General features: G+C 42.7%; 5 protein-coding genes and 1 long non-coding RNA gene across 20 annotated transcripts in view; 3 read left to right on the top strand and 3 right to left on the bottom strand.

The window, feature by feature from the left end:
* The window catches only part of tut4 (terminal uridylyl transferase 4), a 79,764-nt gene extending 71,213 nt beyond the window's left edge, over positions 1 to 8,551 (top strand). For all 3 annotated transcript variants that reach the window (XM_033028619.1, XM_033028621.1, XM_033028618.1), the window contains exons 24-31: positions 1 to 45; positions 137 to 219; positions 1,935 to 2,050; positions 2,897 to 3,057; positions 4,643 to 4,761; positions 5,205 to 5,712; positions 6,933 to 7,100; positions 8,043 to 8,551. The exon at positions 1 to 45 is cut by the window's left edge and continues 3 nt beyond it. In XM_033028619.1, coding sequence (XP_032884510.1) covers positions 1 to 45; positions 137 to 219; positions 1,935 to 2,050; positions 2,897 to 3,057; positions 4,643 to 4,761; positions 5,205 to 5,712; positions 6,933 to 7,100; positions 8,043 to 8,125 — 1,283 coding nt within the window. In that variant the 3' untranslated portion in view covers positions 8,126 to 8,551. The remainder of the gene's footprint in view (positions 46 to 136; positions 220 to 1,934; positions 2,051 to 2,896; positions 3,058 to 4,642; positions 4,762 to 5,204; positions 5,713 to 6,932; positions 7,101 to 8,042) is intronic.
* Positions 8,552 to 14,780: 6,229 nt separating this feature from the next.
* prpf38a (pre-mRNA processing factor 38A) lies at positions 14,781 to 32,601 on the bottom strand. Its single transcript, XM_033028622.1, has 10 exons — positions 32,424 to 32,601; positions 27,386 to 27,545; positions 25,622 to 25,743; positions 24,083 to 24,168; positions 23,489 to 23,596; positions 21,697 to 21,809; positions 20,449 to 20,475; positions 18,992 to 19,089; positions 16,296 to 16,344; positions 14,781 to 16,211 (listed from the first exon to the last, which is right to left on the bottom strand). The coding sequence occupies exons 1-10, from the start codon at positions 32,551 to 32,553 to the stop codon at positions 16,169 to 16,171; spliced, it is 936 nt and encodes a 311-aa protein (XP_032884513.1). The 5' UTR covers positions 32,554 to 32,601; the 3' UTR covers positions 14,781 to 16,168.
* Positions 32,602 to 38,013: 5,412 nt separating this feature from the next.
* orc1 (origin recognition complex subunit 1) lies at positions 38,014 to 75,760 on the top strand. Of its 11 annotated transcripts, none has more exons than XM_033028609.1 (19): positions 38,014 to 38,387; positions 45,253 to 45,380; positions 45,817 to 45,995; positions 51,304 to 51,649; positions 51,860 to 52,316; positions 54,119 to 54,202; positions 54,973 to 55,150; positions 55,737 to 55,852; positions 62,366 to 62,449; positions 63,526 to 63,715; positions 67,065 to 67,180; positions 68,955 to 69,056; positions 70,321 to 70,492; positions 71,609 to 71,716; positions 72,669 to 72,818; positions 73,052 to 73,171; positions 73,381 to 73,550; positions 74,302 to 74,389; positions 74,970 to 75,317. In XM_033028609.1, the coding sequence occupies exons 1-19, from the start codon at positions 38,284 to 38,286 to the stop codon at positions 75,162 to 75,164; spliced, it is 3,087 nt and encodes a 1,028-aa protein (XP_032884500.1). In that variant the 5' UTR covers positions 38,014 to 38,283; the 3' UTR covers positions 75,165 to 75,317. The 11 variants fall into 11 exon arrangements, with proteins under 11 accessions (XP_032884500.1, XP_032884498.1, XP_032884499.1 ...); XM_033028607.1 differs by having other exon boundaries at positions 38,020 to 38,387; positions 63,526 to 63,745; positions 74,970 to 75,760; XM_033028608.1 differs by having other exon boundaries at positions 38,020 to 38,387; positions 54,973 to 55,180; positions 74,970 to 75,760.
* A 5,065-nt stretch (positions 75,761 to 80,825) lies between these two features.
* On the top strand, positions 80,826 to 158,616 carry cc2d1b (coiled-coil and C2 domain containing 1B). Of its 2 annotated transcripts, none has more exons than XM_033028605.1 (24): positions 80,826 to 81,111; positions 105,848 to 105,980; positions 108,426 to 108,529; positions 111,322 to 111,435; positions 114,532 to 114,669; positions 115,265 to 115,586; positions 118,908 to 119,017; positions 120,107 to 120,182; positions 120,928 to 121,032; positions 122,706 to 122,836; positions 133,076 to 133,148; positions 136,607 to 136,725; positions 139,508 to 139,688; positions 140,070 to 140,239; positions 141,574 to 141,705; positions 142,978 to 143,036; positions 144,154 to 144,270; positions 148,526 to 148,599; positions 149,978 to 150,036; positions 150,278 to 150,329; positions 151,593 to 151,692; positions 151,897 to 151,987; positions 154,097 to 154,251; positions 157,658 to 158,616. In XM_033028605.1, the coding sequence occupies exons 1-23, from the start codon at positions 81,046 to 81,048 to the stop codon at positions 154,223 to 154,225; spliced, it is 2,655 nt and encodes an 884-aa protein (XP_032884496.1). In that variant the 5' UTR covers positions 80,826 to 81,045; the 3' UTR covers positions 154,226 to 154,251; positions 157,658 to 158,616. The 2 variants fall into 2 exon arrangements, with proteins under 2 accessions (XP_032884496.1, XP_032884495.1); XM_033028604.1 differs by having other exon boundaries at positions 118,908 to 119,032.
* On the bottom strand, positions 90,902 to 91,835 carry LOC116977820. The gene is made up of 2 exons (XR_004413311.1): positions 91,573 to 91,835; positions 90,902 to 91,183 (listed from the first exon to the last, which is right to left on the bottom strand). It is a non-coding gene; the product is annotated as an uncharacterized LOC116977820 (long non-coding RNA).
* On the bottom strand, positions 157,744 to 270,097 carry zfyve9 (zinc finger FYVE-type containing 9). Of its 2 annotated transcripts, XM_033028603.1 has the most exons (19): positions 269,852 to 270,065; positions 241,831 to 241,926; positions 232,450 to 232,609; positions 229,525 to 231,677; positions 206,732 to 206,831; positions 199,030 to 199,206; positions 189,010 to 189,179; positions 187,356 to 187,473; positions 180,962 to 181,084; positions 176,869 to 177,024; positions 176,378 to 176,602; positions 176,218 to 176,300; positions 175,378 to 175,482; positions 171,975 to 172,125; positions 171,647 to 171,727; positions 166,055 to 166,217; positions 165,496 to 165,601; positions 163,126 to 163,302; positions 159,479 to 160,984 (listed from the first exon to the last, which is right to left on the bottom strand). In XM_033028603.1, exons 4-19 carry the CDS (start codon positions 231,322 to 231,324, stop codon positions 160,823 to 160,825), a joined length of 3,897 nt encoding a protein of 1,298 aa, XP_032884494.1. In that variant the 5' UTR covers positions 231,325 to 231,677; positions 232,450 to 232,609; positions 241,831 to 241,926; positions 269,852 to 270,065; the 3' UTR covers positions 159,479 to 160,822. The 2 variants fall into 2 exon arrangements, with proteins under 2 accessions (XP_032884493.1, XP_032884494.1); XM_033028602.1 differs by lacking the exon at positions 232,450 to 232,609 and having other exon boundaries at positions 157,744 to 160,984; positions 269,852 to 270,097.
* Between the last annotated feature and the right edge of the window lie 18,261 nt (positions 270,098 to 288,358).

Below are 288,358 nucleotides of genomic sequence, written 5' to 3'. Positions count from 1 at the left end.
CTTTTGACTTGAATCACAATCTTGGTGCTGGAGTCTCAAGGAAAAGTAAGTCCTCTTTCAGTTAAGCTTTCGCAAGTTTTTTTGCATAAAAAAAACATAGATGTGGCTCTAATGCAGATAATTATTTGTCTTGCAGTGACTAACTTTATAATGAAAGCTTTTATAAATGGACGCAAATTATTTGGTACACCTGTATATCCACATCCTGGCTTGGAAACAGTATGTATATAATTATTATAATTCTGATGCATTTTTAATCCTTTCCTCATTTCTGAAATAGTTGCCAGAAGCTGCACTTTGCAGTGTAAATATGTATTTTATAATGTGACAAATTCATATTAAGTTCTATCTATTTTATTGTGTTCATCTGAATCAATTGAGAGGTGATTTCATTATGAGACGGCTGAGGTGATCCTGATTTAGGGTTTTAATTATTATTAAAGAGCTTGATTGGATAAATATGGAGAAAATATTTGCAGGTAGCGAGATCCCAAACTAGGGGCCTGGAATCTAAGTTTGCCACGAATAAAGACTTCAGACCAAAGTCTTTCACATTGAGTGGTTAGAATGTGCAACTTGCCTTCACATAGATTAATTGGGGAGGAAAGCATAAATGCCTTTAAAAGGTAGGTGCATGAGAGTGAAAAGTAGTGGGAAAAAATGTGAATTAGATTTGGTGTTTGAAAATGCTTGTTTGAGTTAATGGCCTATTTGTATGTTGTAAATTCTATAATTCAGTCAGAATTGTTATCCAATACAACCATTCGAAATGGTATCTATGTTCCAACATATATTGTCAATACTGTTTGTAAGGTTTTATTTGGCAAGTGAGAACTGAATAATGATGATCTATATTTGAAATGCCAAATTCCTACAAATATAGCATGACCAGTTTGTATTGTAGTATACAGTTGTTTCATAGTCCGGTTCAGGGTATTTTTCTCACAGTTAGCTATCCCAGTTTGCAATTTTGGCAAAGATTATGGAAACCATCTTATAATAGACTGTCAGGAGGTGGAAGTTATTCCAGATGATCAAAGGCATGACCTGCTTTTTGAATCGGTAATGTGCTGTCTGGGAAATTACAGATACTGATATAGAAAAGAAACAAATTATTGAAAGAGCGAGTTGTATGGAGAGGGGATGTATAATCATGATTAATGTTAGTTTAATTAATTAGATCAATGTTGAGCAGCTTCTTCCCCACTGCTATCCAGACTCCTGAACCAATCACCACTTTCACACCCCCTTCCCGAAGGTGCTGCCACGTCCTACTAACTATCTTATTTGGGGGGTTTGTTTTGCATTACTTAAGATTGTACTAATCTTGCACCACTCTATTGTTTGTGTTTGTCATTGTATTTATTTTTTTGTATTTATCATTACTGTGTGTCTACTATTTAGTCTGTGAACTTCATGCAAACAAGGAATTTCATTGCATCCTGGTGTACATGACTATAAAGTAATTTGATCTGAGATTATTTGGAGAGGGAATAAGAGCTATTGAGATCGAGACTGAACTATATTACGAAAGAAAGAAGGAAAGAGCATTATAAGAAAGGCAAGAGAACTGAAGCGGTTCTACATAGAGTGAAAGGTGACGAAAGAGTACAAGAATGTGATTTGCCAATTGGAGGCACGCTTCAAGAATTGGAAAATCTAGTTGGCTGAAAAGCATGTAAGATAAAAATGAAAAAAAATTAATGACATTTTGACAGTGAAAATGGTGGAGAAGTCACAAAACTACAAACGAAAAACAAAGTAAAATGTATAGCGATTGATGTTTGTTTAAATTCTGTTTTAAACTTTAGATTATATTGTTCAACCCTTTGGATTGTGTGTGAGTTAACACTGAAAGAATTTACTTTTTCAACAATTAACTTTATATCCATGATCAATTGATCCATAACCCATATTATGGTATTTGTTGTTAGGATTACTTTTTTGATTCAAAAATCCTGACTGATGGGGAGTTGGCGCCAAATGACAGGTGTTGTCGTATCTGTGGGAAAATTGGACATTACATGAAAGATTGTCCAAAAAGGAGGAGGTAACCACGAATTTGCATTTATATGGAAATCCATGCTCCCAGTTTCTTCATTTGCATTTTTGTTCTGACAGTACTCTCTTCAAGCCCTTGCATAACTTGCTCATCTTTCATTCATAGTCCTTCACGCATCATGTTTGGTAAGGCATTCAACTATGTTCTGATGCCATTCTGTCCCTCTAATGTAGGGTTTTGAACCAAAATAGTGATTATTCCTTTCCTCTACAACAGTGATGCTCAACCCACTGAGATCCTCAGCAGATTGTGTGTTGCTGCAGATTCCAGCATCTGCAGTCTCTGGTGTCTCCATTCAACCATGTCTGTTGCATTTCCCTGTGCATCTGCTCTCGCCTATTCTCCCATCTGGGATCAGGATAGTATATTTCTCCACACCAGGCACTACATTCACTGTAATTGTAGTCACCCGACTCATTTCATATTTCCTTGTAACAAAAAAGACCATGGTGGCTCATCGAGTCTGTGCCAGCTCTTAGAGCAGTTCCATCCATCCTGTTTCCCCTCACATTTTCTTTAAATAACTCTGTCACATCTCTATTAATGCCCCAAGACGATCCTTCCTACCATTTACCTATATGAGGGTAATTTACTGTAGCAACCTAACCTCCCCCCTCCATCGTACTCTGCATCTCAAACTAATTAAATAAGATACGTTAAATCGAAAGATGTATGTACTCAAAAAAATAACAGTAACCTGGAATACCATGCTTTTAAATGCCCTTTATATTAAAAACACTATCAATAACATCAGCCAAAACTGGACATCATAATTCTATCCTTGCTTGTTACAATTTTCCAATAAAGAATTGAGATAATTACTGTTATTTTAAGAATGAAGAAGAAAGAAAATGAGAAAGAGGAAGAGAAGGATTCAAAGGAAGAAGAAAAAGAACTAAGAGAAAAGCGATGCTTTATCTGTGGTGACACTGGCCACATGAGAAGGGATTGCCCAGAATTCAGAACATCCCGAACACGGAACAACACGGTGTCAGGTAATGAGAATGTTGGGAAGTGATGTATTAATTCAATATCTCTGTTCTTGAGTAAATTAGTTGTTCTTTCAAAACATTTGGTGTAAAATATTTTTTTTAATACATTTTCATTGATATAGTTTGATGATACAGAGAAAGCAGGTTTTTGCCCAGTTGTAATGATGTTATTGAGGAACATGAAAAGCATCTGTTCTTCTAGATGCACAAAAACATCAATGAACTAGTCACCCCAGGGAGCTTCCTAGCCTTCTAAGAAAATTCAAAAGAAAAGACAATCTCCATATATCCCATAAAATAAACTCCCCAGGTGATTACGTAGAAAGTAGATACTAAGCAGTGGAGATGAGTTCAAAGAAATTACTCAGATTTCAGATAGGATTGTCTAGCTATATGTAGGTATGTTGCAAAGCCTACCTGAAGCGTCGTTGAAAATCTGCCGCTGCGGGTGTGCGCGATTTTGGCGCCGTTTAGAGGGGGGCGGGTTTAAAACGCGATTTTCTCTAGGCTGTTCAAATCGAAGATGTTCAGCCTAGTTAATCATTAACGAAAAATCGCTGGAAGACCCCGTCGCAAAAGCTATTATTAGTTTTAAATGCCTCGTATAATAGTTATAGTAGTTTAAAAATCAATCTCTAAACCCGCGACCGCCAGCAACCGCAGGGTCCCATAGAGCAAACCACAGAAGGTATGTAGCTTATTTTTACATTAAAAAGGGCTTCTAAAGATCCCTTTATACAAAGTTTAATATTGCGAGTAGCTCATTTTGGGCCCATTATATCCCGCAGTATTTTTCTGGGCATTTGGGGCACAAATCTACCGCAATGTGAACGTTCTAAACCAGCGCGTTCCACAGGGACCCACTGGAAAGCTGATTTAAATGGGCATTTATTTACAGCAATTGAACACTAAATTCCTTCCATTTGGTCTATAAATTAATGTAAATGAGATTTTAAAATCATGTTTTATTGTGAATTATTTGTGAATATTATTTGGACATTTAGGCTATTTAAAAATGTTAATCATTTATTAAGAAATGGATAGATGTTTAGATCTAGTAATTGAAGTCTGAAATTAGCTACAATTGGGTAACTGACTAATTATATGCTTTAATTTCAGGTCATCCAAGTAAGATTATTTTATATTTGTTTCAGAATGCTTCAATCTATGATAACTGAAAATTTCATTCAGTTCTCTTAATTTTTAAGAAAGTTATGGGCTTTTGACTGTTCACGATCACAGCTTTTTTGTTATGTCCATAGAAAATCAATAGGGAACAAGATGCTCATTTCCGAGTATGAAAATGGCCATAACTTTTTAAATACTTGAGACATGAAAGTGAATTAGGTGTCAAATTAAACTTATTTTTATGCTTTATCTGATGGGATAAATTACAGACTTGATTTTTTAAATCTCAAAATTTTGTAACATTGCTACTATATGTGACAAGCAGAAGCGACTAAAAGATCAACGGACTAATTAATTAATTAATTAATTGCTTGATTAATTGATTAGTAATGCATTAATGTAAAACAATATTCAATATTACATATTTGTTTGGAATTTCAAAGATCTTTTTTTTTTGCAGTACCTCAGGCTACACGGAATCTGACCAATATACAGACAGTAGCAACTTCCCAGCCTTTAGTGTCACATTCAGAACATCATCAGGATTATCCACAACATACCAGGCCATCTTCAGAAAGTGTAAGTCTTTTGTTTTTGGTTCCTGCATCATGTACTGCAGTTGCACAGGGTTTCCTCCAGCATTGAAGACCCTAATGTTGAAATTGGCATGTGTACTAATTTGTCCCTGAATCATTTTTTTTTAATTTACTACCCTGGAGAAACCCCTGGTTGTAACTGAATTGAGTTTAACAGCATAATTTGAAAATGAACAGTGTACGAGATAAGCAAAATTTTTATATTTAGAGCTAAACAGTTTAAGTGACATATTTGTATTGGAAAACGGTATATCAGAGAAATCATTTTAGAACTATTTTCACTTTGCCTTCCTTTCCCACACACAATATTTTGTAATTTATTTCCTCGCCTCTTAAAACATGGTTTAGTGAAAGAATGTTAGAAACTGGAAATCCATTTACCTAAGCAATAGTTTGTCTCATTGCTTTTTTGTTTCTAATTTTCAGTCAGAACCACATCAGATGCCTCCTTATTCTCCTCAAACTACGCATCAGCAATTAACACCAAATTCATCTCAAATAGCTTCTGTTTCGCATCCACAGACCCAACAGGCTGGTTCTCAGAATAAACTTCTACAGACACTTGCTCAACCAACCCGTCAGGTTCAATTGCCCCTGTTTCCATACACTCAACATCATCCAGGTCAGTATTCCAATCTGCACGGACTCAACTTAATTCAGTCACGCAGATCACAGCACCAGGTGCAAATGCCCACTAATTCGTGGCCTGCTGCCCTTCACTCTGCATCTGGTAACCATCCCAACATGCCTTTTCCTATACGGTCTAGCAGCAACACAGCTAATCCCAACAGTATGAATCTCAATGATCCTAGTATCATCTTTGCTCAGCCTGCTGCCAGGCCTATGGGTATCTCCAACACTCCTCACGATGGACAGTGGCACAATCACATGACTCGCAGCACACTAGTGGGAAATGGCACTCTGGGAGCTTCAGGTATATTTCTTTTTCTCATTATATTAATGTGTAGCTATTATTCTTCAAATGTGCTCTGTAATGGACATGATTAATTTTACATTTATAGTTCAACATTTTAATAGCATGTGTATTTTCTTATATATAATATTTTTTTAGCAAAAATGTATACGAGCAAAATTAGCAGATGTAATTATAAATGAGCTTTGCAACTGTTGATAATCTATGGTGGCACTGCTCTGATGATAAAGACCCCACTACAGGGTGACCACACGATGTCCACTCTGTACTAGATTTGTTAGGGCAAAAATTGGCATGCTACAGTTACCCTCCAGAGTTAGCTGCTCATCCCCCAATCCATCACCACTGGATGGCATGCAGAGTCTCAGATTGTGAGCACACGTGTGTCATGCCATTGTAAAGCTGCTGGGTCCTGCAAAATCCTACACCAGCATGAATTTGTGCTCAAAAGATGACGGAAGCATAAAAACAATGTACTAAATGTTTATCATGCAGTTGAGAAAAGCTTCAATTTCCAAATGGCTCTTATATGAAAATGATAGAGCCAGACCAGCAAAATATTTCCCGTATAATTTATTACTGTGGGCAGCATTTTGCAAGTCATAAAATTACAATATGAATTACACAAATACCTTTTGATTTCGGAAGAAAATTAAACCAATTGAAACGCTTATGTCCAATCGTAAAACTTTGTTTTTAAACTTCACTATTTTAAATGCTTCCAGCAGAAGTATTTCACTTGAATAATTATTATATGTGCAAATATGGCTCCAATAAAAACAAAAAGTAATTATTCTGGCCTGCTTTGGAGGGTAATTGAGCTTATAATTTTGCATTTTTGTAAAATTATCCCTAGTTAACTTTATAATTTTAAATCAATTATCGATAAGAACCTTTGGCTCATTGGTTATAAAAGTATTATTAAACACTACGCTATTTTAGATTTACTACCTTTAGTACAACATGTAATTTGCTTGTACTTCTGACATTGTTTTTAAGTATTAAGTTGATGAAGTAAGTATATCAGGCAGCAAAAGATTTGAATGTTACCTTATGTGAGAATAAAACAGGATATTGCAGAAGAAATAATAAAGGAAAACACATATACATGAGTTTGAGAAGGTGACAGAAAATGCATGGACATAGTTCCATAATGTTCATTTTAAGCAATTATGTCTTAAAACAAACTTGTGAATTTTTTTTCCTTCATGGAATCACAGATCAAAGGTTTCAGGGGCAATTTGCAAAACTAAATCCACCACCCATATCTTGGGAGCATCATTCTGTTCCTCATTTTCAAGCACCGTGGCCTTACAGAATGCCTCAAAACTTCATTCAGCAGGGAAATACGAACTATCCTCAGCAGAACAAATCCTACTACTCTCAAGGTACCAATGACAACAAACCACTCTGATTTGTTTAAGTATTGCTAAATATAGGAATATGGCTTCTTAGCTTGTTTGTATTCCCAATAGTAGTTTTAGTTTAGTTTAGAGATATAGCGCGGGAAAAAAAACCTTTCAGCGCACCGAGTCCGTACCGACCAGTGATCCCCCGCACATTAACACTATCCTACGCACACTAGGGACAATTTACACATACACCAAGCCAATTAACCTACAATAACAGGTCTTTGGAGTGTGGGAGGAAATGGAAGATCTCGGAGAAAACCCACGTGGTCACGGGGAGAACATACAAACTCCGTACAGACAGCGCCCGTATTCGGGATCGAACCCGGGTCTCAGGCGCTGCAAGCGCTGTAAGGCAGAACTCTACTGCTGAGCCAATGTGCCGTATTATAAAAGATTTTGAAACAAGTAGTTCCCAAGAGAATTTTAGTCATCTTCCACCCCATATAATGCACATTTTACATTAAATGATACACATTAGGATCCCTTGGTTTTGTGTGGCAGATTTTTTGAGAGAAATGCAATAGAGAAGATAATCTTTAAACTCATTGGTCCCCACTCTTCCTCTCTTATTCCAATTGATCAAGATTTTCTTTGAAAGCATACAGATTATTGTATGTACATTATGATTGATAGAATTAATGACGAGTAAGATCAACACCTAACTATATATACTGTAAATGGTAAAGTAGGTTTGTTGTCCACCTCCGGGTTAGTTGAAGGGGGCTTCTTTCTGTATGCAGAGCAGCTTGTGTTTGATAGGACTGAATATTGTAGTAGTCATATTTATGTGGAATTTGTGAATGTGGTATTGTCATTAATGTCGTAATTTTTTCAAGTCCATCATAAACTTAACATTACATTCTTATAAAGTAGATGTACATTTTCCTGTAAAACCTATATATGTGCCTACTTTGGCAGGTTCTACAATCCACAATAACCAGCGTTTTCCAATCATGCAGCAAGGAAGAATACGGATGAACTACATTCAGCAAAAGAAGTGACTTAAGTGGAAATCCACATAATATACAGTTACAGATCTTATCTGGGAAGGGAAAGAACAAAATTATTTTAAGATTGTTTTTAAACTGTATGATTTGTATATAGACGAAACTTGATTGTAATTTTTAATAGTTTTTTGTTGCAATGCACCAAAATGTGATTTATGATACAGATCACATCTATTTTAATGCCTCCCATTTTTGAAGGTGGGGTAAAATCATTTTTTGTTTGATGCAAATGTAAAAAAAAGCTTTTTTAAAAAAAAAACTGGATTTATTTTCTCTGTTGTATGCATACTTTGGCTGCCTCAGACTTTGTATATGGTTCTTAAAAAAAGAAAATATGGTTTAAAGATGGTCAGCTGTGTTCAGAACAGAAGTATATAGTGCCAAAAGCCTTTTAAAAAATAAACTGTAGCTTTTTAATAATTCTGTATTACATAGTTATTTCATAGAACAGATCAGCACAGGAACAGATCCTTAGGCTTACCATGTCCATGCTGAACATGATGCCAAGTTAAACTAATCTCCTCTACCTATACATGATCCCTATCCCTCCATTCCTGCATATCCACAAGCCTATCCAAAAGCCTCTTCAATTCCACAATCGTATCTGCCTTTACCTCCCTCAATGCCATTAGATATTAGTTAATACCCTCTAATACAGACAGCATTCTGGCAAACTTCTGCTCCGTCTCCCAAGCCTGCTCATCCTTTCTGTAATGAGGTGACCAGAACAATACAATACAATCAGTTTTATTTGTCACATTGCACATAAAGTGCAAGTTAAATGAATTTGTCAGCAGCGGTACAATGAGAAAGGACACACAATACACGATAAAAATTTAACACAAACATCCACCACAGCAATCATCACTGTGGTGGAAGGCACAAAAATTGGCCAGTCCTCCTCCATTTTCCATCAGCACATAATGCTCCAAATGCGGCCTAAGCAAAGTAATATAAAGCTGCAACATGACCTCCTGATTTTTATAGTGCCTCAACCGATGAAGGCAAGCATACCATGCACCTTCTTTACCACTCTATCTACTTGTGTTGCTTTCAGTGAGCTATAGTCATGGCGCCAAATATCTCTCTGTACATCAATTCTGCTTTGATATAAAAATAACCTTTGGATACCAAAGGTTATATAACCTTCAGTGTATACATTCCTCATACATTCGACCTCCTAAAGTGCAACATCTCATTTGCTTGGATAAAATTCCCTCTGCCATTTTTCCACCCATACCTGTAGCTGATCGATACCCCGCTGTATACTTTGACAGCCCTGCTTATTGTCCGCAACTCCACCCATTTTGTGTTGTCTGCAAACTTACTAGCTAAACCATATACATTTATGTCCAAGTCATTTATCTGTATCACAAACAGAGGGCCCAGCACAGATTCCTGCAGGACTCTACTGCTCACAGATCTCCAGCCTGAACTCTCCAGTCCTCCAGGACCTCGCCTATGGCCTGAGAAGCTAAGAATCTTCATCAAGATCCCTGCAATCTGTTTTGCCTCTCAGTAACTTGGGATACATTCAATGAGGCCCTTGAGAATTTATCCACCATAATGGTCTTCAACAACCCCAACACCACTTTTTTTGTGATCTCAAACTGCCTTTGCATGTTACTATCCCCCCCCCCCCCCCCACTGATCTCTCTGTCGTCCACATTCTTCTCATTAGTGAACACAGGTGCAAAATACTTGTTCGATACAGATACTACATACTCTATTCCAAGCATGTTCCCTCCTGTTTCTTTGAACAGTCCTACCTTCTCACTGGTTATCCTCTTGTTTTTAAATGTACATTTAAAAAGTTTTTGTTCTTTAATCCAACTCGCCAATGACATTTCATTATCCTTTTTGGATATTCTAATTGAATGCTTGAGTTCTTTCCTCTTGCTTTATTTTCCTCACAAGCCCTGTCTGCACCTCCACATACGCTTCATCTCTTTTTGAACTAATCTAATTCTTTATTCTCTTTGGTCATCCAAGATTCACTTATCGTTTCTCCTTACTGGAACTTGCTGGTCTTGAACTCTGATCACCTGGTCTTTAAACAACTCATAACAATGTCTCACCCCCTTCTGTCATTGAAGGATCCCTCACCCACATTACTTCTGTGTTCCCTAGTTCTACTCTTGCTCCTCACGGAAGGATACAGTTCCCCTGATCCTCACCTTTCACCCCACCAGTCTCCGCATCCAACACATCATCCCGATATTTCCATCACCTCAAAGATGATCCTACCTTGTCACATCTTCCCATCTCCACCACTTTCTAGTGACCACTCCATCCACAATTCCTTGATCATTCATCTGTTCCCAACCAAACTACCCCCTCCCCAGGTACTTTCCCTTGCAACCACAGTAGATGTAACACCTGTCTCTATACCTCCTCCCTCGCATCGATCCAGGGACCCCAGCAGTCTTTCCAGATGAGACATATTATGTGCACCTCCTCTAACCTCATCTACAATGAGACCATAGACTCAGGGCGGTCATTTCACTGAACACATGCTTTTGGTCACTTGTTCACCATTTTAATTCCCCTTCCCTTACTGACATTTCTGTCCTGGGTCCCTCCATTGCCAGAGTGAGCCCACACACAAACTGGAGGAACAGCACCTCATATTCCGCTTGGGTAGAATATGAACATTGAATTCTCCAATGTTAGGCAATGGCTTGGCAATTTCTCCCCCAATCAGTCTGAAGGTGTCTCGACCCAAAACGTCACCTATTCATATTCTCCAGAGATGATGCCTGACTTGCTTTGTGTACTTTCACACATCAGATACGGATTCACCCAATAGCATTTCCCTGGCTACTGTCTATTAATGCTGTAATCCGCCCTCCCTAGTTTAATACCTTCCAAGTTCCAGACTTTATTCAAAACCATGTTAAAACTTATGAAGATGTGATCACTCTATCCAAAATAATCTTTCCACTGAAACAATCACTGGGCCAGGCTTATTCCCAGTACAGGTCCAATATGGTCCCTCTTCAAGTTGGACTACCCATATCAATATCAGTCTTTCAAGTAGAAATTGGAATATCAAGTGGATTCTTCAGCTGCATATTTAAGATGCACATAGAATGAAGTACAATATCTGTATGATGGGGATGTGGCCAGAGGGAAAATATGATACTTTGTAGAATCTTTTGTTTACCATCATATTCCATTCTCCATTGCCACATTTTATCCATTCCTGCTACAATTACTTTTCACCCTCGCTCAAAATCCTAATGCTAAGAAAATCCTTTACTGTGTTCTGTCATAATATAAAGTTTACTTTATTTATACTACTTCTCAAGATCATTGTAGAGCAAGGTTTGCAATCTAACATAATTCAGATATTGTTGCAGCTAATCACTTTCTAAATAATTCCAGGGCCTCTACCCTTCTAATCTTCATAGAAATATTTTCCAAGAACTGATTACTACTTGAAGAATGTTCTTAAAACTTTCCTATTATTTTAAATTTGTGCAATTTTGTCCAGTTTATACACATCATTTAAATTTTACTGAAAATAGCTCCAATCTGAATCATAAATAACCTAATACTGGTACACCTTGCATCTGACACACATTACTCCCACAGCACCTCTACTTACTTAACATTTTAAAGTTATTTGGCATGTCACCAAATAAACTTCCACAGATGCATTGTAGAAAGTATCCTGGCTCTTTGGAACACAACGTGGTACAATTCCAGAGAAATGCATGAGGCTGTAACTTGGTGAACTCAGTCCGATCCATCACAGGCACTACCCTTCCCACCATCGAAAGCATTTACGAAGGTCTTGTCTCAAAGCAGCGGTATCTTTCATCAAGATTCTCTCCCTTTCGGCCCAATCCCTTTCTCAATGCTATTATTGGACAGGAGGTACAAAAGCCTGAACGCCTACATCAACAGGATCAGGAACAGCTACTTCCCACAAACCTTTACCTTTTGAACCGGCTTGCACAAACAATCCCAATAATACCTTGGCAATGGAACACTATGGACCACCTCTATCACTACCATAGGTTGGTTTTCTATTATGTTTTGCACAATATTTCCACTATCTAGAGAATTTATGTATCATTTATGCTTTCATGTTGTCCAAATTTATATGCTTGTGATGCTGCGACAAGCAAGATATTTATTGTACCTGTATATATATGACAATAAATGTGACGTGCCATTTTCCACCTTCACACTTCCAATACACATTTTTTACATCTCAAATGCCACTCTCATTATGTGACTACATGCTCCTGCAGTACTAAATAATTCTTAGTATTTCTGCCTATCAAGGTAGTTGAAACAAAATACTACTTGAAGACAACTACATATTAAAAAAGTTTCAACGGTATAACATTAATTTAAACTGTAAGATATTTAAATGATTGACATTACTACATCCACTGCTTGAAATATGTGATCAACACTAAAAATGGTTTACAAAAATTTTACACCATAACATAAAACACGCATTATGAACTGTGTGCCATAAACTGTGTACTCTAATTCACTCTGAGCCACATAAAGATAATATTCTTGAATTATTTTCAGGTATACCCAATCCTAGGTTCCTTTTGTAACTCATACCCCAAGGGTTATTTCAGAAATGTGATATCTATTCAGATTGACAGAATACTTGGCTATCATGGCAGGGAGTCATTAAAGTAGGATCAGATTGGAGAAGGGCCTTCGCAGCTAAGATGAAATGGAAAAAAATACATAGCTTGATCCAAATATCAGAATACAGGGAACTCAATGGGCTGTGAGGCTGAATGATGTATGATGAAGATTTTGAAGGGGACTATGCAGGATGAGATTTTGGAGGAAATGGAACACTGGTCATTGAGCACTGTCGATGAATGGCAGCAAAGACTCGGTATGGTTTAAGATAAACCAACAGGATGTTATTAAGATGGAAAGGGTATGGAAACAATTCACAAGGATTTTACTGGACTGGAGGACCCGAGTTAAAAGGACAGGCAGGGCAGACTAAACATCATGTGGGGAATATCTGTAAAATGCTACTACAGCTTACCTCAAAATCTGAAATGACCAAGTAACAGTGCAGTGACAGCAGCTAACTCTCATGGCATAATCCAAGGTTGCAGTTGGTTTCTGTGCCACTCTTTAACTTGAAATTGTTTACTAGCTTAAAATATGTAGTTTATATGTACAGCATAATGTTTGGGACAAAGACCCATCCTTTATTTAATTGCCTCTGTGCTCCACAATTTAAGATTTGTAAGAGAAAAAAACCCACATGTGGTTAAAGTGCACATTGTCAGATTTTAATAAAAGCAATTATTTTGGTTTCACCATGTAGAAATTACAGCAGTATTTATACATAGTCATCGTCTGTTTCCTCTCCTCTCCCTCCTCTCCTCCCCCCCCCCCCCCCCCCCCCCCCCCCAATTTCAGGGCACCATAATGTTTGGGACACTTGGCTTCGCAGGCGTTTGTAATTGCTCAGGTGTGTTTAATTGCCTCCTTAATGGAGGTATAAGAGAGCTCTCAGCACCTAGTCTTTCCTCCAGTCTTTCCATCACCTTTGGAAACTTTTATTGCTGTTTATCAACATGAGGACCAAAGTTGTGCCAATGAGTCAAATAAACCATTGAGACTGAGAAACAAGAATGAAACTATTAGTGACATCAGCCAAACCTTAGGCTTACCAAAATCAACTGTTTAGTACATCATTAAGAAGGAAGAGAGCATTGGTGAGCTTACTAATCGCAAAGGGACTGGCAGGCCAAGGAAGACCACCACAGCTGATGACAGAAGAATTCCCTCTATAATAAAAAAAAAACCCCAAACACCTGTCTGACAGATCAGAAACGCTCTTCAAGAGTCAGGTGTGGTTTTGTCAATGACCATTGACATAATCCCAAACATACTGCTAAGTCAACAAAGGAGTTTTTCAAAGCTAAAAAATTGTCAATTCTTGAGTGGTGAAGTCAATCACCCGATCTGAACCCAATTGAGCATGCCTTTTATATGCTGAAGAGAAAACTAAAGGGGACGAGCCCCCAAAACAAGCATAAGCTAAAGATGGCTCTAATAGAGGCCTGGCAGAGCATCACCAGAGAAAATACCCAGGTGATGTCCATGAATCGCAAACTTCAAGCAGTCATTTCATGCAAAGAATATGCAACAAAATACTAAACATGACTACTTTCATTTACATGACATTGCTGTGTTCCAAGCATTATGGTGCCCTGAAATGGGGGGGGGGGGGGTGATGTATAAAAACTGCTGTAAGTTCTACATAATGAATCCAAAATGTATAAAAATGGCCCATTAAAATCTGACAATGCACTTTAACCACATGTGATTTTATCTTTTACAAATCTCAAATTGTGGAGTACAGAGGCAAATAAAGCAATTATGGGTCTTTGTTCCAAACATTACAGAGGGCACTGTAAACATCTGAAAAACTCTAGATTCACTCTTTTTTCTTGCTGACAGCATTCAGTTTTTGTAAATCCTCTGCCTAGTTTGTCAATAGACATAATGTACTCCAGTTGCATGAGAAGGGAATGTTCCATGATACATCTTTTTGTCTAATATCATAACCGTTAACAAATTCTATGAAAGAATAATTTTGCGTAATATACATATTTTTTTTAAATTCTATGACACTTCAAAGAATGAACTATTTTTATTGATGTCCACAACAATGAGAAAAATTGATACTTCAGTGATGTTGGTTGAATACACCATTGTTCAGAGCACCAAAACAAAACCTCTCTTTAAATTGTTGACTATATCTTTTTTATGTACAGGCTTACATTACATGCTCAAGTCTTCAAGGTTTGAAACCAGGCAAATTTATTACCACTGAATGAAGGCTGGCACTAACCAATTTGTTGGAATCATCAATTAATTGGATTGTGTTTAAATTTCTGGTCTGGTCTATTGAACCTTAAAGGAAACAGTTGTTGGCTTCAGATGGTCATCTCATCATTACCTATCCGTCGCAAATGTTCTTCATCAATTTTTGAAGACTGACAGGAAAAATAGCATGATATTAAATTAATCTACAATTTTAATACAGGAGCCAGAAGTGGTCAGGAGCATTTTAACAAGTCAGATATGCTTTGTAATAAAATCATGTTTACATACATAACAGCTCAAGTCAGTTCAGACTGAAGCACCTTGATCATATAAATATAAAAAGGCGTTATGTCAAAATTTCAAAAAGTGGGACAAAAATTTCTAAATTAAGTTTAATTTCCAAGAAATGGTGCATGTTTTTAACAGATTATTTTGTTTTTTCTCATAACTCCTGATGGTTGGGAATCATGGTATACCCCCATGGTATACCTCCATGGTAAACTAAGTTCTTCCTCTGACATTTTTCACTGAAAAGTCATGGATATAAATCTTGAACGGGAGATTTAAATACATAATCAATACAGACATTCCAGTTTAATGCATGTACTTATCAAAGAATTTTATAATCACAATATATTTCCAATATCCCCTTTTAAAATTGTTCATTTGTATTTTGCCAATGAAGGTGGACATTCTGTGGTTAGCTAGGTCGTATACACAAAATGGTTATGCACTTTAGTTGTATAATACATACATGGCAATAACATTTTCTATGGTACTGGCTTTTAGTTCTTAAAACAGTATGAGCTTTGACAATCAAAGACTCAGAAATTGGATAAATTACGTCTTAAATGCATCTTTGTATCACCATTGTGTAATTTAGGTCATTTGTCCAAATATTAGCCAAAATATAATGAATTTGTTATGAAAACCATAACATTATCAAATTCAAGTCATAAAAATTAAGTAACTTTAAATGGTACTCAATGTTCTTTGTATTCACAGAATTTTTTTTTTAATTACTCTGCCTATTCCAAAAAGTTTAGTAGATTTACCATAGTGCTTTTGTAACTAAAATTAATTCTTGCAAATAACATCTTAGAATTAATACCAAAGACAAAATTTGTTAACATCAGAGTTTTATCTACAAACAAGTCTTGTGATCCACTGGAAATATATATTTGACAGTTTGTGGAACCTTCATTCATTTCCTCTTCGGCTCTTCTTGTGACTCTTTTTTGATCTAATAACAATGTAAAAGTGATTAGCAATAATGCACAAAGTTAATGCAGATTAATAAGAAAAAGTTGTGTCAAACTAACATTACCTTTCAGGTGACTTGGAATGACTTCTGTGTCTATGACTTCTGTGATGACCTATTTAAAATGTATAACAGATATATTAGTGATGGAAGTAGACATTATATAAGTAAGCCTGATAAATTTTCACCAAAAGATTATGTAATATAAAAAATGTTATATAAAGCAATATAACCAAAAAGTAACTATGTAGAACTGTTCAAGAATAAACACAGTGGTGTGAATCAGTCACAGCATCTAAAATAGACGAGGACACGACAGATTTAGATATTTGTTTTAATCCATGAACTGCTTAATCACGTGTAGTTGCAGTTAACCTGCAGATTTTTCTAAAACAAACAAGCTTCACATTGCCATGGCAGAGTATGAACTCAGGATTATTAGTCTGAGCCTTCAGGTTACTAATCCTTAACATAATGACCACACACCCTGTGATCTCAAGTGCAAGGCCATTTTCAGCACATTCCTTCCGTACTAGGCGGTCTTCTCAAAGGCTATTTAAATTAGAATACTTAACACATGGTTCTTTCGCCAGCTTCCAGCTACCTGTCACTTTAATTTTTTATCTCACTCCCACTGACTTCTTTTTTGACCACCTTCACTGTTCCAGTGAAGCACAGTCATAGAGTTATACAGTGTGGAAATAGATCCTTCCGCCCAACTTGTCCACACAGGCCAACAATGTCCCAGCTACACGAGTCCCACTTGCCTGCGCTTGGTCCATATCCCTCCAAACCTGTCCTATCCATGTACCCGTCTAATTGTTGGGATATTCCCAGCCTCAACTATCTCCTCTGGCAGCTTGTTCCATACACCCACCACCTTGGTGTGAAAAAGGTACCCTTCAGATTCCTATTAAATCTTTTTCCCTTCACCTTGAACCTATGTCCTCTGGTCCTCAACTCCGGGCAAGAGACTCTGTGTATCTACCTGATCTATTCCTCTCATGATTTTGTATACCTCTATAAGATCCCCCCTCATCCTCCTGTGCTCCATGGAATAGGGACCCAGCCTGCTCCACCTCTCCCTATACCTCACACCCTCTAGTCCTGACAACATGCTCGTAAATCTTTTCTGAACCCTTTCAAGCTTGACAATATTTTTCCTATAACATGGTGCCCAGAACTGAACACAATATTCTAAATGCGGTCTCACCAACGTCTTATGCAACTGCAACATGACCTCCCAACGTCTATACTCAACACAGGCCAAAATGCCAAAATCCTTTCTGACCACCTTATCTACCTGCAACCTGACCCTCAAGGAACCATGCACCTGCACTCTTAGATTCCTTTGCTCTACAACACTACCCAGAGGCCTACCATTTACTGTGTAGGTCCTGCCCTTGTTCGACATCCCAAAATACAACAACTCACACTTCTCTGTATTAAATTCCATCAACCATTCCTCCGACCACCTGGCCAATCAATCCAGATCCAGCTGCAATCTTTCACAACAATCTTCACTATCTGCAAAGCCACTAACTTTTGTATCATCAGGAAACTTGCTAATCTTGCCCTGTATGTTCTCATCCAAATCATTGATGTAGATGACAGTAACGGGCCCAGCACTGAACCCTGAGGCACACCACTAGTCACAGGCCTCCAATCCTAGAAGCAACCTTCCACCATCACCCTCTGCTTCCTTCCATGGAGCCAATTTGCTATCCATTCAGCTATCTCTCCTTGGATCCCATGCAATCTAACCCGCCAGAGCAGCCTACCATGCCACACCTTGTTGAGTGCTTTACTAAAATCCATGTACACATCTACAGCTCTGCCCTCATCGAGCTTTTTGGTCATGTCTTCAAATAAATCAATCAGATTTGTGAGACACGACCTCCCACGTACAAAACCATGCTGACTATCCCTAATCGGCCCTTGCCCATCCAAATGCCTGTACAACATGTCCTTCAGAATACTTTCTAGTAACTTTCCAACTACAGTTAAGTTCACCGGCATATAGTTCCCAGCACAACATTTACCACCCTCCAGTCTTCCGGCCTTTCTCCCGTATTTAAGGACGACTCGTAAATTTCAACCAGGGCTCCCGCAATTTTCTCCCTAGTTTCCCGTAATGTCCTTAGATATATCTGATCATAATGTCAATGAATACATTTTTTTTTTAAATCATTATTTCACTAGGAAGTGATAGTGATTTTTTTTAAATGTATTCAATAATCTGCACTAGTTTCTGCAATTAGAGGAGATCACATTATGAGCATCAAGTGCAATGCACTGAATTGGAAGCACAATGAATGAATCACCACTTCATCTAAAAGAAAGATAGGGGCCCTAAATGATACGAAGGAAAAAAGGTAAAAGCATAAATGTTCCATAACAAGGCTCCGTGAAAAGGAGTGTGGATGGAGATGGATGAGTGAACCAAGGAGCTGTAAAAAATAAATATCCTTTGGAATGATGAAAGGGAATGTCTAGATGCCACTGGTTGTGACATCTCACTGAAGGTGGTGGAAATTATAGAGGATGATCCATCGAACACATGAGATGGAAGATGAAGACAAACAAACCTTATTTTTGCTCTGGATGGGAGAAGTACAGTGGAGTCTTAAAATAGTCATAAAATTGAGAAAACATAAAAAGTAAATTCTACCATCTTCACCAAAACTACACGCTACATAAGAGTTCAGTCTTCACGATTTAAACAGCAAGACATTGATTTGTAAACATGCCAAGAATTGTACCTGGAGATTTGGACCTCGATCGGTGACGACGATCCCTGGATCGACTACGGTGACGTCTGGGACTTTTGCTGCGATGTCTTTCACGACGTGGTGATGGGCTTCAGTAAAATAAAGTGAGAAATAAGTAGAAACAAGGAACTGTTGATGCTGGTTTACAAAAAAAGAAACAAAGTGTTAAAGTAACTCAGCGGGTCAGGTAGCATCTCTGGAGAACATGGATAGGCAACTTTGTGGGTGGGACCCCTTTTCAGATGGATGGAGGTTAGAGGAGGTGCATACGAATCTGTGTCTCACCTGAAAGGGCTACAGAGGTTCCTGGATAGAGGCAAGGGAGGAGGTATAAGGGACAGGTGTTGCATTTCGTGCTGTTACGGGGTGAAGTGCCTGAGATGGGGATGGGAGGGATGAGTGAACCAAGTTGTTGCATAGGGGGGGGGGGGGGGGTGGGAAAGGGGAGCGAGAGCAGAATTACGGGACGCAGAGTAGCCGCGGGTGCGGGAATCCATCTTTGACAGCAGGGGGGAAAATTCATGTTAATTGAAGAAAGATGTCCTAGTCTGATAAGCTTCATCCTGGAAGCAAATACGAGAGGGGGGAGGGAGAGAGGGAGGGAAGGAGGGAGAGAGAGCGCAGAGACCGAGACACATGGGAGCCGGTTGAAAAAATGAAGACAACGAAAGCTGTTGGAGGCAACGAAAGCTGCATTGCATAACACTGAACAAGTGAGTAACAGAAGCAGGCAGATACGGTAGTTACATAGATCTGTTTTGCCTTGTTCTTCATTGTGTTGTTAACTTGTGCCCGCAAAGAAAACAACAAATAGCACGCAGGAAACATTTTTGTAAATTTTAGGAAATACCATCAAATTCCAGGAATTTGGGGATTCTATTTAAGGAAATGATCTCTGACCAGTGTGGAAGCACTAGTCAGAGATAATTCAGGTAAATTTGAGAGCAAGGTGGAGATTAGTGGTGAAGTAAATGAATTCTGCACAGGTCCATGAAGCAGTTATCGATGTAGTGGTGACAGATGAAGAACTCTACATCATTGAGTGCCCAGAACTTATTTCGGTGTGGGTATAGGGCCACACCTCAATGTGATTGTGGGTCAACCACAATGTAGAGCTCATCTTCCGTCGCCTCCACCTCTAGGCCTTTTCCAAGCCCCTCCCCCACCCAGCACCTCATATTCCACTTGGATGGCATTTAACCCAACATATTAACACCAAACTCTCCAATTTAGGCAACCTTTAACAACCACCCTATTCCCCCTTCACACTGATTTCTCCCCTCCTCCTCCCTCCACCTACATTCCTTCCTCTGGCTTCACAATTTACAACTCTTCAATCATATTGTCACACTTTTTTTTCATCTCTGGCCTAAAGTAAGAAATCAGCCTGTTTAAAAGTAGTGGGTGCTCCAGCATTTAAAAATGACAATATTGAAAAACACACGTACCTTCGTCGCTTGGGAGATCTACTTCGTCTGTAAATTGACAGATTAAGAAACGTATTATTTTTGTACTCTCCCTAAAGCAGAGTATACAATTGACAAAACTGTAGTACATTGCGTAAGTTATTTTTCGCAGACAATATGAATGCTTTAGCTCTCCAGCAATGTTAAAAGCTAATCAAATACATTCTGAAAAGATCTAACCACTGACTACTAGATCAATTGTGTGGCCACAAGTCCAGAGAATCTTGAGAAAAATAAGAGAAAACTTCAAATGCAGTATAGCTGAAGTAAAATAAAACAGTCAGAAATGCTCAAGGTCTTCAAATAAAGGTATGCCTAAACCTATGAAATGATGTTGAAGACACTACATTGAACTTGATATTCGAATACACTTTTCCCATTAATTTTAAAGAACATGTTTCTGATTTTACTTCTTATCTCAAAAGAGTTTGACAAAAAGATCTGAAATAATAATCTATTGTTTTACCAACAATTGAATGTTAAAGATGATAAAATCGTAATGTACACTTTTAAGCCCTCTCTCCACCATCCAGAAATAGTTCTTATCATCTTGCCTCCTCTTCCTCTGGGCCCATGTGATCTTTCTCCCTGTGCTTTCAATGTCTTGCCATGTTGATCTTTGCATGAACATTCTCCCCTGCCCACTCCAATCACTCTCTGTGGGTTGTAGGATTGTATTCCTTGTTGACATAGTGCCCTCAATAATGTTTGGGACAAAGACCCATCATTTATTTCCCTCTGTACTCCACAATTTGAGATTTGTAATAGAAAAAAAATCACATGTGGTTAAAGTGCCCATTGTCAGATTTTAATAAAGGCAATTTTTATACATTTTGGTTTCACCATGTAGATTTTTTCTATTACAAATCTCAAATTGTGGAGTACCGAGGTAAATAAATAAATGAAAGGTCTTTGTCTCAAACATTATGGAGGGCACTGTAGCTCATCAGCTTCATCAATTAAAGTTTACTCTCCATTGAGATATCAATTATTATGTCTTGCTGACTTAAGCACTAGTTATTACAGCAATAAAAGACTAAGTTAAAGACCCATCTCAAAGTCAATGAACTATGGAGAAAATTCATAAAAGTTGTAAACCGGGGGGGAAAACGTGTACACCTGAAATATTAATCCAACTGTTCTTTTAGTTGCCCATGAATTGATTGTGAATTTCCAGCACTTTGTATGTTACTCATCAATGAACAGTTAAGCTGGTAAGAACTTTCTTACCGCCTTGGTGTTTTGCTTCGGCTTCTCCTATACCGTGGAGAGGGAGATCTATGAGGCCGATCAAGATCTCGGTAACCTCTCCTTGGGGGCTCTGGTGTTGGCATTCTGTTACCCTGGAAATTAGAGCACATAATATAAATTAACTTTCTTGGTAAAATTAAGATAAACGTAAATTTAAATTTATATGGTAAGCTTGCATTGTATAGCTGTCCGTTAAAATCACACAAAATTAGCTCCAATAGGAGTACATTTTTCTTTAATCTAGGGAATGTATACTTGAAATAGAATGTATATAATATCTAAGCTACTTTCAGACAGAAATGCTAAGAACTGCATGTGCATAAAGTCTCACAGTTCACATACAGGCCCTTGGGCCTACGGGGTGAGTTAGATCAAATACTCTGCTCTTGCCTGTGACAAAGTGTTCAATATGCTACAGATAGGAAAATAACTTTGCCTTCTAAAATAAAGAAAAAACAGTCTGTACATAATTTTGTTCAGACAATCAAGACTTGAGAGATCTCGCCTAAAAATAAGAGCGGGAATGGGTTCTAATGATTCCAAGATAGATATTTAGGAAAAAAATCCAAAAATGTAAAAAGCACAGATGGATGTATTGACGAAGGAGAATATTGTAGCACTTGAACGACCTTGAACAGAATCTACAGGTCTCACTCCACCCCATCCCTCTTAGTGAACATCATTTAACAAAGGTAGACAAAAATGCTGGAGAAACTCAGCGGGTGAGGCAGCATCTATGGAACGAAGGAATAGGTGACGTTTTGGGTCGAGACCCTTCTTCAGACTATCTTCTTTAACGAAGATAGTCACAAAATGCTGGATGTAATTGCAAAGTACTACACGAGCACTGTACATCCATCTTTACAAAGAAATAAGATCTTCTGTAATCTCAGCAAGAGATGCAAATTTTAGTTTAGTTTAGATATACATCGCGGATACAGGCCCTTTGGCCCACTGGGTCCGCGATCCCCGCATATTAACACTATCCTACACACACTAAGGACAATTTTTACATTTACCAAGCCAATTAACATACATATCTGTACGTCTTTGGAGTGTCGCCCAATATAACTTTTTGAAGAAATAACAGACGGGAACACTGATGGAAATTTAGTTGATGCAGCTTGCAAGGGCTTACAAAAGGCAATTAATTATAAGCTGCCACATAATAACTTCTCATCATGACTGAAGATCCTGGAGTGAAAGGAGCTGCACAGCAGATCTTACATTGCCGCTCACTCCAGAGTCCCAGCATTAACTATGACCTTGGGTGCTGTATGAATGGACCACTCTCCCTGAAACTATGTAGGTTTCCCTCAAGTGCTCCAATTTCTTCTAAGATAGGCTGAATGGTCAAATGGCTAACTAGCAAAGGGTGTAGAAGAATTGCCTGACTACTGTAGGTGGGCTGACAACCCAAAATGTTTCCTGTTCTCTTTCCAAATATGCTGCCTGACCTGCTGAGTTTTTCCAGCATTTTCTGTTTGTTCTCGATTGAAGGTCACTGGGAAAATAAACAACAGTGACACAAGATAAGGATGTTGTGGTTTGGGTTTGGATTTTGAATACACTGGCAGGAAGTTATTGTTGCAGATTTAATTGCAGCATTTAAAATGAAGCTGGTAAGAATCAGATAGGAAAAACTTGCAATGATAGGCGGGTGTATGGGACTTGCTGGATTCTTTACATGGACTCAATAAGCAGAACAGCTTTCTTCTATGTTGAAACTATTTTACGGTTCTGTAATCTAATATTAGGTATCTACACACACCTTATCATCTTCATCCTCATCTTCACTTGTGTCTACATCGTCCATATCTTCTTCCAGAGCACTGACTCGTGTATCCAGCATCTCTGCTTCTTCCAACACATAACGTTTCTAGATGATTAGATTCATAGCAATAATTACAAACCGTTGTGGTACAAAGTTCTATAACTGTACAATTCATAATGCATACAAAGGGTGACTCAAATGCATTGAAGGCTTAATTTAATGTGGTCAACCACCACAGGTTGGCACAGTGACCCACTTGGTAGAACTACTGTCTCAAAGACCAGAGTTGATCATGGCCTCGGGTGCTGTGTGTAGTTTGCACATTCACCCCATGACCACGGGGGTTTCCTATTTTCTGTTTTCAGTTTTCCTCCCATATCCCAAAAATGTGCGGGTTTACTGGTGAATTGGCCTCTGTAAATTGCCTATGGTGTGTATGGAATGGATGAGACAGTGGGATAATATAGAACTAGCGTGAATGGGTGAATTTATAAACCAAACTAACTGATTTCACTTCTCAAAAAGAGTAATGGTTCACAAAGAAATAAAAAATAGGCTGCAAAAATCAAACTTTAAAGAAATACCATGTACCTGAAGTCTGGGCAAAATGATATCACAAACACGCTCTTCATGGAGTAACTCGTCCATAAATTCATCAACATGAATTAGTTCAAACTCTTGAAGAAAAAACATGAGAAACAAGGCAAAATTATATAGCTAGACCAGAAACAAAAAACTCAGAAAATGTTGGAAATATTCTGCAAATGTCCAGCACCTGCAGAATAGAGTGCTTTTATACAGTAAATCTGCATTATTTTATTATAAAAATGACATATATTCTGGTTGGTGCTACTTTAATTCCAAAAATTGACCAACTTGTTTTAAATAAAAATGAATCAACCAAAACTAGCGTAATATTTTGGTGAATTAAGGAAAATTTCAGCTATAAGTACTGAATAAACTACTCTGTTTTTCTTTTCTATGGGGAGACTTAATTGGAGTGTATATAACTACCAAGGCCAGAGATAGATAAAAAGCAGTTAACCTATTTTCCTTAACAGATTGTTCAAAAACCAGGGGGAATATTATATTAACTGGTAGAAAAACTACGAAGGAGATGAGGAAAAGATTATTCCCACAGACGGTGATAGGGGACAGGAACTCTCTACCTAAAATAACGGAGGCAAAACCGCTCATGCTTATAACTATAGAACTGATCTTGGATGTGTATTTATTTGTTTGTGTGTGATCATATCTTTTCGAAAAAACGACGCTCTAACGGTAACATTTTTACATATTCCGGTAGAGATTTATCCCATGAAGTCAAAAATCGCCCTATCTGAAAAATGCATACATTATTTCTCGAGTTATTAATCAAAATGTTCAAAAATCTGAAAACGGGAAAAAAAACTGCTTTTTCCCTGTGCTTACTTACAGTGTGAAGTCACAATGGGATTTTAGCCCTGCTCGCAACATTGTTGCTATCCAAGTACACTGAGTCCTGCTAGCCCTAGCAAGTGCAAATGGATTTTTTTAAAGTCACAGTACACTGAGTTCTGCTAGGTAGCAAGTGCAAATGCATTTTTTTTTAAGTTTAAAAATGAGGGAAGGTGCATAAGGCGAAATGAGCAGTTGTCGGCTATGGGTGAGTAGTGGAATATTGCGTTGGGGAACGGGTTGCGTTGGGGGACCAGGCCTCCCGTGTGACATGGACCCAACAAGTCCCACTTGGACTACTCACATTTAAAATGTATACTCGACAGTCTCTTGTGTGATAATCATTTTATCTTTTGAGATTTTGATTCCAATGTGCTTCAAATAATTTCAATAACTACTACTTACAATCAACACTATATTGCCAGTAAAGTCCTAAGCATGCAAATAATCTTATGGCATATCAAACATGATTAAAAGTACAGAATCCCTGGTATAGTTTAGCTATTAGATTAATGAATATCATAATAATTTACCTTAATACATAAAAAATCATACTTAAGTCAATATTTGCAATTGTAGCTTTTAAAAATGACGCGACGCTGTGATCAAAGAACATTCCAATATAGATTTTAGTACAATTATACAAAACAAAATTAGCCTTCACTTTCACTCAGATTATGAGATTTATTTTACCTCCATCTCTTTTTTGCCTCTTCACTTTCCGATAATCATTATAAAGTGGTTCCAAGTATTTATAACAATCAATAGCAGACCCCGTTAGTCGCATGTACAGTGCACCCAGCAGTCTAACATACCTGGAATTAAACCAATTAGTAAATACATTGCATATTAAAAGAGCATACTGCTTCATTTAACAAACATTTGGAATCCAAAGAAATTTGATTATATGCTATGAAACTACACGCAAGATTTAAAAAAAAGGCAGTGATGGAATAACTCAGCAAGTCATGCAACATCTCTGGAGGATATGGATAGGCGATGTTTCGAGTCGAGACCCTTCTTCAGACTGATTGTGGTAGGGAGGAGAAAGTTGGAAGTGAGATGGGGGCAGGACAAACCCAGTAAGTGATAGATGGTTACAGGTGAGGGGTGTTGATTGGCAGATGAGTGGACAAAGACTAGAAATGAAAAGGAGACAAAAGGTTGAATGATAAGGAGAGATGAGGCATGAAATATGAAGCCAAATGATAGCATATAGGTGCAATGGGAGGGGTGGGAAAAAGGAAAGGAGGGGTGGGAGAGTGTAAAAAAAATGGGTGCACATCCAGATCCCGGGGAGCCGCGAGCGCAGCAGGAATGTCAATGTAGGCGGCAGTGGGACCTCGGCAGCAGCGTGAGCCTTGGCGGCGGTGACCGATCAGTGGTCGATGAGGGTGTTTGGGGGGGGGGGGGGGGGGGGGGAGGCAATGGGGACCCGGCGTGGGTGGACCGCCGTGATGAACAATGGAGGACCCAGCATTTGGGGGGGGGGGGGGGGGGGCACACTAGTATCCTCTGCCCAGGAGATAAGCCTGCATTTATTTGTTTGTTTGTTTGTTTGTTCGTTCCGGTTAAGGCGCTGTAAAAGAGAGGACTAAGAGGGGTTTGGGTGAGAAGAGATGAGCGATCCAAGGAGTTGCAGAGGGAGTGGTCTCTGCAGAAAGGGGTGGAGATGGGAAGATGTGACTGCTGGTGTAATTATGTTGAAGGTGGTGAAAATATCAGAGAGTAATGCGTTGGATGTGATGTCTGGTGGAAGAAAGGTAATAACCAGGGGGAGACATGGGTGAGGAATCCATCTACAATAGAGGGGTGGGTGGGAAACCATGTTTACCAAAGACATCTTGGATGTCCAAGAAAGGAAAGCCTCATCTTGAAAGCAGATGTGGAGGAGATGGTGAAATTTAGAGTAGGGGATGGCATCTTTGCAAGAGATAGGAGATGCAGTACAGGTAACTATGGGGGTCAGTGGGTTTACAATAAATATCAATCGCCAGTCTGTCCCCTGTGATGTAACACACAAGATAAACTTGATTTAACATTATACCCAAGGCTCTAGAAGTTGAAAGCATCAGCTAGAACGTAATATCCATCATTTATTTTCTTTGGTTAGCCCAGAGCAAAAAATATCACATTTTGTCATGTTTTTGAGAAAATGTATGGTGTGAAAAGTTTTAATAATTTCACTACAAAAAAAAGCAAGCTTCTGCTGAGGAAAACTCCACAAGTAGATTTTCCCCACTCAAACTGACAGTTAAAACCTGGGCAAGTTATGTTACCAAGAATGGTATCGCAGCTCAGCATAATTTTCTTCTCATCTATGTCTCCATGTGCACATTTTCAGCAGGTTTATAATGACTATGGTATATCACATTTAAGCGAGCTGGATTATAATGGGACTAGGAATAATGGACTCAGGATGTTTAAAAACATTAGTTAAATGAAAATTATACATACTTAAAATCTTCATTTTTTATGAATTCAACAATTATATCCTTTTCAGGCTGAATCTGGAGCATCTTGAGAGTCAGGCAAAGGAATGGGGAAGGCTTAATGTTCCCACCATATACACCACCAACATATTTTAGTTCCATAGCTTTGTCCACAACCAATTCCGCTAAAAAGTAAAAATAAATTTGTTATTATGTCTCCATAGTACTGAACAATTTCTGAGAAATCAAATATATATTTCTCTGTGTTCAGAAACATTTTACAGTAAACTTCATAGGATTACAGCAAGAGAGGCACTAACATAACACAACTAACATAACATATAGACCGTGGGCCGAGGTGCTTTTTTGTTTCATTTTGTGACCCAAATCACGTATCTACCTGTATTTATAACATATTGTGTAAAAATATTATAGAAATCATACCTGAAACTCGTCAAGAACAAAACCTGCACATATTTTTAAAATATGTACAAAACCTCCAATTTTTTGAGTAGTAATTGTCCAATCAAAGGGGTGGTGGGGGGGGGTAAGGGGGAAACCGCTTTGGTCGCCTCCTCCATGGAGAGGCGACTTTTTCCAGGTCGCCTCCCCCGTGGCCTAACATCAAGGATCGACGCGGCCTTTCCCGGAGACACGCCCGGGGCTTTAGCAGCGGGCGCAGCGTGGACTCTCGGCGTGGAGCGGGCGACCCTCGCTGGGGCTCGCTGGAGGGGAGCGCTCCATTTCGCTGGCCCGGTGCAGCCGGCAGCCTGAAGTCGCAGCCTGAAGCCGCGGTCTGCAGAGCTCCAGCTGGTGCGGCGTCTACAGCCCGGCATCCCTCGTGGGGGACCCGGGGGAAGAAGAAGCCATCACTGCCGGCCCGCGGCCAACTTCTACCGCGGGTGCGGCATGGACTTACCATCACCCCTGGAGGGGAACTTCGACCGCCGGCCCTGCAGTCTACGGTGCTTCTGGCTGCAGCAGGGACTTTAAATCTCGACCGCCGGCCTGCGACCTACAACAATCTAAAGCCGCGGTCACCGGTGAGGAAGAGCCGATCCTGGACTGACTGGACTCTGGTCCTGTACACGGGGGGGAAATGGAGGAGGACTGGCCAAATTTTTGTGCCTTCCACCAGTGATGAATGCTGTGGTGGATGTTTGTGTTACAGTTTTATTGTGTGTTCTTTATTATTGTACTGCTGCTGACAACCCAAATTTCCACCAACCCTGGTTGTGTGGCAATAAATTATATCTATCTATCTATCTATCTGTTTGACTGAGTCGGACGCCAATTGACCAATCACGCACTTTGTTTCAGGCTAGTTAGGCAGGGAGCCCACATCATGGTGGAGAGTATTTCTACTGATGCTAGTGTTACTGGAGATTCCGATTAAGGTTCTTTGGTCTTCTGTGCAATACATGTCGTCGAAACTCACAGCAAGGTAATTGTATTTAGTGAGAAAAGCATTAAGAAGTCTGAAGAATGTGCAGCTAAGTGGATAGAAGTGGAAGAAAGTCTCAAAAGCAAAGTCGCTGCTAAGGTGCTGCAACACAAACAGGACAGCCAAGTCACGGGACCAGTGAAACATTGTGAACACAGCAACTGGAACTGGAAGGTAAGATCTAAAGTCAGAATTTATGGAAATTAACCTGCATGGACTTTAATTAATTACATTTCAACCTCTTATATTGTGAGATATGAGATCTTGAGGCTGAAGTTGAGGACTTGAACTTTGTCTTTCCTGAACAAATTAAATTAAAAGTTGTCACTAATGTCAGCTTGTTGAAGTCAAAGAAGAGTCTTCTTCAACATCGAATCGTGGAGCTGCCTGCGATCATTTGCCGAGAAGAAGTGTTCCGACTGCGGGACCCATGGGCGGAAATCCTGAGGGGGGGCTGTCCCTCCATGTTTTGAGAGGGGGAAACAAATCCCCCCCATGTTTTGCAAAACATGTTGCCCCAAAAACGCCCGGGAATGGCTGTAGAGCCCAGGTCAGCTCGCCTGCCCCACACTCCAAAGACGTGCAGGTTTGTAGGTTAAGTGCTTCGGTAAATTGTAAATTGTCCCTAGTGTGTCGGATGGTGCTAGTGTACGGGGTCATTGCTGGTCGGCGCGGACACAGTGGGCCAAAGGACCTGCAGTTCCCAGGTCGCCTGCGCGCTCAGGTCGGTTCGCCTGCCCCGGGACTGGCTGTAGCGCCCAAGTCGGCTGGCAGGTCTGGCTGTAGCGCCCAAGTCGGCTTGCTTGCCCCTGGTCTGGCTGTAGCGCTCAGCCTGCATGCCCCGGGACTGGCTGTAGCGCCCAAGTCAGCTGGTAGGTCTGCCCTGAGGCTGGCTGCAGTTCCCAGGTCACGAAAACTAATTGGGAAAAAAAAACGCCTGCGGGCCGGATGATTTTGGGTTACGAGCCGGATCCGGCCCGTGGGCCATAGGTTGCCGATCCCGGTCCTAGATGTTAGGCCTCATTGTGTCTCCGGTAAGAAGCGGCCAATTTGGGAACCCAGAGCCGCGGAGTGTGTTTGGATCATCTCAACGGGGAGGGGGGCCTGTACACCGTGCCATCCGTAGCGGCAACTGTGGAGGGTTAGGGAACGCACAGGATCTGCCCTGACCCATTAATTAGGTAGGTTCAGGAGCCGGTGAAACCCAGGACCTCTTCAGCAGTCTCACTCAACATACACCTCCAGTCGGACTCACAATTATATTATTTATATATAATATAATTATATATAACCAGTTATATTCACAGGACATATGTACGGTATAATAATATATGGTTTAAATAGACCGCAGCATGGAATTAGGCTCCCCATAGAGTAATATGAGCATTGAGCACTAGATAGCGCTGTTACTTTTTCAATCTAATTTTCTAATTAGCTTAATTAATTAGTGTGCAACTTTTGGCACTGATGAGTTATGAATTCCTTCTCAATTATATTTTATCTAAATCTGTGCCCAAATTTCAAGTAGATACCAGACATGGGTCACAAAAGTTAAATTCGAGACACATTTTCGATGCTTGGCCCACGGCCTAACAGTAATCATGAAAGACAAGCAAACTCTCTAAATGTGAGAAATCTGAAACATTAACAGGAAATGTTGGAAACCCACAGATCTTCCACCCGAAACATCATCAGTTTCTCTCTCCACTTGCTGCAGATGTTGCTGAATATTTTTTTGCAATAACTAAATTAACAATTGAATGAGTAGAAGAGTTTGACCAAATCTGAATTTAACATGTGGATTGAAGTGAAAATATTCATGGCTACTTGAGTTTCCCCAGATATTTTGTCAATTTATTACAACACATGATTGGGAACAAATGCAGTGTCATAATTTGCACAATATACAAGTTTTACAGAAATCATCCGGATTTGCTGATCCTCAAAACAATTAATTTAAGAAACAAAACTGGATTACGCATAAAAGACATGAGGAGGAATGCAAAATTGCAATAAATTGCAGGACAGCAATTTTGCAAGAAAGAAGGTAAATAATAAAAAGTATATTAGCTGAAAACAAAATGAATTTATAAAATACCTTTTTCAAAAGATCCAGAATTTTACTGCCGTGGGAACATATTAGGACAGATAACCAAATGTTTGGAAGGACAAGAGATAGAGAGTCAAAGTTCAAGGGAGGGATATCCTGAGCACAGGGTCTTGGCAGTGATAAAGCCAATTGGCAGAGGTGACTGTAAGAGATTGAAACTAGAAACAGGAGGGAGAAACAGGCAAACAGGAAAGGTTGAGACCACATATGAAGTTCAAACAAGTGTTGTTTAACTGGGAGCTATGAAGTCAAAAAACAATGAGGTGATGGGTGAATGAGACTAGTTACCTATTAGGACAAGGGCAACAAAGCTTTGGATGATCTCATGTTTACAACGAAATAAGGCCAGCCAGATTTGCATTGTTACAAGAAATATTGGCCCATTTCTAAAATTATGAATAATTACTTCAGCTACAGCAGAGGATGAATCGGAGAATGTAATGGTCAGAAGTAGATAGTCTCATATGATCAGAATTTACCTTCGGGGCTGGTATAGCACCAGGGAGCTGAAAGGAGTCCGTGATTAAGGAATAAGGAATGAGATTATAGTCCCTATAAAACTGCAGTATGCGAGAATATAATTGTTCTGGTTCAGGCCCAGTACATATGACAAAGAAACACTCTCAATTCAAAATGTCTGAGAAGCAAAAACAAGCTTAGGTCTTCTTACACTTACACTTCTTACACTCTGTAAAGCAGCCCTACAATTAGAGATAATTTAGCAATCAGGAAAGGTGGCAGTGAGGTAGAAATGATTGTCAGGGTTCATGACTGTTGGTTTGGGAGGGGTAATGGCGAAAGGAGGGGGACTCGGAGAGGACAACGATTCACTCAGAGAACCTGTTGAAACGACCCAACATTTTTATGTTGGTTAGTTGAAACAAGGTCAGCTAAGTGCAACCATGACAAGCACACCTTTGCAATAAAATTTGATCGGTTCACGAGTTGATAGGAGTAGGAGTGGGCGAAGGGACGTCTGGAAAGTCAGATGTCTATAACAGGATAATAGAGAGATAGATTGTGATATGCATGCTTCTGATAAGAGTGGAGGGCAAGAGAGGCAAGGAGCTCTGGGAGAAATTGAGGATTGGGAACCATTTAGAGAAACATGAGGCAAACAGAGGCAAATAGGGTTAGCTTAGATGGGGCAATACCACAATAAGCCCAGGACCCTGTCATTCGCCGTGTATTTTTCTCTCTGGTTTTAACCACCCAATCACTAACCCTGCAATTCCCTTGCTCACTTTCCCAGTTGACTGAGATAATGTTACCACCTTCTTCACTGCCCACTCCACACCAACTATAACTAAACCGGATCAGACAGTAGAAGATGACAACATTTGTTAAACTTATTTTAAAAGACGCTAATGTCAACAAACAACCACGTTCCCCATCATTCGTTAGCATCCAACTGATTACTCTATGAATAAAGCAGGAAGCAGCGGCCCAACCGCGTTTCAATCATTACTCGGCTCTTACTGGGTCGTTTAATACTCCATCATTCTATACCTGTGAGCCCGAAACATTCTTCCTTCCAATACTTGGACTCGTAGATACGAGTGCGGATGATTTTCTCGATGAGATACTGCGGGTTGGTCCCGTGGATGCTGTGCGCATCTTTCACCGTCCGGTTCGCCATTGCAAGCCCAGGTTGCTCCGCGCGCGCGGTGACTCCGGATCACCGTTTGGCAGCGCCGCCCAGCGCCGGGCTGACTAACCTGCAGGAGTGTCCCTCTGGAGCCAGGAATCCATCCACCCACCCACCGAGGAATGCCTGGCCTCTCACCACTCAAATGGAAGAAAAAATACCCTAGAAGCACAGAGCACCTTAAGTCCTATCAACAGGAACGTGGAGAAATTAAAAAAAAGTGGAAGGACAGAATAACCTGAATTGGGTATGTGTAGGAAAGAACTGCAGATGCTGGTTTAAATCGAAGGTAGACACAAAATGCTGGAGTAACTCAACAGGGGGGATCGCCCGAATCCCTGGAGAGAAGGAATGAGTGACATTTTGGGTGAGACCCTTCAGACTGATGTCAGGGGAATGCAGAGATAAAATGTTGTCAGAGACAGTAAGATTGGTAGGAGAACTGGGAAGGGGGAGGGGATGGATAGAGAGGGAAAGCAAGGGCTACTTGAAGTTAGAGAAGTCAATGTTCATACCGCTGGTTTGTAAACTACCCAAGCGAAATGCGAGATGCTGTTTCTCCAATTTGTGCTGGGTCTCACTCTGACAATGGAGGAGGCCCAGGGCAGAAAGGTCAGTGTGGGAATGGGAGGGGGCGTTAAAGTGCTGTGCAACCAGGCGATCAGGTGGGTTTAGGCGGACTGAGCGGAAGTGTTCAGCTAAACAACCGCCGAGCCTGCGCTTGGTCTCGCCAAAATACAGGAGTCCACACCTGGAACAGCGGATACATTAGATTAGATTGGAGGAGGAGGAAGTGAACCTGAAAAAAACTGTTGGGGTCCTTGGACGGAGTCAAGGGGGGATTATAGGAACAAGTGTTGCATCTTCTGCGATTGCAGGGGGTAGTAAGTGGGGAGGGGGTGGGTTGGGTGGGATGGGACGAGTCAACCAGGGAGTTGAGGAGGGAACAGTGCGGAAAGCAGAAAGGGGTGGAGATGGGAAGATGTGCCTGGTAGTGGGATCCCATTGAAGGTGGCGAAAATGTCAGGATTATGTGCTGTATGCGACTCCTGATGGGGTGGATGGCGAGGACTGGGGGGGCTCTTTCTTTGTTACGAATGGGGAGAGGGGGAGCAAGAGCGGAGCTGCGGGACATCGAGGAGACCCGAGTGAGAGCCTCATCTATAATGGAAGAGGGGAACGCCTGTTCCTTAAAGAATGAGGACATCTCCAATGTCCTGGTATGGAACACCTCATCCTGGACACAGATGCAGCATAGACAGATGTATTGGGCATAGGGGATAGAGTCTTTACAGGAAGCAGGGTGGGTAGAAGTATAGTCTAGATAGCTATGGGAGTCAGTGGGTTTGTAATAGATGTCAGTGGCATGAACGGGCAGTTCAGTTAGGTTGCCACAAGCACATTAATGGGGAAATTGGCAATGCCAATATAATTAAATACTAAAGATTGAATTTTTTTTTTTAAACTGCAGTTGTTGGAACAGAAATAAAAACAGAAAATGTTTGAAACATTCCACAGATCAGATAGCACCTAATATCCAGTAACAGAAACAAAGTTCATATTTTAGGTTGAAAATCCTTCAACTAAAATTCAACTAAAATGCAGAAGTAAGAAAATAAGTTTGTGCTAAGTTTCAGATAAGTTGTGGGAGGGATGGATAGGACAAGGGAATCTTTGATGAGATTTTTGCTCATAAAATTACTAAATTGAGATGCTTGCTGTTCACGAGCTTCAGTTTAAAGATTTATGAGCAAAGTTAGGAAGAAAACAAAAGTGCACCATAAAGCAATCTGCCGTTTGGTCTGCAGGAAGACATGGAGCTTCCAGCTGCCTGTCATTCTAATTTTCCATCCCACTCTTACTCTGGCCACCTTCACTGTTCCAATTAAACCCAATTTAAGCTTGAGGAACAGAAGCTTATCTTCCAAGTTCAACTTCGCATTTATTGTCACTTAACCAATTAAGGTACAGTGAAATTTGAGTTACCATACAGCCATACGTAAAGCAACAATACACAGACACATAAAATCAAATTTAACATAAACATCCACCACAGTGGAATCCACATTCCTCACTGTGCAGGAAGGCAATAAAGTTCAGTCATATTCCTCTTTTGTTCACCGGTGGTCAGGGCCTATGCACCCTCCGCAGTGCTGCTGCCAGCGGTCCGATGTTCAAGCCCTTGCGTCGGGATGATGGAAACTCCGGTATCGGGACGGATCGGAACACTGCGGCATGGAATTCCCAAGTCGGCCTCTTCTTACCAGAGACCGCAGCTTCACGGTGTTAAAGTCCACTGGCCCCGCGGTCGGAGTGCTTTCGCTGGTGATCCTCGGCAAAGGATCGCCTGCTCTGCGATGGTAAGTCCGTGCTGCGCCCGCGGCTTGTAGCTCTGGGCCGGTCCCCAGGAAAAGCCGCACCACTCCACGTTGTAGGCTGCAGGGGGGGGGGGGGGGCGGAGATGCGACACGGAAAAAAAAATCACATCGTGGTCGAGGTATGTGGCTGAAAAAAGTTTCCCCCGATTCCCTCCTCCCACCCCCCACATAAAACATACTAAGAAACATTAAAACATACATTTAAACATACTTAAAATTGCAGTGAGACCAGCAAGTAGAGCAAAATGTTCTTTATTAACGAAAGCAACACTTGAACCACACGTGTACTTGATCAGGAATAAATGTTTAAGCTCTTGTCGTCGTGAAGAGCACTAGCTACTGAACATACTGAAAAGCCCGCGAACGAACCGCCTGTTACGTGACAGTCCCGACCAATGATGAGAGTTCTGAATACACAGTTTAACCACTAGGTGCCGCTACAAAATAATAAAAACAGAAAAAGGACGAGACAGACTTGGCCAGGCGGCCATGACGGGCACCTCAGGGCACATTGAAATCTATGAGTATTGTGTTTACACGCCTGTTATGCTGCTGCAAATAAGAATTTCATTGTTCTGTGGGTACACATGACAATTATAAATTCTTGACTCGACTCTTGTGCAATAGAAAACGGGTAACCATAGCACTCAGCGCCAAGTTAAAAAGTGTGTTTTGAACAAGTATTAATGACGCCGCGTGAATTTTATTCAAAGGAACGCTACGTCATTAATACTTGTTCAAACATTACATTTACTGAGGAATGTGGATCGATGCATTGATGACACATTGTATAACTACTTGTTAACTACTGGCTGTTAACAAGTGCTAACAGTAGTAGTTAACAAATCGTTTGTGTCTGGTGGCCGTGCAGCGGTTGTTATCCATGTTCGTTTTTTAAAGAAATTCGGATGGCGAATGTTTTTAAAATAATCTTTATTTAACAAAGCGAATTCGTATTTCCGTGCGAAATACGGAACATTAGTGCGGGGCCCCCTTTAGGCGCGGCGCCCAATTGGGAGCAATCGGTCCAATCGGCTTAAGGCCGGCCCTGCTGACTTTCATTTCATAACTTTTAAATGTCCTCGTATTTTCTCTAACTTCCTCGAGTAACGAGCAGATGGGTACTTAAACAGCAGATATCCCCCTTCCTCACCTATCCCCACCATCAAAGGGATCTACAGGAGGTATTGCCTCAAAATGGCAGTCAGCATCATCAAGGACCAACACCATGTTCTCATTTACTCCTGCCAATGGGAAGAAAGAATAGGATCCTGAAAACTGTAATGTGGTTCAGGAGCAGCTTCTTCCAAACAACCAGCAGGCTATTGAACACCACGAACTCCAACTAAACTCCGAAGTCAGAACTGCGTTGATCGGACTAGGGACTTTGGGCATTGTTTTTGTCTTTGCACTATAATGGTTTTTTTTAATTTCGTACATTGAACTTTTTGTGTTTATTATAGTGTTTATTGAGTACTATTTTTATATATCTATCGTGCTGCTGCAAGTAAAATTTCATTGTTCCGTATCAAGACATATGACAATAAAACACTCTTGTCTTGACTCTTGACTTTTGTTATTGAATGAGTACAGACTAATTTGGAATGCAATTGATTAGGTTTGTTTATTCGTGTTTGTTGACAGGACTGAGCTATTTTGGGGGTGGGAGATTGCAACCTTCATGTGGTCCGCCCTGTTTTGACGAATGCAGCAACCTGGTGTGCACAATCAAATAAGATCAAAGATCAATAAGATCAAGTTGTCCTACAACATTAGGCTGTGCACGCCATATGCAAGAAGGAGCTATTTTGCATGTTGGGCAGATAGCACACAAACCCGTTGTTCAGTAATAATATCTGATCTCTTTCAAGCTCAATGGTAATGTGTGAATTTAAATTAACTCACGGGCAGCAGATTAATGATGCCCCGAAGTATATGTGGGCAAGTGGGGGGGGATGGGGGTAAGGAATGGATTGAGGGACACTGAGCAGGAATGTATTGGAATAATCAAATCTAGAGGTGATAAAGATAAAGATGAGCATTTGAACGCAGTCTAGGGTCCTTCAGCTGCTGAACATTGAGATGCAGAATCTGGTGGGGGACACTCCTCAAACAAGGAAATAAATATTACCCCATGAGTGGAAAGGGTGTTTTGCTTTGTTTAAACATAGGTGCTAACACTATTGAGTATGAAACTAATTAATATATAGACAAAGAGTTTTTGCAGTTTTTGTTTTGCCTTTATTATTTTTATTCTGAATAAAGTTTATTTTTGGGAAAAATCATCACATCTACATATCAGTTTACACTTAGTAATGTTAAAAGAGTTGGAAATTATTAGTTTTGAACCTTATCTTGAGGTTCCAAAGTTTCAAACTCATCATCGTAAACCACAGGAATAAAACTCAGGAATAAAAATAGAAATGCTGGAAAAATCCAGCAAATCAGCGAGCATTGGTCAAAAGTTGGAGACACAAAAAACTGCAGATGCTGAAATCTTGACTAAAACACAAAGGGACGGATTAATTCAACAGGTCAGGCAGCATCTCTGGAGGACATAGATTGGCAACATTTCAGGCAGCATCTCTGGAGGACATAGATTGGCAACATTTCAGGCAGGGGCCCTTCTGTAGACTGATGAGGGGGGAGGGGATGCTGGAAAAGAGGTAGGGGCAGAACAAAACCTGGCAAGCAATAAATTGATTCAGGCAAGGGGACCTAAGTTTGCAGATGGATGAAAAAGGGCTAGAGATGAAAAGGGGACACGAGCAGTAAAATATAAAGCCAAGGGGAGGGATATAAGTGGCAAGGGACGGGGGAAAGTTAGTTTTTGAATGAAGACTTTTACTCCTGGCGAAACAGTCTTTAAAATAATCAACATAGCAATATTAACAACAGGGACAAAACGGAACAAAATCCAAATTATAACACCAGTTTCAAAATATCATTAAATTCCATAACTGACATATTGGTTTTATAGGTGGTCAGGGACCATTTAATCAAAGTGCATCGTATCCATTGGGGAGACTTGCTTTTTTCCTCCCATTGCACCCAGAATACATTGCTGTAACCCAGCTGACCGGAATGGCGGGAGAATGTAGCGATGTTTGCTGAATGTATCCAAGGCGGCGAGTGGTACTTTCTCATGTTAGAGTATCGGACTGTTTTTAACTTTTTAATCATAAGATTATTTTGTTAAACGGTTTTATTAAAATATATCCATAGTCGAGTGGAAATTCGATTTGAAGTAAAGCCCTCTTTCTAAGGGAGATTATTCACGTCCCTCTGCCGTAGTTAATGTGGATTTTGCTGTATCGACAATCTGAAGCAAAGTTTACCTGAAATGAGCAAATATCCTATCAGGCACAGAGTGCGTGAAAGACGACGATACACTTGGCGAGGGAAACCTGATCGTGTGCATCGCAAACTGCAGGATTTGGTTTATGAGTGAGTAAACGCTACTGCACACACTTCACCCGGTGTTAAACGCCCCGGTTCTGCATCCAGGGAGCAGAGAAGCAGATGACTGGGATTTTTTGAGTACCGAGGATATGGCTCTACGGCCGTCTATTATACCTATTAGCTTTAGGGCAGTTGGTAAGATTAGAGGCAGTACATAACAAAAACAGGGCTTTGTCTCCATAAATCTAACCGAGTTTATACTTCGCACCATTCTCTTCGCAGCCCTTTTTTATTGACTCCATCCGTTTCCCCCCCCACGTGTACTTGTCTAGTTTCTGTTTAAATTGGGTTACCGCTTAATCTATCTGTGGTAGCTGTGGGTACCATATTTACAGTATTTTTGGGTCGAGAAATTTCTGCAGAATTCATTTATGGTTGTATAGGGCCTCTTCTAAATAACTACGCCTGTCACTGATATGGGGAGAAGGCAGGCACGGGTTATTGATCAGTCATGATCACAATGAATGGCGGTGCTGGCTCGAAGGGCCGAATGGCCTCCTCCTGCACCTATTTTCTATGTTTCTATCTGGAAACCAATGTGATGAGATGGACACGTTTTTCTTTGGTGACCAGGGTATTTTGTTTAGAGTTTAAATACCATCTTGTTCCAAAACCTTGAATTATTTTGTTTTTGTAACCCACACCACATAGAAACATAGAAATTAGGTGCAGGAGTAGCCCATTCGGCCCATTGAGCCTGCACCACCATTCAATATGATCATGGCTGATCATCCAACTCAGTATCCCGTACCTGCCTTCTCTCCATACCCTCTGATCCCCTTAGCCACAAGGGCCACATCTAACTCCCTCTTAAATATAGCCAACGAACTGGCCTCTACCCTCTGTGGCAGAGAGTTCCAGAGATTCACCACTCTCTGTGTGAAAAAAGTTCTTCTCATCTCGGTTTTAAAGGATTTCCCCCTTATCCTTAAGCTGTGACCCCTTGTCCTGGACTTCCCCAACATCGGGAGCAATCTTCCTGCATCTAGCCTGTCCAACCCCTTAAGAATTTTGTAAGTTTCTATAAGATCCCCTCTCAATCTCCTAAATTCTAGAGAGTATAAACCAAGTCTATCCAGTCTTTCTTCATAAGACAGTCCTGACATCCCAGGAATCAGTCTGGTGAACCTTCTCTGCACTCCCTCTATGGCAATAACATCTAGCACATTCTTTTTCAGTGGCAAAATACTCAGTGTGAACGGTTGGCTGGGCATTGACAACTAAACCAATACACTTTGTAGTTAACTGTAAACTTATTAGTAAAGAAGAAACTATATTTATAACACAGTATTTTGTACTTTAGACATTTTAACTTTTATATTGATGAAGGTGTTGATTCACTGAGTTGTGGTACCCATTCGTTAGCTACTACCTTGTACCATTATTCATGTACAGTCCTTTGTTATGTGACATGGTTGACACTGATCACAAATAGTTGTTCTAGGAGCTTCAATTGATCAGTAAACTCAGCACATTTTGGGAATCAAATCAGGGAATTTCCTGGTCTGTGAATTTCAACAACCAAAATTAACTTAATTTAACATCTCATCCAAGCTGGATCTTCTATATTTAACATTTTTAGTTCTAGCACATGAGCTATCAACTGCCCACATGGGAAAACGGAATTAGTTTAGTTTAGAGATCCAGCGTGGAAATAAGCCCTTCTGCCTAATAAGTCCATGCCGACCAGCACGTACACTAGCACTATCATACACACTAGGCACAATTCACAATTTTTACCGAAGCCAATTAACCTACAAACCTGTATGTCTTTGGTGTGTGGGATGAAACCGGAGCTCCCGACAAAAACCCACGCGGTCACATGGGGAACGTACAAACTCTACATACAGCAGCTGTAGTCAGGTTTGAATCCAGCTCTCTGGCGCTGTAAGGCAGCAACTACCACTGTGCCACCCCTAATTCTGATGTGTTCTGCTGAACTAAAAATAGTCCCACGGAGACTTCACATCTTTTAGAGTTACAGAGCAAAGTATAATTAGTCAGAAAAAAATATTATTTACAAGCCATAGTTGTAAATATTATTTACGACCCAGGTCAGGTTGGGGTAGTCCCCCCCCCCCCCGTCCCCCCCGCCACGGGCACCATGTAATCCCGCGCTACCTGCTCCATGGTCGTATAGTCAGCAACTAAACAGTCTCCCCCACCAGGTTTGCCAAGTGAGGAGGGGGCTGTAGACCCCCAGCAGGACCAAAAACAAGACCTGCCAAAGGGCAGATGAGCTCCTAGCGAGCCAACGGCCAGCCACACTTCAGTAAAAGTTGCGACCACTGTCATACATAGCATTGTAAGGCACTGTGCCCGTTGATGTTTTCAACAATGATGATGATAATATAAGAATATAGTCATAGTAAAATAAGCATAGTAAAAATATTTACAATCCATAGTATAAGAAAATAGGTGTAAGGATCACAAGCTGAAAGCAGCAAATAATCAGTTACCTTCAGTAGTGCTACATTCTTCACGAGGCAGTGGTTTACTACTGAAACCTGAAAAGTAAAATTAATAAGAGCGCTGCCAGTAGGCAGTTAAGGGCCTGTCCCACTTGGCGATTTTTTTCGGTGACTGCCGGCGTCATTGGTTGACCTATCAGGCAGCCGAAAGATTTTGAATATTTCAAAATACAGCGGCGACAAAAAAATGTTGCGACACTTGAGGAGACATTAATACGTCGTCACACCTCATCACGCCGCGACTTTTTCGGTGATCTGATACGTCAGTCAATGATGCCGACAGTCGCCGATAAAATCACCAAGTGGGACAGGCCCTTAAGCCTCCAAAGAGATGTCTATACCTTCTCTGGGCAGGTGTGAAGTTCAATTATTGGACTCCTGAGTCATCTTGGGACCAATTAGTAATTCGCTGTTGAAGAATGTCCCTGAATCGAGGAATTGGCAGTGGTAATTTCACACACAATTCTGGTGTCCTAAAAGGTATGAATTTATACCAGCAATTTCTCTTCCCTCTATTCCAGTCAAGAAATACTTTTCTATATTCTTTGGGTGAAATTTGATGTACGATTTTCAATATAATTTTAAAAATCAGCATTTCAGTTTAGAGAAGTTCTACAGATTGAGCAAATTTAACATTAAAAACTTGTAAGTGTAGAAACCAAATTTTCTAACCTACTGGAATGGTTTCTTATAGTGAGATGTTTAAGAAAATATTTGAATTTTATAGCTGCTTTCACAACTTTAGGGGTTTGCCATAGATCTTTAAGCCCCTGTCCCACTTACGCGTCCTTGGCACACTAATTACGTGACCTCGCGGTCGCGTTGAGGCGCGATGGTCGCACGCGATTTCATGCGCCCGCACAGCCATCTGGAGCACGTGACGTCATTTGAAGATAGACACAAAATGCAGGAGTAACTCAGCGGGACCACAGTATCTCTGGAGAGAAGCAATGGATGATGTTTCGGGTCGAGACTTCTTCAGTCTGAAAGAAGGGTCTTGACCCGAAACGTCACCCATTCATTCTCTCCAGAGATGCTGCCGTTCCCGCTGAGTTACTCCAGCTTTTTGTGTCCATCTTCAATTTTCTTGGCCCCGCTCTAGGAGTAGAAATAGGGGCGGATCTGGACCGCAATGGCCGTGAGCCCCAGACCGAGCTCGGCGATCGTCTGCCTGCTTCTGCTGCTGTTGGACGTGAGACCTTGCGTCGCGCCAGGGTCTTGGGCCTGTCCCACTTTAGCCATCAGTTATGCGACAGGCATTTGAAGCGCATAGATTTTGTTCGCTACAAATATTTCGGAGCCCCGCGCACAACTACATACCCCTCCGCGCTTCTCAGTGGGACCGGCCCCGCGCGGCCCCACAATGCCCGTGCGCCTCAACGCGACCACAAGGTCGCGTAATTTGCGTCCCAGGGACACGTAAGTGGGACAGGCCCTTTACAGCCAATTATGTGTTTTAATGTTACAGTCTAACCTCGTTATTATGGACCTGGTTGTAACAGATTTCGGTTATAGAGAATGAAATCTGTTGTAACCGAGGTGTCCATTTGTATCGGGAACAAAGGATCGATTTTTTTTTCTTTCATGTAGTTTGTATTTAATTGCAATGTTACGAGTCGATCAAATCCTGCGGATGCCAGTGTTGATCCATTCGGGTGAAATTTGCAACAATAAACTTCTCCCTTGTGACCACTTAAAACATTAGGGGGAGCTTGAAGACTCGAGGCTCTAGGTCCCGCCTGCAGCACGGCCTGCCCTGTACCGAGGGCAGCAGCTCGTTGCGGGGGCACTTGGCCTGCACCAACGCCATCTTGTTTGCTATTTTTACTGAACATTTTCTATTCTATTCGTCAGATCCTGCCAGCTTGGCGCGCAAAGGTTTAAACAAAGCGCTGCCAGCTGCAGCACTATGGGGTTTAAATATAGCACTACCGGCCACACACTATGTGCTTTTAACAGCGCTGTAGCCATAGCGCTATGGGTCACGGACTGTTCGGACAAAATTCTCGTATTACAATGACAGAGCTGGGAACAAAGTGTTTGTTTCAGGAATCTGGGGTCTGACATGCAAACAATGTGACTAGGTCTGCCCATGGACTACTTATGGTCTACGGGGCAGCAGTGACCTTTATCTTCCATATGCTACTGACTAGAGAGAGATTGATGTGATTTTTTAATTAAGATATTCAGAGGCTGAAGTTGACGAAAAGGTCGTTATTCATCAAGAGAAATGTACATATCCTTGGAGATCTCGATAGAATCTCAATACTCAAAGTACATAGAGTTTATATATTTAAAACACAAAGACCATAATAAGCCTGTTAACTACAGTTGATGCTATCTACTTAGCTTTTAATATTTTGTGTGTAGTCGGGCAACGTTCCAGACGTATTTACAATGGGATCATGCTGCAGCTTTCAAGACACCCCTGAATATGTAAACACCTTTGTGACAAAATAATTCAAAGAAGATTCTGGGAATGGAGCCCAGACACCCTTTGCCTCCTTTACAGTGTTGAGGGGTGGCTCCCAGGATATACAAATAACAGAACGTTAAATAATCAAATAAACTGAGCATTCAATGGCAAGGATATACCTTTAATGATATGTTAATGACTGTCACTGGCTGCATAATGATTTTCCTGATCTCATCATGGAGGTTTCAATGAGGGCCAATTAATACACACATTCAGCATTTGTCCTCAATGGAATGTTACCTATCCAATGATTGGTTTCAGTAGCTTTAAAGTATCCTTGAGCTTTAAAGTGTACTAGTGAATGGGAATACTCAAGAAGTTGCAACTGGTTTACCAATAAAATACAGTGTTAGAGTAGACACAGTGCTGGAGCAACTCAGCAGGTCAGGCAGCATCGCTGAAGAAAAAGGATGGGTGACGTTTGGGTCAGAATCCTTTTCCAGACTGAGTCACCCATCCTTTTTCCCCAGAGATGCTGCCTGACCCACTGAATTACTCCAGCAATAGTGTATATCTTCGGTATAAACCGGCATCTGCATCTGCTATCCTACACAAAGTATGTCAGGCAACATCTCTGGAGGACCCATCTGCAAACTGATTTTAGCAGGGGGTAGAAATCTGGAAAAGAAGTGGGAGCGGGACAAAGCCTGGGAAGTGATAGGTGGATGCAGGTTAGGAGATGGGTGGACAAAAGCTAGAGATGAAAAAGAGTGTCAGATAAGGAGAGGAAAGGAGTGAAATGTAAAGCCACAGAGAGAGATAGGGGGAAAGGATAGTGTTTCCCTGGTCCTTGCCTTTCTCCCAACTAATCTCTATTTCTAACACATTCTTCGACATTTCCTCCATCTTCAATGTGATCCTGCCATCAGCCACATCTTCCCATTCCCACTCCTTTATGCTTTCCGTAGAGACCACTCCTCCCAAGATACTTGTCGCTGCAACCACAGGAGATGCAACGCCTGTCCCTGCACCTCCTTGCTCACATCCATCCAGGGACCCTCAGCCGCCCTTCCAGGTAAGACAGGGGTTCACATGCACCACCTCTAACCTCATCTACTGCATTTGGTGCTCCTAATGTGGCCTCCTTTACATCGGTGAGAATAAGCAGAGACTAGGCGCTTGGCTCTCCTAGGCCTGCTGGATCTCCTGGTAGCGAACCATTTTAACTCTCTGTTCCTTATTGACCTTTCTGTGCTGTGTCAACTACATTGCCAGAGTGATACCACACACAAACTGGAGGAACACGCTTCGTATTTCACTTGGGCAGCTTACAGCCCAAAGGTATGAACATTGAATTCTCCAATTTTACGTAACACATCCCCTACCTCCTCATTTCCCCTTCTCCTGTGTCCCGTCTTGGTGTGCACAGATTTCACCCACTATTCCACCACCCACCCCACGTACCTTTCTCCCACATGCCACCCTCATCTGTCTCCATCTAACACTTGATTTGATTTGAACACTTGCCAGGCTTTGCTCCACCCCAAGCTCTATTCAGCCTTCTCCCCTACTACAATCGGTTTAAAGAGGAGTTTTCCGGAGATGCTGCCTGATCCGCTGAGTTACTCCAACTCTGTTTTTTCAAGTGAATTGGAATTTTTTTTAAATTAATGTTCTGGAAGTTTTATGCTTAAAGGTGCTATTTTTTAATTTCAAAATTCATTTAAGTGCAGGAAAATAATAGCAACACATTGTCTCAGAATGTAAGATGTAACTAAATAGATAATTCTAAAATATTTAATAATTAGCATGCCATGAAGTAGCAGTGAAGCATTGTATCAATTGGAACTACAGGAGAGATTTTCTGGAGAGATTCGATATTTTGTAAAAAAATATATTACGCATTAAAAGTTGGGCGATAACAATGTTTTTCATACATCTAAAGTATGTATTTTTTCTTTAGAGCTGTTCAGATCGAACATGAAGGAACTTCCTTCATTTATTGCATCAAAATCGAAGATTTTGTTTTAATTAAGAGAGATGATGAGGATCGTCCATATGTCGCTAAGCTGCTTAAATTGTATGAGGATGGTAAGGATATGTTTCATTGTGTAACCACTGATATATTTACGCTGGATTAAAAAGCCATCATGTACATTTTTTGCACTTCACATTAAATACACTACCTGTGTATCAAATATTAGCTTCACAAATGTCCGTGAATACGGTTTGACTTGTGCTGTCTAAACCCAGAATGCTGCATTCATCCAAAGCTGTACCAAAAGTTATGTTGTGCTGTTGAAAATGTGCACATTTATGTTTATGATATTATGTCAATAAACTACCGACAAAGAGAATAATTATCAACATGGAAAGTAAGTATGTCATTTTATGTGAGTATAGTGGTATTCTGCATCTTCAATTTAAAATTTTCTCCATTTTAAGATATAATTTGATGAAGCTGACCTTTTTGTTTTCCAGACATTTCATAAGTTATGACAAGTTTTTTTTTTTTTTGCCTCATCAGGTACACAACAACCTCCCACTAAGCAGGCAATTGTCCAGTGGTTTATTCGTATTGAGGAAATACCCAAAACAAAGCAGAAGCTATTGGGAAGAGAAGCCCATCCTAATGAGATCTTCTTGTGTGAAGCCTCTAACTATGATAATCAGATCAATGTTGAAACTATTCTTAAGCATGTAAAGGTAAGACTAGAGCACACAATTTTACCAGCCTTGGATTTCTTTGTTTGTGTTGCATGATCAGAAGTGCTTCACTTTTGGACCTGAAGCTAAACAATATTTTGCCTGTCACCAGATGATGAATTGTAGGTGTGTTCTGCTGGCTGCCATTTGCAAGTCAAGCAAGTCTACTTGATTTCTAATATGTCTTCTTTGCTTTCTTTTGTATATTTTTGTTTGATGTTTTTGTCTAATAATAACTATATCATCAAACTTTCTAATACATATAGTATTTAAAAAAATTTTAAATCAAGATACTGGAGTAATTCAGCGGGTCAAGCAGAAGTTTTGAAGGACATAGATTAGTGACGTTTCAGGTCGGGACTTCAGACTGATTGTGGTGGGGGGGGGGTTAGAAAGCTGGAAAGGAGGTGGGTGATCAAAGCCTGCCAAGTGATGGGTAGATACAGATGGGGGACTAGGTTGATTGGCAGATAGGTAGACAAAGGCTAGACATATAAAGTGAGACAAACGAGTGTAAGAGAAAAAAGAGAAGTGAAATGCAAAGTCAGAGGGAGGGATAAAGGTGGTGGGGGGAAAGGGGGGGGATAGTGAGAGAAATGGGTGCACAACGGGTGGGACACAGGGAATAGAGAGGATTAAGGAGGGTGGATTGTTACCTAAAATTGAAGAATTTTGTGTACATACCATTGGTTTGTAAGCTGCTCAAGTGGAATATTAAATGCTGTTCCTCCAGTAAGTGTGTGGCCTTACTCTAGCAATGGAGAAGGCCCAGGACAGAAAGGTCAGTATGGATAGGGAGATTTAAAGTGTTTAGCAACCAGGAGATCCAGCAGGCCATAACGGCAAGTGTTTGGCAGTTTTTCCGAAGTTTTTACCTTGTAGTACTTGTTTACTAATTACTGGTGGGGACTGCCATTTTGAACCACTGTAGATCTTGTTATGAAGATACTTGCAAGTGCTGTCAAGGAATGAGTTCCAGTGCTTTGCCTTATTGGTTTTGAACACAGTGCCCTCCATAATGTTTGGGACAAAGACCTGTCATTTATTTATTTGCCTCTGTACTCCACAATTTGAGATTTGTAAAAGAAAAAATCACGTGGTTAAGGTGTACATTGTCAGATTTTAATAAAGGCCATTTTTATACATTTTGGTTTCACCATGTAGAAATTACAGCAGTGTTTATACCTAGTCCCCCCCATTTCAGGGCACCATAATGTTTGGGACACAGCAATGTCATGTAAGTGAAAGTAGTCACGTTTAGTATTTTGTTGCATATCCTTTGTATGCAATGACTGCTTGAAGTCTGTGATTCATGGACATCACCAGTTGCTGGGTGCCTTCTCTGGTGATGCTCTGTCAGGCCTGTATTGCAGCCATCTTTAGTTTATGCTTGTTTTGGGGGCTAGTCCCCTTCAATTATCTCTTCAGCATATAAAAGGCATGCTCAATTGGGTTCAGATCGGGTGATTGACTTGGCCTCCCAAGAATTTACCATTTTTTGGCTTTGAAAAACTCCTTTGTTGCTTTAGCAGTATGTTTGCGATCATTGTCTTGCTGTAGAATGAACCGCCAGCCAATGGGTTTTGAGGCATTTGTTTGAACGTGAGCGGATAGGATGTGTCTATAGGGTGATTTCACGAAAGGTCACTGGAGCGTAGATCCGCACCCACGTGACCGAAAATTTTAACTGGGACAAGCGTCGCTTCCAGTACATGTTAGTGAATGGGAAAACACGCACTTTCACACCCGTTAAAAACATCGAAAACGGTCAGGTTTTGAGCTGCAATTTACTGAGCCAGTCGGGGTGACCGTGAGGCACAGCTACCTAAATTTACAGTAAAAAAAAAAGATAGAAACTAAGGTAAATACAAGAGGGAGCTGAAGGGGCAAAAAAAGCGGAAGTTGTTAGCGGACATTTTTCGTGGAGATTTAAAGATCCAAAATATCGGGAATTATCGCGTTTGCTCGCTGCATTTCATCAAAAGTAAGGCATTATTGGCTTTGTTATCTTTATTCATTTGTTAGATGAAAAGTATTAAAAGTTAGAAATCCTTCAGTAAAATTGCAAAATCGCCCATGGTTCTCGGGTGGGTTTTAACATGCAAAATGAACACGCTTCTGAAGCTCCATTCACCATTTAAATATCCGTGAATCATAAATGCGTCTTGAAATAAATTTTACTCAGATGCAAGCTAAGGAATGGTATAATTGTCAGCTGTTAATTTGACCAAATCAGGACATTTTTTGGCTAATAATAAAATGTCCTGATTTTGTCAAATTAACAGCTGACAATTATACCATTCCTTAGCTTGCATCTGAGTAAAATGTATTTCAAGACGCATTTATGATTCACGGATATTTAAATGGTGAATGTAGCTTCAGAAGCGTGTTCATTTTGCATGTTAAAACCCACCCGAGAACCATGGGCGATTTTGCAATTTTACTGAAGGATTTCTAACTTTTAATACTTTTCATCTAACAAATGAATAAAGATAACAAAGCCAATAATGCCTTACTTTTGATGAAATGCAGCGAGCAAACGCGATAATTCCCGATATTTTGGATCTTTAAATCTCCACGAAAAATGTCCGCTAACAACTTCCGCTTTTTTTGCCCCTTCAGCTCCCTCTTGTATTTACCTTAGTTTCTATCTTTTTTTTTGACTGTAAATTTAGGTAGCTGTGCCTCACGGTCACCCCGACTGGCTCAGTAAATTGCAGCTCAAAACCTGACAGTTTTCGATGTTTTTAACGGGTGTGAAAGTGCGTGTTTTCCCATTCACTAACATGTACCGGAAGTGACGCTTGTCCCCCAGTTAAAATTTTCGGTCACGTGGGTGCGGATCTACGCTCCAGTGACCTTTAGTGAAATCACCCTATACACTTCAGAATTCATTATGCTACTACCATCAGCAGTTGTATCATCATTGAAAGTAAGTGAGCCAGTACCTTCAGCAGTCATACATGCCCAGGCCATAACACCCCCACCACTGTTTCACAGATGAGGTGGTATGCTTTCGATCTTGGGCATTTCCTTCTCTCCTCCATATTTTGCTCTTGCCTTCACTCTGATATAAGTTAATCTTCGTCTCACTGTCCACAAGACCTTTTTCCAGAACTGTGGTTGCTCTTTTAAGTACTTGTTGGCAAACTGTAACTTGGCCATCCTATTTTTGCGGCTAACCAGTGGTTTGCATCTTGCAGTGTAGGTAGACAAAAATGCTGGAGAAACTCAGCGGGTGAGGCAGCTTCTATGGAGCGAAGGAATGGGTGACGTTTCGGGTCGAGACCCTTCTTCAGACTGAAGTGTAGATTGCAGTGTAGCCTCTGTATTTCTGTTCATGAAGTCTTCTGCGGACAGTGTTCATTGACAAATCCCCACCTGATTCCTGAAGAGTGTTTCTGATCTGTCGGACAAGTGTTTGCGGATATTTCTTTATTATAGAGAGAATTCTTCTGTCATCAGCTGTGGTGGTCTTCCTTGGCCTGCCAATCGCTTTGCAATTAGTAAGCTTACCAATGCTCTCTTTCTTCTTAATGATGTTCCAAACAGTTGATTTTGGTAAGCCTAAGGTTCGGCTGATGTCTCTAAGAGTTTTATTCTTGTTTCTCAGTCTCATAATGGTTTATTTGACTTTCATTGGCACAACTTTGGTCCTCTTGTTGATAAACAGCAATAAAAGTTTCCAAAGGTGATGGAAAGACTGGTGGAAAGACTAGTGCTGAGAGCTCTCTTATACCTGCACTAAGGAGGCATTCAAACATACAAGCAATTACAAACACCTGTGAAGCCATGTGTCCCAAACAATAATTTGCCCTTAAATGGGGGGACTATGTATACACGCAGCTGTAATCTCTACATGGTGAAACCAAAATGTATAAAAATACTCTTTAATAAAATCTGACAATGTGTACTTTAACCTTATGTGATTTTTTTCTATTACAAATCTCAAGTTGTGGAGTACAGAGGCAAATAAAAAATGATGGGTCTTTGTCCCAAACATTATGGAGGGCACTGTATGCCTAACTCAGTTTTTGACAGAGGATAATGTGAAGGTGATGAAATGCCAACCTCGTCCCTTTAGGTGACAGATGGCATGGCTTCAGGAGGTACTAATATTGATAGAGCCTTGCAAGTTGGCTGCTAAAAAATGCAGCCACATTATGTTGGTTGTAAAGAGTGAATATTCTCGATGTAAATGTGATGGTCAAATGGTAGCCTTTTCCTTTTATCTTTTTCAAGGTGTTCATCCAAGCAAATGGAGAGTATTCCATTGCATTCCTGACTTGTGTTTGAAGTAGCTAAAATGCATTGGGAGATGGGGGGGGGTTAGGGAGAGAATTGGGAGTGAATGAATTGCTGCAAAATAACTGGCCTCAACTCTCTTGTATCCATGGTATTTGAGGTTGACACACCACAACCAGCACAATTCCTAACAACAGTTCCACCTCAATAACCATCAACACAGGGTCACCTCAGAGCTGCATGTTCAGTCCCAAGCTCTTTTAGTCATCTATGCACTTTGGTTGCACCATGTATTTTGGTTTTTGCACTATTATATATGGTTATATAGTATTAATGATTATTAGTTTTGTTGTATTTTTGGTTATTATACATAATCTGTTATTGGGTTTTTACAGGCTTGTTAAGCTGTAGCAATTAAGAATGTCATTGTTCTACTGTTGGCACATATGATGATTAAACACTCTTGACTTGTCAGCCTTAGCCTAATCATAATGCAGACTTCTTCTCACAGGGCCATGGTCTGCTTTATTTGTGCGGTGAATGGGAATCAAATATCCTGCTCATCAATGCCCCTCGGGAAGCTCTCATGATAGTAATGGCATTGCATGTCCAGGGGAGGTGATGTTTACTATGCAGCCTGATTATAATGCAGACTTCTTCACAGGGGGGAGGTCTGCTTTATTTGTGCAGTGAATTGAGAAGCCCCAGTAAACATTCCGTTGATGATTCAAGAAGACACAATCATGTATTGTTAATCCTTGGAAATGTGTACGTGGGCTTTTCAAATAGTGATAGCTCTGTGCTTTGATACTTTATCGCTGATCTAAGATTGGTGGAACATTTTGGATATACTCAATACATCTGTGGAAAGAAATATGTGTTAACTCTGTTTTTGGAATTCTTGGGTTTTGGCTGACGTGAAATAGTAATTCTATTTCTCTTGCCAAGGATGCTGCATGGTCTGATGAATATATATATATGTGTGTGTGTGTGTGTATATATATATAGAGCATTTTTTAAACTTGATCCTTATGAAAGTAATATTGTAAATTCTATTTTTTAGGTAATTCAAATTGCTCCAGATGAACCATTCCCTCCTTCCCAGCCAGGTGATGATGCTCTCTTTGTTAAATTGAACTGGGATGGAAAGAGTTTTAACAAGCTACCTGAAGATGCATTCTCTGGGAAGGCCATCAATTCATCTGAGCCTTTTTATGATCATAAAAGCTTGGATTCTTTACTGTGGCACCCACGGAAATCTGTGAATTCTTATCCAAATATTAATTGCAAGTCTCAAAGTGATTCTGTCAAGAAGACTGCCAAATGCACTTTCCAAAGTAAGAAGAGTACTGAAATCACAAAGGAGCAAAGCAGTAACTCCATGCTTGTGAAGATTCCTTTGCACAATGGTAAGTAAGAATTTGCTCAGCTGTAAGAACGAGTTAAATACTTAGCCCTCATAATTTAGAACCTATCTCGGGAACATAGTTCCCCTGTTTCTCGTAAGAAATAATCTTTTTACGTAGACTTTCAAACCAGCTTGCTATTTTTTTGTTCCCTTGATTCCACAAGATCTTTTATAAATTGCAGGTAATTTAAAAATGTATTTTATATTGTAGATTTCAAGAAATTATCAAGAAGGAAGCAAGTGGATATTTTGTCTGAACTCCTTGATGATGAGGATGATGGCGATGAAGAAGATGATTCTTCTCGAAAACGTCATCAAGTGGAGCAAAGGCCACGGGCTGTAAAACGCAGAGTAGATTTCAATGGCATTTCGGATAATCATTCACCTTCTAAAGGATTACAGAGTCAGACGAATATAAATAATTCCATTTCACCTGATGTACGCAATAGAAGGGCAATGAAAAATCAAGTTGCCTCCTTGCAATTATCTCCCAATGTTAAAACTTCAAAAACTATTCAGCAAGACTCGAGACCACATGTACGCGATGGAAGGGCAATGAAAAATCAAGTTGACTTTTTGCAATTATCTCCCGTTGTTAAAAATTCAAGAACGATTCAGCAAGACTCGAGTCCACCCGGAAATAATGGAGAAATCATTGATATCAAAAGGTAGGTTGCACAGTCTGGAGGCACGAGACTGCATTTGCTAAAATCTGGAGGAAGATAGGGGGTCAAGCTACTCTGGAGCCTCCTGAGATGTTGTTCAATCTACCGAGTTTCTCAGCAGATTGCTTGTTGCTCTAGGATGCACTAAATATTGATCTTTATGGCATAGTTCTTTAGTGAGTGAGTAGGAAAATATGCATTGACGTGCAGCAAATTAAACCATATTTCATATTTGTTCCCTAAGAGGAGAATATGCTGAAACTACTCGAATTGGCGATAAGCTGCGGAGTGAAAAGCAATCTTAACGTTTCAATATTGAAGGTTATTTAACCTGAAATATTTTTCTTTCCACTGATGCTGCATAAATATTTCTAACTATGTTTTATTAGTGGAGATCTCTGCTTTAATCCTTAAGGGCCTGTTCCACTTTCACAACTTAATTCATAACCTCTGCCGAGTTTAAAGGACCTAAAAAAAAATCAAGATCGTGGTAATTATGAACTCCTACGACTTTCCACGACTATGTTCACGAACTATGTCTACGAATTCCCACGACTATTTCGATGCCCTAAAAAGTTGCAATTTCTTTCATCCCAACCATTTTTTTTTTTACTCGTGGACGTTTTATCGGGCTGGAAAAAACGTCCCGACTCACCTAATGCCACGAGTACCTATGGCTAGCATAATGAGCAGCTACGATATATCTACGAACTCCTACGGACTCGTTACGATCATTCTGCGAGTTTGAATCAAGGGAAAAACGCGTGAGAATTTGCGAATTACCTTGTGAAAGTGGGACAGGCCCTTAACTTTTTTATCTCCTATTCCTATTGCTTCAACAAGCAGTTTTTGCCATTCCCGTGCAAGTGATCTTGGCTGAATAGTGCTTGCCATCATATATTTGAAATTCTGGTCACAGATTAATGTCTATTGACATTTGTTTAGAATTTTCTTACTGGAATGCATGTTGCAAACCAGTTGATAGTGACTGGCTTCCTATTATAATTTGAAAGTCTATAATAAATTGTCAGTTTAAAAATAGTGTTTTCACCAAAGGATGGTGTGTAACATTTTGAGTTTTTGTGCAGATGCAAGAGTGCACCAGCAAGAAGAAAATAGTGGTTTAGGATTACAGATCAAGGTCTATTGATAATAGAAGCAATGATAGCATCATATTGTTCATTGGCCAAACACTCTGCTTTGAATAATGTGCACCTCAATAGATAATAAGGCTGCACCATCCACTGATTATGATCTGTGTCCAATCCTTTTAAATTATCTTCGGAGAGTCTGGTCTAGTATTAATAGCTTGACCAATCAACAAGAAAAACAACACCTATTGACACATACAGAATGAAGAATTTTCAGCTCCAGTAGCAAGTAGTGCAACTCTCCTAACATGGCTTTTGTAAATCTAGAGCAGGAACACGTTTTCTTCCAGAGCCTGACAATTACTACACGTTTTACAGTACAGTCATAGAATAGTACAACAAGGTTGTCTTATCAACAACGAGATAATAGGTCTTTTTGCCCCTCTAAATCCATATTGACCATCAAGCACCCATCTACACATATTCCACACTAATCCCATTTTTATTTGGTCCCAAATAGTATATGATAGTCTTGTCTTACTTTATTAGTTTTAGTTTAGTTTAGAAATACAGCACGGAAACAGGCCCTTTCGGCCCACCGGGTCCGTGCCGACCAGCGATCCCCGCACATTAACATCATCCTATATTTACCATGGACAATTTTTACATTTACCAAGCCAATTAACCTACATACCTGTAAATCTATTATTACAGATCGAAAAGAATGAACAGCCAGATGGACAATATTCAAGATACTCCAAGGTCTTGTCGCAAGTCTGACAATAAGGATTACTATGCGTAAGATTTCCTGATCTTGATCGAGATTCCCTTTCCATGCCAAAATGAATTGCTGTATATGCTCTACAATATTGATAGTGATCTTGATTTATCATTGAAGTGAAATTCATTTTCAAAACCATAAGACATTGCTCATATTTGCCTTATTAGTATTTAAGCCATTCATTCACTGTTCTAGTAAATCTAAAGTTTGAATGGAATAATAGGATTCCATCAGAAACTCAAATTATTTCTCAAGCTCTAATAGAAACATAGAAACATAATTCTATTAAAAGCATGTGATGTTGTAATATGTATAGCAAAAATGGACAAGGAAGATAACATTAGAAGTTAAGAGCTACTTTAATGGAGTATGAAATCACACTGGTCTTAAACGAATTACTTTTTTACCTGTCTCTGTGTACTTTCTGTTCATCCTTATTGCAAATTCATAATATTTGTGGATTACCTTAGATGACAATTTATAACGTATATGATAGTAAGGACTTTACCCACTTGTTTTTGTTTAGCTTTCCTGAAGAGATGAACAAAATCTGGTATATAGTTATTACTCTGTTCTCTGCAGCGCTAGCACAATGTGCATTCTTTAATCCTTGATTAATTTAAAGTATGTGTATGTCATTATTTTTCTTTTTGAAGGAGCTATTTCTTCATGTATTTCTACTTCTAACCTTTGAGCACAATATTGCAAAATAAGTTTCATCTATGGAGAAAGGTGTTTCTGTGTAGCAAATTTATTTGTAGTCAATTATCTTAATATTTGTTTATAGACGTGACCAGGATGATGAAGGATCTGATGAATTAATTTTAGACCATGAAAAAGGCAGTGAAAGCAGCAGTGTGGACAAGGAGCAAGATGATGATGATGCTTCTGAATTCAGGAGGAAATGTGCAAAGACAATATCAAAGTCCACAGCAAAGTTATCTGAAAAGACATCGGCAAAACGGGTATGTTACAATGAAAGACCTAACGAGCAGGTACCAGGCACATCTTGACTATATTAATTTTATCTTGAATTATTTTCAAATTAAATAAAAGTAAATAAATTGTTACCTTTTGTAATGTGTGTTGCAGTTAATTAAAATCAACTGAGTTCCCAAACAGCCTCATCCCAACTGTTTAAGTAGGAATGCATGCAGTGTTTCCCAAAAGGGTTATTGTAATTCAGTTTAAATCGAAGTGGCTATTCATATGACTTTGATTTAGTATAACTGCACTGGGATGTGCAGAGCAGTTAAATTATATTATTTATTAACCATTCCCAATTAATATTTTTAGATTGTCTTATTTTTTTTGAAAGCTTTGGTGAAATCCACCTTAACCTGCACTAGATACTTTGTTTAACAAAGCTATGCTCCTCAAGATGAAAAATAATTTTCATCTTTATCGCAAATTATTGCAGTTACTATATTATTGGTGTTTTAAATGCACGAATGGTCACATATTCAAGTGAGTACTAAAGCTGTCCACAATTTCATCTGAAGATTTGCTCATTTTGGATTATTTTTATTTCCCGTCCAAAACAATTGTTAGCCTGGAACAAGAACACCTGGAACTCCACGGACACCCTCCCATCCAAGTCCTTGTATTCCAAGGAGAAGCCAGCTGGCTAAAACGCCAGTCAGTGGTTTAGAGGAAGCCAGGGCAAGGTAAGGAGTACGTATTTTTGTTGATATCTTTAGAGGAACAAGGCCTTGCAAAAATGCAAAGTGGTCCAAAATTGGAAATCTTAAAAAAACTAGACCAAGTTGGGACCCTTTGGGTCCCATCCCCTCAACGCATGGTTGCAGTGGGGGGGGGGGGGGGGGGGGGGCGGCCTGCGGCATCACGCACACACTAACAACCTGGAGTATGTGACTGTTAAATGCAGGCCCATTTATCTCCCTAGAGAGTTTACTGTCGTCATGATAACTGCTGTGTACATACCACCGGATGCTAATGCTAACTCGGCTATCGGACATTTGTATGGTAGCACTAGCAGCCAGCAGAGCACATATCCTGACGGTGTTCGCATCATAGCAGGGGACTTTAATCACACGGACTTGAAGGCAATGCTCCCCAAATTCTACCAGCATGTTAAATGTGCTACAAGAGGAGCTAACACACTGGACAAGGTCTACTTCAACATCAAGCTGGGCTACAGGGCTAGACCACTACCACACCTGGGCCTGTCTGACCATATGTCCCTGCTTTTAATTCGTGCATATGCCCCCCTCAGGAAAACTGCTCCTACCATCACAAAGAGCATCACAACGGCCTGATGGTGCCTCTCAGCAGCTGCAGGACTGCTTCGACAGGACCAACTGGGATGTGTTTGAACACCAGGACCTGGAGGTGTTCACAGACAGTGTACTATGTTACATTAAAAACTGCATGGACACTGTCACAGTGGACAAACGCATCCGGGTCTACCCCAACCAGAAGCCCTGGATGACCTGGGAGGTCCAGCGGCTGTTAAAAGAGAGGAACACCGCTTTTAGGTCTGGCGATACGGCTTTATACAGCACGGCCCGAGCTAACCTGAAGAGAGGCATCAGAGAGGCCAAATCAGACTACAGGAGGAGGATAGAGGACCACCTGGACAGTAACAACAGCAGGCAGGTGTGGCAGGGGATCCAGTATCTCACCAATTACAAGACCAACCTTGGAGCTGTTGAAAGTGACGCCTCGTTGGCAGAGGAGCTGAACCTATTCTTTGCTCGCTTTGAAGTGGAACCACCAGAGACAGCCACATCACACCACATGGTCCACAGCAGCTTAACCCTCAAAATAGAGGAGCATGAGGTGAGGCGCACACTGCGGGCCATCAATCCGAGGAAGGCTGCTGGACCCGACTGCGTCTCTGGACGCGTGCTGAAGGACTGCGCAGACCAGCTGGCTGGAGTCTTTACGAGGATTTTCAACCAGTCTCTGGCCCAGTCCACTGTTCCACCCTGTCTGAAGTCCGCAACCATAGTCCCCTTGCCCAAAAAAACCCACATCTCCAGCCTCAACGACTACCGGCCAGTCGCACTCACACCAGTGGTGATGAAGTGCTTTGAAAAACTGGTCCGGGGTCACATCACATCACTCCTGCCCCGAAGCTTTGACCCCCACCAGTTTGCGTATAGAGCGAATAGATCTACAGAGGACGCTGTAGCCACAGCTCTCCATGCTGCACTGTCCCACCTGGAGCAGCGGGGGAGCTACGTGCGGATGCTCTTTGTGGACTACAGCTCTGCTTTTAATACCATCCTTCCCCACAAACTGGGGGACCTGGGACTTCCACACTCCACCTGCATGTGGATAAATAGCTTCCTGTCGGGTCGCAGCCAGAGAGTCAGAGTGGGCCATCACACATCCACGGCCCTCAGCCTCAGTACCGGCTCTCCACAGGGCTGCGTGCTGAGCCCCCTGCTTTACACCATCTACACATATGACTGCACCCCCGCCCACCACAGTAACACCATTGTCAAATTCGCGGATGACACCACGGTGATGGGGCTAATTTCTGGGGGGGATGAGTACGCCTACAGGGATGAGGTGGAACAGCTGACAGTGTGGTGTGGAGAGAATAACCTGGTCCTCAACACCTCAAAGACTAAGGAGCTCATAATAGACTACAGGAAGAAGAAAACGGACATTACACCATTAATCATCAGAGGGGACTGTGTGGAGAGGGTGGCAGATTTTCGCTTCCTGGGAATCCACATTGAGGAGGACCTTACGTGGAGCGTGAACACCTCTGCGCTGCTGAAAAGGGTCCAGCAGAGACTGCACTTCCTGAGGGTGCTCAGGAAGAACAACATCACTCAGAGACTGCTGCTGTCCTTTTATCGGTGCTCCATAGAGAGCATCCTAACATACTGTGTATGCGTGTGGTACACCAGCTGCACAGCGGCTAAGAGGAAAGCGCTCCAGAGGGCTATTGACAACGCCCAGAAGATTGTCGGCTGCCCTCTCCTCACCTTGGAAGACCTACACAGTTCCCACTGTCTCAAGAAATCCCAGAATATTATAAAGGACATTTCCCACCCCGGACACTCCCTGTTTGAACTGTTGCCGTCAGGCAGACGGTACAGATCAATGAGGACAAGGACAAACAGACTCAAAAACTGTTTTTATCCCACAGCAATAACTACACTTAATATAGCCACCAAATGAGCGCAGATGTGCTACATACCAAAGGGATTGTGCAATCGACAGAAGAATGTATTGTTGTGTGTTTATGCTTGGTTTTTTCATGTTATTTATTTTAGTTTATTTCAGATATTTCTCTTTTACGTATCGTTAGCTTTTAGATAATGTGTGAATGGTGCACTGACTGGTTGGCATTTTTAATTTCGTTGTACATGTTTACATGTTATAATGACAATAAAGAACAATTTCAATTTCAACCCCCCACCCTCCCGATATTATATCAATATTATAATTGATATTAATTGCTATTTAATTAAGAGAGAGACAGATGGAACTGCAGATACTGGTTTACCAAAAAAGACACAAGGTGTTGCAACTCAGTGGGTTAGACAGCATCTCTGGAAGGTGACATCAACATTTGGTTAAGTGACATTTGGGATCAAGACCCTTCTTCAGATGTATTTAGTTAGTTAGATTTAAACCCCACAGATGCCTTAGAGGGATTTGAACACCTCTCTCTGGTTCCCTGCAATGTCAAGCACATAGTTTACTGATCAGGAACATTGACCTGTGGAGTAAATCTGACATTTCCATTTTGGAAAATATCCAATGTTGTAGTAAATGAGAGGCTTTGGCACAAAGTGACCATGGGGCACTTGAACTCCTCAGCGTCAAAGGTGGATGGTGCTGCAAGGTTTGTAGTATAAAGATCAGTTCCCCATCTGCTTGCTTCCATTCACATTCTGGAATCTGGTCTATGGTTCTCTTCAAACTGAGTTTCCATTGTTTGTTTTTTAATCATGACACAAATCCAAATTGAAGTCGGCAGACTGTTCATCTAAACATATTAAACCTGGGAGCTTTATCTAACAGCAGTCAGGTTCTGGGACCTTTACAAATGTAGTGTTGATGTCAAATGTATTATAATGGAGTAGGTCAATGAATTAACTCCCCTTCCCATTCCACAACTGACCTTTTTGTCCCGGGCCTGCTCCACTGTCAGTGTGAGGCCAAACGCAAATTGGAGGAACAGCACCTTAGATTTCTCTTTGTCAGCTTACAATCCAGGATTTGAACGTTGATTTCTTTAATTTCAAATAACGCTTTAATTCACTCCTTTTCCCCCATCCCCCGCCCTATCCATTCACGCGTAGCCCCCAACTGCGCATGCGCGGCTAGAGATGGAGGGGGTAGAGAGGGTGAAGGTGAGGGGGTAGAGAGGGAGTTTAGAGGGAGATAGAGAGGGGGGAGGGGTAGAGAGGGGCTGGTGAGGGGGGTAGAGAGGGAGAGAGGTAGAGAGGGAGGGGGTTAGCGAGGGATGTAGAGTAGATGGGGGGGGGGGGGGGGGGGGGGGGGGGGAGAGAGGGTAGAGATGGAGAGCGGGTTGGAATGCTGTAGTGCCGGAGCGTGCGAATGGATTGTGACGTTAGTCGGAATATTTTCCTTCAAAATGACAGCTTCAAAAACATTAATGTTTTGAAACTTAACTTGGGAAATATAGGTTGAAATGCGATGGAAATATATTTATTGCGTCCGCGGGGAAAAATGTCAGTAGCATGTATGAAAATGGAAAGGCTGTGGCCTAGCGTTTGGAGGAGGTTGGAATTAAGGAGATTGACAGAAAGCTGACACAACCCTGGCCCACACAGACACAAGAACAAAGGGAAGAGCTGTAGTATAATAAATATATAAATATATAGATAATAATAATAGATAGATAGATGTGAAACTGCAGCTGATGGATTCTTGAGCCAAAAACAAAGTGCTGGTGGAACTCAGCAGGTCAGGCAGCATCTGTGAAGGGAATGGACAGGCAACGTTTTGGGTCGGTACCCTTTTTCAGTCTATGGATTAGGGGGGAGAAAACTGGAAAATAGAGGTGTGGGGTGGGTCAAGGCTTGGTAAGTGATATGTGGATGCTGGTGGGAGGGGTGCATTGGTTGGCAGATGGGTGACGAAAGAGACAATGGCTGGAGCTGAAAAGGAGACTAAAGGTGTTACATGGAAAGAACACCATGTTAGGCCAAGCCAAATGTAAATCCAGAGGAAAGGATAATTCAAGAATGATTCAACAAACCTCGTCCACCCGGAAATAATGGAGAAATCATTGATATCAAAGGGTGAGTTGCGCAATCTGGAGGCACGAGACTGCATTTGCTAAAATCTGGAGGAACATAGGGGGGTCAAGCTACTCTGGAGCCTCCTGAGATGCAGTTCAATCTACCGAGTTTCTCCAGCAGATCGCCTGTTCTAGGATGCACTATATAGTGATCTTTATGGCGCAGAGTTATTTTGTGAGTGGGTTGAAAAATATGCATTGACGTGCAGTGAATTAAATCATAGTTTCATATTTGTTCCTTTAGAGCAGGGGTTGACAACCTTGTTCTGCATAGGGGCCAGGACGCATGTCTGCGAGCGGATGGCGGGCCACATCTGTCACGTGTACACATGGATCCCGACCCGGATGGCAGGCATCAAATCACGTGTTCACATAGATCCCGCCTCTTCGAGGACACCACTCGGAGCACTGACACCTAGTTACGGACGCTCACGAACATGGAGTACCTACGGACCATTGCCTTGGCTCTGTCCTGAAGACGGTGGCTCAAATACTCTCACTCACTCGGTCCCAGCCTATTGACAACCCCGATCCGGACAGTGAAGCCCAGACACAGAAAGTGTGCGGCCGTGCCGGCGGCTTTGCGCAGGATGCGGTGCAGCTAGAGCTCGGCGCACAATACTCCTCGGCGCTCGGCCGTGCTCTGCGGCTCCACCATTGCGGCCGCCAGCGTAGGCCTCCTTGCGTCACCACGCCTGGATGCCGCGGCCTCGGGCCGGGGAGGTGCCGGAGATGATGGAAGTCTGCGGGCCGGATGATCACAGAAAAAAATATATGCTTGCGGGCCGGATGATTTTGGGTTACAGGCTGCATTCGGATGAAAGTTTCAGTTTCGAAGGTTATTTCACCTGAAATATTTTTCTTTCCACTGATGCTGCGTGGATATTTCTAACAATATGTTTTATTAGTAGATGTCTGCTTTGATCCTAACCTTTTTATCTCCTATTGCTTCACAAGCAGTTTTTGCCATTCCCATGCAAGCGATCTTGGCTGAATAGTGCTTGCCATCCTATATTTGAAATTCTGGTCACAGATTAATGTCTATTAACATTTGTTTAGAATTTTCTTACTGGATTGCATGTTGCAAACCAGTTGATGGTGACTGGCTTCCTATTATAATTTGAAAGTCTATAATAAATTGTCAGTTTAAAAATAGTGTTTTCACCAAAGGATGGTGTGTAACATTTTGAGTTTTTGTGCTGATGCAAGTGTGTACCAGCAAGAAGAAAATAGTGGTTTAGGATTACAGATCAAGGTCTATTGATAATAGAAGCAATGATAGCATCATATTGTTCATTGGCCAAACTCTCTGTTTAATAATGTGCACCTCAATAGATAATGAGGCTGCATTATCCACTGATTATGATCTGTGTCCAATCCTTTAAAATTATCTTCTGAGAGTTCAGCTCAGTCCAGTATTAATAGCTTGACCAATCAACAAGAAAACCAACACCTATTGACACATACAGAATGAAGAATTTTCAGCACCAGTAGCAAGTAGTGCAACTCTCCTAACATGACTTTTGTAAATCTAGAGCAGGAACACAAGTTTTCTTCCAGAGCCTGACAATTACTACACGTTTTACAATAGAGTCATAGAATAGTACAACAAGGTTGTCTTATCTACAACAAGATAGTAGGCCTTTTTGGCCCTCTAAATCCACCTTGACCATCAAGCACCCATTTACACATATTCCACACCAATCCCATTTTTATTTGGTCCCAAATAGTCTATGATAGTCTTGTCTTACTTTATTAATTTTAGTTTAGTTTAGAAATACAGCACGGAAACAGGCCCTTTCGGCCCACCGGGTCCGTGCCGAACAGCGATCCCCGCACATTAACATCATCCTATACCTACTACTGACAATTTTTACATTTACCAAGCCAATTAACCTACATACCTGTACATCTATTATTACAGATCGAAAAGAATGAAAAGCCAGATGGACAATATTCAAGATACTCCAAGGTCTCGTCGCAAGTCTGTCAATAAGGATTACTATGAGTAAGATTTCCTGGTCTTCATCGAGATTCCCTTTCCATGTCAAAATGAATTGCTGTATATGCTCTACAATATTGATAGTGATCTTGATTTATCATTGAAGTGAAGTTCATTTTCAAAACCATAAGGCATTGCTCATATTTGCCTTGTTAATTTTTAAGCCATTCATTCACTGTTCTAGTAAATCTAAAGTTTGAATGGAATAATATGATTCCATCATAAACTCAAATTATTTCTGAAGCTCTAATCTATTAAAAGCATGTGATGTTGTAATATGTATAGCAAAAATGGACAGGGAAGATAATATTAGAAGAGCTACTTTAATGGAGTATGAAATCACACTGGTCTTAAACTAACTACTTTTTTACCTGACTCTGTGTACGTTCTGTTCATTGATATTGCAGATTATTCCCGATGTTGGGGAAGTCCAGAACTAGGGGTCACAGTTTAAGGATAAGAGGGAAATCTTTTAGGACCGAGATGAGAAAATAATTTTTTACACAGAGAATGGTGAATCTGTGGAATTCTCTGCCACAGAAGGTAGTTGAGGCCAGTTCATTGGCTATATTTAAGAGGGAGTTAGATGTGGCCCTTGTGGCTAAAGGGATCAGGGGGTATGGAGAGAAGGTAGGGATGGGATACTGAGTTGGATGATCAGCCATGATCATATCGAATGGCAGTGCAGGCTCGAAGGGCCGAATGGCCTACTCCTGCACCTATTTTCTATGTTTCTATATTCATAATATTTGTGGATTACCTTAGATGCCAGTTTAGAACGTATATGTTAGTAAGAACTTCACCCACTCTTTGTTTAGCTTTCCTGAAGAGATTAACAACATCTGGTATTATAGTTATTACTCTGTTCTCTGCAGCTCTAGCACAATGTGCATTATTTAATCCTTGATTAATTTAAAGTATGTGTATGTCATTATTTTTCTTTTTGAAGTAGTTATTACTTCATGTATTTCTACTTGTAACCTCTGAGCACTTAATATTGCAAAATAAGTTTCATCTATGGAGAAAGGTGTTTCTGTGTAGCAAATTTATTTGTAGGCAATTATCTTAATATTTGTTTATAGAAGTGACCAGGATGATGAAGGATCCGATGAATTCATTTTAGACCATGAGAAAAGCAGTGTAAGCAGCAGTGTGGACGAGGAGCAAGATGATGATGATGTTGATGATGATAATTCAGAATTCAGGAGGAAATGTGCAAAGAAAATATCAAAGTCCACAGCAAAGTTATCTAAAAAGACATCGGCAAAAAGGGTATGTTACAATGAAAGACCTAACGAGCAGGTACCAGGCATATCTTGACTATATAAATTTAATGAATTATTTTCAAATTAAATTAAAGTAAATAAATTGTTACCTTTTGTAATGTGTGTTGCAGTTAATTATAGTCAACTGAGTTCCCAAACAGCCTCATCCCAACTGTTTAAGTAGGAATGCATGCAGTGCTTCCCAAAAAGGGTTATCGTAATTCAAGTTCAAGTGAGTTTATTGTCATGTGTCCCTGTATAGGACAATGAAATTCTTGCTTTGCTTAAGCACACAGAAAATAGTAGGCATTTACTACAAAACAGATAAATGTGTCCATATACCATGATATAAATATATACACACATGAATAAATAAACTGGTAGTGCAAATAACAGAAAGTGGTTGCTAATAATCAGAGTTTTGTCCGAGCCAGGTTTAATAACCTGATGGCTGAGGGGAAGTAGCTATTCCTGAACCTGGTTGTTGCAGTCTTCAGGCTCCTGTACCTTCTACCTGAAGGTAGCAGGGAGATCAGTGTGTGGCCAGGATGGTGTGGGTCTTTGATGATACTGCCAGCCTTTTTGAGGCAGCGACTGCGATAAATCCCCTCGATGGAAGGAAGGTCAGAGCCGATGATGGACTGGGCAGTGTTTACTACTTTTTGTAATCTTTTCCTCTCCAGGGCGCTCAAATTTCCGAACCAAGCCACGATGCAACCGGTCAGTATGCTCTCGACTGTGCACCTGTAGAAGTTAGAGAGAGTCTTCCTTGACAATCCGACTCTCCGTAATCTTCTCAGGAAGTAGAGGCGCTGATGAGCTTTTTTGATAATTGCGTTCGTGTTCTCGGACCAGGAAAGATCTTCAGAGATGTGCACCCCCAGGAATTTGAAGTTCTTGACCCTTTCAACCATCGACCCGTTGATATAAATGGGGCTGGGGGTCCCCCTCCTACTCCTTCCAAAGTCCACAATCAGTTCCTTGGTTTTGCTGGTGTTCAGGGACAGGTTATTGCGCTGGCACCATATGGACAGTTGCTCGATCTCTCTTCTGTACTCTGACTCATCCCCATCAGTGATACGCCCCACAATAGTGGTGTCATCAGCGAACTTGATGATGGAGTTCGCACTGTGGTTCGCTACGCAGTCATGGGTATAGAGTGAGTACAGCAGGGGGCTGAGCACGCAGCCTTGAGGTGCTCCCGTGCTGATTGTTATTGAGGCTGACACATTTCCACCAATACGAACAGACTGTGGTCTGTGGACGAGGAAGTCGAGGATCCAGTTGCAGAGGGATGCGCAGAGACCCAGTTCTGCGAGTTTGGTAACCAGTTTGGAGGGGATGATTGTGTTAAATGCCGAGCTGTAATCAATGAATAACAGCCTGACATATGAGTTTTTGTTGTCCAAGTGGTCCAGTGCGGAGTGGAGGGCCAGCGAGATCGCATCCACCGTTGATCTGTTGTGGCGGTATGCGAACTGCAGTGGGTCCAGGTTTTTGTCGATGTAGGAGTTGATTTGCTCCATGATCAACCTCTCAAAGCACTTCATCACCACCAGCGTTAGTGCCACTGGTCGATAGTCATTGAGGCACGTCACCTTACTCTTCTTGGGCACCGGTATAATTGATGCCCTTTTAAAGCAGGTGGGGACCTCAGACCTCAGAAGTGAGAGGTTGAAAATGTCCGTAAAAACTCCCGCCAGTTGGTCCGCACAGGTTTTTAGAACACGGCCGGGTATACCATCAGGTCCAGGTGCTTTTCGGGGGTTCACCCCTCTGAAGGATTTCCTGACATCGGCCTCTGTGACTGAGACTGAAATGCCATCACAGCGAATGGGGGATCGGGAAGGCACATCAGTATTCTCCCTGTCAAAGCGTGCGTAAAACGCATTGAGCTCGTCAGGGAGTGATGTTACACCGGCATTCGAGCTGCCTCCTGGTTTTGCCTTGTAGGAGGTGATTGCATTCAGATCCTGCCACAGCTGCCGAACATCTGTCTCGTCCTCCAGTTTGGAGCAGAAGTCCCTTTTGGCCTTTTTGATGGCCTTACCAAGGTCGTATCTGGTCTTCATGTAGGCCACTGTATCGTTGGATGTGAATGCCCTGTGTCTGGACTTCAGGAGAGTACGGATCTCATAGTTCATCCAAGGTTTCTGATTGGGAAACACTCGGAAGGTTTTTGTAGGGATGCAGTCCTCCACACATTTCTTTATGAAGTCTGTAACGACTGTGGCATATTCGTTCAAGTCCGTTGCCGAGTCCTTGAACATTTCCCAGTCTACAGACTCCAAACAGTCCTGGAGTTGTTCTTCTGCCCCCCCCCGACCAGCTCTGTGCTGTCCTCACTTCTGGGGGTGCGCTCTTTAATTGCTGCTTGTAGGCAGGAAGAAGCAGCACCGCGGTATGGTCGGACTTACCGAAGTGAGGGCGAGGGATAGAACGATAGGCATTCTTGATGGTGGTGTAGCAGTGGTCGAGGGTGTTAGGTCCTCTGGTGCAGCAGGAGACATGTTGGTGGAAGTTGGGGAGTGATTTCTTGAGGTTCGCCTTATTGAAGTCCCCAGCAATGGTGGTAAATGCCTCGGGGTAAGACGTCTGGTGTTTGTTGACCACGGCATGCAGCTCCTCCAGTGCCAGACGGACGTCTGCCTGGGGTGGGATGTAGACCGCGGTCAGGATAACGGAGGTGAATTCTCTCGGGAGGTAGAAGGGACGGCACTTCACCGCCAGATGTTCGAGGTGTGGAGAGCAGGAGTTGGACAGGACTGCCACGTCGGAACACCACGCAGAGTTGACCATGAGGCAGACGCCCCCTCCTCTCCCTTTCCCAGATGCCAGGGTACGGTCCATGCAGTGGATGGAGAACCCTTCAGGCTGGACCGCTGAGTCTGGGGAGCTGGGGGTGAGCCATGTCTCTGTGAAACAGAACACAGAGCATTCCCTCAGCTCCCTTTGATAAAGCAGTCTTGCTTTAATAAAGCACATTTTTAATCGATGTGGCTATTCATATGACTTTGATTTTGTATAACTACACTGGGATGTGCAAAGCAGTTAAATTATATCATCTATTAACCACATTCACAATTAATATTTTTAGAATGTCTTTTTTTTTTTTTTTTAAAGCTTTGGTGAAATCCACCTTAACTGGCACTAGATACTTTGTTTAACAAAGCAATGCTCCTCAAGATGAAAAATAATTTTCATCTTTATCGCAAATTATTGCAGTTAATATATTATTGGTGTTTTAATTGCACGAATGGTCACATATTCAAGTGAGTAGTAAAGCTGTCCACAATTGCATCTGAAGATTTGTTCATTTTGGATTATTTTTATTTCCCTTCTAAAACAATTGTTAGCCTGGAACAAGAAAACCTGGAACTCCACGGACACCCTCCCATCCAAGTCCTTATATTCCAAGGAGAAGCCAGCTGGCTAAAAATCCAGTCAGTGTGTTAGAGGAAGCCAGGGCACGGTAAGGAGTACAAGTATTTTTGTTGATGTCTTTAGAGGAATAAGGCTTAGGAAAAAATACAAGATGGTCCAAGATTGGAACTCTTAAAAAAATAAATTAAAAAAAAACTTAGATATGTGAAACTGCAGATGATGGAATCTTGTGCCGAAAATAACGTGCTGGTGGAACACAGTGGGTCAGGCAGCATCTGTGAAGGGAATGGACAGGCAACGTTATGGTTCGGTACCCTTTTTCAGTCTGGATTCGGGGAGAGAAAACTGGAAAATAGAAGTGGGGGGTGGGTCAAGGCTTAGTAAGTTATCAGTGGATACAGGTGGGGAGGGGTGGATTGGTTGGCAGATGGGTGGCAAAAGAGACAGTGGGTGGAGCTGAAATTGGGACTAAAGGTGGTACATGGAAAGAAGTGGAGGAATGAAATGTAAAGCCAGAGGAAAGGATAAGGTTGGAGGGGAGGATAATTAAAAAGGGGGGGGAGGATAAAGGAAATATGGGACTCGGGGAAGGATGATGATCATACAGTGGAGGGGGAAAGGAGCAGGTGAACAAGGGTGGAGATGGTGGGAGAAATATGTGCATTGGGGTAAAGGCAGGGGAAAGTGATTTTAGAGGGTCTTACTTGAAATAGAATTAAATGATTTTATAATTCGGTTACAGGCCTAGCCAAGCAGAAAATGAGGTAGTATTCTTCCAGTTTGCATGTAAGGTTGTGTTGCTAATGGAGGGGGCAAGGACAGAAATGTCTTGCATGGGAAAGGGGTTAAAATGATTAGCGACCACTAAAATGATCCAGCAGGCCTTAGCAGACTGAATGGAAGTGTTCAGTGAAATGGCTGCCCACTTTACGCTTGGTTTCACCAATTGTAAAGGACGCCACATTGGGAACACCAAATGGAATAGATGAAGTTTGAAGAGATACAGGTGAGCTTCTTTCTCACCTGGAAGGGCTCCTGAGATCCCACATGTTCGTGAGACGAGGTGTAGGATCTGCTGCTACATATCCTGTAGTTACAAAGAATGTTCCTGGGAAGAAGGCGGGTTGGGTGGGGAGGGATGAGCGAACCAATCCTTGTTCCGTCTGCGGGGTCGGAACAAGGGAGTTGGAGTGAGAACAGAACTGCAAGGCACCCAGACACTACTGGTGTGGACCCCATCCACAATAGCAGTGGGGAAACCATGTTTACTGGGGAAAAAAAACCTCATATGTCCTTGAGTGCAAAGCTTCATCTTGGGAGCAGATGCTGTAGAGGCAAAGAAATTCAGTGAGGGGTGGCGTCCTTGCAAGAGACAGTGTTGGAGGAGGTGTCGTCAAGGTATCCGTGGGGATTAGTGAGATTGTAGTAGATGTCACTCAATAGTCTGACTCCTGTGATTGAGTCAGAGAGCTCAGGAAAGGGAAGAGAGTCAACATGCCAAAGTTGGGGAACTATGCACGTACTTCGAAATCCCTCTGCTCTATAACACTCCCCCTGTGGCCTTACCCAACATGTTGCATATTTACTGTGATGTGGCTAACAAAATATTTCAATACATTTTCTACCCTTTAGTTGCCTTTATAATCCATAATCATTCAATCCCAGATGCTAAAATGAAGACGCCTTTAAAATATTGGGCAGAGCTGTTGTGATGAGTAATTAAGTGTTAAAATATTCCAGGTATGGGTGTCAGAAGAGAAAGCTGGTCAATTCCCAATTCTTGCATTGTCGTCTGTTGCATTGAAGACCATTTGTTATGCTCTTATTGGGTTTTTTTTCTCATTTGATTGCTTTATTTTAAGGTTGCACGTGTCTGCCGTCCCAGAGTCTCTACCCTGCAGAGAGCAAGAGTTTCAAGACATTTACAATTTTGTGGAGAGCAAACTTATTGATGGTACTGGAGGGTATGGAACATTTACTCTTATCGAGACTAGGTTTCCTACCGTTCACTTATTTTGGTTCTCTCATTGCCTGCCCCTGTACCAATCTGGCAGTTATAGGCTTCGGGTTTTTGCCTGTTGTTGTGGATATTTTAATCCTAGATGCAGAAATATTTTGTGTCCTTCATCCAAACGGAGTAGGACCAATTAATCAGATGAGAGTGGGTCCTTGGTGGTAATTGGCAGGAAGTTTCTTTGCCCATATTTGGCCTGGCACCATGAGACTTCAGCTGGCATTGGGGACCACATTCTCCAGAATGTCCATTGCTTACGATGTTCTCTGGTCATCTATCCTGCTGATCAAACAAGATATAATTGGGCATGTTGACAAAACAGACATGAATCATTTTGATTGACTGTGTTAGCTTGGTGCTATTCTGGTTTGTGGAACTTCTCCAAATTTTGGCTAAATCCCCCAATATTTACAATTATTACCGTGTGGGGAATGAGTAGCGATTGTGTTTGATCCTTCCAATGTATTGTTCTGAATTACTAATCCAGTATCTTAACTACTGCACCATACTGAATAGAAAAGAGTTTAGAGTCAGCGTGCCCATGTAAGGGTAAGAGGCAAAATAGTAAGTTTAGGGAACCCTGGTTAATGAAGGATATTGAAAGTTTGATCAAGAAAAAAGAAGGAAGCATGTCAGATATAGGAAATATTATCAAATGAGTCACTTGATGTTTCCTAAGAATAGGTTAGGACAACAGCAACTTTGGCAAGTAGGATTAAGAAGAATCCTAAAACTATTCATGAGGATATTAGAAGCAAATGAGTAACTAAGGAAGAAATAAGTTCCCTAGGGGAACAGAGAGGTAATGCATGTATGAAGCCAGGGGATACGAGCAAAATCCTAAATTAATACTTCTCTTTGGTATTTGCCAGGGTGAAGGATGAGGTGAATTAAGGGATGGGTATGCTGATGTTATGGAGCACATCTGTATCAGGAAGGAGGAAATATTGGACCACATTGGGGTCAATAAATCCATGGGGCTGATGGGATCTATCCTAGGATGCTAATGAAGCACAGAAGCAAATTGCTGGGTTCTGAAGAGAATGTTTGCATCTTTGTTTGCCATAGTTGAGATACTGGAGGATAGCTAATATGAAGTCTTACACATCTTCATATGTTGCACAACAACTCAGAATTTCAATTTGTTTATATCCAGTTTGGTGGTTCCGTTTTATGGATCGGAAAAATGTGTTAACAAATTTTAACCTTCGCAGATGTATGTATATTTCTGGAGTGCCAGGAACAGGAAAAACTGCAACAGTACATGAGGTGATGAGGTGTCTTCAGCATGCAGCAAATGAGGAAAACCTCCCGTCCTTCCAGTATATAGAAATTAATGGAATGAAGCTTACAGACCCTCACCAATGCTACGTACAAATATTGAAGGTAAACATTTAATTTTCAGACCAATGTGTAATCCATATTGTTAAGCAATAACAAATGCATTGAGTCTGAAGAGAGAATCACTAATTGTATGTAATGTTTCTCAATTTTATGAATGGTCCATTATTTTGCAGGCAATATTAATTGTGCCAGAATAGGTCAACTTTTTCCTTGTGCTTCCTCTGCATTCTAAGAGATTACAGAGGATCTTTTATTTTAGTGACACTTTTCTGAATGAAAATAACACATTTTTCCTATTCTATTTTTTGTCTATTAATCTATCCTGATTCCACACCTACGCAGTAATTATTTTTAATAATATCTGATGGCCTTTGGAAAATTCAAATACAGTGCATCAATCTGGAAAGGTGTTCAATAGATGAAAAAACTCTGATCTCTTTTGATGAAGGGGTATTTTGGAAAGAATATAGTACCTAGTTTTTCCCAATATAATTTATCAACTTACCGCCACCTCCCAAATGACACTCCACCCTCCCGCACACAGGAATTGCCTGTGAATTTTCTGCATAGACAGGTAGCTTCTTACCATCTCATCTGTCAGGCGGCATCTTTGACAACCAAACATCCCTCAGTATTATGCAAAAGGCAAGGATACTGAACATCAGGAGAGGAATTTAAAACCCCAACCATCTGAATTGGCTGCAATGATCAGGTTATTTCAGTTTCCATGAGAGGCTGAACATGCATTGCTCAAGTTTTACACTGTTCACTCCCATCATAAGACTATTTAAAAAGAAATATCAGACTGTTTAAGACATAAATACGTCTTATTCGGTAAATTAGTGGCAAATTGACCCAGTTGGAAGTCCAAACTAGCAGGTTGTGTTTTAACCCTATCAAAAGAAACTCGCAAGCATTACTGAAGGAGTATTTTGCAGTGCTATTGAAGTATTGATCCAAAGATGTACTGTAAGTGTATGAAAGTTTCCACATTACAAAAAAGTTATTTTGCTGTTTATGCCAACATTTTTCTTCAACCAAGACCATCTGAAGAGAACTGTTCTTTCTATCTACCTGTAATTCTATTTAAAGAATTGATAAATGGAATGCTTTCTATCTTTGTAAGCAGATATTGCAGTTTTATCCTCCTTTTGTTAGTTATTGACAGGGCAGAAAGCCACTGCAGACCATGCTGCTGCACTACTGGAGAAGCGATTTGGTACACCATCGCCAAAAAGGGAGTCCACAGTGTTACTGGTTGACGAGGTGAGGATCTTCTGCATTGGCATTCAAAAATGTCTTTCGAATGTCGAGTGAACTGGGAGAACTGACAAGAATGTAGAAACAAGGAACTGCTGATGCTGGTTTATATATATTTTTTAAAGACACACAGTGCTAGGCTAACTCAGCAGGTCAGCATCCCTGGAGAACATGGAAAGGTGGCTTGTCGGTTTGGGCCCCTTTAGACTAACAGAAATGGTTCCTTCGGATTGCTGAAAAGGAACAGGAAGGATTGTTGTGTTCCTTGGTGGTATCTTATTGAAGATGGTGGGAATTATGGAGGATTATTTGGTCGCCTAATTATAGGAAGGATGTCAACAAAATAGAGAGAGTACAGAGGAGATTTACTAGAATTTTGCCTGGGTTTCAGCAACTAAGTTACAGAGAAAGGTTGAACAAGTTAGGGCTTTATTCTTTGGAGCGCAGAAGGTTAAGGGGGGACTTGATAGAGGTTTTTAAAATGATGAGAGGGATAGACAGAGTTGACGTGGAAAAGCTTTTCCCACTGAGAGTAGGGAAGATTCAAACAAGGGGACATGACTTGAGAATTAAGGGACTGAAGTTTAGGGGTAACATGAGGGGGAACTTCTTTACTCAGAGAGTGGTAGCTGTGTGGAATGAGCTTCCAGTGAAGGTGGTGGAGGCAGGTTCGTTTTTATCATTTAAAAATAAATTGGATAGTTATATGGATGGGAAAGGAATGGAGGGTTATGGTCTGAGCGCAGGTATATGGGACATGGGGAGATTATGTGTTCGGCACGGACTAGAAGGGTCGAGATGGCCTGTTTCCGTGCTGTAATTGTTATATGTTATTATCTTTGTACTTGGAAACTGGTGCACTGGAAGTTGTGGTCAAGGGGAAACCAATTCCTTGCTGAATGTGACCTCGCTTGTCACCAATACCACAAGCCAACTGTTCATTTTGTGTTCCTCTTAGCTTGATCTTTTGTGGACTCGGAAACAGAACATTATGTACAATCTGTTTGACTGGCCCACACGGAGGCAGGCAAAATTAGTGGTTTTGGCAGTAGCTAATACAATGGATCTGCCAGAGAGGATTATGATGAACCGAGTAGCAAGCAGGCTGGTGAGTAAATATAATTATAGAAAGAAAAGTAATAAATGCTTCAATGCAAAATATTTAAGCAATTGTGAATTCAATCATAATTTGCATATAAATAGCCTCTTCCTTGGTTTGCTTCCTTTTTCAGATATAAATTAAACTTCATTAATGGTTAGGATTACACCATTTTATTATGTACTTTTCATGTGAAAATCAGTTTGATGGATGTAACTGATTAAATTTTATTTCAAATATAGGGATTGACCAGAATGTCCTTTCAACCATACAGCTACAAACAGTTGCAGCAAATCATTTCTTCCAGACTCAACCGATTGAGGGCTTTTGAGAATGATGCAATTCAGCTAGTGGGTAGAAAGGTGAGTGACATCTGGTTAAATAAAACTGGAAGGTAATGAATATATGCAAAGTCGAACAATTTTTTTAAAACTTTCCGAGTCATCAATGGAGATAGTGGGGATACGGTGACAGAGTAATAAAAATCAACAAAAATTGTTGGAAGAAAAAAGGCACTTTATTTGATTTGAATATTACAATGGGGAAATTCGTAACTCTCTTTGTTTTACAGGTAGCAGCTCTGTCTGGTGATGCAAGACGTGCTCTAGACATTTGCAGAAGAGCTGCTGAAATATGTGAATATTCAGAGAATCAGAAACGTGCATCCAGCCTTGTAGGAATGCCTCATATATTACAAGCTCTTGATGAAATGTTTTCTTCTCCATACATAAATGCTATAAGGTCAATCATTAAATTTCTTATTTTTATCTTTGCTCTCTGTAGTTAAGTTGAAATCTTTTGTATTTTAATTTGTAGTTTTATCATGAGGCCCTTTCCTAACCTGTTCTGCGTAAATTAAGTCATCAGATTGCATTATTAGTGCCTGTGCAGGAAAGGACTTTGGCAGGGGGTTGCCTGAACCTATTGTTCAATCCCTACATTGTGAAAAAGATTGTACTTCAAAAGAACATGTTTGCAACATGTTTTCAGAGCTACTGATCTGAATGTAAATGTAGGATTCTCCTCTGTCTAAGATATTTAAACACTACCCTTTTCACCAAATTTTGGGCACGATCTAATTATTCCATATCCGAGTAGGTATCAAAATCCGCCTATGAAACTCCTAAAGATGCTAAAGGCACTGAATAAATTATGTTCTTGTTAGTCTCGAGCTCAACCACTGTCCTTTATACTTCGTCTGAAAATGTAAAGGAATTATGGATAAACTGCATACAATAATTTTCTATCCCAGAACAAAGACAAAATGCCATTTCAAACCTGATGGTTAGGCTGTTTTATAAAAATTGGCACAATGGAAGTATGTGGAGTTCCTGCATTTCTGCAGCTATGATAATTGTTATAAATGTGTTCCAAGTTACAGTAATAATCTATAACACTCTTATTTAGTTGAAAGATTAGATATTGATTTGAGTTAGATCCAAATAAAAATGTGCAATTTATTTTATTTAATATGCTGCTATTTGCATCACAGGCATGCATCCGTCCAGGAACAAATTTTTATAAAAGCGGTGCTTGCCGAATTCCGAAGGCTCGGTTTAGAAGAAGCAACATTTCAACAGGTTAGTCTGGTTCAACAGGTTATAAAACACTTTGTTTAAAATTGTTACACAATACTTGCTGAGAAATGTTTGTTTGAGCTTGTTTAAAAAAAAAACATGAATGGAAAGGAGCAAAACAATACAGTTGACCATATATGCAAAGGTATCACCTCCCTCTCCCTCTCCCCCTCCCCCTCCCCCTCCCCCTCCCCCTCCCCCTCCCCCTCCCCCTCCCCCTCCCCCTCCCCCTCCCCCTCCCCCTCCCCCTCTCCCCCTCCCTCTCCCCCCTCTGTCTCTTTCCCTCTCTCCCTGCCCTCTGCTCTCTCTCTCTGCCCTCTCTCTCTGTGCCCCCCCCCCCTCTCCCTCTAGCTGCGCCTGCGGGTAGAGACCAACGGGTCCCACTTGGTTGTATAATACTCTGATGAAGAATATTGATGGACTGAAATTGAAATTTAAAGCCTAGATAACTCGGTTGGAAAATTTGTGTTTTATCTTTCTAACCTCCCAACAAACCATCCTGGTTTGTACAAGGTAGAGCAAATCGACAGTGTTGAAAGTACAAAATATTTTATAACCTTGTTCCCCTTACCATTTCTTGCAGATCTACCAACAGCATATTGGACTATGTAGGTTAGAAGGACTGCAGCCTCCAACAATCTCTGAAACTATGTTGGTTTGTACAAGACTTGGGGCTTGTCGACTCCTACTAGTTGAGTCTAGTAAAAATGATCTTCATTTGCGAGTTCGATTGAATGTTAGCCAGGATGATGTAATGTATGCTTTAAAAGAGGACTAATTATAATGTAAATATTCAGTGTGATGAAATGTATGTTGCTATTTTAATAATAATTCTTAACCAATATCAACATTTTAACAAATTTAGGTTTTCGGAAACTGTTTTAGCTAATTTATTTTAAGATGTTTACTATAATAAATAAACTTCAAATTTGCTTATTGTAATTATTCATTAAGTATAAGGCTGCAAATATTAAAAATTTTCTTTCAGATAAGAATACATTTTGTTTCACTATATTTACTTCCCACAATGTACCCTATTCTTTAACCAAACAGACATGTGGCTTGTCCTGAGCTAGTTGCTAATGCAGTGTGAAAACAGCACGGTCTGATTTGGTTATTTAAATTTTATTTTGGCTATGCCAAGAGTGAGTAATTAATAAAAATGAACATTTTCTTTCAATATTCCTCTACCACATTATTGCCTTTGGAGTTCATTTGTTGACTGTAAAGTTTAGTAGTTTAATCTTACCTGGATGATGGCAATCGTGCCCATAAACAGGCTTGCAAGTTAGTGAGTGGTTCTAGAAGCAGGGAGGGTTTTTATCAATTGTGCTGTCCAAAGCCAACAAATAATAACTTAATGTGAAAATCTTTTAAAATGCCTAACAGAAAATTCCCTGTGGGAAACAAGACAATCAACACAATCTACTTTTTGTTTAAAAAAAATAACTTGAACGTAAGCTGCTATCTTTTGTCAGCATCAAACCTCAGTCAATGGCATATTTGTGTAACTGGCAATTATACAAGTTGCAGACAACATGAATGGAAGACTGCCAGTCACCTAAGGGAACACCACTGAATAGTCCAAATAACCAGGGCAGTGCCAACAGTTAGTGAATGAGTTTCAATCCCTAGCTAACACATTTATTTTGTGTACAAGATGTCTGTTACTTGCTCCCCATTTCCACATTACCTTTCATCCAACACATAATCAACCGCAGCCAAGTTTTCAATTAGAATATGCAAATTAATAAAAATAAGACAAGTGGAGTTTGGAGTAAACAATAATTGAGTTATCAAGAAAAGACAAAGTGTTGGAGTGACTCAGCGGGTCAGGCAGCATCCCTGGAGAACATGGAACCCTGAAGAAGAGTTCCAACCTAAAATGTCACCTATCCATGTTTTCCAGGGATGCTGCCTGACCCGCTGAGTCACTCCAGCATTTTGTGTCCTTCCTTGGTAAACCAGTAGCTGCAGTTTCCTGTTTCTACAATGATGTTATCTACTTTGGTCCGTATGGAACAAAGAACTTTGAGTTGTAGATATCATGAGAGATATGGAGGACTTGGAGATCACATGTAGATTATTATTATCCCAAAACAAAATGGAAAATAATTCTTTATCTTGTACTCCAGATTCTGGAAATAAAGGGGAGAAGTTACAGAAACACAGGTTTAAATCTTACTTAATTCTGTATGTATTGGAGAGATTCCTCTGCCCCGTCTCCCCCTGTGGGCCGTACTGTCACTGGCTGTGGGTCGGCAGCGCCCACACACGGGGCCGGGTGGAGCAGGGCCGCGGCTCCGGTCAATGTCAGCTGCAGCAGAGTTGGGGATGGTCTGCTCCCTCCACCCACCCAGAGTCACTGACCACGCTGCACAGACACCCCGACCTCTTTCTCCCTCCCCCGGCTCCCCTCCCTGACCTCCCCCCCCCTCCCCAACCTCTTCCCCCCCCAACCACCTCCACCACCAGCCACGGGGGATAGACGGCCCGGGGTCCGCGAATGTGCAACCAGTCCGGATGCTGGGCCAGAAGAAAGGCCCACTGTGCTGGCAGCCATAGCAACTGCTTACCTGCAGTTCATCGCGTGTACTCCAGTTTGCGTTGCGTGGCAACAGTATGGGTCACGGGACGTGACCTTGACTGCGTGCAACCTCCCTATTGAGATTTAACCGCGGGGCTGGGTTGTTGGTGAGGAATTTCACCTACTGGGGTCGCTGCTGAGGGGATAGCGTGTGTTGCCCACCACCCCAGGCTTAAGGCTGGCCCTGAGGATCGGTCCAAGTCAGCATGGATTTACGAAGCGGAAATCTTGCTTGATTAATCTTGTGGACATTTTTGAGGATGTACAGTGGCTTGCAAAAGTATTCATACCCCTTGAACTTTTCCACATTTTGTCACGTTACAACCACAAACGTAAATGTATTTTATTGGGATTTTATGTGATAGACCAACACAAAGTGGCGCATAATTGTGAAGTGGAAGGAAAATGATACGTGGTTTTCAAATTTTTTTACAAATGAAAAACTGAAAAGTGTGGCGTGCTAAAGTATTCAGCCCCCTTTACTCTGATACCCCTAAATAAAATCCAGTGCAACAAATTGCCTTCAGAAGTCACCTAATTAGTAAATAGAGTCCACTTGTGTGTAATCTAATCTCAGTATAAATACAGCTGTTCTGTGAAGGCCTCAGAGGTTTGTTAGAGAACATTAGTGAACAAACAGCATCATGAAGCCCAAGGAACACACCAGACAGGTCAGGGATAAAGTTGTGGAGAAGTTTAAAGCAGGGTTAGGTTACAAAAAAATATCCCAAGCTTTGAACATCTCACGGAGCACTGTTCAATCCATCATCCGAAAATGGAAAGAGTATGACACAACTGCAAACCTACCAAGACATGGCCGTCCACCTAAACTGACAGGCCGGGCAAGGAGAGCATTGATCAGAGAAGCAGCCAAGAAGCCCATGGTGACTCTGGAGGAGCTGCAGAGATCCACAGCTCAGGTGGGAGAATCTGTCTACAGGACAACTATTATTCGTGCACTCCACAAATCGGGCCTTTACGGAAGAGTGGCAAGAAGAAAGCCATTGTTAAAAAAAAAGCCATAAGAAGTCCCGTTTGCAGTTTGCCACAAGCCATGTGGGGGACACAGCAAACATGTGGAGGAAGGTGCTCTGGTCAGATGAGACCAAAATTGAAGTTTTTGGCCTAAATGCAAAACGCTATGTGTGGCGGAAAACTAACACTGCACATCACCCTGAACACACCATCCCCACTGTGAAACATGGTGGTGGCAGCATCATGCTGTGGGGATGCATTTCTTCAGCAGGGACAGGGAAGCTGGTCAGAGTTGATGGGAAGATGGATGGAGCCAAATACAGGGCAATCTTGGAAGAAAACCTGTTAGAGTCTGCAAAAGACTTGAGACTGGGGCGGAGGTTCACCTTCCAGCAGGACAACGACCCTAAACATACAGCCAGAGCTACAATGGAATGGTTTAGATCAAAGCATATTCATGTGTTAGAATGGCCCAGTCAAAGTCCAGACCTAAATCCAATTGAGAATCTCTGGCAAGACTTGAAAATTGCTGTTCACAGACGCTCTCCATCCAATCTGACTGAGTTTGAGCTATTTTGCAAAGAAGAATGGGCAGAAATTTCAGTCTCTAGATGTGCAAAGCTGGTAGAGACATACCCCAAAAGACTTGCAGCTGTAATTGCAGCGAAAGGTGGTTCTACAAAGTATTGACTCATACTTTTCCACGCCACACTTTTCAGTTTTTTATTTGTAAAAAAATTTGAAAACCATGTATCATTTTCCTTCCACTTCACAATTATGCACCACTTTGTGTTGGTCTACCACATAAAATCCCAATAAAATACATTTACGTTTGTGGTTGTAACGTGACAAAATGTGGAAAGGTCCAAGGGGTATGAATACTTTTGCAAGCCACTCTAACAAGTAAAATAGATAAGGGAGAGCCAGTGGATGTAGTGTATCTGGACTTTCAGAAAGCCTTTGATGAGGGCCTACACAGGAGAATAGTGGGCAAAATTAGAGCACATGGTATTGGGGTAGGGTTTTGACATGGATAGAAAATTGGTTGGCAGACAGGAAACAAAGAGTAGGAATTAACTGGTCCTTTTCAGAATGGTAGGTAGTGACTAGTGGGGTGCCACAAGGCTCGGTGCTGGGACTGCAGCTATTTACAATATATATTAATGATTTGGATGAAGGAATTAAAAGTAAAATTGGCAAATTTGCAGATGACACAAAGCTGGGTGGCAGTGTGAATTGTGAATAGGATACAATGAGGATGCAGGGTGACGTGTATAGGCTGGGTGAGTGCGCAGATGCAGTATAATATGGATAAATGTGAGGTTATCCACTTTGTTGGTAAGAAAAAGAAGGCAGATTATTATCTGAATGGTGTCAGATTAGGAAAAGGGGAAGTGCAATGAGACCTGAGTGTCCTTGTACATCAGTCACTGAAAGTAAGCATGCAGGTACAGCTAGCAGTGAAGAAAGCCTTCATAATGAGAGGGTACACAAAAATGCTGGAGAAACTCAGCGGGTGCAGCAGCATCTATGGAGCGAAGGAAATAGGCGACGTTTCGGGCCGAAACCCTTCTTCAGACTGATGAAGAATGAGAGGATTTGAGTATAGGAGCAAAGAGGTCCTTCTGCAGTTGTACAGGGCCGTGGTGAGACCACACCTGGAGTATTGTGTGCAGTTTTAGTCTCCTAATTTGAGGAAGGACATTCTTTTTATTGAGGGAGTGCAGCGTAGGTTCACGAAGTTAATTCCCGGGATGGCGGGGCTGTTATATGATGAAAGAATGGAACGACTGGGCTTGTATTCACTGGAATTTAGAAGAATGAGAGGATATCTTATAGAAACATAATATTATTAAGGGATTGGACATGCTAGATGCAGGAAACATGTTCCCGATGTTGGAGTCCAGAACCAGGGGCCACAGTTTAAGAATAAGGGGTAGGCCATTTAGAACTGAGATGAGGAAAAACCTTTTCACCCAGCGAGTTGTGAATTTTTGGAATTCTCTGCCTCAGAAGGTAGTGGAGGCCGATTCACTGCCATTCACTGGATACATTCAAAAGAGTTAGATAGAGCTCTTCGGGCTAGCATTATCAAGGGATATGGGGAGAAGGCAGGAAAGGGGTACTGATTGTGGATGATCAGCCATGATCACATTGAATGGCAGTACTGGTTCGAAGGGCCAAATAGCCTAATCCTGCATCTATTTTCTACGTATGTAATGCTCAAATCTTTAATGTACCTTCAAACTGCATTTTTTTTAATATTAAAATATTTATCTGAGAAAATATATTTTGTTTTCTTAGTTTTTGGCATTGCTCCCACTGAATTATGTTTTACTATTTTTTTCCTTTTAGAGGATAAATAATAGAAATAAAAACTAGGTTTCCAGACTGGCAAAATGTGGCTTTGATCATTCTTAATGTTATTTGCGTTCAACTTTGCCCTCGAGTCCTTTCCCCGTTCGCTTTGGTTTTCTGAAATAATACATAGGTACTACTTTCCGAAAAAGAAACGAAGGTTAATCTAAAACTATAAATGACTCTTCTTAGCTAATTTTACAACGCTCATTGCTGTTTGCGAAAACACCCTGTGAGAAACTGACAAGTGCACTTGTTTGCAGAGAAAATGTCTATATTTCATAACCATCCGTGTCTGGGACGTTTTGTGACATTAAAAAGAGACATTGTAAAAGGTGCAAGTGTACTTCATCAATGGAAATCAACGACGTTTCCAGGGATGCTGCCTGTCCCGCTGAGTTACTCCAGCATTTTTGCGTCTGCAGTTCCTTCCTGCACATTGCTTTTATTTTATTTGCCTTGGCTTGAGGCCAGGAGGACTAGCCGGGGCCGAGTGGCCGGTCCTTACGCGGTAGTATCAGCGGACCGGAAAGGAGCAAAGGCGCTCGCTGTGCGACTGCGTTAAGGCGACGGTTGGGCGAAGGTGGCGCCCCGGGCGCTCGTGTTTCCCCTCCGACTGATCCACTCACTCACAGGGCTCGCGTCAGGGAGTGATCTTAATTCTAAGATACCTTGACAGCCCGTGTACAAGTTTCTGAGGCGTCTGGCGGCGAACTTGCCGCCTGTTGGATGTACCACCATGTTTGCAGCAAAGCCCAAAACAAAACCAGCGGCCAAAGGCCGGGGCGCAGCGGCTGCTAAGCAGGTAAATAAACGGTGCGGGGACGATGCTGGTTATTTTGGGGTTGTCCGCAGGGGCAGGGTAGTTCATCCTGGGCGTGTGTCTTCCACATTCCACACCAAAGATCTATGATCTTTGCTCCACACTCCCCACTCTGGGGTGGGGTTGCTGCAGTTTCTTTCAGAAGCACGTGGTGTTACAAATTACATGATGTTTTGCAACAACCTCAGACAAATTATGTGACTTCAATTCCAACAAACTTTTTTTCCAGATTATTTCAGTAAATATTTATGATCACGATTACGCGTGTGGCGCAGCTATTTTTTTGTCAGGGAAACGAAATGCCACAGATTCTGTTTAAATTTTGCAGATTGGTCATGTTAAGAAGATAACACGAATAAGATAACATGAATGCCTCTATCAGTTGGAATGCTATTAAACAAGTCAGAAGAATGTAAACAGTATTCTTCAATTAATTCATGTATTTTTCAACTATTTTAATCGAGCGAGTGAGTGCCTGGCAGGGCTGCATTAATTGAATGTCACTGGTTGCTTGTGAAGATTATTATTTCATTACTAATACCCGTGTGAAGATAGCTTTCATGTCTGGTAGAAAATTCCAGAATTTTGAGTTTGTGACAAACAGAATGTCGCGGCTTGTCCGCTGAATGAATACATGTGGCTTGCACTTAAGAAGTTGCTGCTGAAGTCGTCCAGTAACAAACATCCCGAGATCATTAATGATACAGAGGGCTGCAGAGTACAGTTCCCTCGACGTTCTGCCTCAAATTTAAACTGGAACTCATTTTGCAGCAATACCATTTTCCACAGCAATGTTTTTATTTTTTTTATTCATTGTGATTGTCAGTGGTTTGTGTCTATTTAGAACCATATTGAGACTGCCCAAACACATTCTGCTTAAAACCAGTGCATCATACCAGGTGCGTCTTCATTGCGGAGACGGTACATTAAGGGAAATAGGGTAACTCGAGAGAGAATAGAGGCCCTCAGGAATCATAGACACATAGAAAATAGGTGCAGGAGCAGGCCATTCGGCCCTTCGAGCCTGCACCGCCATTCGATATGATCATGGCTGATCATCCAACTCAGTATCCCATCTCTCCATACCCCCTGATCCCTTTAGCCACAAGGACCACATCTAACTCCCTCTTAAATATAGCCAATGAACTGGCCTCAACTACCTTCTGTGGCAGAGAATTCCACAGATTCACCACTCTCTGTAAAAAATGATTTTCTCATCTCGGTCCTAAAAGACTTCCCTCTTATCCTTAAACTGTGACCCCTAGTTCTGGACTTCCCCAACATCGGGAATAATCTTCCTGCATATAGCCTGTCCAACCCCTTAAGAATTTTGTAAGTTTCTATAAGATCCCCCCTCAATCTTCTGAATTCCAGCGTGTACAAGCCAAGTCTATCCAGTCTTTCTTCATATGAAAGTCCTGCCATCCCAGGAATCAGTCTGGTGAACCTTCTCTGTACTCCCTCTATGGCAAGAATGTATTTCTTCAGATTAGGGGACCAAAACTGTACGCAATACTCCAGGTGTGGTCTCACCAAGACCCTGTACAACTGCAGTAGAACCTCTGCTCTTATACTCAAATCCTTTTGCTATGAATGCCAACATACCATTTGCTTTCTTCACTGCCTGCTGCACCTGCATTCCTACTTTCAATGACTGGTGTACCATGACACCCATGTCTCGTTGCATCTCCCCTTTTCCTAATCGGTCACCATTCAGATAATAGTCTACTTTCCTGTTTTTGCCACCAAAGTGGATAACCTCACATTTATCCACATTATACTGCATCTGCCATGCATTTGCCCACTCACCCAACCTATCCAAGCCACCTTGCAGCCTCCTAGCATCCTCCTCACAGCTAACACTGCCCCCCAGCTTCGTGTCATCCGCAAACTTGGAGATGTTGCATTCAATTCCCTCATCCAGATCATTAATATATATTGTAAATAGCTGGGGTCTCAGCACTGAGCCTTGCTGTACCCCACTAGTCACTACCTGCCATTCTGAAAAGGACCCGTTTACTCCCACTCTTTGATTCCTTTCTGCCAGCCAGTTCTCTATCCACATCAATACTGAACCCCCAATACCATGTGCTTTAAGTTTGTATACTAATCTCTTATGTGGGACCTTGTCGAAAGCCTTCTGAAAGTCCAGATCCACTTATCCACTTATCCCTTATCCACTCTACTAGTTACATCCTCGAAAAATTCTATAAGATTCGTCAGACATGATTTACCTTTCATAAATCCATGCTGACTTTGTCCAATGAATTCACCACTTTCCAAATGTGCTCCTATCCCATCTTTAATAACTGACTCCAGAATTTTCCCCACCACCGATGTTAGACTAACTGGTCTGTAATTCCCCGTTTTCTCTCTCCCTCCCTTTTTAAAAAGTAGGGTTACATTAGCTACCCTCCAGTCCTCAGGAACTACTCCAGAATCTAAAGAGTTTTGAAAAATTATCACTAATGCATCCACTATTTCTGCGGCTACTTCCTTAAGTACTCTGGGATGCAACTTATCTGGCCCTGGGGATTTATCGGCCTTTAATCCATTCAATTTACCTAACACCACTTCCCGTCTAACCTGGATTTCACTCAGTTCCTCCATCTCATTTAACCCCCGGTCCCTTGCTATTTCCAGCAGATTGTTTATGTCTTCCTTAGTGAAGACAGAACCAAAGTAGTTATTCAATTGGTCTGCCATGTCCTTGTTCCCCATGATCAATTCGCCTGTTTCTGACTGCAAGGGACCTACCTTTGTTTTAACTAATCTTTTCCTCTTCACATATCTATAAAAACTTTTGCAGTCAGTTTTTATGTTCCCTGCCAGTTTTCTTTCATAATCTATTTTCCCTTTCCTAATTAAGCCTTTTGTCCTCCTCTGCTGGATCCTGAATTTCTCCCAGTCCTCTGGCAGGCTGCTTGTTCTGGCTAATTTGTACGCGTCATCTTTTGTTTTGATACTATCCCTGATTTCCCTTGTTATCCACGGATGCACTACCTTCCCTGATTTATTCTTTTGTCAAACTGGGATGAACACTTGTTGTAGTTCATCCATGTAGTTTTTAAATGCCTTCCATTGCATATCCACCGTCAACCCTTTAAGAATCATTTGCCAGTCTATCTTGGCCAATTCACGTCTCATATCCTCAAAGTCACCTTTCTTTAAGTTCAGGACCCTTGTTTCTGAATTAACAATGTCACTCTCCATCCTAATGAAGAACTCAACCATATTATGGTCACTCTACTAACCCTTCCTCATTACTCAATACCCAGTCTAGAATAGCCTGCTCTCTCGTTGGTTCTTCTACATGTTGGTTTAGAAAACTATCCCGCATACATTCCAAGAAATCCTCTTCCTCAGCACCTCTGCCAATTTGATTCACCCAATCAATATGTAGATTGAAGTAACCCATTATAATTGTTTTACCTTTGTTGCACGCGTTTCTAATTTCCTGTTTGATGCCATCCCCAACTCCACTACTACTGTTAGGTGGCCGGTACACCACTCCCACTAGCGTTTTCTGCCCCTTAGTGTTTCGCAGCTCTACCCATATCGATTCCACATCCTCCAAGCTAATGTCCTTCCTTTCTATTGCGTTTATCTCCTCTCTAACCAGCAACGCTACCCCGCCTCCTTTTCCTTTCTGTCTATCCCTCCTGAATATTGAATATCCCTGGATGTTCAGCTCCCAGCCTTGGTCACCCTGGAGCCATGTCTCCGTGATCCCAACTATATCATATTCATTAATAACTATCTGCACATTCAACTCATCCACCTTATTACGAATGCTCCTTGCATTAAGATACAAAGCCTTCAGGCTTGTCTTTACAACACTCTTACCCCTTATACAATTATGTTGAAAAGTGGCTCTGTTTGATTTTTGCCCTAGATTTGTCTGCCTGCCACTTTTACTTTTCACCTTGCTACCTATTGCTTCTACCCTCATTTTACACCCCTCTGCCTCTCTGAAGAGAGGCCCTAAGCTATTTCACTTGTTGCACCCATCCCCCTGCCACATTAGTTTAAATCCTCCCCGACAGCACTAGCAAACACTCCCCCAAGGACATTGATTCCATTCCAGCCCAGGTGCAGACCGTCCTGTTTGTACTGGTCCCATCTCCCCCAGAGCTGGTTCCAATGCCCTAAAAATTTGAATCCCTCCCCCTTGCAACATTTTTCAAGCCACGTATTCATCTGCAATATCCTCCTATTTCTACTCTGACTAGCCTGTGGCACTGGTAGTAATCCAGAGATTATTACCTTTGAGGTCCTACTTTTAAGTTTATCTCCTAGCTCCCCAAATTCACTTTGTAGGACCTCATCCCTTTTTTTTACCTATATCGTTGGTGCCAATATGCACCACGACAACTGGCTGTTCACCCTCCCCCTCCAGAATGTTCTGCAGCCGTTCAGTGACATCCCTGACCATTGCACCAGGGAGGCAACATACCATCCTGGAGTCTAGTTTGCGGCCGCAGAAACGCCTATCTATTCCCCTTACAATTGAATCCCCTATTACTATTGCCCTTCCACTCTTTTTTCTCTCCTCCTGTGCCGCAGAGCCACCCATGGTGCCATGAACTTGGCTGCTGCTGCCTTCCCCTGATGAGCCATCTCCCCCAACAGTACCCAAAATGGTATACCTGTTTAGGAGGGAGATGACCGCAGGGGACTCCTGCACTACCTGCCTACTGCTTTACTGGCTATTGGCCACCCGTTCCCTTTCTGTCCCCTTTCTTTTTTCCTGCGGTGTGACCAACTCGCTGTACGTGCTATTCATGACTTTCTCATCATCGTGGATGCTCCAGTATGAATCCAACCGCAGCTCCAACCGTTCAATGCGGTCTGCCAGGAGCTGCAGCTGGACACACTTCCTGCAAACGTAGTCACCAGGGACACCGACCATATCCCTGATCTCCCACATGTTGCAGGCTGAGCAAACCACGGGGCCAATCTCCACTGACATAGCTTACTCCCAAATTAACTCAACTCCCTCACACTATAAAAATCTTTATCCTTTAAACTGTACCTTTACTAATAAATACTGTACCCTTAACTCACAGAACCCTTATCTCACAGAACCCTTAACTCACAAAACCCTTAACTCACTGATCCCTTAACTCACTGATCCCTTAACTCACAGTGGTAAACTGTGTGTGGAGCCACAGGAGATGGGGAAGGTATGGTCAATGAGTATTTATTCTCTGTTTTTACCATGGAGAAAGACATGAGGACCAGGGAACAGGGCAATTAATGGAAGTTTGTAAGGGCAGTCGAGGAGGTGCTGACGTCCTAACGCATATGAAGATAGATAAATCTCCCGGGCCTGACCAGTTATATCTGAGGACAATGTGGGAAGCTAGAGAAGAAATTGCAGGTGCCCTGGATGAGGTTCATAGTCATCGTTAAATACGGATAAGGTGCCAGAAGACTGGAGGGTTGCAAATCTTGTGCCTCAATATAAGAAGGGCTGCAACGAAAAGTCTTGGAACTGTAGGCCAATACATAGCAATGTTACAAATTTTTGAGATTTAAAAAAGCAAGTCTGCAATTCATCCCATCAGATAAAGCATCAAAAGAAGTTTAATTTGAGACCTAATTCACTTTCATATCTTCAGTATTAAAAAAGGTATGGCAATTTTCATACTCGTAATTAGCATCTTGTTCCCTATTGCTTTTCCATTGACTTAACACAAATGCTGTGATCGAGGACAGTCAAAAGCCCATAACTTTCTTAAAAATTAAGAGAACTGAATGAAAATTTCAGTTATTATAGATTGAAGCATTCTGAAACAAATATGAAACATCTTTCTTGGATGACCTGAATTTAAAGCATATCATTAGTTAGTTACCTAATTGTAGCTAATTACAAAATTGACCGTTGTGACGGAAATAGTAATAAACACCCAGATTGCTTTGAAAATTCAAAAATGTGATATTCTCAAGATCAGAACTTTAATATTATTGTATTATGTGCTGTAAGTCCGTAACAGATAGGTAAATAAATAACAATTTCTAGCAGGGCCGGATTAAGATGAAGAGAGGCCCTAAGCTATTTCACTTGTGAGGCCCCCCCCTCCCAATCCCCCACCCCCATGACTAGAAGACCATGACTACCCGACAGTGACAGTGTACAGATTCTACTGTATGTTGTAATTAAACAGTTGGTTTTAAAATACATATTGGATTCACCGCGGAGCGGGCGATACCTTACCTGGATCGCCGTTTGAAGCTCTGGAGTGTTGGGCCTGTGGCAGTGATGGGGTTTGGGGCCGGAGGAAGGCAGGTGAGTGAACTGAGGCCGAGGCGATGTCTGGTGGAGGGGTGGTGCTTGGTCAGGGGGGAGGGGGGTATGAGGACTGTAGTGTGGGTGGGGAAGAGCTGGGGTCACATGGTTTGAGGGGGATGGAGAAGACCCAGTGGAACAACCACTGAGGTTACCAGGGTTATGGGGCCTAGCACTAGGACCCAGCGCAGTTAAACCCAGGAGAGTGGGAAACTGCAGCGTTCAAACTTCAGGCCCGGTGCTGAGTCCAGGCTGCAGGTAAGGCGATGGCTGCGGGCTGCTGGAGGGCGGTGGAGTGGCCAGGGTCAGCGGGCAAAGAGTAGGAGGTCCCGATGGGCGGATGGTCGGCGAGGCAGCGAGGTGAGTAGGCCCCCCTAGATCTCGAGGCCCTAAGCTTAAGCTTGTCTAGCTTATACGTAAATCCGGCCCTGATTTCTAGCAATAGACTAAGTCTTTATGGAGAAGATCAGTTGCTAGCTGGTACATTGGCATATCATAATCAGTAGCATCATCATACTCCCCAGATTTAACCAATAAGCAACTCTGTACACCATGTTTTTCCTCAACTTTTCAATTTTGTCATTGTAAACAAGTTTTTGCTCTTCAAACCACGCATGACATGCCTTTCTGCCCACTACTTTCCCATTAAGAATGTCCTGTAAATCATCACATTTGGAGTAATCCAAATTCGGATAATCACTGCGAATGCTGTCTAAATGAGTCTCTTTAGCTGAATTGACAATTTTGCATTTCTTCTTCGGAGACATTGTTTAAAATATAAAGGAAAAAAAACACTGAACAACATTAACAGAAACAAGTTATTTGCAGTTTTCGAAAAAAGGTGGAAATGATAAAGTTAAACGCTAAAACAAATAGTAAATACCCAACAAAAAATTAATATTCATCAGTTTCATCAAATCAATTAAATTCATCTAAATTCAATTACTAGATCTAAACATCTATCCATTTCATAAGAAAAGGCTAACATTTTTAAATAGCCTAAGTATCCAAATAACAAACTGATTCCATTCACACAAGAATTCACAATATAACGTGATTTTTAAATCTCACTGTCATGAACTTATATGCCAAATGGAAGGAATTTAATGTTTAATTCCCATAAATTAATCTAGAAACATCCACTCTTAATATAATCAAAATTCTTATTTTTTGCACAATACATGTGACTAAAACTGTTGTGGATATTTAGTATAAAAATATTGATTATGGATGGACAATTACACAAAATATAGACGATTTATGACATGATTGTCCAAAAAAAAGGGAATTTAAATCATCTTGCGAGTGGGTGTTTCTGGAATGCGATCGATTGGAACGTTGCCATGAATTTTAACCCCATATCGGCAGACATGGTCGAATCGTTTGGGGATAACTAAAGGGCATTCTGAGGGTTAAGATATACGTGCATTTAGATACTCGAGGACTAAGTAGCGATAGTCACGGTTTTAGGATGGTCTTCACATGGGAGATCATGTCTCACAAATATGTAACCAAAAAGATTGATAAAGGCAGAGTTGTAGATGTTGTATATATGGATTTCAGCAAGGCATATGACTAATGTTGTGCCTCAAGATTCGGTACATGGCCATTGCTGTTCGTCATCTATATCAATCATTTGGATGAAAATGTATAAGGCTTAATTTATAAGTTTGCAATTGATGCTAAAGTGGGTGGTATTATAAATAGCAAAGATAGTTGTCAAAAATTGCAGCAGGATTTTGCTTGGTTGGGCAGGTGGACTGAATAGTGTGAGGTGGTGCATTTTTGGAAGTCAAACCAGGGTAGGATCTACACAGTGAATGGCAGGGCGCTGGGGAGTGTCGTAGAGGAGAGGGATGAGAGGATAATGGAGGTACATAGTTCCTTGCAAGAGGCATCACAAGTAGATAGGGTGGCCAATAGGCTTTTGGTACATTGGACTTCGTTAGTCAGAGTATTGAGTATAGAAGTTGGGAGGTTATGCTACAGTTGTGCACGACATTGATGAGGCTACATTTGGAGTATTGTGTTAAGTTTTAGTCACATTGTTATAGGAAAGATGTTGTTAAGCTGGAAGGGTGTAGGGAAGATTTATGAGGATGTTGTCAGGACTTGAGGGCCTGAGAGGTTGAGCAGGCTGGGACTTTAATCCTTGGATCGCAGGAGGATGAGGGCTTATCTTATAGAGGTGTACAAACATCGTAAGAGGAACAGATAGTGTAAACGCACAAAGTCGTTTACCCAAAGTGGAGAAATCAAGGACCAGAGGACATAGGTTTTGGGTGAGGAGGGAAAGATTTAATAGAAACTTAAAGGGCAACTTTTTTATACAAAGGGTGCTATGTGTTTGGAACAATCTGCCAGAGGAGGTAGTTGAGTCGGGTACTATCACATCGTTTAAAAACAATTTTTTTAACATGGATAGGATATGTTCAGAAGGATGTATGTCATCTGTAGGAATGACAGGGGGAAATCGAAACTGAAACATGAAACTGCTGACAGCAGTGTTGATTCACGTTTTTCTCTCACATCGGTTGTTTCGACAATAATCGACCAGGCACCAGGGTTGCTTTAAACGTACGTTTATTGAGCTTGGTAGTCTCCACACAGGTTTAACAACCTAGCAAAGAGTCCAGCTGACTGCCCTTAATTGCAATGCTTTATATACATTAATGCCACCGTTTAGCCCCCTCCCACATTACCCAAACAATCGACAGACCTGTACACAATGGTCAAGATAACAGGCACGTACACAATGGGAGATGTTAATTAGTGGAACAATACTAGAGCTAAGACAGGGAGTACACAATGGGAGATGTTAATTAGTGGAACAATACTAGAGCTAAGACAGGGACATTTCTCAGACATTCGGGAGCCAGTGGTTTGCATATTCTTCAGCCTTCTGAAACTCAGCCACCTCAATCAGACGAGTGCGGGGAATATCAAAGTTGCGAATATGCAGCATCAGCAGGATAATGTGTATTTCTCAGGATCACAACTTCCTGAGGCCTGCAGCCACATAGTCAGCAACTTTGGTGAGCAGACATTTTAAGTTTCAACCCAGTTCACCTGACCTCCATTTTCCCTTCACATAACCATTTTACAGTGCTGATTCAAGATTTACATTCACATTCCCCCCTTTTGCCATTTTTATGGCAACACTCACAGTCCATTTAAAAGTCCCATTCGCCGAATCTCGTAACCTTCTAGTTCCCTGGCCAAGGCTTCTTGGACCGTCCGACCCTTGTCCCCCAATTCTCCTTCCTCACTCACTTCATCGTTGTCGCTGTCGTTGGGGAATGGTAACAGTTTCTCCTGCTCACTATGGCCTAGCTGGTGCTCTTGACGCCATCCTAGATCCATTATAGCAATTGTCGTAGGAGTGGTTATTGTTCTTAGGTAGCGGTAAGCAGTTGGCCGGTGGAGCAAGAAGCATATCATTGTCGATGCTGACGGGCTTGACAGGGACCATATCTTTTCCCTGGCACTTCACCAATCGTTCGGTTCTGCCCCATGCAGGGGATGGGGTAAACAGGGAGGTAACTGATGTCATTTGTGGATAACAAACCACCTGCCCCTTCCCGAATAGCTCGTTGTGTGCCTGGATGAAAAAATTGGAGTCTTCTCGTTCCCCTCTCTTTCCTCATTCGTTCCGTCCATGTTCAGGCTTTGTCCATTTCCAGCCAAAACCGATTAACCCTGCAGTGGTCACCACACATATTAATGCCACAAAGACCCTCATCTCAGCGATTTATTTCGTATCTGTGAAGACAAGGGAGGGAAAAAGAAAAGAACGTGCAATTTCATGGCCCAGGAACAAACCCAAAGCCCTGCTTCCCGTGGACTGGATCCCCCTCCCTGACCTTGACCTCCCCCCTTTGCTTGGTGTCACCAACCACTTTGCAATGGTGCAAATGCACCCATGCCGATCGTCCTTCTACCTTTACTGCGGTGGGGGTGGTGAGGAGAACCTGGAAGGGGCCCAACCATCGAGGAGAAAGGGTGTCCTTACGAACCCAATTCTTAATCAACACATAAGAGCCCGGGGTGATCCGTCCATTAACGGGAAAATCTATGTCGCCCACATAAGCGGCCTTGACCTCCCCATGAATCTCACGCAGGGCCCTTGTAAGGGCAAGGACGTAAGAGACCATCTCCTCCGTCATGTGATGCAATGTCATTGTGGCCGGGATAATGTCTGTCCAGGGGGTGCGCAGAGGTCGGCCATAGATGATCTCTGCAGGAGACAACCTTGTCTTCCCTGCTGGAAGGACTCTGATCTGGAACAAAGCAACAGGCAACATTTTAACCCATGTGGAGCCTGATTGGTCCACCAGCTTGGCAAGCTTGGTCTTCAGGGTCTGGTTCAAGCGTTCCACCATTCCTGCAGCCTGTGGGCGATAAGCACAATGCAGCCGCTGAGTTACTCCCAGCTGTCGGCACAATTCTTTATTGATAGTGGCAATAAAGTGAGGGCCGTTATCTGAACTGATGGTATTTGGAACCCCAAATCGAGGAACAAACTGCCGTAATAAAATAGACACCACCGTAGAAGCAGTACAATCAGTGGTGGGAAAGGCTTCAATCCACCTAGAAAACACATCAACAATAACAAGTACATGTTTATAACACTGACACTTAGGCAAATCAATAAAATCCATCTGTAAGGTTTCAAACGGAGCAGTAGGTAATGGAGTACGACCTGTCTGGCAGACAACTCCTTTACCTGGGTTGTGTGTCGCACAGGTGAGGCACCGTGCGCTAGTTTGTGCTGCCAAAACCTTAAGTCGAGGATGCCACCATGCCTGTAAGAGAGCGTCTACTAGCAGGGTGGCCCCACAGTGAGTGGCTAGATGTAGGCAATCAATGACCCAGGTCGCTAACTGGTCTGTCATACAGGTCTGTCCGGCCGGCGTGAGCCACAGTCCAGAGTCAGCCTTCCGACAGCCCAGCTGCTCCCATTCCATTATAACATTAGCAGAGGCGTCCCCCTGTAAGAGCAATACATCATTTATGGTTCGCATAGGTTTCTCAGATTCAGACGAGCCCATATAAAGGCTTTTCACCTGCCTCATCATACTACCCACCACTTTAAATCTATCGCGTGAAGCACACTTAGCCGCTTCATCAGCCAACCTGTTACCGATTTGGACCGGGGAATCTCCTGTCGTGTGAGCCGCACATTTAATTACGGCTACCGCAGAGGGCAGGAGGATAGCATTCAACAGGTCAGAGACCAGGATCTGATTGGCAATCTTATGGCCCGTTGAGGTGAGGAATCCCCTGTTTTTCCATAACTGTCTGAAATCGTGAACGACTCCAAATGCGTATCGGGAGTCGGTGTAAATATTGACGGAGTGCCCCTCTGCAAGGACACAGGCTCGGGTGAGGGCAAACAACTCGGCCTGCTGAGCTGAAAACGGTGGGTCAAAACTGCCACAATCCAGCAAGGTTCCATCTTGCTTAACTACCGCAAAGCCTGACAGACGGCGTCCCTGCTCGTTGATGGACGAACTTCCATCGGTATAAAGGATCAAATCTGGAGAGGCTAGAGGTTAATCGCTAAGGTCAGGGCGCGGACTGGTATCCGCGAGAATAGCCTCCAAGCAGTTATGGTCGCATGGAGCGAGGGGGTCAGGAGGAGAACAGAGAAACGCAGCGGGGTTGATAGTAGTGCAGTGCCGGAACTGTAGCTTGGGATTATTCAACAGGTAGATCTCATATTTATTTTGTCTGGCTGAGGTCAAATGCTGGGTCTGGAGTTGTCCCAGCAGGGCGGTCACAGAGTGGGAGGAATATACGGTAATGTCCTGCTGGAGAGTGAGGTTGGCGGCCGACTGAAGACTATTGTACACTGCTGTCAGAATCTGTGTACAATGGGGATACCCCAGTGCCACAGGGTCTAACTTGGATGAATAATACGCCACTGGTCGGTGCTTATCCCCATGCCGCTGGGTCAAAACCGCAGTGGCACATTCGCCCAGGACGGTACAATAGAGCTGAAAAGGTCTATCATACAGGGGTCGCCCCAGCGCAGGAGCCTTCTGCAGGGCCTCTCGTAGATTATTGAACGCTGTCAAGGCTTCACCTGACAACACAAAAGGTACTTTCCTCGCTGGTGTAAGGGGTCAGGTGCTTTATGTCCAGGGCCACATTCGGAATCCACTGCCGGCAGTAGTTGATCATTCCCAGCCACTGTCGCATTCCCCTGGCTGACGTGGGAGGTGCTGTTCTATAAATAGGGTCTATGCGGCTCTCGTCCAACCGATGGCCATCTGCAGAGATTATGACTCCGAGGAATTTCACCTCCTTTTGACCGACATTTACTTTGGAGGGGGACACAACGTACCCCAATGTCTTTACAAAGTTTAACAACAAAATTATAGCTTCCCTATTCTGCTCCTCCGTTTCACTGGCCACTAAAAGGTCATCGACATACTGGATCAATGCAGACCCCTCAGGTAACTGCAGGTTTTGTAATTGCTGTTGCAGACAACGAGAAAATAGGGTCGGTGAGTTTACAAAGCCCTGTGGCAATCTGGTCCATGTATACTGTTGTCCATTATAGGTGAATGCGAACAGGTACTGACAGTCTGGATGTAAAGGAATCGAGAAAAAGGCATGTTGGAGATCCACCGATCCAAAGACGGTTGCTTTAGCCGGGATGGTAGCAAGAATATGTGCTGGGTTAGGAACAAGAGCATGTAATGGTTGTACTATGGCATTAATGGCCCGCAGGTCCTGGACTAGACGATACTGATTCGGCTTTCCTGGTTTTGGGACTGCGAGAATCGGTGTGTTGCAGCAGGACTGGCATGTGATCAAAATACCCTGCTCCAATAGTCCTTTGAGTAACCTGTCGATATAGGGTACGGCCTGGACTTTCAAGGGATATTGTCGTATAGATGGCATGGCTGCACCAGGCTTGACCTGCACCAGGACTGGCTCAACATTTGTAAGTCCTACTTGAGTCTGATCATTCGCCCATACTTCCGGATCAGTAAATTCCACAATATCTCGGCCCTTATGGTGTCTCAAGGTACCCTCCTGAGTAGGTCGGGTGGGTGAATAGGTAATGGACAGATCGGAGGTAACTTGCTGGGGGCCTTGGATATTTTCATCTGATCCCTTCAAGGCCTGAAAAACCATTGGTCCGAGATCTTTGGCGGTATATGGAAGGTATACTTTTAGCGTAAGATGAGGTGCGATGCCAGGACTTTGCCTCCAGTTGGACATAGATATTGACACAGCCAACGCTTCTCCTTCTCGACCGGTTACGGTAGCCAACTCGGTGATGGTCCACTGACTGCCCTCATGGGGCCCAAAGAATTGCTCCAGTTCCGAGTTGGATCCACTCGCATCATAGGCAAGTGTGACATGGTGTTCTTGGTCCTCCAAGTCCAGGCTCCACCACTGGGGGGTTCGATGCTGATAGCACTGTCGATGTTGAGCGTGTTCAATCTCTATGGAATGCGGCTGACATACAAGCAGAAGCTGTAGTCGACAAAGTAGGTCTCGTCCCAAAACATTAATGTCCAAATTGTTAGTCACCACGAATTGGTGCATAATGCGGATTCCTTCATACTGGACAGACACTGGTACAGTTAGGCGATAAGGGTGGGGGATTCCATCAAAGCCTTGTAACATTTCATGCTGTCCAGTAGTCTGGAGGGCTAAGGAACATTGCACTGATGAAACAGTTGCTCCGGTATCAACAAGGAAGGAGTGTGATTCATTATTAACTATCATCTTCAGGTGTGGCTCCGGGATACTGTCATTCCTCCTTGTTGGGGATATCGACAGCATCTTTGGTGGTCAATTTTCAAAGAGGTTTTGGTGTATTCCTTGGAAGGAGGGAGTTGGACCTGGGTCCCCTCCTCGGGGTCCTTGTTGACCTTGCTGTCCAGGTTGTCCGTATTGTCCCTGGCCACTTCCTCGTCTTCCTCCTTGCTGGTTATCACTTGGACATTGTCGGCGCATGTGACCGGTGCCTCCACATTCATAACAAATCAAGGGTTTTCTTGGTCCCCATCCTATTCCTCCATATGGCCGCTGGTTGTTACCTCCACGGGGTGCATATGGTGGCCTGTACGGGGAGGCATTAGGTCCGTTCGGATGTCCCCAAGGGAAAGGGTACGTGTTGTGCTGGCTATCCATCCATACCGGAAAGCAGGGCTGGTGCTCCTTCTGGTATCCTCGAGTCTGCGTGCGGAGGTCCCTTGTGTTCTGGCGGCTGCTCTCGAGTGATAACATATTCCGTCTTTACCTTTGCTGGTGGATCCCTAGCTTCTCCTCTCTTCCATAATGCACATACGGCGCGGCACATATCAGGGGTGGTTATGCCGGTCCAATTTAAATTATTTGTCTTAACGCTGGTACCGACATCATCGGGCAAGCAGAGCATTAGTGTAGCACAGAACTGGGGAGATTGCTGACCGGTGTTAAAGTTCTGGTCCCCAGCATGCGAGCCATACACATCCTTAAATCTTTCCAAAAAGTCCTCGGGGTCCTCATTTCGCTTGGGTTTCTGATCCAGTACCTTGGGCAAGTCAATAGGTTTTCTCAGGGTCGCTTCGAGAGCCGCCAGGAGTAGGGTTTTCCGCTGGTCATCTCCGGCAACTCCCGGGTGCACGGCTTCCATAGCAGCGTGGTCATTGTGCCTCAGCTGGGTGAGGAACTTGCCCCACTGCGTTCGATTCAGGGATTGTCTGACCAGACTCCAGGCATCTAAAGAGACGGCTTGGTAGGCGTCCAGCATGTTGCCGATGAACTCCACAAATCGTCCTGGGCACTTGACTTTATCTGGTGCCCCATTCAGGATTATCAACATATCGTTTGGTTTCCACGGAGCATACACCTGGATGGTCGCAGGGGGCCCTCCTGCTACAACGGCCACCCCGGCGGCTGCAGGATTCGGGACTGTTCTCATTGGCATTTGCCGTGCGCGTGGGGAGTGCTTCTTCTTCCTAGCCCTTCTAGCCTCTTCCTCCCTTCTCTCGTCTCTGTCTTCAGATGCCGTGTCCCCTTCACTCTCCCATTCGTTATTATCGTCGGAGGTCGAAAAGGTGGAGCTGGAGGGGGATTGTGTTCGCCGCTGTGCCATATTCTTTTTGGGTTTGTTCCGGGGGTTCAGTTTAGTTCTGCCTCCCACGGAGTCAGTGGATTGCGGGGCACCAGGTGAGTACGGAGGGGGTCGGCCTGCGGGGGGGGCACTGGGGGCAACTGTCTTCCCGGTGGTCTCCCCTGAATGGGACCGTCTTCTGGGGTTCGGCGAGGGTACGGGAGATTTGGAAACTGGTATCGGTGAAGGGTGAGTTTTAATCTTGGATCGGGTAGCGGGATTTGGAGGAGCGGACACAGGACTGGCAACGGGGGCAGGCTGGTTCAACGGGGGTGCTCCACGGACTCCCCAAGGATAATCCTCTACCTCCTCCTCGTCGTCACCTCCCAAATCTATGCCAGCCACCGACTTACGTAAGTCTTTATCTACCTTGGCCTTATTTTGTCTCTCTCTCTGCTGACGATCCTTACTTTCCTTTGCATGCCTGCATTCTTGTTTTAGTACTGTCGCTGACTTCTCCTGACCCCCTTCGGTCAGGGGTATTCCTAGTTTCAAGGCATTACTCTGCCAACTGGCCGTTAAAGACCGTGCCTTTTCTCTGTTACAATGATCGACCCACAACTGAATGGCCTTTTTATATATATTTTTTCTATCCGTTTTCCATATTACACTTTGAGCCCTTGACAACACACCCATATCATTGGAACCCCCTTCAGGCCATTCATCCTTCCCCAGTTTATGAATGAGTCCTCCCGACATACGCCTAAAGGTCTCCTCCATTTCTGGATGCAAGAAACATAGCTGATGTAATGGCCGGTCTGGGTGACCACTGGTGTCCATACCATTACCCATTTTTAAACTTATACTATCACACACAAAATTTCAGGGTTAACCGTGAGTCCTTGGTTCCGCCGTATCTCACTCGGTCACTTCAATTCCTGACCTTCGCGTGGAGGATTTCCTCTCTTAACAACCAGTCTAAGGCGGACTTTCTGTGAGATACGGAGGTACCTTGGTCTCGGTTAACACTCAATACTTTTTAATCCGACGATTCAATATACACTTATGCTATTACACACCAATAGTTCAGGGTTAACCGTGAGTCCTTGGTTCCGCCGTATCTCACTCGGCCACTTTAAAGCGGACTTTCTGTGAGGTACGGGGTACCTTGGTCTCGGTTAACACTCAATACTTTTTAACTCTTTCAGGGTTAACCGCGAGTCCTTGGTTCCGCCGTATCTCACTCGGCCACTTTAAAGCGGACTTTCTGTGAGGTACGGGGTACCTTGGTCTCGGTTAACATTCAATACTTGTTAACTCTTTCAGGGTTAACCGCGAGTCCTTGGTTCCGCCGTATCTCACTTGGTCACTTCAATTCCTGACCTCGCGTGGAGGATTTCCTCTCTTAACAACCAGTCTAAGGCGGACTTTCAGTGAGATACGGAGGTACCTTGGTCTCGGTTAACGTCTCAATACCAGTTAACTTCCTATACACAGTGCACTCCTCTTATATACCGTCTACGGTCCCCCTCTACGGGGTGTTTTATCCGCTCGATCAGACTAGGATAATCCTCGAGACGGTCACACAAATATCCCAACCAAAATTTCAGGGTTAACCGTGAGTCCTTGGTTCCACCGTATCTCACTCGGCCACTTTAAAGCGGACTTTCTGTGAGATATGGGGGTACCTTGGTCTCGGTTAACACTCAATACTTGTTAACTCTTTCAGGGTTAACCTAGAGTCCTTGGTTCCACCGTATCTCACTCAGTCACTTTGAAGTGGACTTTCTGTGAGATATGGGGGTACCTTGGTCTCAGTTAACGTCTCAATACTAGTTAACTTCCTATACCCAGTGCACTCCTCTTATATACCGTCTACGGTCCCCCTCTACGGGGTGTTTTATCCGCTCGATCAGACTAGGATAATCCTCGAGACGGCCCTATCCCAGTGCCCACAACCGGAACGTTCGGATGTCGTCCCACCAACTGATGCAAGTCAGCGAATTACCCTGCTACGCCGGGATACGAGGAAGGACCAAGAGGAGATTTAACTAAATCTACTCACTTGGCTGCGCACCCTTCACATCGATCCCGTCGCCCAGTGGATTCACTCGCCGGCTCGATCAGTCGCTGGTTGACATCCCACTTCTGACACCAAAATGTTGATTCACGTTTTTCTCTCACATCGGTTGTTTCGACAATAATCGACCAGGCACCAGGGTTGCTTTAAACGTACGTTTATTGAGCTTGGTAGTCTCCACACAGGTTTAACAACCTAGCAAAGAGTCCAGCTGACTGCCCTTAATTGCAATGCTTTATATACATTAATGCCACCGTTTAGCCCCCTCCCACATTACCCAAACAATCGACAGACCTGTACACAATGGTCATGATAACAGGCACGTACACAATGGGAGATGTTAATTAGTGGAACAATACTAGAGCTAAGACAGGGAGTACACAATGGGAGATGTTAATTAGTGGAACAATACTAGAGCTAAGACAGGGACATTTCTCAGACATTCGGGAGCCAGTGGTTTGCATATTCTTCAGCCTTCTGAAACTCAGCCACCTCAATCAGACGAGTGCGGGGAATATCAAAGTTGCGAATATGCAGCATCAGCAGGATAATGTGTATTTCTCAGGATCACAACTTCCTGAGGCCTGCAGCCACATAGTCAGCAACTTTGGTGAGCAGACATTTTAAGTTTCAACCCAGTTCACCTGACCTCCATTTTCCCTTCACATAACCATTTTACAGTGCTGATTCAAGATTTACATTCACAGCAGGAAATATCAAGAATCTTAAAATGGCTAATGCAGGTTGAAAAAGTACAAAGCCTCCCTTTTTAATTTTCCATTGTAATGGTGGGAAGCAAGTAGGCCAACAGCAATGGGCTCTTAAGTCAGGTATGCAAAACCAGCAGCAGAAAAACACTGATGGTCAGTATTGAACCAGACTGAGTTATGTGTAAAACCAGAATAGAGACAGAGGCCTATAATATAGTCCATCAAAGTTATTATTTCAATCTTGTTTCCAAGTTCTGCCCATATAGCCTGATTCAGTCCTGAATGTGGCCAGTGGTGGGATCCTGTTGGAGGTGACAAAAATTTCGGAGGATTATCTGTTGTATGTGACGGCTGTGGGGTGGAAGGTGAGGACAAGGGGGACTCTGTCCTTGTTACGAGTCGGGGGGGGGGGGGGGGGGGGGGGGGGGGGGAGTGAGAGCAGAGCTAAGGAATTATAGACAATGGGTACAGGAGAAGGCCATTTGGCCCTTCGAGCCAGCACCACCATTCAATGTGATCAGGGCTCTCACTTAACTTGTTTTCCTTGTTGCCAGCCAGGCAACGTCGGCAACATTTTAGGTTGCCAAATTACAGTTTAGGTGGTCATTTAAGATGGCTTGCATGACACGTGCGATAGTGTGCTCGGACGAAGTGCGTAGTTACCAGTCGGAATTATGCTCAATGAAGCATTCACATATTATTTCTGCTTTAAATAAAGTCACAAACTAAACATATTCACCAATCAAGACATGATATGTACCACAAAGACATGCAGCAGAATTATAATACAGTATCTGAACTCTTTTTACACATTGCAATTAATGCAATTTCTATTATTTCTTTCCACTTCTAAACATAAATGTGGTTGGATTATTCAGCGTATGATCAACCTGTGTCAATAAATCCTGGCCCATGGTAACATATATGCTTAACCATGCACACTACAGATTGATGCAAGCATGTTTTCTGTGAAGGACTGAAAATTATGACATGGCCATAGCATGGGTCGTTATTGCTATTGGTACAGAAACACTCTCGCTTCCCACATAATTTATCCACAACAAAATATACAGGTTGCAAGGAAATTTCTGAAGGCATTTTATGATAATAGCTGTTAAAATCGACTATACCCATCTGACAGGTTAAACATTACACTAACTGACAAGAGATGGCCAAAGGACATAACTGCAGCAAATATTCTATTGGTAATATGTTTAAAGGTGTCAAAACGCCACATTACCGGACATTCAGATTAGATGTATGTGCTGTGAACAGCAATGAAGATACCCAGTTTGTACACAGCAGATTAAAAAAAAATATTGATAAATGCTGTTTCCATCATTCCCACTTCAGAATTAACGTTAACATTTCAACTGAAATATCTCCTGACCAAATTTGTGTTTTATGTGACCGAATGTAGAAGTAAAACCTGGATAAATCCAACGCATAGTTGTGAATGTTACTCATTAATTAACTACAGTACTGATACTCCATATTAAGAGCATTGACTTGCCATTGGAATGAATTCTGTAATAACGTGTCAACGGTAGCAGTGACAATCGAACACTACGGTTTTAGTGTTTCACGAGTTCACAATGTAATTAATCCATCTTTATGGATTAAAACAAATAACATTGGGAATTAAAACACATTTGATTGCATTCCGTTATCAAACATAGTCAATGTTCGCTGTGAAGACATTTCCAGTTGAGTCGGGGGGGGGGGGGGGGGGGGTGTGATTCACACCAGTGCGGGATGGATAGATGGGGGGGGGGGGGGTTGAGAAGGCCATCGGTGCGGATGGATTGAGGCAGGGGAATTAGTGCGCGTTGGAGTAGGTAAAATTGTGAGGGGAGAGCACGGGGGATGTCAGAGGGGTTGAATGGGGGGTTCAGTACAGGATGGATGGGGGGGATCAGTACAGAATGAATGGGGGGGATCAGTACAGGAAGAATGGGGGTAGACAAAAATGCTGGAGAAACTCAGCGGATGAGGCAGCATCTATGGAGCAAAGGAAATAGGCAACGTTTCGGGTTGAGACCTTTCTTCAGACTGATCCCCCCACATTCTTCTTGAACGGGGGAATCAGTACAGGATGAATGGGATGGGATCAGTGCAGGATGAATGGGATGTTCAGTACAGGATGAATGGCGGGGGGGGGGGGGTCATTACAGTGTGGATCGGAGGGTCTGTGCAGGATGAATGGGGGGATCACTACAGGATGAATGGGTGGATCACTACAGGATGAATGGGGAGGGGGGGGGATCGCTACAGGATGGATGGGGAATCACTACAGGATGAATGAGGGGATAGCTACAGGATGAATTGGGAGATCGCTACAGGATGAATGGGGGGTTCAGTGCAGGATGAATGGGGGGATCAGTGCAGGATGAATGGGGGACCAGTGCAGGATGAATGGGGGGGGATCAGTACAGGATGAATGGGGGGGGATCAGTACAGGATGAATGGGGAGATCACTACGGGATGGATGGGGGGGATCAGTACAGGATGAATGAGGGGATCAGTACAGGATGAATGGGGAGATCACTACAGGATGGATGGGGGGGATCAGTACAGGATGAATGAGGCGATCAGTACAGGATGAATTGGGGGACCAGTACAGGATGAATGAGTGGGATCAGTAAAAGATGAATGGGAGGATCACTACAGGATGGATGGGGGGGATCGGTGCAGGGTAAATGGAGGGTGGGATGAATGGGTGGTTCAGTACAGGGTGGATGGAGGAGAAGTGCAGGATGAATGGGAAAGGGGGTCAATACAGGATGAATTGAGGGACCAATGTAGGATGGATGGGAAGTGGCAGGAGAATCAATGCGAGATGGATAGGTTGATCAGCGCAGGAGGAATAGTTTGGGGGGAGGTAGATGGGGAGGGGAGCACAGGGGATGTCAGTGAGGACTGAATAGAGGCGAGAATGGGGATCAGTGCGGGATGGAGAGGAGGGGTCTCAGTATAATACGGGTGGAGGGGGGCGTACAAGAGAGAGAGAGAGAGAGAGGGGAGGTGGAGAGGAAGGAAGGTCGGCGCTCATCGGACAGGGATGGCATCATCACCCCGCTACCTTGGCCGTCCCTGTCCACCGCCAAGTGCCGCCGCCAAAGGGGGAAGCAGTTGGGATCTCCTCGCCACTGCCGACAGAAATGTGCAGGGCCGAGCGGTGCAGCTGCTTCAAACGGCGAAAGGAGGCCTCCCCCTTCCTTCCTCCCTCCCAGCCTTGGCGTGCAGGAGGGTTTGTTTTAAAAGCGGATATGGTGGAGTGGCAAGCAGCGACAGCTATCAGTGCGGGAGGACAAAGAGGTGGAGCCGCTGCTGCTGTGCCGGGCACACCATTCGCTCCGACCTTCCGTCACGCCGCACCTAGTATCTTTGCCTCGCACTGCAGCTTGTTACCGCCGTCGACACGAAACGTCACGTTCCTTTTCTCCAGAGATGCTGCCTGACCCGCTGAGTTACTCCAGTTTTTTGTGTTTATCTTCGGTATAAACCAATATCTGCAGTGCCAAGCCAGGCAAAATGACTCGGCATTTAGGTTGCCCGGCGGCACTTTAGGTGGTCATTGGAACCCGGGCAACCGCTAATTTCTAGCCCTGCTGATCATCCCCAATCAGTACCCCGTTCTCCCCATATCCCCTGACTTTGCTATCTTTAAGAGCCCAATCAAGCTCTCTCTTGAAAGCATCTAGATAACCGGCCTCCACCGCCCACTGAGGCAGAGAATTCCACAGACTCACAACTCTCTGTGAGAAAAAGTGTTTCCTCATCTCCGTTCTAAATGGCTTACCCCTTATTCTTAAACGGTTGCACCTGGTTCTGGACTGCCCCAACATCGGGAACATATTTCCTGCCTCTAGCATGTCAAAACCCTTAATAATCTTACATGTTTCAATAAGATTCCCTCTCATCCTTGTAAACTCCAGAGTATACAAGCCAAGTCGCTCCATTTTCTCAACATATAACAATCCCGACATCCTGGGAATTAACCTTGTAAACCTATGCTGCACTCCCTCAATAGCAAGAATGTTCTTCCTCAAATTAGGGGACCAAAACTACACACAATACTCTAGGTGTGGTCTCACTAGGGCCCTATACAACTGCAGAAGGATCCCTTTGCTCCTATACTCAACTCCTTTTGTTATAAAGGCCAACATGCCATTTGCTTTCTTCACTGCCTGCTGTACCTGCATGCTTACTTTCATTGACTGATGAACAAGGACCCCCAGATCCCGTTGTAATTCCCCTTTTCCTAATGACACCATTTAGATAGTAATCTGCCTTCCTGTTTTTGCTACCAAAGTGGATAACCTCACATTTATCCACATTAAACTGCATTTGCCATGCATCTGCCCACTCACCCAACCTGTCCAAGTCACCCTGCATTCTCATAGCATCCTCCTCATATTTCACACTGCCACCCAGCTTTGTGTCATCTGCAAATTTGCTACTGTTACTTTGAATCCCTTTATCTAAATCATTGATGTATATTGTAAATAGCTGCGGTCCCAGCACCGATCCGTATTCCCTTTTTAGTCATCTTCTGTTGCTCTATAAAAATTACCCAATTCTCTTGTTTCCCGCTCATCTTTGCTATGTTGTACTTCTTCTCTTTGGATTTGTACTTCTTCTATTTCCATTGGAGACCCCTTCTCCCGTCTCCAACGGACCCCATCCTCTTGGACTCCCCCTTATGGCCATCTAAGATCTTTTTATTTTAAACTGCGGCGGGACATCAACCGCCTCAATCTTTCTACTCCCCTTTCTCATTCTAACCTCTTCCCCCCCCTGAACGTACAGCCCTCCACTCACTCTGCAACAACCCCGAATGGGTGATCAAACCTGCCGACAAGGGAGGTGTCGTGGTAGTCTGGCACGCTTATTTCTACCGGTCTGAGGCCAGGCGTCAAGTCTCAGACACCTCCTTCGACGTATCCTTGGACCATGACCCCACAGATGAGCACCAGGCCATTATCTCAAACACCATCACTGGCTACTCTCCTCCGCCAAGTGGAGCTGGTCCTTACCCTCAACAACTTTTCCTTTGACTCCTCCCATTTCCTCCAAATCCTAGGCGTAGTTATAGGCACGCGCATGGGTCCCAGCTATGCCTGCTTCTTTGTAGGGTACTTCAAACAATCTTTGTTCGAGGTGTACAGTGGCCCTATCCCCGAACTCCACCTCCGCTACATTGACGACTGCATTGGTGCTACCTCCTGCACCCCTGCAGAACTCACTGACTTCATCCATTTCACCACTAACTTCCATCCGACACTCAAATTCACCTGGACCATTTCCGACATCACCCGACCGTTTCTAGACCTCACTATCTCCATCACAGGTAACAGACTACTGACCGACATCTACTACAAACCCACTGACTCCCATGGCTATCTGGACTACACTTCTTCCCACCCTGCTTCCTGTTAGGACTCTATCCCCTACTCCCAATTCCTCCGTCTATGTCGCATCTGCACCCAGGATGAGGTGTTCCAAACGAGGGCATTGGAGATGTCCTCATTCTTTAGGGAGAGGGGATTCCCCTCTTCAACTATAGATGAGGCTCTCACCAGGGTCTCATCTATATCCCGTAGCTCCGCTCACACTCCTCCCCTCCCCCCCCCCCCCCCCCCATTCATAACAAGGACAGTCCCCCTTGTCCTCGCCTTCCACCCCACCAGCTGTCACATACAACCGATGAACCGATAATCCTCCAACATTTTCGCCACCTCCAACGGGATTCCACCACTGGCCACATCTTCCCATCTCCTCTCCTTTCGGCTTTCCACAGAGACCGCTCCCTCTGTAACTACCTGGTCAATTCGTCCCTCCCCACCCAAACCACCCCCTCCCCTGATACTTTCCCTTGCAACCGCAGGAAATGCTACACTTGTCGCTTTACCTCCCCCCTCGACTCCATCCAAGGACCCAAGCAGTCTTTCCAGGTGAGGCGGAGGTTCACCTGCACCTCCTCCAACCTCATCTATTGCATCTTCTGTTCTAGGTTTCAACTGCTCTACATCGGTGAGACCAAGCGCAGGCTTGGCGATCGCTTCGCCCAACACCTCCGCTCAGTTTGCATTAACCAACCTGATCTAACCGTGGCTCAGCACTTCAACTGTCCCTCCTATTCCGAATCCAACCTTTCTGTCCTGGGCCTCCTCCATGGCCAGAGTGAGTCCCACAGCAAATTGGAGGGGCAGCACCTCATATTTCGCTTGGGCAGTTTACACCCCAGCGGTATGAACAATGACTTCTCTAATTTCATGTAGTCCTTGCTTTATCCCTCCTTCTCCTCCCCTTTCCAGCTCCCACAGCCTACTATCTCTGCCTCTTACTTTCTGCATCCCCACCCTCACATCAGTCTGAAGAAGGGTCTCGACCCGAAACGTCACTTATTCCTTCGTTCCATAGATGCTGCCTCACCCGCTGAGTTTCTCCAGCATTTTTGTCTACCTTTGATTTTTCCATATCTGCAGTTATTCTTAAAAAACGATCGGTGCAAATTTTAGATTAATAGGCATTTATGTGTTTTTTTAAATATTTTCTTTTTTTTATTGCAGCTTGGCCTGTTTGTAGACTTTTCATGTGAAGATATTATTACTGAAGGAGATGATGTTGATGGTGATCTGGAAGCGGAATTAGCTGAAATAACTGGGATGAAGCCAGTCACAAAATCCCAATCCAAAGAAAAGGGTTAGTGTTATCATTGTTTATTGTTCATCCATAATTACAACAGTTTTGTTTTAATATTTAAAACAATATGAATATTTCTCAGTTGTAAAATACATTTTATGTTAATTAATGGCCTACGTCATGGAAAGACAACTTTCCAATGAAAAATAAAAACATTTAACCACCTTTAATTTATGAACATTGTAAAATTATGATCATATCTTAGTTTTGACCAGTTGTCCTCAAAATAAATACTGGTGACCCCCAAGTTACTGTGGGGTTGCAGTCCTAGAAAACTGTCCATATCACATTTTGCTTAATACAAAACCCTTTTCCCCTTTGAATTCCATTTTATAAGAGGGAATAATTCCTACAGGATATTCTTTCTCAGTAATAATGATGAGTACTAGGGCTGCAAATTTTATTCAATATCTTGTATTTTTTGTAGTGATTTCTGAATTCTGTCAGGCTAAACTGACATGAAGGGCTGTAATACAGGAGTTGCCGGTAATTTGTTTCTTTGAAAAGACATCGCCAGTCTAACAAGTTGAATGTTCTCATATCTTGCTATGACTTTAATTGTTTTACTTTCATGTTTTATAATGCGAAGAGCTGAAAAGAAGAACATTTTGATAAAACTGCGTGGAGAAAATACTATTTTCTAAATGATGAACTGTTAAAGGAAGAGTGGCCTTTAATAGAGTCCAGTCTGGACTCCCTTATTGTGCTCTACTCCGCATGCATTCGAGATTTATCCAAAACACCGGTTTTGCCCTATTTTCATCCAGCATCCCTGTACTTGTTGACTCGCATCTATTCAATTATGGTCTCATGTTCAAAATTCTCAACCTCGTCTGCAGATCTTATCAAGACTTCATCCTGTAGCCATATAATTGTCTGAGATATCTGTATTTCTGAAATTCCAGTCTCTGAGTATTCAGAATTTAATTGCTTCACTGCAATTGACTACAGCGTTCAAGGCCTTAAACTTCTTCAGTTCCCTATAAATTTAATAAAATTGAATTGATTGCTTGAAAAGAAACCTGAATTATAAATTACTAATCGTAGCCTCTCTTCCTCGAATATATCAAGTCTGTAAGGATGGTATATTATAAATAGTATAGTATTATAAATTAGAAAATGAAAAGGTTGTCTTTTAAACTTGGCCTTAGGACTTTTTAGTATTTTCAAGAGAAAATTAATCCCATTGCTGGTTTCCTTTGTTGTATAAATCAACCTTCAAGATATGTCTAAGAAAGAACTGCAGATGCTGGAAAAATCGAAGGTAAATAAAAAAGCTGGAGAAACTCAGCGGGTGAGGCAGCATCTATGGAGCGAAGGAATGGGCGATGTTTCAGGTCGAGGCCCTTCTTCAGGATGTCGGGGGGGGGGTTGGGGGAAAATAAAGGAAGAGGCGGAGACAGTAGGCTGAAGGAGAGCTGGGAAGGGGAGGGGAAGGAAGGAGAAAGCAAGGACTACCTGAGATTGGAGAAGTCAATGTTCATACTGCTGGAGTGTAAACTACCCAAGCGAAATATGAGGTGCTGTTCCTCCAATTTGCTGTGGGACTCTGGCCATGGAGGAGGCCAGGGATGGAAAGGTTGGATTCGGAATGGGAGGGGGAGTTGAAGTGCTGAGCGACAGGGAGATCAGGTTGGTTATTGGGAATTGAGCGGAGGTGTTGGGTGAAGGGATCGCCAAGCCTGCGCTTGGTCTCAGCGATGTAGAGCAGTTGACACCTGGAACAGTGGATGCAATAGTTGAGGTTGGAGGAGGTGCAGGTGAACCTCTGCCTCACCTGGAAAGACTGCTTGGGTCCTTCGATTGAGTCAAGGGGGGAGGTAAAGCGACAAGTGTAGCATTTCCTGCGGTTGCAAGGGAAAGTACCAGGGGAGGGGGTGGTTTGGTTGCGGAGGGACGAATTGACCAGGGAGTTACGGAGGGAGCGGTCTGTGTGGAAAGCCGAAAGGGGAGGAGATGGGAAGATGTGGCCAGTGGTGGAATCCCGTTGGAGGTGGCGAAAATGCCAGAGGATTATCTGTTATATGTGACGGCTGGGGGGCTGTGGGGTGGAAGGTGAGGACAAGGGGAACTCTGTCCTTGTTACGATTAGGGGGACGGGGAGTGAGAGCGGATCTGCGGGATATAGAGGAGACCCTGGTGAGAGCCTCATTTATAGTAGAAGAGGCGAATCCCCGTTCCCTAAAGAATGAGGACATCTCCGATGCCCTGGTATGGAACACCTCATCCTGGGTGCAGATGCGGCTCTGCCGCTCATTAAGTGTTGATTAATATTTCCTGCAACATGAAGGTGGGTCTTGTGATACATAATACAGTAAGCAACTCTTCGGTATTCACTATCTGCCAAAGTACCAGATACACAATTATTTTCATGAGCTATAATTTGAGAACAAAAGACGTTTAGTAAGTTATACCTATTTCTGATTTAGTACATTATAATCATAGTGCCTTTACCAATGGACCACATAACACAAATGGCTGAAGAATGCATGAAGGATGTAGATGAAAATGACGATGATGAAGATTTTGAAAATGACGAGGATCTCTTGGTAAGTTATTACTTGGGAAGAAATAAAATGAATATAATATGATAAATTCATTCTTGGAATAAATCTGTTTTTGAATATAGTCCCGTTAACAAAAAGCAAGAATGTCCAGCAGGTAGTGCTGCTTTTTCACACCTCTAAGCACCCAGGTTTAGACATGACCTCAGGTCCACTCTGCATTGTTTGCTTATTCTTTCCTTGATCAAGTGGATTGCTCCTAGATGTTCTGGTTTCTTCCAACATCATAAGGACGTGCTGATTTCTTAAATGGCTACTGCAGACATAAAGAGGGGTCTCATTCTGAAATGTCACCTATCCATGTTCTCCACAGATGATGCTTGCTCGCTGAGTTGCTCCAGCACTTTGTATCTTTGAATTAATAAATGAATGAATTAATAAGTTTATTGGCCAAGTATGTACACATACAAGGAATTTGCCTTGGTGCTCCACGGAACACCAACAGTCACATGTTACTCCCTAATGTAGGTTAATGGCAAAAAGAGCCACAGGGAAGTAGATAGGCATGTATAAGAGAAAATAAATTACAGGAATATAGGTAGTTAAGGAGGGGTGGAATGGAGGTTGCTCTCCTGTGAGTGGCATAAACATAATGGGCTGAATGACATCTTTCTATATAACATCTGTATTTATAATCATATGAAGATTGTTTAATTCCATTCTTGTCTTTAATTGTTATGAATTATGAAGCTAATTTTAACAAATGTATTATTAAACATAAGAATAAGTGTAGGCCAATTCATTTTTCCATTCTGTTTCGTCATGCAAACACGTCATAGCTTTTCTATGACTCAATTCATATATCAACCTTGTACTGGCAAATATCTATGAATCACATCTAATATAACAATTGACCCAGCAGGCTTTCCCATTGCAGAAGAGGAATCCAAACTTCTACCGACCTCTTTGCGAGTGGTTTTGTTTAATAATCTTCCCGATCCTGGCTATAAAATTAAATCTTTACTTCCTAGTCCTTTCCAATCAGCAGAAATAGGGTTTGTAGTGTGAAATGAGCTTTCTCTTAAGGCCATAAAAAATTGTTAAACCACTTACTAAATTCCTGGCAATGCTACTTAAGTTTGTGTGCACTTTCCTTCTGGTATGAGCCTTGGAACAAAGGTATCCTGGTAAAATATTTCCGATACTGCTTCCAAAGCCAAACTACTCTTCCTCAGTTGTGATACTTACAATTATTCAATTGTGGTTTTGTGTAGGTGTGGTTTCACTGCACTATAATCTCTTAAACCAGTGTACGCAGTCCTTTAAATTTAAAGATCATTAGCTTTATTGGATACTTTTTCAGCACCCTGTTCTGATATTATACTGATCCATGTGCCCTATATTTTTATGAACTTCTTGGTTTTTCATCAATTATAATATATGCTATTCATTTTGGGTACAAACTCGAAGACCTCAAATTTTCCTACATTAAAATCAATTGGCTTTAGTTTTGCCCCTTTGCTTAACCTTAATACGTCTTTGTAAGCAGAGTAGACAAATGCATTAAATCATAATTATACCCTTTTTTGCTACCTTAGTGCCGCTTGCATCAATTCCACAAGCTTTGTTTAGTTAATACGAACTTTTGTGCAATGAATATTGTGCATAAATATTTTTATGTACACTATATTTTCCCTCTTCCCCTTTAATCTTCTGCATTAAATACTGACAGAAATTCCACACTGATCAAAATGTTAATTTTCTCTTTTTCGCATATAGCAGCTGTTTTTAAGAATCATATGTTGCTCTCAATCAATGCTTTTTTGATTAATCTTAATATCAGTTGCACATGTTTAATTCTCACTCTTTGGAGTTCTTATTGTGCTTTGCTGCCTTTTTGTTCTTTATATCTTTCTCAACCAGCCGAATCTGCATTTTTTTCAGTTTTCTTATGCTTTTAGTTTTTTTTCACTCTAAAACACAATGTGGTATGTTTATTAAATGATCTCAAAGTAAAAGATTTCCAAGCAGTGATCATAACATAAAATATTTTTTTAACAACTTGAATTGGAAACAAGCAACAAAGGTTGTTTATCTTGAAGAAATAAGTTACAATGAAATGAAGACCCCAGAGTTAGACCCCAGACCTCATTTTTATCTGTCTCTTAGAACAGCTATAAACCCAATACCAACTATACGCAGACATGTTGGCAAAACATCCTGTCATATTGTGCTTTAAAAAGTCGTGATGTAGGATAATTTTAAATGTTAACCAAACTGGCTAGTTTACTAAATATAATTAAATGCGTCGTCTTCATCCATTTGTTAAATATTTAGTAAATTGCTTGCATTTATGGAATGTGAATACATGTGTATACATAATAATACATGTATTAAATGTGTACATCTTCAAAAGTACAAAACATTTCAGAGTTGTGGATGATTTTCATTTTTGCAGAATATCTTTTGAAACCTGAAAATATTAACAATGTGTCTGACAGTTAAACCTATATATAATCACCACAAGATGCATCCTTTATAATTATATTTATTAATTCTATTGTCTCTTTATTTCCACAAATATAAACCTGCACAAAATACCTACAGTCTGCATGCAAAATACTTGCTTGCCTATTGAATGACTAAAGTGTGGCAGATGATTAATTATTAATATTTCAATGTAAATTTTATTTCTGTTAAGCAAGCTGCATTTTGCTGTGTTAATTTGGTGTAGTAATGAATTGCGTAATTGTAACCTGGATAATGTGTAAAATAATATATATTTGGAAATTGGAATTTGCTTAAATTGTATTAAAAATATTTATTTTCCAATTAAGGCTGAGTTCAAAGAAGTGGTGGAGAATGAGGAGGAAGAATCTCCAGATTCATCTTTTCCCACAGACTCTTCAGTGTCAGTAAAGCAAGAATCTCCTCAAGAATCTCATCCTCAGGTAAACAGAAGGAAAGATTATTCTTATATCATGTACTTTTATTTGTTGCACCACCATCAATTATATTTGGCTTTATTAATTAGTATTATTTGCAGAGTACCAATGATCTTTAATTTCAGAAATCTTTGCAGTATTAGAAATGTTTTGCAAGATATTCACTATGTGATGTTCAGACAAATGAAAACATCTTCTGGAGTTCTCTTAAACACCACAACTATTCAATTAAAAAAAAAATCTGAAGTTTAATTATCATGGAATTGGCCTCGCCAACAGCCTGTCTTGTCCATTTCTTCTTGTTTTTAGCCCGTTTTATTTGTATGGTGGCCAATTAGGAAAAGGGGAGATGCAACGAGACCTGGGTGTCATGGTACACCAGTCATTGAAAGTAGGCATGCAGGTGCAGCAGGCAGTGAAGAAAGCTAATGGTATGTTAGCATTCATAGCAAAAGGATTTGAGTATAGGAGCAGGGAGGTTCTACTGCAGTTGTACAAGGTCTTGGTGAGACCACACCTGGAGTATTGCGTACAGTTTTGGTCTCCTAATCTGAGGAAAGACATTCTTGCCATAGAGGGAGTACAGAGAAGGTTCACCAGACTGATTCCTGGGATGGCAGGACTTTTATATGAAGAAAGACTGGATAGACTCGGCTTGTACACGCTAGAATTTAGAAGATTGAGGGGGGATCTTATAGAAACTTACAAAATTCTTAAGGGGTTGGACAGGCTAGATGCAGGAAGATTATTCCCGATGTTGGGGAAGTCCAGAACTAGGGGTCACCGTTTAAGGATAAGAGGGAAGTCTTTTAGGACCGAGATGAGAAAATCATTTTTTACACAGAGTGGTGAATCTGTGGAATTCTCTGCCACAGAAGGTAGTTGCGGCCAGCTCATTGGCTATATTTAAGATGTGGCCCTTGTGGCTAAAGGGATCGGGGTATGGAGAGAAGGCAGGGATGGGATACTGAGTTGGATGATCAGCCATGATCATATTGAATGGCGGTGCAGGCTCGAAGGGCCGAATGGCCTACTCCTGCACCTATTTTCTATGTTTCTATGTTTTAGTTGATCTTTAGTTTTTGTATTATGTAGGGGGTGGGGGATACTTTTTTAAATCTTTTCTCCCGATGGAGATGTGACTTTTTCCAATCGTACCTCCGTCCGCACTGCGGTCTAACATCGTGGTGCTGGCTGTCAATTTGTTATGGACCGACTTCAGGAACTCCAGCTGCAGGAGTTTCGACCGCCCCCCTTTGAGGGAGCCTCGATCGCCCCGTTGCGGGGGCTTCAAACGCCGACTGCGGCAGCTTCTCTCTCTCCGACTGCGGATGTTTCGATCGCCCCGACCGCGGGAGAAAAGGAGGAAGAAGGTAAAAGTTATTCGCCTTCCATCACAGTGAGGAGTAACCAAAAGCAAGATGGATGCTGCCTGTGCTGGTGGGGGCTCAGAGGGATTGTCGTGAGTGCGGTGGTCTCTGTGTTTCTGGGGACATCGCACCACAGGAGCGTCCTGGAGCCTGCTGCATGTGTGGATGGCTTTCTGACTGTTCAGCGAACAGGGACTGCAGAGAGAGCGACAAGTGGTCGGTGCACCTCAGTCTTAAATGACCTCCCCTTTATTCTAAGACTGTGGCCCCTGGTTCTGGACTTGCCCAAAATTGGGAACATTTTTCCTGCATCTAGCTTGTCCAGTCCTTTTATAGTTTTATATGTTTCTATAAGATTCCCCCTCATCCTTCTAAACTCCAGTGAATACAAGCCTAGTCTTTTCAATCTTTCCTCATATGACAGTCCCGCCATCCCAGGGCTAAATCTTGTGAACCTACGCTGCACTGCCTCAATCACAAAAATGTCCTTCCTCAACTGGAGACCAAAACTGTACACAATACTCCAGATGTGGTCTCACCAGAGCCCTATATAACTGCAGAAGAACCTCTTTACTCCTATACTGAAATCCTCTTGTTATGAAGGCCAGCATTCCATTTGCTTTCTTTACTGCCTGCTGTACCTGTAAGCCAACTTTCAGTGACCAGTGTACAAGGACGCCCAGGTCTCGCTGCACCTCCCCCTTACCTAACCCCATTGAAATAATAATCTGCCCCCTTGTTTTTGCTGCGAAAGTGGATAACCTCACATTTATCCATATTATACTGCATCTGCCACACATGTGCCCACTCACTTAACCTGTCCAGGTCACCCTGCAAACTCCTAACATCCTCTTCGCAGTTCACACTGCCACCCAGCTTTGTGTCATCCGCAAACTTACTAGTGTTGCTCCTAATTCCCTCTTCCAAATCATTAATATATATGGTAAACAGTTGCGGCCCCAACACCGAGTCTTGCGGCACTCCACTCGCCACTGCCAGCCATTCAGAAAAGGACCCGTTCACTCCTACTCTTTGCTTCGGTCTGCCAACCAATTTTCTATCCATGTCAACACCCTACCCCCAATCGCATGTGCTCTAATTTTAGTCACCGGTCTCCTGTGCGGGACCTTATCAAAGGCTTTCTGAAAGTCTAGATACACTACATCCACTGGCACCCCTTCATCCATTTTACTTGTCACATCCTCAAAAAATTCCAGAAGATTAGTCAAGCATGATTTCTTAATTACTTACAAAACTAATAGGTTAATTGAACTGCATACCAAGGCACATTTCTTGAAGAATAAAATGAAAAATTAGAACTGTTTCTGTTTACAGAACTCAGTTAGACTGGGCTTGGACTATTGTTTGCAGTTCTAATCTCCTAATTGCAAAAGAATATAACTTCTAGAGAACGTATTTTATTTCTGCAATATTACAGCGAATGGAATGCAACAATCAGGAAAATCTTAAATTCTCAGGTTCATTTCTGTAAAGTGAAGTGCAAAAAGCTAATTTAAATAAAATGAATGGGTGGAGTGGAGTGAGTAATAAGGATATGATTAAAGGAAGAATTGTTGCACACATGAGGAACAGACTAAAACTGTATGCTAACAGCTGGGAAGTTGCAATTGGAGCGGGAGAAATCTTAGATGTTTAAATATCATCAAGTGTGAAATGGCCTTTCCTGTGGTGTTCTTTGTTCAAGCACTGAAAATTATTTCATTTTCTCTAGTCAAGTGCAGTTTCTGCGAGTGCTGGTGGCTTACAAGATACTCTGGAAAAACGAATTCAGATGTATAGAGTTGCAATTACTAACACAAAGAAAACTGGAGAAACCTCAAAAATGAGAAGATATGAACGAGGACTAAAGGTATGATTTATTAATGTAATATTTCAACTTTCGTGTAACTTTCAAGCTCACGTAATTTAGACTTTTCTGTAGATTGTCTCTAGAGATGCTTTAGCTTCAGTTGATGGGAAAACATTTGCTGATTTTGCCAAATTATGAAGTCTGGTATCTGTCTAAGCTTGGTCTAAAGGAAGATTCTGAGCTCAAGCAATTTAACCAAAATCGTTGAGAAGTAGAATTAAAATTAATTTACAGCTGTATTTTTGGTTGCATTAATGTTGCTTTAGCACTGCTCCAAGTATATTTTAAGCAATTTTGTGCATTCACATTTTAACATATCTTGGAATTATTATTTTTTCCATAACTGCATACTAAAATGGAAAAATATCAGTTTAATGTACAATTGATTCAATGTTGTTGTCCCTTTTGTAATTTTCTGCAGGAGCTATTCATTACAAGTAATGTAGTTCATCTAAAGAATATTGAGAAAATATTTTGCTTACTGAAATTATTTGAATAGTGATTGGAAAATCTTTGAAAACTTTTTGTCAGAAATCATAAAGTTTGTGGTTTGATATAATGTATGCAGTCTTTAACTGATTCTTATATTTAACAGACTTTGCAAACAATGCTTGTTTCTGCAAAGAAAGGTAAAAGGATAGAGGAAGCAGAAATTCCTCCCCCAGTGGCCAGTGGTAAAAGCAGTGCTCCAGTACTCCAACCTGATGCTTTAAATGCAGACGGTTTGGAAGATGAAAAAGTGGAAGACAGAGTTGCAGAAATGCTTCAAGATATACCAACACCAGCAAAACCTGTTGTGACTGTGTTACCAGTGGCGTCTTCTGTGCCCAAATCTCACAATGTTCTTGCAGAATCTGCAACTGCCATTCAGTCCGATATCAGTGATGTGTCTTCTGCAACAATTAGTGATGGCTCAGGTACTGTATCAAATTGAACTGTTTTCATTTTGCTATTTAAGTAGCAATAGATTCCAGATGCTAACAGACTTGGAAGACCAAATATTTCAGAAAGAACTTCAGATGCTGGAAAAATTGAAGGTAGACAAAAAAGCTGGAGATACTCAGCGGGAGCATCTATGGAGCAAAGGAATAGGCGACCCTTCTTCAGACTGATGTCGGGGGGGACGGGAAAAAGAAAGGAAGAGGCGGAGAAAGTAGGTTGTAGGACAGCTGGGGAGGGGAAGGAAGGAGAAAGCAAGGACTACCTGAAATTGGAGAAGTCAATGTTATACCGCTGGGGTGTAAACTACCCAAGCGAAATATGAGGTGCTGTTCCTCCAATTAGCAGTGGGACTCACTCTGGCCGTGGAGGAGGCCCAGGACAGAAAGGTGGGATTCGGAATGGGAGGGGGAGTTGAAGTGCTGAGCCACCGGGAGATCAGGTTCGTTATTGCGAACTGAGCGGAGGTGTTGGGCGAAGCAATCGCCAAGCCTGCGCTTGGTCTCACCGATGTAGAGCAGTTGACACCTGGAACAGCGGATGCAATAGATGAGGTTGGAGGAGGTGCAGGTGAACCTCTGCCTCACCTCGAAAGACTGTTTGGGTCCTTGGATGGAGTCGAGGGCAACCACAGGGAATGCTAGACTTGGTGCTTTACCTCCTCCCCACCGCAAATTGGAGGAACAGCACATCATATTTCGCTTGGGTACTTTACACCAAAACGGTATCAACATTAACCTCCAATTTCAGGTAGTCCTTGGTTTCTCCTTCCTTCCCCTCCCCTTCCCAACTCTCCCACAGCCTACTCTCTCCGCCTCTTCCTTTCTGTTTTCCCGCCCCCCCACTCCCCCCCCCCCTCTGAAGAATGGTCTCGACCCGAAACGTTGCCTATTCCTTTGCTCCATAGATGCTCCCGCTGAGTTTCTCCGGCTTTTTTGTCCACCTTCAATTTTTCCAGCATAAATGCTGCCTCACCCGCTGAGCTTTTTTGTCTACCTTGGAAGACCAAATATGTTAGGTTACTCAGATGCATGGTTTCATGGAGTCTAGTAGCCAAGCCCAGTCGCTACATTCCCCAGCATTTTTCAGCATTATATGCCTCTTAAATCCAATGCAGGTTAAATTGATTAGGAGCAAAGGATAAGACAGGTTGCTAAACACTTTAACTCCCATTCCCACACTGACCTTTCTGTCCTGGGCCTCCTCCATTGTCAGAGTGGGGCCCAGCGCAAATTAGAGGAACATCACCTCATATTTTGATTGGGCAGCTTACACCCCAGCAGTATGAACTTTGACCTCTAACTTTAAGTAACCTTTGCTTTCCCTCTCTCTCCATCTCTCCCCTATCCCAGTTCTCCAACTAGTCTTACTGTCTCTGACTACATTTTATCTCTGTTTGCTTTTTAGTTACCTTCTTCCAACTAACAATGATCTGTTCTGCATTTCCCTTTGTCATGTTTCCACACCTTACAATTCCATATCTATACACTTCCTTATCTATGTACCTCCCTTTCCTCTGACATCAGTCTGAAGAAGGGTCTTGACTCAAAATGTCACCCATTCCTTTTCTCCAGAGATGCTGCCTGTCCCGCTGAATTAATCCAGCATTTTGTGTCTATCTTCAGTTTTGATTAGCATCTGCAATTCCTTCCTATCCATTACATATTAAATTATTTAGCTTTACTTATTTTTAAATATTATTTTGCTTTGCTTATTTTTTTAATTATTTACATTTTTGAGGTGTTGGGTACCAATTATTTAAATTATTTTTTACATTTTAAGCTATTTTCTTCAATTGTAATGTGTTAAAATCTCCCTGCATGCCAGCTTTTACATCTGGTAATGGCAATATACAATAGACAATCGGTGCAGGAGTAAGCTATTCGGTCATTCACTCTGATCATGGCTGATCATCCACAATCAGTACCTCATTCCTGCCTTCTTCCCATATCTCTTGACCGCTATCTTTAAGAGCTCTATCTAACCTATCCCCAACTTTGCCAGTTGTTGGTCATTTCATGATACATATCTCTAAAATACAGAGGGTCAACAAAATGTGTATGGTCTACTTTACTGCACTTAACTCCACATCTTAGGGGGCGCTGTCCTGTGCACGGCTGCCCAGCCAGCAGCTGTCTGTCTCTTCATCTTTTTATTTTTTATTTTAGTTAGTTAAGTGTTTTGTTTGGAGGTCTAGACTTTTTTTATGTGGGGGGTGGGGGGGGGGGGGAGGGGGAAACTACCTTTCAGGGTCCCTACCTGGTCAGAGAGGCGGCTTTTCTCCGGGCTGCAGCTTCGACACGTCCTCGCGGCCTACCAGCGGGCCTGGAGCGGCGTTTCCTGTCGGGGACCGCCCAGAACCTCGGCTTCGGCGGCGGCACAGCGCTGGAGTGCTATCGCGGAGCGGGCGATGCCTTGCCCGGGTCGCCGCGCTGGAGCTCCGGTGAGCTGAGACCGCCGGGTAAAACATCACGGAGCTGCGGGACTGTGGAGCGACCAGCTGCGGGCGGCGGCGCTGAACTTTACACCGGGAGCCTGGGATCTCTAGATGAGATCGCCAGTTGTGGAGCTCCAACCGGCGCGGCCTTGTTGGCTTCGTAAGCCGCGGCCTCCAGTGCGAAAGCGGCCGTTCCAGGGTTCCCAAGCCGCTGGGAGGACTCTCCCGACGCCGGAGCAACATCACCCGGCGAGAACGGCCCGGAACATCGGGCCTCCGTAGAGGCAACTGTGGAGGCCTCAATGGGCCCGACTATGGGTGAACTGGGGTTGGGGACTGGACTTTGTGCCTTCCCTCATGGTGGGAGCCATTGTGGGAGGATGTTCTTTGTGTTTAAGACTCTTATAGGTGTTATGTCTGTATTCTTTTTTTTGTGTGCTGCAAAATGGCAAAAAGCATTTCACTTCACCACCTGGGTGTATGTGAATGTGACTAATAAAATACCTTTGATACCTTTGATCTAGGAGTCCTTAGTGCATTCATGGAGACTACAGGCAATGATTAGACAATAACTACAATGAGGAAATAATACAGAATGTGTCAAGGGAGTGAACACTTTGGACGTCTTGATTCTTTTGATTCTTTTTGATAAATATATTTTGTGACTGAAAGTCATTTAGTAGTGCTGGAAGCAGGAGCAGTCATAAATATATTAATATGGTAAAATAAAAAAATCAGTTTTGGATTAAACACCAAACCAAATTAGGAAATAACCTGAAGTAGTCGTCTGAAACCGTCTGGCTATATATAAGTCAATCATATAGTGATTTTTAAAGTCAGTATTTTAATTAATGTTTTGCAGGGTGTGATGATTCAAAGACGGAAGAGCTGTTAATTGGAAGACAGAAGGAATATAAGTTGGCTGCACTGAAAGCAAAGCAACAAGGAGATATCACAAAAGCTCTAGAATATGTAAAAATCAGCAAAGTAAAACCCTTGTCATTTTTAGTGAATCTATTGACATTTGATGTGCTGTTTCAAAATAATGAATGTATTCTACTCTTTGAAGATTCCTGAATGAGAAATTGGCAATTAAACTCTAATCTGATCTTCTGTTTTTTTAACAATAATTTCTTTTTTTAGCTTTGAAAGAGAAAAGCTTTACTACTGCAGTACACTTTGAAATTGCCATATCTCAAAAACAACATGTTCTCTCATATAAAATCTGAATTTGAAGGTTTTCTTATTTTATCTAAAAACAGTTAAACAAATAAAACATTTTTGAGATATTTGATGTGGCAGTTCCAACACTTCCATATATAACTAAGCAATAAATATTTAAGAAACTATCATTCTAATTCATAGCATTCAAAATCTTCAAAGATTGTTAGAATATCAGCTTTGTTGGAAATCTGACATATGTGCAGTTGCAGGAAAGCATGATGTTTATTCGTCAACTAATGTCAGATGAATTGGGCAATACTGACATTCTGTGGAGTAGTATTTTCTACCTGCTTTAGCTGCCACTTTTTAGTTTTTAGTTTTAGAGATACAGCGTGGAAAAGGGCCATTAGGCCAACCAAGTCCGTGCTGACCAGAGATCTCCCGCACACTAACGTTATCCTACAATTATACCAAGTCAATTCACCTGCAAACCTGAACATCTTTGAAGTGTTGGAGGAAACTGGAGATCCTGGAGAAAGTGCAAGCATGTCACAGGGAGAACATATAAACTCTGTACAGCCAAACACTCATAGTCAGGATCGAACTCGGGTCTCTGGCGCTGTAAGGCAGCAACACTACCGCTGCGCCACCGGACCTTCTTGTGGAGGAAATCTCAAATATTGTTTTTATTACGTTGTAGTGCCTTTAATTTTAATTTTTCCTTAAGCCTCATAGAATATAATTTCCAAAAACCATTTCCTTACATTTACCCTGAGTTTCTTTGTAATGCAGTATTTTGCTTATAGCTTAATTTACAGACTTTTGCAACAGTGCACCAGTTTCAACATATAATAGGAAGATTTAAATGTCTACGTTATTATTTTGTGTTTATTTTAGAGATTTGATACAGCGATAAAAGCTTTGCACAGCGGGGAACCAGTGGATCTAAGTAATTTGCCATCATCACTAACAGGTGTGAATGCATAAATATTGTAGAATTGTAATTATTTTTTAGCAGTTGTAAAAGTGTTTTGTGTTGAAAGGTTGGAGTAAAACAAAACTGAATCTATCAGCTTCATTCTTGAATTCATTTGCATTGTGAAAATTGTGTTAAACAGCTCATATTACTTGCTGCAAAGTAAAGGCTGCATTGGACTAATCGTTATCAAGTATTATTATCGAAAATGCTGGCCTCTTCACTTGACCCTGCCCAACTAAGATTGCATAACTTTATTTTAGAAAAGGAAAACCTGCTTTTCATTGAGATGCCAGATAAATGTTACCAGATCAATCATCAAGATGGTATTTCTATTACATTGATTTATGTGTCAGACAATCAAACAATTCCAGTATACATAAATAGGGTTCATGTGAAAGCTGTTTCACGATTGAAATAGTAAAAAATTGTAATTTTTTCCCCCCAACCAGTCATAATCCATGGATGACTAACCAGAACAAATCAGAATAAGAAAGAAAAAAATCCATCTTAATTTTTCAAACAAAGCTGTTTTTCTATCTGCAACAATTTGGAGCTCTCAACACAGCACAATCTGGCTCCTGGCTGTCTATTAATTTAGAAACGTTTGTTGTATCCTTATGGCATATTCATTAACCAACCTGGCAGATTAATATTTTAATAGAATCGCAATCATATATAAAGTGACATAATACCTTTAATCCATTTTTATGTCTGACTGTTTATTTAAATGTTTTGTCAGATACCACAGTCCAAGATAAATCACCAAAGCCTTCCAATTTGATAACTCTTCCTGATCAGGAAGGAAGAGGACCTAAAATTGAACCACAGGGCAACATAGAATCAGGTAAGAAAAGTTAGGCATGCTTTGTAAATGTTCTGCACTGGTATTACTGAAATGCAATGTATTTTTTTATTTACTGGAAAAATGAAGTCTAGGCGTTCTTAATTAAGTTAAAATTCTCTGGTCATATTTCTGCATACAGCATATAAACAAATGAGCTGTAGACTAATATCTCAGGAACATTAAAATGTTAATTTAAAGACAACTTAAGTTTCAGTTTAAGTGCAAGGGCTGAAATGTTTTCCCATTGTTGCAAATTCATAAAACTAATGGAGCACCGAGAGTGAATTTATTTTGTTTTAGAATAATTTGGTTTTGTTCATAGCGTTAATTTTTCTTTAGGAATGATACCTGATTTCTATCGCACGGTGAGCTTTGGAGTCAAAGGCATTTGTATTTTTAGCGAGTGTATGTTCATCCTTGAGTTTAAATAATTTGTGATTAAGTATATTTGGGTATGGTTTCTGAATTATACAAATAATAGAATAAGCTTAAGATTATACCACCTTGCATCCTAGCTGATGAGATGATAAGAATAAACAGCTGGAGGAGGACAGGTAACTCCAAGCCTGCTCTGCCATGGCAATACAGATCCATTGTGTCACAGAAGGAGACTATTCAATCAATTATCTCACTCCAGCTTTCTTTAGAACAATTTAATCAGTCCCACTACCCCATGGCCTTAAGAATTACCTTCCCCTAATTATTCATCAGATTCCGTTTTGAAGGTCCTGAATGACTCTTTCATCCAAGTGAACTGCCATGTTTTCCAGATGATAAACACTCTCTTGAGCTTTCTCCCTCAATCTTTTGATCATTATTTAAAATCTGTAGGCAAAGGTTGGCTGTTGCAGTATAACATAGATAAATATGCAGTTATTTATCTTATGTTGGAAAAACAAAGATTGTGAAGTCTAATTGTAAAAAGAATTGGGTGTTCTTATATACAGGGAAAAAAATTGTAAATTGTAAAAAAAAATGTGCCTGTGAAAGAAAACAAACATTCAGGTGAAACAAGCAGTTAAGATGCCAAATTGTACATTTGCTTTCATAGCAAGAGGTTTTAAAATGTAAGAGTAAGGAGCTGTATAAGGTCTTGGTAAGACCACACCTGGAATATTGTGTTCTTTTGTCTCCTTTCCTGAAAGGGATATACTAACCAGTGAGGGAGTGTAGAGGATTTATCAGACCAAAACCTGAGACGCCAGGATTGCCACTGGAGGAGAGATGGAGTTGACTAAGTATGAATTCACTCGAGTTTAAAGATTTAGAGGGAATCTATTGAAATGGACAGCATTCTGGCAGGGTTAGACAAGTGAGATGACCAACGGCACCAGGGAAGGGAAAAGATGCATAGGAAGGAATTGCAGATGCTGGTTCAAACCGAAGATATACACAAAAAGCTGGAGTAACTCAGCAGGACAGACATCTCGAGAGAAGGAATAAGTGACGTTTCGGGTGAGACCCTTCTTCAGACTTCAGAAAGATGCAGCTAGGAGGATGAAGAGGGTATTTTTGACAATTGTACCGGTGACGGGGGGGGGGGGGGGGTTTGGAGAGAAATACACTGCAAATTAACGAACAAATTATCATTATGTTTGCTGTAACATCCTTTAATATCTGGTTCAACAGAAATTCTTATCTATAGCAAAGACATTTTATTTTTGTGATTCTAGGCACACCACCACCACCCAAAGATATTCTAGAAGCTCTACATCAAAGAATGGAGAAATATAAAACTGCAGCAACACAAGCTAAAACTGATGGGAATGATCGTAAAGCAAGGATGTATGAGAGAATAGTAAAGGTACATTTATCGTGTGGATTTCTTTAGTTTTTTTCCAATTTAATTGGAATATGTTGATTTCTGGCTCAGGTATGGTACCTAGGGTGCCTTTGCTTATCTTGTCTTATCAATAAATAGTCATAGTCATACAGCGGGGAAACAGACCCTTCAGCCCTACTTGCCCACGCCGACCAACATGCCCCATCTACACTAGTCCCACCTGCCTACAGTGCCTACAGTAGTCCCACCTGCCTACAGTGCCCTCCATAATGTTTGATTTAACTGATGTCTAAATGCTAAGGATCACCTACACCTTTGTGGTTGCAAGGTTTCTAATCAGAAGTGAAGAGTGAGCAATGGGTCAGATGTATCCTGTTTGCATAACCTTTGGATGGCTGATCTCAGAATCCTCATACAGTGCCCTCCATAATGACTGGGACAAAGACCCATCATTTATATATTTGCCTCTGTACTCCACAATTTGAGATTTGTAAAAGAAAAAATCACATATGGTTAAAGTTCACATTGTCAGATTTTATTAAAGGCCATTTTTATACCTTGTGGCTTCACTATGTAGAAATTACAGCTGTGTTTATACATAGTCTCCAGGGCTCGAAATTAACGGTTGCCCGGGTGCCAATGGCGACCCAAAAGTCCCGCCAAGCAACCTAAAAGCCATACCATTTTGCCCGGCTTAGCAAGCACCCGGGACACCTATCGTTCAACTCCGTCCGCCATCCGTGTCTGGGCCGCCGGTTCACTGCTCTCGCCCGCTCCCCATCCGCCGGCACGGCCGGCCGCCTTGCACATGTGCACTGCGCACATCGTCCCCCTGCACATGCGCACAACCACGGCCAGCACATCATTGGCCGTGGTTGTGCGCATGTGCAGGGCGGCACAACCACGGCAACTGGTCGGCGCTGGGCACTTTCTCCCTCCCTTTGCATTGTGGGAGATCTGGCCGCCATTGCTGTCCGGTCGCCGCCTCGCCGCGACCACTGAAAACCAACGCAGAATCACTCCCTGGAGCTGGAGTAACACCCTGGAGTAACTCTTGCTTCTTAGTTTCCTGGTCCTCCAAAAATATTCCAAATGGAATTTAAACTGGAGTGAACCCTCCACCACCAAACTCCAAACTCTGAAAAATGAATAAAAGCCTATTGCACTTTATCTATTTATTTATTGTATATATATATATGGTCTATGGTATATAGACACACTGAACTTTTATCTCCTGTTCTGTATTATGTTTACATATTTTGTTGTGCTGCAGCAAGCAAGAATTTCATTGTCCTATCTGGGACATATGACAATAAAACTTTCTTGACTCTTGACTTGGACTTAAGCAAAAAAGGGTTATTGGCAAAAAAGAGCTACATTAAATTTAGTTGCGTCTGGTTGGGTAACTATGGTAGGGTGAAGACTATTCCATGCTTTAATTGTGCGGGGAAACTCCATGGAGCAGCTAGCATCTCTGGATAGAAGAAATTGGGTGACGTTTCAGGTAGAGGCCCTTCTTTAGATTTCCTCTGGTTTTAATGTTTTTAGTATAATTTAAAGATACAGCGTGGAAACAGGCCCTTCGGCCCACCGAGTCCACGCCGACCACCGATCACCCCGTACACTAGTTCTATCCCACACATTAGCGACGCAAGTCAAGAGTGTTTTATTCTCTCACTTCCCAGTTAGAACAATGAAATCCTTACTTGCAGCAGTACAACAGAATATGCAAACATAGTACTCTGTAAACAATGTTATAAACGAGAAAACAAAACAGTGTATATTTATATATGAATGTATTAATATATATGTGTGTGTGTGTATATAATATACCCACACACACACACAAGTTCCCTCATGGGATTAATAAAGTTCTATTGTATAGTATCGTGTGTGAAGGGAGGAACTGCAGATGCTGGTTTAAACAGAAGATAGACACAAAAAGCTGGAGTAACTTAACAGGTCAGCCAAAAGGAAAATATTACATTTTGGGTTGGGTCTGAAAAAGGTTCCTGCACACCTTTGGATTGTGGAAGGAAACAAGAGCACCCGGAGAAGACCCATGTGATCAATTGGAAAAAGAGCAAACTCCATACAGACAGCACCCGTATTCAGGATCAATTCCGGGCCTCTGGCACTTTTAGGCAGCAACTTTATGGCCAATGTACTGCCCCATAGTCTTGAACTGAATTAAAATGTACAGTAGCTGTAAATGGGGATATAGCGTCACTTAGAGATTTAAGACTGAAAATGGACAGTTTATTTTTTTTAGTAACGAAAAGTTATCCACGTACAATTTTTTGTGTGTTGGAAAACAAAATATAGTGGCACAGCTGGTGGGCTTGCTGCCTCACACGCTAGAGATCTGTGTTCGATCCTGTCTTCGGGCACTGTCTGTGTTGAATTTGCACATTCTTCCTGCAAGCGTGTGGGTTTCCTCCCACATCCCAAAGACGCATTGGCTTTGTAGGTTAACTTATCTCTGTAAAATTGCCCCTAATGTGCATGGAGTGGGTGAGGCAAGTGGGATAACAGAACTTGTGTGGGGATGCAATAGATGAGGTTGGAGGAGGCGCAGGTGAACCTCTGCCGCACCTGGAAAGACTGCTTGGGTCCTTGAATGGAGTCAAGGGGAGAGGTAAATCGACAAGTGTAGAATTTCAATTGACATAGACAATAGGTGCAGGAGTAGGCCATTCGGCTCTTCGAGCCAGCACCGCCATTCAATGTGATCATGGCTGATCATCCCCAATCAGTACCCCGAACCTGCCTTCTCCCCATATCCCCTGACTCCACTATTTTTAAGAGCCCTATCTAGCTCTCTCTTGAAAGCATCCAGAGAACCCGCCTCCACCGCACTCTGAGGCAGAGAATTCCACAGACTCGCAACTCTCTGTGAGAAAAAGTGTTTCCTCATCTCCGTTCTAAATGGCTTCCCCCTTATTCTTAAACTATAGCCCCTGGTTCTGGACTCCCCCAACATCGGGAACACGTTTCCTGCCTCTACCGTGTCCAAACCCTTAACAATCTTATTTGTTTCAATAAGATACCCTCTCATCCTTCTAAACTCCAGAGTGTACAAGCCCAGCCGCTCCATTCTCTCAGGATATGACAGTCCCGCCATCCCGGGAATTAACCTTGTGAGCCTACGCTGCACTCCCTCATTAGCAAGAATGTCCTTCCTCAAATTAGGGGACCAAAACTGCACACAATACTCCAGGTGTGGTCTCACTAGGGCTCTGTACAACTGCAGAAGGACCTCTTTCCTCCTATATTCGATTCCTCTTGTTATAAATGCCAACGTGCCATTCACTTTCTTCACTGCCTGCTGTACCTGCATGCTTACTTTCATAGACTGATGACCAAGGACGCCCAGATCCCGTTGTACTCCCCCTTTTCCCAACTTGACGCCATTGAGATAGTAATCTGCCTTCCAGTTTTTGCTACCAAAGTGGATAACCTCACATTTATTCACATTAAACTTCATCTGCCATGCATCTGCCCACTTCCCCAACCTGTCCAAGTCACCCTGCATTCTCATAGCATCCTCCTCACAGTTCACACTGCCACCCAGCTTTGTGTCATCTGCAAATTTGCTAATGTTACTTTGAATCCTTTGATCCAAATCATTGATGTATATTGTAAATAGCTGCGGTCCCAGCACTGAGCCTTGTGCTACACTAGCCCCACTAGTCACTGCCTGCCATTCTGAAAGGGACCCATTAATCCCTACTTTGTTTCCTGTCTGCCAACCAATTATCTTTCCAGGTCAGCACTCTACCCCCAATACTATGTGCCCTAATTTTCCCCACTAATCTCCTATGTGGGACCTTATCAAATGCTTTCTGAAAGTCCAGGTACACTACATCCACTGACTCTCCCTTGTCCATTTTCCTAGTTACATCCTCAAAAAATTCCAGAAGATTAGTCAAGCATGATTTCCCCTTCGTAAATCCATGCTGACTCGGACCGATCCTGTTACTGCTATCCAAATGTGCGGCTATTTCATCTTTTATAAGTGACTCCAGGATCTTCCCCATCACCGATGTCAGGCTAACCGGTCTATAATTCCCCGTTTTCTCTGTCCCACCTTTCTGAAAAAGTGGGATAACATTAGCTATCCTCCAATCCACAGGAACTGATCCTGAGTCTATAGAACATTGGAAAATTATCACCAATGCATCCACGATTTATAGAGCCACTTCCTTAAGTACCCTGGGATGCAGACCATCAGGCCCTTAGGATTTATCAGTCTTCAGTCCCATCAGTCTACCCAACACCATTTCCTGCCTAATGTGGATTTCCTTCAGTTCCTCTGTCACCCCAAAACCTCTGGCCACTACTATATCAGGAAGATTGTTTGTGTCCTCCTTGAAGACCTGTTCAAAGTACCTGTTCAACTCATCTGCCATTTCCTTCTTCCCCATAATAAATTCACCTTTTTCAGTTTTCAAAGGTTCAACTTTGGCCTTAACTAATTTTTTCCTCTTCACATATCTAAAGAAGCTTTTACTATCCTGCTCTATATTCTAGGCTAGCTTACCTTCGTACCTCATCTTTTCTCACCGTATTGTCTTTTTGGTTATCTTCTGTTGTTCTTTAAACATTACCCAATCCTCTTGCTTCCGGCTCATCTTTGCTACGTTGTACTTCTTCGCTTTAATTTTTATACTGTCCCTGACGTCCTTTGTCAGCCATGGTCGTCCGTTTCTCCCCTTGGAATTTTTCTTCCTCCTAGGAATGAACTGATCCTGCACCTTCTGTATTATTCCTAGAAACACCTGCCGTTTTTGTTCCACAGTCATCCCTGCTAGTGTATCTTTCCAGTCAACTTTGGCCAGCTCCTCCCTCATGGCCCCATAGTCCCCTTTATTCAACTGCAACACTGACACCTCCAATCTACCCTTCTCCCTCTCCAATTGTAGATTAAACGGACCAAGTTATGGTCACTGCCTCCTAATGGCTCATTAACCTCGAGGTCCTTTATCAAATCCGGTTCATTACATAACACTAAATCCAGAATTGCCTTCTCCCTGATATGCTCCAATACAAGCTGTTCTAAGAATCCATCACAAAGGCACTCTACAAAGTCCCTTAGTTGGGGTCCAGTACCAACCTGATTTTCCCAGTCTACCTGCATGTTGAAATCTCCCATAACAACCACAGCATTACTTTTGCTACATGCCAATTTTAACTCCTGATTCAACTTGCGCCCTATGTCCAGGCTACTGTTTGGGGGCCATTAGATTAGTCCCATTAGGGTCTTTTTACCCTTACAATTCCTTAGTTCTATCCATACTGACTCCACATCTCCTGTTTCAATGTCACCCCTTGCAAGGGACTGAATTTTATTCCTCACCAACAGGGCAACCCCACCCCCTCCGTCCACCTGTCTGTCTTTTCGATAGGAGGTATACCCTTGAATATTCAGTTCCCAGCCCTGGCCCTCTTGCAGCCATGTCTCAGTAATTCCCACAACATCATACTTGCCGGTTTCTAACTGAGCCTCAAGCTCGTCCACTTTATTCCTTATACTTCACGCATTCATATACAGCACTTTGACCTCCGTATTCACTTCCCCTCTCGCACCGCTCGCAATTGGCCCTGACCTTACTCTGTTGTCCCTTCTCGAGCTTTCCTTCCCATTAATTCGAGAATCTTTTGTAATTTTTCCTGTAATCACTTCCCCTTCAACTCCATCTTTATACTCCCAATTTGTCAATCCCTCCCCCCCACTATTTAGTTTAAACCCAGACGTGTAGCCCTAGCAAACCTGCCTGCCAGAATGTCGGTCCCCCTCCAGTTAAGGTGTAACCTGTCCCTTTTGTACAGGTCACCCCTACCCAGAAGAGATCCCAGTGGTCTATAATTCTAATAATCCTTGCTCCCTGCTCCAGCCCCTCAGCCACACATTCAGATCCCCTATCTCCCTGTTCCTGTTCCTGTCCGGCGGTTGCAAGGGAAAGTGCCAGGAGAGGGGGTGGTTTGGGTGGGAAGGGACGAATTGACCAGGGAGTTACGGAGGGAGCGGTCTTTGCGGAAAGCCGACAGGGGAGGAGATGGGAAGATGTGGCCAGTGGTAGGATCCCGTTGTTAGACAAAAAAGCTGGAGAAAATCAGCGGGTGAGTAGCATCTATGAAGCGAAGGAATAGATGATGTTTCGTGTCGAGACCCTTCTTCAGATTGATGTCGGGAGGGGGGGGAGTGCGGGAAAAATAAAGGAAGAAGCAGTAGGCTGTGGGAGAGCTGTGAATGGGAGGGGAAGGAGGGAGAAAGCAAGAACTCCCTGAAATTGGAGAATTCAATGTTCATACCGCTGGGGTGTAAACTACCCAAGCGAAATATGAGGTGCAGTTCCTCCAATTTGCAGTGGGCCTCACTCTGGCCATGGAGGAGGCCCAGGACAGAAAGGTGGGATTCGGAATGGGAGGGGGAGTTGAAGTGCTGAGCCACCGGGCGATCAGGTTGGTTATTGCGAACTGAGTGGAGGTGTTGTGCGAAGTGATCGCCAAGCCTGCGCTTGGTCTCACCAAGGTTGATCATACGCTGAATAATCCAACCACATTTTTGTTTGAAAGTGGAAAGAAATAATAGCAATTACATTCATTGCAACATGTAAAAAGAGTTGAGATACTGTATATACTGTATTATGATTTTGCTATATGTCATTGTGGATTAGCTTGTGAATTTATTTGAAGCAGAAATAATAATGAGAGAGGGGATCTTATAGAAACTTACAAAATTCTTAAGGGGTTGGACAGGCTAGATGCAGGAAGATTGTTCCTGATGTTGGGGAAGTCCAGAACAAGGGGTCACAGTTTAAGGATAAGGGGGAAATCTTTTAGGACCGAGATGAGGAAAACATTTTTCACACAGAGAGTGGTCAATCTCTGGAATTCTCTGCCACAGAAGGTAGTTGAGGCCAGTTCATTGGCTATCTTTAAGAGGGAGTTAGATGTGGTCCTTGTGGCTAAAGGGATCAGGGGGTATGGAGAGAAGGCAGATACAGGATACTGAGTTGGATGATCAGCCATGATCATATTGAATGGCGGTGCAGGCTCGAAGGGTCGAATGGCCTACTCCTGCACCTATTTTCTATGTTTCTATGTCTAATATGTGAATGCTTCATTGAACATAATTCAGACTGGTAACTACGCACTTTGTCCGAGCACATTATCGCACGAGTCATGCAAGCCATTTTAAATGACCACCTAAACTGTCATTTGGCAACCTAAAAAGCTGCCTAGGTTGCCCGGCTGGAAACAGAGAAAAAAAGTGAGAGCCCTGACTGTCCCCCCTTTCAGGGCACCATAATGTTTGGGACACATGGCTGCACATGTGTTTGTAATTGCTCAGGTGTGTTTAATTGCCTCCTTCATGCAGGTATAAGAGAGCTCTCAGCACCTAGTCTTTCCACCAGTCATTCCATCACCTTTGGAAACTTTTATTGCTGTTTATCAACATGAGGACCAAAGTTGTGCCAATGAATGTCAAATAAACCATTATGAGACTGAGAAACAAGAATAAAACTGTTAGAGACATCAGCCAAACCTTAGGCTTAGCAAAATCAACTGTTTGGAACATCATTACGAAGAAAAAAAGCATTGGTGAGCTTACTAATTGCAAAGGGACTGGCAGGCCAAGGAAGACCTCCACAGCTGATGACACAAGAATTCTCTCTATATTAAAGAAAAATCCCCAAACACCTGTCCGACAGATCAGAAACACTCTTCAGGAGTGGATTTGTCAATGACCACTGTCTGCAGAAGACTTCATGAACAGAAATACAGAGGCTACACTGCAAGATGCAAACCACTGGTTAGCCGCAAAAATATGATTGCCAAGTCACAGTTTGCCAAGAAGTACTTAAAAGAGCAACCACAGTTCTGGAAAAAGGTAGTGGACAGATGAGATGAAGATTAACTTGTATCAGAGTGATGGCAAGAGCAAAGTATGGAGGGGAGAAATGCCAAGATCCAAAGCATACCACCTCATCTGTGAAACAGTGGTGGGGGTGTTATGGCCTGGGCATGTATGGCTGCTGAAGGTACTGGCTCACTTATCTTCATTGATGATACAACTGCTGATGGTAGTAGTATAATGAATTCTGAAGTGTATAGACACATCCTATCTGCTCAAGTTCAAACAAATGCTTCAAAACTGATTGGGCGGCGGTTGATTCTACAGCAAGACAATGATCCCAAACATACTGGTAAAGCAATAAAGGAGTTTTTCAAACTTAAACAATGGTCAATTCTTGAATGGCCAAGCCAATCACCTGATCTGAACCCAATGAGCATGCCTTTTATATGCTGAAGAGAAAACTGAAGGAGGCTAGCCCCCAAAACAAGCATAAGCTTAAGATGGCTGCAATACAGGCCTGGCAGAGCATCACCAGAGAAGACACCCAGCAACTGATGATGTCCATGAATGGGCAGATTTCAAGCATTCATTGCAGGCAAATGATATGCAACAAAATACTAAGCATGACTACTTTCATTTACATGGCATTGCTGTGTCCCAAGCATTATGGGGGGACTATGTATAAACACTGCTATAATTTCTACACGGTGAAACCAAAATGTATAAAAATGGCTTTATTAAAAACTAACGATGTGCAATTTAATCACATGTGATTTTTTTTCTATTACAAATCTCAAATTGTGGAGTGCAGAGGCAAATGAATAAATTATGGGTCTTTGTCCAAAACATTATGGAGGGCACTGTATGTTTAGCCCAAATCCCTCTTTACATATCATTTCCATGTACCTGTCTAAATGTTTCTCAAATGTTGCGGTAATACCTGCCTCAACTACCTCCTCTGGCAGTTCGTTACATATACTGACCACCCTTTTCTGTAAAATAGTCACCCCTCAAGCTCCCACTAAAAATTCCCCCCCCCCCCCCCCCCCTCACCTTAGTTGATCCCTGGTTCTTGATTCCCCTACTCGGGGTAAAGTAGTAGGCCCCCCTCGGTCATGACTGACCATCCTAGTTTGCAGGTGATGTGTGGTCAGATGCAAGCCTGGGCAATGTCATATGGAGGACAGGCTGTTGCCCATGCAGCACATCCCCCCTCTCCACGTCGCTGATCGATCCAAAGGAACAGCAGGGCCGTTACAGTTTGGCACCAGCGCCGTCGCAGGAACTGCCAGAGTGAGGTTGTAGACAACAACGAACTGCCTTAGGGGCTCTGACTCCAGATTTTCTTGAGGTTTACTCCTGGAGCCTTTTCCATAACTGGATATGGCCACAAGGCAGTGGAGGTTTTAAATCAGAGTTTTCCCTTTCCTAGGACTGCCTTCCCAGGCTGACGAGCCCCATCTGCCCGAGACTCGTGGGGGCGGGAGAGTCTACCTTCCCGTGCAGGTCTATAGCACCTGCCCACTGCCCACAAGGATTCTATGCATTTATCCTATCTATTCCTCTCATGATCATGTACACCTCCATAAGATTACACCCAAATCCTCCTGCAATCCAAGGAATAAAGCCTGCACAACCTCTTGCTATAGCTCAAGCCCTTGAGTCCCGGCAACATCCTCGTAAAACTTTTCTGCACCCTTTCCAGCTTAACAGCTTCTTTCCTATAACAGTGTGACTAAAACTGAACACAATATTCTAAATGTAGCCTCACCAATATCTTGTACAACTGCAACATGACCTCCCAACTACTCAATACTCTGACTAATGAAAGTTAATGTGTCGTAAGCCTTCTTGACCACGCCATCTACTTGTGACGCCACTTTCAAGGAACTATGTACTTGCACTCCTAGGTCCCGCAAGCACACATGGCGGTCATGGTGGCGCAGCGGTAGAGTTGCTGCCTTACAGCGAATGCAGCGCCAGAGAACCGGATTTGATCCTGACTACGGGTTCTGTCTGTACGGAGTTTGTATGTACGCCCCGTGACTTGCACGGGTTTTCTCTGAGATCTTCGGTTTCCTCCCACACTCCAAAGACGTACAGATTTGTAGGTTAATTGGCTTGATAAATGTAAAAATTGTCCCCAGTGGGTGTAGGATAGTGTTAATGTGTGGGGATCGCTGGTTGGAGCGGACCCAATGGACCGAAAGGCCTGTTTCCGTGCAGTATCTCTAAACTGAACTAAAGTGAACTTCAAAATGCAATGTACTCTTTCACAGTTAGGTGAACATTTATCCATGTCCTTTATTTCCATAAATTATTTTGATATTGATCATTTGACAACTTGTATCATCTTGGTGGAATGCATGAGAATTTCTACCTTTTCCTCATTCCAGCAATACCAAGATGCCATCAGAGCACAAAAAGCTGGAAGAAAAGTGGATTTTGGTGATCTTCCAATACCCCCAGGCATGTATTTGTATATTCTAGAAGTATTTGTGTAAAATCTTCACTCCTTTGAGCAGTTATATTTGTGTCACAGTGACAAGATTAAGATTCAGTCTGAAGAAGGGTCTCGACCCGCAACGCCACCTATTCCTTCTTTCCAGAGATGCTGCCTGTCCCGCTGAGCTACTCCAGCTTTTTGTGTCTACCATGATTAAATATTACAGGATTCACCGTTAGTTAAACTCATTTTTTAATTTATGTTTTTGCATACTGCAGGCAATGACCTTGTAATGGACTGTAATGGTAATAAGAAATTATTTGTGCTGCAAAGCTTTAAACGTGGAAGATTTAAGTAATGGGAGCTATTCACACATGGCATTACTTGATGTACCTTCCAAGTAATTCCACTATTTTAAAATATTTGAAGGAAATGAAAATGCAAGTGATGCGGTAAGAATAAGTAGGGGATTAACTTGGAAAGAACTAATCTGACAATAGAAAATATAAAAGTGATTGTAGGTATTTTTATTCTGTCTGTTTTTCATTGGAAAGCCATGTGTGCCAGTCACATACAAAAGCTGGTATGGGATTCAATTTTATTGATTGCAGAGCTTCCAAGTTGATGTGATGAAAGACCAAAATATAATCTGAACACTGATAAGCGATCCTTCAAACTGAAGAATGGCACATATATTCAGTGGCTGACTGTGAGATGACATCAGCATCTTGAAACGAAAGTATACACATTAAGAATAAAAACAGTTTGAATGCACAGACATCTTCTGTGCAGTATTTGCAACTGAAAATGCAATACATTTGGAAAGTCTTTCACTTTATAAATAATATAAGAAAGCGGGAACAAGCATTGGCCACTCGGCCTCCTTAAACTGGACTTGCCATTCAATTTGATCACAGCTCAACTGCTTCAGGGCGTTATCTCCTCTACCTTATTTTCTCTTTAAAGTCACCTAATGATCTGGCACCCAGAACCTCCTGGAGTATTATTTTGGAGACTCACTGTGCTCCGTGAGAAGAATCTACATAAAATTGCTACAAAAACATCTCCCATGCTTTTGGCCAACAGTCATTGAGTAGCTGAAAATGTCTTAAATTTTTGCTAGATATGGTTGCATCTGTACTTTCGACTGCAGTAATTGGAAGCCACTCTGGTGGGCTCAGATAATAATGGCTTTGCGGGTAAGGGATAGAATTCTCATTATATAATTTGAGACCAATTATTATGTATATATTAGGTCATTGGTTGTGGTGATTGAATTCCATCCAGAAATCCAGAGCATGTTTATAAGTTGGCTTGAAAACTTCTGCAGTTTTGAGTCTGCTATTTCCCTTAGTTCAGACAAACAAGTGTATTGAAACAAATATTACCACCCATACATTTTTAGAAGGAAACTTTACATGCATCCATACATCCCTCAGAAATGATAGATACACAGGTAACAGAAGTCTGCAAGTTGTTCATTTCTTCAACTGAAATTTCCTCACAACTCAAAAAGTTAGAGATTTAGAAGGTTGTGGGGATCTCATTGAAACATCTAAGATTGTTAAGGGTTTGGACACTCTAGAGGCAGGAAACATGTTCCCGATGTTGGGGGAGTCACAGTTTAGAATAAGGAGTAAGCCATTTAGAACTGAGACGAGGAAACACATTTTCTCATAGAGAGTGGTGAGCCTGTGGAATTCTCTGCCTCAGAGGGCAGTGGAGGCAGGTTCTCTGGATGATTTCAAGAGAGAGCTAGATAGGGCTCTTAAAAATAGCGGAGTGAGGGGATATGGGGAGAAGGCAGGAACGGGGTACAGATTGGGGATGATCAGCCATAATCACATTGAATGGCGGTGCTGGCTCGAAGGGCCGAATGGCCTACTCCTGCACCTATTGTCTATTAAATAAGTTGCTTCCAAACTAGCTTCAACAGAAATCGGTGCAGGGGGGGGGGAGGAGGAGGATGATGGGGTACTAGATATAATTGAACCCATAAAACCTTCAGCATAACCCATTTTTTGTCTAGTCTTTTAATGTGCTTACCTAGATGCCCTTTCAATTTCTTTACTGATTAATCTCAATTGTGTCTTGTGATGCATTCTATATTCTTAATCACTTTCGGATTAAAAGGTTTGATGTGAGTACTGTATTTCTTTTATTAATGATCTTTACTTTTGGACTGCAATTTAAGTGAAAATACTTCTTCCTAAATTAGATGTATCCAAAAGTAAATTTCTTGATCAAGCCTGCATTTCCTCTTCCTTCAGAAAAAGATGCCCCATGGATGCATTTTATGAACTATAGTTTCTTAAAATAATGCACGAGTGGAAACTATGGCATGGAAATCTTCCCTTTGTGGTTTTGTCATTAGAATTATTATTTATGGAAATATTTGTCTATGTTTTTCCTTTTCAAGTGTACATCCAATTTTCAAGTATGTCCAATCCCAGTGATGTTTTACCAATGCATGTTTAGGGGTGAATGCCAGGACACCAGAGAGAACTTGTCTACTATTCTTTGAGTGCCATCTATCTTTTACCTTCACCTGATCTATGCTATAATCTCCTATCTAAAAGATGCAACTTTGCCCAAAGCTGCAATGTATTGTTAGCTTAACAAAATGGAACGTTGGTGTGGATCTGGAATATAAGGATGGGTAAATAATGCCACCTTTAAATCAAGGGTGACAAAGGAAAATATGTTTTCTTGTTACCTTTGATATTGTAAAAAAACTTGCAATATGCAATTTAGACCACCATATGCACAAAACAATGGAGCTAATTGAATCTGCCTCTTTATGAAAACATAGGAATGCTGCAAAATTAACAGTATAATTTTGACTGCTAATCTCCACCCACCTATTAGTTCTGTCTATCCATTTTGGCACTAATGAGAACAAATTTCACACCATTGATATTTTAAGGCAAACTCATTGATCATTAGTCATTGATCAACAGCTGGTTTGTTTTATTATTATTCTCACATGAACTGAGATATAGTGAAAAACTTTGTTTGGTGAGCTATTTGGGCAAATAATACCATTCATGAGTGCAACTGTGCAAAAAGAGAAAGGAAACAGTGCAGAATATAGTCTTACAGTCTTGGAGAAAGAGTAAAAAAAACTATCTGTTTACTTCTGGTTAAACCTGTGAAAATATAAAATTATATAATTAACTTAGAAGTATATTTCCGAAGTACAGTTGAGTGAAGATGCAATGGTAAGTTAAAATTAGATGCTATTCTGCAGAGTGAGGCCATGGATGTAATTTTCAGTACAGTTCATTAACGTGGCTCAGTAGGGGTGAGGGAATCCTAAAGGAGAGCATTTGTTAAAATAAGGGAACTGAAAATTGAGTGAGTCAACCTGACTTCATTCACAAAATGATGTGAAGCAGTGACATTTTTATTAGTAACCAGCAGAGAATTTCCAAATTGTTAACTGTTGATGCCTTAAAATTGCTACATTACCTTTCTGTAGGATTTCCAGCCATTCCAGGAGTGGGAGGAACATCTGGAGACCTTGACATTGCTGGAACACTTCAAGCTGCTTCCAAACTAGCTTCAACAGAAATCGGGGGGGAGGAGGAGGATGATGAGGTACTAGATGTAATTGAACCCATAAATCCATCACTTTTACTGATTCCGTTATCTCTTTTCTCAAAGGTGCTTACTACCCTCCAGTACTCATCCAAAGTGACTGCATGTTAGATGCAAGATATTTCATTGAACATTGGGGAGTTTTAAGATGCTCTTTCCCTAAGCATCTGCTTCACTTTTTTTTTTAAACACGTGCTCAGGTGCATTGTATTTGATTAGTACTGTCATTTTTTTGTGTGGTATTATGATAGGGATTTGGAGGAGGTATATTTGGATGACGGTAGAAGAGTGACTTTCAAAGAAAAAAGGGAATTTCCAAATTGTTAACTGTTGATGGGAAGCAATCTCAGTATTGGATGTTGGAAAAATCACTAGGCGACGAAGGGTGGAGTAAGCATCCTGTGGCTAGTTGAAGAGGTCCATTAGTTGACAGGGTTTGAATGGAAAATGTGGAGGTATTCATTTCTCTCATATTTGAGCTAATATTGAAAAAAATACTTTTTTAAGGGCTCTAGTTTTAGAGTTATCAAGGAGATACAGCTATTTTAATTATGATATTTTAAATAGGTGCCTTTCTGTCCTGATTTTTCGAATTCTGAACAGTCATATTTCTTAGAATAAGCCCATGCAGTATCGCCAATACCAAAGATCAATACACAAAATGTCAAAGGACCACACATGTCTAGCTAATGTAAGACTGGAGTCTTCTCTCACCATCTACAAGGTGATAACAATCGGCTGGGAACTTCTGAAAAACTATAACAAACCAGAATTTCTCATCCTTTAGTGAAAAGCCTTTATTTGAGCTCGAGATTATAGCTGATTTAATCTAACGGTTGACACAAGGATCATCTTTCCAACTCTCAAACTGTTCTTGCTTAAGTTAAACCCTGCGTTATACTAATGTACTCAATCCTCCATGAGAAATTACTAGTCGTGAATTATTGGTTCACTGCACTGACTGCAGTTCATCTCAGTCGACCATTGTCAGTTTCTTTTGGGAAGCGCCATCCTGTCTGACTATAGAACCCACAGACCCACAGTCTTAGGTAACTATGGAGTCTTGGCAAAAGTATATTGCAGGGTCCAACTACCACAAATATTTTCTAGATAATGTGTAAATTTTGATAATGGAAATTTAATTGCAACCAGATTGAGAACGAAGTTTCCAAGGTATTGAAAATGGAACAATATTATCCATCCTGTTTATTCCCATTTTTACAAGATTTTTTTTCAGCCTGAATCTTTAAATCAATCTACTTTAAAGCCCATGTTTACGTTTTCATCGCCAATAGGTCTAAAAGCGATTTCCTGTGACTGCCTTCTATATACAGTATATATTGCCTTTTTAGAACACAATGGTCTCTTATCTTTATCTTGCCTGTCTAATGGTTGGCCCAAACACAGCGGGAGGCGAAAAAATGACTGAGTGGGGAGGGGAGGGTAGTGGAAAGTGCGCCTGTGCGTTGACAGCATCTGCTTTAATTGAGGGGTGGCGGGGCCACGAGCAAAGGCAATTTGCACTTACCGGAAATTACGCAATCAGGGCAACCTGTCCACTAAGCAGGAGTCATGAAATGGGCGGGACTTTTGAACTAAACACAGTCAGACCTAATAAAGCATTTATTCCTTCCAAACACAGTTAGACCTAATAAAGCATTTATTCCTTCCAAACACAGTCGGACCTAATAAAGCATTTATTCCTTCAAAACACAGTCGGACCTAATAAAGCATTTATTCCTTCCCAACACAGTCTGACCCAATAAGGCATTTATTCCTTCCAAACACAGTCGGAACTAATAAAGCATTGTAGTTTCAAACACAGGCAGGGCAGTAGGCCAAACAACTCATGGCATTGTCATTAAGGGCTAACAAATCATTTATTGCAACTACATTGCAGACTCAGTTCAGTTGATTCACAGCTTAGAATGACAGTCGTGGCCTCTCCCTCACGATCTTGCAGAGTGACTGACTCGCGTCCAGGCATCCAGGGTTTTATAGTCCTGTCCCCCCGGAAGGGGCGTTACTTTCATCGCGGTGATTGACAGGCGAGAGGACCAATCAGCTGATCTCTAGGTTATTTAAATACTCATTTTAAAAAATTTAATCGATGGGAAAAATCCTCGGGGCTGGCACAGCGGAGGAGGACTGTGAGTAAGATGGCCAAAAATCACAGAGATACAGGGTAGCTTTTTTTATTTTTTTAATCAATATACAGCGCAGACAGGAAGTGGTCAAGATGAGACTTTTAATTATATAGATATAATGATTGATTGATTAGAATAGATAGATTAATTGATTGATTAAAATAGATAGATTGATGGATTGATTAGAATAGGTTGATTGATTGATTAGAATAGATAATGATTGATAGATAGATAGATAGAATGGATGGATATTTACTTGGCAGTAGTTATTTATTGTGCGTTTGTTTTAGGGTTTTTGTCTCCTATTGAACTACATAATATTACTATGTGTAGAGTGCACTATGTCAGAATTTGATGGGCTTGATGCTCCATTTTCATATCTGTTTCAAAGAATTAGATTAGATTTGTCTTGCTATGAATTATTCTTGTGCATCCATTGTTAACTGCGTTCAATTAAATTTATATAGTACGAAGATGTTCGGATGCTGAAGAATGGACTATACGGTGTTTAAAAATTCTGTATTTCTTCATTTCTATAGAAATATCATCTTGCTCATTTTGCAGAATTGAATTCACCCAAATATTTCCTTTTTAATGTATCTGAACATTTTACATTTTTATGTGTTTTACCTTAGAGTGGAACTCCTCAATCTGTTCACCCCCCAGTTGCAAAGAGACCAGCAAAACTCCCAGACCAAGTCGTGCAGCCAGCTGGGCCGGCTCTGACCTTGCCAGCTGCATCTGAGGAAAGCCAGTCCCCCAAGCCTATAAAAAGGCCAGTGCCAAAAGATCACCTGATTCAGCAAAGTACAATCGGTATGTTTTCTCTTTACTCATCCAAGCTACATATAATTAAAGTGTAGAGAGTTAAATGAATAGAGATGCTCCACTGTAAAGCTGGGCTTTTATGTGAACCAAACGCGGTCACTAAATGACGTGAATAAATTGCTGCTGCCTGCCTTACCGAATACTTCTGGCATGTTGCATTGTCATGTTTCATGTGTTAGATAAAGAATTCAGCTGAGGAGCAGGGATTTGTTGCCAGATGTTGTTTAATGGAAATCCATTCAAATAGTGTTTGAATGAAAATTGCAGATTCCAGAGTTTTAACTCTCCATTGTAATTGTAATTATATTTCTTATATTTAGAGACCACACATTCTCAGTGATATAATATTTCATCTGTTTTTTTCTGCAGCACAACAACTGGAATTTCTTCAGAAACGAAAGAAGCAGTACATGAAAGCTGCTTTGCAGGCAAAACAAAAGAAGAACTTGGAACAAGCAAAAAAATTATTTCGAACTGCCAAAGGCTTTGATCCAATGATTTTAGCTGTTGAAAGTGGACAAGCAATTGATATTTCCAAGGTTAGGCAAAGCTGATGAACAGGATTGTAGATTAACTTCTTTCCATTACAACAATGTCCTTTCTAACATAGTTCATAATAATAAGGGATAAAATCTGGAATTTAACCCAGGCTGGATTCACTCCCTGGATCCCATTGTGTGATATTCCCTTCTTAAACTGTCTAAGTATATGGATGACACCAAACACAAAAGGTGTTTCAACGACTGGGATAGGTTGGAAAATGGAGACACAAGGGACTGCCGATGTTGAAAGCTGGTCAAAAACAAACTGCTAGAGATAGTGGGTTAAGCAGTATCTGTGGGTGGAACTGATAGTAAGAAAGGACACAATTACAGTTTGTAATTACAATTGTAATACTATGCAGTAAGTAAAAGGATCTGAGGATAGTAATACATGCCACCTTCAATTTGTTCATGTAGGGTGCCTGCAGCAAGCAGGAATTAGTAGGAATTTGAGATCCGGAATTTTATATTCAAATACTTTCATGAAGTTGCACCATTTGTCTAATAATTTCCAATTATACATCACAGCTCGTATTTCACAGCCTTCAGATTTCTAATGTCTTTCATCTCCATTTTCATCAAGTTGGTGATCTTCATATTTCATTATCCTTTGGAAAACATGGGCAAAACGTATTAGAAACGAGGAACTGAAGATATTGGTTTCCAGATAGTGCTGGAAAAATTAGTGGGTCAGGTAGCATTTCAGGTGAACGTGGATAAGTGCGTTTTGGGTCAGAACCCTTTTTCAGACATATTACTTTGCTATCTTCTTTCAGCTTAACTTTGTTTTTATTCTCTCTGGAGATTAGTAAACTATTTTCATCCTGTGAAGTGCTGTAAAGACCTCTACATCAGCTGTATATGAATGTATTTGAATCAGACGGCACGGTAGCGCAGCAATTGACTTGCTGCCTTACAGCGCTAGAGACCCAGGTTCGATCCTGACTACGGGTGCTTGTCTGTACGAAGTTCTCCCCATGACCTGCATTGGTTTTCTCCAGGATCTCCAGTTTCCTCCCATGTTCCAAAGACATACAAGTTTATAGGCTAATTGGCTTGGTATAATTGTAAATTGTCCCTGGAGCATGTAGGATAGTGTAAGTATGCGGGGATCGCTGGTCGGCGCGGACTCGGTAGGCCGAAGGGCCTGTTTCCGTGCGGTATTTCTAAACTAAACTAAACTATTTTGGAATGATACTACAAAGAAAAAAGAAGGGAACAAAAAAGATTATAAGCTATAACGAAGGCAGTCATCAAGTATATTTTCTTTTTTGGTGCATGTGCTACAATAAGCATTCAGGGCATAGCACTTTTATTTTCTCTTTTTGCAGGTTCCTTCACCCCCTGAGGATGAAGAAGATGACAATGACTTTATAATAATCCATCATAAAGATGTGCAGATTTCATCAAAGATAGAAGAAGTATACACACGCCTTACAAACCTTCTGAAAGAACAGTATGAGGTATTTGATATTGGTCAGTGTAGTGCAAACATAAAGAGTACAAGTTATTTAGAATATTGCAAATGACATAACAGGTTGACCTATTCTTGTTTGTCCGTCAATGGATGGGTATATGGCTCCTGAAGCATCTACGATACCAGTTGTCCCCTGTTGCCCAGAGGATTCTTCTTCTTGCGTATGGCGTGCACAGCCTAAAGTTGTAGGACAACTTGTTCTATTTGATTGTGCACACCGGGTTGATTGCATTTGTCGAAACAGGGCGGACCACGTGAAGGTTGCAATCTCCCACCCCGTCCAGAGTATGAGTTTGCTACTCATCCAATCAGATTCTGAAAGAACTTCAGTTATTTAATTTGATGGAAGAAAATGCATGAGTGAATAAAGCTGGGTGTTGTCCACCAGATAAATTGGAATCAAGATCCATGCTACACTGTTTTGTAAAGAAACATCAAAATATACATTTTACCAATGGGAATAAAGGCAAGAGGAATAAAATATAAATATGAATGGAAGCAGGAGTAGGCTTCCCCACTACTGAAAAAAAAATTGCTATTCTTTTATTTCAGCATAATTTCCTTGCACTGACCCCAATCCCTTGATTTCCTTAATATCCAGATATGTATTAATCTGTGTGGAATGTATGCAGCCACTGAGACTCTATGCTTCTATTGTGTAGAGATTTCAGAATAATCACTACCCTTGGGATGAAGAGATTTCCTGCCTTGAGTTTTAGTAGTGTGACCCTTGGTTTGTGAAACCTGAGCCAAGGGAAATATCATCCCTGTCAAAACCACAACAGTTTTGTACAATTCAATGAGAGTGTTGAATCTCTGGAGTTCTCTGCCACAGAAGGTAGTTGAGGCCAGTTCATTGGCTATCTTTAAGAGGGAGTTAGATGTGGCCCTTGTGGCTAAAGGGATCAGGGGGTATGTAGAGAAGGCAGGTACAGGATAATGAGTTGGATGATCAGCCATGATCATATTGAATGGCGGTGCAGGCTCGAAGGGCCGAATGGCCTACTCCTGCACCTATTTTCTATGTTTCTATAACTTCACATTTTTCTAAACTCTAAAGATGATAAAAAAATATGATATTGTATGCAGAATGTCAACAATTTTTAAAACACATATTACCCCTGTTGGAGTGTTTAATGGAAGTATTCTGAATTATGATACTAGAATTTCATTATTACAGACATATTTTGGCCTTGTTTGTATTCCCTGATAACCTTTTCCTTCCATAATTGATAATTAAATCTTCTTTTAAATCTAGAAATGTATGTCATATTCCAAACAATTTACGCACCTTGGTAATCTGGCGGAGACTACAAAGTAAGTGCAAACATTGTCTTGTCTAGTTAAGTTTATTGCCATATACACAGATGAGATACAGGAACAATGAACATTTTTATTGCCAGAGCATCATAGCAACATGGACTCGGGCAACACATAGAATATAAATCGTACATAAATTACACTTTTTTTTTAACGTTGAGCGAAGGTTTGTTGTTGCCCACAACTCAACTGAGTATTCTCTCTTCTGTTAGCTGTTTCATCACTTCCATTGATTTGGATAACAACAGAAGTGTTGTGACAAATTTGTAGGTGGCATTGGAGCAGTGTTAGGCTGCAAAGTCATGGGTGTAAAGAGAGTAGAGCAAGGCGGTAAGTGCACAGCCCTGAGATGCACCAGTGTTGATGGTCAGTGAGAAGGAATCCGCACGGTCTGCCGATGTGAAGTCCAGGCTACCGTTGCAAAGGAATGTACAGAGATCCAGGTCTTGGAGCTTGGTGATGAGTTTGGATTGGATGATTGTGTTGAACGCCAAACACAGGACTTGACAATGTGTGTGGATTCAGCTTCTTGATGCTCTTACATCAGCCTCCGAGACTGAGAGCACAGGGTCATCAAGGACTGTTGCAGGTGTGTCATTGTTATTGTTTTACCTTTCAAAGTATGACTCAAAGCATGAGCTTATCTGGAAGTGATGAGTTGTTGCCATTTATGCTATCTGGTTTCATCTTGTTGGAAGTGATAGCATGCACGCCCTGCCACAGCAGTGGAGCGTTGGTCTGTGACTCCAGCTTAGTCTGGAAATATTTCTTTGCATTCGCCATGACCTTCAGGAGGTTGTACATGGACGTCTTGAGTAACTCTAGATTGCCAGTCGTAAACACCATAGATCTAGCTTTTAGCAAGTTTACACATTTTGGAGCATGTAATTAAAAATGCAGATCTGTATCTAATCAAGAACTACCCATAAAGTAATTCCTTCAATAAAAACATGAAAGAAATTATATCTAAAAGTTTCCGACTCGCTGTGCATACCCATGTTGGTTTAACAGTATCCTCGCATGAAGTATCTTGCGCTGACAACTGGAAATTCAAGGAAATGTCACTACTAGTTGCATATAAAACATGTGGAAATGTACATTACTATTTTTGCAGATTTGAAAAGATGGCTGGTGATTGTAAGAAAAATCTTGAAATCCTTAAACTTGGCCAATCTCAAGGCTTGGATCCACCAAAATACCATTTTGAGGAGAGGACCTTTAAAATTGTACGGTATGGATCTCTGCTTTTGTAGATTTTTGAATCCCAACATTTTAGGTTAAAAAGTAAATTTGATCTTTGAATCTTCATGTGTGATTATTGAAGCTGAAAAGACCATGTCTGACGATGTTTGCTGTAGGAAATTCTTAAATGGTCACCATGGTCCATAGTTGTTTGGGGACGAGGTAATAACGAAGGAATACAAATAGTGAAATTAGCAAGAGGACTAGGGTGGGGGAGAGAGGGAATGCAAGGATTACTTGAAGTTAGAGAAATCAATATTCATGCCGTTGGGTTGTAAGCTGCCCAAGCGAAATATGAGGTGCTGTTCCTCCAATTTGCGTGTGGCCTCACTATAACAATGAAGGAGGCCCAGGACAGAAAGGTCAGTATGGGAGTGGGAATGGGAGTTAAAATGTTTGGCAACTGGGAGATCGCTTAGGCTAAGGCGGATGGAGTGCAGGTGTTAAGCAAATCGGTCGCCCAGTATCTGCTTGGTCTCGCCGATATATTCGAGTCCACACCGAGAACACCAGCCATAGTAGATGAGGTTGGAGGAGGTGCAAGTGAACATCTGTCCCTGGATGGAGTTGAGGGAGGAGGTATGGGGACATGTATTGTATCTCCTGCAGTTGCAGTAGAAAGTACCTGGAGAGGGGGTGGTTTGGGTGCAAAGGGATAAGTTAACCAGGGAGCTGCAGAGGGAATGGTCTCTGCGGAAAGCAAAAGGGGGTGGAGATGGGAAGATGTGACTAGTGGCGAGATCCAATTGAAGGTGGCAAAAATGTCAGAGGATTATGTACTATATGCAAAGGCTGAGGGGGTGAAAGGTGAGGACTAGGGGGACTCTTTCCCTATTGTGACTGGGGGAAGTGGAAGTGACAGGAAACAGGAGGTTAAACGTTGATCAATGGTAAATTATTTCAAAGGTGTAAAATCCACAGGTAATCATTGTGTCATAGGAATATAAAAATGCTGTGGGTGTTACAAATCTTTGAGACAGTTTGGAATCTTTGTTTTTACAGTGCACACTGTTAAGGCCTTGAATAAACTGACTTGTTTGAGAAACTCACCACTGCTCCTCAAGAAGTTCTTTGTGCCTGTCCCTAACTGAGCCGTAATTAAGAGGGCAACAGGGCCCCACATGGAAGCCAGATTTAGGGTACATGTTAAACATTCCCTCCAACAATTGTTAGGCTCAGGACATATTTCCAGGGATGTGCATGCCCTGCAACTTGAAGCTGTTGACTTCCTCTATCACCATTCCGTCGATGAAGGCAGATTCATAGATCCGTGGCTTTCTCTACCTGAAGCCAATAATCAGCTCCTTGGCACTATTAACGTTGATGGCAAAATTGTTGTACTGGCACCATACATTCAGATTATCAATCTCCCTCCTGCGTTTTGACATCATTACCTGTTATTCATCAACGGTGGTGTCATTGATGAATTCAAAGATGGCATAGGACTATACAGTCGTTGATATAGAGAAAGTGGAGCAGCGCACTGTGCACATATTGTTGCGATGCCCCTGTGTTGTTGGTTATTAAGAAGGTAGTGTTGCCGATTTGTATTGATTGGGGTCTGTTGAGGATCCAATCGCATAGGATTGAGCAGGAACAAATTCTGAGTTTGATAAGTTTGGAGGGGATGATCATGTTGAATGCGAACTGTAGTCGATGTACAACAGCCTGGCGTATGTGTTCTTATTGAGGAAGTAGAAGTGCTGATGTGCTTTCTGGGCCATAATGCCAACATGGTTTCATTTATTGTTTTAGCAGTTTGAATGAATAATAGACTAAGAAATGTTCAAGAGGGTAAATAATGCTAAGCATCGCATACAGTGCATTCAGAAAGTATTCAGACCCCTTCACTTTTTCCCCATTTTGTTATGTTACAGCCTTATTCTAAAATGGATTAAAAAATTTTTTTTTATCATCAATCTACACACAATACCCCATAATAAAAAAGTGAAAACAGGTGTTTAGAAGTAATTAAAAAGAAATAACTGAAATATCACATTTACATAAGTATTCAGACCCTTTACAGCCTCAAGGCTTTTTGGGTATGATGCTACAAACTTGGCACACCTGCATTTGGGTAATTTCTCCCATTCTTCTCTGCAGATCCTCTCAAGCTGTCAGGTTGGATGGGGGGTGTCGATGCACAGCTATTTTCAGGTCCCTCCAGAGATGTTCGATCGGGTTCAAGTCCGGGCTCTGGCTGGGTCACTCAAAGACATTCACAGTCTTGTCATAAAGCTACTCCTGCGTTGTCTTGGCTGTGTGCTTAGGGTCGTTGTCCTGTTGGAAGGTGAACCTCCGCCCCAGTCTGAGGTCCAGAACGCTCTGGAGCAGGTTTTCATCGAGGATCTCTCTGTACTTTGCTCCGTTCATCTTTGCTTTACCGTACGTATGGTATTGGCCAGGTGATGAACGGTGCCTGGTTTCCTCCAGATGTAACGCTTGGCATTCAGGCCAAAGAGTACAATCTTGGTTTCATCAAATTAGAGAATCTTCTTTCTCATGGTCTGAGAGTCCTTTAGGTGCCTTTTGGCAAACTCCAAGCGGGTTGTCATGTGCCTTTTACTGAGGAGTGGCTTCCGTCTGGCCACTCTACCATAAAGGCCTTATTGGTGGAGTGCTGCAGATATAGTTGTCCTTCTGGAAGGTTCTCCCATCTCCACAGAGGAACTCTGGAGCTCTGTCAAAATGACCATCTGGTTCTTGGTCACCTCACTGACCAAGGCCCTTCTCCCCCGATTGCTCAGTTTGGCCGGGCGGCCAGCTCTATGGCAAGTCCTGGTGGTTTCAAAGTTCTTCCATTTAAGAATGACGGAGGCCACTGTGCTCTTCGGGACCTGCAATGCTGCAGACATTGCTTTATACCCTACCCCAGATCTGTGTCTCGACACAATCCTGTCTCGGAAGTTCAATCAATTTAATTTAACTGGTGGACTCCAATGAAGTTGTAGAAACATATCAAGGATAATCAATGGAAACAGAATGAACCTAAGCTCAATTTTGAGTGTCATAGCAAAGGGTCTGAATCCTTATGTAAATGTGATATTTCAGTTATTTCTTTTTAATTACTTTGCAAACATTTCTAAACACCTGTTTTTGCTTCTTCATTATGGGATATTGTGTGTAGATTGATGATAAAAAATGAATTTAATCTATTTTAAAATAAGGCTGTAACGTAAAATGTGGAAAAGTGAATGGGTCTGAATACTTTCTGAATGCACTGTAGCTTTGGCAGCACTGCACTTCAGAATAAGGTTTTTGGGAAACAAACGCTTTCTTTCACTTAATTCCAATATAGGTGAGTACAATATTGGGATAAGAATATAATGTTTGGGGCAGAGGTAATAGAAATAGACATTGAGATGCCTGAGAATTAAACTGATAGTCCATGACTAATCATCACATGACCTTTCACGTTTACGAAAACAAAATGGTCCATGTTAAGTTTAAAAAATGAGGGTTATTGAAGACACAAATGCTGGAGTAACTCAATGAATTAGGCAATATCTCTGGAGAACATAGATAGGTGACATTTCAGGTCGGGAGAAGGGTCCCGACTTGGAATGCAACTTATCCATGTTCTCCAGCGATGCTGCCTGACCCGTTGAGTTACACCAGAACTTTTTTTTGTCTTTTTTTTTGTAAAGCAGCATCTGCGGTTTCTTGTGCTTCAAAGAACATAAATCATTCTATAATTATTTAATTTTCTGACATGGGAAAGTACCATTTAAATCTGTATTTTGGTTCTAAATAAGTTTTTTAAATTGTACAAATAATACTTTCCCCTTTTTACTCCAGTTTTCTTTAAATTTCCTTCCTCGTGAGGTATTTTGTGGTGATTTGCATGTTGCAGGTATTCTACCCCACTTCACGTGACAATCTCCATATAGCATCCTGTTTTTTCAGGGCACTACCAAATAGCTTGTTGTCATACAATACATTAAATGCATCTGAACCTCTATAGATCATGATCAAACAAGATTTTGCCAATGAACCATAAAGCATGTTCAAAGAGAGACATTTTAATGAGTATCTCGGAATAAAAGTATTGTTAATTTGTGGGTTAAAGATTCAAAATAATTGCAATTAAAAAAGGTAAAAAGTTAGTATTCATATTGTTCTTTTGTACTATTGCCTGTTCCTCTTTGTCTATTTGATTAAGTTTTAAGTTGTCCTCTTGTCATTTATGCACAAGTTACTAATGTTGGAAAAACCTGTTAATTGGATTAAAATATCTGTTACAGGATATTTTCAGATATCAGTAGTACTGAAATGCTTGTCATTATCGTAAAAGGAATAAATCTCCCTGCTCCTTCAGGTAAGACAAGGTAGGGCTCCACAGAATTCTTGAGGCTGATAATGTGTATGATGATAAACTCAGTAATCAGTAGCAACAACTGTTTGTGGAAAAACAAGGCAAAATATTTTATCCCTTTTTAACAAGTGTTTTGTTCAGCCAGATAAATAAGATGGGCTCCAAGCACCAAAGATCCTGGTTCGATCCTGACCTTGTGCGATGCCTGCAGTTATGGTCCACTAATTTGAGAAAGGACATTCTTGCTATTGAGGGAGTGCAGCGTAGGTTTACAGGGTTAATTCCCGGGATGGCGGGACTGTCATGTGCTGAGAGAATGGAGCGGCTGGGATTGTATACACTTTTGTTTAGAAGGATTAGAGGGGATCTTATTGAAACATATAAGATTGTTAAGGGTTTGGACATGCTAGAGGCAGGAAACATGTTCTCGATGCTGGGGGAGTCCAGAACCAGGGGCCACAGTTTAAGAATGGGTAAGATAACACCTTTTCCTCACAGAGACTTGAGATATAACAACGATGAAGGAAACAGGCTATTGGTAGCTGTTTGCTAGGTGAGAAGGAGAAGCTGGTACAACTTGGGTGGGGGAGGGATGGAGAGAAAGGGAATGCAGTAGTAGGTAGAGAAACCAATATCATACCACTTGGGTTGTAAGCTGCTCAAGCGCAATATGAGATACTGTTACTCCAATTTGTGTTTAGCCTCACTCTGACAATGGAGTAGGTCTTGGACAGAAAGGTCAGTATGGGAAGGGGAATTGAAGTGTTTGGCAACTGGGAGATCAGGTAGATCCAGGCTGTCTGAGCGAATGTGTTCAGCGAAACGATCGGCCAGTTTACGCTTGGTCTCGCCAATGTATAAGAGTCCACGTCTTGGACAACGGATACAGTAGATGAGGTTGAAGGATGTGCCAGTGAACATATGCCTAACCTGAAAGGACTGTCAGAGTCCCTGGACAAAGTCAAGAGAGGAGGTATGGGGACAGGTGCTGCATCTCCTGCGGTTGCAGGGGCAGGTACTTGGGGAGGGGGTAGTTTGGGTGAAAAGGGATGAATCAACCAGGGAATTGTGGAAGGAACTGTCTGTGCGGAAGGCAGAAAGGGGTGGAGATGGGAAGATGTGACTATTGGTGGGATCCCGTTCAAGGTGGCGAAAATGTATAAGGATTATGTGTTGTATGCGACGGCTGATGGGCTGAAAGGTAAGGACTAGGGGTCTCTGTCCCTGTGGCGACTAGAGGGAAGGGGAGCAAGGGTGGAGCTGCGGGGTACCGAGGAGATATGTTTGAGGGCCTCATCTACATGGAATTTATTTTTCTATGTTGTGTCAAAGATAGGGACTAATTTTTATTTGGATACAAAACTTATGTTATTTTGCACAGGTGTGGCTGCACATGACCTTGATGCATTTGTAAAGTTTGAATTTCAATATCCTAGTGCAGTGAGTAAACTTTTTTATCAAATATATAGACATATAATCCTATAAGAAACATGCTCTATTTATAAAATTACATTTAAACCCAGAAAGTGCTGCACAATTTGCACTGTTAATCATCTTGAATTTATAAATATAATTTAACTAAGTGAACACTAATATTAATCTTTTTTTAAATTTTTATATTCACAAGTAAATAGTATAAATGATAAATTATAGGTTGAATACTACATATTTTTTTAAACAGGACCAAGCCCAACGTAACAAAACAATGGTGATAAAGAATACCAATTGTCCAGGTATACGAAACATAACTTTGTTCATCTTTTGGAAAAATGTTTTATATTAATATCAGCATAGTTTAAATATATTAATATTCTGAATGTGTAGCATGAAAAAATATTTTTTATGGATCTATAATACAAACTCAAAGGTTTTCAGTAATGCTTTTCTACTTTGTTGTTACCTAAGTTTATAACTTTTTCAACAGTTAACATTTCGTTGTGCAGGTTTAGTGCCTGGCTTAATTGTCAATGGAACCAAATTCAGAGACTGAATCATAAATATATAGTTTGTTCTGTTGAAAACTTCCCTTTATCTTGATCTTTTTAGGCAGTTCTTGAAAGATGTTGCTGTCACAATTTAATTTAGGGGTACAGCAGGGGAACAGGCCCTTCAGCCCACCAAGTCTGTGCTGACCAGTGATCCCCGCACACTAGCGTTATAATACATACACTAGGGACAATTTAATCAAGCCAATTAGCCTACAAACCTGTGCGTCTTTGGAATTTGGATGGAAACCGGCGATCCTCGAGGAAATCCCACGCAGGTCATGGGGAGAACGTACAAACTCCGTACATACAGCACCTACCTGTAGTCAGTATCGAACCCGGGTCTCTGGCACTGTAGGGCAGCAAGTCTACCACTGCACCCCTTGTAATTTGGAAGATATTTTCTCAAAAAGAAAACAATCTCTTAATTTTCGCGTTAAAAGTACAAAGAATTCAGTTTTGCCAACTTTTATGGTATTGCATTCAGTAATAAGAACAAATAGAAAGAGCATATAATCCCTGTGTTTCTCAAGTCGGCTCATCCATTCAATAAGACAGTGGTGGAACTGCATTACCTCTATTATGTCACTCTATTCCCATATCTATAAATCTTAGAAACTATTGCCTTCAGTTTTGAATGTTCTCAAAACTTGAGCAAGTATCTGGGCTAGCGAGTTGTAAAGAATCACTACCCTGTGGTTGAAGACATTTTTCTTAATCTCAATGCTAAATGCAGATTTGCTTTTGTATGTTTACAATGTTGTAAAACATTCTTGTTTGTGGTCGCACATCTGTTTCACCCATTATATAATAGATATAGTAGTTTATATAATAGTTTACAGATTACTATGTTTACATACATGTCGTGCTTCTGCAAGTAAGAATTTAATTGTTCCTTTTCAGGACATATGAGAATAAAACACTCTTGACTCTAGCTTTCAGCGCTTTGTTGTGTTTTAACTAAACAGCAATGTCTGTGTCTATTTTTACAATAATTATTTTTTCTTCCAGAATATAATGAGAGATTTATGCTCATTATTAACAGAAATCATCGTGGGTTCAAACGAATTATTCAGACCAAAGGAATTAAATTTGAACTATTTCATAAGGGGTAAGAATCCCAATAGCATATTACCTATAGTAATTTCATGGTTATTTCTTTCTTCTCTGAAAGCAGCTTTATAATGTTCATTCTTTCATTTGGTCTAATGCTGGTTCTGTTCTGAGTGCAGTTCCATATTTTAGTACTTTAACTTGGGCTAGGTATTGCATTGTTTTCGAAAATTGTGTCACAGAAGATTTAACTGTTTTGCAGTGGATTTTTCAGGAGTGACAAACCAGTTGGATCTACACATCTAAAACTGGACAAGCTAGAAACTGAATGTGAAGTCAGAGAAATTATGGAGGTAAGGTACTTAATTTGCTATATTCCAACATAACCACCTTCTTGACCAGCTGTATCTATGTTGTGAAGCTACTTCTGTAGTGCTATTAGATAGGAAATTCCAGGTATTTGACCCAGCGTTGTTGAAGGAATGGTAGTGTATTCTATATCTCTGAAATGTGTTCTCTTGGGAGGGAAGTTGCAGGTGATTCAGTTCCCATTGTGGACTGCTCGGGTCCCTCTGGGAGGTGGAGTTCTTGTGTTTGTAAACTTTTTTGAAAAACCGTAGATGAATAGTACAGTACACAGTGCAGATGGCGAACACTTCTGCCATGCAGCTTCAGTGATAGAGGGAATAAACAATAAAAAGGAAATGGCCAATTGAAAATTCTGCATTATACAGGGTCAGCTCAAGCTTCTTGAGTATAATGGAGCAGCATTCATTCAGCTTGATCGGCTTTCGACAACTCACTGTGTAGAAATTATTATTATTATACATTATACTCATGGGCGCCTTTCAAAGGACTCTCAATGACGCCTTACAAAATTTAGTAAGCAGATTACAAAACATATGTGGAATGAAACAAAACAAAAAAAAAAATAGTAAGGACATCAACAATACACAATTCAAAGAGAGATGTCTTCTCTGAGGAAAGAACATAGAACTTGGAATGGTACAGCACATGGACGGGCCTTGACCCACAATGTCTGCTGAACAGGATGCCAAATTAAACTAATCCCTTCTGCCTACATGTGCGCCATATCCCTGCATGTTCAGCTGCCCATCCAAAAGCCTTTTAAATGTCACCATCGTTTCTGCTTCCACCACGTCCCTGGCAGCACATTCTGTGTGTAAATAAAACTTGCCCCACACATCTAAACATTCTTTTGTGACCTTAATGTTATGCCCTCTAGTCTGCGATATTTCCACCATGGGGAAAAAGGTGCAGACTGTCTATCCTGTCCATGCCTCATCATTTTATAAACTTCTCTCAAGTCTTCCCTCAGCTTCTGGCACTCCAGAGAAAACAATCCAAGTTTATCCAAGCTCTTTTTATAGCTAATACTATTTAATCCAGGTAAACTTGTGCACCCTCTCCTAAACCTCCACATTCTTATTCCTGCAATGGGGCAACCAGAAAGCACACAATACTGCACATGCAGCTGCAGCATGATTTCTTGACTGTTTTACTCCATACCCTGACTAATGAAGACAAGCATACCATATGGCTTTTAGCACTATCTACTTGTCAAGTCCATAGCCACTTTCAGGGACTTGAACCCCAAGATTCCCCCTGTTCAACAGTGCTGTTAAGGATTTCTATACTTGTCCCTTAATATTGACCCCTCAAAGTACAATACCTTACACTTGCTCAGGTTTAATTCCATCTGCCATTTCTCTGCCCATATCCATGACTGATCTACACCATGCTGTGCACTTTGACTGCCCTTCTTCACTGGGATTAAAGGATGATGAATTCTCTATCCCTGAGAAATGTGGAGGTCAGATCATTAGATATATTTAAGGTGGATATGGATGAACATTTGAAAGATGAAGGAATTAAAGGTTATGAGAAACTGACACAAGAGAAACTGAGACTAGCGTAGATCAACTGCAATTATTTTGCAGTGGCAGTCTTGAGGAGCACCTGCTATTTTCTTATGTTCTTGAACGCTCGCTATCTGATTTACTCATGTAGGTAGTTCCAGTATTTAGTTTGCTAGATAGTGAATGGAAAGTCTCAGCAGGAGTAATGCAATTGAGTGTACAGTGGTGATAATTGTGTTCTGCCACAGTCTTGGTGGATGCTGAATTGATTATTTGCATTGTGTGAATTGACTAAGTTCTGTATTTATGGATTTAGAACTGGAGGTTTTATATTATTGAGTTTCTAGAGTTTTTCCAAAAAGTCTTTAAACCTCTTGCCATTCTTATTACTGCCTAGTTCCATAGACCAGCATCTGCAGTTCCTTCCTATACCTATTCATAACATTTCAGATGGTATTAATTCTAAAGCTAAGTTGGGGCATGTGATGTTGCAATTTTTTCACATTCTGCCATATTTTAAGTTGCAAAGTTATAATAGATTTTTTTATCATATTGCGTACTGAAGCTCACATTTGTTCTTAGATTTTTGATGGCAGAAAATCAACTGGTGGGCGACTAGAAGTGAAAGTTAGGATCAGAGAACCACTCCACGGCCAAGATATGCAAACTATAACAGAAAAGTGGCTGACAATGGATCCAACTAACAGCTGAAAACATGCAGATCATTTTTCCTCAAAGTGAGTATTTGGAGGTATGAAGAGTACAATACAGTGTAATTAACTACCGTATTTCCCGGCAATGAAGACGCACCTGTGTCAAAGCCACACCCCCATTTGCTAAATTTTGAAAAAAGGCTGGCGGGACATAGAATTTCTCACGCTCAAAAAAATAAAAAATGAAAATAAAGAAAGTAACAATTCAATTTGCTCAAGGCTTCCAGATCTCCTCCATTCTGAATGAGTGGGCGGGGGTGGAGGGTGACGGCAGGTGGAGAGATGGTGGGAAAAATGGGAGCACACGGGACAAGTTGAATCTTATTGAATGACCATACTAGTTCAAGAGACCAATTGGGGGGAAAGTTCCTTTCACAGCATGTGGGGAGTCTGGCCCAGGTCAGCACGGACAGGAGCGTTGAGAAGGAGGGGGTCGGGGATCATGCCAGCAACTCACTCACTCACCGCTGCCGCGGCGCTCCAGGTGCGGAGCCACCGCATTGTGGCCGGGAAAAAGCTCCACCCCCTGCTGTCCTATTATCCATCGCCCGCTGACCCGCTACACTCTATGATCTTTGCTTTTGAGCTGGGGTTCCCTCACTGTCAGGTCCTGCCGGCCGCTCGCAGCCACCCGAGCTACTTCCCTCCCCGTCGGAATTTAAAGATTTGCGGGAAGCGGCTTACATGAGCGAGGCCGGCGAGCGGCTGGAGAGGGGTGTTCAGATGGAGAGCACTACCAGAGGTGAGTGGGCCGGCAGAAGGCGCTGAGGTGGCGGTCGGTTCTACTGTCTGGTCCCGGCGGCTGCTCGCAGCCACCCGAGCTAATTCCCCCCCTCGACCACAATGAGGTGGCTCCGCGCCCGGTACACCGCAGCAGCGGTGAGTGAGTGAGTTGCTGGCATGATCCCCGACCCCCTCCTTCTCAACGCTCCTGCCCTTGCTGACCCGGGCCAGACTCACCACACGCTGTGAAAGGAACTCCACCACCCCCCCTAGTGGCACTGTCCTTTTACAGCCGCTTCCCATTAGCTGCCAGCAATGAGGGATAGACTTGGCTATCCCTCAGTTCAGCAACATCATTCTTAATGTTGCTGTACTGAGGGATAGCCAAGTCTATCTTTCTTGGCTAACAACCTAACCTTTGGCCTCCAAGACGTAGGTAAATTTTCGTGCCATATTTTTGGGTAGAAAATAGCGTCTTCATTGCCAGGAAATACGGTACTTGTGTTTCTCTAAGTGGAGGACGCTTGAATTTAATCAGGTATGTTGCCTGTTTATTTTTAGCAGGGGTTGATGCTGGGGCCGCAACGCTTCATGTTGTATATTATTGATTTGGACGAGGGGATTGAAGGCTTAGTGGTCAAGTTTGCAGATGATACGAAAATAGGTGAAAGGGCAGGTTGTGTAGAGAAAGCAGGGACTCGGGAGAATGGGCAGAGAAGTGGCAGATGGAATATGGTGTAGCAAAGTGTGGAGTCATGCATTTTGGTAGTAGGAATAAAGGTGTAGACTATTTTCTAAATGGGGAGAGAATCCAGAAATTGGAGGTGCAACGGGACTTGGGAGTGCTGGTGCAAGATTCCCAAAAAATTAATCTGCAAGTCGAATCGGTAGTAAAGAAAGCAAACTCAATGCAAGCATTTATTTCAAGAGGGCGTATACAAAAATAGGGATGTAATGCTGAGGTTCTATAAGGCGCTGGTGAGGCTGCATTTGGAATATTGTGAGCAATTTTGGGCACCATATCTGAGGAAGGATGTGCTGGCTCTGGAGAGAGTCCAGAGGAAGTTTACAAGAATTATCCCAGGAATGAGTAGGTTAACCTATGATGAACTTTTGTCGGCACTGGGCCTGTACTCAATGAAGTTTAGAAGAATGAGGGGAGACATCTGAAACATACATAATAGTGAAAAGCTTGAATAGAGTGGATGTGGAGAGGGAATGTCTAGGACTAGAGGTCATTGCCTCAGAATTAAAGGACATTCTTTTAGGAAGGAGATGAGGATAAATTTCTTTAGTCAGAGAGGTGGTGAATCTATGGAATTCTTTGCCACTGGAGGCTGTCAGTGGATATTTTTTAAGGCAGTGATAAATTCTTGATTAGTATAGATGCCAGAGGTTATGGGGAGATGGCAGGAAAGATAGATCAGCCATGATTGAATGGCAGAGTCAACTTGATCGGCTGAATGGCCTAATTCTACTCCTATTACTTATGACCCAGTTTGTGTTGCAAACTAGAACAAGAGCTGCTTTTTAAAAACTTGGCAGGCTGAAGATTGAGAAATACACTGTCATTTCACACAACTTTAGATTTGATGGGATATTTAAATGAATGTTTTCTTAATTAGAATGCTTTTGGAGAAAAATATATAATTTGATCAAGCACAGCTAGGTTATAGTAATATAGTGGTATTGAGTCTGTTTGCAGCCTGACTTTTAGCCTTCCTTCAGGACTGCAGAGATTATTTTTGTGTGCTATAACTGGCTAGAAATGTGAGCTACGCATTAGTCCAATGACAAGATAGTTGGGACAAAGACAATGCTGCAAAAACACAACAGATGAAGCATCATCAGTGGAAGCAAAAGGTGTACGTTGACATTACAGGTCAAGACCAGTCCTGCTTCAGGGTTGATGACCCATCAACTTAAAGTAGAAACAAGGAACTACAGATGCTGGTTTACAAAAAGGACACAAAGTGCTGGAATAAATCAGCAGGTCATTCTTCGGATTGATTGTAAGGTGTGTGGGGAGGAAAGCTGGGAGAGATGGCTTGACCCAATGACTTCTTACATTTTGCGTTGTTTCAGATTCTGATACCAATGTTGATGTGTCTTGAGTAAAATGCCTGTGACCTACGTAAATGGTGAATTAATATAGCTACTTAACCAATGAAACGGAACAAGAGAGATAACCAGGAATTAATTGCGGTGCATGAGAATCAAATGAGTAATAGAAAGGGGAAATGTTAAGTGTTAATAATAGACAAAGTAAATTATTTTTTTTAGTCTTGAACAGTCAATGTTTTTTTATTGAGATTAATTGGCATCGCACATTGCTGCAAATTATCTACGTCCTACCATTTTTATTGCAAACTGAATATACAATTAACATACAAATCCAACCAAATCCTTTTAAAATGATAAACTGAGAAGAGGTGTAATTTTGGAAGAAGCCAAGGAGGCATCAATTGAACAGTAAAGTCCTGGGGCAACTAAAGTGACTGAACCTGCTGCGCAATTTGCGCATCAGTGACAGATTAAATGATAAATGTGCTTTCTCCTTTGCACTATGGTTTGTTTGAGAATGTATTACTTAAATCACGACAAATATATTTGAGTAATTCATGTAATGTTCATGGACACCGTTACACAAAAATAATTGACTACGAGATTATGAAACAGTATTGCAATGAGTTTTTCTTTTTCAAAGGTCAAATCACCTCGACTGCTACGGACAGAATATACAAGTATGAATTGTTGCTGTTTGGAATGCACAGATGCACACAAAGCCAAAGATATTGTGAAATATACTGTTTAATGCTGTATTTCATTACTACAAATTTGAGAATACAAAGCTTGCAAATACAAACCTGCCATTAATGTAATGGGTCAGAGTAAGGCAATGTAGAAAAAATTATGAAAATAAATTAAAGATAAATGTTACATTTTAACAATTTCCATACTGTCTCTTTGTATTTTAGTGCCTAAAGTTCCAAAGCACTTTTGAAATTACAGGCAAGATGATAACTCTTGTATTTCTTAGCTAGTCTGTTTTGAAAACCAAATGCTTAAGAATGAATCTGACTGTTATTGAAATGGCAAATATCCTAGACTTTTGAATTCTCAAATTTAAGTGAGCATGCCTGTTTCCATTGTTATTAACAATTTTTGTCCTGACATAAAAAAAAACAGGAATTAGCCATAACTTATATCAAAGTAAATTTCAGAATAATGTAAATAATCTTCCAAATGTCCTCAGCTGCTGTTAATCTAATGCAAATGCATATTTAAATACCATTATGCTTCATTTGGATTTTTAATTTTGTAAAAATCTTGGTTGCTATAACATTCTACTTGTTAATCCCGCAGAATCAATGATAACTTGACATGGTGCAAGGAGGTTAATGAAAAGGTAGCAAGAGCACTCTTAACAAAAAACAGTTGGAGAGTTGTTGTACCACATGTAAAATCTAGCATCTGGGCTTCAGTGTTACTGAGCAAAATCAAGTAACAAATTACATTTTCATTTTGGATGAGGGTGTTTTGGATTCAGATTTGTTGCCCATCTTTAAAGCAAATGAATTATTTTAAATTCTTAATTTATTTCAACAGCTGAGATAATGATTCTGCAAAAAAAATTGCTGTGAATAAAGATGGCTGAGAGTATCATGGATTGTTGGCCTTTTCAAACTTATTTTTTAAACAGATTACATCATACTTGTATGCATCAAATCACATCCTTTCGCACATTGTAAAGCTGTTATTGAACAGATGATCAATTCAATTTGTTTTTTGAAATAGGTTTTCTTTTGAATCAATAATTTACTTGAAGTGAAGTGATAAAAACTTCAACAAAAAACTGTTTAGAACTACATGTTAATACCATTGTGCATATCTTTCAAATTGTACAACTGAACTGGTTATCAGTGAAACAAATTAGTTAGCTTGCCAAATCAAGAGGGCAACCACATACATCCTCAATGCCTGAAACCTATCATGGGAACTAGAAAATTGGGAAAACAAGTGTTTTAAATAGTGAAGAGAATAAAGGGAATGTCAGAGATTTTTTTTAACATTCTGGAGTGAACTCAGCAGGTCAGGCAGTATCTCTGGAGGACAGGGAGATGTGACATTTCAGGTTGATTTTTCGAAGGGCCGAATGGCCTACTCTTGAACCTATTTTTCTATGAAGGCAGAAATATTTTTCTTGAACCCAAAATAACAGCACCTATCCATGTTCTCTGGAGTTGCTGTCTGACCGGCAGAGTTATTCTATTTTTGTAAACAACATCTATCTGCATGTCTATGATAGGTTGGAGAGCAGGAGCAACATTAAGTTTCTTAACGAAACACCGACAAGCTGAAGTAACTTATGATTTCACAATTAATCTAAAGAATTCATTGATTTGAAGATTTGTCCTTTGGAAGGGTGGACAAGGAGCAAATGAATCTTTTTTGAGAACTGCCAACACTAATGCCAAGGTGTCTATTTTGATGAAATATCATTGACATGGTCCATCTGTTTTTCTAAAAAAAATGGTGTTTATTTCCTTTTGCAACCCTAATGCAACTGATTTTGCTGGCATTTAAATTAATGAATAACAACTTCCATTTTTTTCTAACCAGTAGTTCAAGCTTTCCCCCCTACCCCCAAATCACTCATACCAGTTGCACACCTCAAAAGCTAAAAGGCTTCAGAATACTGTCAACAAAAAGACATACAGATTTATGCAAGAATACTTTATTGCTGTTGTGTATTTAATGTGATATACTTAATTGGTATTCAATGAGGTTTTATTAGGAAACCATTTATTTGTAACCAGTTTCTAAAGTGCACATTTGACTACTGCCAATAGAAAAACTAAGGAAATGAAATTGCATTTCACCTAAATGTACAATGATTCTGTATGTCTTATATGCAAGATAAAACCGCATTTCCACTCAGTGATACAATTGAAGGAAATAGGCCAAACTAAGCTATAACATCTATTTACCAATTCTTAACAAGCCATACTACAGCATTTTTTTAAAAATAAAAGAAACATTTATTTACCTTATATTAACTATTCTCAAATCGCAAATGTTTCTAATGCAAAACAAATATACAGTGTATTTGGCTTTTAAACAACTACATTTTACAATTACTTACAGGAGTTCACTTTTCTATACTTGGAGACTGCCCATAATAGCCCAATTGAAACAGATTATTTCCATAAAGGCTTTAAATACTGATCCCTGTATATATTACCTGAGGTGCCCATGCACCAGCAAATACAATTAATACAGCTGATACGAAATGCAGTATGGCTGAGAAAGTCATTAAAAGATCTTATTTTTAGAATAATTTGTTTATACACTACCTTTATTTCATGGCTAGAGATTACCACAATGTTCCATTATGTGGTTTACAAGGCATAGGTTAAGTGCTTCAAAACTTCAGACATACATTATATACAAACTAAATAGATTAACTGCAGATTGTGTCAGGGTAGTAGTGATACTGAGGTCAAGGTATTTCTACACTGTCCTTATGATAGTGTCATTGTAACCATGTGTACTTATTTTACTTCAAATTGCAAACTAGTCTTAATCCTGACGAATGATATGCTGCCAATCCATACAATGTAAACTAGGAGAAATCAAAATTAATTCATGCTTAAGAACAGCTTCAGTAAACCAAAAGATCAAGTCCACATTTAATAGAAAGTTGAAAGGCAGGTACCCGACCTGCATTAGATTAACCTCAGTGGCCCATGGTGCATAGATTCAGCAATAATGGAGCACCAATTCAGTTTTACCATACCAACAGTTTAAAGTGCAAATGTTTTCAGTTAGAGCAATACACACCAGTAAGATGGAAAAGTCTTTTATGGTTCTAGGAAAAGCTCTCCAGGATGTAAAAGATGAGCTCCATCACAACTGGCCCTTCACTCAGCTGACATGCTCCACCATGGATAACTGGAACCAAAGCACTGTCAAGGTCATTCATGTACAGTGATGGGAGGGGTTGTCCATTGCTACCAGTTTGATATCCAACCTGATTAAGTAAATTAAGATTTTTGTAAATAGGTTGACACCAACAAGGCAGTTTATGCAAATTAATTTTCTTCACACCTCATCCCTATGTGACATTTTGCACTAAACAAATACACAATTCTAGCTGATGGCAAATCTGCTAGAACTTAGTGGGTCCGGCAGCATCTGTGGAGGGAATGGACAGACTGAAGGGTTGCAAACCAAAGCATCATTTATCCATTCTCTCCACAAAAGCTGCCTGACCAGCTGAGTTCTTCTAGTACTTTGTGTTATGCCCCTGTCCCACTTAGGAAACCTGAACGGAAACCTCTGGAGACTTTGCGCCCCACCCAAGGTTACCATGCGGTTCCCGGAGGTTTTAGTCAGTCTCCCTACCTGCAACCTCCGACAACCACTTGCAACCTCCGGGAACCGCACGCCAGAGGTTTCCGTCCAGGTTTCCTAAGTGGGACGGGCATTAAAGGTGCATTTAACTTTTCCGCTAGAAGCTTTTGATTAACAATGGGGAAGGAATGTTGAGACCCTATTCGATTAATGATGCGTTGTTTTCTTTTACTAAACTTGAAGGAATTACACTTGAACTGTGAAATTCAGATTTCAAATTTTAAAGTCAAAACCTACTTAGCTTAATTGATTACATGAACACTGAACCCCACTTCCAGCACTAATTTAAGCACTCAAAACATAGACAAGACCGTTTTTAAAAAAAATAGCAGAGTAATTTTTTCTTTTTGACATGTTGTACTACAGGCGCACAACCTTTTATCCGAAGATCCAAATAACGAAAACCTCCGAATAGCGGCCATTTTTTCGGTCCTTGAAGAAAGGTCCTTGAAAACGTTCACCGAGGGCGGCCCGCAGAGGTGACAGCGGAACCTCCGGTCGGTCCTCGAAGAAAGGGGAACTAAATCCCCATTCATAAAAGAGAAGGTGAGGGTATATTGCACGGGAGGGTTAATAATTGACAATATGCTGCTGCCTGCCCACTGATTTAAAAAGTTCCCATGGTAGACTCACGATACACAGTGCAGATTGTCGCTCCCTTCAGTTTCACCCCACCTACACCCCTCTGCTTCCCGGCCATGTGTGTGACCCCTTCCCTCCCCTCTCCAGCTCCCCGCCTATTGCACTGGCGCGGGGGCTTTGCACTGTCTTCACGTCGGCGATTGCAGCAGGACCGTGCCAGTCACCGGAGACGTCAGGACCAATTGGACACCGACCACCAGGCCCACCGCAAGCACGGAGAACCCAGAGACCCACAGCCAACAGCAGCCCAGCCCAGCCCCGCTCCAACTACAGAGGAACCTGGGTTGCGGATGACGGGGCGCAGTAGGGGCCCATCGGGGAGCGGGTTCCTGTTGGTCCTGACGTCTCCGGCCACCTGCCATCCTCCGGGAACTGTACCGCCCTTGCAGGAGAGTGGGGTTGTTTGCAGTTGCAGAGGGAGGGGGCAAGGGCGGTACAGTTCCCAGTCTCAGCTCCAGTCCAGGGGGGTGACCGGAGACATCAGGACCAACGGGACACCGACCCCCAGGCCCACTGCAAGCACGGAGATCCCAGAGACCCACAGCCAGCAGCAACTCCAGCCCAGCCCCGCTCCAACTCCAGAGGAACACGTAGGGGCAGAAGCTGATGGTGTGCAAGGTACGTCTTGTTCTTGGGGTGGCGGATGAGGGGGTGCAGCTCGGGCTGTGGGCAAACTGCCACTTGTCGCCGTAGCGGCCCATCGGGGAGCGGATTCCTCTGGAGTTGGAGGGGGAGGGGGGTATTGTGCTGTTTGATCGCCCCCTGCTATCCCAGGGACAGGGAGACACAGCGGCTTTTTAGATTGGTGGGCAATCACTTCCAAAGTTCTGCCCACACAGTCAGTACTCCTACACTGCATTTCATACAAACATTTATTCTGCAAGAAAAAACGACATTGAAGACTCAAACTCGCGATCGAGTAACTGCCAGGATCAAGGCGCAAACTCGCGACCTTGCGGATATGAGCCGAGCACTCTACCACTGAGCCAGCCATTAAAATCTACGCTAAAAAATTTCCATTCCGAAGACCGACAAATTCTGAATTACGAAAGGTGTCTGGTCCCAAGGCTTTCGGATAAAAGGTTGTGCACCTGTATAAAATTTAGACTTTAGTACCTGGTCTGAATCTAGTGTGACACGAAGACCCAGTTTTGATTTTCCATCTTCTTTCAGCAGTTTAAGGTGAGGACAGAGTGCTAAGCAAAATGCCTTGGACATATTCTCCGCAAGTTTGCTGTGATCTGCCGGGTCACTAAGATCGCTGGGCTGTTCCTCACTCCGCAGGAAGAACACCTTAACAGAAAAAGATTATTCAAGTTTAATTACTTAAAATAAAATCCTATTCATAAATTGAACATTTGCATTAACATAAAGCCTCAAGGCAGTTTATAAAAGTATTAATAAGCTTTGAACCAATCATACACAGATGAATGAACAGGAGAACAAAAGCATAGATGTTTAGTGAAGGAATTCTGGAGCCTTCATTTTAGAAAACCAAAAGATAAACAATAAAAAATCAGAACCAGAAATGGAACCACAGTAAATTGTCATTGCAACAGACCATGGGGGATGGGGGGGAAACAGTGTCCGTTATTGTTGAATATCCGCTATAACTGAGTATGGGATTATCGTTGTATGTGGTTAAAACAAAGAATTACAGATGATGGTTAATACACAAAAGGACACAAAGTGCTGGAGTAACTCAGCAGGTCAGGCAGCATCCCTGGAGAACATGGATAGGTGATTGAAGTGGTCAATGGTCTGGAAGGTGAGACTAGCCAGTTAGATACAAAATTGGGTCAGAGGAAGGTATTAGAAGGTGATAATAGAGGGTTGTTTTTCAAATTGGTGACCTGGGACCAGAGGCATGCCATAAGAATTGGTGTGGGGTCCTCTACTGCAACAAAGGAATTGGTACTGGGTCTCCTGCTGTTTGTCATATATAACAATTTGGAAGAGAATGTAGGTGGCATAATGAACAAGTTTACAAATGACACCATTGATGGTTACAAAATGATCTTGATCAAATGAAAAATCAGGCGTTAAAATCCATCTGCCAAATGCAAAGCAATGTATTTTGGGAAGTTAAACCAGGGCAGAACATACATTGTAAATGACAGGGCCCTGGGGAATGCAGGGCAGTAGAACAGAGAGAGTTATGCCCCTGTCCCACTTAGGAAACCTGAACGGAAACCTCTGGTGACCTTGAGCCTCACCCAAGATTTCCATGAGTCGCCAGAAGTTTTGGTCACTTGCCTGGAAAGCCTCGACCGAAGCGTGAGCTGCATCAACTGACCAAAGATCCCACAAGATCTTTGCTACCGACCGCACACACACACACACACACACACAAACACATCGCGAAGGTGGGGGCCAGGGACAGCGGAAGAGCGCTGTCTGCGCGATCAAGAGGAAGGTAAACGGCTGCCACAGAGTACGGTAAGTCCTTTAGAGAGCGCGGGAGGGGGGGAAAGAAGGGGGGGAGAAGTGGGGTGGGGGGGGGGGAAGGAGTGGAGACAGTTCTAAGAAGTTTAATACAGTTTAGCGGGCATTTTACCTTCCGGCGGATCTTCTAGGTCCTGAAAACTCCAATGAGCCAATCAAAATGGCCGGTCAGCGAAGGAGATTGCCTTCGACTGCCTGTAAGTAAATAGTGACCCCACTCCACTGGCTTCGACCAAACGGAAACCTATTTTGAGTCGAGGTCGGTTTTGATTTTGTTTAAATAATCGAAGGAACAAAGTGGAAGCCTCGACCACGCGGAAACCACTTTCGACCAAAACCTCCGGGAACCTCATGGAAACCTTGGGTGGGGGCGCAAGGTCACCAGAGGTTTCCGTTCAGGTTTCCTAAGTGGGACAGGGGCATTAGGAGTACAATGACATTATTCCCTGAAAGTGGCATCACAGATACACAAAATGCTGGTGGCGGTGTACGTGGTGCTTGCCTTCATAAGACAGGGACTTGAGTACAAGAGTTGGGATGTACAAGAGTCGGGATGTAAAGTTACAGTAGTATAGGACATTAAGACTGCACCCGCAAAAGTTATGTGCAGTCTGCCTACCAAAGTGTATGAAGGATTTGATGAAGCTTCTGAGAGCGTGCAGAAAAGATTCACAAGAATGTTACCGAAACTGGAGGGCTTAAGTTACGAGTGGAGACTTAATAGGCTGGGACTAGTTTTCCAAGAGCAAAGGAGGCTGAGGGGCGAGATAAAAAAAGTTTATAAAATCAGAGGGACTAAGGTATTTTGTGATTTCTGATATTATCACTTCTGGCTGTCTGCCTTCCACAGCCTCCAACCTTATCGTTTCCCAGCCCCGCACAGCCCAGTTTTAACTTCTCCCCAAAATCCATAAACACAACCGCCCTGGCAGACCCATTTTTTTCTGCCTGCTCCTGTCCCACTGTTAGACCCATTCTTAGACACCCAAATATTATGCAAAATGTGAACAGAAACAATACTTGAATACGTTTTTCTATTACCTCTGTCCATCTAATGACTTTGCCATTTGTTTTGAATTCTGACCCATGAAATATCTTCACACTTGCAATTTCATCCATGGATTTGCCATCAATTGGACTGATGAGACTACAATTTTGAAGCAAAATGTTTAAATTAATATGGTGATAATTCTGAAAAGAAACACAAATGCATATAGCACAATCTAATTTTAACGAACATATCACATTGAAAGCAGCATCTGATTTAACAAATTATGGGGAGTTCTATTCTTAAGCAAGTACACATACTTCATACATGTAAATTCTAACAACTGCTAAACGAGAAATATTTAAACAGTGGGTCACTCTAAATGATAGATTATATGCATCTCCATTTTAAATATCATTGCCTCGGGGCTAATAATCTGTCTACAATTTTTGGAGGAAAAAGTGTACACTACCTACATGCAGGAAGGAGAATGATTGCAGTTTTTAATATTATGCCTCACTTATCCATACAAATCCCTAATATTAAATGGCAAAACATAATTAAATAATTCTATTTTCTCATCCCCAACTAGCAATTCAAAACTAAATGTACCCTTTGTTGATATTTTTGTCATCTTCTGTCCAGTGGATGTGAACATGTTCCTGTGGTTCTTCTGCATCCGTTTTACCACAGGTGATGGTAAAGTCTTTCATCTCTCGGATTGCCTGTCGTAAAGTATCCATTGTTTCTGCTGAGATTTGTACCATCATACCATCTAAAAATACAACAAATGCAACAAAATAATTACACGGTAACACACATCTTACCTTTTTGACGAAATGTGTCGATTTAAAACTATGAAATCTTAAATGATAAACATAATATATAATTTTACATATCTACACATTTTTGCTTTACTTGTGCAGTGATTTATTTAACTTATAAACCTAACTACTGGTTTATGGATCCTGCCTGATCGTCTAACAGTAACAGGTGTAGCAGGTTTAGGTGTTGACTCAACTGTAGGCTTGTTTGGCTCTGTTTTAGTACCCTGACTTTGACCAGAGGAATCTGTTTCTTTGTCTGTACTAACTGAACTTTGTGTTTCAATCACAGTGGTCTCTTCCAACTCACTTTCAGATAAAAACTCAGGGATTAGGACTACATGCTCAGTTTTTGGTACATCTTTGGCTGAAATTATTTGATCAACATGAACACTTTTGATCCTATCTCCAACTTCAACTATCTTTTTGTTCCACTCACTTCCACTATTTTCCCAACATCCCATTTGTCTCGACTGGACTTGTTGGGAGGACTGTGAGCATGAACCTGCTCATCTGGCTTGAAGTTCCTCTCCTTTTTGTGGGAAACATTAAAATGGCGTTTTTGACTTAACTGTTTTTGCTCAACTCTCAAGGCCAAGTTGGATTGAATTAGACTTAGGCGTATTCTTAGCCTTCTCTTCATCAACAGTTCTGCAGGTGAGTAACCTGTTGTGTGGTTCTGTACTTCAGCAAGAAACTATCCAAAAGATGTTTCATGTTGAGCTTTGAACAACCCTGCAAAACCTGATTCTTGTGAGCATCTTTGACAACATTAACAGACCTTTCCGCCGCCCCATTGGAGGCTGGATGGTATGGGGGAACAAGTGTGTGTTTTACACCATTCCGCTGCATGAACTCTTTGAACCGTTCTGAACGAAACTGAGGCCGTTATCAGAAACAAGTTCTTCCAGTAAACCATGGCATGCAAAAATTGACCTCAACTCATCTATGGTACACTCAGTAGTAGTGCTTGACCCCATATGCTTAACCTCAATCCATTTGGAATTACTATCTACTAGTACCAGAAAGTGATCATTACCCTTTTCACAAAAATCTACATGAACTCTCTGAAAAGGTCTACTTGGCCATGAGCAGGGTTGCAGTGGTGTTTTGGTGGTTTACTCTGGCAATTTTAGCTACATTTGCTCACTAGTGGCTCTATGTCACTGTCAATACCAGGCCAATACACAAAACGTCAGGCAATTGACTTCATGCTTACTATGCCAGGATGTTCGGCATGAAGTACATTCATAATTTTGTTTCTCAAAGACTCTGGTACAACCACTCTGTAACCCCACTTAATGCATCCCTGCTCACATGATAACTCATGGCATCGATTATGGAAAGGCTTCAGCTCTGAGTTCAGAACCAAGTTCAATCCACTATCGATTTCAGTCCAACCGTTCAATGTCTGTTCATAGACCCACCAGCACAGTGTCTTTCTCTGTTTCTACTGCAATTTCTGTTGCAGTCACTGGAAAGTCTTCATCTACAACTTGCAGTGTGTAGATTGAGTTCTCACTTCCCACGTCAGAGTTCTCATGGGGCAACGCATCTGCAACTGCGTTACACTTGGAGCTTCTCTACTCAACCTTGTAGTCATACTGGGACAGCAAAATTGCCCAGCGCTGCATCCTTGATGCTGCCATGGAAGGTATTCTTTAGATTCTGGAGTAGTTCCTGAGGATTGGAGGGTAGCTAATGTAACCCCACTTTTTATAAAGGGAGGGAGAGAGAAAACGGGGAATTACAGACCAGTTAGTCTAACATCGGTAGTGGGGAAACTGCTAGAGTCAGTTATTAAAGATGGGATAGCAGCACATTTGGAAAGTGGTAAAATCATTGGACAAAGTCAGCATGGATTTATGAAAGGTAAATCATGTCTGACGAATCTTATAGAATTTTTCGAGGATGTAACTAGTAGAGTGGATAAGGGAGAACCAGTGGATATGTTATATCTGGACTTTCAGAAGGCTTTCGACAAGGTCCCACATAAGCGATTAGTATACAAACTTAAAGCACACGGTATTGGGGGTTCAGTATTGATGTGGATAGAGAACTGGCTGGCAGACAGGAAGCAAAGAGTAGGAGTAAACGGGTCCTTTTCAGAATGGCAGGCAGTGACTAGTGGGGTACCGCAAGGCTCAGTGCTGGGACCCCAGCTATTTACGATATATATTAATGATTTGGACGAGGAAATTGAATGCAACATCTCCAAGTTTGCGGATGACACGAAGCTGGGGGGCAGTGTTAGCTGTGAGGAGGATGCTAGGAGGCTGTAAGGTGACTTGGATAGGCTGGGTGACTGGGCAAATGCATGGCAGATGCAGTATAATGTGAATAAATGTGAGGTTACCACTTTGGTGGCAAAAACAGGAAAGTAGACTATTATCTGAATGGTGGCCGATTAGGAAAAGGGGAGATGCAACGAGACCTGGGTGTCATGGTGCACCAGTCATTGAAAGTAGGCATGCAGGTGCAGCAGGCAGTGAAGAAAGCCAATGGTTTGTTAGCATTCATAGCAAAAGGATTTGAGTATACGAGCAGGGAGGTTCTACTGCAGTTGTACAGGGTCTTGGTGAGACCACACCTGGAGTATTGCGTACAGTTTTGGTCTCCTAATCTGAGGAAAGACATTCTTGCCATAGAAGGTTTGCGGAGTATTTTTAGATGGTATGATGGTACAAATCTCAGCAGAAACAATGGATACTTTACGACAGGCAATCCGAGAGATGAAAGACTTTACCATCACCTGTGGTAAAACGGATGCAGAAGAACCACAGGAACATGTTCACATCCACTGGACAGAAGATGACAAAAATATCAACAAAGGGTACATTTAGTTTTGAATTGCTAGTTGGGGATGAGAAAATAGAATCATTTAATTATGTTTTGCCATTTAATATTAGGGATTTGTATGGATAAGTGAGGCATAATATTAAAAACTGCAATCATTCTCCTTCCTGCATGTAGGTAGTGTACACCTTTTCCTCCAAAAATTGTAGACAGATTATTAGCCCCGAGGCAATGATATTTAAAATGGAGATGCATATAATCTATCATTTAGAGTGACCCACTGTTTAAATATTTCTCGTTTAGCAGTTGTTAGAATTTACAGAGAAGGTTCACCAGACTGATTCCTGGGATGTCAGAACTTTCATATGAAGAAAAACTGGATAGACTCGGCTTGTACTCGCTAGAATTTAGATGATTGAGGGGAGATCTTATAGAAACTTACAAAATTCTTAAGGGGTTGGACAGGCTAGATGCAGGAAGATTGTTCCCGATGTTGGGGAAGTCCAGAACAAGGGGTCACAGTTTAAGGATAAGGGGGAAGTCTTTTAGGACCGAGATGAGAAAAATATTTTTCACACAGAGAGTGGTGAGTCTCTGGAACACTCTGCCACAGAAGGTAGTTGAGGCCAGTTCATTGGCTATATTTAAGAGTAAGTTAGATGTGGCCCTTGTGGCTAAAGGTATCAGGGAGTATGGAGAGAAGGCAGGTACAGGATACTGAGTTGGATGATCAGCCATGATCATATTGAATGGTTCGAAGGGCCTATTCCTGCACCTATTTTCTATGTTTCTATGTATTGAACAGGTACTTTGGATCCGTCTTCACTAAGGAGGACACAAACAATCTCCCTGATGTACTAGTGGCCAGAGGATCAAGGGTGACGGAGGAACTGAAGGAAATTCACATTAGACAGGAAATGTCTGAAAGCTGATCAATCCCCAGGGCCTGATGGTTTGTATCCCAGGGTACTTAAGGAAGTGGCCTAGAAATTGTAGATGCATTGGTGATAATTTTCCAATGTTCTATAGATTCAGGATCAGTTCCTGTGGATTGGAGGGTAGCTAATGTTATCCCACTTTGTAAGACGGAAGAGAGAAAACAGGGAATTATAGACCAGTTAGCCTGACATAGGTGGTGGGGAAGATGCTGGAGTCAATTATAAAAGATGAAATAGCAGCACATTTGGATAGCAGTAGCAGGATCGGTCCGAGTCAGTATGGATTTACGATGGGGAAATCATGCTTGACTAATCTTCTGGAATATTTTGAAGATGTAACTAGGAAAATGGACAAGGGAGAGCCAGTAGACGTAGTGTACCTGGACTTTCAGAAAGCATTTGATAAGGTCCCATTTAGGAGATTAGTGGGCAAAATGAGAGCACATGGTATTGGGGGTAGGGTGCTGACATGGATAGAAAATTGGTTGGCAGACAGGAAACAAAGAGTAGGGATTAACAGGTCCCTTTCAGAATGCCAAGCAGTGACTTGTGGGGTACCGCATAGCTCGGTGCTGGGACCGCAGCTATTTACAATATACATCAATGATTTGGATGAAGGGATTCAAAGTAACATTAGCAAATTTGCAGATGACACAAAGCAGGGTGGTAGTGTGAACTGTGAAGAGGATGCGATGAGGATGCAGGGTGACTTGGACAGGTTGGGTGAGTGGGCAGATGCAGTTTAATGTGGATAAATGTGAGGTTATCCACTTTGATGGCAAAAACAGGAAGGCAGATTATTATCTAAATGCGGTCAAGTTGGGAAAAGGGGAAGTACAACGGGATCGGGGGGTCCTTGTTCATCAGTCACTGAAAGTAAGCATGCAGATGCAGCAGGCAATGAAAAAAGCAAATAACATGTTGGCCATTACAAGAGGAGTTGAGTATAGGAGCATAAACAGGTCCTGCCGCAGTTGTACAGGACCCTAGTGAGACCACACCTGGAGTATTGTGTGCAGTTTTGGTCTCCCAATTTGAGGAAGGACATTCTTTTATTGAGGGAGTACAGGGTAGGTTCACCAGGTTAATTCCCGGGATGGCGGGACTGTCATATGTTGATAGAATGGAGCAGCTGGACTTGTATACTTTGGAATTTAGGTTGAGAGGGGATCTTATTGAAACATATAAGATTATTAAGGGTTTGGACATGCTAGAGGCAGTAAACATGTTCCTGATGTTGGGGGAGTCCAGAACCAGGGGCCACAGTTTAAGAATAAGGGGTAAGCCATTTAGAACGGAGATGAGGAAAAACTCTTACACACAGAGAGTTGAGAGTGTGGAATTCTCTGCCTCAGAGGGCGGTGGAGGCTGGTTCTCTGGATGCTTTCAAGAGAGAGCTAGACAGAGCTCTTAAAGATAGCGGAGTCAAGGGATATGGGGAGAAGGCAGGAACGGGGTACTGATTGTGGATGATCAGCCGTGATCACATTGAATGGCGGTGCTGGTTCAAGGGGCCAAATGGCCAACTCCTGCACCTATTGTCTATCACTTTAGCATCCTCAACTGAAGTAATGGATTCTAAATCCACTCAAGATTTACTGCGAACATTGACTTTCAACAACATGCAAACAGTTTTGTATCATTACCTTCTACAATGCTAGATTTGGCCAGGTAACCAGAAGATGATTTCAGAGCACCACTGAAGACAAAAAAACTGGCTCCTGTTACTGCAAAACAGAATTATAGAAATAGTGTCAATTTTGCTCATTATGAATCGTCTCAAAGTTCATTCACTGTCATCAAGAGTTAATAAATGTTTTTCTATCAATAACATGAACAGTTGTATTCCAAACACTTGGAATAGCAGTTCTAAGCAGGGAAATTCATGCTAACACAAATAAATCATATGTTGGAGTCGGCATGCATTCTTTATTAAGTTAAAAAACAAAACAATGCAACTTGATGAGGACATACCTTTTCTAGGTTGGTTGTGGATACTTATGGCCTGAGTCTGGTAGTTCCCATCATCATTTTGAACGCACACCAAATGTGAATCTGCCTTCTCATTGAAGCAAGCTCCAAATGCCAACACATGCTCATTGGATTTGTTCATTGCTTTCATCATCTTGATTAAAATGGCCCAACAAGGAGAGACAGATCTTTACAAACTTTCTTCAAAACATTAAAACTTAATTGCCATCTATTCAAATTCTATTTATACACAAAATAATAAGTCGCATAAATGATAAATGCGAATTGAGCTAAAGCACGGAATCCAAAAACTCGACTTTGTGCTAAACATTAGGTTAATTTCAAGACCAGGTGAATAATTTTCTTTTAATTGCACACCCATAAAATTAATCTCTGGTACAAAAACACTGGAATGACCAATATTGAGATTCTTGACCATTTAAAAAATGTTAACTATATTGATCACAATGTCATACATGATATTTAGTGATGTGGGAATGGTATGAGAAAAATGTTCAACTTAAACTTTAATCAGCTTACTTAAATAATGCAGTTCTGCTTTCATTAAGCTGCTGCATTTAGTGTTAAGACACCACATCCTGCCCATCATTAGCTCATCCCACTTAGTCAAGTTGAGTGCTAATACTTTGGAAAAATTACAAATATTTACTCAAACACTATTCCACAATTTACGTAACTATCCCAATCCAATCATTCAGTTGATCCCTATATATTGTAATTAGATTTCAACACCAATTTTCCATAATATTAAATGTTACCTAACAAATGCCTTTATGAAAATTCACTTTACTATCTTCAAAGTATTATCTAATGGGTTTATATCTCAAGCACATCAGCAATACTTATCCAGTAGAATTATTACTTCGCATTTTAAGTACACACAATTCATTACCAAAATTTAAAAAATCCTCATTGACATCTTTTTCTTCAGCCACTAGCTACATAGAAGGCAGCTCATCGGAGACACATTTGAGTGTTTTAAAACAGAATGCAAAGCGACAATATGAATCTAATATTTGGTAACTGCTTTGGGAACAAAATATTCTGTTATATCACATTCCATTGCATCATGCAGGTTTTGTCCAATTGATCATTTATCAGCCACAAGTGCAATAACCCTATCGCACCGATCATTTGATCACAAACTTCATCAGCAATGTTCGTATCCTAGATTTAATGTTTAAAAAACGAAAAAACTTTTTTAAAAAATAGACAAAAGTGTTGGAGTAATTTGGTGAGTCAGGCAGCATCTCTGAGAAAATTGATAGGCAATGATTTGGTTCTGGTTTCTTCTTCAGACTGATTGTTCTTGGGGTGGGGGGGGGGATAGAGAAGAAAGCAGGATGAGAGGTGGGGGCGGGACAAAATCTGGTAAGTGGACACAGGTGAGGGATGAATGGCAAATGCTTGGACAAAGGCCAGATATGAAAAGCCAAAAAGTGTGAGGTGTGGAGATAAGGATTGAAGTGTGAAATGTGAAGCCAGAAAAAGTAATACAGGTGGTAGGGGACTGGGAGGGGAAAGGAGGAAATGGGTGTACATCCTGGAAGGTCTTAGGGGAGAAAGGTGGAAAATTGGGGAGAGGGTGTTTGTAAGTTAGTGTCATAGAGTGACAAAACAGGCCCTTTCGGCCCAACTTGCCCACACCGGCCAACAATGTCCCAGCTACACTAGTCCCACATGCCTGCGCTTAGTCCATATCCCTCCAAACCTGTCCTATCCATGTACCTGTCTAACTGTATCTTAAAAGATGGGATAGTCCCAACCTCAACTACCTCCTCTGACAGCTTGTGCCATACACCCACCACCCTTTGTGCAAAAAAGTTACCCCTCAAGGGCCTGTCCCACTTGGGTGTCATTTGCGCGTCACGCAGATGACGCGTGAAGATTTTGTACATACCAAAATCCTGGGGAGCCGTGCGCGACCTCGCGTCGCTGCCTATGTCACCACGCACCATGCACGCGTAATGCGCACCATGCGCACATCACGTACGTGTCACGACACGTGCGTCGTGACGCGTAAATGATGTGTAAATTACGCGCAAATGACGGCCAAGTGGGACAGGCCCAGATTCCTATTAAATTATTATTTCCCCCTTCACCTTGAACCTACGTCCTCTGGTCCTCGATTCCCCTACTCTGGGCAAGAGACTCTGTGCATCTACCCGATCTATTCCTCGCATGGTTTTATACATCTCGATAAGATCATCCCTCATCCTTCTGCCCTCCAAGGAATAGAGACCCAGCCTACTCAACCTCTCCCTATAGCTCACACCCTCTAGTCCTGGCAACATCCTCTGAAATCTTTGCTGAAATGTTTCAAGCTTGACAATATCTTTCCTATAACATGGTGCCCAGAACTGACCACAATATTCTAAATCCAGTCTTACCAACATCTTATACAACTGCAACATGACCTCCCAACTTACTTAGTTACCTAAAACTGGAGATAACTTGGGTTATATGCTACCCAAGCTGAATACAAGGTGCTATCCCTCCAGTTTGCGTGTGGCCTCACTCTGGTAATGGAGGTAACCCAGGACAGAAAGTTCCTCCCTCACCTGTTTCCACCTACCACCTTCCAGACTTTGCCTCATACCCCACTTTAAAATGGGGTATGAGGAATGTCCCAACCAGAATCGTCACCTATCCATATTCTCCAGCGACGCTGCTTGACCCACTGAGTTACTCCGGCACTTTGTGTCCTTTCTTTTAATATCAGCATCCGCAGTTACTTGTGTCTTCAAAATACTTTTAACACTTCAGATGTTAATATATTAAATATTGAATATTAACATTTTTCATAAAATATTAAATATTCAGATATTAAAGGTAAATTCTTCAGATGCTGAAAACATGAAATAAAAATAAATGCATTATAACTCGTCTAATCAGGCAATATCTGACAAGGAAATTTTTTTTTTCAAGTTCTGAGAAACACTTTGATTTTCATTTTATAATTGATAATTATGCAAATACTATAGCATTTGACAGTATTTGGATATTTCACCTTTCAACTAATTTCAGGAATTGCTAATTTGCGGGGGGTTTTCTCTTCCTTCCCAAAGAATGGATGAATGGGCTATTGGACCAACCTTACACTAAACACGATTACCCTCACAACAATACAGCTTATTTGAAGAAGCCAATAATCATCTCCCATCACTATTCAGAAGACCACAAAGTCTGTGAATTAATTTGTATTGCAAAATATTGAATATTACAAAACAATTTTGGAAGTCCATACTGAGTTACTGGTTAAGCATTTACTTGGCATATGTATTGGCCACATGCATAGAAAAAAGTATAAGATTTCAACTCCTGATGTGGATCCACACTTATTGGACTTGCAAGTCCATTTAAATATATGAAGCATATGGTGTACCTCATTATATCTGTTGCTAGGAATATTGATGCATGTCTTCCTGACTTCCATGTCAACAACAAGTCCTTGTACTACAGGCAACTTGTATTGGTAATTCCTGAAATCCTAAATAACACAGAAAATTATGTATTAACAGTATTTTTTAAACTATTACATTTGCTTTTGCTTGTTACTACTTATGATCTCAAAAACACAGACATAATAAATCAGTCATTTAGAAATGCAAACAGTAATGTTGGTTATCTACCAACATATTCAAGGAATATAATGTCATAAGTTGACAAACATTTGAACCACAAGTCAAGGAGTATGGAGAGGGAAAAGGAAAACGCAATTGCAACCAAGATAGGTTCAACCATGACTGATAGAGCAGACTTGAGGGATATCATTGATCTCTGGTGAGAAGATGATTTTGTTTACAATACTCCTTATCATCTGTTGTATTAATCAAATGCCCTTCCAAACATACAATTTAATTTCAAAACAGATCATTGCTTCTAACACAGCTCTGCAGTATTTAAAACATTTGTTAAACATAGGCTATGTGGTGAACTTTCTAAACTAGTTTAAAATAACATCCTGGTGCAAACCTTTTGTTTAATTTGAAGATGACATTTGGGTATTATATGTCAACAAATGATCCCAAAAAGATAGCAGGTTCTCACAGTAGAAATTATTTTGAGAGTTTATCCACATTGTCAGATATCAGTTAATATGTTAACCATGTAAACATGAAATTATCATCCTTGTGGTGGTATCCTAGCAAATAATTTCTACGTTCTAATACACAATATTGGCCGTGACATCATTATTCTCTTCCCTTGAAAAATGTGAACTTACCGCAAGTAGGTTCATTATTGTATGTCCTGTCTCTCCAAACAGAGGTTTACGAAAACGCACACTGAATAACGGACATGGATAAACTGTAAAAGAATATATTAATCAGAAATTGTTCCTTTACTCTTTACACAAATTGAATGATACATATACAGTTACTCACATCTATATTCTGCTCCAAGACGCAGCATCAGACGGATTGGGAAAACTTTAGCCCAAGGTGTTTCCCATTTTTGAATTAGAATGGCAAACAGGTATGGTGCATTGGGAAGCACAACATCCTGCAGAGACTGAAAAGTAGAGGTGACATACAGAAATCCACCATGTTCTCTACTGCCAAGGAAAGTCTGAGTAAAGAAGGAATGGCCCAATTCTCCAACAACATTACCTATAGACAAAAGACATTTGTAGCAAAATTGTTAAGTAGCAAAATATTACTTGGCAACACAAAAGCATGTATGCAAATACTAAAAGTAGAGGTTTAGAATTTTGCTTTATGTCCTCTGCTTATTTTAACATGAGTAATCTATCAATGTGAACACTAAATTATAGGCTGAATTAGTTCTGCAAAGTACTGTAATAATCATACAACCTCACATATGCCATGTTCACATCAAAGCACATCATTATGTTAATACTGTCATTTGACTATACCTGCCAGTGCATCTTGATATAGCTGTATATAGTGATTAAAGATATCCTTTGGGATGCATTTCTCATCAGGTAAACACTGCAAGAGGATGACTATCTCCGCCTGCCCCACTGCATGCATTCCTTTGGTGGTGAAGGACCAACACTTCCTGTTCACATCTGAGAAAACAATACAATTGTCAGATGCGTCCATTTTGGAAACAACATATATAAAAAGTAACAAGATCACTGACTAATTTTCTTTGTCGCTTACCATAACTTTTACAACTCAGAACTATTAATGATTTTTTTTTAAAATCACATTGGCAAACAGTTTTAATTTGCTATTTTGGAAACCATGGGTTAGTGACAAAAGGATCCAGGATGGTCTTCATGGGTTAAATTATTTTGCCCACAAATATTAAGATTATCATACTAATCTAAATCTGACACTATCAAACTCCTGCTCATTCCAATACAACTGAAACACAGACCAGCCCTTTTCCCTCCCCCAACATACACATTCACCTGGCAGAATTCTCATATTGAGCAATTTCTTCTTCAATTCCATTCAGACAGGAACTCGCTCAGTATGAGACAGGAACCTTTTGGGACCTGTGACCACAGTTCAATTAGGTTTAAGATAATTATGGATAGGGACAGAGAGGGTCCACGTGTTAAAATGCTCAACTGGAGTAAAGCCAACTTTGAGGGTATGAGAGAAAGTCTCGCTCAAGTTGACTGGAGCAGGTTATTTGAGGGGAAATGAACATCGGCCATGTGGGATGTTTTAAAAAGTGTGCAGGATATGTACATCCCCGTTAAAGTGAAGGGCAAAGCAGGCAAACATAAGAAAGCTTGGCTGATGAGGGAAATTGAGGCCGTGGTCAAAAACAAGAAGGATGCTCGGACAGGTATAGGCAGCTGCGATCAACTGCACCCCTGGATGAGTTTCGGGAGTAAACTGAAAAAGGAGATCAGAAGGGCAAAAGGACCAGAAGATTGCTCTGGTGTGTAGCATTAAGATAATCCCAAAATATTTTTTACATATATAAGAGGGAAAAGGGTAACTAGAGAGAGAGTGGGACCTCTCAGGAATTAAAGCAGTCACCTCTGTGTGGAGCCACAGGAGATGGGCAAGGTCCTCAATGAGTATTTCTCCTCTGTATTTACCGAGGAGAAAGACTATAGGACGGAGGAACTTGGGGCAGTCAATGGAAGTGTCTTGAGAACAGTCAGTGTTACCATCGAAGAAGTACTGAAGGTACTGTCGTGTACGAAGGTAGACAATTCTCCAGGGCCTGATCAGATATATCCGAGGACATTGCAGGAAACTAGAGAGGAAATTGCGGGAGCCCTGGTTGAAATTTACGAGTTGTCCTTAAATACAGGAGAGGTGCCGGAAGACTGGAGGGTGGCAAATGTTGTGCCCCTTTTCAAGAAGGGCTGCAGCAAAAATGCTGGGAACTATAGGCCGGTGAGCTTAACATCTGTAGTTGGAAAGTTACAAGAGAGTATTCTGAGGGACAGGTTATACAGGCATTTGGATAGGCAAGGGCTGATTAGGGATAGTCAGCATAATTTTGTACATGGGAGGTCGTGTCTCATAACTCTGATAGATTTATTTGAAGACGTGAACAAAAAGGTTGATGAGGGCAGAGATGTAGATGTTGTGTACATGGATTTCAGTAAGGCGTTCGACAAGATGTCGCATGGTAGGCTGCTCTGGAAGATCCAAGGAGAGATAACTGAATGGATAGCAAATTGGCTCCATGCAAGGAAGCAGAGGTTGATGGTGGAAGGTTGCTTCTCAGAATGAAGGCCTGTAATTAGTGGTGTGCCTCAGGGTTCGGTGCTGGGCCCGTTACTGTTTGTCATCTACATTAATGATTTGGATGAGAACATGCAGGGCAAGATTAGCAAGTTTGCTGATGATACAAAAGTTTGTGGTTTTGCAGATAATGAAGATAGTTGTGAAAGATTGCAGCAAGATCTGGATCATTTGGCCAGGTGGGCGGAGGAATGGTTGATGGAATTTAATACAGAAGTGTGAGGTTGCATTTAGGGACGTCGAACAAGGGCAGGACCCACACAGTAAATTGTAGGCCTCTGGGTAGTGTTGTAGAGCAAAGGGATCTAGGAGTGCAGGTGCATGGTTCCTTGAAGGTCAAGTCGCAGGTAGATAAGGTGGTCAAAAAGGCTTTTGGTACTTTGGTCATCAGCAGTATTGAGTATAGAAGTTTGGAGGTATGCTGCAGTTGTATAAGATGTTGGTGAGATCGCATTTAGAATATTATGTTCAGTTCTGGGCACCATGTTATAGGAAAGATATTGTCAAGCTTGAAAGGGTTCAGAAAAGATTTACGAGGATGTTGCCAGGACTAGAGGGTATGAGCTAAAGGGTAAAATGGTAACTAGAGAGAGAATGGGACTCCTCAGGAATCAAAGCGGTCACCTCTGTGTCGAGCCACAGGAGATGGGCAAGGTCCACAAAGAGTATTTCTCCTGTTTTCACTGGAGAAAGACAGGAGGACGAATGAACTTGGGGTAGTCACTGGAAGCGTCTTGAGAGCAGTCTGTATTACAATCGCAGACGTGCTGAAGGTCCTGACGCATAAGATAGACAAATCTCCCAGGCCTGATCAGATATATCCGAGGACACTGTGGAAAGCTTGAGGAAAAATTGCAGGAGCCCTCGCTAAGTGTCATTAAATACAGGCGAGGTGCCAGAAGTCTGGAGGGTGGCAAATGTTGTACCTCTAGGAAAGGAAAAAACTATGGCTACAAGATGAAATAACAGCAATGAAAATCTGTTGTCTCATGACACACTTAGTCTCCAAAAAAAGAAGTAACACTAAATATGGCAGAAGTAATTAAGCAATATTTTCAGGACCTCAGGAGAATGTCAAACCATGATAATTGAAAAAATACGACACAAAGTGCTGGAGTAACTCAGCGGGTCAGTCAGCATCTCCAGAGAAAATGGATAGATGATGTTTTGGGTTAGGGGCCTATTCATATTCTCCAGAAATGCTGCCAGACCTGCTGAGTTACTCCAGCACTGTCTTTTTTTGTAAAATAGCATCTGCAATTCCTTGTTTCTCCATGACAATTAAACCACGATTCAAGAAATTCAACACCAGTTGAACTTGAATTACTGATTTACCAGTGGTACAATGTAAATTTTTTGGGCTTAAATCTTTGAATGCCAACTTTTTGCAATGTTAACACATTGACAAAAAAATCTCTAAACCACAAGAAAGATGGAGACCACAAGAGAAAGAAACATTAACCATTGAATGCACAAGTGAAAAAAAGATTTTAAAAAATAAAAAGAAACACTTGCTCATTTATAAACATAGAAAAATAGGTGGAGTAGGCCATTCGGCTCATCGAGCCAGCACCACCATTCAACATGAATATGGCTGATCATCTAAAATCAGTACCGTTCCTGCTTTTCCCCCATATCACTTGATTCCTTTAGCCCTAAGAGCTAAATCTAACTATCTCTTCCTGCATCTAGCCTGTCCGATCCTTCTAAAACCATTCACAACCTCAAGACATTGATTAAGCACTTAATGACTAAAATAAATATCAGTATGGGCATTTAAGCAATGTTTATAGCATGTCTCAACAATGTTATTGGTCACATGTTAATGATCGTGCTATCTTTTTTGTGATAGAGGAATAAATATAAATCGGTACTCTGGAAAACAACCACACTCTTCTTCAAAATAATGCCACAAAATCTCTGACATGCTTCAAGAGCTTACAAGATCTCCCTTTAAAATATTATCTTACAGGCATATCGCCTACATTGACTTCAAGCCTCTCAAGTTTCTTGAGCATTGAAGCCACAACCACCTTATGTGGTGACAAACAAAAAACTACATGCTAAGTTACAGAAACAGGTATCAAAATTGCTATGCCACAAGACTATAAACTACATAGGCACCAAATAAAAACTTACCTTTGACTAGTTAATTTTATGAGGTTCAGCTTTAGTTTGAGACGTTTTTAATTTAGGAATCAACATAAACTTTCCTGAAGATGTTAGCTATAAAAGTAGCACGTGTTTAGTCATACCAGAGAAATGAAAATGCATGAAAATACTCACAATTGACAAGTTTGACCATAACAAGCAAGTTTGCATTTAAAACAAAAACTAGAGGATCGGGGCCTCCTTCTTCCAACTGCAACATCAGAGACATCTGTGATGGCTGTTCTTCAACTGCATAATCTAGCACGAAAAAAAATCCATCTTTGTTGAAACATTTATGAAAACTGATAAGCTGATTAGTATGTGATATAAACTAAAATCTGAATATAGCTTCATGTACAAGTTCAGATATTTAAAACCTTCTTAGGCCCCCTTCGGTCATGGCTGGGTTAAAGCCTAACAATCCTATACCCAGCCCACTGGAAAATGCATGACATTTGAAGTGGTTGGGGAATAAGGAGGAGAAAACTGATATCCATGTGATTAGGGTGGACACAAAATGCTGGAATAACTCAGCGGGACAGGCAGCATCTCTAGAGAGAAGGAATGGGTGATGTTTCGGGTCGAGACCCTTCTTCAGACCTGCTTATCACCCTACCGTTTCCAGATCTCACCGTCTCCCCTGCGCCTCCATGTAATTAGGATGGTTTTAAAATAAAATAAAATTTCAGAATCAATGATAAAAAATATTTGAGTGTGGCAGATTGTATTTTAATTGCACTTGAAGAACTGTAACTCATGCGGCTACAGGTCTGGGCATGGTAGGTTAGATTAGGTTGGGTAGCAGTTTTGCAACACAGATAGGATAGGTTGAACATCCTGTATTCTGCTATTGTTTTAATTAATCTATGATTCAACAGTAACAGTCTTTGCATTGTGGGAGATCTGGCCGCCACTGCTGTCTGGTCGCCGCCTTGCCGCGACCGCTGAAACCCAACGCAGAATCACTCCCTGGAGCTGGAGTAACTCCCTGGAGTAACTCTTGGTCCTCGAAAAATATTCCAAATGGAATTTAAACTGGAGGATGGACTTAAGCAAAAAAGGATTCTTGGGAAATTAGAGCTACTTTAAATTTCCAACCACTGGCTTCCAAAGCAGGGCATCGGAGATGTCCTCATTCTTTAGGGAACAGGGGATCCCCTCTTCCACTATAAATGAGGCTCTCACCAGGGTTTCTTCTGTACCCCGTAACTCTGCTCTCACTCCACAACTCGTAACAAGGACCTTCCACCCTACCAGCCGTCACATACAACAGATAATCCACCGACATTTTCGCCACCTCCAACGGGATTCCACCACTAGCCACATCTTTCCATCTCCTCCCCTTTCGGTGTTCCGCAGAGACCGCTCCCTCCGTAACTCCCTGGTCAATTTGTCCCTTCCCACCCAAACCACCCCTCTCCTGGCACTTTCCCTTGCAATCGCAGAAAATGCTACACTTGTCGCTTTACCTCCCCCCTTGACTCCATCCAAGGACCCAAGCAGTCATTCCAGGTGCGGCAGAGGTTCACCTGCACCTCCTCCAACCTCATCTATTGCATCCGCTGCTCAAGGTGTCAGCTGCTCTACATCGGGGAGACCAACCTGATCTCCTGGTGGCTCAGCACTTCAACTCCCCCTCCCATTCCAAATCTGACCTTTCTGTCCTGGGCCTCCTCCATGGCCAGAGTGAGGCCCACCGTAAATTAGAGGAGCAGCACCTCATATTTCGCTTGGTTAGTTTACACCCCAGCAGTGTGAACTTCTTCATTGACTTCTCCAATTTCAGCTAGTCCCTGCTTTCTCCTTCTTTCCCCTCCCCGTCCCAGCTCTCACAGCCCACTGTCTCCGCCTCTTCCTTTTTTCTTCCCCCCCCCCTCCCCCCACCCCCACCCCCACATCAGTCTGAAGAAGGGTCTCGACCCGAAACGTCGCCTATTTCTTTCGCTCCATAGATGCTGTCTCACCCGCTGAGTTTCTCCAGCATTTTTGTCTACCTTAAATTTAGTTGCATCTGGTTGGGTAACAATGGCAGGGTGAAGACTATTCCATGCTTTAATTGTGCGGGGGAACTTCATGGAGCAGCTAGCATCTCTGGATAGAAGAAATTGGGTGACGTTTCGGGTAGAGACCCTTCTTTAGACTCCCTCTGGTTTTAGTGTTTTTAGTTTAATTTAAAGATAGAGTGGAAACAAGCCCTTTTCGGCCCACCGAGTCCACGTCGACCACCAATCACCCGTACACTAGTTCTATCCCACACATTAGTGAGGTAAGTCAAGAGTCAAGAGTGTTTTATTCTCTCACGTCCCAGTTAGAAAAATGAAATCCTTACTTGCACAGCACAACAGAATATGTAAACATAGTACTCTGTAAGCAATGTTGTGAACAAGAAAACAAAACAGCGTATATTTATATATGAATATATATAACTCAGGGCTGCCAACTCTCACGCTTTGAGCGTGACACTCACGCATTCCAGCCAATTCTCACGCCCTCACGCTGAAGACTGAATTCTCACGCTGACAGGCTGTCTTCAGTCCCTGCACAGCAAAGATCCTATAGCGGAGCTAAAGGGTCTTTGCTGCACAGTTTGTCTCTTTGGGCCACATGACAGCGATCTGCACGGATTGGGGAAGCGCGTCGGTCCCGGGCAGCGGGTGTCAACGCTTTTGTGCGCCGTCTGCGAGCTCTGTGCTGCCGGCTGCCACGGCAACCTCTCTCCCTCCCTCCCTCCTGCCCTTCAACTCGATTGGCAGCACTAGCGCCACCAATCCATGCTGCACCGTGCCCGCCAGACTCCCCATTGGGCGGCCGGGGAAAGAGAGGGAGGAGAGAGGGAGGGGAGAAAGAGAGAGGGGGAAAGAAAAAAAGGATGGAGGCAAAGAGAGACAGGGGGAGGGAATGTAGAAAGGGGATGAAGGAAGGGAAGGAGAAAGGGGAGAAAGAGGAAGCGTGAGGAAAAAGAGGGAGGGCGAGGAAAGAGAGGGAGGGGAGGAAAGAGGGAGGGATGGGGGGAGGAAAGAGGGAGGGAGGGAAGGAAAGAGGGAGGGAGGGGAGGATGGAGGGGGGAAGGAAAGGTGTGTGTGTCTGTCTCCCTGTGTGTGTCTTCTTGTGTGTGTGTGTCTCCCTGTGTGTGTGTGTCTGTATGTGTGTATCTCCCTGTATGTGTGTCTCTGTGTCTCCGTGTGTGTGTGTGTGTGTGTGTCTCCCTGTGTGTGTGTGTGTGTGGCTCCCCGTGTGTGTGTGTGTGTGTGTGTGTGTGTGTGTGTGTGTGTGTGTGTGTGTCTCCCTGTGTGTGTGTATGTGTGTGTGTGTGTGTGTGTGTGTGTGTGTGTGTGTGTCTCCCCGTGTGTGTGTGTGTGTGTGTGTCCCCGTGTGTGTGTTTGTCTGTCTCCCTGTGTGTGTGTCTGTCTGTCTCCCTGTGTGTGTGTGTGTGTCTGTCTCCCTGTGTGTCTGTCTCCCTGTGTGTGTGTGTGTGTGTGTGTGTGTGTGTGTGTGTGTGTGTGTGTGTGTGTGTGTGTGTGTGTGTGTGTGTGTGTTTGTGTGTGTTTGTGTGTATGTGTGTCTTCCTTTGTGTCTCCTTGTGTGTCTGTTGTCACATCCTGGCGTTAGACAGGGCTGCCAACTCTCACGCTTTGAGCGTGAGAGTCACGCATTTCAGCCAATTCTCACGCTGATGACAGAATTCTCACGCTGTCTTCAGTCCCTGCACAGTTTGTCTCTTTTGCACCACATCAGAGCGATCTGTGCGGTTTGTGGAAGAGCGTCGGTTGGCGGCTGTGAGTGACGTAACATCTCTTCTCTTCTTTCTTGGTTGGATGTGCAGCCGCCGACAACATGAAGCAGCCGGAGATAGAATCAGTTGTAAAACATGGGGGGACCATAATGAGGCCAAACATCTAGGACAGGGTTCGGCAACCTACGGCACACGGGCCGAAACCGGCCCGTAACCCGAAAAACCGCGTTTATTTTCAATTCGTTTTCGCGGAATCAGGGCAGGCGAGCCGACCTGAGAACTGCAGCGACCTGGGATGCAAGCTGATCTGGGAACGGCAGCCAGTCCCTGGGCACGCAGAATGCCAACTTGATCATTATGGACAAATTGGGCCAGCCATGTACATGTTGTATAACTCTTGACTCTATGCTGATCTGAATGGGCTTAGAATGACCATTTAAGCAAAATTGCCCTCACTTTCCCCATTTTGATTCTTGAGATTAATATCCCTTTGCTCTGTTAGCAGCGTTAAAGTACTTATGAGGTAGAGTCAGGAAAGGTAGCATATTATTTTTTTTTAGTTTGCTTTAATTTGTTAGTTGATTTTTTGTTAACTGCCATAATTTCTGAAATGGTCTTAAAGTAACTTAACTGTTATAAAGCAGTAATAAGTGATTTTTGTCCAAACTTGCTTAAAATGTTTGCATTATTAGCAGGGCTGCCAACTCTCACGCATTGAGCGTGAGACTCACGCATTTCACAAAATTCTCACGCTCTCACGCTGATCACAAAATTATATAATGAGAATAGGACCTGTTTTGCTTAACAAATAGTGTAGAAAGGAATTGCAGATGCTGGTTTAAACTGAAGATAGCCAATAAAAACTAGAAAAACTCAGCAGGCAGCATCTCTGGAGAGAAAGAATGGGTGATGTTTCGAGTCGAGAACTTCAGCCTGAAGAGGTTGAAAACCAGCCATAAAACACAATGACTGGACATGTGTGTTATCCAACTAAGGGCAGATATCAGAATGTGTTCATCTTTATTCACGTGACACCATAATAAATATATTACAGAAAAAATAATTTAATGGGGTGGCACAGTGGCGCAGCGGTAGAGTTGCTGCCTTACTACCACATGACTTTTCTCTGGATATTCCAATTTCTACCATATCCGAAAGAAGCACAGGTTTGTAGGTTAATTGGCTTCTGTAAATTGTCCCTGGCGTGATGGATGGAATTGGTGTATGATAGATTGCTGGTCGGTGTGGACGTTGTGGGCAGAAGGGCCTGTTTCCATATATATTTTTACATATATATCTTAATTTCATTGAACCATATATGATTGAATATGTGGCATTATTTTCGTCTTGTTTCTATATTCAAAGGGTAAGGTTGAAACCGTCTGAAGAAGGGTTTCGGCCCAAAACTTTGCCGTTGAGTTTCTCCAGCAATTTTGTCTACCTTCGATTCTCCGGCATCTGCAGTTCCTTCTTGAACAAGGTTGATTGATTTATTTGTACAAAACAGTGATGGAAGTCCAACTTTTGCTTTGTTTCTCTGAAATGTTCTCTATATATATGCATAACAGCATGAATATAATCTGATTTCCATACATGAATATAGTCATTCATGTGCTGCACCTGTTGATCAGAGCCTGGCTCTATTGTGGAATGTAATTAGGAATGTAATTTAGCCTTACCTTATTCATACCTAATCCAATTTAAAGCATAAATGTTACATTCAAATGCAAGTCAAAAGACTCGTTACAGTATGCACCAAATTGCACAATTTCAAGCTGAAAAATGCAAAAGCTCCTGTACACCTTTGGTATGTGGAAGGAAACAAGAGCACCCAGAGAAAACCCATGCGATCAAAGGGAAAAGGAGCAAACTCCATACAGACAATACCCATATTCAAGATCAATTCCGGGTCTCTGGCACTTTTAGGCAGCAACTACATGACCAATGTACTGCCCCATATTCTTAAACTGAATTAAAACATACAGTAGCTGTAAATGGGGACATAGCGTGACTTAGAGATTTAAGACTGAAAATGGATAGTTATTTTTTTTAGTAACCAAAGTTATCAACGTATAATTTTTTGAGTGTTGGAAAACAAAATATAGCGGCACAGCTGGTGGGCGTGCTGCCTCACACGCCCGAGATCTGTGTTCGATCCTGTCTTCGGGCACTGTCTGTGTTGAATTTGCACATTCTCCCTGCAAGCATGTGGGTTTCCCTTCCACATCCCAAAGACTGATTGGCTTTGTAGGTTAACTTGTCTCTGTAAAATTGCCCCTAATGTGTAGGGAGTGGGTGAGGAAACTGTGAATGGGTGGAAGACAAAAAAGCTGGAGAAAATCAGCAGGTGAGGCAGCATCTATGGAGCGAAGGAATATTCATACGCTGAATAATCCACCCACATTTTTGATTGGAAGTGGAAAGAAATAATAGAAATTGCATTCATTGCAACGTGTAAAAAGAGTTGTAAAAAGAGTGTAAAAAGAGGTACTGTATTGTAATTTTGCTGCATGTCATTGTGGTATACATCATGTCTTGATTGGTGAATATGTTTAGTGACTTTATTTGAAGCAGAAATAATATGTGAATGCTTCATTGAGCATAATTCCGACTGGTAACTACGCACTTCGTCCGAGCACATTATCGCACGCATCATGCGTGCCATCTTAAATGACCACCTAAACAGTCATTTGGCAACCTAAAAAGCTGCCTAGATTTCCCGGCTGGCATTAGAGAAAAAAAGTTAAGTGAGAGCCCTGCAAACACGTGAAAAGGTTTTTGTACTGTCACACTGACCTCCTTTGACACCAGTAGAGATGAGAATAGGCGGGAGCCCATTTTCTGGGACTAAGTTAATTGCACTTCCAACTGGACTGCCTATTTGAGCTGTACTACCCAATGATGTAGCTGCGTTCTGAAACAGTATAAAATTAAGACGACTGTGTTATTAATCAAACCTAGTGACATACCCCAACATTTTTTTGCACTTGCAAAATAGATTTATTCGATAAATCCTTTGGTAAACAAACAGGTTAATAATAAGATTCTCCTGTATTGAATGGTGTACTTTGGACCACAATACTCAAAGAAACTAAAGTTGCAAAATGTTTGGTACATCAGACAATACAGTGCATTCAGAAAGTATTCAGATCCCTTCACTTTTCCACATTTTGTTACGTTACAGCCTTATTTTAAAATGGATTAAATTATTTTTTTTATCATCAATCTACACACAATACGCCAGAATGAAAAGCAAAAACAGGTTTTTAGACATTTTTGCAAAGTAATTAAAAGGAAATAACTGAAATATCACATTTAAATAAGTATTCAGACTCTTTGCTATGACATTCAAAATTGAGCTTAGGTTCATCTTGTTCCCATTGATTATTCTTGAGATGTTTCTACAACTTGATTGGAGTCAAATTAGTGGTAAATTAGTGGTAAATTAAATTGATTGGACATGATTTGGAAAGGCACACACCTGTCTCTATAAGGTCCCACAGTTGACAGTGCATGTCAGAGCAAAAAACCAAGCTATGAAGACGAAGGAATTGTCCGTAGACCTCCGAGACAGTATTGTGTCGAGGCACACATCTGGGGAAGGGCATAAAAAAATGTCTGCAGCATTGCAGGTCCTGAAGAGCACAGTGGCTTCTGTCATTCTTAAATGTAAGAACTTTGGAACCACCAGGACTCTGCATAGAGCTGGCCGCCCGGCCAAACTGAAAAATCGGGGGAGAAGGGCCATGGTCAGTGAGGTGACCAAGAACCTGATGGTCACTCTGACAGCTCCAGAGTTCCCATGTGGAGATGGGAGAACCTTCCAGAAGGACAACTAAATCGGCAGCCTTTATGGTAGAGTCAGACGGAAGCCACTCCTCAGTAAAAGGCACATGACAACCCGCTTGGAGTTTGCCAATAGGCACCTAAAGGACTCTCAGACCATGAGAAACAAGATTTTCTGGTCTGATGAAACCAAGATTGAACTTTTTGGCCTGAATGCCAAGCGTTACGTCTGGAGGAAACCGGGCACCGCTCATCACCTGGCCAATACCATACCTACGGTGAAGCATGGTGGTGGCAGCATCATGCTGTGGGGATGTATTTCAGCGGCAGGAACTGGGAGACTAGTCAGGATTGAGGGAAAGATGAACGGAGCAAAGTACAGAGAGATTCTTGATGAAAACCTGCTCCAGAGCGTTCTGGAACTTAGACTGGGGCGGAGGTTCACCTTCTAACAGGACAACGACCCCAAGCACACAGCCAAGACAACGTAGGAGTGGCTTCGTGACAAGTCTGTGAATGTCTTTGAGTGGCCCAGCCAGAGCCTGGACCTGAACCTGATCGAACACCTTGCCAAAATCACTGCTGGAGCATTTTTCTACATACAGAATTAACTGCAACGAACGAACACCATTTCTATTCTGGTGTCTTTTAATCAGATTCATACCTCTAAGGCTGTGGGTATGGTTGCAACTTCTTTACCAGGATCATGTGATACCGTCAAAGATCGTGTCATAGATGGTCCTCCTGTTGATAGTTTTGCTGCATCTGCAACTTCTCCATTTGGTAAGATTCCATCAGCAAACCAGACTCGCCTTTGCTCCTTTGAGTGAGTCACTAAACACATACATTAGTTAGTCAAAATCCAACACAATTAACCCAATGTTCTCCTGTACCAAAAATAAAGGGGCAACAAAATAACAAAGTTGATTGCATGAATGCTTATTTTCTCAACATAAATCATTGCTTTCTCAAGCCTGCCTTCAATTCAAGTAGTGACTATCATTCAAAAGGAAAGATAAATAGTTGATGATAAATTAATTGAGAGAATATGGAATAAGGGCATGAATTGGCACAACTTCCTCTTTCCATTCAGCAAGACAGTGGCTCATTTGAACTACATTTTATTGTAGTTGTAACTGCATTTTATACCCTATTCACATAATGAGGGTGGCTGTTTTGGAAGGTTCGATCATTTGAAATTCAGGGCAAGCTAGCCAACTGGTTACAAAACTGACTTAAAGATAGGAGGGAAGTGGCAGGATGTAGTATTGGAGACTTGAAACAGTTGGTATATCACTGTAATTGGTGCTGGGTCTCCTGTTGTTTGTTATTAATGATTTGTATGGGGTGGGAGATTGCAACCTTCACGTGGTCCACCCTGTTCCGACTAATGCCCGACTAATGTTTCGACTAATCAACCCGACGTGCACAAACAAAAAGATCAAATAGAACAAGTTGACCGACAACTTTAGGCTGTGTGAGCCAAACGCAAGAAGAAGAAGAATGATTTGTATGTGAATGTAGATTCAAGAGAGTTTATTGTCATGTGTCCCAGATAGGACAATGACATTCTTGCTTTGTTTCTGCACAACAGTATATAGTAGGCATGAATACAGGACAGATCAGTGTGTCCATATACCATTATATAAATATATACACACATGGTGACATGGTTAGTAAGTTTGTGATGACGTTAAAATTATTGGTGTAGTAGACAGTAAAGAAGGTTATCCAAGATTACAATGGGATCTAATCAACTGGGCCAATGGACCAAGGAATGGCAAGTGGAGTTTAATCCAGCTACATGTATTCTTTTATGATAGGACAAACAGGGCAGTACTTGCCCTGCAAAGTGTTGTAGGACAGGGAGACCCAAGAGTGCGGGTGCATGGTTCCAAGAAAATGGAGACATAGGTAGACAAGATGGTGAAGGGGGCATTTGACATGCTTCATTGGTCAGGCTATTGTGTACAGGAGTAGGCATATCATGTGACAGTTTTACAAGATGGTGGTAGGGCCACAACATATTTAGAGTACAGTGTACAGTTCTGGTCACCCTTTTATAGGAAAGATGTAATTAAACTCGAAAGAGTGCAAAAGACTTTTACAGGGATGTTTAAGAAAGAACTGCAGATGCGGGAAAAATCAATGGTAGACAAAAATGTTGGAGAAACTCAGCGGGTGAGGCAGCATCTATGGAACGAAGGAATACATAATGTTTCGGGTCGATACCCTTCTTATCAGATCAAGATGCTTTGGGTTACAAGGAGACTGGGTCTTTTTTCACTGGAGCATAGGTGGCCAAGGGGTGAACTTCGAGGTTTTGTAAAATCATGAGATGAATAGTCACAGTCTTTCCCCAGGGTAGGGGAGAGTAAAATTACGGGGCATGGGTTTAAGGTGAGAGGGGAAAGATTTAATGCTAACTTGAGGAGCAACGTTTTCCACACACTGTTGTGTATATGTAACGAACAGCTGGGGAAATGGTAGAGGCAGATCCTATTAGACAATATGCGCAGGAGCAGGCCATTTGGCCCTTCGAGCCAGCACCGCCATTCAATGTGATCATGGGTGATCATCCCCAATCAGTACCCCATTCCTGCCTTCTCCCCATATCCCCTGACTCCGCTATTTTGAACAGGTAATAGATATAGGCCAGGCACTAGCAAGTGGGAGTAACCTGATTAGACAACTTGGTTGGCGTGGATGTTAAACTGAAGGGCTGTTTCCGTGCTGTATAGCTCAATGAATCAATAATCCTTGGTCCCCCAGTAGTTCAAAAATCCCTCAGTTTCAATACATGTAACGACTCGCCATCCACATATCAGTGATAAAGAATTGATTGAAAGATAGTGCCAGACTGTGGCAACATTTTGCAAGTAACATCAAATATTGTTATTATAAACTTCTTGAATTAAAGAACAGCACAAACCAGTGCTGTAACTGACAGACTGCTAATCTATTTAAATGGTAATGGAGTTCCTGACAGCAAGGGAATCCCAAACGACAGAGGAATCCCTGACCTCATGGAGGACTGCACTTACATTATGGTTTGGCCTGCATTTAAGATTGAAGCACAGGGAACTACAACACCCCTCTCGCCTATCCTCCCTTGCATTCTACTGGCCAATGTACAATCCCGACAAAAAAAGATTGCGGACTTAAGGCCAAGGATGCTTTATCAAAGAGACATGAGAAAATGCTGTGTGCTCCATTAATCATAAGGATTAGACAATTGCATTGGGGGAAAAGGGAAAGGCAACTGCGTCTGCTTAATGGTTAACTCTTTGCGGTGCTCGGGTGTAGCAGTTTTGTCCAACTCCTGCTCTCCACATCTGGAAAACCTAGCAATGAAGTCCCATCCGTCTACCTCCCAAAGGAATTAATCTCCATTATCATGATTGCGGTCTACATCCCGCCCTAGGCAGAATAAAGTTTGCACTGGCGGAGCTGACTCGTGATCAACAAACACCTGACACCTTTTCCATCAAAGCTAGAGACTTCACCCCAGTTCGAAGAAGTCACTTCCTAACTACCACCAATGTGCCCAGCAGTACCAAAATATTAGGTACACTTAACCATTGCTACTCCACCAAAGATACCTATCGCTCCATTCCTCATCGTCACTTTAGAAAATAAGATCACCTGGCTGTGCTCCTTCTTTCTGTGTAAAGGCAGCGACTAAAGACTTCAGACTCCTTCACTGCTCCAAAAGTCGACAGTAAACTCAAGGAATTGCACATCTTCTTCCATCCCTGTACATTGCAGCCCTCAGGACTTAATGTTGAATTTAATAATTTCAGATAATAGCATTTTGCAACTGTGTCACTCCATTTCAATTTGTTTCTTTTTTATTTTGTCTCAAACTGCTAGTTTTTAAACATTTAACTTTTGACACTTTTGGTCCACATTCTAGATACTCCCTCTGTTCTCTCTAGCTCTTCCCTTCAGTACAACTTAACAGACTTGGATTTTCAACTTTTTATCTTAATGGAAGTCCCTGACCTAAATGTCGACTCTGATGTTATTCCCACTAATGTAGCTTGGCCTCATGGGTACTTTCAGCATTTTGTTTTTGTTTTCGAATCCATTTATTCTTTTGCATGCTGGGAATGTTTTTGCAGCCAAATCAGAGTCATAGAGCTGTATAGCATGGAAGTTGGCCTTTCCACACATCTTATACATGCCGACCGTGGATAAGTGGTTTGTCAGCCTTAAACAGGTCCTAAGAAGGTCAGAAATCCGCCTAAAGAGTTACCGTATTTCCTGGCAATGAAGATGCTACTTTTTAACCCCAAAATAAGGCACGAAAATCAAGAACGTTGTTGCTGTACTGAGGGATGAGCTGATGGGAAGCGGCTGTAAAAGGACAGCGCCGCTGGGGGGGGGGTGAAGAGTTCCTTTCACAGCGTGTGGGGTGTCTGGCCCAGGGAGGGAAGTAGCTCAGGTGGCTGCGAGTGGCCGCCAGGGCCGGACAGCGGAACTGGCCGCCACCTCAGCATCTTCTGCCGGCCCACCCGCCAGCCAGCCACGGTGTCCTTCGGCATAGGTGCAACCGGTGGAGGTGGTGGTTGGCGGGTAGCTACTGGGCGGAAGGCTGGCTGCTCCATCCCGGGCTGCTTTGAGGCATTAAAAAATGAAAGTTCCTTTGGCCACAAACAACATACTCCCATCAACTTTCACATGTTCTTGTCTTATTGCATTCAAGTTGCTTTATCCCACTTTGGAACTTTATTCTTTTTATCCATAACAATTTTAAAGCTAATTGAACTGTGGTCACTTGTCCCAAAAGGCTTGTTCATTTCCACTTCAGTTACATGCCCTGTCCAATTCCCTAAATGTAGGTCAAGCTTTGCCCTCTCCTTTGTAGAGCCCTTTACCTATTGCCTTAGTAAACTTTACTGAACTAATTTAACCCACAACACCCATTTAAGCCTTTTTCATAGTCCTAGTCTATATTGGGAACATTAAAATTCCCTACGATGTCAACTCTATTAGTCTTGCAGTTACCTGTAACCTGCCTGTACATTTGTTCTTCTAATTCCCATTAATGACTTGGGACCTATAGTATAATTCCAGCAAGGTGATCATCCCCTTTTTATTTTTCACCTTCACTCATACAGCATTACTGGACGATCATTCAATAATGTTATCTTAGACTACTGCTGTGATGTCTCATTAATCAATAGAGCAACTCCCCCGATCTCCATGTACATCTAATTTCTACCGTGGAAAATTAATCTGCTAGTCTTGACGTTCTCTTAACCAGGTTTCCATAATAATAACATCCCAGTCGTACGTACATATCCGCTCTAGGTTTATCTGCCTTACCAGTCAGGCCTCTAGAATTGAAATAATGTGGCGGCTCCCAAGGGTCGTGCCATCATACTGTCAAACCCCTCGGCACGGGAGTGGTTCAGTCCGGAGGCGGCCCTTAGCCAGAGGGTTTAAAGGCAGGGGTTTGGGTGCCATCTTTCTCTTGTTTGGTCTTCCCTACAACCGGGAGGAACATAATAAAAGGTGCCTCTCAAAACACTGGACTTCGTGCTTCCTTTTGAGACTCACGCACTACATTGGTGACCCCCGACGCTCCATTGGCGTCATGATGGAGAGAAGAGAAAGCCCTACCTCCTCACAGGCTGGCCCGGCCCTGTCTCTGGACGCGGTCTCGGTGAAACTGCCCAACTTCTGGACCACCCAGCTGCTCATCTGGTTCCAGCAGGCGGAGGCCCAGTTCAACCTGCGGGGCATCACGGTCGATGCCACCCGCTTCTATTACCTGGTGGGGGCCCTCGACCAGGACACAGTTGAAGAGGTCACGGACTTCCTCGCAGCCCCCCCAGACACTGATAAGTATCTCGGCCTTAAGGAGCTCCTGCTCCAGATTTATGGCCTAAGCAGGATGGAGCGTGCTGCTAGGATCCTGCATATGGAGGGCCTAGGCAACCGACGGCCATCTAGCCTCCTAAAGGAGATGGTGGCTCTACTGGATGGGCACACGCCATGCCTGTTGTTCGAGTACACCTACCTGCATCTGCTGCCGGCCTACATTCGTCTGCAGCTCACAGACGCCTCGTTTGCCAACCTCAGGGCCCTCGGGAGGCGCGCCGACGCGCTGTGGATGGCGCACTCTGATGACGTCAACGCGCTGGCCGTCAGCAGAGATGGGGTTGCGCTGAGGCCGACGCGCCCTGATGACGTCAACGTGCTGGCCGTCGGCAGGCGCGCCGATGACGTCACCCCGGCAGCTCCCGATTTCCTCCGGTGGGGTGGGTGAGCTGTGGAAGGAGTGACAGCTCCAGCCCGACGGCCCGTACGATCGCCCCCAGCGGCAGTGAGGGGTACTGCACCTGCAGTCCAGCGCCAGCAAGCTGCAGGCACCACCAGCGGGAGCATGCAAGCTCCAGGTAACACCAACATGAGGCGCTGGTGCTATTTCCATCAGCGCTGGGGTGCTGCAGCATGACAATGCCGCCAGCCGTGCACGGTCCCGGGAAACGCCTGGGCCGGCTGCCAATAGTCCCCGCGGCGGCCGGCCAAATTCACCGCCTTTTCGCCTGGGATCGGCGCTCCGGGACCCGCTTCCTCGTGGATACTGGAGCGGAGCTCAGCATCCTGCCCCCTTCACTGGCCGACATTCGTTCCGGTAAGCGGGGGCCCGTCCTCACCGTGGCGAATGGCAGCCCCATCCACACATATGGAGTGCGCATGGTTCCGATCATGTTCGGCTCCTGCCATTTCTCGTGGCGGTTCACCATTGCCGACGTCTCCCAGCCATTGCTCGGGGCCGATTTCCTCCGGGCGCATTCCCTCATGGTGGACGTCAGGCATCAGCGTTTGGTCAACGCCGCTACGATGGAGCCGATCACGTTGCGTTTGTATCAACCGGTGGGACGGTCCCTGGCGTCCGTGGACTCCCGCTTCGCACGGATCTTGGCCGCGTTCCCAGACATTCTGACCCCACAGTTTCCATCATCGACCCCCAGCCACGGAGTGGTACATTTTATCCAGACTACCGGCCCACCACTCCATGCACGAGCACGCCGACTTCCGCCGGATAAACTGCGTCTGGCACGGCGGGAATTCCGCACAATGGAGACCTTGGGGATCGTCCGCCCTTCGAGCAGCCCTTGGGCGTCCACATGGTCCCTAAGTCGTGCGGGGGCTGGCGACCTTGCGGGGATTACCGACGGCTGAACGCCGCAACAACAGCGGATCGATACCCCGTACCCCACATCCAGGACTTCACCGCCCATTTGGCTGGGGCCACAATATTTTCAAAAGTGGATCTGGTACGGGGTTATAACCAGATCCCGGTTCATCCGGATGACGTACACAAGACGGCGATCTTCACGCCATTCGGACTGTACGAGTTCACGCGGATGCCGTTCGGCCTCAAGAACGCTGCGCAGGCCTTTCAACGCCTAATGGACGGGGTTTGTCGCGACCTCGATTTCGTGTTTGTGTACCTGGACGACATCCTGGTGGCCAGCCGCTCGCAGCAGGAGCACTGCGCCCACCTTCGGCAGCTCTGTCAGCGGCTCAGCGAGCATGGTTTGGCCATCAACCTCGACAAGATTGACTTCCTCGGCCACCGCGTGACTGCGCAAGGCGCGGTTCCCCTGTCTGACAGGGTCGACGCCATCCGTCGGTTTCCCCGCCCATGCACGGTGCGTGGCCTGCAGGAGTTTGTCGGCATGGTGGCGTTTTACCATCGTTTCGTGCCATCCGCGGCCCACATCATGCGGCCTCTGTATCAACTTCTGGCGGGTGGGCAGAACAAGAACGTTGAATGGACCCACGAGGCAGGGGCAGCTTTTGACGGCACGAAGGAGGCCCTTGCTCGGGCCGTACTGCTGGTGCACCCGCGGGAAGATGCCCCGACTGCTCTCACGGTGGACGCCTCGGAGTCGGCGGTTGGTGCTGTGCTGGAGCAACTGACGGGCGGAGGTTGGCGGCCCCTGGCCTTCTTCAGCCGGCACCTCAACCGTGCGCAGACGAAATACAGCGCGTTCGATCGCAAGCTCCTGGCTCTGTACCTGGCAGTGCGCCATTTTCGCTACTTCCTGGAGGGTCGCCCGTTCACCGCCTACACGGACCACAAGCCGCTCACTTTCGCCCTGGCGAAGGTTTCCGACCCCTGGTCCGCACGACAGCAGCGGCAATTGGCCCACATTTCGGAGTATACAACATCTATCCGCTACATCGAGGGGAAAGAGAACCGGGTGGCCGACGCATTGTCCCGCCCCGCTATCAACGCCGTGCTCGAGGTGGCGCCCGGAATTGACTATTCTGCTCTGGCAGAGGCACAGCTCACGGACGATGAGGTGCCCGCCTACCGGACTGCCATCTCCGGCCTCCGCCTTGAGGATGTCCCTCTCGGTCCTGGGGGAGTGACAATCCTGTGCGATGTGTCGTCCGGTCAGCCGCGCCCCATCGTCCCTGCCACCTGGCGCCGGAGGGTGTTCGAGGTGATCCACGGACTGGCTCACCCATCAATCCGGGTGACAATGGCACTAGTGGCCGCTCGTTTCATGTGGCACGGTCTGCGCAAGCAGGTTGGCCATTGGGCTCGCACCTGCATTCCGTGCCAGACGGCAAAAATCCAGCGCCATGTCCGTGCGCCTCTCCAGGAGTTTGGTCTACCTCACCGGCGATTCGACCATCTCCACGTAGACATTGTAGGGCCTCTCCCGCTGTCCCGGGGCATCACCCACCTTCTTACAATGGTGGACCGCTTCACGCTGTGGCCGGAGGCCATTCCGCTGGCCGATACTTCAACGGCTACGTGTGCTCGTGCGTTGTCCGCGCGCTGGATTGCTCGCTTCGGGGTGCCGGCGCACATCTCCTCAGACCGGGGGCCACAGTTCACCTCCGAGCTGTGGTCAGCCATGGCTCGCTTGCTGGGGGTGCGGCTACACCACACCACGGCTTACCACCCTCAAGCTAACGGTCTGGTGGATAGGATCCACCAGCAGCTAAAGGCAGCACTGAAGGCACGACTCTCCGGCCCGGACTGGATGGACGAGTTGCCGTGGGTCATGCTGGGCATCCGGACTGCTCCCAAAGAGGACTTGGCCTCATCATCGGCGGAGCTCGTGTACGGGTCGCCACTCACGGTGCCCGGGGAGTTCGTGCCGTTGGCGCCGGGGCAGCAGGGAACGCCCTCATCCACCCTAAAGCGCCTTCGCGAGCGAGTTGGCAGGCACGCCCCCTTCCCGACGTCCCGCCATGGGACATTTTGCCCACACGTGCCATCAGCCCTCAGGGACTGCCCATACGTCTTCCTGCGCCGTGATACCCACCAGACGCCACTCCAGAGGCCGTACGAGGGCCCGTTCTGGGTGCTGGAACACGGGCTGTCAACTTTTGTCCTGGACACGGGGGGCCGGCCGGAGGCAGTGTCGATTGACCGTTTGAAGCCGGCACACCTGGACATTGACCAGCCGGTGCTGGTTGCCCAACCTCGGCCTCGAGGGCGCCCCCCTTCACGGCTCCCTCCGCCTGTCACTCCACCTGTCCTCCCGTCGGTCCCTCGACCTGTCCCTCCACCTATGCCTCCGCAAGCCCCACGATCGGCTGACCTCCGCACGCGGGCCGGCCGGGTCGTGCGCCCGCCGGTGCGTTTCGTGCCTCTGGTTCTGGGGGGGGGGTCCTGTGGCGGCTCACAAGGGTCGTGCCATCATACTGTCAAACCCCTCGGCACGGGAGTGGTTCAGTCCGGAGGCGGCCCTTAGCCAGAGGGTTTAAAGGCAGGGGTTTGGGTGCCATCTTTCTCTTGTTTGGTCTTCCCTACAACCGGGAGGAACATAATAAAAGGTGCCTCTCAAAACACTGGACTTCGTGCTTCCTTTTGAGACCCACGCACTACAATAATGTAATTTAACTAAAAACTATCTTTCCTTGCTCCATGCCATTCTCATGCCTCTCCTGCCCATTGAACACAGCTGTCATTGTCTTCTGTACTGACCTCCAGCCTTTGACCTGCCTCACTACTGCATTGCATCCCCCTACCAGTCTAGTTTAAATCCTCATTGGAAGTTCTCAGTAACTCATCGGGTCAAATTAGCCATCGTGAACGTGAGCTTATAAATGTTCACTAAAAGATCAAAGATCTGCAATGTAATATATACACAATATATTTTCAATGAAAGTAATTGAAAAGATTTAGTCTTTGCATCATTATGAATCAAATGTATGAATTTTGATACAGCTCATTAATTATAGAACAGCACAATTTAAATGCATTTAATATAAGCTTCATCCTTTTCATGTCACATGCTAAAAGCAATTTCATATGAAAATGAAATTTTCTGAATCCCCAAATGAAGTAATGATATTTTAATCCAAATTAAAATGCAATTTGAACTTTATGACCAAGTTCACAAATATTTATAGAAAAGGTAAAATTGCATTTTGAATTGAAACATCTGAAAATTCTTCTCTCTTTTTAGTAAGTAAAGTATACTAAGCAATCAAGCGAATAAAAAACACTTTATTCGCTTGATAGCTTGGTCTACCCAAATAGGAAAATTCTCCAAAGAACAAGAAAATTTACCATAAAAATATCTGGAAAAAATCAGTTATTTCATGTCCTGCAAAAATATGTTCAAAATCTATTAATGTGTAAAGTCAATTTCCTGTTTAGGTATTGCAGAGCACATTTGTACAAAATTAGTGTTACCTTCTGTGCCTGGATATTTGAGAACTCCCACAGGGACCATTACTGTGGGCGGCGGAGAACTGAGTGCCCCTGATGCCTGAGCTTGTTGCAGTGGTGGTATAGTAGAACAATACTCTGCAGGATTATTGGGATTTGGACTTGAAGCAGAGACGTTAAACATATTTTCCCAAGCTTGAGCTGCAAAAAGTAAGGCAGAAGTCAAAATTAAACTGATATGAAACGTTAAGCAAAACTTCATATATTTGTAAAAGATACCTTGAGAAAAATGATTTTTTAATGCATTAAATTAAATAAATTAGTAACTACAAGACCCTTGTGCAAATTCAGGATTTGTTATATAATTTTCTGCAGAGCTGAAGATATCCAATTCTTGAAATCCGTTCAAAATATATATATATAAGTGATGCGAGAAACAAACTGATAGTATAAATGTTTATAAATTGTGTAAATATGTGCAACCTCCAACTGAACTGATTAGAGTTCTAACTTAGTTGTATTAGCATTTCCTTAAATCTCCTGATAATAAATGACGAGAAGAGAAGCTGTTTAGAAAGAAATTTCAGATTGAGGCAGCTGAACGCATGGCTACAAATCGCAGAGCAATGGAACCGGTGGATACAGAAAGGCAGGAATTTCTCCTTCCTCACTCACCAGATTAAGTACTCCAATGTCACCAATTTACACCATATTTTCTGACACTTAAAAGTCCCAAAGATGCTCAAGATGAAGGCCTGAGCTTGGAATTTAGTGAGGAAAAGAATGTCAGTATTCATGAAGAATGGCTAATCAGTGAGTTGTAATAGGATGAAAAGATAAATAAACTGCTAGAGAACAAAACATCATGCACAACAAGATGTAGTTCCTACAAATTGTAGCTTTCTAAAGCAATCTGCTGGGTAAATAGCGTAGTGTTTCACACGTAAAAAGTAGAACAGCAGTAAAATTCGATATTTGACTGCAAAATTTTACAGTATTAACAAGCATGTTATCCAGTTCATTAAAATATTTTCATCACTGCGACACGATGCAAAATAAAAGCTCTCTTCTAATTAGATTCCAGCCATCATTTTATATGCCAGTCAAAGTACCCTATTCTGTGTAGGATATATTTATATTCTCAAATGCACTTTTAACCACCCAGGTCCTAAAATGCTCACGAATATCAAGTTCAACATAGAAAACTTAAACATTTTATCATGATTTTGAATATTCATGGGTATATAGAAACATAGAAACATAGAAATTAGGTGCAGGAGTAGGCCATTCGGCCCTTCGAGCCTGCACCGCCATTCAATATGATCATGGCTGATCATCCAACTCAGTATCCCGTACCTGCCTTCTCTCCATACCCTCTGATCCCCTTAGCCACCAGGGCCACATCTAACTCCCTCTTAAATATAGCCAATGAACTGGCCTCGACTACCCTCTGTGGCAGGGAGTTCCAGAGATTCACCACTCTCTGTGTGAAAAAAGTTCTTCTCATCTCGGTTTTAAAGGATTTCCCCCTTATCCTTAAGCTGTGACCCCTTGTCCTGGACTTCCCCAACATCGGGAGCAATCTTCCTGCATCTAGCCTGTCCAACCCCTTAAGAATTTTGTAAGTTTCTATAAGATCCCCTCTCAATCTCCTAAATTCTAGAGAGTATAAACCAAGTCTATCCAGTCTTTCTTCATAAGACAGTCCTGACATCCCAGGAATCAGTCTGGTGAACCTTCTCTGCACTCCCTCTATGGCAATAATGTCCTTCCTCAGATTTGGAGACCAAAACTGTACGCAATACTCCAGGTGTGGTCTCACCAAGACCTTGTACAACTGCAGTAGAACCTCCCTGCTCCTATACTCAAATCCTTTTGCTATGAAAGCTAACATACCATTCGCTTTCTTCACTGCCTGCTGCACCTGCATGCCCACTTTCAATGACTGGTGTACCATGACACCCAGGTCTCGCTGCATCTCCCCTTTTCCTAGTCGGCCACCATTTAGATGAATAAAGAGTGCAGAAAGTAGAAACACGGAAATGCAGATGCTAGTTTTCACAAAAGGACACAAAGTGCTGGAGTAACTTGGCGTATCAGGCAGTATCTTTGGAGAACGGGGATAGGTAATGTTTCGGGTCTGGACACTTCTTCAGACAGTATGTTTAATAGGTAAATAAAGCAAAAGGCTAAAAAAAACCCTGTAAAAACAAAGACTTGAATTCAACTTAACTTCTTCAGCAAATCATATACACAAGTTTCTATATTTTATTAATGTTTTATCACATTACAAACGCTTTGCACCAAATGTTGCAGCTAGTAGAACTACTGCCTCAGAGTGCCTGAGATCAAGGTTTGATCCTGACCTCGGGTGTTTGCACATTCTTCTGTTGATTGCATGCATTTCCTCCAGGTGCTCTGGTTTCCTCCCACTTCCTAAAGATGTGCAGATTTGCAGGTTAATCAGCCTCCGTAAATTGCTCTGTGTGTAGCGAGTGGATGTGAAAGTGGGATAACAGTGTGAACGGGTGATGGACGTGGTGGACCAAAGGACTAATTTCCATGCTGCAGCCTCCAATCAATCAATTTCATTTTCTTAAGAGATTTCAAGTGACAAATACCCAAGGATGAAATGCATAGATTTATAGGTATTTGCAGGCAATGTAATGAGTGCTTGATAAATTCAGAATAAAATTCCAGTCAAAATATTATGAACATGAAATTGAGAGAGATGAAATGATCAAGTACTGACCATGAAGGCAATTAGCCTTAAGGCCTATAATGCAAAAACCCAAAGCCAAGTATGGAGCAATGAGATTACTGTCTCCAAATAACTCCAAAGCTTATAAAGACAACAAAATAATTAACTTCAATCTAAATGGCAACAATTTCGCTTGAGGTGAGGCAAGGTTACATGTGAAAAAAGCAAACTTCAATAATACCGAATACAATATATACCAAGTACATGACTACACGATCTTAAAAAGTCCTCCAATGATCATATGGATATATGGACCGAGTAAGACATAAATTCAAAAGAGTTTATTGTCATGTGTCCCAGATAGGATAATGAAATTCTTGCTTTGCTTCAATTCTTACTTTGCTTCAGCACAACAGAATATAGTAGGCATAAATATATACAGAACAGATATATATATATATATATATACGCACACACTCACACACACACACACACATATATATATATATATATATATATATATTCACACGGATAAAGTGCAATGGGCTATTAATGTTCAGAGTTTTATTTGAGTTGAGTTTAATAGATTGATGGCTGTGGGGAAGCACCTATTCCTGAACCTGGATGTTGCAGATTTCAAGCTCCTGGCTAAACAGTCATGGCCAAACAGTCGAGTGTTCAGCTTATCCATAACGAATGAAACTGTCATTTTCCAATAAGTTTTATAAACATAGAAAAGTGCTGAATTTGCCCAGGAATGCTACACTTTACACATTTCTTATCTAACATAATGAACTAATCCAAGAAGTATAACCAAATACTTCAGTGCCAAATGAGTGTTTGACAGCACTGGGCCTCTACTCGCTAGATAGAGTGGATGTGGAGAGGATGTTTCCACAAGTGGAAGAGTCTAGAACAAGAGGTCATACCCTCAGAATTAAGGCGTTCCTTTAGGAAGGAGATGAGAAGAAATTTATTACGTCAGAGAGTGGTGAATCTGTGGAATTCATAGCCACAGAAGTCTGTGGAGGCCAAGTCAATGGATATTTTTAAGGCACAGATAGATTTTTGATTAGTACAGGTGTCAGGGGTTAAGATTGGGATTAGGAGGAAGAGATAGATGGTCCGAATGGCCTAATTCTGCTCCTATAACTTATAGTCCTGAACTTATTCAAAGGTCTGAATAGCCTAATTCTGCTCCTATCACTTATGATCCTGAACTTACACAAATGCACAGAAACCAAGAACATGTTTAATCAATTTATCTGGAAGCTTGCCACCAAATGACGTCTTGGTCAAACCCTGTTCAATGTTTTTAAATGTACAAATTAAATTGCTCAGGTTTACCATGGACCAGAACTTTCCATCAAGTGAACTTGGCAGTTTTTTATTTGTCATTGACTACCTCAATGACAAAAGACTGAATCACTTCACGACACTGAAGTGATAACGTATTAAACTGTAAAACAAATTGTAAGAGAGTGGCTTGGTTTATTTAATTTGTGAACTTAAACCAACACACAATTTTCTCCTAAAATTAAATGTATTTCTAAATTTAAACTACCATTTCTTGAAATTAACAAACAAATATGCTAGGTTTTGGCAAGTAAAAAAGGTTCCAGGTGCTGATTATGAATCTGGGCTTAGCGTACATCTTCAATTACAAACCGAATAAAACAGCACCCTCTTCTTGCTGAGTCTCAACATGCTAGCAAAACCTTTATTATTACGACAAAAACTGTATGCAGTATATACAGTTCCAAGTTTATACTAGAAGAACGCATCACTTTGAACTAGTTCTGGGATGAAAATGCCTTTTAAAATTAGTAAACCTAAAACCCAATGCCAATTTGGAACATACAAATTGTTGTCTTTACACTGACTCAAAGATCAAGCTTTGGATCAAATTTAACTAACACTGTTCTATGCGAATTTAAAAGGATAGAAAGTATCACAATGTTAGTTTGGAACAGGGATGGAGAAGAGTATGAGTAACTGGTTGTCAGACAAGAAAGAAAGGAATGTCACGAGGAATATACATCCACCTGGAAAGCATGTTTGTAGCATTCTATTGAGGGAAACTATGGGTCCTTCTAGCATCCTAAAGCTGCTACAATAATGCTTAAAGAATTTAATGACAGATTGCATAAAATTAGTTTTCAGTCCCAACAGTTTAGAAAATTGATGAAGTGTTTGAACTGGACAGTTTCCAAAGGATATATTTTTTAAATGATTTGATAAAATAGACTGACAAAAATGAACAGAAACTGAAAGCACCAATTGTGTTTTCAATAGCTTTTTACTGGCTCATGCTACACTGTGTTTGCAATCCACATTTCTTCCTCGACCGCAGAACCATCCAATTTCCCTCTACTAACACACTCCTCCGCCTAGCGGAACTGGTCCTCACCCTCAACAACCTCTCCTTTGACTCCTCCCATTTCCTCCAAGTCCAAGTCGTAGCTATGGGCACCCGCATGAGCCCCAGCTATGCCTGCCTCTTTGTAGGGTACGTTGAACAATCCCCGTTCCAGGCGTACACTGGCCCTATCCCCGAACTCTATCTCCGTTACATTGATGACTGCATCAGTACAAACTCATGGACTTCATCAACTTCACCACCAATTTTCATCCTGCACTCAAATTTACTTGGATCATCTCCGACACCCCCCTCCCTTTTCTTGATCTCATAGTCTCCATCACAAGAAATAGACTATTGACTGACATTGATTACAAATCCACTGACTCCCACAACTATCTCAACTACACTTCTTCCCACCCTGCTTCCTGCAAAGATTCTATGCCCTACCAATTCCTCTGTCTATGTCGCATCTGCGCCCAATACGAGGTGTTGCATACTGGAACATCAGAGATGTCCTCATTCTTTAGGGGGTTTCCCTCTCCCATCACAGATGAGGCCCTCACTTGTATCTACTCGGTACCCTGCAGCTCCGGTCTTGCTCCCCCTCTCCCTAGTTGCAACAGAGACAGAGTACCCCTAGTCCTCACCTTCCACTCCATCAGCCGTCGCATACAACACATAATCTTCCGAAATTTCCGCCACCTCCAACGGGATCCACTAGCCACATTTCCCCATCTCCACCCCTTTCCGCCTTCCGCAGAGACCGTTCCCTCCACAGCTCCCTGGTGAACTCATCCCTTCCCACCCAAACCACTCTCTCCCCAGGTACCTTCCCCTGCAACCGCAGAAGACGCAACACCTGTCGCTATACCTCCTCCCTTGACTCTGTCCGGGGACCCCGACAGTCCTATCAGGTTAGGCAGAGTTCACTTGCACCTCCTTGAGGAAGGACATCCTTGTGATTGAAGCAGTGCAGCGTAGGTTCACAAGATTCATCCCTGGGATGGCGGGACTGTCATATGAGGAAAGATTGAAAAGACTATGCTTGTATTCACTGGAGTTTAGAAGGATGAGGGGATATCTTATAGAAACATATAAAATTATAAAAGGACTGGACAAGCTAGATGCAGGAAAAATGTTCCCAATGTTGGGCGAGTCCAGAACCAGGGGCCACAGTCTTAGAATAAAGGGGAGGTCATTTAAGACTGAGGTGAGAAAAAACTTTTTCTCCCAGAGAGTTGTGAATTTATGGAATTCCCTGCCACAGAGGGCAGTGGAGGCCAAGTCACTGGATGGATTTAAGAGAGAGTTAGATAGAGCTCTAGGGGCTAGTGGAGTCAAGGGATATGGGGAGAAGGCAGGCACGGGTTATTGATAGGGGACGATCAACCATGATCACAATGAATGGCGGTGCTGGCCCGAAGGGCCGAATGGCCTCCTACTGCACCTATTTTCTATGTTTCTATGTTTCCTCCAACCTCATCTACTACATCCCTTGTTAAGATATGGACTATTTTACATCGGCGAGACCAAACGCAGACTGGGCGATCATTTCGTGGAACACCTCCGCTCAGCCCACATGAACTAACCTGATTGCCCGGTTGCTGGACTCTTTAATTCTCCTTCCCATTCCTACACAGACCTTTCTGTCCTTGGTCTCCTCCATTGTCAGAGTGAGGCTAAATGCAAATCGGAGGAATAGCATCTCATATTTCGCTTGGGCAGCTTACATCCCAGTTGTATGAATATTGATTTCTCTCACTTCAGGTAGCCCCGGCATTCCCTCTCTCTCTCTCTCTATCCCTCCCCCACCCATGTCGCACTAGCTTCTCATTTTCATTGTACAAACAGCTTACAATGGCCTGTTTCCTTTATCATCGTTAATTTTTTGCATATCTTTCATTAATTGTTTTTTATCTCTCCACATCACCGTCTATATCTCTCCTTTCCCTTATCCCTAACGTCACCCATTCATTCTCTCCAGATATGCTGCCTGTCCCACTGAGTTACTCCAGCTTTTTGTGTCTATCTTCGGTTTAAGCCATCATCTGCAGTTCCTTCTTACACAGTTACATATTTATACCGGCATACCTTTAAAAAAAAGTACCTACAAAATTGCTACTTCAAGTGAAGAATTTCAGATCCCAATAACTAATAAAATCTTCATATATTTTTTTTAAATCACGGACCCTCTGCATTCTAGAATTGGCCACAATACCCCAGCAGAAACTTAGCTGGGATGTGAAACCAAAACTTAAGGACAGAGTTAAGGATTTAAAAATGAAGTCAGAAAGCACTTTACACAAAATAACCTGAAATTCTCTCCCCCATAAGGCTGCGAAAATTAGATTAACTGAAACCTTCAAGACTGAGTATTTTGTTGCACAAGGAAATTAGATGAAAATGAGCCTAGAAAGATTCCCAAAAAAGTGTCCAGGTGCAGATTACCCACAATTTATTTGAACGGTAGATCAGATTCCAGATCCTGTCCCTAACAAAATATGGCCAAGAATCATTTAAAAGATTTGTCAAACTCAAAATATTACTTTTAGGCAAGAAACTCAAGTATTTATATGACCAAGGTTGCCAAAGATTTAAAATGTATTAATGTAGTCTATTTCAACGTTTTATAAATGGCCAGAAATAAAGGAAAAGAAACTTACAACTTGTTAGAACAGAATGGCAAGTTACACAAACTCGGGCCTCCTTCATGTCCATATAACTTAGCTTATACTTCAGGCTGCAACAAGCTGCACAGAAAACCTACAAAGTAAAAAAGATGTCAAAAAGGAATTTGCACAAAAATTAGTTAAATAAAAAGTAATACCACTGTTTCTGGACAAAGAACGGGATATTTTTAAAGACTATCAATTGGCTTATGTTCATCTGGTATAAACTTAAAATCAAAATTCTGTTGAAGTACAATAAAGGCATTGAGACAATAAATCCACAAATGGAGAATATGTTGCCCACCTTATTTGTTTCAAAATAGTTGAGCTCGCAAATGAGAAAGTGATCCAATTGATTTCTATTCACTCCTAGGTTTCAATAGCAGCACTTGGTATCCTTATTACCAAGAAACATTGATTCAATTGCTACCCTCCACTACACCCCTCTTAAAATAAAACATATACATTATCAATGGCTAAAAAAATTACTAATCTCTCCGCCCGACAATCATTACTCTCGTCTGAAATAGTTTTGCAATTTCATTTTAATTCAAAACTTAGATCTCAAAGTTCAAATTATACAACGTTTTTTAAAATTAGTGTATTTATTGTTGGCATTTCACAATGGTAATTCAAACACATGATGGAAATATTCAGGTGGTCAGGCAGCATTAGCACTAGTGCAGAAAAAGAGGGTCAAAATTTCACGTTGATGAATTTTCTGTATCCACAGACTCTGCCCAACCTGCTGAGCATTTTCTGTTCCCACATGGAACTTGACACCGTGTTGGCTATAGATCAGGCATAGCACAATTGCAAACCACACAATAACTTGCAAAACTTTGGTTCTGCCATTTCTGACAATCTACGATTCATAATCATTTCTTGGTCTGAGGGTCCAAGCCTTCTTTGAAGAAGTCTGCCTGTCTAAAAATTCCACTCATTAAATTGGACAACTACCATATTAGAACGCGACATGATTATTTCACGAGCACAGTACAAAACTGAGCCACACATCGGCATATGAAAGTTAAAAGTAGTTAATGGACAGTGATCATAAGCAAAAAATCTAAAAGCAAATGAATCTAAATATCTAGTTTGCCAAGAGATACATTTGGAATGTGTGCACTTCTGGGATCGATCCTTCTGAATGAAGATGAATCCACTTAAGGTTCCAAAGGAAAAAAATTAAGGGTGCTGTTTGTGTTTAGTTTAGTTTAGTTTAGTTTAGTTTCGTGGGCGGCGCGACTCTTGTCAGCAGCGGCCTCTGCAGTCCGTCTGTCTTTTTATTGTTTTCTGTCTTGTTCTATGTAATTTTTATTGTTTTTTTTGTTGGGGTATGTGTGTGGGGGTGGGGGAACTTTAAGGTCTTTCCCCTGCACGGGAGATCCGACCTTTTCTTTGTCGGGTCTCCGTTGTCGTTGGGGCTGCAACGTGGAGCGGCCTCCAACAGGAATGACCTGGGGCTCCAGTCACGGAGCTGGCCGAGTCCGGAGCGGGTGTAGCTGTGGTGGACGCTGCTGTGACCCGACACCCGGAGATTCGGAAGCTCCTACCGCAGGTCTGTGGACGGTAATGCCGGGAGCCCGCGGGTCCCTGGTGGGAGACCGCTTTTCGGGGCTTCCGCAGCGGCGACTTCTCCCGCCCGAGTTGCGGGGTTGAAGATTACCTGGAGCGGGGCCTACATCACCGCCCCGCGCGGCTTGGAATGGCCGCGGGACTTTGTGAGCGCCCGCCGGGGCTCCAACACCAAGAGCCCGCCGGGGCTCCAACACCAAGACCCGGTGCGTGGCTTGCATCGCCCGGCGTGGCTTTAATGGCTGCGGGACATTTAACATCGCCCGCCGGGGGCTTTGACTCTGTCTTTGACTCTGACATGGGGGGGAGAGGGGAGTGCAGGGGAGAGATATGTTTAAGTTTGCCTTCCATCACAGTGAGGAGGACTCACTGTGATGGATGTTTATGTGAATTGAATTGTGTTGGTGTGTGTCTTGGTTCTTTTTTTGTATGGCTGCAGAAACCAAATTTCGTTTAAACCTCATGTGAGGTTCAAATGATAATAAAAGGTATTGTATTGTATTGTATTGTATTGTATTGTATTGTTTAGTTTAGTTTAGAGATATTGCGTGAAAACAGGCCCTTCCGGCCCACCGAATCCAACTATCAAGCACATACTATCTAACACAGATTTACAATTAAACCAAGACAATTTACAATTAAACCAAGCCAATTAACCTACAAACATGTATGCCTTTGGAGTATGGGAGGAAAACAGAGATCCTGGAGAAAACCCAAGCAGGTCACGGGGAGAACATACAAACTTGACAAGCACCCGTAGTCAGGATTGAATCCGGGCCTCTGGCGCTGTAAGGCAGCAACTCTACCGCTGCAACACTGTGCCCCGTTGTTCGAAGTTAGATTAGAACTAAAATCAGAAAGTCACCATAAGAAGAATTTCAGTGCAGCATGAGTGATGTTATCAGGTGAGGGAAGTTACTAGAACTGATTACCAATAATTGAGATACTGGACAACCTGTTCAAGTAGAATAAACAAATTTATAAATGCTAATTCACATTTGGTTTTTGCAGTTAAAACCTTTTATTGAGGTGGTCGCAAATATGCCAGACAAGGAACCAACTAAACGGATTGCCAGAAGAATTTTTACAAGATTTAGTAAACAAGCACAATATCTTCTTCTTGCGTATGGCATGCACAGCCTAAAGTTGTAGGACAACTTGTTCAATTTGATCTTATTTGATTGTGCACGCCGGGTTGATTGCATTCATCGAAACAGGGTGGACCACGTGAAGGTTGCTATCTTCCACCACAAAGTACAATATAAATGAATGCTAGAATTAGAAGGCTAATGTTTTATGGTTTTCAGATAATACAATATCTTAATTTACCAATCCTTGAACTGTCCCTAAATGCAAGGGAATATACAACAAATTGTGAAAACTTTATCTGGAAAATTGTATTGAGCCTGATCACTCAGTGTAGGTAAACAGCTCCTGTGACCTAGTTGCAATCCCAACTTTCAATGCTGTTTTCATGGGTTATGCACATTTTCCCAAGGTCCTCTGTTTCCTCCCAATCCCAAAATATGCAAGTTGATAGACATGGGCAACAATTTGTGGTAGGAGAATAAATAGAATTCTAGTAGAGTTGATAATACTGTGGAGAATAAAATAAGTGTGGGATATGTCTGCTGTTGCTGCGTGGCTCTATCAGAATAGGTTTGCCAGGGTGAGATGTCTAAATCACGAGATCAAATTTTGTCATTGCCTCACTACAAATCCAATGCAATGTCTTTTGTTAAAGGCTGACATTATGACCCATTTTTAGCTTAATGTTTTTGCAAAAAACATTTTCAGTTTTATTAAGCAAGTCATTTAGATAAGAGGTGATGTTACATACCCAAATCTTTAAATAATAACCAGCTTGGAGAAATAGGAATCTGATTGGATGGAGCAGGAAATTACATTCAAGACAAATTTAGAAAAATCAAAGGAAATGCCTGAATATGGATCAGCATTAGGTCATGGAATTTATTAGATCGCAGAAGATCACATTAAATTAATTAAATAATAAACTTAACAAGATTAACCCAAACAGGTACACTAATCAAAAAAATACAAAAGATATTTTATGCTACGTTAATTTAATCAGGGTAAATAATTGCAATCAGTCGCTTTATGTAAAAAGTCATATTGAATTCAGGAGCTGCCTATAGTTTGCAAAAAAACACTGAATTTGTCAAATCTTTACAGATATGCTTATTTAAAAAGAAACAAACTATATTGGGATAGTTCTTATACAGGGCCCAAATCTTTTACAGACGAACACTTCAAAGTTAAACAACGAATTGATATTACATTCATCAATTCCGTGTTGTTTAACAAGATTTTTCCTCTAGTCCTTTGGGATCAAGGGAGAGCTACTTCAACTCAGTTTTCAGGGTGCCGAGATGACTAATAAGGCCACTGTGGGCACAGCACACTCTTCCAACTGACAGAAGTGGTGGTAGCAGATGCTTCTGAGATCTAGTGACTATAGCAAACATCCAAAGCACTGAAAAAATAACACCAGTGCTGTCTCCATAAAGTACTCCAAATTTACCAAAATGTTAAGCAAACCAAAAATCAATATTCTCTCCCAGACCAACAACCCCAATATTGAATATGACTAGATGCGAATCATCACACCACTTCAATTTCAACTAAAATACATTGCCAATCCACAAAAGGGAGGCATTTAAACATAGAATTTTCAATTATTTAGATAGCAAATCATTTAGAAAGAAGTGAAACACCAACCATTTAAATTTTCAGATTAAATAATTTGATTTATGTTGCTGAAGACAATACTTTTGAGATGTTAAATGGGAAATAATTATGGGTGGGAGGGCAATAAATCTTTAAAGCATCCACAAGAGTTTGAATTCAATGAAGGTTAATTGTTGAATTTTAAAACTCTTACCTTAATTCAATCATGGATACAGAATGTTTAAAAGTAACCAAAGAGGTCAGGCATTGACAAAGTTCAAATTGGTATTGGTATATTATTGTCATCTGTATCAAGATACTGAAAAACAGTTTTGCATGGTATCCATGTAAATTATACCGTACATGAATATAATCATACCAAACATGAGTAACAACAGGTAGTGTAATAGGAGAAAGAAACCAGTGCAGAATATAGTGTTACAACTACAGAGAATGCGTGGATAGAAAAAAAGTGCAAGGTCTGCAACAAGTATGATTGGGAAATTAGGAATACATCCCTGGTTTATGAGAGGTTTGTTCAACAGTGTGATAACACCAGGGAAGAAGCAGTTATTTAATTTAATGGTACATGCTTTATAGCTTTTACATCTTCCATCCTACAGAAATGGAAGAGGAAATGACATGGGTATGAGTGGTAATTGATTATATCGACTGTCCTCGAGGTAGAGTGTAGTGCAGTTCGAGGCAATGGTGGTGGGCAGAGTGGGGAGAAGGGGTGGCTGGTCTGCAAGATGGACTCGGCTGCGTCCACGATACATTTTTTTGTTGTTTTTGGGCAAAACAGTTGCAATCATCCAGATAGGATGTTTCCCACATTGCATCTGTAGAAATTGGCTAGGGTCATTTCAGATATGCTGAATTTCCTTACTCTGAGGAAGTAATGGTGTTGGTGGGCTTTCTTGGCTGTAGTGTCAGTGTTTGGACCAGTGCAAATTGTTGGTTATATTTATGTCTCGGATCTTGAAATTTTCATTTCAGCACCGTTGATGCAGACCGGGGGTATAACCTGCTCCATAAATTTGATGATTAACTCCTTCATTTTGCTGACATGGAGGAAGAGGTTGTCTTGACACCATGTTAGTAAGCTCTTGATTACCTTACTGTGCTCATTCTCATCATTGTCAAAGATCTGGCCTACTACAGTGGTGACATCGATAAGTCTGTAAAGGAATTTAGAGCAGTATTTGGCTGCAGAGTCATGAGTGTATCACAAGTGTAGTAACAGAGAACACCTCCTTGAGAGACACCGGCATTGAGCTATTTAGTTGTATCGTGGAGGATGTTCCGTTGCCTATCCTTATTGATTGCAAGCTATGAATCAAGGATCCGGATGCAGAGGGTGTTGTATCCTATGTCCAGGAGTTAAGAGATGATTTTGGTTGGAATTATGGTGTTGAAGGCAGACCTATAATCAATAAATAGGTGTTTGTGTTATCTCAATGTTCTTGAGATGAGTGCAAGACCAGGGAGATGGCATTTATGATGTACTTGTTGCAGTGTCTCAAAGCTGTCTGGAAGGTGCCTCTAAAGCACTTTATGATGTGAATGGACAGCAGTATTTACAAACACCAAAATATATTATTCATCAAATAAATTCGATCTGTCTTTAGTATTAAAGTATTAAATGTTTAGTATTAAAGCACATTATGCTGTTAATCCATCGCCATTAATTTAAAGTTTACTATTTTTTGGATGCAGCATTATCAATAAACTGCAATAATGATCCATCTTGAAAACGAGTTAAAATGTCCTGGTTGAAAATAAGGATATACTTCATTTGGACTGAAAACATTGTCAAGGCATAAATAGGTCCTATGTGCATGAACAAATGATTCAAACCACATTTTCAGAAGTGCAAAGTTAAAACTGCATTATGAGATAATTATTTTTGGTTTATATGCTCAAGGTTCTATTCTCATTCGGGATTGGAATCTTTACAAATAATCTTTATTTTGTGGCGGTCCCTGGGGGTTAGGCCACTCCTTGGATCATACGGCTGCGGCTTGCCTGCAGTTCGTTTGTCTTTACTTTTTTGTGTTGTTTTTTTTCGTTTTGTCTAGTTAAGTTTTTGGTTTTTAGGTTGTGTTTATGTGGGGGGGGGGTTGAAACGGGGCTTGCTGTCTCCCTTCGGGGGAATGCAACTTTTTTGTCGTATCCCCCTTCTCTGCCTCCGTCTGCGCTGAGGCCCAATGGCGGAGCTGATGACCTCGAGACTCCGGAGGCAGCCAGTCAGGACTCACACTGGGCTCGCTCCCGTGAGGGCGGCCCAGCTCGGGGCTGGAACGGCGCTCCCGTGAGGGGCTGCGACGCTCCCGTGAGGGCGGCCTGGCGAGGGGCTGAGACTCTCCCGTGAGGAGCTGTGGCGCTCTCGTCGGAACGGCCCAGCTCGAGGGTGGAACGGCACTCCCGTCGGAGCGGCCCATCCCGAGGGTGGAATGGCGCTCCCGTCAGAGCGGCCCAGCTCGAGGGTGGAATGGCGCTCCCGTCGGAGCGGCCCAGCTCGAGGGAGGAACGGCACTCCCATGAGGGGCTGCGACGCTCCCGTGAGGGCGGCCTGGCGAGGGGCTGAGACTCTCCCGTGAGGAGCTGTGGCGCTCTCGTCGGAACGGCCCAGCTCGAGGGTGGAACGGCACTCCCGTCGGAGCGGCCCATCCCGAGGGTGGAATGGCGCTCCCGTCAGAGCGGCCCAGCTCGAGGGTGGAATGGCGCTCCCGTCGGAGCGGCCCAGCTCGAGGGAGGAACGGCACTCACGTGAGGGCGATCCGGCTCGGGGCTGGAACGGTGCTCGGGTGGCTGGGACGGCGTTCTGGCGGCTAAGACCTGAGTCCTGGGGATCAGCCGCGGGCCAGCGGCTGCGTCCGCTGGACTGGAGGGCGGCAGCTTCGATCACCCCGGACCGCGGTGTTTGAGCCGGCCCGTTTGCGGGGTTCGGTGAGCCGCGGGACTGTTTGTGCCATCGCCCGGTGGGGAATCGCCTCAGCGCAGAGGGAGAAGAGGAAGGAAGAGACTGCAGCCCTAAGATTTTTGCCTCCACCACAGTGAGGAGGTGCTTGGAGGATACACTGTGGTGGATGTTAATTTGTGTTTAGTGTTGTTTATTATTGTATGATTGTATGTATGACTGCAGGCACGAAATTTCGTTCAGACCGTAAGGTCTGAATGACAATAAAGGAATTCAATTCAATTCAATCCCCCTTGCCTATTGAGGGACAGGGGTCTTGGTCTGCCACTGGGTTTCCCGAGGTCCCTTTGTGGTGTGTGCTCTAAGACTACTGTTTGAACCTGCCTGGCGTCCGGCCTTTTCCTGACCTCGTCCAGGCCGCTACAATTGGTGACCCCGCCATTCATCACACTTCGTGATGGATAACAACGCCGTTGCACTTAAACTCCCTACTCTGTGGACCGAAGAGCCTGACATCTGGTTCCAGCAGGCAGAGGCACAATTTGCTGTGCGAGGGATAACTGCGGACGAGAGAAAATACTTTTACGTGGTGAGAGCGCTTGACCAAGCGACTGCGAGGCGAGTTAAGCCTTACCTTAGAGCCCCCCCGTTAACTAACAAATATAGGGGTTTAAGGAATTCCTTATCAGGAGGTTTGGCCTTGGTGAATCTCAGCGGGCAGCTCAGATTCTTCGAATGGACGGTCTGGGCAACCCTCCTGGAGGACATGCCGTCTGCCCTCTTGGAGGACATGCTCACCCTAATGGGGGACCACGAACCTTGTTTCATATTTAAATTTGCTTAACTGCACAGCTCCCGCCCAACATCCGCCTGCAGCTCACCAGGGATCCCTTAACCGACATGCAGGCGCTGGTCGAGCAAGCCGACGAGCTCTGGCCGTCCTTCCCGTGGCGTTGGGAGGCTCAGAGCAGATCGGGGCCGCTATCCACCGCGTCTCCGCTGCTCACAGTCGGCCCCCGCGGCAAATTCCGGCCGCCATCGGACATTCCACTGCAGACACGTCTTTTCAGCAGGGCCCGCCTGCAGTTCCACCCAACGACAGCAGAGGTCGCTGATGTTCAACCCAGCCAAATTCGCTTGCAGTTCCACCAGAGGGGGTTGGTGCTATTACCATCGTTGCTGGGGAGCTGCAGCAAGGCAGTGTCGCTCACCCTGTTAATTCCCAGGAAATAAAGGGGCCGGTCGTCAGTGATTCCTTCAGCGGCCGGCAATATTCATCGCATCTTCGCCTGGGATCGCCGCACTGGGGGTCGATTCCTCGTGGACACTGATGCGGAAGTGAGTGTTCTGCCTGCCTCCATCGCTGACATCCATGCGGGCGAACGGGAGTGCTATTCACACCTACGGAGTTCGCACCATCTCCCTCAACTTTGGTCACAATTGCTTTTCGTGGGAGTTCGTCATCGCCGACGTTTCCCAGCCGCTGCTGGGCGCCGACTTCCATCGAGCCCATTCACTGCTCATGGATGTCAAGCGGCGGCGCCTGGTGCACTCCGTCACGCTGGAGCCGGTCTTCCTCCGCATTGGTGATCCCGTATCGCGCCCTAATGGCCCCCTGACGTCCATGGATGCGACTTTCGCGCGTATCCTGGCGGATTTTCCGGACATCCTCGAACCCCACTTCCGCTCCTCCACCCCCAAGCACGGGGTGGAGCACCATATTCCTACTACCGGCCCGCTTGTGCACGCCCGGGCGCGTAATCTCGCGCCAGACAAGCTTTGTCTGGCTCGGGGGGAGTTCCACCTGGTGGAGGCGATGAGCATCGTGCGTCCCTCCGATAGCCCATGGGCGTCACCGCTCCACATGGTCCCTAAAGCGGGAGGAGGATGGCGCCCGTGTGGGGATTACCATTGTCTGAATGATTCCACCGTCGCCGACAGGTACCCGGTCCCACACATTCAGGACTTCAATGCCCATCTGGCCGGAGCATCGGTGTTCTCTAAGGTGGACCTCTTACGAGGGTACAACCAAATTCCGGTCCACCCCGACGATATACCGAAGACAGCCATTATAACGCCATTTGGACGGATGCCGTTTGGTTTGAAGAACGCTGCGCAGGCCTTTCAGCGGCTTATGGACTGTGTGTGCCGCGGCCTGGACTTCGTATTCATGTACTTGGATGACATACTCGTGGCCAGTCGCTTGCGGCAGGAGAACTGCATTCATCTCCGTCGGCTGTGTCAGCGCCTCAGCGATTTTGGTTTGTCCATCAATTCGTCCAAATGCCGTTTTGGGGTTACGGCTATCGACTTCCTCGGCCACCGCGTAACTCCACAGGGGGTGGTTCCTCTGCCGACCAGGGTGGACGCTGTCCGCAGGTTCCCCCGTCCGACCACAGTTAAGGGTCTACAGGAGTTCGTGGGGATGGTCACCTTTTATTACCGTTTCTTGCCGGCAGCGGCCGCAGTCATGCGTCCGCTTTTCCACCTGATTGCTGGTCATCGCAGGGAGGTTGAGTGGTCCGACGAAGCAACAGCAGCATTCGAGAGGGCTAAGGAGGCACTGGCTGGGGCCACGATGCTCGTCCACCCATGTGAGGACGCCCCGACCGCCCTGACAGTAGACGCTTCTGAGGTTGCGGTTGGGGCAGTGTTGGAGCAGCTCGTTGACGGATGCTGACGGCCACTCGTCTTCTTCAGCAGGCATCTCAGTGGTGCTCAGCGTTGTTACAGCACTTTCGACCGCGAGCTCCTTGCCCTGTACCTCGCCGTACGCCACTTTCACTACTTCCTGGAAGGGCCTTTTACTGCATTTACGGCTCACAAGACGCCAACCTTCACGCTCGCCAAGGTTTCAGACCCGTGGTCTGCCCGGCAGCAGAGGCAGTTGGCATATGTGTCCGAGTACACCACCTCCATCCATTTCGTTGAGGGCAAGTATAACAGGGTGGTCGACGCCTTATCACGACCTGCAGTTCACGCGGTTCCCCAAGTCGCTGAGGGTATTAAATATTCCGCCCTGGCAGCCGCTCAGCTGGTCGACGAGATGACCGCCTATCGTACGGCAGTTTCAGGCCTGCAGTTGGAGGACATTGACTGTGGTCCTGGGGGCGCAACGCTGCTGTGCGATGCCTCCACTGGACTTCCGCAACCCATCGTCCCCGTCGCCTGGCGGCGCAGGGTGTTTGAGGTGCTCCATGGGTTTGCGCATCCCTCCATCAGGGCGACAACGGCCCTGGTAGCCTCCCGCTTCATGTGGCACGGGCTGCGGAAGGAGGTTGGACATTGGGCGCGCATTTGCATCCCATGCCAGACTGCCAAGGAGCAACGACACGTGAGCGCGCGTTGCAGGAGTTCACCATCCCTCGCCCGCGGTTCGACCACATTCACGTGGACATCGTGGGGCCGCTGCTGCCGTCCCGGGGCATGGCCTATCTATTCACCGTCGTGGACTGCTTCACGCGGTAGCCTGAAGCCATTCCGTTACATGATTCTTCAACGGCCACTTGTGCACGAGTCTTGGTGGCGCACTGGATCGCCCGGTTTGGTGTGCCACTGGACATAACATCCGACCGGGGGCCTTAGTTCACATCGGAACTGTGGTCGGCCATGGCACGCCTCCTGGGGGTGGGGAAATATATAATAAAATTGCTCAAATTATAAGTTCTTAAGGAACTTGTATTAAGTTGCAAGAGAAAAGCTTGGAGTTGGGGCTTTCAGAAATACATGCCTCCACAAAGAAATAAAGAACAAAGAACACACACAGGAGAACAGATGGCTTATCACAACATGGAAATGTTGATCTGATGGGCACCATCCTTCTTCCTTTGTGACACATCTTCTGAGCTCGGGTGTATCATTAAGGCAATTTATGGTTGTCTATGTTGGACTGTAGGCACCAAGGCTAGATACTAGATCTGTAAATTGGTTTGTGCCGTTTAAATGTATTTATGTTGGGATAAGAGATATGGCATAGGTGATGGTTGTGTGACCTTTGCAAAAGGATTTCTTATGTTATGGAAGACTGAGAATGTAACTGTTTTGATCTAAGCCAAACGATTGGGGTTTGCATATAGTAATCTTCAAATTGCTGTGTGGAATGCTTTTGATAAGAAGTTGTAAAGAGGCCTTACATTCTTTTCCTCCAGAGATAGAAGGGGGAGGTTGTAATACAAAATTAAATTAGACCCGAGCTTGGGAAGAAGCAATCAAGTGTGACAGTTAATGGCCTTTATGTGGCTGGAGTTGGGAATTGTGCGATTAGAAATAACTTAAGTCTTTACCACTTTGTAAGAATGGGGCAAAACTCATCTTTAATCTTTGTAATCCATAAGTAACTGTATTTTAACTATGTGGTTGTAAGGAAATTAATTGTGAAGTGTATTGTGTTTAATTACGATTGTAAGTATTAGACTTTGTTTAAATCTGAAGTTTTAGAAATCTTTCTTTTCCAAAAGTGAAAATATGTTTTGTATGTATGTGTTGGGGTGTGATTGCTATATTATGTGTATATTCTGAAAAGTATTCTGTGAGAATTAGTTTTATATCTGTGGTTTTACTTTATTGAAATAAAATGATTTTGAGCAAAGAGGTTGAAGAAACCAGAGGGGAAGAGGGTTGTAAAGGGGCTGGAAAAGGGAAAATCATGTGACTATACATGTTGTCAATCAATGGAAAGGATTAAGTTGATTGGTTAATGCAAATGTTAAATGTATGGTAAACCATAATGATTGGTTAAGTTTGCTACTCCTTTTGTACCATCCTTGTCTTTTACCTATATAATGTGTTACATTTATGCCAAAGTCAGTAGTTCTTTCGACCTGCTCCAGAGTTTCTAACTCTGTGTTGGAAGGTTTAAAGAATTATCCAGCGCTGTCAGAATAAAGAATTGATTTTAGCAGCAATGGTTTGAATCAAGTTTTCTTGAATTAGACTGGCAAAAAGAACTCATTTTAACAGGGGTTCGCCTACACCACACAATGGCGTATCATCCGCAGGTTTCACCGCCAACTCAAGGATGCCCTGAAGGCATGGCTGAATGATCCGGACTGGGTGGACGCTCTCCCGTGGGTTTTGCTGGGGATTTGCACTGCACCGAAAGAAGACTTGGCCTCCTCCTCCGCCGAGTTGGCATATGGCTCTATGTTGACGGTGCCCAGGGAGTTCATCCCACCGGCATGGGGCTAGGTGGAGCAGCCTTAGGACACTCTGCAACGTCTTCGTCAGATGGTGGGCAAGCTGGCGCCGGTGCCCACATCTCGTCATGGGTCCTTCCGTCCACACGTTCCCTCTGCTCTGGAGGACTGCCAGTTCATCTTCCTATGCAGGGATGCTCATCGGACACCTCTCCAGCGGCCGTACGAGGGTCCCTTCCGAGTCCTAGAGCATGGCTCATTTACATTCGTCCTGGACAAGGGGGGTCGGCATGAGACTGTTTCGGTTGCATGGCTGAAGCCGACGCATATTGACATTGATCAGCCGGTGCTGGTAGCGCGCCCCCGTAAGCGAGTGCGCCCTCCTTTTAGGGTACCTCCTTCTCTGGCTACTCCGTCCCCTGCACCTGTTGGTCAGTTGCCTGTTCCTGTTCCTGTGCCATGCACCCGGGCTGACCGCCGTGTACGCCCTCCTGTCCGTTACGTGCCTCGGGTACTTTGGGGGGGGGGGGGGGCCTGTGGCGGTCCCTGGGGGGGTAGGCCACTCCATGGATCATCCCCCTCGCCTATTGAGGTACAGGGGCGTTGGTCTGCCACGGGGTTTCCCAAGGTCCCTATGTGGTGTGTGCTCTCGCTGTGCGATTAAAGACTACTATTTGAACCTGCCTGGCGTCTGGCCTTTTCCTGACTTCGTCCAGGCCGCTACAATTTTCACATAAAATAGCTTACAGTAAAAAGGAAACCAAAATAACCAAATGTTATTGGGCAAAATCAGCCCATCGCAACTCTTACTTTGGTTTGTTGAACCAGCAGTGGCTGCCTCGCCAAGTCTGTCTGTCCTTTTTTTATTTTCTGTTATGTTTAGTACGCGTTAAAAGTATGTTTTAGTATTCCTTTGTTTGTTTTATGTGGGGGGTGGGGGGGGGGGGTGGGTTGGTGGAAACTTTTTTTTTCAATCTCTTACCTCTACAGAGATGCGATTTTTATTCCGTATCACGTCTCCATCCCCACTGCGGCCTAACATCGTGGAGTTGGCGGCCTTTCCTGGAGACCAACCCAGCGCTCCAATCCGCTGTGGTGGATGTTTATGTTAACTTTTATGTGGTTGTGTGTCTTGTGTTGCTTTTAATTTAGTATGGCTGTATGGTAACTCAAATTTCACTGTACCTTATGGTACATGTGACAAACTGACCTTGACACCTTGAAATTAAGTATTCTAATATTCTATGGCTAAAGTCCCAAAACAACATTGAGAGAACAGTTGAGAAGAGGAAAACTAGGCCTAATCTAAGGGGTATAGTCAAACAAGTAGTTGAAGTGTCAGCAGAAGGGCATTTTGAAGATGGTGAACATAACTGCAAGTTTTTATTGAGAGGGTTAAAGATGGACCAGAAATTAAAATACTCAACTGGGGCAAGGCAAATTTCAATATCATAAGATAGGACCTGACATAAGTAGACAGGATGCGGCTACTTAAAAGATAAGCCTACAATGGACAAGTGGTAAACATTCAAACGTGAAATCATGAGAGTTCAGGGCCAACAGTTTATCATCCTTGCAGATCCAAACCCAAGGAATCTAAATGTGAAGAGATGAAAGCTGGATATAGAGCCATAGACAATAGACAAAAGGTGCAGGAGTGGACCATTTGGCTCATCGAGCCAGCACCATCATTCACTGTGATCATGGCTGATCACCCACAGTACCCCGTTCCTGCCATCTCCCCATATCCCTTGACTCTGCTATCTTTAAGAGCTCTATCTAAGTTGAACCTTGGGCCAGAGGCCCTAAAATGAATAATTCTTACCTGTATTCAGAGAATTCCAGTTGCAATGAGGTGGGAAGGGAGAGGGGAGGGGTAGGGGTAGCAGTAAATTGCTAGAACATATTTTGTTAAAAAGGGGATATTAGATATCTTAGCGAGTGAATACATCCCCAGAGTCCGATAAGATTATCCCAAGCTGTTATGCGAGGAGATCGCCTGGATGCCAACAATGATTTTTAATCTTTATGGCCACAGGTGACTAAAGGAGAACAAATATACCCTTGTTCAAAAAGAGCAACAGCTACAGTGGATTCAGAAAGTATTCACACCCCTTCACTTCTTCCACATTTTGTTACGTTACAGCCTTATTTTAAAATGGATTAAATTCTTTTTTTTTTAAATAATCAATCTACGCACAATGCCCCAGAATGAAGAAGCGAAAACAGGTGATTAGAATTTTTTGCAAAGTAATTAAAAATAAATAACTGAAATATCACATTTACATATGTATTCAGACCATTTGCTATGACACTCAATATTGTGCTTAGGTTCATCCTGTTTCCATTGGTTATCCTTGAGATGTTTCTACAACTTGGAGTTCACCAGTGGTAAATTAAATTGATTGGACAAGATTTAGAAAGGCACACACCTGTCTATGCAAAGTCCCACAGTTGACAGTGCATGTCAGAGTAAAAACCATGCCATGAGGACGAAGGAATTGTCCATAGACCTCCGAGACAGGATTGTGTCGAGACACAGATCTGGGGAAGATTATAAAACAATTTCTGCAGCATTGCAGGTCCCAAAGACCCCAGTGGCCTCAGTCATTCTTAAATGGAAGAACTTTGGAACCACCAGGACTCTTCATAGAGCTGGCCACTCTGAGTTCCTCTGTGGAGATGGGAGAACCTTCCAGAAGGACATCTATATCTGCAGCATTCCACCAATCAGGCCTTTATGGTAGAAGCATGGTGGAGGCAGCATCATGCTGTGGGGATGTATTTCAGCGGCAAGAACTGGGAGACTAGTCAGGATCGAAGGAAAGATGAAAGGAGCAAAGCCCTTGATAAAAACCTGCTCCAGAGCGTAACAAAATGTGAAAAAGTGAAGGGGTCTGAATACTTTCTGAATGCACTGTATAAACCAGTTAATAACAGGTCAGTAAATCCAAAATTAGAGGTAGGAACGTGAATGGTAAAATTGTAGGATCCCATCTGACCAATGTGATTGGATTTCTCATAGAGATGACAAAACATATTGGTGCAAACAATGCAAAGGATCAGTAAGGATTTTGACAAGTTTCTAAAGACTGGTTGGAAAGATTAAAGCCCTTGGGATCCATGGCAAATTGGATCCAAATTTGGCTTGGCAATAGGGGGCAGTGGATTGATTTTGTGATTGGAAGCCCATAACCAGTGAACTATCACAAAGATTTCAGATTCAGATTCAAACTTTGTCATTGTGCAGTGTACAAGTACAGAGACAACGAAATGCAGTTAGCATCTCACCCAGAATAATGGAACAGTTAAATATATATATATGTATTTACAGTAGCAGTAGTGCAATTTTCGGGGGGGGGGGGGGGGGGGGGGGGGGGGTGAGAGATCAGTCACTGGGGGAAGGAGTGTCCTTCCCCCAGGAGGTGGTGACTGGCAATCACCAAGGTGCAGAGTTTAAATAGGGTAATAGCCACAGGGAAGAAGCTGTTCCTGAACCTGCTGGTCCGGCAACAGGGAGACCTGTAGCGCCTCTCAGATGGGAGGAGGGTAAACAGTCTGTGGTTGAGGTGAGAGCAATCCTTGACGATGCTGCACGCCCTTCGCAGACATCGCTTGCTCTGGACAGTCTCAATGGAGGGGAGTGAGGAACCAGTGATGCGTTGGGCAATTTTCACCACCCTCTGCTGTGCTTTCTGGTCGGAGACAGTTGCCATATCATACTGTGATACAGTTAGTAAGGAAGCTCTTGATGGCGCAGCGATAGTTCACCAGAATCTGAGGAGACAAATGGACCTTCTTTAGTCTCCTCAGGAAGAGACGCTGGTGAGCCTTCTTGATCAGTGTTGAGGTATTGTGGATCCAAGAGAGGTCATCAGAGATGTTGACCCCCAGAAACCTGAAGCTGGAAACACGCTCCACCTCCGTCCCGTTAATATGGATGGGGGTGTGAGTGCCACCCCTAGACCTTCTGTGGTCCACAATGAGCTCCTTGGTCTTCTTGGTGTTAAGGGCCAGGTTGTTGTCAGCGCACCATGCTGCTAGGAGCTGGACCTCCTCCCTTAGGCCGACTCATCGTTGTCGCTGATGAGACCAATCACCGTTGTATCATCTGCATACTTGATAATGGTGTTAGCACCATGTACAGGTGTGCAGTCGTAGGTGAAGAGGGAGTAGAGGAGAGGGCTCAGCACGCAGCCCTGTGGAATGCCGGTGTTCAGGGTGAGGGTTGAAGAGGTGTGGTTATCTAACCTAACAGACTGGGATCTGTTGGTTAGAAAGTCCAGTATCCAGTTGCAGAGGATGGGGTCGATGCCCAGGTCGATGTGTTTGGTGATCGGTTTGGAGGGGATAATGGTGTTAAATGCTGAGCTAAAGTCAATACACAGCATTCTCACGTAGGTGTCTCTGTTGTCAAGGGCGGAGTGAAGTGCCGTGGAGATGGCATCCTCCGTACTCCTGTTCTTGCGGTAGGCGAACTGATAGGGGTCCAGTGTGGGAGGTTGGCAGCCTTTGAGGCGTGCCAGGACCAGCCTCTAGAAGCACTTAGTGATGATGGGAGTAAGTGCAACTGGGCGAAAGTCGTTGAGGCTCGCCGCAGTGGAGTGTTTTGGCACCGGCACGATGGAGGTGGTTTTAAGGCACGTAGTGACAGCTGCTTGGGCAAGTGACAGGTTGAAAATGTCAGTCCAGACGTCTGTCAGCTGCGCAGTACAGGCCCTGAGAATGCGTTCGGGGATGCCGTCAGGACCAGCAGCCTTTCGTGCATTAATCCTGCTCAGTGTCGCATACACGTCGATGGGGGTGATGCGAGGGGCTGGTGATCAGCAGGGAGCACAGCCTTGATGGCCATCTCTTGATTGTCCCTGTCAAAGTGGCCATAAAAGTGGTTAAGCTCCTCAAGGAAGGAGGCGTCGCTGGATGTGGGGGTGTTGGTGGATTTATAGTCCGTGATGGCCTGAATGCCTTGCCACATGCGTCGGGGGTCGGAGTTGTTCTCGAAGTGCTCCTCGATCCTTAGCTTGTAGCTGTGCTTGGCCTTCTTGATGTCCCTCTTCAGGTTAGCCCTGGATGAACTGTAGGCTCGAGCATTGCCTGACCTGAAAGCGGTGTCACGTGCCTTCAGCAGTAGCCTGACCTCTCTGTTCATCCATGGCTTCTGATTCGGGAATGTGGTCACCCGTTTGAGGTCACTGTTAATGGTGGAGTTGATAAAGTCCAAATGAAGTACCCTTATTAGTTGTTATATATGTTATTTGGATATGAATGCAAGAGGTACAATTACTGAGTTTGCAAATGACATGCAAATTAGTAACACTACTGAGGGGAAGGAGGATAGCTATAGGCTACCAGTTCACACTATTTAGTTGGTAGGATGGGCAGAGCAAAGGCAAATTAAATTTAATCCTGATAGGTGCTAGTGATGTAATTTGTAAGAACTAATCAGGATAGGCCCTACATCATGAATACTGAGACCTTAAGGAACAGAAAGACCTTTTGTGTGCAAGTCCAGTTATCCCAGAAGATAGCAGTATAGATACAAGGTGAAGAAAGCATTGGGAAACTTACTTATATTAACCAGGATATAGAATGTGAGCAGGGAACTTATGATACGGCTTTACAAATATTGGTTAGAACACAGCTGGAACACTGTGCAATGTTCTAGACATCACATGAAATGAACCCGAATTACACTGAAATTAAGTGAAATTGAAATGCAGAAAATGCTAACTGGAATGAAGGAAAGATTGGATAGGTTGCGTTTATTTTTCCTGAAACAGGAAGCTGAGGGAACTCTTAAAAAATATACCAAATAATGAGGATAGTAGTAAATCTGAGGAGGATACTAGGACTGCTTCTATCGGGCATACAAGGACTTCAGGCTGACCATCAGCCTGAACAAGACGAACGTCTTGGAGCAGGATACAGAGGCGCCGCTTGTCATCACCATCAACGACTGCGAACTTGATGCCGTCCATCAGTTCACGTACCTCGGCTCCACCATCACCGACAACCTCTCCTTGGACACAGAGATTGATAAGAGGATCGGGAAGGCAGCTACAACTCTCGCTCGCCTCACAACTCGAGTGTGGACCATCCCAAAACTGACAGTGAAGACAAAGATAGCGCTTGTGTCATCAGCACGCTGCTGTACGGCAGTGAGACATGGACTACATATGCCAAGCAGGTGAGAAAACTCAACACCTACCACGTGAGAAGCATCCGCCATATCCTGGGCATATCCTGGCAAGACCGAGTGTCCAATGCCGAGATCTTGTCTCGTGCTGGCCTTCCCAGTATGTACACTGTACTCAGGCGGCACAGACTGTGGTGGCTGGGCCATGTCCACCGCATGGAGGATGGCCGTATTCCAAAAGATATCCTCTATGGAGAGCTGACATCTGGGAGGAGAACCATCGGCCGCCCCCAGCTACATTACAAGGATGTCTGCAAGAGAGATATGAAGGCGCTCGACATCGATGTGGAGTTCTGGGAGAGCCTTGCAGCTGACCGCACGAGGTGGAGAGGTCAGCATCTGAACCAACATCTCAAAACGGGGGAAGGCAAACTGTTGAACGCAGTGGCAGACAAGCGGGCACAAAGTAGGAGCACAGCAACTTCAACAAATGTGACCTTTGCCACAGAAACTGTCACTCCCGCATTGGTCTCTTCAACCACAAGCGACGCTGCTCCAGCCGAGGTTTGGAGCAAGCAGCCAACAGCTAGGATGCATCACCCATGGTCAGTCATGATCTAGGGGGCCTACGGGTGGAGTAGTAAATCTAGATGGTAGATCTAAGACCTAAGGAAAAGCTTTTCCCCATTCAGAGAAAGATTGGAATTTGGAATGCACTGCTTGAATGGTTGATGGAGGCACAATATCTTAGTGTTGAGATGAGCTTGATTTCCCAAGACATGGAAAACAATGGACAAATTGCTGTTAAATGGGATTAATATAGTTAATTGAAAGGCAGTGGGCTGAACAACATACTTCTATGTTATATCATTTTATGAATAGGTTGGTATGGGCTGATAAACATGGGAAATCAGGAAATTAATATCCTGATGTAGTCAAGCAGATAACTTAGAGAGGTAATAAGCAAAAAGGCAAACAATAATACTAGAAAGGTGAAAATGGTAAAAAGTTATATTTCTCTCAATTTTATTTCTGACAATAGCATTTCTGAAGTAGTTTTGCTAAAGGATCATTAACCTGAAGCATTAGTTCGGTTGTTCTTTTCATAGGTGGCGTCCAACCTATTCAGCACCTTCAGCATTCAGCCTCCCCGTTGGATTGCAACCTTATCGTGGTCGGAGAGCTGTGTGTCTCAGTGACCCCTAGAGCTATGCGGGAGACTAGTTTCCTGTTAGGGTCTCCCATGCTGGACAAGTCGAAGGGTAGAGGCGAGATGAAGAGCGATCCACTGGTCCTCCAGATTGGAGGTTGAGCACACGGCTAACAACCCTGTCTCACAACACAAATATGTTACAGAAACAGCAACTGAAGAAATCAACACTACTGGGCGTGATGGACTTCCAGGGCTATCGACTGATGCTAGGATGCATGTCAACCAGACAGCATCCCAAGAATAGTCCTGCACTGGACACCGGAAGGGAAAAGGAAAAGAGGGAGACCCAAAACCACCTGGCGTCGAACTGTAGAGGAAGAAATGAAAACAATGAACCTGACCTGGGATAGTGTCCAGATGCTAGTCCAGGACAAACAAGAGTGGAGGACCTTCGTTGCTGCTCTATATGCCAGGAGACATAATAGGCAGTCACTACTCAGCATTCAGCCGACTTTAAAAATACATCATAAAATGAGAGTATCGTGTGCTCAGTTTCTGAACTTGAATGGTACAGAAATCCATAAAAAATAATTTCAGTCACAATGCTGATGAACTTTATGCTGGGCTTTACCCGCGAGATGAGAAAGATTTCTATTTCTAATTCTAAAAGGTTTCTAATATTTTGCCTTCCAACTATGTAACAGCTAGTTTCAGCAATTTCAAATGCAATACGTTTTCACAATAGAAATCCAATAATTCAGCAGCATCAGGATTTTCATGACGAACAGATGCTTCATAACTTCATGAATGTTATCTCAGCAACATTTTTGACTCAATTTATATTGTTACACAATATTACATATTTTCCAAGAAACCCAGTGCCTTTAAAGAGTGTGGGAAACAGAACCCACTGAGTTAGAGTCAAAGAGCTGGAAGGCACAGAAACAGGCCATTTGGCCCACCATGTCCAGGTTGATAAAATTGGCACATCGGGTTAGACCCATTTGACTGTTAAACCATTCCGATCTGTCAAAATGTCTTAATTCAAAATTGTATCTGCTTCTACAGCTTCCTCTGATAGCTTATCCCAGCAAGGACTACCCTTAGTAAAAAATGGTGCCTGCACCCCCCCCCCCCCCCCCTCCCCCTCACCCAAGGTCCTTTATAAATTTATCCATTTGCCATCTTCCCACCTTTCCATCTGAACTAGATCCTGGTGCAAACTTAAAAAATCTTCCTCAGTGTCTGTCTACTGTACCACCAATTCTGGTGCCGTCTACAAATTTACAATAATGTTAACTGCATTGTTAGTGCATATAACAAAACAGTATGGGACCCAGCACAAACCCCACACCCAAGGTCAAAGGCCTCTAATCAGAAAACACCCCTCCACAACTACGCTTTGACTTCTTCCTCCAAGCTAACTTTGCATCCAGTTAACTAGCTTACCTTGGATCCCATGCAATCTAACCTTTCAGACAAGCCTACCACGCAGCATCTTGTTAAAGGCTTTGATAAGTCCATATAGACAACATCCACTGCCCTGCTCTCATCAGTACCCTTGTTGCCCTCTTTAGCTTTGTGATATCGTCCACACAAAAACCCATGCCAACTATCCCTATAGTCCAGGCCTATCCAAATGCTGGTAGATAATGTCCTAAGAATCTCCAACAAGTTTCCTTCCACTGACCTCAAGCTCACCAGCCTGTAGTTCCTTGGTTTGTCCTTGCTATCCTTGTTAAATACGGTACAACATAGGCTACACTCTAGTTATCTGGAACTTGATCTATGGCTAACTATGCAAATATATTTGCAATGGCCTCCTGGGTATTCTGGACCTATATACCCAGAAGGTCAAAGGATGGTACACAAAAATGCTGGAGAAACTCAGCGGGTGCAGCAGCAAGGTCAAAGGATGCACTTGGTTAAACCCTAGTGGTTTATTCACCTTAGTTCGCTTTAAAACTGCCAATACCTCCTTTGACAATTCAAATAAATAATCCAAGACACCACAAATCCTATGCCTCAATTCCTTAGCTTACATGCTCTTCTCCATAAAAAAAGATGAGAAGTTTTCATTTAATATCTCCCCTATCTTATAGTAGTTCCACACAAAGACAACCCAGTCACTTTTACTCTAAATATACCTGCAGAATCTTTTGGGACTTTCCTTTACCTTGCCTCCCAGATCCAATGCATGTCCTCCTTTTGCCAGCCCCATTGCTTTCTTAAGTGTACTCCAATACCACTTATACTCAGTGAAATTAGCTTGATCTTGGTTGTCTAAAAAGTATCTATTTTTCTGACCAGAGCCTCAATGGCTCTCTTCAATCAGGGCTCCCTAAATTTGCTGGTTTTGCCCTTCACCCTAATGAGAACGTGCTGCTCTGTAATCTTGCAATTTCATTTTTGAAATAGTCCCACATGCCATCCATCACCTTACCTGCAAACAAGCTTTCCCAATCAATCTCTGCAAGTTCCCAGTTAATATCTCCAAAAATTGCCCTTGTGCCAATTCAGGATGTTAATTTGCATGCCAGCCTTTTCTTTCTCCATAACTACTTTAAAACTATATAATTATGGTCACTGGTCCCGAAGTGCTCGTCCACAGATACTTCAATCACTTGCCCTACATCGTTTCCTAAGAGGTGATCCAGTGTTGCACCCTCTCTGGTAGCACCTTTATATACCGTTTAAGGAAGCTTTTTGTAACACCTTAACACTTTGAGTGATACAGCCAATTGTTTAAAGGGAGTTTAAAAAGGGAATGTGTCAAACAGAACATAGTGAACAAAATTAAAAATTGGACACCAAATTATTGGAGTTTTACAGTTTTATAAATAAACTCAAATTATCCACGAGATAGAAATTCCCCAGGAACCAGGAGGTGGTAGTGGACAAAGAGCAACATGAAAAAGAAAGTGTAGCAGAAATATGCCACAATGCATTTTCTTGTGCATCACCATGTTTTATAAGTAGCAAACTAGTTCGTACTAAAAGCTATTTTTTCATGGTCACTGAAGCAACTACATTTACAAATCAAACTAGTATATATCATTCTGGTAGTTTCCCTAGAGTGATGTTCCATATGATTAACAAATTCAAATCATGTTTATATCAGATGACTGCTTAAAACACAAGGAAACTGCTCATACAACCAGAAAGACCGCTCACCTTTCCACAAGCTCTGCAATGATGACGTCTCTTTGTGAATGTAAACTTCATTTCACATTTCATGCAGTTTGCTGCTTGGGAATCCGGTACCCATACAGGAGCAACATCACCCAAATTTGTAAATGGCTTTTTAAGCTCTCCTGCAAACTGCCCAATTTGCAGGTCATTATTTGGACTTTCAGTTTCCAAAACATAATCCGAGTTGATATCTTTAGAACCACCAGTATAGCACACTCCAGAGTCATCAATATCACCGCTGCAATCCGGAACTGAATTACAACCATTCAAAGCACACAAGCAGGAATCTTCAGGCAGTTCGGCTTTATCAATAAAACCTATATTTTTATTTTTTGTGTTTTGTGCAAGGTTAGTTGAGCCTAAGTCATTCAATAATTGGTTGGACAAAGGTTTTGGGATTTGTAGTTTCAAATTCAAAGGTTGCTTGGGTCTGGCACCTCCAAATGGAATACTAGGGGATTGTGCATTATTTAGAGCTATTTTTTCTGCATCATCCTGTGCACCAGTCTCTGTGGCAGATGGATTAGGAGTGTTAAAATAGTTGTCTCTCAATTGATCTGTAATATCTGTAGAAATACTTAATCTGGTCAAATCATTCACCACTCCAGATTCCACTGCACTGCCTTCTTGGTGTTGAATGAAATAATTTTCTGATTTGCTCTCCTCTCTTTCTTTCTCTTCAGTTACTGAATCTTCCTTTAAAGGCAAAGATTTAGAAACGCAGGCCACTGTTGATTTAGGAATTGACATAGTTTCTAATACATCACACGAATAGCAAGATGATGACGCCATTTTTTTCATGTCAGCACACAAGGGGTTCAACCCTTGCAACCAATCGTCACTAGACACAGATTCTGTTGTTGTTTTTGTTAGATCTAAAACAATCTCACCATTATTTCCTTCCAATGCTTTATGATCAACTTGCTTCATGTGTTGGGTTAACTGATCAATTGTTGCATCAATCCCAGTTGATGACATTCTGCTTGAATGGCAAGACAGATCAGTGGTATATCCCTGCATGAACAAAATGTCACTAGTTTTTTGGCAAACAGCCATTTCATCATTTAGTTTCATTGTACTGTTACCATTTTCATAAAAATGGTGCCCATCATTTTCATAATTGCCATTATTTGAGGAATTACATTGTACTGTAATCAGATGTGGCTGCTTATTGACACCACAGGGCCCAATCTGTTGAGTGTGCGCTCTCTCAGAGTCCATTTTCGGCACCGTCAAATTATCCATATCACCCAATATCAGTGTATTAGCTAAATCATCTAAATCCTCTCCACCTTTTACAACAAAATTTTCAACCTGCACCGACTCATCTTCAAGTTCAGTAACTGTATCGTGTGTGTCCGTTTTTCGAGAAAATGAATCAATTAATTCGTTTATATCAGCAGCACCATCCAATTTAGACAATTCACTCTGTTCACAAATAACTGATAAATCCTCAACACTCCAAGACTCTTTTGAAGTTGGTGAAAGATTTTCCAAATCGGCAGGGTTCGTTAAACTATCAGATGACGATTTCTCAGAAAACTCATCTGTACCGGGTGCATTCAATTGTTCAATACTTTTCATTTTAGTAGCCTTCTCGGTTTTGACATTCATGGCAGAAGATAATGGTTCACTTTGCAGATTTGAGTTTTCTACCAAAAAACTGTTAGCATTTAACATATTTTGACTATTTGCATTATTGTCTTCTATAAGATCAGTACACTGTTCTGATTGACTGTCAGAATTCTGAACAATTGTCCCAAATATACTTGAAGAATTCATATCTTCTGAAAGAGTCAATTCCTTTTCACAAGCAGGCTTCACAGACGATTTAAAATTTGGCCAATGATCACAATTGCCTTTGCTAGTCACCAGAGCTTCTTCATCATTAATCCAATGTACATCAAGTCCAAGGTTTTCTGTGGCATCAGTTCCATTAAGAAAGTGATCGGCTCTCCCCAAGACTGAAATCTCCGATTTGGGCGAAGAACAACATTTTAGTTTTGCTTGCACTTCACTGGAAAATGCTCCCACATTCACATTAGACAAGGCTGGATTTAAAGAAAGCAGGTGAGAAGGTGGATCCAAAATCTGACTCCATTTTGCCTCAAATACCGTTGGGGACTCGGTTTCATCTGGAAGTAGAAAAAAAAACAATTGGACGTTACTACTTAAAGTATGTTTATTTTATTAATTTATTTTTGTAAAATGCATAAAACTCATTCAGTTGAATGCGCTCTCTTGGTTATTGTGGTGAAGGGAACAAGGCAGCTCGGGGGTGTGTAGGAGAGAATTTGAAGTATCCAAACAAGGCAAAGTTCAAAGTACTCGCTGAGTGGAACTTTAACTTGTATTTATTGATTTCACATTCATTTATGTCAATGACCCCAAAACAAAACAAATTTTTGTAAATCAATGATTTATTTGAAATAACACAGATGCTTCAGCTGATTTCAAATGGAGCATCGACTAGGACTTTTTATTAAAAACTTAATATTTAATAATGAAGATCAATTGTCCCAGAAGAACAATCTTTAAAGTATTTATTCACTACTTCAAAAAAATTAACACATACAATGTCCAGTCAAATTTCATTCTCCATGTCACAGTATAAAAATATTTTAAACAAATTAATGAATATTTTAAAACATTAAGTAAAAATAACTGCCATTTAGTCTGCTGCAGCTCTCTTTATATATATTTAAAAAAAACAGCAACAGACCTATTCTCTGGTCATACATATAACCATTCAAGAAGTTACAAAACCAGAAGTTACATTCCCAGATTCCACTTTTACCACATTTAGCAAGACACATCCAACCCTAAATTTCTGCATTTGGCATTCCTCTGAATCACTTTCCTTTATTCCTTTTATAATCTAAGTTTAACCCTTGATTGTTAACTCACCAGTGAAAACACTTTTCCCGATAAACGTTATCAAAGCATCTGAATTTTGAGCAACTAATAGATCTCCTTGTAACTTTCCCGGTCAAATGAAAAGTGGCCAATTCTTGATTTTACTGGTTTAATTAGTGATTAGGAGAAACAAAGTGCAAATGCTTGAAATCTGAAATAAAACACAAAATGCTGAAAATACACAGATCAGAATTTATGAAAAGATATTAATGATGAGTGTTAGTTTAAAAATAAAATTTTGGAATAAAATCTGAAAAGCCAGAAATGGAGCACACAGATCAATGATCTAAAAACTATGTGTTAGAATAGTGAGTGACCAATAAGATGGGATGTGTAAATCCGACAGATGAACATTCACAGGACCCAGAGCAGAGTAGTGGTAAAGTAAGTCTTTACTAAAAGCAGTAGTAGATCATACATTCTTCAGCTTGATAAGATCATGGTTGATCTTATCTCGTCCATGCTCTCAATAAACTAATGTAAAATAACTTTCAAAGGGCTGCTGAGAAAAAAAAGTCTGGCCCACATCCTGATGCTATCCACCAGCTTCTGCAGTCACCAGATCTGCCACTTACATTAGCATCACCAAAAAATCTTCTACCACTACTTCCACTGCCTCAAACCACAATAAAACTTGCCTCACAATTTGCCTTTATTCCAAAGGTAAGATCCAATGTCTAAACAAATGTATATTTTCCAATCATCACTACCTTTTATGTCGTCAGAGCAATTCAAAGGACCTTGACAAGTATGGACAATTCAACAATATAGAAAGACCCTGCAAACAACAATGGGAACAAAATAAATTAATTACCCACTTTAATTGTGCAGTGAAAGATACTGTTGGATAAGACTTAAGAAGAACTCCCCTGCTTCATTTTAATATTATTTTAAACTGTATTATCTGGCAAACGCTGACTACATCTCATTTACATGATAGAACTCCAATGACGAACATTCCACCATTTTAAAAATATCAATCCCCAACATCTTCCCAAGCAAGAATAGGAAAAGCATTGCCTGTCCCTTTTTATTTATTTGCCTAAATCATAGACAACGGTTTAAAATCCATCAAAAAGTAGCACTCCATCTTTTCTTAAATGCAAGAACACTTCAACTGTCTGCGGGCATACAGCATCCAATGTGACGGTTGTTGGACGACTAAATAACATCAGAAACCACAGCCATCCACAGTAATAGTGGAGCCGACAATTCAATTACTGAGGGCAAAGCTGAAGCATCTGCAATGATCTTCAGCTGCCGTGCCAAGTCGATTATCCATCTTGGTTTTCTCTCCAATTATCTGAACATTGTACTAGGTCAAGGAAAAAGAACCACATAATGAATTGCACCTAGTGTGTAATGAGTGGATGAGAAAATGGGATAACAGAACTAGTGTGAACGGGAGATCGATGATCGACATGGACCGAAAGGCCCATTTCCAACTAAACAAAACGTTTTTTTCCAGATTTCTATGCAGCATGATCCAAACAAGGACATAGGAGGAAGGAAAATAAAGAGAAAAATATGACAATGACTTCCCTAGATATCATAGCACGATGTAATCAGGTGCAACACAAAAAAACTAGGTAAAATTGAAATCAACACAAAAGATTCACCGGGCTAGACTTACACCAATAATAATAACAACTAGACAGGGACCCAACTAGTACCCGTTGGGTCCGTCACTCTGTGTGTGAAACGGGCGCCGACCCGAGCCATCATGCCCGCCCACCTCATTGCGACGTCATCAGTGGAAGCTTAACAGGCAGTTTTGTTTTTTTTTTTTTAAACCTTAATCACCAATGTCGTGAAATATAGCATCAAATATTAAGTGAAGCTGATCACTGCTTAGAGGGGGAAAATAGGAGTCAGAACGGCAGGCCTGGTCCCCCAACGCAATATTCCACCATTCACCCATAGCCCCCATGGGAGGCCTGGTCCCAGCTGAGTGTCTCCAATACAACCCGTTCCCCAACGCAATATTCCACCACTCACTCGTTCCCCCAATGCAACCCATTCCAACGCAATATTTCACCACTCACCCGTAGCCCCCAACTGCGCATGGGCGGTTCATTTCCCTTATCCCCCAGCACTCCTTCCCTCTCCTCTTCATCCTCTCTCTTTTTAAACATAAAATTCACTAACTTTCCAATTTTAAAAATCCAATTCCCTTGCCCTGCCCCTGCCCGTTACAATGTTTCAAATTACAGGACTCAGTACCCTGTCTTTGTAACATTGCAGCGGGCAGGGCAGGGGAATTGGATTTTTTAAAGTGAAGTTAAATTTAAAACGGGTCGGCACCCTGGTTCTGCATAGGGGCCAGGAGCATATCTGTGAGCGGATGGCAGGCCACATCTATCACATGTACACATGGATCTCGCCCCGGATGGCAGGCATCAAATCATGTGTTCACAGAAGGTGCGCTGCCGTGCGGGCGGCTTTGCGCAGGATGCGGTATGGCCAGAGCTCGGCGGGCCAGATGACTACATGGAAAAAAATCCGCCTGCGGGCCGGATGATTTCAGATTACGGGCCGCATTCGGCCTGGGGGCCGTAGGTTGCCAACCCTTGGTTTAAAATGTGAATAACTTGTAAAATATGCCATCAATCTGAACCACACCACACCACAGGACAATGGTGAGTAAGGTGGTCCAAAAATTGTAGCGCTACCATTTTGGCCTGTTTCAGGATCACATTCCTCACAGACACGCACCATCACAGACACACACACAGAAATTAAAACAAACAAGGTGAGAGTTTTAGTAATATACTAGACCAAGTGCAGACCCGTTGGGTCTGCTCCCCCAACGCAGCCGTTCCCTACCCGTAGCCCTCACGGGAGACTTGGTCCTCCAACTCAAGCGGCTCAGGAATCAGCAGTGCAGCTGTTTTTAAATGGCGTCTTTGAGGCGAGATGCGGGCGCCAGCAGCCGTTATGGTCGCTGGCCAACAGGAGGCGACTAAATGAGTGAGTGGGGGGAGGGGGGGGGGGGGGGGAGAAGGATTTGATTAAAAATGTGTTCATAAACACGACAAAATTTAATGAGTGGATACTTGGAATGAAAAGTGAAATCTCTACCGAAATGGAAAAAATCAGGGCGTTTGTGGGTCGGGTGTTGGCGTAGCAACGAATCAAAGGCTGGCAGCCACAAGACAGACAGACAGACAAACAGACAGACAGACAGACAGACAGACAGTAACAAGTTACTTTCTGGGAGTAAATCATCTCAGATCCACAACAACACTGCAGGGCAGAATCTTATGTCAAATCAATCTCGGTTTATTCATCAAGGTTCCTTTTTTCATTCTTTCTGTCCTTTTGACAAATAAAAAACTTATTTATTTCCCATCTGCACATGGCACAATATTTGAATCTTACAAATGGTTTCCCTTTTTCAGGTACATCATTCCAAAACTGTTACAAATACCTCAGACCAGCCTACCACTTCAATATTTACACATTAAAAAAAAGTTGGGTACAAAAGTTGTGACTGGACAGAGCGACGGGAGAAGCAGGCAGCGGTGGTCGAGTGGATAAAGCCACAGCTGACAACAAGAAACAGCATCACTGGAGGGAGGCTCGCTGGTGCATCTTGCAAGTCGGGAGTGGGGTTTACAATGCCATCTGTGGCCGCTTAGGGAATTTCAACTGAGCTCTCGTAATTTTGTCCAGATTATAGGGGGCGGACATAAATTGTTTAGGGAGGAAAAAAGTATTCAACCTGTATAGCCATTTGAAAAAAAACACGCATGTTACAAAAGTGAGCTGTTAATAATCTTTCCAGAAGAATGCATTCATGACTGAATGCTAACGACTGTGTTGTATGAAATAGGTAAAGTGATCTCATTGTCTCCTGTAACAATGAGATCACTAAATATTTCATTACACCCGTGACGGACTGAGCCTTCAATCTCACACAGCAATGCTGCCTGTAATGAATCTGGTTATATATTGCTATCATGACCCTTTCTAACAACCATGCCACTTGTGCTTTCCTGGGAAAGCATCCCAACACAAATTGAGGTAAGTTTGTGGAAAATTTGCCACCCGCTTGAAATTTAATTCTATATCCGAATTTATAATGAAGCCTGAAGGGGCTGTCCCACTTGGGTGACCTAATCCGCGAGTTAAGAAGAGTGTCTTCGACCTACAAGCTCGAGGGAACTCACTTGGAAAGCCTCGAGCTGGATCGACCGTCCGCGTTGAAACCGCAAGCTGGATCGACCGACCGCGCGCGCACACACACACACACCGCAAAGGTGGGGGCCAGGGAAAGCGGGGGAGCGAGAGGGGGGGGGGAGAAAATGGGGGGGGGGGGGAGAGAGAATGGGGGGGGGGGGGGGGAGAGAGAATGGGGGGGGGGAGAGAGAATGGGGGGGGGGGGGAGGGGGGGGGGAGAGAGAAATGGGGGGGGGAGAGAGAATGGGGGGGGGAGAGAGAATGGGGGGGAGAGGGGGAGAGAGAATGGGAGGGAGAGAAGGGGGAGGATAGGGGGGTAGGGGAAGAGAAGGGGTGAGGGAGAGAATGGTGGGGGAGGAGAAAGGGGGGGAGAGAAAAGGGGGGAGGGGAAAGAAGGGGGAGGGGAGAGAAGGGGGGAGGGGAGAGAAGGGGGAGGGGAAAGGAGGGGGAGGGGAAAGAAGGGGGGAGGGGAAAGAAGGGGGGAGGGGAAAGAAGGGGGGAGGGGAAAGAAGGGGGGAGGGGAAAGAAGGGGGGGGGGGGGAAGAAGGGGGGAGGGGGAAGAAGGGGGGAGGGGAAAGAAGGGGGGAGGGGAAAGAAGGGGGAGGGGAAAGAAGGGGGAGGGGAAAGAAGGGGGAGGGGAAAGAAGGGGGAGGGGAAAGAAGGGGGAGGGGAAAGAAGGGGGAGGGGAAAGAAGGGGGGAGAAGGGGGGAGGGGAAAGAAGGGGGGGAGAAGGGGGGTGGAGAAGGGGGGGGGAGAAGGGGGGAGGGGAAAGAAGGGGGAGGGGCAAGAAGGGGGGAGGGGAAAGAAGGGGGGAGGGGAAAGAAGGGGGGAAGGGGAAAGAAGGGGGGAGGGGAAAGAAGGGGGGAGGGGAAAGAAGGGGGGAGGGGAAAGAAGGGGGGAGGGGAAAGAAGGGGGGAGGGGAAAGAAGGGGGGAGGGGAAAGAAGGGGGAGGGGAAAGAAGGGGGAGGGGAAAGAAGGGGGAGGGGAAAGAAGGGGGAGGGGAAAGAAGGGGGGGAAGAGGGGGGGGGGAAGAAGGGGGGGGGGGCAATCAAAATGCCCGGTCAGCGAATGAGATTGCCTACGGATGCCCTCGACTGCCTGTAACTAAATAGCGACCCCACTCCACTGCACTAAGAGTTCAAAAGAACCATGCCAACTAGAATCGGAAGTGGCGGCGCTGCCTTGCAGCTGCGGCTCGCCTGCAGTCCGTTTGTCTTTTCTGTTTTTGTTTTCTCTTGTCCCGTTTTTAGTTTATTTCGGTTTATTTAGTTGTGTATGTGTAACATGTTTTTTGACTCTTCCTTCAGGGGGGGGGGATGCGACCTTTCTTGCCGTATCCCCCGTCTCCGTCTGCGCTGAGGCCTATCGCGAAGCTGGTGGCCTCCAACTGCGACCGACCTCGAGGCTACAGAGGCAGAGCCAGGACTTACCAACGTGAGGCTGGCCGACTTTGAGGCTGTGGTTGCGGTGCCACCCAACTTCCGACCCGACTTTGGAGCCTCGGAGGCTCGGCCGCGGGCCAGTGGACGACATCATCGGGAGCTCGCAGGTCACAGGTGGTGACCTGTTTTCCGGAGCTCCCGCAACAACAGCTGCGTCCGCTGGACTGGAGGGTGGCAGCTTTGACCGCCCCGGGCCGCGGAGTTTGAACCGGCCCGTTTGTGGAGCACGGATTCAGCAGCGGGACTTACTTACCATCACCCGGTGGGGTCACAACATCGGAGGCTTGGATTGCCTCAGCGCAGAGGGAGAGCAAGGAGGGAAGAGACAATGACTTTGGGACTTTAAACTGTGTTGAGTGTTTGTTATTTATTATATGTTATGACTGCAGGCTAAACCATTTCGTTGCACTGAAAAGTGCAATGACAATAAATTGAATCCAATCCAATAAACTGACAATACAGTTTGCATGAGAACTGAATAAGCAAAGGACTGAATTATCTGTTCCTGTTTTCCCTATGTGCCAATTATTAATGGCCATCCACATTGTTATTAGGTCAACGGATGCAAAAGAGATGCCATGAGCAATACTAATTTAGTTCTGTTATTATGGAGTTCCATGCAAATGCTGCCATTCAAAATTGAACTGGGTTTTATAGTGACTGGTGAACTGAATTACTCAAACATTTTATTGTTCATTTTCATCCACACAACAGCTACTATGTCCTAGCCATGTGGCAGGGGTGCAGAGAAGGATCCATCCATTTCAAGTATACTGTAGCCAAAATGGCACACTTTTATCAGTGTCTAGGGTGGAAAGGACAGCGAGTGTATGCTGCATACATTTAAAAAAATCCGAAACTTGATGACATGGTTGTGCAATGGGGACAATCATGAATGGAACTGAGCAGATGGATTGTAGGAGAACAAATAAAAGACAGTGACAGATTATAATGAAATAGTGAGGAGAAAGCACGTGTCTCAGAATGATTTAAAGTGCACAAACTGGGTATCAAGGCGAGGACATTAGAAGGTGTCTCAGATTGTAACAGGATCCAAATGAACTGGGGACCCGACCAGGAAATGGCAGATGGAATTGAAGCACCTCACACTTATCTATTTAAATTCCATCTGCCACTTCTTGACCAGGTCCCACCTTTGTTCCAATCATCTTCCTAACAAAATCCCCCCATGCCTATGGCTACCTGTCAGAATTTCCCTTGCTTCTCCCCTTTTCCAGCTTTCTTCTCTCCTTCACAACAATCTAAAGGAGGGTCTCGAAAAGAAACATCACCCAATCACATTCTCCAGAGATACTGCATGACCCACTGAGTTACTCCAGCAATTTGTGACGATGTGATTTAGAAAATATGTAATTAAGTTGAAAAGAATATAGAAAAGATTCACGGGGACATTATCATAAATGGAGGGCTTTGATTATGAGTGGTTGGATAGGTCGTCTTTTTTCCCCTGGAGCTGAGGCGAGAGTTTAGGGGAATCTAAAATTAGATGGTATAGATTTAACACGAGAGGAGAAAGATTTAAAAAGAGTCAAAGTTCAACTTTTTCCACAGATGGTGATGAATATATGGAACAAGCTATCAGATAGAGCTGTAGTGCCAGATACAATTACAACCGTTAAAAGACATTTGGGCAGGTAGATGGATACAAAATGGTTTAGAGGGATATGGGCCAAGCACAGGCAAATGGTAAACCTAGCTCAGATAAACATCTTGGTCAGCATGGATGAGATGGACAGCAGGGCAGATTTCTATGCTGTAGAACTCTAACTAACTGGGCCATTTTACAGTCATCAGGCAGTGAAAAGCAGATACATGGCTAGATGGAGTTGTGTCCAAATTTGTGAAAAGCATCAGAAAAGAAGGCATAACAGTTGAATGTCCAAGAAAATTGCATTGTGATAAATACAAATGATCAAGACGATAAAAGTGGCAAGAACTCGCTCAATACCAGAAAATTTGCAGGTTTAAAAACAGTTATATTTTGAGTGCTGAAAGGATGGTACATAATCAGGATAAGATGAGCATCTGCACTGTACAGCAGGACCTAGACTTAAGGCCTTCAAAGCTAATGCAGAGATTTTAATGGAACATCATCATGCAATTGGGAAATACGTGGACCTTGATAAGACTATTACTGAAATATAAAGCCATTTTGGGTTCAGTGTTGTCACAATTGCAAGGAAGATTCCTAGTTTGACCTGTTGAATATGAACAAATACTGAACAAATACTTTGAAAATTTAAATGAGATTCCATAAGAACCTTTAGGATATATGTAATCATGTTGAATAAATTGGATCAAAAGAGATAAAGGCTATCTTCAGCAGTTAGAAAAACTATATCGGCAAATCTATAAGATTAAGTGAAAATGGATCAATGGAACTTTATTGGTGTGAAGGTATAGTAAAATTTATTTTTGTGTACATTCAATACAAGTATCACTATACATGAGCACTTGGATACATCTTAGAAAAGCATCTCAGATACAGTGCAAGTGTATGGTAGTAGTACACTGAGACAGTATACAGAATCACCAGATTTGGCACCATTTACAAGTCCCAGTTGTTAAAGGTGTCGACCATGAAGGCCTATTGTCTTGGTGGCATTGCAAGGTCAACCTGTCTAAGCGCGGTTGTTGGTGTACTCCACCACTGTGCCGCTGCAGACCGCGTCTTGTCCACGTGCTCTTGGAGCTACGCCTGGTCCAGCCGAGCCCCAGGCTGCTGCAGGGTCTTCAGCGGTCCACTCCACCATCGAGTCACTGCACCTGCCACGCATCTGCCCACTCACCCAACCTGTCCAAGTCACCCTGCATTCTCATAACATCCTCCTCACAGTTCACACTGCCACCCAGCTTTGTGTCATCTGCAAATTTGCTAATGTTACTTTGAATCCCTTCATCTAAATCATTAACGTATATTGTAAATAGCTGCGGTCCCAGCACCGAGCCTTGCGGTACCCCACTAGTCACTGCCTGCCATTCTGAAAGGGACCCGTTAATCCATACTCTTTGTTTCCTGTCCGCCAACCAATTTTCTATCTATGTCAGCACTCTACCCCCAATACCATGTGCCCCAATTTTACCCACTAATCTCCTATGTGGGACCTTATCAAATGCTTTCCGAAAGTCCAGGTACACTACATCCACTGGCTCTCTCTTGTCCATTTTCCTAGTTCCATCCTCAAAAAATTCCAGAAGATTAGTCAAGCATGATTTCCCCTTCGTAAATCCGTGCTGACTCGGACCAATCCTGTTACTGCTATCCAAATGTGCTGCTATTTCATCTTTTATGATTGATTCCAGCATCTTCCCCAGGCTAACTGGTCTATAATTCAGTTTTCTCTCTCCCACCTTTCTTAAAAAGTGGGATAACATTAGCTACCCTCCAATCCACAGGAACTGATCCTGAATCTATAGAACATTGGAAAATGATCACCAATGCGTCCACTATTTCTAGGGCCACTTCCTTAAGTACCCTGGGATGAAGACCATCAGGCTCTGGGGATTAGGGCCGATATGGGCCGTGGGAAGTTGGGCAGAATGGCCTGTTTCCACGCTGTATCATTCTATAACCCAGATAAATTTAAGCACACTGGTTACATTCTGAACGCAGGCTGGATACATTGAAACCCTAAAGTAATTAAGGGGAGATTTATTTACAAGAAGTAAATAAATCTTAAAGTACAGAATAAAGATAATATAGCACTAAGAGAAGAAATGAATGTACCTTCATTCTGCTCAAATTCATCCAACACCTTGTCCAGGTTAAATGCCTCAGCTTGGAAATAGTTCTCCATTTGCCAATATTGTTGTTTGTCCGAACCTGTCAAAAAAAAAAAAAATGTTTTTTTAAATCATCTTTTCTTCAGTGTTGTTCACTTCTACCCTATATCAATTAGTGTTCATTATTTGGGAAAGGTTTATCCTGCATCTTTGGCCATTCTATTTAAGATAAACATATCAAACCAATGCAAAAATAATTTATGTAATTTTACATTGAATGTGACTGACTCATCCTAATTTAATATATATCAAGCATTATATTGCATATTGTGCAAATGTTAAGTTAATTTAGACCTGGGCTTGACCCGACTAAAACATATGGAGTAGGAAAGAACTGCAGATGCTGGTTTAAATCGAAGGTAGACACAAAATGTTGATGTAACTCAGCGGGACAGGCAGCATCTCTGGAGAAGGAATGTGTGATGTTTCGGGACGAGACCCGAAGAAAGATCACAACCCGAAACGTCACCCATTCCATCTCTCTTGAGATGCTGCCTGTCCCACTGAGATACTAAAACATATGGAGGATTGTTTTAGATTGTTTTCCCAAGCTTATACATCTGGTGACAATCCAACAGATTTAAATATTACGCCATGGACCAGAGTCAATGGTAAATCAAAATGCTTACTCATTCAATGTGCATTTTTCTGTGTTGCAATTACACTGGAAGATCTGAAATGGACTACTCTAAAAGGTCATTCCAACAACAAAGTCAAATGCAGTAACTCAGAAGTTCTAAACAGATCAATTTTCCAAAAATAAGTCTACAGTGACTTTGAGCCAGAGTTCTATTCTATAGCACTCAGCTAGGTTTCTGGATCCATTCCAATTTTATAAAACACTGAGCCAATATATACAAAATTATAATTTATATCTGACAATTTTAATGTAATTACATCTCCTTTATGGTACAAAAACAGTAAATTTCAAATCTACCCAAAAAAAACTGCACAGGAACATGCGACAGGAACCTCAACTCAAGCAACTCCCTCTACTCAAACTGGACAATCCAATGCACTCCAAAAAGCAAAACTATCATTGACATAGATCCCTGAAATGGATTCTAAAGCAGCCTATGGGCCTTGTCCCACTTAGGCGACTTTTTAGGCGACTACAGGAGACTATGCGGGCGGCACATGGTCGCTGGTGTTCGCCGGGGTGTCGCCTGTAAGGTCATGAGTAGTCCCCTCAGTCGCCCAAAGAATCATAGCGTCTTTCTGGTCGCCGGAAATTTTTCAACACGTTGAAACATTTTTGGCGACAGTGACGACCTTGGGTCTGACGCCAAATGAGCATAGTTTGACGTAGGTGGTGTCGTAGGTTGTCGCCAGGTTAATGTAGGCAGTCGCCAGGATGTCGTAGGGTGTCGACAGGATGCCGTCGATTGTCGACAAGATGTCGTAGGTTGTCGCCACGTGACATAGGTTGTCGCCGGTGCTGACTTCGGTGAATTTCAATGTCGTATTCGCCAGCAGTCGCCTAAAAAAAAAATTTGCCTTAATGGGTCAGGCCCATTAAGGTTCAAATAAGCGACTGAAATAGAACTAAGCAATTGTCTCCAATAGCTCTCCCTAAATCGGAATCTCATTTTTCCAATACACAATAGTTTATCGTCACCGCCAGCCATTAAATATAATTTTTTTTTTTAAATTGCCCAAACTATTAAACCATAACCGATGCACCAGAAAGGAATCCACCAAAAGGAAGTCTATTAATGCCATGGCTGAAAACAGCAGGATACTGGAAATCTGAAAACAAAACAGAAAATGTTGTAAACATTCAGACGGTCAAGCAGCATCTGTAGAAAGAGAGTTAAATTTGGAGATCAAGGGTCCTTCAGCTGAACTGAAAAATTGGGAAAATAAGTAGGAAAGGGGGCAGAGAAAATAAACAAAGGGACATTTAAAAAATGAAATGCAGAGCAGAGCTGCTTCAGAGAAGTGAAACCAAAAAGTGAATGTCAAAAGTGATCAGCAGATCACACAGCATCTGTGGTGAAAGAAAAACTGCATCACTCCCTCACTGCAACCCAAAACTGAAGGCTCTTCAACCTGAAAAGTTAACTTGATTTATCTTCGCTGCTGAGCAATTCCAGCAAGCACTGTTTTATTTTCAGTACATTTGTCTACCATTGTAGCAGTTCCACTGGATCAAAAGGAATACTGGAAATAAGAATACAAAATATATTTGCGATCATTTGTTCATAGCACATCATTAAGAAATGGAACACCAGGCAATATGTTCTAGCATACCAGGAGTAACTGTCAGAAAACATCCTCCTCTGGACATTACCAGATTACCAAAACACCCAATATTGTTGACCCAGTGCCAACGCCTAGTTTCCTACCACCTGCGCATATCTGTCATTCAGCCTACTTTAGATAGTCAAGGTAACAGCATGGTTTCTGCACAGTGGAAGCCCAAATCCCAATGTGCCCAGTTAAGCAGTAGGAAAAGTCAGCAACAGCCAAAGTCCCAAACATCGTGACTTTTAAAAGATTAAAAGTCAGTACTGAACAGAACTGCCAACAAGTTCCATAAAGTCCTGCTTTGCTTTTATACTTATTATTCATAGCTTGGCATAGCATTCCCCCATTACAAAGATCATAGCATAATCAGTTCTTTACACTTCACATAATTAATGTCCAAGAAATCCTATGCATGTGAACCCACTATTTTAAAATACAATATATTGCAATGTGTAATTTGCACTGAAGACAATATGTTGCCAAGCCATCTCAACAAAAGCCTAAATACTAATCTAAGCGCTAAATTCAGCTCCACATTATTTTAAATGTTCTAACACCTCAGCATCAATAAAGAAAAATATTTTGTTAATTCATTGCTGACAAAAGATTTATTGCCTATGCTTAATTTCCTTCTTAAACATCTAGAACTTCACAGCAAAAATATTTGTATGGTCTATTTTGTTCAGTTTATCAATATTTTAATTGAACATCACTGATGGCAACTATGGTGGAAAGAGTACCTGCACCAACATTTCCGGAAGAACAGTGCTCCAGATTTCAACCACCCTTACTGAAATTCCCTCCATGTCTGCTACCCTATACTTTAAACCTCTGTCCGCTCCTTCAAAGGTAATGTTTTCTCATTATCTAGGAGGTGGCCGACTCTGATGTCCAGGCCGCTGAGGATGTCCCCCAGCCCCGACGTCGGACTTACATCCCCCCTGGCGAGCGGGCCTGAACATCGGGCCACCCGTAGTGGCGACTGCGGAGGGCTCGGGGAGGCCCCTACCACGGGAGAACATTGGGGAACATTAGAGGAAGAGACTGACTTTGGTGCCTTAACTCACAGTGGGAAACTTTGATTCTGCTGTGTGGGGATGTTTTTTATGTTGAACTCTATCGTGTGTTGTGTTCTTTATTTTTATTGTATGGCTGTATGGTAATCACATTTCATTGTACCATCTGGCACATGTGACAAATAAATGTATCTTGTATGCTGCCTGTCCCGCTGAGTTACTCCAGCATTCTGTGTCCATCTTCGCTGGCGAGGAACCGTGCCTGCCCTTTGCAAGTTTTTTCGCGCTCGAACACAGATAGCAGCGGATTATTAGGGGAAGAAACTCGCATTCATGCCGCACGACGTGTTTGATCTCAAGTAGCTTGTGCTGAGCGGTAACCAGCTGTGGAGCTTCAACTGGAGCAGGCTTTACCTGCTGGGCTGGTCGGAGCTGCTGGACCTCGGTAGTAACCTGTTGACCATGGTGCCTCGCATGCTGTCCAACTGCACCCAGATCCTGCGTGTCTTCAACTTCACCCGCAACCAGATCTGCAAGCTGACCAAGGACTTCCTGCGGGACGTAACCTCCCTGCAGTACCTGGATCTCAGCTACAACAACCTGAAGACCATCCAGGCCTCTAGTTTCCCGGACAGCGCCATCAAACACCTTCTGGAGCTGCGGCTAAGCGGCAACCACTTTCTCTGCACCTGCGATGCCAGGTGTTTCGTGTGGTGGATCAATCAGACCACGGTCTACATTCCTCGCCTGGTCACCGATGTCACCTGCACCTCCCCCAAAGCCCACCGCGTCGTCATGGTGGACCTGCACTCCTGCGAGTTGGACTACCTGGGCATTGGCCTATACACTTTCACCGCCTTGATTAGATAGATTAGATTAGATTAGATAGATTAGATAGATTAGATAGCCTTTTATTGTCATTCAGACCGAAGTCTGAACGAAATTGAAGCAGTCATACATACAATACAATACAATAAAAAACAACAATAAACACATATTAACATCCACCACAATGAGTCCACCCAACATCTCCTCACTGTGATGGAGGCAAAAGTCTTAGGTCTCCAGTCTCTTCCCTCCTCTTCTCCTTCTGCGCTGAGGCGATACCCCCCGGGCAATGTTAAAACCTGTCCGGTGGCTCAAACACCGCGGCCCGGGGTGGTCGAAGCTGCCGCTCACCAGTCCTGCTGACGCAGCCGCTGGCCCGCGGCCGAAACCCGGACTCAGGCCACCGCCGCCAGAACACCGTGCAAGCCACCGGAGCATCGTTCCAGCCCCGAGCCGGATCGCCCTCACGTGAGTGCCGTTACCGTCTCAGCCTCGGGCTGGGCCGCCCCGACTGGGCACCGCTCCTCCCTCGGGCTGGGCCGCCCCGACTGATCACCCTCTTGCTCCTCTATTTGATACTTAAAACAGGCCTTCATTCACGGTGGTGCAGCGGTAGAGTTGCTGCCTCACAGCGAATGCAGCGTCGGAGAGCCGGGTTCGATCCCGACTACGGGTGCCGTCTGTACTGAGTTTGTAAGTTCTCCCCGTGACTTGCGTGGGTTTTCTCCAAGATTCCCCCCACACTCCAAAGACGTACAGCTTTGTAGGTTAATTGGCTTGGTGAATGTAAAAATGTCCAGAGGGGGAGAGGGGGAGAGGGGGAGGGGGGGAGAGGGGAGGAGGGGTAGAGGGGGGAGAGGAGGAGAGAGGGAGAGAGAGAGGAGAGAGAGGGAGGGGGATAGGGAGAGGGAGAGGGAGAGGGAGATCCTGTGGTAATGTGTATCAACTGTATCTCTGACCATGACTAAGAGAGGGGGAGAGAGGGGGAGGGGAGAGGGGAGAAGAGAGGGGAGGGGGGGGAGGTGGAGGGGGAGGGGAGAGGGGGAGGGGAGAGGGGGAAGGGAGGGTTGGAGGGGAGAGGGAGGGGGAGGGGAGAGGGGAGGAGAGAGGGGGGGGAGAGGGGGGGGGGGGAGCGGGGGGGGGGGGGGGGAGGGGGGGGGGGGGGAGAGGGGGGAGGAGGGGAGGAGGGGAGGAGGGGGGAGGGGAAGAGAGAGGGAGGAGGGGAGGAGGCGGGGAGGAGGGGAGGAGGGGAGGAGGGGAGGAGGGGAGGAGGGGAGGGAGGGGGAGGGAGGGGTAGGAGGGGAGGAGGGGAGGAGGGGAGGAGGGAGAGGGAGAGGGAGAGGGAGAGAGATCCTGTGGTAATGTGCATCAACTGTATCTCTGACCATGACTAACATCTTTGAAATATGACTAAGTGACAAACACACAGTATAAAACATCATGCAACACTTTGTTCATTGAAGTGGTGGCACGGGGGAAGTCAAGTGTCTGTGTTGCTTCCTTGACTGGTGCATCCTCGTCACTACCCGGCCGATGATCAGCAAAGCTTGAGTTGGTCTAACTAATGTTTTTGTGAGTTGTCTGTTTATTAAGAAGTGAACCTTAACATTGGCGCATAGTCAGTAGGACCTCGCTGGGACCATCAACAGATGAATGTGCAAGAGTGACCGGATCGGACAGCGAGAAAACCTCTAATGAAACTCCCGGTAACATCTGTTGTCCTTCGTCAGAGGTTGATCTGGTTCCCCGCCGAGGTCCTTAATACAGACAACGGTAAGACCAATTGTATATGTACTTTGCTACCAAGAGAGTAGTCGGCAATTGGATAGAGCAAACGAAAATGGCTTGTCGTAAATTAATCCATTTTTGCTACTAGGAAAGTAGTTGGTACGGTGTTTTACTACTGGGAAAGTAGTAGCTGGGCTGAGAGAAATTCTCGGCTAGATTGAGAAGTTGCCGTGGGCCCCGCAGCCCGCTCGCTCGCCTGCCCGACTCCCCCCCCCCCCCTCCCCTCTCGCGCCCCCCTCCTCATTCCCCCCTCCACCCTCCCAACTGCCCCCCTCCACCCTCCCACCACTCAATCCCCCTCTCCCCCTACTCCGTCCCCTCCCCCCCCCCCGTGTGTGGGAGGTGGTTAGTGCGTGTGTGACGCCGCAGGCCGCCCACCCCCCGCAACCGCGCATTGAGGGGACGGGACCCAACGGGTCCCACAGTCTAGTATATACTTAAACTGCAGGTGGCTCTTTTGTACTTCTAGTTATTCCTATTTGCTCAAGGTGGCATCAAACCTCTCATTCTGTTACAGCAATAGTTCCAAAAACTAAATGCATTTCATTAAATGGTAAACATGATAACATGATATCCTAGTTCAAGAAAGGCAACAAGGATATTGAATAACCACAGGCCAATCAAATGAACAATTGTCGGTAAAGTATTGGAGAAAATGACCAGGAAATAAAAATTAAGCGTTGAATAGATAGATGCAAGTTATTCAAGGAGGAATATCATAAAAAATTTTTTTTTAAAGCAAATCAAAGTTATTATCATCAATTTTTTGATGACATTACAAAAAATAAAGATGAATGAAATGCCGATATTTTCTGTTTGAATTTTACTCCATTAGTTATGATCCGTTATAATGAGGGCTTACGGTAAACCCGACCATAGTGGAGGGAGTGATTGATGATGATAGCAGATATTCAATATCATAAGTTAATATTCAAAAGGGCACAAAGTGCTGGAGTAATTCAGCGGGTCACAATCTCTAGAGAACATGGATTAGGTATGTTGTAAAACGTACCCGAAGCGTCGCTGAAAATCTGTCCTAGCCCGTGTGCGCAATTTTGGCGCCGTTTAGAGGGGGGCAGGTTTAAAACGCGATTTTCCCTAGGCTGTTCAAATCGAGGATGTCCAGCCTAGTTAATTATTAACGAAAAATCGCTGGAAGATTCCGTCGCTTGAGCTATTTTTAGTTTTATGGGGTTTATTTACTTGTTATAGTAGGTTAAAAATTAACCTCTAAACCCGCGACCGCCGACAACGGGCCAGATCTCATACAGGGGACAATGGAAGGTAGGTTGTTTATTTTTACGTTAAAAAGGGCTTCTTAAGATCCCTTTATACAAAATTTAATGTTGCGAGTAGCTAATTTGGGGCCCATTATATCCCGCAGTATTTTTCTGGGCATTTGGGGGCACAAATCTACCGCAATGTGAACGTTCTAAACCAGCGTGTTCCACAGGATTCCCCACTCGAAAGCTGATTTAAATGCCATTAATTTACAGCAATTGAACACTAAATTCCTTCCATTTGGCCTATAAATTAATGTCAATGAGATTTAAAAATCATGTTTTATTGTGAATTCTTTGTGAATATTATTTGGACACTTAGGTTATTTCAAAATGTTAATCTTTTCTTAAGAAATGGATAGATGTTTAGATCCAGTAATTGAAGTTTGGAATTAGCTACAATTGGGTAACTAACTAACTATATGCTTTAATTTCAGGTCATCCAAGTAAGATTATTTTATATTTGTTTCAGAATGCTTCAATCTATGATAACTGAAAATTTCATTCAGTTCACTTAATTTTTAAGAAAGCTATGGGCTTTTGACTGTCCACGATCACAGCTTTTTTGTTATGTCCATAGAAAATCAATAGGTAACAAGATGCTAATTTCCGAGTATGAAAATGGCCATACCTTTTTTAATACTTGAGATATGAAAGTGAATTAGGTGTCAAATTAAACTTCTTTTTATGCTTTATCTGATGGGATAAATTGCAGACTTGATTTTTAAAATCTCAAAATTTTGTAACATTGCTACATGGATAGGTGACATCGGGACCCTTCCTCAGACAGATTCAATGGGCTGAGTTACTCCAGCACTGTCATTTTACTTCAAAACTAGGCTCGGTACCGTACCATGGGGCTCTCTCCCTTCTCACCCGCGGTCACTTCTAAGGTGGAGTATGTCGGCTACTGTGAGGGAGAAGGAGGTGGCGATGGGAAAAAAAGAGGCCAACTGGACAGAGAAGCAGGTGGCATTGGTTGAACAGGGAGTGGATAAAGCCACGGCCAGACAACAAGAAACTGCAGCAGGTGAGAGGGGTTCGCTGGCGCACCTTGCAAGTCGGGAGTGTGGTCGGATGCCAGGGTATAAACGTCCGGGGAGACTTTGTGAGTCGGAGATAGATCGGCATTCAATTCACATTTTATATTTGATTTTTTAGGCTTCTGGCACTCCATGGTGCTTTAGAGACACGGGAGGAGTGTCATTAGAGGGCCAGGGGTGAATGGTCGTTTCATTATCACGTGACTGTTGGCCTGGAAAAACAGATTATCCAGAAAGGCTCTGAAAGCGAGAGTGCCAGAAAAATCAGTGTTCAACCTGTAAAATCAGAACACCTTGAAAAATAACAGGAATGAGCACGACGTTTTATGAAAAGAAAATAGTGTGTGGTTAATCTATTGGGTCTCTGAGAAATTGGTCAATGAAATAGGTACGGGGGAAATTAGTGAATTAGATTTTCAGAAGGTATTGGATAATAAGGTTCATTGATGAGAATTGTGGTAATAGGTCTAATATACTGATATGGATTGGGAATTGGATAAATCAGACAAAACAGCAGAGAGTGAAATTACATTTGTGTGCAGTCTGGTTGTCACACAATAAGAAGGATATGGAGGCTTTGAAGGGGGTTCACAAAAGTTGGACAAAAATTATATTCTCTGGAGCATCAAGAGGCTGAGGGGGAAACCTGATAGAAGCACAATATCCAAAATTATGTGGCATATATGGAGTATATAGTCAGTCTTTATCACACAGTAGAAAGGTCAAATATTGGAGGGCATACTTTTAAGGTAAAAGGAGCATAGTTTAAAGGAGATTTGCAAGGCAAGAATTTCACATGGTGATATGTACCTGGAATGCACTGCTAGGGGAAATAGTAATAATAATAATAATAAATTTTATTTGCGGGCGCCTTTCAGTCTCAAGGACACCTTACAGAGATTAACAAGAGAGAAAAAACATATAGTCGGAGTAAAATAAATAATAAGGATATCACCGATACACAAATTAAAGACAGAAATCGCTCCAAAGACAAAAAATCAAAAACACAATGTGAAGAGAGAGCAGCGGCAGCTAAAGCGCGCCAGCGTCCACTCTCCCTTCCGACAGCCATCTTGGACACAGACTAACATATTAACTTACACACAAAAAAAATCATCCCCCCACAATGATTGCCACTGTGGGGGAAGGCACAATATCCAGTCCCCATCTCCAGTTCTCCCAAAGTCAGGCCTATTGAGGCCACCGCTATTGCCTCTATGGAGGCCCGATGTTCCTGGCCGTTCTGGCCGGGTGCTGTTGCCCCGGCGTCGGGAGAGTCCTTTCAGCGGCTGGGCCACCTGGAACGGCCGCTTCGTAACCGGGGCTCTCGAAGCCGACAAGGCCGCGCCGGTTTGGAGCTCCCAGGCTCCCGATGTTAGAGTCGGCGCCGCCCGCTCCGCAGACCCGCAGCCCGGAGGTGTTGAACACGGAGGTCACAGCTCACCGGAGCTCCAGCACGGCAACCCAGGCAAGGCATCGCCCGCTCCACTCCGCAATAGCGCTCCAGCAATGTGCCGCCACCGAAGCCGAGGTGCTGGGCGGTCCCCGACAGGAAACGGCACTCCACGCCCGCTGGTAGGCCACGAGGACGGGTCGACGTGGCAGCCCGGAGAAAAAGCTGCCTCGCCAACCAGGTAGGGACCTAGAAATATTATTATTACCCCCTACCCCCCACCTCAAAAAGTAATTTCTCCCACAGACAAGGCACAGAACACACTAAAACTTCCAGAAAAAAAAAGTGAATTAAACGGACGGCTGCTGGTTAGCAGCCGTTCCCCAAGATGGCTCCTCCTCCTCGTAGTAGCAGATTGTTGCAGTGTTTCAGAGGCATTTATACAGACACGTGAATAGGCAGGAATAGGAGGGATGCAGACCATGTGCAGGGGCAGATGGATTTAATCAGATTGGCATTGTGGTCAGTGGAGACATGGTAGGCCAAAAGCCAATGTGCAGATGCTACATGAAATAATGAAGGCAAACGCTACACTGACCTTTATGAAGAGTTTTCAATGCAAGAGCAAGGAAGTTGCATTGCAATTGTATAGATATTTCGGTGACTCACATTCTTCCGCATAGTTTTGGTGTCATTAGTGAAGCTGCCACAGACAGAGAGCAGTAAATTAATTCAGTAAATTAATTCCAGGGAACGTGAATTGGCCAAATGAGTAACGACTTGTTCAACTGAGACCGAATTCCCTTTGATATAAGAAGAGCATCTCTTTGACACCCCAAAAAAAGGTTATAGGGCATAACAGTATAGATGTAGGCAAGATGTTTTCTCTGGCTGAGGTTTAAAGGACGAGGGCGCAAAGTTTCAGAATCAGAGATAGTCTGTTTAGTTTTTAGGTTCATAAGTGCAGAATTAGGCCATTCAGCTCATCGAGTCTACACCAATCAATGATGGTTGATCTGTCCACCCCTCTCAACCCCATTCTCTTGCCTTCTCCCCATAACTTTTGAGGCCCTTACTAATCAAGAACCTTTCAATCTCCGTTTTAAAAACATCCAATGACTTGACCTTCCCAGTGCTCTGTGGCAATGAGTTCCAGAGATTCACCACTCTCTGGCTAAAGAATTTCCTGCTCAACTGCATTCCAAATATACATCATTTTATTCCGAGGCTGTGACCTCTGGTGCAAACATCCTCTCCCACTAGTGGACATTCTCTCCAAATCCACTCCATCCAAGCCTTTCACTATTCGGTAGGTTTCAATGTGGTCCCCCCCCCCCCCCCCCCACTCATCCTAAACTCCTGCGAGTACAAGCCGAAGCTGTCAAATGCTCATCATACGTTAATCAAATCATCAACGGGATCATTCTCGTAAGTCTCCTCTGGACCCTCTTCAACTCCAGCACATTCCCCCTCAGGTATAGGCCCAACCAGCATATCCCTCCTCAGGTATGAGCCCCAAAGTTCAGTACTGAGATGAAGAGAACTTTGTTTACTCAGAGGATGCCAAACCTTTGGAATTTTCTACCCTTAAGCAGTCATTGTGTTCCATGAAAACACAGATAAATAGCTGTCAGAATAACAAATAAGTCTTTAGAGATACAGCGCAGAAACAGATCTTTCGCACCACCGACCAGTGATCACCCTGTACACTAGCACGATCCTACACAGAAGGGACAATTTACAACTTTTACAGAAGCCAATCAAGATATAAACATGTACATCTTTAGATTGTGGGAGGAAACCGGAACACCCAGGGAAAATCCATGCGGTCACTGGGAGAACGTACAAATTCCATACAGACAGCATCCGTGGTCAGGATCGAACCCGGGTCTTTGGCACTGTAAGGCAACAACTCAACCGCTGCGCCACTGTGCCGCCCTAAGTCAAGAGTTATGGGGTAAAGTCCCTGAAAGTGGTACTGAGATAGAAGATGGCAAAACAGTTTCTGTATGTGTTTGAAAGGCAAATACAAATAATAGAAAGGGAATAATGTGTGACTTTTTACAAGAAAAAGAGAGAATCAATGCCATTATGCTTATTTTTTATTGTTCTTGTCAAGTCAAGTCCAGTCATTTTTATTTCTGTAGCACATTTAAAAACAACTCTCATTGACCAAAGTGCTTTACATCAGTGCAGGTACTAATGTGCTACAAACAGTGGTACATAGATCTAACAATATATACATAAATACATACATACATCCAGCTCTCCCTCAGAGGACCTCAAGAAACATTTTTGAGTAGAAATAAGTTTTAAGTCTAGACTTAAGAGTTGAAAGAGGGATGCTGTTCCATAGTCTAAGTGCTGCAACCGCAAAAGCGCGGTCGCCCGAGCTTATGCCTGGACCGCGGGATGGTCAGTAACCCCAAGTCGGTCGACCTGAGGAACCTGAAGGTAGTATGGTGGGTTAGCAGATTTTTGATGTGGGTGGGGGCAAGCCCGTTAAGAGCTTTGTATACATCAAGGAGGAGCTTGAAATTGATTCTGAACCGCACTGGGAGCCAGTGGAGAGAGGCCAGAATCAGGGTGATGTGGTCCCTTTTTCGGGTGCCCGTCAGAAGTCTCGCTGAGGCGTTTTGGACCAATTGCAGGTGTGACAGGGATGATTGGCTGATGCCAGTGTAAAGGAAGTTGCAGTAATCAAGGCGGGAGGAGATAAATGAGTGAATGATCTTTTCAAGGTCATCAAATTGGTTTTATTTTAGCTATCGTGAGAAGCTGGAGGAAGCTAGCTTTTACCACGGTATTGACTTGTTTGTCAAACTTCAACGCTGAGTCAAATATCACACTAAGGTTTTTGACGTGAGGTTTGAGTAAGGGGGTAAGGCTTCCAAGGCTGCCTCCTATTGTTTTGATGGATTCCGAGGGGCCGAGTAGGATGACCTCAAACTTGCTCTCGTTTAGTTGGAGGAAGTTCTGGGCCATCCAACACTTTATATCCTCGAGGCAGGAAATGGGTGCTAGTGCTGTGGCAAGGGAAATAGTCAACATTTTGGTCAAAGACTTTCTCAGCACAGGGAATGGCAAGAAACAAGTTTTTTATTTAATGCTTTTACATCATAAGCAAAGCATTCCTTTGCATTTTCTTTCCCTCCAATTTCTCTCATTAATATTAACCAGTTAAATTAAACAGCTTGCCCCCACAGCAATCTTGGCTTCACACTATAAAAGATAACATCTTTATTCTATCCATTTCTTCCCTACTCTCTCAGCAACTTAACATTTTAAGCTATTTCTCAGTCTGAAAGATCTTCACCCGAAAACTTGACTTAGTGCATCTAGAATTTGCTGTTTTTATTTCAAGTCTCTTAAGATTATCTATTTGGTTCAAACAGGCTTCTGCAATTTTAACCACAGATTAATTTTAGATTGAACATCAAACATTTTGTCAGTGAATCTGAAATACAAATAAAAATTGTTTGCTGCGCAAATTTTTTTTTGCAAATGATGGGATTTGTACAAGAGGCTGGACTTCATGTTCATAAGTCATAGGTGCGGAATGAGACTATTCGGCCCATTGGGTCAACTCCGCCATTCAATCATATCTTTCTCCCTCAACCCCATTCTCTTGCCTTCTCCCCATAACCTTTGACACCCTTACTAATCAAGAACCTTTCAATCTCCATTTAAAAAAATATCCAATAACTTCACAGCTGTCTGTGGCAATGAATTCCACAGATTCGTCACCATCTGATTAAAGAAATTCATGCTCAACTACTTCCTAAAGGTGTGTCCTTTTATTCAGAGGCTGTGCCTTCAGGTCTAGACTCTCCCACAATTGGAAACATCCTCTCCACATGCACTCTATCCAAGTCTTTCATTGAAAACAAGGTTCCCTCTCATCCTTAAACTCCAGTGAGTACAGACTCCAAGTCACCAAACGCACATCATACATTAACCTAACCATCCCTGGGATCATTCTCGTAAATCTCCTCTGGATCATCTCCACCTTCCGATATAGGGCCCCAAAACTCTCACAATACTTCAAATGAATTTTTACTGACATCTTCAATCTCTCATTTCTAAGGTCCGATCCCACATGCCTTAATAGGAGACCAACAATATCTATGCCGAAGGAGAGCCTTAGATTTATTATTGTCACGTGTATCGAGCTACAGCAAAAAGGTTTGCTTTGCATGCTATCCAAACAGATCAGGCATATGATACAAAAATGCATCTTCAAACTCAAGTACAAAAGATAGAGCGATGGGGAGGATACAACATGCAAAATATAGTTCTCAGTATTGTAGCACATCAGTTCCATAGACAATAGTCCAATGTCCGCAATGGGGCAGAGGTGAATTGGACAATATCCTAACTTATGGAAGGACTGCTCAGAAGTTTGAAAACATAGTTTGTGTCTAGTGGTGGGCGCTTTCAATCTTCTGTACCTTCTGCTGGATGGGAGCCGAGAGAATGACTGGAGTGAGACAAGTCTGACTGCGTTTCCAAGGCAACAAAGTATAGATGGAGTCAATGGTGGGATGTTTGGTCAGTGTGATAGACTGGGTTACATCTACAGCTCTCTGCAATTTCCTGCAGTCTTGGGAAGAACTGCTCCCAAAACCAAGTTATGGTGGCATCTGTAGACGTTTGTAAGAGTCAGTGGAAACATTCCGAATTTCTTCAGTCTCCTCAGGAAGTAGAAGCATTTGTGTGCTTTCTTGGTTGGTGCAGCAAAGTGGTTGGTCCATGACAGATTGTTGATAACATTAATACAAGGGAACTTGAAGTTCTCAACCATTTCCACTTCAGCACCATTGATGCTGATTGGGCCATATTCTCCACCATGCTCCCAGAAGTCACTATCTAGCTCCTTCGTCTTATAATTCAGCAGGTCAGGCAGCATTTCTGGAGAACATCGATAGGTACCAGAGAGCAGCAGGAATCACAGAGGGAGAACAGTAAGAGAGGGTCTGACAGAACTCGTCAGAGAGCGAAGGATAACTTCTGCAGAGTAGGCATACCATGAGGAAATTTCATCGTGGAGCAGTCAAAATGTAGAAACAAGGAACTGCAGGTGCTAATTTACAGATTCTGAGGCAATTTGGTATGTGGCTGAATGCTCTTACTTCTATAGGTGTATGGTAGAAAACATACTGACTGGCTGCATCATTACCTAGTTTGGCAACTTGAATGCCCTGGAATGAAGTGGACACTGCCTGGCCCATCAAGGGTTGTGACCTCTCCACCAATGAAGGGGTCTATGGGAGATGCTGGCTCAAAAAGACAGCTAACTTCAAAGACACACACCACCCTAACCATGCACGCATTTTACTACCAAGGTAATGCAGGAGTCCAAAAACCGTGACTACCAAATTCAAGAACAGCTTCTTCCCAGCAACCATGAGGCTCTTGAACACAACACTAACCTCAGTAACTATGATCTTCTACGGACTTCAGTTGAATTATCGACTTTGCGTTTCACTGTGCCTTAATTGGTACACATGACAATAAACTGACCTCAGTTTTTGCACTATTATGGTTATCTAGTATTAAGGTTATTAATTTATTGTATGAATGATTATTATGTTTTTATCAGGGTGTTAGAGAGGGTTTAAACTACTCTGGTAGAGAGGTGGTACTTAAGGCAAATAATGTGGCAGATGTGGAAATAGAGTCCGCTAGAGATGCTATTGTTATGTAAAGGACAAGCAGGGGCAAGTCAGAGTGGAAAGAAGATCTTTTAGATCTTGAATGCAAGCATTGCAGGCAAGGCACATGAACTGTGGCATGAGTTGGTACATGTGACTGAGATATTATAGTCAACAGAAACATGGTTGGACATAAGGCAGTACTGGTAACACTTTTTTTCAGGATACAAATGCTACAGAATTGCAGCTAAGAGGGGCAATTGTATTTTTAAATGGGGGTACATAAGGGCAGTACTCAGAGAATATTCTTGTGCCATCATCTAGTATAGTTATATGGGTGGAGGCTAAAAGAAGGGAATGATCAGTTTAACGGAGTTGTATTGTAAGGAGTGCAGGAGTGATCTTATAGAGGCGTACAAAATCATGAGAGGAATAGATCGGGTAGACACAGAGTCTCTTGCTCAGAATAGGGGAATCGAGAACCAAAGGACACGAATTTAAGGTTAAGGGAGAAAGATTTAATAGGAACCTGAGGGGTAACCTTTTGATGGTGTATGGTACGAACAGCTGCCGGAGGTAGCTGAGGCAGGTATTCTTGCAACATTTAAGAAGCATTATGGTATGGCAAAAGGTATGGGCCAAACGCAGGCAGCTGGGACTAATGTAGATGGGACATGTTGGTCGGTGTTGACATGGTCGGTGTGTGGGCATGTTGGTCAAAGGGCTTGTTTCTATGCTGTATGACTCTTACAAATTACTATATTTAAAATATAAGCAAAGGGAGACAGAAGTAAAAACAGAAAATCATTCAAATGCCAGTTTCTGTGAAAACCACCAACGGCACTAAAAGTTGTACCAACATATGCATCTCACAATAAAATACAAGTTGCCTGACAGAACACAAAATATTGATAGGCAGCATCTCTGGAGAGAAGAAATGGGTGACGTTTCGGGACGAGACCCTTCTTCAGTGGTAAGAGAAACGAGAGATATAGACAGTGATGTGGAGAGAAAAAGAACAATGAATGAAAGATATGCGAAAAAGTAACAATGTTAAAGGAAGCAGACCATTGTAAGCTGTTTGTAGGGTGAAAATGAGAAGCTCGTGCAACTTGGGTGGGGGAGGGATAGAGAGGGAATGCTGCGGCTACCCGAAGTGAGAGAAATCAATATTCATACAACTAGGCTGTAAGCTGCCCAAGCCAAATATGAGATGCTGTTCCTCCAATTTGAACACTCATCATACCCCCACCAGATCTCGCCTCCGCCTTTGTCACTCCCCGGTCTTCCTCTGACCCCAATGCCCACCCTTGTCATGTCTTCACCATCTCCCCCTGACCTCCCCCTTTCTGATACGGAACGGTCTGACCTCAACAGAGGCCTCACCATCGTTCCCCTCCGCCAACATCTTATCGAGTTCCGGGTCCGTCACGACTTAGAGCTTTTCTTCCGCTTCTGCGACTTTTTCTATGGGAAGGAGTCCTCACCACCCTGTGATTACCCCTTCTCCCATCTCCCTCCTCTTGGACCCCCCATTACGGCCTTTTACCCTCTCTAGACCTCTTTATTTCTAACTGCCGGCATGACATCAACCGTCTCAACTTTTCCACTCCCCTTACCTACTCTAAACTCACCCCCTCTGAAAGTACAGCCCGCCACTCACTCTGCAGCAACCCTGACATTATAATCAAACTCACAGACAAAGGTGGTGGCGTGATAGTCTAGCGCGCTGCCCTCTACCGGGGCTGAGGCCTGGCGACAACTCTTAGATACCTTCTCCTACTTATCCTTGAGCCATGATCCCACAGATGAGCACCAGGCCTTAATCACAAACACCATTACTGACTGCCCTGTCCTGCTCCTGTCCCACGGAAATGATTTCCACATACCTCAACTCCATACTGGTCCAACCTCTCCCGCCTATGTCCAAGACACATCACATGCCCTTCGTCTCTTTCATGACTTCCGATTTCTGAGCCGCCACTCCCCCATCTTTACTATGGAAGTTCGGTCACTCCGTGTCTTCCTCGACTGCAGAACCATCCAATTTCCCTCTACTAACACTCTACTGCACCGAGCGGAGCTGGTCCTCACCCTCAACAACTTCTCCTTTGACTCCTCCCACTTCCTCCAAGCTATGGGCACCCACATGGGCCCCAGCTATGGCTGCTTCTTTGCATAGTACATTGAGCAAACCCTATTCCAGGCGTACACTGGCCCTATCCACGAACTCTATCTACGTTACATTGATGACTGCATCGATGCTACCTCCTGCACCCACGCAGAACTCATGGACTTCATCAACTTCGCCACCAATTTTCACCCATCACTCAAATTTGCTTGGACCATCCCTCCCGTTTCTTGATCTCTCAGTCTCTATCACAAAAAAGACTATTGATTGACGTCTATTACAAACCCACTGACTCCCACAACTACACTTCTTCCCACCCTGCTTCCTGCAAAGACTCTTTTCCCTACTCCCAATTTCTCCATCTACGCCACATCTGCGCCCAAGGTGAGATATTCCATACTAGAACATCCGAGATGTCCCCATTCTTTATGAAACGGGGGTTCCCCTCTCCCATCATAGATGAGGCCCTCACTCGTGTCTCCTCGGTACCCACAGCTCCGCCCTTGCTCCCCATCTGCCTTGTCACATAAGACAGAGTCTCCCTAGTCCTTACCTTCCATCCCATCAGCTGTCGCATACAACACATGATCCTCCAAAATTTCCACCACCTCTGGCCACATTTTCCCATCTCCACCCCTTTCCGCTTTCCGCAGAGACCGTTCCCTCCGCAACTCCCTGCTTAACTCATTCCTTCCCACCCAATCCACCCCCTCCCCAGTTACCTTCCCATACAACCACAGAAGATGCAACACCTGTCGCTATCCCTCCTCCCTCGACTCTGTCCAGGGACCACGACAGTCCTTTCAGGTTAAGCAGAGGTTCACTTGCACCTCCTCCAACCTCATCTACTGTATCCATTGTTCAAGATGTGTACTCCTATACATCGGCGAGACCAAACACAGACTGGGCGATCATTTCGCAGAACAACTTTGCTCAGCTTGCTAGACACTTTAATTCTCCTTCCCATTCCGACACAGACCTTGCTGTCCTCGGTCTCCTCCATTGTCAGAATGAGGCTAAATGCAAATTGGAGGAATAGCATCTCATATTTCACTTGGGCAGCTTACAGCCCCGTGGTATGAATATTGATTTCTCTCACTTCAGGTAGCCCTGGCATGCCCTCTCTCTCTCTATCCCTCCCCCACCCAAGTCGCACTAGCTTCTCATTTTCACCGTACAAACAGCTTACAATGGCCTGTTCCTTTATCATCTTTACTTTTTTTGCATATTTCTTTCGTTCTTTATCTCTCCATATCACCGTCTATATCTCTCGTTTCCATTATCCCTAACCAATCTGAAGAAGGGTCTCGACCCGAAACATCACTCATTCCTTCTCTCCAGAGGTGCCCCCTGTCCTTCTGCGTTACTCCAGCTTTTTGTAAATATCTTCGGTTTGAACCAGCATCTGCCGTTCCATCTTACACAAAATACTGATAAGTTGTCTGCGCAAACATGGTCTAGAGTGATGTTCAAACCTTTATCTGTGTACCTGATATCCAATATAACAGGCGAGCCAATAAACAGGACTTGGAGCATTTCTGATTATACATGATTTACCACTTAACAGCTGATAGAGATTAAATTGTACTAATTGGCACACAGTGCAGTTAAAACTGTTCTTCACTTACATCCTTTAAAACAGTGACTTTACCAACCCCAGGACTAAATCAAAATAATATTAAAAAAAGAAAACTAATCATTTCTGCACAGTTCTACTGCAGGTTTCTTACTACAGTTCAAGTTCAAGAGAGTTTATTGTCATGTGTCCCTGATAGGACAATGAAATTCTTGCTTTGCTTCAGCACAACAGAACATAGTAGGCATTAACTACAAAACAGATCAGTGTGTCCATATACCATTGTATAAATATATACACACATGGATAAATAAACTGATAAAGTGCAAATAACAGATAATGGGTTATTAATGTTCAGAGTTTTGTCCGAGCCAAGTTTAATAACCTGATGGCTGTGGGGAAGTAGCTATTCCTGAACCTGGTTGTTGCAGTCTTCAGGATCCTGTACCTTCTACCTGAAGATAGCGGGGTGATGAGTGTGTGGCCAGGATGATGTGGGCCCTTAATGATGCTGCCAGCCTTTTTGAAGCAGCGACTGCGGTAGATCCCCTCGATGGAAGGGAGGTCAGAGCCGATGATGGACTGGGCAGTGTTTACTACTTTTTGTAGTCTTTTCCTCTCCAGGGCGCTCAAGTTGCCGAACTAAGCCATGATGCAACCGGCCAGCATGCTCTCTACTGAGCACCTGTAGAAGTTAGAGAGAGTCCTCCTGGACAAACCGACTCTCCGTAATCTTCTCAGGAAGTAGAGGCGCTGATGTGCGTTCTTAATCAGTGTTCTCGGACCAGGAAAGATCTTCAGAGATGTGCACGCCCAGGAATTTGAAGTTCTTGACCCTTTCAACCAACCGTTGATATAAATGGGACTGTGGGTCCCCATCCTACTCCTTCCAAAGTCCACAATCAGTTCCTTAGTTTTGCTGGTGTTGAGGGCCAGGTTATTATGCTGGCACCATATGGACAGTCGCTCGATCTCTCTTCTATACTCTGACTCATCACCATCAGTGATACGTCCCACAACAGTGGTGCTGTCAGCAAACCTGATGATGCAGTTCGCACTATGACCGGCTACACAGTCATGAGTATAGAGTGAGTACAGCAGGGGCTGAGCATGCAGCCTTGATGTGCTCCCGTGCTGATTGTTATCGAGGCTGACACATTTCCACCAATACGAACAGACTGAGGTCTGTGAATGAGGAAGTCGAGGATCCAATTGCTGAGGGATGCGCAGAGACCCAGTTCTGCGAGTTTGGTAACCAGCTTGGAGGGGATGATTGTGTTAAATGCCGAGCTGTAATCAATGAATAACAGCCTGACATATGAGTTTTTGTTGTCCAAGTGGTCCAGGGCGAAGTGGAGGGCCAGCGAGATCTCATCCACCGTTGATCTGTTGTGGCGGTAAACGAACTGCAGTGGGTCCAGGTTTTTGTCGAGGTAGGAGTTGATTTGCTCCATGATCAACCTCTCAAAGCACTTCATCACCACAAGCGTTAGAGCCACTGGTCGATAGTCATTGAGGCACGTCACCTTACTCTTCTTGGGCACTGGTATAATTGACGCCCTTTTAAAGCAGGTGGGGACCTCAGACCTCAGAAGTGAGAGGTTGAAAATGTCCGTAAAAACTCCAGCCAGTTGGTCCACACAGGTTTTTAAGAACACAACCGGGTATACCATCAGGTCCAGGCACTTTTCGAGGGTTCACCCCTCTGAAGGATTTCCTGACGTCGCCCTCTGTAACTGAGACTGAAATACCATCACAGTCCATCTACTATTATGAGAAACAAGCACTAAAAATCAAAAAGTGAAATATTGACCTTTCAAAGAGTAATCCATCCTTTTCTCACGCCTTATTAATTTCCTTAGATTACATATCTATTTTGACATGAATTATCTAACCACTTTTGTAAAAGCACTTTTGTAGACTGAAATGTAGCAGTTTGGTATGTTATTAAATGTATTAACAATTTGGATTTCCACAATGACTTTTTAAAAGCAGAAATTCTTTCATTCAAAGCAGAGTAAATATTTAGAAATTTCCATCCTGGAGGGCTGCAGAAATGTAATCACTCAAAAATTGAATTAAGAGAAATGTATATATTTGAGAAATTAAAGGATATAGGAATAGCGCAGGGAAATGCCATTGAAGTAGAATCTCACATAATCTTGTTGCATAGTGAAAGCAGCTCGAGTGGAAATCTCTCATTTTGATCTTACTTATGTTCTTATGGGAAGGGGAAAAATTACAGGTAGTTTACCTCTAGAGCAGTTTATAGAGATAAGGAATAAGTCCACACAGGAATACAACAATGCAAATGTAAAAATCGTAAGGAGAAAAATTACAGGTAGTTTACTTCTAGAGCAGTTTATAGAGATAATTATAGAGATAAGGAAAAAGTATATTGAATTGAATTGAATACCTTTATTGTCATTCAGACCTTACGGTCTGAACGAAAGTTCGTGCCTGCAGTCATACATACAATCATACAATAATAAGCAACAATAAACACAAATTAACATCCACCACAGTGTATCCTCCAAGCACCTCCTCACTGTGGTGGAGGCAAAAATGTTAGGGTTACTGTCTCTTCCCTCCTCTTCTCCCTCTGCGCGATGGCACAACAGTCCCGCGGCTCACCGAACCCCGCAAACGGGCCGGTTCAAACACCGCGGCCCGGGGGTGGTCGAAGCTGCCGCCCTCCAGTCCAGCACACGCAGCCACTGGCCCGCGGCTGAACCCCGGACTCAGGTCACCGCCGCCAGAACGCCGTCCCAGCCACCGGAGCACCGTTCCAGCCCCGAGCCGGATCGCCCTCACGTGAGTACCGTTCTCCCTCGGGCTGGGCCACTCCAACGGGAGCGCCGTTCTCCCTTGGGCTGGGCCACTCCGACGGGAGTACCGTTCTCCCTCGGGCTGGGCCACTCCGACGGGAGTGCCGTTCTCCCTTGGGCTGGGCCACTCCGACGGGAGTGCCGTTCTCCCTCGGGCTGGGCCACTCCGACGGGAGTGCCGTTCTCCCTTGGGCTGGGCCACAGCCCCTCACGGGAGAGTCTCTCAGCCCCTCGCCAGGCCGCTCTCACGAGAGCGCAGTTCCAGCCCCGGGCTGGGCCACCCTCACGGGAGCGAGCTCAGGGCGAGTCCTGTCAGCTGCCTCACGAATCCCGAGGTCGCCAGCTCCGCCATTAGGCCTCAGCGTAGACGGAGGCAGAGAAGGGGGATACAACAAAAAGGTCGTATTCCCCCGAAGGGAGAGACAGCAAGCCCCGTTTCACCCCCCCCCCCCCCACCACATAAACACAACCTAAAAACCAAAAACGTAACTAGACAAAACGAAAAAAAACAACACAAAAAAGTAAAAGACAAACGGACTGCAGGCGAGCCGCAGCCATTCCCAGCACCGCCACTTCCGGAGTGTAAAGGAATATAACGATGCTAACATAAAAATCGAAGTACCAGTACAACGATACGATACGATACGATACAATTTATTTGTCATTTGGACCCCTTGAGGTCCAAACAAATGACGTTTCTGCAGCCATACATTACAAACAAATAGACCCAAGACACAACATAATTTACATAAACATCCATCACATTGCTGTGATGGAAGGCCAAAAAAACTTATCTCTCCACTGCACTCTCCCCCCCCCCCCCCGATGTCAGAGTCAAAGTCAAAGCCCCCGGCGGGCGAAGGCGAATTGTCCCGTGGCCATTAAAGCCACGCCGGGTGATGCAAGGTCGCACACCGGGTTCTTGGTGTTAGAGCCCCCGGCATGCGCTCACAGAGTCCCGCAGCCATTCCAAGCCGTGCGGGGCGATGATGTAAGGCCCCGCTCCAGGAGCTCTTCAACCCCGCAACTCGGGCGGGAGAAGTCGCCGTTGCGGGAGCCCTGAAAAGCGGTCTCCCTCCAGGGACCCGCGGGCTCCCGGTGCCGCCGTCCGCCAGACCCGCAGTTGCAGCCTCCGAATATTCGGGGGTCGGGCCGCAGCAGCGCTCCACCACCGCTCCACCCGCTCTAGACTCGGCCAGCTCCGCGACGGTGAGGTGAGTAGTCGGCACCAGAGCCCCCGGTCTTCCTGTTGGAGGCCGCTCCTCGTTGCAGCCCCAACGACAACGGAGACCCGACAAAGAAAAGGTCGGGTCTCCCGTGCAGGGAGAGATTTAAAAGTTACCCCCTCCATCCCACCCTCCCCCCCCCCCCCCCATACACATACCCCAACAAAAAATAACAAAAACTACATAAAAACATAGACATAAAATAATAAAAATACAGACGGACTGCAGAGGCCGCTGCTGACGAGAGTCGCGCCGCCCACCGTACTGGACTGATGGATGGGCAAGATAATGTTGTGATTTACAATAATCTACAATTTACATGGAGTGGAAACTGAAAAAGTGCAGGTGTGATAGAAGCACAGATTTGGTTTTCAACAGCAGAAAAAATAAATCAGCAGTGTAGCTAGACAAAGATAGAAGGAAAATATTTGTCTTTTTGACAGAAAAGACGCAAGTGAAAGGTTCAGTTAATGTCAACTCAAATGGCAAGATCGAGTATTACGTTGTACAGCATAGAAACAGAACCTTCATCTCACCACATCTATGCCAACCATCTTGCCAATTTGTAAGAACACAACTTTCCTGCATTAATTCCATATCCCTTTATATCCTGCTCATTCAAGGTGCCTAAATGTTGTTGATTAGGCTGTGGACCGAGCATCAGAAATGTGTCCAGAAATCAACTTTCGTGACCATGTCTCGGAACTACATGAAAATTTGCCCAGATTTAGGTAAAATATAATTGAGAAGGAAGTCATAACTCGTCAGCGTCACTATCCATCTGACGTGAATATGACTGTAATCATATCTAATTATGTATAATTATATTATATAAAAATAATATACATGTGTGTTATTTGAATGAGACTGCCGCAGAGGTCCGGCTCCTGAACCAGCCTAATTAATGGGTGAGGGCAGTTCTTCTGGGTTTTCCCGCTTACTGAACCCCACTGACTGCCAGTGTGCAGAGTGGGGGGTCACGGCCATAGTGGGACTGGGGCAGTGCTAGGCTGGGGTAAGGCTAAAACATCTTCCACTGAGAGGAAAATGCCTAACCCTATACTAACCCTCCTTCCAGAGCTGCCCACGGCTGGAGCTGGAGCCGCTTTGGGTCCGGCTGCGGGCTCCGTACTTGTGGTCGCTCAGCGAGTCCACCTCGGCCAGCATGCCCTTCTGGATCGTCGTGGTGATGATGGTGGGGAGCAGCACTGTCTTGCACGCCGCCCGGGCCACCTTCAGCATCCCCATAGCACCGGCTCCGTCAGTCCGACCGACCCCTCGCAGCACTCACCGGCCTACCAACTGCTCGACCGACCCTTCACAGCACTCACAGGCCTACCAACAGCCCGACCAATCCCTCGCAACACTCACCGGCCTTCCGACAGCCTGACCGATCCTCTACAGCATCCATCGGCCTACCGGCAAGCCCGACCGACCCTAACCCTAGCCCTAACCCGGACCCTAGCTGTACATTTGTTATTTATCATTTTTATTTAACAGTTCACATCATAACTTTATAAAGATAAATCAATTGAAAAACAAAATGATCAGTAAGGTGAGCATTACCTTTATCCTTGGAAACCTTGCTATTGATGTAATGAGGAGGCGCCTAGCCATGATCCCAGAGTCCTTAAAACCATAAAACTTTAAGACCATAAAACAAAGCGCGGGATTGGTCAATTTGCGTCCGACCTCAATGTCAAACGTGCATTGATTGACAATTACTACTCGGAAAATTGGGAAGTTTTTGTCATATTTAAACAAAATGTGCAGGTTTTGTCCTTGACAAGTTTCAGGTATGGTTTATATAATATTTTTACACAATAAGTTAAATATTCAGGTAGTTCTGTGAGTTGGGTCACAAACCTGAACGATAAAGCTCCTCGGCCCACAGCCTAAACGTGCCTGCCTCCACCACCTCATTGGCAGCTCATTCCAGAAAACAGAAGTGCAAATAATTTACCCCCGGATATCTGGAACCTGCCCCCTCTCATTTTAAACCTTTGCCCTCCAGTTTTACATCCCAACCACGAGAAGACATGAATAAATTACCCTATCGCAATTTTAAATACTTCCGTCATGTCTCCTTTCAGTCTCTTCACTACATGGAAAACAGAGCAAACCTGTCCAATTTCTCCAAATAACTCAAGCACTCCAATACAGGCAATACAAATAAATAGTCTCTCAGAACCCCTTGCAATAACTTCCCCATCACCAATATAAGATTTCAAAAGGAAACCAACACACCTTAGCAGACTGAAAAATCAATGTTGGGTCAAAAGCGACCACCCAGAACTAGAAGCTGTGCCATTAATTTGCAGGCAAATGGTAATCTATGTGTATTTGAATAATATAGAAGGGCCCAATAATAGATTCAATTAGCAACCTCAAGATAAATGGACAGTTTGATCTCTTGGCAAAGGCACTCATGGCAAAACTGAATTTTCCTTTTCTGTTTAATTCATCTTATTTGGTCCTGCACTGAAATTGGATTTCTGCACTTAATTGCACTAAGCTAATTACAAAGTGTTATTAGTAAAAATAGGCTAAGGCTCATCAGTGACATTTAAAAATTCCACTTCAGCCTATTTCCACTGCTCAAAATTAACTTTATGGAACAAAAACTGCATTTATTGCACTGATTTATGCAAGATGGTATAACAAAAACAAAAGAACTCATCATCGACCTCAGACGCCAGCCACCCCCCAAAACTCCTGTGCTCATCAACGGTGAATCCATCATCATCACTGACACTTTCAAACTCCTTGGTACCCACATCAGCAACAATCTCAAATGGAGGACAAACGCAGACCACATCTATGGAAAAGCCCAGCAAAGACTTTTCCATCTTCGACAGCTTAGGAAGTTCAGAGTAAGGCCTCATCTGATGCTCTGCTTCTATACAGCCATTATTGAAAGCATCCTCACTTCATCTATCACAGTTTGGTTCGGCAGCCTCGACTCAATCTCCTGGAAGAAACTACAACGCATTATAAACAGAGCTTCCAAAATTATAGGCTTATCCCTTCCATCACTTGAATCACTCTACCATAAACGGACACTTCACAAAGCCCGCAAGATCATCACTGACCCCACTCACCCTGCATACTATGCCTTTCAGCTACTGCCCTCTGGGAGGCGTTACAGGTCAATTGCCTCCAAAACAACCCGTTTCAAAAACAGTTTCATTCCTACCGCAATTAACTTTTTAAACTCCGTACGGTGAGGAAATACGAATAAGCGTGGCCCTTATGTATTATGAAATGTGTCTGTTTGTATGTATATATATGTTACGAGTTGAATGTTTGATGAAATGTTGGAACCTGTATCGAGCTGTACTGAGAACAAATTCCACCAGCCTGGCTGTGTGGTCATTAAAAAATACAATAACAATAACAATCTCATTTAGTAAACATGCTATTTCCTAAACGCTTCCCATTGCAGAAACTCAAATATATGATCTAGGTTTACAATCCAATGTTATAAATACAGATATAGTAATAATTAATCCAAAGACCATTTGCAGCCCAAAGCTAGACACAAAATATCCCATAGCATTGTTTGAAGAGAAGCTGGTAGATATGTAAATATGTATTAGATTATATCTGCATTTAATGTAATCAATATTTATTCTTCAACCCATATCACTAGTAAAGATAATCTAATTATTATGTAAGTGACCTGCTTGCGCACAATTTGGTTGCCACACTTCCCAACATTACAAAGCACTTAATTAGTTAAAATGAACTTTTGTGATGTCTCTACATGAGAACAAAGTAATAGTTGAAAATTCCTTATTGTAAAAAAAATGTATGGCACCCATCTTCCTCTTCTAGCAATCAATTATATTTTGCCCCGCTTTGAAATAATCTATTTAAGATCAAAAACTTCAATATTGTAAACCCATTTTTCCAACTTCACCTTTCTTCTTGCGAAATTAATATTAAAAGTCTCTCTAAAAGATATTCTTCCCACGAAGTAGCCAGATTAATTTTACTTACACCACACCGTCCCAAAACTACTACAGTAAAACAATCTGTTTTGATAATAAACCTAATTACTCCAAACGACCACTATTTCTTTCCAGTAATAAATCGGAAATGAGAAAATCTTGGCGAACTATACGTCTAAGATTTCAAGGACGGAAGATAAAATTTAACAAAAACATTCGTTGAGTTGTAGTTTTTGAGTCCATTCTTTAGTTTGTATTTAAAGTAGCTTCAGTCAACTAATTCCTAGAATGATACGCGAAACTAATGGGAGAATTCTTATCTCAGTTTAGTAAAGGCACATAATAAAATAAAATCACCAAACGCTTTATGTTTGGGACCGAAAAAAAGCTCGAGCAATATCCATCTCCAGTGTTATTTGCCGCTGGCAGAAGGAAATATAAAGGTAAATAATGAGAACATTTATTCCTCGATGCTGCGGCACATTTTAGAAATAAAAATGTGCAGCAAACCTGTACTTGGAAAATACAACGAAACCTACATTTCTTCAGAGCGGTTATTAAGCGTACGTGGGAATGGTATTTAGATTGGTTTGATAATTGAAAGGGTCAATGGACCACTTGCAGCTGCTGTGTTACAAACTCCACATGTATCACATCCTTGGGGGGGAAATGATTGGTTTAGCTTTATCGGTACCCGGTCGGTTGAGTCAACGACATTTCAATTTAAAACTGGTAACAAAAACACATCTTTGTGGTGTACTCGATACCGCGCCCACCAAAATACAACGCCGCAACGTTAATACGGGGGAAACACTGGATTATATCTCCATTGCAGCGTGTTAGGCCTACTCGCAACTTGGGAGTATGTTCTTCACAAATGCCCGCAAGCAGACGTTTGTCCATGTCCATGGCCGCCGCCGCTACCTCCACCTCCACCTCCTCCTCCACCTCCTCATTCCGCACAAAGGCCGGCCGGAGCCAGGCCAGCTAAACCCTTACCGTTTAAACATTCACGCCACTGCCAGCACCATTCCCAGACACGGGTTCATCGCTTCCAACACGACTCGAAGATGTCGCCGGCCGGCCGCACGCTATCGCCGTTTTTTTTCGTTCTGCATCTTAATGCCTGAGACCCGCAGCGTTTGCAGCGCCGCCGTCGACTCCGACCCAACAGTCATCCATCACGCGCTTGACGTTTGGAAAATACGAGCACAATCCCTCCAACCGCCAATCCCGCCGCGCCGTCTAATCTGGCCAATCCCCACTCCCCGACTCCCACAGCGCCGCCTCGCCTCCGACAAACCACCAGTAGGAATCTGCGGAACAATCGCCACCGAGCAATGGCCGGTCGGCAGCAGCATTCCCACATCCTATTGGCCTGCGGTTTACCTGCAATACGAACAGCCAAAGAAGGGTCTCGACCCGAAAGATCACCCATTCCTTCTCTCCACAGAAGTGATTCCATCATTTTGTGTCCATCTTCAGTGTAAACCGGCATCTGTAGTTCATTCCTACACATTTCGTCTGCTCCACTGTGAAATCTCCTCAAGGTATGCCTACTTTGAAGCAGTTCTCAGAACAGAGTTCTGCAACACCCTCTCTCACTGCCCCCCCTCTGTGATTCAACCTGCTCTCCAGCTCTACGACCAGTCAGTCTGGAGAAGGGTCTCGACCCAAATCGTCACCCATTCCTCCTCCCTAGAGATTCTGCCTGTCCCGTTGAGTTACACCAGCATTTTGTGTCTACAATCCATTCCGTAGATAGACAAAAATTGCTGGAGTAACTCAGCATCTCTGGAGAGAAGGAATGGGTGATGTTTTGGGTCGAGACCCGAGAGTCAACGAAGAGGAATGGAAGGGCAAGGTGTGAAAAATACAGATCAAAGCTGACAATTTCAAAGAAATGTAGAATGGTTCATTATTGACTATGGGGGAGGTGCCAACGAGGCATGCAATGAGTAATTTTGTATTGCTGAAACTTGTTGGAGAACTAGGGTGGGGAGGGACGGAGAAGGGAAGCAAGGGTTGCTTGGTTAGAGTATTCATACCGCTGCGTTGTTTGTGTCCTTCGACAGCATTGGAGGTGAAAGAATGGGAAAAGTGACGAGGTCAGATCACCGTGGTCTCGCAGCTGATGTATGCAAAGAGCATCTTACCCAACGAGATAGGTGCAAGCACTACTGAGCGTGACACTGCTGCATGTATAGACACTGAGAATGTTTGGTGTTTTAACACAATTTTTGTTTATATATATATTCTGAATAAAGTTTATTTTTGGAAAAAATAAGAGCACGTTTTCCCATTGTTTGTTTTATCTGTTAACCACTTCCTGATCCATGTACATTCACCCAATTCCATGTGCTGTATCCTTGCTGAGTAAGCAATCAAAAAACCTTCTGAACATCTAAGTAAAGTAAAACTCAATCTTCCATCCAGCCATCTTCAGAAATCCCAATTATTCAACATCTGGCTCATCATGTGATTTCTGCTGTGTTGTCTTTCCACTTATCAGGTCCCCATCTCCACAATGACTTTACATGGACCAGGGCACAAATTCCTCTGGTCCCTGCAACACACAGGATCCAGGTTCCCATGTCACACATCAGGGTCTTTCAATTCAGCAAAAAAGTGGGCCCTACACAGCTTTTCCAATCACTTGGTGCTCATTTTTTTCACCCACTTTGGCTCTGGTTCCTGCACTCCATTTCAATCTACCTTGTTAACTGGAAACATTCTTATCATACTGTGTAACATATAAAAGTGATATAATGTTCAGGTATAAATAGAAATAATATGCAATAGTCCGGAAAATCTGTCAGCCTGCACCACCAAATTCCCAAGCATGCTATATGGTAAAACTCACATAATCCACCATTATTAGGTGGTGCCACACTGGCAGAATTTAACACTGGCAGGACTATTGGACATTACTCCTACGTCCTCAAATCACTTTTAATTCACTTTTTTTAAATTTATTTTTTTATAGTGTTTTGTTTTAATTTCCATTTTCAGTGAACCAGGTGAGTTTAAAGAGAGTTGGATTCAAAACGCAATAAGTTTAAATGTCCCAATTAGTTTAAAAATAAAAAAAACCCCCACAGGAAACAGGGACTTTAACAGGAGCTTGGGAACGGCCTCAGCAAGTCTGATGCCAACACTTAAGGATTTCTTAAAAATTGAATGATGGATTGTGCTTGAGGACATCTGTTGATATGTTAAACATGATTTCCCTTTCATAAATTTACACTGACTCTGTTCAGTAACATTCTAAATATTGTTACTTATTTTTATATTATTTGTTGGATGCTGGATTATTAATGTGATGCTGGATAAATACACTGTTCCAATATGTCTTTTTACTTCCAAGGAGTGTAGATCGAGTCTTAACTTCATTTGAAACACAACACACCCTGTGTGATCTTCACTTACTAACACACTGAAAAATCAGCCTAAGTTTTTGCATTCATATGCCTAGAATCCAATAAGCTTTTCCATGCCCCTCCTCTCCTCCAGTTCTTCCTCCTACCATAACCAATCTGAAGAAGGGTCCTGACCTGAAATGTCACCCATATTATATTCTCCAGAGATGCTGCCTGACCCACTGAATTACCCCATCACTTTGTCTTTTTTTGTAAATCATGGAAAGAAAAGAGAATTACAGAAACAGAAATACAAAGCAAATGACAAATAACATTTACTATAAAATAATAACATTCCAATTATCTTGTTTGAGTGACACTGAAACTATACTATTCACCTTTTATGAAACTATACAATGCACATATGGAGTGCAAAATTTTCTACAGTAGTACAAGTCTAAATATACACAAGAATTACTTGATTCGCTGCCAAGTAAAAAGTACTACAGAAATACAAATTCCATAACTGGGTGTTCCATTCCATGCTTTATACACAATTCTAAACAGTAGTTTAAGATAGTTCAAGTTAATCCTGCATTACAATCTTTATTTTCTGTCAGATAACCCTGTCGTGAATACCAGCAGCAGTGCATGAGAGGTAATAATAATAACAACAACAACAACATCATAAAACACTCATCATGAGCTGATAAGCCGAAGAAAGGAAACGCAACAGGATGTCACAGTTCTGGATATATGCCGAAATGGTAATTTAGGAGGTTAACAACATTCAAACCAAATAAATCCAGGAATTTATGAGAATTACAAAGCGATGGGTTTATCCAGCATTTAGCTGTAGCAATTTTTAACTAGTTCATGAATTAATATGTTGTAGGCATTCAGAAATGTGAACTAATAATTTAAATCTAAAAGCAGATGGGTGAAGTATAAAATGCATGTTTTTCCTTTACTGCCAACAACAGCAGGGATAAAGGAACACAGCCACCTGAAGTTCCCCATCCAAGTTGCACATTAATTTATCTTGGAAGTGCATCACTATTCCATGACACTTCCTGCCCAATGGGATTGTGAGAATACTTTCACCAGAAGTATGTAGTTTTGGAAGGCTTCTTGCAGGGCAGTTAAAGATTGGCAAAAAAAAACAGAAGATTAAAAACAAATAAAATTACAACATGAATGACTAGTAATGCAGATCTGCATAGAATGTACAATACAGAAATTGCCCACAGGGCTCAATTGACCTATGCTGGCATTCCTCCTGCAGAAGCAATCATCCATTTTTTCGCATTGTAACATTTTACAGTTATAATACTTTGTTCATTTTATAACGCTTCCTAACACTTTATTCCCTTCTCCCTCTTGTGCTTACATCTTTTTCATAAATGCAGGCACACTACAACCATTTCCTGCAATAACAAGTTTTACATCCTCAAATTTCCTTTCTTTCTTTTTAAATCATATTATTAATTTTTCAAAAAAAAAGTGATAAACATAACAGTGATATTTGATACATAGGGATCAGGCTAACATTAACAACAAATGTAACCTAAGTATGAATCCAGTGTCAAAATACACATTGGGTATAGACAGGGCCGGTGCTAGGAATTGCGGGGCCCAATTAGAAAACTGATGGCGGGGCCCCTACTCTAGAAAAGTAAAAATTTATGTATGTTTATATTTCGTGTAGTTTCGGGAATTTTAAGGCAAGCTGGTTGGTGATTGGATGCAACCCCCTTAGAGACAGCGTTTGATTGGCCGCCAAATAAATTTGTCAAATCTGTAACAAAAATCGCTGGTCGGTGCGAACTCAGTGGACTATCTGGTTGTATCTCCAAACTAATCTGGTTGTATCTCCAAACTAATCTGGTTGTATCTCCAAACTAATCTGGTTGTATCTCCAAACTAATCTGGTTGTATCAACCAGACTATCTGGTGGTATCTCCAAACTAAACAGTATAACATGCAGGTACATTCATTTAAAATTAAATTCAGTGCTTATTTCACATGATTTCTCACTGTGTAAAGCTCAATATCTGACCAATTTCTGTTTAACACGTTTGGTCTGCCGTGAGCATTTTTCGTTGCATCTCGTTGCATCTCCCCTTTTCCTAATCGGCCACAATTCAGATAATAGTCTACTTTCCTGTTTTTGCCACCAAAGTGGATAACCTCACATTTATCCACATTATACTGCATCTCCCATGCATTTGCCCACTCACCCAGCCTATCCAAGTCACCTTGCAGCCTCCTAGTTTAGAGGGGTTTAAACGGTTTAGAGATGTTTAGAGGGCTTCAGATGGGTTCAGGTGTGTTTACAATTGTTTAGAGGGGAATAGAGGGAAATAGGGGGGCTAGAGGAGTTTTAGAGGTGTTCAGAGGGTCCCAGAGGGGTTTAGAGACGTTATAAGCCCCCCGTGAGAAATTGTATTTCTCTGAAATTGAAGATAGACATAAAGCTGGAGTAATTCTGCAGGACAGGCAGCGCAGCGACTTTAGAGAGAAGACCCTTCTTCAGACTAAACTGAACTCTCGTCGGTGAGATTAGTTGTGATTGTCTGAAGAAAGGTCTCGACCAGAAACGCAACCCTCTCCCCAGAGCCCTTGCGCGTCCCGTTGAGCCACCTTCAACTTCAGAGCCAAACAAAAAACACAGAGTGCTGGAGGAACTCAGCGGGCCAGGCGACTGCCTCACCCGCTGGGTTTCTCCAGCATTTTTGTCTACCGCAAAACGTCAATGATTCCGGGAATGCCGAGGCGACAGTGTGAGAGAGCTAGAGAGAGACGAGATGGGGAGATGGGGAGCGGGAGATGGGGAGCGGGAGAGGGAGAGAGGGAGGGAGAGAGCAAAACACAAAGAGACACAACGTGGGTCGGTAGGTGAATGACTAACCTGCACACCAGGAAGAAGCCCCTTCTCGCGCTCCGGGGCCCTCACTCATGATGGTGAGTTTAAAGAAATTCTCAACGTGTCATCGATCTACATTACATCTACATGTAATTGTGTTTTAAACAAGTATTAATGACGCCGCGTGAATTTTATTCAAAGGAACACGACGTTATTAATACTTGTTCAAAACACAATAACATTTACTGAGGAAGGCGGATGGATGCATTGATGACATGATTGTATAACAACGAGTTAAGTACTTGCTGATAAGAAGTGCTAACAGTACTAGTTAACACATCGTTTGTGTCTGATGGCCGTGCAGCGGTTGTTATACACAAAGATCCTATAGTGGAGCTCTGCTAGAAGATCTTTGGTTATACATGTTCGTTTTTTTTTAAAATCCGGATGGCGAATTAAAAAAAACTTTAGTTAACAAAGCGAATTCGTATTTCCATACGAAGTACGGAACATTAGTGCGGGGCCCCCCTAGGCGCGGGGCCCAATTGGGAGCAATCGGTCAAATCGGCTTAAAACCGGCCCTGGGTATAGACCTCCCAGTCTCTATGTAAATATAGTTAAATGGTTAAAAGAGAACTTGTATATATAAAAACAAAAAGAGAAAAAGAAAAAAAAGAGAAAAACAACCCCTAAACTAAAATAAGCAAAACAAAACAAATTTGAGTATAGGGGCAGGGAGGTTCTACTGCAGTTGTACAGGGTCTTGGTGAGACCACACCTGGAGTATTGCGTACAGTTTTGGTCTCCTAATCTGAGAAAAGACATTCTTGCCATAGAGGGAGTGCAGAGAAGGTTCACCAGACTGATTCCTGGGATGTCAGGACTTTCATATGAAGAAAGACTGGATAGACTCGGCTTGTACTCGCTAGAATTTGGAAGATTGAGGGAGGATCTTATAGAAACGTACAAAATTCTTAAGGGGTTGGACAGGCTAGATGCAGGAAGGTTGTTCCCGATGTTGGGGAAGTCCAGAACAAGGGGTCACAGCTTAAGGATAAAGGGGAAATCTTTTAGGACCGAGATGAGAAAAACATTTTTCATACAGAAGGTAGTTGAGGCCAGTTCATTGGCTATATTTAAGAGGGAGTTAGATGTGGCCCTTGTGGTTAAAGGGATCAGGGGGTATGGAGACAAGACAGGTACAGGATACGGAGTTGGATGATCAGCCATGATCATATTGAATGGCGGTGCAGGCTCGAAGGGCCGAATGGCCTACTCCTGCACCTAATGTCTATGTTTCTAAAAGAAAACAAAATCTGGGCTGCAAAGAATTTCAACAGATTAGACCCCTGTTTGTCGTCAAATCCGTTCCACCGTATAAAGATTTAAAAAATTATAACGGTTGGAGAGGGAACAATTTATATCGTGTGAAAATATTGAACAAAGCTTCCCCAAGTCCTATCAAATTTAACCAAGAGTTCCACAATGTCACTCCTAATTTTTTTCTAAATCTAAACATGATATCGTTTCAGAGTACCAATGGAGTGTGGTAGGAGGATTAGAGTCTTTCCATTTAAATAAAATAGATCTTCTGGCAATGAATGTGTTAAAAGCAATCAACCGATGGGCTGAACGGGACAGATGAATAGAATCTAACATTGGTAGCCCAAAAATTGCAGCAATAGGATGAGGTTGTAAATTAATACCTAAAACTACAGAAATAGCATTATCAAAAATGTATTTCCAGTATTTTTCCAAATGTGGGCAAGACCAAAACATACGAGTCAGCGAAGCCACTTCAGAATTACATCTGTCACAGGTAGGATTCATATGACCATAAAAACGAGCTAACTTATCTTTTGACATATGTGCTCTGTGAACCACCTTAAATTGTATCAGAGCGTGCATTGCACACATTGAAGGGGTATTGACTAATTGAAGAATCCTCTCCCATTTCTCTATAGGTAAAGAAATTTGAAGTTCTCTTTCCCAATCATTCTTAATTTTATCAGATGCACCTACTTGTAATTTCAAAATCAACTCATAAATAGTCGTTATTAAACATTTCTGATAAGGGTTCAAATGTTAAAAAAATTCAGAGATTTCAGTTTGATGTGATAACAGAAAAGAGGGCCTTCAAAAAATGTCTAATTTGTAAATATCTAAAAGAAAATGAGAGGTAGATTATATTTATTGGAGAGTTGTTCAAAAGACATAAAACAACTGTCCAAAAACAAATCACGAAAAACTACTAAACCCTTCCTCTTCCCTAACAGAAAGGCTTGATCAGTGCTAGAGGGTTGAAAGAAAAAATTAGATGATGGGACTTCATAAGCTAAAATACTTCATCCAAAAAATGTACGAAATTGAAACCATATTTGCAATGTGTGTCTTATTATTAGGTTAATCGTATATTTATTCAATCTCGTAATTGTAAAAGGTAACGAGGCCCCTCGGATAGATGCCAATGATAACCCTTGCATAGGGTTCAAGGTTTATCCATCCTGGGCATTGGGTATCTTCTAAATCTTTTGTCCAAAACGTTAAATAACGAGCATTAACTGTCCAATAATAAAATCTAAGGTTCGGCAATGCCAAGCCACCATCTTTTTTAAATTTGTGCAACTATTTTTTACTAGTCTGGGATTTTTATTCTGCCATATATATGAAGAGATTTTTGAATCAATAATATCAAAAAAGGAAAGCGCGAAACTGACCAGTAGAAAGTCAGTACGCTACCTATGGTAATCAAATATCGCTGTACCTTAACTGGTGCATATGACAATAAATGTGAACTTGAACTTGAAGATAAACAAGCCCTAATTAAAAATTATTTTCTGATAACTATTATGTTGCAGTTCTGGTAACATCCTTGCAAATTTTATTTTTGCATTTTTATATCTTCTATATCCTTAATTAACTGCAATAAGCAGAATTGCACTTATTACTTCAATATCAAGTATCAAGGTTCAATTAAAGTTAGCATAATGTATCTATTTTTCAATTTTATCATTTCAGAAATATTGCTTTGTTTGCTTCTTCTTGGAGATATTAAAATTTAAGTTTATTAATTTGTGCATTTGTCCTAATAAAACTACTATATACCATTTAGGTTAATTTTCTAAATATTACAATTTAAATCTTCTTGCAAAATTGTAATATCACACTTTTTAGAAAATCAGTTGCCAATAATATCTCAATTTCCCCTCTTCTAAATATTCAGTGAAATAAATCAGGCACGATATCCAAAGTTTCGAGACCCTTCAGTTAACCAGCATCTGCAGTTCCTTCCTACACATTTCATCTGCTCCACTGCAAAATCTCCTCAAGGTATGTCTACTTTGAAGAAGTTCTCCTTTTCACTCCGACAGCAGTCTGAAGAAGGGTCTCAACCCGAAACGTCACCTATTCCTTTTCTCCAGAGATGCTGTCTGACCCACTGTGTTACTCCTGTTTTATGTGTCTATTTTAAGATGACGTCCACAGCCTCCTAAAAAGATACAATTCCTTTATGAAAAAATTGGGATTGGAATATTTTTTTAGTTTTGGTTCAGGTTTTGTTGTTATTGCAATTGTTTAGCAATATCAGATATTTTGTTATAAAGAAAACAAATCAAATGTTAAGTTGTTTTTAAAGAAGGAACTGCAGATGCTGGAAAATTGAAGGTAGACAAAAATGCTGGAGAAACTCAGCGGGTGAGGCAGGAGATCAGGATGGTGGTCTGCCTCCCTGGTGCCAAGGTCTCGGACGTGTCTCAACGCATCCAAGATATCCTGAAATCAGAGGGAGAGGAGCCTGAGGTCGTGGTACATATAAGGTACCAATGACATGGGTAAAAAAAGGGAAGAGGTCCTGAAGGGAGGATTTAAGGAGTTGGGAGGAGAGTTAAGGAAAAGGACCAAAAAGGTAACAATCTCAGGATTACTGCCTGTGCCACGCGACAGTGAGAGTAGGAATGGAGCAAGGTGAGGATAAATGCGTGGCTGAAAGACTGGTGCAGAGGGCAGGGATTCAAGTTTCTGGATCATTGGGACTTCTTTTGGGGAAGGTGGGACCTGTACAGAAAGGATGGGTTGCACTTGAACCCGAGGGGGACCAATATCCTGGCGGGGAAATTTGCAAAGGCCACTGGGGAGACTTTAAACTAGAATGGTTGGGGCGAGGGACTCAAATAGAGAAAGCTAGTAGACAGAATGGGAGGCAGGAAGCAGAAAAGGGAAGCACTCGGACACAAGAGGAGAAAGAAAAAAAAGGAAATAAACAGAGAATAAGAGACGGGGGGTTTCTTAAATGTGCATATTTTAATGCTAGGAGCATTGTAAGAAAGGTGGATGAGCTTAGAGTCTGGATAGACACCTGGAAGTATGATGTTGTGGCGATCAGTGAAACATGGTTGCAGGAGGGCTGTGATTGGAAACTAAATATTCTAGGATTTCGTTGCTTCAGGTGTGATAGAACTGGAGGGGCAAGAGGTGGAGGTGTTGCATTGCTAGTCAGGGAAGATATTACAGTGCTTTGGTAGGATAGATTGGAGGGCTCATCTAGGGAGGCTATTTGGGTGGAACTGAGAAGTGGGAAAGGTGTAGCAACACTTATAGTGGTGTATTATAGACCGCCAAATGGGGAACGAGAATTGGAAGAGCAAATATGTAAGGAGATAGCAGATATTAGTAGTAAGCACAAGGTAGTGATTGTGGGAGATGTCAACTTTCCACACATAGACTGGGAAACACATTCTGTAAATGGGCTGGATGGTTTGGAGTTTGTAAAATGTGTGCAGGATAGTTTTTTGCAGCAATACATAGAGGTACCTACTAGAGGAGGGGCAGTGCTGGACCTCCTGTTAGGAAATGAGACGGGACAGGTGGCGGAGGTATGCGTTGGGGAGCACTTCGGGTCCAGTGATCACAATACCATTAGTTTCAATATAATTATGGAGAAGGTCAGAACTGGACCTAGGGTTGAGATTTTTGATTGGAGAAAGGCTAACTTTGATGAGATGCGAGATGATTTAAAAGGAGTGAACTGGGACATTTTGTTTTATAGGAAAGATGTAGAAGAGAAATGGAGGACATTTAAAGGGGAAATTTTAAGAGTACAGAATCTTTATGTTCCTGTTCGGTTGAAAGGAAACAGTAAAAATTGGAAAGAGCCCTGGTTTTCAAGGGAAATTGGACGTCTTGTTCGGAAAAAGAGGGAGATCTACAATAATTATAGGCAGCATGAAGTAAATTAGGTGCTTGAGGAGTATAAGGAATGTAAAAAGAATCTTAAGAAAGAAATTAGAAAAGCTAAAAGAAGATATGAGGTTGCTTTGGCAAGTAAGGTGAAAGTAAATCCAAAGGGTTTCTACCGCTATATTAATAGCAAAAGGATAACGAGGGATAAAATTGGTCCATTGGAGAGACAGAGTGGACAGCTATCTGCAGAGCCAAAAGAGATGGGGGAGATATTGAACAATTTCTTTTCTTCGGTATTCACCAAGGAGAAGGATATTGAATTATGTGAGGTAAGGGAAACTAGTAGAGTAGCTATGGATACTATGAGTTTCAAAGTAAAAGAAGCACTGACACTTTTGAAAAATATAAAAGTGGATAAGTCTCCAGATCCCGACAGGATATTCCCTAGGACATTGAGGGAAGTTAGTGTAGAAATAGCCGGGGCTATGACAGAAATATTTCAAATGTCATTAGAAACGGGAATAGTCCCCGAGGATTGGCGTACTGCACATGTTGTTCCATTGTTTAAAAAGGGTTCTTAGAGTAAACCTAGCAATTATAGACCTGTTAGTTTGACTTCAGTGGTGGGCAAATTAATGGAAAAGATACTTAGAGATAATATATATAAGCATCTGGATAAACAGGGTCTGATTAGGAACAGTCAACATGGATTTGTGCCTGGAAGGTCATGTTTGACTAATCTTCTTGAATTTTTTGAAGAGGTTACTAGGGAAATTGACGAGGGTAAAGCAGTGGATGTTGTCTATATGGACTTTAGTAAGGCCTTTGACATGGAAGGTTGGTTAAGAAGGTTCAACTGTTGGGTATAAATGCAGGAATAGCAAGATGGATTCAACAGTGGCTGAATGGGAGAAGCCAGAGGGTAATGGTGGATGGCTGTTTGTCGGGTTGGAGGCAGGTGACTAGTGGAGTGCCTCAGGGATCTGTGTTGGGTCCTTTGTTGTTTGTCATGTACATCAATGATCTGGATGAAGGGGTGGTAAATTGGATTAGTAAGTATGCAGATGATACCAAGATAGGGGGTGTTGTAGAAAATGAAGAGGATTTCCAAAGTCTACAGAGTGATTTAGGCCATTTGGAAAAATGGGCTGAAAGATGGCAGATGGAGTTTAATGCTGATAAATGTGAGGTGCTACACCTTGGCAGGACAAATCAAAATAGGACGTACATGGTAAATGGTAGGGAATTGAAGAATACAGTTGAACAGAGGGATCTGGGAATAACCGTGCATAGTTCCTTGAAGGTGGAATCTCATATAGATAGGGTGGTAAAGAAAGCTTTTGGTATGCTAGCCTTTATAAATCAGAGCATTGAGTATAGAAGCTGGGATGCAACGTTAAAATTGTACAAGGCATTGGTGAGACCAAATCTGGAGTATGGTGTACAATTTTGGTCGCCCAATTATAGGAAGGATGTCAACAAAATAGAGAGAGTACAGAGGAGATTTACTAGAATGTTGTCTGGGTTTCAACAACTAAGTTACAGAGATAGGTTGAATAAGTTAGGTCTTTATTCTCTGGAGCGCAGAAGGTTAAGGGGGGATTTGATAGAGGTCTTTAAAATGATGAGAGGGATAGACAGAGTTGATGTGGACAAGCTTTTCCCTTTGAGAATAGGGAAGTTTCAAACAAGCGGACATGACTTCAGAATTAAGGGACAGAAGTTTAGTGGTAACATGAGGGGGAACTTCTTTACTCAGAGAGTGGTAGCGGTGTGGAACGAGCTTCCAGTGGAAGTGGTGGCGGCAGGTTCGTTGGTATTATTTAAAAATAAATTGGATAGGCATATGGATGAGAAGGAAATGGAGGGTTATGGTATGAGTGCAGGCAGGTGGGACTAAGGGAAAAAAGTTGTTCGGCACGGACTTGTAGGGCCGAGATGGCCTGTTTCCGTGCTGTAATTGTTATATGGTTATATATATAACCATATAACAATTACAGCACGGAAACAGGCCATCTCAGCCCTTCTAGTCCTTGCCGAACACTTACTCTCACCTAGTCCCATCTACCTGCACTCAGACCATAACCCTCCATTCCTTTCCCGTCTACAAACCTATCCAATTTATTTTTAAATGATAAAATCAAACCTGCAACCTTCCACCTCTTCCACTGGAAGCTCATTCCACACAGCTACCACTCTCTGAGTAAAGAAGTTCCCCCTCATGTTACCCCAAAACCTTTGTCCCTCAATTCTCAAATCACGACCTCTTGTTTGAATCTTCCCTACTCTCAATGGAAAAAGCTTATCCACATCAACTCTGTCTATCCCTCTCATAATTTTAAAGACCTCTATCAAGTCCCCCCTTAACATTCTGCGCTCCAAAGAATAAAGACCTATCTTGTTCAACCTTTCTCTGTAACTTAGGTGCTGAAATCCAGACAACATTCTAGTAAATCTCCTCTGTACTCTCTCTATTTTGTTGATATCTATATTACTAAAAGTCTGTTCTTGACCGGTATTGGCCATCTGTGCTGCGATTTCCGAGAGAACGCCGCCACCTACGGCTGTCATTTTTGGCCACCTTGCTCAGAGCCCCCCTCCGCCGCATGTGTGCTGAGGATTTTTTCCGTCGATTAAAAATGACAGAGATATTAATGATTTTATAAAATTCCCCATTCTCTCTGCTGCCCCCGCTCGCGGCAGGGGGGAGGGAATATAAAACCAGGGAGTGGTGTGCCACACAGTCTCTTCAAGATGGAGGAAGGCAGAGGGTCACGTTTCTCTGAGCTGTGAATAACACTGAACACAGGTGTACTCAAATGTAAGTGCCCTTAGTGGTTCTAAAATGCTTGTAGAATGTGTCTCTATTGGTTCTAAAGCTGGCAAAAAATGTCTATTGGTTCTAAAGCTTGCAAAAAAAATGTCCATTGGTTTTAAAGCTTGCAAAAAAATGTCTATTGGTTCTAAAACTTGCAAAAAAATGTCTATTGGTTCTAAAACTTGCAAAAAAATGTCTATTGGTTCTAAAGCTTGCAAAAAATGTCTCTATTGGTTCTAAACCTTGCAAAAATGTCTCTATTGGTTCTAAAGCTTGCAAAAATATGTCTATTGGTTCTAAAGCTGGCAAAAATAATGTCTATTGGTTCTAAAGCTTGCAAAAAATATCTATTGGATCTAAAGCTTGCAAAAAATGTCTATTGGATCTAAAGCTTGCAAAAAGTGTCTCTATTGGTTCTAAAGCTTGCAAAAAGTGTCTCTAGTGCTTCTAAAGCTTGCAAAAAGTGTCTATTGCTAAAGCTTGCAAAAAATGTCTATTGGTTCTAAAGCTTGCAAAACAATGTCTATTGGTACTAAAGCTTGCAAAAAGTGTATCTATTGGTTCTAAAACGTGCAAAAAAATGTCTATTGGTTCTAAAATGGTTCATACTAGCGCTCAAGAATGCGCCCCCCCCCCCCTCCCCTGGTTGGCTTGGCATGGGTGTGTCTTGAAATTGAAAGGCACTACTTATTGCAAATGGTGGCATGAAGTTGAAAGGCACTACTTACTGCAAATGGTGGCTTCGGAGCTTTGGCTTGAAGTTGAAAAGCACTATTGCTGCAAAATCGTGGCTTGGTTGCTTTGGCTTGAAGTTGAAAGGCACTACTTACGGCAAATGGTGGCTTGGTTGCTTTGGCTTGAAGTTGAAAGGCACTTCTTACTGCAAATGGTGGCTTGGGTGTGGCTTGAAGTTGAAAGACACCACTTACTGCAAATGGTGGCATGAAGTTGAAAGGCACTACTTACTGCAAATGGTGGATTGGTTGCTTTGGCTTGAAGTTGAAAGTCACTACTTACTGCAAATGGTGGCTAGGGAGCTTTGACTTGAAGTTGAAAGGCATTATTACTGCAAATGGTGGCTTGGGAGCTTTGGCTTGAAGTTGAAAGGCACTACTTACTGCAAATGGGGAGCGTGGGTGCATTGGCTTGAAGTTGAAAGGCACTACTTCCTGCAAATGATGGCTTGGGTGTGGCTTGAAGTTGAAAGACACCACTTACTGCAAATGGTGGCATGAAGTTGAAAGGCACTACTTACTGCAAATGGTGGCTTGGGAGCTTTGGCTTGAAGTTGAAAGGCACTACTTACTGCAAATGGTGGCTTGGGTGGGGCTTGAAGTTGAAAGGCACTACTTACTGCAGATGGTGGCTTGGGTGCTTTGGCTTTAAGTTGAAAGGCACTACTTACTGCAAATGGTGGCTTGGTTGCTTTGGCTTGAAGTTGAAAGACACTACTTACTGCAAATTGTAGCTTGGGTGCTTTGGCATTAAGTTGAAAGGCACTGCAAATGGTGGCATGAAGTTGAAGGCACTACTTACTGCAAGTGGTGGCTTGGGTGCATTGGTTTGAAGTTGAAAGGCACTACTTACTGCAAATGGTGGCTTGGGAGCTTTGGCTTGAAGTTGAAAGGCATTACTTACTGCAAATGGTGGCATGAGGTTGACCGGCACTACTTACTGCAAATGGTGGCTTGGGTGCATTGGCTTGAAGTTGAAAGGCATTATTTACTGCTAATGGTAGCATGAAGTTGAAAGGCACTATTACTGCAAATGGTGGCTTGGTTGCTTTGGCTTGAAGTTGAAAGGCACTACTTACTGCAAATGGTGGCTTGGGAGCTTTGACTTGAAGTTGAAAGGCACCTCTTACTGCTAATGGTGGCTTGGGTGTGGTTTGAAGTTGATAGCCACTACCTACTGCAAATGGTGGCTTGGATGCAATGGCTTGAAGTTAAAAGGCACTAGTAACTGCAAATGGTGGCTTGGGTGCATTGGCTTGAAGTTGAAAGGCACCACTTACTGCAAATGGTGGCATGAAGTTGAAAGGTACTACTTACTGCAAATGGTGGCTTGGGTGCTTTGGCTTGAAGTTAAAAGGCACTACCGTAAATGCACTTACTTCCTGTTTGCACTGTATATTGATTTTAGATAAAACGCTACCACTTACGGCAGTGATTTTTGGCCATCTTACTCAGTCCCCCTCCGCTGAGCAGGTGCAGAGAATTCTTCCCATCAATGAAAAATAAAAGTGATATTAGTTTTTTTTTAAATGTTGAGAATCTCTCTCCTGTCAATCACTCCATGAAAGCCACACCTTTTCCGGTGGGGGGGGTTATAAAACCCGGAAATGTGGGTGTGGCTCAGTCTCTGCAAGATGGAGGAGGGAGAGGTCACGACTCGCTGTCTTTAGTGGCTTTGCACCCTACTTCAAATGGTATGAAACTGCACTTGAATTTGGTGGCCTTGCACCCTGCCAGAAGTGGTAAGAAACTGCACTTCAATTTCGTGGCCTTGCACCCTGCTTGAAATAGAATTTCAAGGATTAGCCATGTCAACTACCAGCCCACCAGCCGTGAGTGAGTGAGTTGCCAGCACAACAGGCTTGATTGACTGAGACGCCAGCCCAAGAATCCATTTGGCGCACAATTTGCATACTAGCCCTCTGGAAACCAGTCCCTTCAGCCCACAACACCCGTACTAGCGCTCCAGAAATCCCCCCCCCCCCCCCTAGTCTTTCCTATAATTTGGCGACCAGAATTGTACACCATACTCCAGAATTGGCCTCACTAATGCCTTGTACAATTTTAACATTACATTCCAACTTCTATACTCAATGCTCTGATTTATTAAGGCCAGAACACCAAAAGCTTTCTTTACCACCCTATCTACATGAGATTCCACCTTGCATAGTTATTCCTAGATCCCTCTGTTCAACTGCATTCCTCAATTCGCTACCATTTACCATGTACGTCCTATTTTGATTTGTCCTGCCAAGATGTAGCACCTCACACTTATCAGCATTAAACTCCATCTGCCATCTTTCAGCCCATTCTTCCAAATGGCATAAATCTCTCTGTAGACTTTGAAAATCTACTTCATTATCCACAACACCATCTATCTGAGTATCATCTGCATACTTACTAATCCAATTTACCACACCATCATCCAGATCATTGATGTATATGACAAACAACAGTGGACCCAACACAGATCCGTGAGGCACCCCACTAGTCACTGGCCTCCAACCTGACAAACAGTTATCCATCATTACTCTCTGGTATCTCCCATTCAGCCACTGTTGAATCCATCTTGCTACACCACTATTAATACCCAACAATTGGACCTTCTGAACCAACCTTCCATGTGGAACCTTGTCAAAGACCTTACTGAAGTCCATATAGACATCATCCACCACTTTACCCTCATCAATGTCCCTAGTAACCTCTTCAAAAAATTCAAGAAGATTAGTCAAACATGACCTTCCAGGCACAAATCCATGTTGACTGTTCCTAATCAGACCCTGTTTATCCAGATGATTATATATATTATCTCTAAGTATCCTTTCCATTAATTTGACCACCACTGATGTCAAACTAACAGGTCTATAATTGCTAGGTTTACTCTTAGAACCCTTTTTAAACAATGGAACAACATGCGCAGTACGCCAATCCTCCGGCACCATTCCAGTTTCTAATGACATTTGAAATATTTCTGTCATAGCCCCTGTTATTTCTACACTCGCTTCCCTCAATGTCCTAGGGAATATCCTGTCCGGACCTGGAGATTTATCCACTTTTATATTTTTCAAAAGTGTCAGTACTTCCTCTTCTTTGAATCTCATAGTTTCCATAGCTACTCTACTTGTTTCCCTTACCTCACATAATTCAATATCCTTCTCCTTGGTGAATACTGAAGAAAATAAATTGTTCAATATCTCCCCCATCTCTTTTGGTTCTGTAGATAGCTGTCCACTCTGACTCTCTAATGGACCAATTTTATCCCTCGTTATCCTTTTGCTATTAATATAGCTGTAGAAACCCTTTGGATTTACTTTCACCTTACTTGCCAAAGCAACCTCATATCTTCTTTTAGCTTTTCTAATTTCTTTCTTAAGATTTTTTTTACATTCTTTATACTCCTCAAGCACCTCATTTACTCCATGCTCCCTATAATTATTGTAGATCTCTCTCTTTTTCCGAACCAAGTGTCCAATTTCCCTTGAAAACCATGGCTCTTTCCAATTATTACTCTATCCTTTCAACCGAGCAGGGACATAAAGATTCTATACTTAAAATGTCACCTTTAAATGTCCTCCAGTTCTCTACTAATTTCTCCAGCATCTATGGAGAAAAGGAAATAGGCGATGTTTTGGGTCGAGAGCCTTCTTCAGACTGATGTGGGAGTGGTGAGGGGGCGGGAAGAAGAAAGGAAGAGCTGGAGACAGTGGGCTGTGGAAGAGCTGGAAAGGGGAGGGGAAGAAGGAGAAAGCAAGTTTTTAAATCGCTATAAATATTAATTAAATTGGTAATAACTATAAAATATTAATATTCAAGATTTTGTCATTCTAACATTGCGTTTTTACTATTTTAATTCTTCCCCCACACCACCCCAACACAATTCAACTGATTAACCTCAATGACTACTATTTCTATTTTGTGCCCATAAATGTAGCAACCCAGTGGTCTATGTAGAACATCTGCTTTTTAAAAACTGCATTAAACCACAATGCATGCCATCCAACACAATTTCTTATTAATAAACCTGTTTACCAATGCTCAGTTTGACTGCATGAAAACTATTAATTTCCATGTTTCATCTTAATTTAAATTCACATGTGCATAAAGAAAAGCCATATCCTGGAGGTAAAATGGGAGTTACTAACCTGGTCATTGGACTGAACATCTCCTCTGCAAAGTGGAAGATATAGTCTCCACCTGTCTCTGTAAATTTCAACAATGATACGATTTCCTGCACTAATCCCCATCCCTCAATTCCCTAAATTTCTAAAAAAATAGTAAAATGTGATTACCGGAGTCACAAAATGTCGCTGCAGATCAACAGGGGATCTGCCCAGGAGATCAACATGGGGTCAAACATCTTCAGTTGATTTGTCAATGACCTGCCTTCCCCATGTCATGGCAGAAGTGGGATTCTCGCTGATACGACAAATATTAAATCCCATTTGCAAATCCTCAGTGCAGCCTTTGTGCAGCGAGATCTGGAAAACCTTCATACTTTGGATAACACGAGTAATATTCAAGATTTAAAAAATTCTGGGCAATAATTAT

This window comes from Amblyraja radiata, chromosome 10 (assembly GCF_010909765.2).
Source record: "Amblyraja radiata isolate CabotCenter1 chromosome 10, sAmbRad1.1.pri, whole genome shotgun sequence".
Classification (NCBI taxonomy): Eukaryota; Metazoa; Chordata; class Chondrichthyes; order Rajiformes; family Rajidae; genus Amblyraja; species Amblyraja radiata.
The sequence above is the reverse complement of the archived record's forward strand: the minus strand, read 5'-3'. Positions and strand labels throughout refer to the sequence as shown.

Excerpts from the sequence above, each read along its gene's own strand:
- orc1 (XM_033028606.1), top strand. The coding sequence starts at position 38,284 with ATGAGCAAATATCCTATCAGGCACAGAGTGCGTGAAAGACGACGATAC. Across the intron at positions 52,317-54,118 it reads GAAATCATTGATATCAAAAG|ATCGAAAAGAATGAACAGCC; the intron begins GTAGGTTGCACA and ends CTATTATTACAG. Across the intron at positions 67,181-68,954 it reads TTAGAGGAAGCCAGGGCACG|GTTGCACGTGTCTGCCGTCC; the intron begins GTAAGGAGTACA and ends CTTTATTTTAAG.
- zfyve9 (XM_033028602.1), bottom strand. The coding sequence starts at position 241,900 with ATGGAGAACTATTTCCAAGCTGAGGCATTTAACCTGGACAAGGTGTTG. Across the intron at positions 206,832-229,524 it reads ATTGCAGAGCTTGTGGAAAG|GTTTTCTGTGCAGCTTGTTG; the intron begins GTGAGCGGTCTT and ends TTTACTTTGTAG. Across the intron at positions 199,207-206,731 it reads CCATTCTGTTCTAACAAGTT|CTCAAGCTTGGGAAAATATG; the intron begins GTAAGTTTCTTT and ends TACTTTTTGCAG.
- prpf38a (XM_033028622.1), bottom strand. The coding sequence starts at position 32,553 with ATGGCGAACCGGACGGTGAAAGATGCGCACAGCATCCACGGGACCAAC. Across the intron at positions 21,810-23,488 it reads ATGAGGATGAAGATGATAAG|GGTAACAGAATGCCAACACC; the intron begins GTGTGTGTAGAT and ends TCTAATTTCCAG. Across the intron at positions 20,476-21,696 it reads CGAAGCAAAACACCAAGGCG|ACGAAGTAGATCTCCCAAGC; the intron begins GTAAGAAAGTTC and ends GTCAATTTACAG.
- cc2d1b (XM_033028604.1), top strand. The coding sequence starts at position 81,046 with ATGTTTGCAGCAAAGCCCAAAACAAAACCAGCGGCCAAAGGCCGGGGC. Across the intron at positions 141,706-142,977 it reads TTCTGAAAGAACAGTATGAG|AAATGTATGTCATATTCCAA; the intron begins GTATTTGATATT and ends TTTTAAATCTAG. Across the intron at positions 151,988-154,096 it reads AAGTCAGAGAAATTATGGAG|ATTTTTGATGGCAGAAAATC; the intron begins GTAAGGTACTTA and ends ATTTGTTCTTAG.